This window comes from Diabrotica virgifera, chromosome 8 (assembly GCF_917563875.1).
Source record: "Diabrotica virgifera virgifera chromosome 8, PGI_DIABVI_V3a".
Taxonomy (NCBI): Eukaryota; Metazoa; Arthropoda; class Insecta; order Coleoptera; family Chrysomelidae; genus Diabrotica; species Diabrotica virgifera.
The window spans coordinates 76532745-76821102 of record NC_065450.1 but is presented as its reverse complement, the minus strand read 5'-3'; the positions used below and the strand labels follow the sequence as shown (position 1 = coordinate 76821102).

Sequence of the window (288358 nt, the reverse complement as noted above, 5' to 3'; positions counted from 1 at the left end):
ATATGTATATATATATATATACATAGAAAAGAATAATCATAAAACTTCACGAGGAGATGACAGAATACTGAATGAACTCCTTAAGTACGGAGGGCAAGAGCTGACCAAACCACTATTTAAACAATCCAAAAAATAATAGAACAAAACAGAATAACACAAGAATGGAGATTAAGCATCGTAATACCTCTTTTCAAAAAAGGAGACAAATCGGACCCGGAGAATTATAGAGGAATTAACTTATTAATCACAACATTAAAATTAACAACCAAAGTGATAACAAACAAACTGAAATAACAGTAGCAGAAGAACAACAAGGTTTTAGCTCGGAAAGATCATGCATCAATGCTATATTTATAATGAGGCAAGTTCAAGAGAAATCATTATAATACAACAAACCGGCATATTTACGTTTACAACAAACACAAATTATATATTTTTATTCATTTATTGTACGCAAGAGAGATACAACTAAGAATAATAAAAAAATGGAAAATATCTACCAGAACAACAGTAAAATTAAAAGAACGAACTGAAGCTGGCAATGGTATAAGACAGGGTGTTATTCCTTGGGCCCTCTATTGTTCAACCTGATCATGGATGAAAAAAGAGAAAACCAACTTAAAATAATCTGCTATGCAGACCATGCAATAGGTATTCTCTCAATGATTTACAACGTATGCTGCACCAATTTAATATATCCGTCAGAAAATTTAACATGTTAATTTCTCCACAAAAGACAAAATGCGTGGTAGCAAATATACTAAGATGTAAATTAGTCTTGGAGGGCCAGATAATAAAAGAAGTGTTGAGTTTAAACGTCTAAGCATCACACTATCTAGTGAATAAAGCAAACAGAGCTGCAGGTTGCCTCAATGAAACAATAGGGAGAAATAAAAATATTTGGAAAGAAATTAAATTCAGAATTCACAAAACAGACATCAGACCAATAATGACACATGCGGCAAAAACACGATCACGAACAAGAGAAAAAGAATGAACAGAGATAAAAACCTTTGGAAAAATCGATGGTAAAACACTATGAGACAGAGCTAGAAAACATATGTCGGACATAAATATGATATATACATATAGAAGTGGATGGCTTGCCTAAATTTAACAGGTGCCATGAAAACAACACCAACTGCTGCGATGGAGTTGCTCATTGGCATCACCCCTTTAGACATAGATGTCAAAGAGGTGGCGCTGATGACGATGATGAGATTGTGCTCAGCGTATGCAAACCTTGATGTAGGAATGGAACAATTCAAATATCTTTTCTGGATGGGTTAGCTGGGAGCACTACTCCTGTTACGTGCAGGCCATGGATGCGACTCAATTAAACCTACGTTTGTCTTCGACAAACCCTTCAAAATCGAAACAAGACAACAAAGAGAGTCAAACGTGGCAAATGCATATTACATCTACACCGATGGCTCCAAAATGGAAGAAGGCTAAGGATGTGAGATATACTCCAGATCACTGAAGTATAAAATGGGATATAGGCAAAAATGCCAGCGTAGTTCAAACTGAACTGGCTGGTATCTCCATAGCCGCAAACGAGATAACCCGAATAAAACGTCGTTAAAACGATAATACACAGACAGCATATAAGCGCTACTAACCCTGAACAGACCACGTGCCATATCAGGGCTAGTAATGGAGTATCATGAGTCACTAGCCCAAGCTTCGGATGGTAACATCATCCTGAGGTGGGTTAAATGACACAAAGGAATTAAAGGCAAAAAGGCGACTTTAACTGGTCAACTGCAATAATCGCAGAAATTGCCAAATGCCACTCCCACACGCCAACCGTAAAAAGATGGGAAGAAGGGCCAGGATGTAGACTTCCCAAGGTAACACTAAGGAACCTTGGGAAGTCAGCATCAGAAAAGTACTTGAGAATGGCTAGGAAAAACCTACGCTTGACAGTTGGTTTTTAACTGTCCATTGTCAACTAAGAAAACACCTCCACACACTGGGGCTAGTAGAAACACCTCTGTTCAGGAATGACGAAACTGTCGAGCATGTCCTATGTGAATATCCGAAGTTATCGTCAATACGAGAGTATACGTTCGACGAGCCTTGGCCTACACTTGCTGACATAGGGGAGATGTCCCCTGGTGATTTGTCCGGCTTCCTGGAAATGCCAAGATGGATAATGAGCTAAGGACGACAACCCCCCTGGGAGGATGCACAATGGGTCATTTGTGGCCTAAGTGCTGTGGGATATAGATACAGATACAGATATAGATATATAGATATATATATATATATATATATATATATATATATATATATATATATATATATATATATATGAAACTTAAAGCTAAAATCAATATCAACAAAAGAATTAATATTAAAATTAAACTCACCAGGCTTCCGGGTTGAACCGCGTCGTTGGTTTCTAGGCCGAGCTTTCGACGTCCTCTCTGACGTCATCTTCAGGGCTTCCGGGGTCTCAGTTTCCTGAGGCTCCAGACACTACACTCACTACTTCACTACTCACTGCAATACTGTTGTTGCTGACGCTGGGGCGGTCATTTATACCGTGGACTGGTGTGACTGACGTGGCTGTCGATGACGTGGCGGAGTGGGAATTAGCGCGAAGACTATTTGGAGTGGCGCGAAGATTTTTGACGGCGGGAATTGTATTTGTAGATGGAGCGGACGATGTTTTCTTTAGGAGGGGTCTCCAAGTCGAAGGTAAACGGATGCCGTCATCTCTGTTATTGAGACAATTTGGCCGTTTTTCGATTTCTATGGCTTCTCGGATAATCCTTTGTTTATAGAAGCGGATGGGGGCTATGGTTCTGGAGTGTTCAAAGTCAATTTTGTGGCCTGTATGAAGATGGTGTTGGCCTAGGGCTGAAACTGAATCGGAATTGCGAACAGATATGGAATGTTCATAAATCCTATTTTGGATTCTACGATTGGTTTGTCCTATGTAAGATCGGGGGCAGTCTGCACAAGGAATTTCATAAACTCCGTGTTGTTCATTTGGAATGTTGTCTTTGACGGATCGGACAAGAGATGAAAGTTTTTGTTGGGGGGTAAATACTGTTTTTATTCCTCGTGGTTTAAGAATTCTGTCGATTTTGTCAGTAACACCTTTGATATAGGGAAGTTACTGACAAAATCGACAGAATTCTTAAACCACGAGGAATAAAAACAGTATTTACCCCCCAACAAAAACTTTCATCTCTTGTCCGATCCGTCAAAGACAACATTCCAAATGAACAACACGGAGTTTATGAAATTCCTTGTGCAGACTGCCCCCGATCTTACATAGGACAAACCAATCGTAGAATCCAAAATAGGATTTATGAACATTCCATATCTGTTCGCAATTCCGATTCAGTTTCAGCCCTAGGCCAACACCATCTTCATACAGGCCACAAAATTGACTTTGAACACTCCAGAACCACAGCCCCCATCCGCTTCTATAAACAAAGGATTATCCGAGAAGCCATAGAAATCGAAAAACGGCCAAATTGTCTCAATAAAAGAGATGACGGCATCCGTTTACCTTCGACTTGGAGACCCCTCCTAAAAAAAACATCGTCCGCTCTATCTACAAATACAATTCCCGCCGTCAAAATCTTCGCGCCACTCCAAATAGTCTTCGCGCTAATTCCCACTCCGCCACGTCATCGACAGCCACGTCAGTCACACCAGTCCACGGTATAAATGACCGCCCCAGCGTCAGCAACAACAGTATTGCAGTGAGTAGTGAAGTAGTGAGTGTAGTGTCTGGAGCCTCAGGAGACTGAGACCCCGGAAGCCCTGAAGATGACGTCAGAGAGGACGTCGAAAGCTCGGCCTAGAAACCAACGACGCGGTTCAACCCGGAAGCCTGGTGAGTTTAATTTTAATATTAATTCTTTTGTTGATATTGATTTTAGCTTTAAGTTTCATTGTATTAACCGCGGAAACCTTTCCGAACATATATATATATATATATATATATATATATATATATATATATATATATATATATATATATATATATATATATATATATATATATATATATATATATATATGTATATATATATATATATATATATATATATATATATATATAAAGGATGTTAAGTAAGCGAGTACAACTATAAACATAGAAAAGAAAAATCATTGGCAAATAACTCGCAATGTGAATGTGAATACAAAATTAACAATATAAAAAGATGGAATGCAACTGCAGACACGTGTTTCTGACTCATTAGTCGTCATCAGTACAGTATAGCCAAGTTAGAAGAATAATAGTTTAACTTAGAAAAAGATCACTACAGGAGCAATATTACCATTTGTGACAACAATGTCAGAAGACCCTGCCTTTCAGGGCGACGACCAACACAGTCACGGAGGTAAAGCTACCTGAGGAAAGAAAAGCCAAAACCTTAAAAAATAAAGGATGTTAAGTAAGCGAGTACAACTATAAACATTGAAAAGAAAAATCATTGGCAAATAACTCGCAATGTGAATGTGAATACAAAATTAACAATATAAAAAGATGGAATGCAACTGCAGACACGTGTTTCTGACTCATTAGTCGTCATCAGTACAGTATAGCCAAGTTAGAAGAATAATAGTTTAACTTGGAAAAAGATCACTACAGGAGCAATATTACCATTTGTGACAACAATGTCAGAAGACCCTGCCTTTCAGGGCGACGACCAACACAGTCACGGAGGTAAAGCTACCTGAGGAAAGAAAAGCCAAAACCTTAAAAAATAAAGGATGTTAAGTAAGCGAGTACAACTATAACATAGAAAAGAAAAATCATTGGCAAATAACTCGCAATGTGAATGTGAATACAAAATTAACAATATAAAAAGATGGAATGCAACTGCAGACACGTGTTTCTGACTCATTAGTCGTCATCAGTACAGTATAGCCAAGTTAGAAGAATAATAGTTTAACTTGGAAAAAGATCACTACAGGAGCAATATTACCATTTGTGACAACAATGTCAGAAGACCCTGCCTCTCAGGGCGACGACCAACACAGTCACGGAGGTAAAGCTACCTGAGGAAAGAAAAGCCAAAACCTTAAAAAATAAAGGATGTTAAGTAAGCGAGTACAACTATAAACATAGAAAAGAAAAATCATTGGCAAATAACTCGCAATGTGAATGTGAATACAAAATTAACAATATAAAAAGATGGAATGCAACTGCAGACACGTGTTTCTGACTCATTAGTCGTCATCAGTACAGTATAGCCAAGTTAGAAGAATAATAGTTTAACTTGGAAAAAGATCACTACAGGAGCAATATTACCATTTGTGACAACAATGTCAGAAGACCCTGCCTTTCAGGGCGACGACCAACACAGTCACGGAGGTAAAGCTACCTGAGGAAAGAAAAGCCAAAACCTTAAAAAATAAAGGATGTTAAGTAAGCGAGTACAACTATAAACATAGAAAAGAAAAATCATTGGCAAAATAACTCGCAATGTGAATGTGAATACAAAATTAACAATATAAAAAGATGGAATGCAACTGCAGACACGTGTTTCTGACTCATTAGTCGTCATCAGTACAGTATAGCCAAGTTAGAAGAATAATAGTTTAACTGTAACCTGTACTGATGACGACTAATGAGTCAGAAACACGTGTCTGCAATTGCATTCCATCTTTTTATATTGTTAATTTTGTATTCACATTCACATTGCGAGTTATTTGCCAATGATTTTTCTTTTCTATGTTTATAGTTGTACTCGCTTACTTAACATCCTTTATTTTTTAAGGTTTTGGCTTTTCTTTCCTCAGGTAGGTTTACCTCCGTGACTGTGTTGGTCGTCGCCTTGAAAGGCAGGGTCTTCTGACATTGTTGTCACAAATGGTAATATTGCTCCTGTAGTGATCTTTTTCCAAGTTAAACTATTATTCTTCTAACTTGGCTATACTGTACTGATGACGACTAATGAGTCAGAAACACGTGTCTGCAGTTGCATTCCATCTTTTTATATTGTTAATTTTGTATTCACATTCACATTGCGAGTTATTTGCCAATGATTTTTCTTTTCTATGTTTATAGTTGTACTCGCTTACTTAACATCCTTTATTTTTTAAGGTTTTGGCTTTTCTTTCCTCAGGTAGCTTTACCTCCGTGACTGTGTTGGTCGTCGCCCTGAAAGGCAGGGTCTTCTGACATTGTTGCCACAAATGGTAATATTGCTCCTGTAGTGATCTTTTTCCAAGTTAAACTATTATTCTTCTAACTTGGCTATACTGTACTGATGACGACTAATGAGTCAGAAACACGTGTCTGCAGTTGCATTCCATCTTTTTATATTGTTAATTTTGTATTCACATTCACATTGCGAGTTATTTTGCCAATGATTTTCTTTTCTATGTTTATAGTTGTACTCGCTTACTTAACATCCTTTATTTTTTAAGATTTTGGCTTTTCTTTCCTCAGGTAGCTTTACCTCCGTGATTGTGTTGGTCGTCGCCCTGAAAGGCAGGGTCTTCTGACATTGTTGTCACAAATGGTAATATTGCTCTGTAGTGATCTTTTTCCAAGTTAAACTATTATTCTTCTAACTTGGCTATACTGTACTGATGACGACTAATGAGTCAGAAACACGTGTCTGCAGTTGCATTCCATCTTTTATATTGTTAATTTTGTATTCACATTCACATTGCGAGTTATTTGCCAATAATTTTTCTTTTCAATGTTTATAGTTGTACTCGCTTACTTAACATCCTTTATTTTTTAAGGTTTTGGCTTTTCTTTCCTCAGGTAGCTTTACCTCCGTGACTGTGTTGGTCGTCGCCCTGAAAGGCAGGGTCTTCTGATATTGTTGTCACAAATGGTAATATTGCTCTGTAGTGATCTTTTTCTAAGTTAAACTATTATTCTTCTAACTTGGCTATACTGTACTGATGACGACTAATGAGTCAGAAACACGTGTCTGCAGTTGCATTCCATCTTTTTATATTGTTAATTTTGTATTCACATTCACATTGCGAGTTATTTGCCAATGATTTTTCTTTTCTATGTTTATAGTTGTACTCGCTTACTTAACATCCTTATATATATATATATATATATATATATATATATATATATATATATATATATATATATATATATATATATATATATATATATATATATATATATATATATATATATATATATATATATATATATATATATATATATATATATATATATATATATATATATATATATATATATATATATATATATATATATATATATATATATATATATATATATATATATATATATATATATATATATATATATATATATATATATATATATATATATATATATATATATATATATATATATATATATATATATATATATATATATGTTCGGAAAGGTTTCCGCGGTTAATACAATGAAACTTAAAGCTAAAATCAATATCAACAAAAGAATTAATATTAAAATTAAACTCACCAGGCTTCCGGGTTGAACCGCGTCGTTGGTTTCTAGGCCGAGCTTTCGACGTCCTCTCTGACGTCATCTTCAGGGCTTCCGGGGTCTCAGTCTCCTGAGGCTCCAGACACTACACTCACTACTTCACTACTCACTGCAATACTGTTGTTGCTGACGCTGGGGCGGTCATTTATACCGTGGACTGGTGTGACTGACGTGGCTGTCGATGACGTGGCGGAGTGGGAATTAGCGCGAAGACTATTTGGAGTGGCGCGAAGATTTTTGACGGCGGGAATTGTATTTGTAGATGGAGCGGACGATGTTTTTTTTAGGAGGGGTCTCCAAGTCGAGGGTAAACGGATGCCGTCATCTCTTTTATTGAGACAATTTGGCCGTTTTTCGATTTCTATGGCTTCTCGGATAATCCTTTGTTTATAGAAGCGGATGGGGGCTATGGTTCTGGAGTGTGCAAAGTCAATTTTGTGGCCTGTATGAAGATGGTGTTGGCCTAGGGCTGAAACTGAATCGGAATTGCGAACAGATATGGAATGTTCATAAATACTATTTTGGATTCTACGATTGGTTTGTCCTATGTAAGATCGGGGGCAGTCTGCACAAGGAATTTCATAAACTCCGTGTTGTTCATTTGGAATGTTGTCTTTGACGGATCGGACAAGAGATGAAAGTTTTTGTTGGGGGGTAAATACTGTTTTTATTCCTCGTGGTTTAAGAATTCTGTCGATTTTGTCAGTAACTTCCCTATATCAAAGGTGTTACTGACAAAATCGACAGAATTCTTAAACCACGAGGAATAAAAACAGTATTTACCCCCCAACAAAAACTTTCATCTCTTGTCCGATCCGTCAAAGACAACATTCCAAATGAACAACACGGAGTTTATGAAATTCCTTGTGCAGACTGCCCCCGATCTTACATAGGACAAACCAATCGTAGAATCCAAAATAGGATTTATGAACATTCCATATCTGTTCGCAATTCCGATTCAGTTTCAGCCCTAGGCCAACACCATCTTCATACAGGCCACAAAATTGACTTTGAACACTCCAGAACCATAGCCCCCATCCGCTTCTATAAACAAAGGATTATCCGAGAAGCCATAGAAATCGAAAAACGGCCAAATTGTCTCAATAACAGAGATGACGGCATCCGTTTACCTTCGACTTGGAGACCCCTCCTAAAGAAAACATCGTCCGCTCCATCTACAAATACAATTCCCGCCGTCAAAAATCTTCGCGCCACTCCAAATAGTCTTCGCGCTAATTCCCACTCCGCCACGTCATCGACAGCCACGTCAGTCACACCAGTCCACGGTATAAATGACCGCCCCAGCGTCAGCAACAACAGTATTGCAGTGAGTAGTGAAGTAGTGAGTGTAGTGTCTGGAGCCTCAGGAAACTGAGACCCCGGAAGCCCTGAAGATGACGTCAGAGAGGACGTCGAAAGCTCGGCCTAGAAACCAACGACGCGGTTCAACCCGGAAGCCTGGTGAGTTTAATTTTAATATTAATTCTTTTGTTGATATTGATTTTAGCTTTAAGTTTCATATATATATATATATATATATATATATATATATATATATATATATATATATATATATATATATATCTATATCTGTATCTGTGGAGTAGAGAGGGCGAGTCAAGTCCCACAGCACTTAGGCCACAAATGACCCATTGTGCATCCTCCCAGGGGGGTTGTCGTCCTTAGCTCATTATCCATCTTGGCATTTCCAGGAAGCCGGACAAATCACCAGGGGACATCTCCCCTATGTCAGCAAGTGTAGGCCAAGGCTCGCCGAACGTATACTCTCGTATTGACGATAACTTCGGATATTCACATAGGACATGCTCGACAGTTTCGTCATTCCTGAACAGAGGTGTTTCTACTAGCCCCAGTGTGTGGAGGTATTTTCTTAGTTGACAATGGACAGTTAAAAACCAACTGTCAAGCGTAGGTTTTTCCTAGCCATTCTCAAGTACTTTTCTGATGCTGACTTCCCAAGGTTCCTTAGTGTTACCTTGGGAAGTCTACATCCTGGCCCTTCTTCCCATCTTTTTACGGTTGGCGTGTGGGAGTGGCATTTGGCAATTTCTGCGATTATTGCAGTTGACCAGTTAAAGTCGCCTTTTTGCCTTTAATTCCTTTGTGTCATTTAACCCACCTCAGGATGATGTTACCATCCGAAGCTTGGGCTAGTGACTCATGATACTCCATTACTAGCCCTGATATGGCACGTGGTCTGTTCAGGGTTAGTAGCGCTTATATGCTGTCTGTGTATTATCGTTTTAACGACGTTTTATTCGGGTTATCTCGTTTGCGGCTATGGAGATACCAGCCAGTTCAGTTTGAACTACGCTGGCATTTTTGCCTATATCCCATTTTATACTTCAGTGATCTGGAGTATATCTCACATCCTTAGCCTTCTTCCATTTTGGAGCCATCGGTGTAGATGTAATATGCATTTGCCACGTTTGACTCTCTTTGTTGTCTTGTTTCGATTTTGAAGGGTTTGTCGAAGACAAACGTAGGTTTAATTGAGTCGCATCCATGGCCTGCACGTAACAGGAGTAGTGCTCCCAGCTAACCCTATTGAAATGTTAGCTATCCTGATCCCCAAGTATATGTAAATCAGGTTGGCAATATTGACAGTTGAAGTAGTCTAATAAAATGGTCGTCACGAAGCGTTGCATATGAATTATGTCTCCCAGTAAATATACCTAATTAATAAGTACTCGGCAAGCTTCCTTCTCCAAAAGGTTATGGACCCCAGTTTTACATGCCAAGAGTACATTCAATAAGAAGTAAAGTTTTTTAGTGTTGCTGTTTATACCGACCGGCAGTGTTGTGAGTGACCGCAAAAAAAAATGGCAGTCCAAGGTTTAAATGGCGCGAATTCAACCGTGAGTTTGTATCCGCAATTAACATCTACGAACTTTTCGTCATGGAAATTTAGATTAGGCAATCTTCTAGATGCCAAAGGTGTTAAAGATTTTATTACCACTGAAGTAACTGCAACGCAATTCACACAATTATCAAGAGACGAGCAAAATCAACATAAAAAGCATGATGCAACAGCAAGATCGATCATTGTCACATGCATTACAGATGAACATTTAGAATATATTCGTGACTGTGACTCAGCATTCGAAATGATAAAAAGTTTAGAAAAAGTGTTTGAAAGAAAAAGTATTCTTTCTCGTTTATATGTGCGGAAAAAGTTGTTAACGTTGAAATATAAACAAGGTATCGATTTACAAAAATTTTTCGTTGAATTCGATTCTTTAATCCGAGAGCTTGAATCGACTGGAACTACAATCGAAGAAGATGACAAGGTATGTCACCTTTTGTTGACAATGACAGATACGTTTGACACCGTTATTACTGACTTGCGGTTAGCGAAAACCAAATACTTTGGCTTCGGAGCTTCTAGACAATTGACAGTTACAATTATTGGGGACTTAGAAATTTTACACCCGTATTTTGAATTTCTCTAATAGATGGTTTGTTTAAACCCTAAATTTTCCTTTAATGTTTTTTCTTATTAATTGAAAACAATCATTTTTGTTTAAGAATATTTTTATTATGTGAAATATTTATGATTTTCTTTGGTAGTAGGTACCTACTGTTTTTGATGTGGCAATAATATAACTTTTATAATATGGTTAATTATTTGACTGTAATTTATAACTTTCCTATGGTTAATTATTTTATAGAGAAATTCAAAATACTGGTAAAATTGATAAGTCCCCAAGAGGTACCGAACTATAAGTAACATATCCTATACATATAGGTACATATTATTATAAGGTACCTACATGACAAAGTTTTTTATTTAAAATATTGCTAATATGTACTATATAATTAGGTTAATAAGTATATTTTGAATTTCATTTATATATATATATATATATATATATATATATATATATATATATATATATATATATATATATATATATATCTACCAAGCGCAGTGAGGTTTTTCATTTACTGTCTTAAACTCAATGATGTATAAGTTGTATATGATGTATAAGTAGTATAGGTACAATATATATACTTTTCAAATTGCCCGCCAAATCCAGAGAACTGTCGATTGTCTAGAAGCTCCGAAGCAAAGTATTTGGTTTTCTCTAGACGCAAGTTTATTACTGTCCTAGAAACTTCAAATGATAAACTATCTGTTGATTTCGTTAAAGCAAAATTATTAGATGCAGAATTGAAGCTGAAAAATAATGTACAAGAAAGTGAAGAATCCTCTTTTTATACGAAGCAATACAATAAAAAACCCCGATGCTCATTTTGTGGACTTGAAGGCCATCTAGTGTCCAATTGTTTCAGAAAAAACAATAATAATTATAGAGGTAACAATAATCGAGGGAGATTTTTTCGAGGAAATAACTATTCCCGTGGCAGAAGAGCCAATAATGATACACAAGGTAAACAGAATATCCATGTAGCCGAAGACGAAGTAAGTTTTATCACAGCCCTACCAGCTGAAAATCTCAAGAATGATGACAGCCAAATTTCGTTTATAATAGATTCTGGAGCATCACAGAATATGTGCAGCAATAAATATAAACAATTTATAAGCAATATTATTGAAATTGAGCCTGTTGGCATTAAAATAGCAGATGGAAGAGTGATGACGGCTCGTACAAAAGGTAAATTAAAAGTTTATTACAATGAAACTCCTATTAACATTGATGTTCTCATTTTAAATGAACTAGAATATAATTTATTATCAGTCAGTAAACTAAACAGTTTAGGTTTCACAGTAGTATTTAAAGAAAATAAGGCTGAAATAAGAAAAAAGAACTTTAAACTTATTTGCTATAAACATAAGAGTAACTTATTTGCTGCAAATTTTCAATTAAATAATTTTCAATCTAGTTTAGTAGCAAAGCCTAGCGATAAAGACTTATGGCATTTACGTTTAGGACACGTAAATAGAAGGGGACTACAATTGTTGGGACTTCCCTATTCAGATAAACTATGTGACTCGTGTCAACAAGGAAAAGCCACAAGGCAACCTTTTAAAGAAGTTATATACAAAAAATCCTCTAGAGTTGGGGAACTTTTACATGTTGATACTTGGGGACCATCCAAAGATCCCACATTTTCTGGTGAAAAGTATTACTTATCAATTATTGATGATTTCTCACATTTTAGTGTTGTATATTTAATGACAAGAAAAAGCGAAAGCGAATCACATCTTATTAATCATATTGAAAAATTAGCTGCAGAAGGCAGGAGAGTATCTAGAATAAGAATGGATAAAGGTGGAGAGATGTCTTCTAAATATTTTAAAAACTATTGTATACAACATGGTATAGTACAAGAATTTACTGCAGGGTACACACCTCAGCAGAATAGTATAGCCGAACGACTTAATCGTACTATTTTAGACAAAGTAAGAGCAATGTTTGTAGAAACAAATCTTCCAAAGAGTTTGTGGGGAGAAGCAGTTAGAACAGCTGTTTATCAGCTTAATCGAACTCCATCACGAGCAATTGAATTACAAGTACCAGCAGAAATATACTTAGGCAGACTTGACTTGTCTAAACTTAGAATTTTTGGTTCAAAAGTATGGTACTACAACCTACCAAAGCAAAGTAAATTAGAACCAAGAGCAAGTAAAGGTGTAATGGTTGGATACAGTGGTGCTGGTTATAGAATTTGGAATCCACTGACCAAGCAAATCAAAATTTCAAGAGATGTTGTTTTCGATGAAACACAGTATAAATATTCTCCAGAAATATCATCGAATAATCAAAATGTTGAGGAAATTTTACCAAGCCAAAATGAATTGGAAACATTTGAAACAAATTATGAAGAAAGTACAGTCCAAACATTAAGAAACACTACTGAAATTAATTCACAAGATGAAGAACCAGTAAATTTACAAAATACCAAAATTACTTCCTCCAATAGAGAAATAAAACAACCTTCGAAGTTCAAAGACTATGAACTTTATTATGCATATTGCTTAGTTACATCAACACCAGTAACTTATGAAGAAGCAGTAGAGGAGGATGAATGGAAGCAGGCAATAGAAACAGAACTAGAATGTCTTGAAAAAATGAACACGTGGAGTGAAGCCACAAAAATACCTCATGATCAACAAATCATAAATACAAAATGGGTATTTAAAACAAAAAGTGATGGCACGAAAAAAGCTCGCTTAGTCGCCAAGGGTTATGAAGAAGAAGTGTTTTTAGATATATATTCACCGGTAGCTAAGATGGCAAGTGTAAGAATTTTATTATCACTGGCTCTCAATAACGACTGGAAGGTATACCAATTAGACATTCCTTCAGCGTTCATCAACGGAGTGCTACAACATGATGTTTATATTCATTGTCCTAAGGGTTATAAACGACAAAGCAAAGTTCTCAAACTACAAAAGGCTTTATATGGACTAAAAGAATCACCCAAATGCTGGAACCAACGATTCAACAAATGGGCAATCAAAATTGGTTTTAAAAGTGCGGAAAGTGACTGTTGCGTTTATACAAAGAAAAATGTGTGTATGTGTATATGGGTCGATGATATCCTATTGTGCGGTGAAGATAGCGATTCGATTCAAAAAATTATTGAAAGTTTAAAAAGTGAGTTTAATGCAAAAAATCTCGGTTGTGTAAACAACTTTTTGGGTATTGATTTTGAATATTCTGTAAATAAAAATGATGTAAAAATGTATATTTCTCAAAAACCCTTAATCAATAAGATAATTGAGAAATTTAATATGACGAATTGCAATGTTTGCAAAACACCAATGGAAACAGGTTTTCAGGTTGACAAAACTAATGCTGATAATCAAATCTCTGTCAATGTGCCTTATAGGCAATTAATTGGAAGCTTAATGTATATTGCATTGGGTAGTCGCCCTGACATAATGTTTTCAATCTCTTATTTGAGTCAATTTCTCGATTGTCCTGATGATATATTATGGAAAGCTGCTAAACGTATTATTAGATATTTAAAAAATACAATTAATTTCTGTCTTATATACAGTAAAAATATAAAAAGAAAACCTTTAATATTTGCATATTCAGACTCAGATTGGGCAGCAAATGTAAATGATAGAAAAAGCATGTCAGGAGGTATAGTATATTTTCTAGACAATCCAGTTTCATGGTATTCAAGGAAACAGAGCACTGTTTCATTGAGCAGTACTGAGGCCGAATATATTTCATCAACTGTTACATGTTGTGAGTTATTGTTCACAAAAAACTATTTATGTAAATGTTGTATAAATTGAGAGGGGGTATTGAAATGTTAGCTATCCTGATCCCCAAGTATATGTAAATCAGGTTGGCAATATTGACAGTTGAAGTAGTCTAATAAAATGGTCGTCACGAAGCGTTGCATATGAATTATGTCTCCCAGTAAATATACCTAATTAATAAGTACTCGGCAAGCTTCCTTCTCCAAAAAACCCATCCAGAAAAGATATTTGAATTGTTCCATTCCTACATCAAGGTTTGCATACGCTGAGCACAATCTCATCATCGTCATCAGCGCCACCTCTTTGACATATATGTCTAAAGGGGTGATGCCAATGAGCAACTCCATCGCAGCAGTTGGTGTTGTTTTCATGGCACCTGTTAAATTTAGGCAAGCCATCCACTTCTATATGTATATATCATATTTATGTCCGACATATGTTTTCTAGCTCTGTCTCATAGTGTTTTACCATCGATTTTTCCAAAGGTTTTTATCTCTGTTCATTCTTTTTCTCTTGTTCGTGATCGTGTTTTTGCCGCATGTGTCATTATTGGTCTGATGTCTGTTTTGTGAATTCTGAATTTAATTTCTTTCCAAATATTTTTATTTCTCCCTATTGTTTCATTGAGGCAACCTGCAGCTCTGTTTGCTTTATTCACTAGATAGTGTGATGCTTAGACGTTTAAACTCAACACTTCTTTTATTATCTGGCCCTCCAAGACTAATTTACATCTTAGTAGATTTGCTACCACGCATTTTGTCTTTTGTGGAGAAATTAACATGTTAAATTTTCTGACGGATATATTAAATTGGTGCAGCATACGTTGTAAATCATTGAGAGAATACCTATTGCATGGTCTGCATAGCAGATTATTTTAAGTTGGTTTTCTCTTTTTTCATCCATGATCAGGTTGAACAATAGAGGGTCCAAGGAATAACACCCTGTCTTATACCATTGCCAGCTTCAGTTCGTTCTTTTAATTTTACTGTTGTTCTGGTAGATATTTTCCATTTTTTTATTATTCTTAGTTGTATCTCTCTTGCGTACAATAAATGAATAAAAATATATAATTTGTGTTTGTTGTAAACGTAAATATGCCGGTTTGTTGTATTATAATGATTTCTCTTGAACTTGCCTCATTATAAATATAGCATTGATGCATGATCTTTCCGAGCTAAAACCTTGTTGTTCTTCTGCTACTGTTATTTCAGTTTGTTTGTTATCACTTTGGTTGTTAATTTTAATGTTGTGATTAATAAGTTAATTCCTCTATAATTCTCCGGGTCCGATTTGTCTCCTTTTTTGAAAAGAGGTATTACGATGCTTAATCTCCATTCTTGTGTTATTCTGTTTTGTTCTATTATTTTTTGGATTGTTTAAATAGTGGTTTGGTCAGCTCTTGCCCTCCGTACTTAAGGAGTTCATTCAGTATTCTGTCATCTCCTCGTGAAGTTTTATTTTTTAATTTCCTTAATGATTCCTTTACCTCTCCCTCGTCAATATTTATTTCTTCGTTTGTCCTTAGTTCAGGTGTTGGTGGTTCATTATCGTCACCTTTAGCAAACAGAGATCGAAAATAGTCTGCCTAAGTTTCCTTCTGAATGTGTTTCGTTTTTATTAGTTCGTTCATCTCTTTTCTTTGTCCTCTGATCATTCTGAATATTTCTATTTGTTCCGATTGTTCAAATGTTCCGTAGAAGTCCTGTTCTATCTATCTTAAGAAGCTCTATACAGTGTTCCCTTTTTATTTGACTGAGTAAAGTATTAGTTTAGTTTCTGATTCGTTTATATTGGTTGTATACCTGTTGTGTTCACTTCCTCTCTAAACCATGGAGTTTCCATTTTTGATGTGAAAATAAATACACAAAATATAATATTTAACAATTTAATAGTAAAATCATTTATTGACAGGAATGTAATACTCTAAGATTAAAACTTTTGTTGAATTGATCAATATAAAGTATAATTGTGTTGTACTATTATTAAATCTCAACTTTGAAGCCTAAAATGTAAAAGTCTAACTACCCGTATTAAATATTACTACCATTGTTTAAAAAAGAATAGTTGGTCAACGCAATGAATAAATTTGTTTGATTCTAATTGAGACAGTCACCACCATTTCTGTCAGGGTCGTAACGTCACCCGTATCTACGATAAATCCAAAATGCATAGACACCAAGTATGGATACGATCCCATTTATAACAGACTAATTCGCATACATATTAAGAAAAATAAATATATTCTTTCATACATTTACTTTTCTTAACGTTTAATACATATAACTGAATTAATTTCTATAATTCTTCCATATATTTATTTTTCTTAATATGTATGAGAGTTGGTGTGTTATGAATACTATCGAATCCAACTTGGTGTCTATGCATTTCGGATTTATCGTAGTTACGCGTGATATTGCAACCCTGACAGAAATGGTGGTGACTGTCTCAATTAGAATCAAACAAATTTATTCATTGCGTTGACCAACTATTCTTTTTTAAACAATGTTACTACTTAATAGTAATTGATCAAATAATATAAAAAAGTCATCTATGTAGGAAGAATCACAGGAATTTTATTCATAAACGATTTATCTTAGTACATTAGCATTCGGTAGATCAAATTTTTAAAGAAATACTCTGAAGTGTCTGTATAGTACAACAAGCGGAAGGGATCGAGCTCCTAACGTTACAGCCACTGCAATGTTGTTAAGCATTTAAATATTTCTTTGAAGTAGAACGCGTACAAAAAAATCATCGTGTGCTCATTTAACTGATTTCAGATGGACTGATAATATATGGATTCATATTAGTCCAGTCGGGTTAGACGAAAAAAAGACCTAACATTGCATGGCGAGCTGCTCGATAGTTTATTATCCTAACCTTTAGAGTGGGTAAATAGTAGTGTAAATTTAAAATTGCGACTGAATTCATTCGTTACGTTAGTCACCATCTTAAAGGGAAATCAATATGGCGGTTTTTGCTCAATATCCACCATTTTCAACCCAAATTTTATAATTCTAGCCTTTAGGGGGACATCATACATATTCAATGGATTTCACAAACATCCAATTTACCGTTGAGGTTGAGCAAGAACAAAGTGTTTCTTTTTTAGATACCAAGATGATAAGAACTGAACATCAGAGAATAAGATCATTTTGGGATTGGTATCAGAAACCAACTGACTCCGGAAGACTTATAAATTATTTCTCTCAGCACTCAAAAAGCCAAAAACATAGCACTGTTCTTGTGATGTAGAACAAAATTTTGCACATTAGCAATGGTATCTTCATACAAAAGAATGTAAAACATTACACAACATATTTTTCTTCTTGTGCCATCTCTGCGACGAAGGTTTGCAATTATCATGGCTATTCTGACATTCGAGGCAGCTGCTCTGAACAGTTGCCTTGAACTGCAACCAAACCATTATCTCAGGTTCTTCAACCAGGAAACGCGTCTCCTTCCTACTCTTCTCCTACCCTCTATTTTTCTTTGAATTATGAGTCTCAAGATGTTATATCTTTCGCCTCTCATCATATGTCCGAGATATTGCAATTTCGTTTCTATTATTGTGTTTTCAATTTCCCTCTCTCTGCCTTTTCTCTTTAACACTTCTATATTCGTGACTCTATCTACCCACGAAATCCTTAACACTGTTCTGATGTTCACATTTCAAACGCTTTAAGTCGATTTATTGCATTTCGGTTTATAGTCCAGGGTAATAAGGATTTTTCCATGACACTCGAGCAGCCAGGGTACTGAAGCGTTTTTTCGACAGGTAATACCTATAAGAGCAAATTGTAACTATTTCCTGCGTAGGATCTGGCGGCCATTTTTATTTATAAACAATCAAGTGTCAAAAAATGGCATTTTTCCATTTCTTTTCAAATCAATACAAAACAGTGAAACTTATGGTTTTTTAGTACAAATATATTTGAGATTATGGAAAGAGCTTTAAAATGACGTATTACAAAGTTTGATATACTCATTTATTGTTAATATAATTGGGAAAAAAGGTCGGAATTGCAAAAAAAATTAATTTCGCAATATCTATTGTAAAAATTAGTGTACAGCTTTGAAATTTTTGTCATATAAGGGTTCTTTAGTGCTTGATATGTGATAAAAATTTCGAAGCGATTCATTCAATTGTTTAAATTTTATTCAAATTGTTTATCCCAGAGAGCATTTTTTTTGCAATAACATAAGTCAGAAAAAAATGACGTTACAACAATTTCACAGGTGTCAAATGAAAGAACATGAGCTATATTTTCAACTTAGTTTAAAAAAAGCGAATAAAAAATGCATTTATTAGTAATAAATAATTATGCAAAAGTACCGTAAATCTTTCCTTATAAACTTTTTATTTTGTTATATAAGAAATTATATATATTTATTACAATTTTTAATCAATTATGATATAAATAACATTACTTGGTAGTTGTGCACTTAAAACAGGGTAAAAAAAGTTATTTTTTTTGGAAAAAGTTATTCAAAAAGTTTATAAGGAAAGATTTACATACTTTTGCATAATTATTTATTACTAATAAATGCATTTTTTATTCGCTTTCTCTAAACCAAGTTGAAAATATAGCTCATGCTCTTCCATTTAACACCTGTGGAATGGTTCTAACGTCATTTTTTTCTGACTTATGTTATTGCAAAAAAAATGCTCTCTAAGATAAACAATTCGAATAAAATTTAAACAATTGAATGAATCGCTTTGAAATTTTTATCACATATTAAGCAGCAAAGAACCCTCATTTGACAAAAATTTCAAACCTGTACACTAATTTTTACAGCAGTTATTGCGAAAATAATTTCTTTTGCAATTCCGACCTTTTTTCGCAATTATATTAACAATAAATGAGTATATCAAACATTGTAATATGTCATTTTAAAGCTTTTTCCATAATCTCAAAGATATTTGTACTAAATAAATCATAAGTTTCATTGTTTTCCATTGATTTGAAAAAAAAAAAGGGAAAAATGCCAATTTTTGACAGTTAATTGTTTATAAATAAAAATGGCCGCCAGATCCTACGCAGGAAATAGTTACAAGTTGTTCCTATAGGTATTACTTGTCGAAAAAACGCTTCAGTACCCTGGCTGCTGAAGTGTCACGAACAGGGTACATTTTTGTCTTATTACCCTGGCCTATTAATGTTCATGATTCAAGTCCATAGTAAAGCACACTGTGTACATAACATTTAATTAGTCTTATTCTGAGGGCCAATGTCAAATCTTTGCTGCATAAAATCTTTTTCATTTTCACGAAGTTGAAAATTCATTTCTGCAGTATACGCTCTGAGCTGCGCTGGTGTCGCTAACTAGCGAATTACTAATGCGGCTTTCGCCGGAAATTTTTAAATTTATTATTTAATTTTTATCGCGTAATATTTACAACGCCAAAAAGTAATTTGTAATCTTTTTCATTTTCAATCAATCATTTTGACGTTCTATTGATGAAATATTAGTTTCCTACTTCGGATGCTTTCACAATTATCGTGTAGATGGCGCTTAGATGAAGAAATTAATTTATAATTACATCTTACGAAATATTAAAAAAACTTAAATTCAGTATTTAAAACGTAAGTATCTTTATGGTAAAAATATACAGGGTGTCCCGGAAAATAGTGCGTTCCTTTAAGGTATGGAGAGAATACACAATTTGGAACAAAAAAGTCCTATACCATTTTTTTCTAAAGTTAGCCGTTTCCAAAAAAAAGTTAACATTGTTTTCCATATACCTGTATTTTAATGTTTGGAAATTTTAATAAACTGGCAACATCGTACGCACTACGGAATAATAACATAATAAGAACTCGTTTGTGATTGTGATTAACAGTATTTAAAATAATCCAACCTAATAGTAGGTAATACTTATGTATTTACTATTTGTTTACTAAAATTATTTTCTTTTGAAATGTATTGAAATACCTATTGCATAATTTTAAACGAATTACACATCTTTTAACATAAAAACACATCTTTTAACTGAACTAGTATTATGTATTTAGTAAGGTTTAAATGGGTTGAATGCTGAGTATTGCTGAGGGCTTTAACTGAATTACATAGTTTTAATAGTTTACAGTGGAACTTAAATACAACAGATAATGTCTCAGTAATTTGTTTACTTGTGAACTGAAATAACTAAGTTGTACTTACTTGAAAATAATTATTATACCGAATAGATCTTTCAAGTAACCTTTCACAAATACCATTCATAGGTAATAACATAATAGGTAATACAATCACTATTCGAAAACATTTTCGGCATTGACACTAAACAGGATTCTTTAAAACTATCTGTTTACTATCTATCTTCTATCTACTTATTTATGTCTATGCTTAAATTTGCGTACCGCACATAGTTGTCAGATTTAAATTTGCCTACCAAAATACATTTTAATTTTTTGGTCAAACGGTTGCATTTAGAAAAAAATGTTATAAGAGTTTTTTGTTCTACATGGTGCCTTCTACCTATACCTTTAAGGAACGCACTATTTTCCGGGACACCCTGTATACCACAAGTTTGACCAACTAATATTTTTTTTATTAATGTTTTTAATTTCAATGTTTTAAATTAATCACTTTGACATTTATGTCAAATTTACAGAAAAAGTTTACTGACTTGTCACTACTGGCGCTCACGAACTTTTAAATATTCCCTCTACGTACGAGCTCACATCGTATGATACTTATTTTCTGTGATTATCGTAAGCATATTTTTTACTCTCTCAATGTTTTGGCCGCCTACCGTTAATATTTCGTTTATATCGTTGTTCTTGCTAATTTTCATAAATTCGGTTTTTTATGTTAAGAGAGTCCGTATTCTCCACTATATCTAAATATTTTGTTAATTATTCTTTCTAAGTCTTCCAAGTTATCGGCTATTATGACTGTATCGTCGGCATAACATATTTTTGAACAACGGTTATCCTAGTAAAACTCTCAAGCAACTAATCTACAACTCGACCGACGGGCAATGGACCGACCAACACGTTCTGTTATTTACAAAAAGTTACCCTACGTAAATGAATTAACTAACAATATAATTAAGCTCCTGAGTGGAATTCCTAAAATCAAAATAGCTAAATACAACGTCATATCAAATTACAGCTTGTTCTCCACTCTTAAATACCATGATACCGCTTCTAATTCAGAGTCATCTATTTACTAACTTTCTTGTCTCGAATGCGATGGACAGTATATAGGTCAAACATCGCAGTGGATAAAATAAAGAATAAAAATAGTAACTTAAGTAATTTTCCTCACATCGCGCATCCGGAAGAAAAGTGACACAACTCAAAAATGCAAAAATCGAGTCATCTTACATATTAAATTGACTACAAATATCCTATATGTACTTTTATCAGGAATAATGTCACATATATGTTTACTTTCAACTTCGAATGATGGCGGTAGTGCCATTATTCCTTTGGCGGTAAAATGTATACTTTTATTCCGGAAAAATGACACTTTTCATTTATGCTCTGACATTCGACGTGAAGTTATCGTTATTTAACATAAAAACCGTTGTATTTAGGTATTTTTCGTTAATTTTAAAAAAGTGACCAGCATCGTAAAAGAAAAGTGACATAACTCAAAATTTTAATCTTTTTTCTTTGTTAACCCGGGAGCAGTCGCGCTCACTTCTGTAACGTGAACAGTCGCGCTCACTTCTGTAACGTGAACAGTCGCGTGTTAGATTTTACCTCACAATACGAATTTAAATACTAATTTACAACAAATTTTTATTTTATAGTATTTATATTTACTTGCTATGTTAGAAATATTATTTCTAACAATTATTAAAGCTAATTGGCTCTCTCCAAAGCCATAAATTCCACAAAAAGGAGAAGAAGAAAAAAACCTACGCATTACTACACCCTTCCTCGAGGCACTTACGAGTGGAAAGTTATGTTGCAAAATTTTTCATTAAGTTATCACGAAAAAGGATAAAATGTTAGATTTTTCCTAACGGCGCGACTGCTCGCGGGTTAAATCGGATATAATTTTTTTGGGTTTTGATTCTTACACAATTAGAAATATTCACTTATCCATATTCTTCGGTTTTACTGCATAAATTTTAGGAGTTACCGTTTAAAACTTACAGTTAAATAATTAAGATCCAAAAAATCTATTTTTGCCTCCCCTGAAAAAAGTTGTTTTTTGAGTTGGGTCAGTTTTCTTCCGGATGAGTGAATGTAGAGTAACAGTGAACCAATTTGTCCTGACGAATGCTGAATGTCCCTTAATTACTACTTCTACAAAACGGTATTTCGAACTCTTAAAGTCTAATTCCTAACGAATGGCATGTACGATTTAAAATACTATTTACAAAATACACCTAAATTGTGCAAAGGAACAAAAAAACGGAATTACTTATCTACGTTATAAAAAATAGGATTCTACTAGGTTCAGGGATCCCACAAGCTAACAAATGTATTTTTTTTATTATTTTGTATTTTAAAAATGACTGATTATACTGAATTATTTGAATTGAGGCAGAATGTTGGAATTGAAGCTATGCAGTAATTTATATTATTTTAAGGTAAGACAGGAGTCGGTGGGGCTTGAGCTAGCTTCCACACAAATCTATAAATACGAAAAATGATCTAAACTGACATACTTGCAAGAAAACTTTAAATGTTTATTTTTTATTTTCAAATTCATTTTAAATTTAACCAGTACTTTAATTTATGCCGCTTTGTATTAAAAATGCATACTTTTAATTTGTACCCCTTGTACATCTTTAAACAATAGTAACTAAACAATAGGGAACTTGCATAAAATTTTAAATTCGCAAAAAATGTTATAAATCCCAACAGAACATAATTTAAAACATGTATCAAAAATAAAAAAGTTGTTTTTGTGTTCCGTTTGGCCCCTAAAGACGATTCTAAATTCAAATTAAAGCAACTAGCCCAAAACGCGTCGTGACGTCACATGTTATATGTATATGTTTACATTCTGAACCGACAAAGTAAACAAAATTGTATACAATAAATATAAATATTTTTAAATATAAATAAAAAAGAATATAAATATTTTTCCCTTATTCCGCCACAATGAGCTGGCAAATACCCAAGTAGATGGAGGCCAATAAACTAAAGAAGGAGAAAAAGAATATACCTAAATATAATCATAAACACTCACCGGAGGGACCGCAGACGTTCGGAAACAATTAGCATCTCTTTGCAAAGACAATGACGTCGACTTTGCAAAGTAACAAGACACTTACTCAACACACACACTACACATTACTCCCCTGACTTAGTGATAAGTTATACAATTACGTGGCTAAAGGTTCTAGTTCTAAACCAAAGCCAGAATCAGAGAAAAAAAAATAATCATAAACATAACAATCTAGTAAAACTATGTGACGTCACGGGTCGTGTATGAACTATTTTAAATTACAGAAGATTTTAAATTTGTATTTCTATGAGTATTTGAAGCGTGAAATTTTTGGAAATCTCATTTTTAAACAAAACTGAATATTATTATGTAGGTAATAAAAAATAAATGTGCAAGTTCCCTATTGTGTAATATGTTGATGTGTGAACATATATGACATAGTAAATGTAGATATTCTACAACAAATTTTTGCCACTATACATTCCAGTAAATTTAAAAAATTTCTCAATTTGCCTCTTAGGGGCCGTCCATTAATCACGTGATTTGTTTTGGCATTTTTTAAACCCCCCTCCCCTTGGTGATACCTCCCCCCCCACATCACGTGTATTTTTTAGTATCTACAAAAAATCTTAATTTAGCGTTTAGAGGTAAACAGAAAGGTTGCATGGATTAGCAAGACTTTCTTCAACACCAATAACTGGATAAGCATCTTGGAAGTCAGTTGTTGGCACAGTGCATTGTTGAAGATCAACATCGGTTTCATTAAGCCACTCGGCTCATCATTTTTGCACACAACGCAGAGAATCTCTCTCGATCTACCGTTCGATCATCTCGTGAGGATGCGGAAATGACGAACATTGTGCATCTCTAGACTATTATTGCTCGGATTCAGTTGCTTGTGACAAGAATTCACATGTGCTTTAGCTTATTTCTATGTACAGAAGTACAATGCACACCGCTGGCATGTCCGTTCCAAAAGTATCTGACGATTCTTTTGCAGGCGAGGGCAATACAGGTCATAAATCAATTTACCGAAGCCTTCATACGTTGGAGTAATTTCAAGAGACAGACACAAAAGAAATGGAGCAAACGTCTTGTCATCATGCTATTGAAACTTTGAATATATAGGCTGGACCACTACAAAATCGCGTGATCATTACATTTGATCTAGTGATGTTGATTATAATTACTTTCGAGTATTCGTTACAAATCGTTACTTTTGTATAAAGTAATCATTTACAGTATTCGTTACTTTGATTACTTTTGTATTTGAGTACCGATAGTAATCATATCGAGAATCGTATTTCTCAGTAGGTAGGTATTTTGTATAGGTATTCCGATATAACAACAACCTTCACCGATCTGTTTAAGGGATAAAAATGATTTGATTAATATGATTACTTTTGTTACTTTTGTATTTGAGTACCGGTAAACATATCGAGAATCGTATTTCTCAGTAGGTAGGTATTTTGTATAGGTATAGATATAGATCTAGATAACAACATAGGGTTCTCGCATTTGATCTTTGTTAATGACATATATTACATATTTTACCTCCATTAAACCTCTCTCTGTTTCATCTTCTATCTTTTCCTCACCCTCACAGTGTGAGGCTCTGAGGCTCACACCCTTAAAATGCTTCATACCGATAACGATATTCGATAACACTCGTAAAATGCCGGTCCCGTCCGTTACTCGCTGCGATAAATGGAAATTAATCAAGTGTACTCGTTGTAGATACAATAGTCGTTACTCGCTGATACGATTGGTACGAAGTAATCAGAGTAATCAAAGTAACGATTTGCCTCTCTGTGTAGTAATCGTTACTTTCGGTATTCGTAAGTAACGACTACTTTGTAACGAATAGATACTTTTCAACATCTCTAATTTCATCACCTGGTGATTCGCGTTCGATTCGATTTTGTACACGTTTGCCAAAAAAATAAATACACGTAACGCCGCTTTTCAGTTGAGTATTGTGCGGTAGCCGAAAAAATAACTACACGTGATATTATTACTACACCCCCTCACCCTTGTGATATTTCGTGATTTTCTATGGACCCCTCCTCCCTTTCGTGCCTCAAGTGATTAATGGACAGCCAGATTCAACTATGTATTCTGCATTTATTTTATATTCCATGAAATACAAGATTGGCTACGAACAGAATAGCAATTTAACTAAAGTACAGGATTATTCACTATATTTTGACCCCCCCCTGTAAACTGCTTTATTTACAGAATTAGCAAAAAATGTAAAATACAAAGTTATTCGATCTTTAAATTATGATTTGTTGACATATATATCGTACTTGTGACGTCATCCCTTTGGGCGTGATGACGTCATCGACTATTTTTTAAAATGAGAATAGAGGTCGTGTGCTGGCTCATTTGAAAGGTTATTCAATTCCCTATTCAGTAATATGAACATTCACATGATTATTTATAAAGGGTGTGCAAAATTTTTTTTAATTAAATTAATTGACACAAAAAGAAGAATGTTTTTAATTTATTTAATTCAAAATACATTCTACTGTTGTCAGGAAACAAAAATAAATGTTTATTAAAAAAATAAACATTACTTTTCACTTAAATTCAATGTTCAAGCTGCCACCCATCTGCCTCTTGGCAGTTTGAACATTGAATTTAAGCAAAAAGCAATGTTTATTTGTGCAATAAGCTTCTATTTCTGTTTTCTAACAGCAGTAGAAGATATTTTGAATTAAATAAATTACATACATTCTTCTTTATGCGTCAATTAATTTAATTAAACATTTTTTTGCACACCCTGTATAAATAATCATATTAATGTTTATTGGGACCGTGCAAGTTCGGAAAAGCGACACCTGGTTTCTACGCTCTGTACTTTTATTCGCACTTTTAATTATATTGGCCAATTATATTAGTCCTGGTTGCTGGATAATTGTCAAGGCCATAGTCCAAAAAAATAATAAGAAGACAAACTAAGATTTAGGTTAGTTATTAAAACGTAAACAATTTTGTATGTAGTAAATAAAATTAGTTATTAAAATGCAGTACTGCAAGCAAAATACAATTAATTAAATTTACCTTTATATAATAATTGCATATCATATCAATATTGTGGAGCAATATATAATTTTTCTTCTTAAATGACAATAGTTATGAAATGTACGTCAATTTGACAATTTCAATTGACAATATGAATTATTTAAGAAAGTTGCAATATTTCTCCGCTATTCGCGCACGATCGTTTCGCGTATCCCTTCCGAGTACTTGCACATCGCGAATAATACTGAATAGGGAATTAAATAACCTTTCAAATGAGCTAGGACACGACCCCTATTCTCATTTAAAAAAACAGTCGATGACGTCATCACGCCCAAAGGGATGACGTCACAAGTACGATATATATGTCAAAAAATCATAATTTAAAAATCAAATAAATTTTCTATTTTACATTTTTTTCTAATTCTGTAAATAAAGCAGTTTACAGGGGGTGGGTCAAAATATAGTGAGTAACCCTGTACATTCAAAAAATTATTAAATTAACTTTAAATATTAGTATAACAAACACTTAAGTTAAAAACCCGTTTTTGTCACGTTATTAAATAGCTACTAACTTCTTCTAAAAGCATGGTCCTTATCGGACATGGCACATAAGGTCTTCGTCGAGGAGACATTTGAATATATCTAAATAGGTACGTAAAAATAAATAAAGCAATTATTTATAAAATGTATTAATTTAAAAAAAAATTAGTTAAAATCCTTTATAAAAAATATATTTAATTAAAAAAAAAAGAATGTGTGTGTACTTTGTACGCACGTAAGAAGTTATACTTCTATTATATGATTTCAACGAAATAAATATACTTTCAACAGGTTATTTGTATTTTATTTAAAGATTAAACTAATTTTTACTTACTACTTTCCAAAAATTTTTATTAAAACAATATCTACCAAAAATAAAAAAAAAAGTTAACACACGGGTTTGAACCGGGGACCTCTCGATCTCCGGACGAACGCTCTACCACTGAGCTATACTCCCTTTGCTTTGACAGGTTACAAGATTTCTCATACATACTGACAAATTTAATAGACCCAGTGGAGTATAAAAATATTTTAAGATTTAAAGTAAATATACTTACTATTATTATAAAATATTTTATTCCCGAGGAAGACAAATCCAAAGACACAAAAATTATAATAAATAATACATTTACTAAAAACACTAATATATTTTTTTAATGACTTATTTGCGCTGATACATATATAATTTGAAATATTTGCAACGAACTATAATACTGTCTGTCTGCGCATGCGCCAGGGAATTGTAAAATTTCACTCTCGATCGCAAAGAAGTATAACTTCAAAAAACCATTACTACTACATCACAGAACGTTTTCGAAATAAACATTTCATCATCAGTGCTGATAACAGGTGATGCTTGAGCCACCAAAATATATGGTCGAAAACCCTTTAAAAGCAGCTTTACATCAAGGCATGCAAGTGTCATGCTATGCGAGTCCGTCTGGCATGTCATATCTCTTGCCTAGCATGACCTTATTACATCAGAGCTATTTCTGTGCAATTTTTGATACCACTTTCATTGTTGCCAACAAAAGAAATATAGGTACCAAAACATTAACTTTAGATATCTCACTTGGAAATTTCAGTCCAACATTAAATACACTAAGCATCAAAATTAACGCACCACCTTAAAGATGGGACATTTTTGATGTCTTGTATTTCCTAAACCTGTTGTCCGGTTTGAGTGATTTTTTTAAAATGCTATAGCTTTATTATTCAAGAATATCATTGTAATAATATTGTTGCTAAACAGGTAAGTGTCATTGTATACCGGGTGTAACAATAATAGTGTGTTTTTTCCTCAAAGTTTGGAACACCCTGTGGAATATTTTAGCGTATATAAAATATTGAAATTAAAACTAGACTGTAGCCATAGGCTTTCTTAACATTTTGCTTTTTGATTTATTCGGTTATGTTGGATAATAAAAGACTTAGGTACTTTAACAATTAGCAACGTTCTTCATCAATACAGGGTGTTTCTAAATTGGTGCGACAAACTTTAAGGGGTAATTCTGAATTAAATAATGATGGCCGTTTGCTTTATAAACATAATATGTCCGCAAATGCTTCGTTTCCGAGATATGGAATATATAAAATTCTTAGTTGTATGCCAAAAAATAGTTGTATGCATATTTCAACCGGTTTTAGAGCAATAAATAAATCGTCAGATTTATGAACAATATTTAGAAACACCCTGTATTGATGAAGAACATTGCTAGTTGTTAAAGTACCTAACTTTTTTATTATCCAACATAGGCCAATGAGTCAAAAAGCAAAATGTTAAGAAATCCTAAGGCTACAGTTGAGCTTTAATTTCAATATTTTATATACGCTAGAATATTCCACAGGGTGTTCCAAACTTTGAGGAAAAAACACACTATCATTATTACACCCGGTATACAATGACACTTATCTGTTTAGCAACAATATTACTGCACAAATATTCTTGAAGAATATAAAGCTATAACATATTAAAAAAATCATTAAAATCGGACAGCAGGTTTAGAAAATACGAGACATCAAAAATGTCCCATTTTTAAGGTGGTGCGTTAATTTTGATGCTTAGTGTATAATATTCAAGTATAAATCACAAATTATTATTACGTCTAGGTCCAATAAATAACATTTAAATTTACACAATAATTAAGTTTTATTCTGAACTGTAAATTTTGTTATATTGGCAACATGAAATTTGACAACTTGCATCAAAATAGCATGAAAAATAGAACATGATTTAGTTTTTCGTCTAGCACAGGAATTGCATGGAAATAGCGTGTGGGCATGCGCAGTTGCATGTACTGTCTTGCATGGCTCTTGCCTAGCATGAAAATAACATAATGTAAAACTGTCTAATATGTTATAAAGTTGTAGAAAATTTCCCTCATCATCATCATCAATGATTTCACTGAGGCATTTAATACTTCAAAAGGCCTCCGACAAGGATGTTGTCTATCTCCCACTCTCTTTAAAATATACCTTGATCAATCCTTACAGAGGTGGACAAAAGCAGTAAAACCGATGGGACTGAAAGTGGGAGACAACTCCCTGTTTACATTATACTTTGCGGACGACCAAGATGTTATAGCCCAAGATCAAGATGACTTAAGCTATATGATACGGAAGCTAAATAAACATTACCAAGTGGCAGGATTAGTAATAAATATGGACAAGTTAGAATACTTCATAGTGGGAAACGAAGACATTGAAAACCTACCATTGGAACAAGGACATATACATATTGTTGGTGTGATACAATGCAAATATTTGGGAGCTATATTTAACAAACGAGGAAATAGTGAAGATGAAATACAACACAGAATCAATAAAGGTAAAAGCATCACTAGATCCCTCAATTCAATTTTATGGGACAAAGATATCAGGAAGGAAACAAAGAGAAGAATATATGAAAGTATAATGAAGAGCGCTACAATCTACGCTGCAGAAGTTTGGGACATAAGTGCAAGAAATAAAAAGAAGCTACTTAGTACAGAAATTGACTTTTTGAGGAGAAGTTGTCAGGTTTCGAGATTAGAACATGTAAGAAATGAAACAATGGACGAATCTCAATTTCTTCGGTTAACTCATTATCAACCTTGATTTTTGCTGTTTGTCCCCAGTACAACCTGGATATGATGTTAATATCGCGACTGTCGATGTTTTTGCTTCTTAGGATTTCATACAGCTTTTGGTCTCTGACTTTATCGAAGGCCTTCTCAAAATCTATGAAACCTACGTAGAGGTCTTGGTTTACATCCAAACATCTTTTCATTAACACACTCAGACCAAACAAAGCTTCCCGTGTTCCCAGTCCACTTCTGAATCCAAACTGTGTGGCGCTTATGTCCTCTTCTAATTTATTAAATATTCTTTTGTGAATTATTTTTAAAAATACTTTTAGTGTGTGGCTCATCAATGCTATAGTTCTGTGGTCTGAACACTCTCTGGCGTTATTCGTCTTCGGAATTGTGACAAAAGTAGAGGAGAGCCATTTTTTTCATATGATGCCTGTTCTATAAATTGTGTTAAACAGGTTCACCATTATTTCAAGTGTGTCGTCGTCGTCTATAAGTTTCAACAATTCTACAGGAATTTGCAGCTTTACCCCCTTTTGTGTTCCTTATAGCATATTATATCTCGCTTTTTAGGATTTCAGGCCCTGTTGTGTCGTCTGTAGTTTCTGCCACTGCTATTTCTGGTCTTTCGTCTGCAAAATGTTCTTCAATGTGTTCTGTCCATCTTGCCAGTTTTTCATTTAAATCTGTAATTATTTTACCTTTTTTGTCCTTTACGATGGATGCTTGTTTCAGTTTTTTACCTGTTATTTCCTTGATATTTTTATGCATGTTAAAGCTATCGTACTTTCTTTCATATTCTTCTATTTCCTTGCAGATTTCCAGAACCCACTTCTCTTTGGCTTCTCTAATTTTTCTCTTAATCTCACGGTTCACTTCTTTGTATTTTGTCTTGTTGGTTTTATCTCTTCGCCTTTCCTCCATGAGGTACAAAATTTCGTTTGTCATCCATTTCTTTTTCTTAATTTTGCTTGGAGCTAAGGAGCCTTCACCAGCTGTCATAAGGGCCTTTTCTATCTCCATCCATTTGTCCTCTACATTGCCTGTGTTCCTATTTTTTGCAGCGAGGTTTCTAAGATTGTTGTTTACCTGTTCTCTTGTCCTTTCCAGTATATCATAAGCTATAAAATGTACATATTTATATAAAATAATGTTTGATATTTAAAAACATTCCTTGATTTTACATGAAGCAACTCAGGACTTCCCACCCTTGATGGCTCAAGCATGTAAAACCTGTTAGCAGCACTGATGATGAACTCTTTAGTTCTAAAACGTTCTGTGATGTAGCGGTCTGTGAATTTACCTTTTATAAAAGATTTTATTTAATTTTTTGTGAATAATGATATACAGCCGACTACAGGAAATTATTTTTCCTGGTGGATGTTATTAATTTTAAGTTCACTTGTGGACGTTATTTAAAATGTTATTAATATTCCTACGGTTTAACTTTATACAATAATTAATTCCTATTTTTTGGTTCACAGGGAACATCACAATCTACTGAGGGTTTTAAGGATTCTTCGTCTTTGCGCATACATTTTTTACATCTATTAACTATGGGTATTATAACCAACATGAGACCAGATATTGCTATGAAAATGCCTGCCAGGTAGAAGGATAAACTGTATGTGCCGGTCACATCGTATATCCAACCTGAAAAAACAAACATACATATGTTAATTATAACATACTTATTATGAAACTAGTGATTTTGCCTGTCGACATGCGACGGGCACTTATTACATTTTCTACAGTCACTGTATTCAATTTTTTGTGACACCCTCCTATTTTATCGTATCTCCTTCCAATTGTTTCTGACACCCTCCAACTTTTTCCGATTCCATCAATTTTTTCTGGCACCCTGCGATTTTATCTGATGCCCTCCATTTTTTTTTCTCTTATTTTTTTAAATTCTTTTATTTTATACTGACTCGAGAAGGACTGGATTAATTTGGCTACTTTTGATTTTGATATGTTTGTAGAAGTCTAATGAAAAAGATCTTTACAATATCCCATCAGATATCAAATTTTATTAGTTGAATAGGAAGTGTGTAAAAAATGTGCCCCTTGCTCAATAATATTTTTGACAATATCGAAAATTAATATACAGAAAATATGTTTATAATTAAAAATAATTTTAAAACATTGTTTACTTACAATAACAAATAACTATTTTTCAACATTTTCTCTGCGATAAAGTTGAAAATTAAAAAATTGAAGAGTCTCAGATGCAGAATCCACCAAAAATGGTAAATAGTTATTTAAATCTGAGACTATTCGTGTTGAAAGTTCTTTCTGGTACATACTTAATCTGCGACTTTTTCAATTAATAAGACCGCAGACGACGAATATAGAAAACGAAAAGGAAACGATCACATTCCGTTTTCATTCGTCTAGGAAAAAGGGACAGAAGAGGAACTTTCAGTACTCAAATCCGAGTAAAGATAGAAAAATAATAAATGATGGTTTTGCTTGTTTTCAGAGGGATGCACACCCGCTGGACAGGCTGTTTCTACCATTGCAGGCGTCATCAGCAGCGTTTGTTAGCGTGCACTCCTCTGAATCGAAAAACAGCCGGACCATCAATTTCAAGGGAATATGAAAGATAATTCAAAATCCCCATTAGGACGCGATACAGCGACATCTCTTAACAAATTGAAGAGTCTCAGATGCAGAATCCACCAAAAATGGTAAATAGTTATTTAAATCTGAGATTATTCGTGTTGAAAGTTCTTTCTGGTACATCCTTAATCTGTGACTTTTCCAGCTACATTTCCAGCATATCATTTACGCACTGGCGTCCTCTTTAACCGTTATATTGTTTTCTTTTTATTTTCTTTCTAGCGCTTTTCCTTGATTCCCTCCACTATATCCTTATTTTGGGGCGCTGCTGTTCACACCAAGCTTTTACATAATAATATATCGATCTGATTTTAGTAATTTTTTGTCTACATGTTAAGTGTCCGCTACTTGTAAAATAATTAAGTTTTCAGCTTGATTCGTCAACTTACTGCAAAAGCTGTTTCAATAATGTGTTGAGGATCCACGATTTTTTACATACACTCATTGACATGCCTGGACATCGTTCTGATGAGCTGATCGATGGCCTGTTGAGTATCTGATTCCAGGCTACTGTAACTTCGTAAGTAAGAGCAAAGGCTGCTAAAGACTGTAGAGGGTGTTGCAAATTCAAGAGCCTGCGACCTATCATGTCCCATACTTGTTCAATTTAAGACAGATCAGGTAATTGTGATCGAGGCCAAGGTAAATTGTTCATGTGATGTTGATCTATGAAGGCCAACGATTCTCTGGCAATATACTGTCTGGTATTGACTTGCTGAAAAATCTGGTTTTAGAAGGTTTTAGGTATGGAATACAGCGTCAGGCTGTCATATTGCGTCTAATAAAAATTAGTGGTGATCTGCTATTATAAGCAATAGCTTCTTCTTTTTTAGGCGCCTTGTCCGTATTCAGACGTTGACCGTCATCATGTTTATAAGTTCCTGAAATCTTTCTCTATCGGCTGCTGCGCGGCACTTTTCGCCTTGGATTATAAGGCGAAGTAGATGGTATTTAGGTCCTCTAGTTATATGGCCGAAGGATTCTGTTTTTCTCATCTATATGATGTTTATGAGCGATGTTTATAAGCAATAATCATATCATAACTACCACGGTATGGAACCACTAGATTCCATTTCTGGTTTTATAGAATTATTTCTCTACACCAGAGCAAACAGTTCCACCGATGTTCAGATGTGAAAGGTAGCACCCAATGTGGCGATAAGAAAAAAGATCACACTGTCGTATTCAATGATATACCGTACGCATATCATGCATATCTTTCCATACCCTTTAAACCAATGGCAATGGCTCGATTACTACTGAATAAGTCTTCTTAGAGCCTCTAAATCTGCTAGAAAGTCTGTTAGAAAGATAGTAGTAATATAAATGCATTCTTACCTGCCAGCGGCGGTCCGAGTAAATTCGCCACACCTTGGACCAACAACAGCAGTCCATACGCGTTCGTAAATCGATCTAATGTAATTAATTCCACCAATATGATGCAGGTTAACGAATAATTGGCTGCTATAAAAAAGCCAAACGCTCCAGAAACTGCTAAAAGAATCGGATAATTTGTAATAACTGGAACCAGCGCAATAACGCCGCCACAAAGAACCATACACAATGCGTAGATTAAGTTTGCGTTGGCCCATCGCCTGTCTCCTGCCCATCCCAATATAATCTAAAAAAAAAAACAAGATTATTATAACCTTTTTATTGAGGCATGTTTTTTATGCAAATTTTTCTTTACATATGCTATACTCGATTTGTAAATGCTTAACTAAAAGTCTTTATAATCAACCACTTAGAAGTTTAGTTCTTAGCTTATGTGGAGAACAAGAGACATCCACAAAGTAAACCTTGGTGGAGCCTTCTACATACAAAGAAAAATATTTTTCCAGCGAATGCAGGGAAATAGAACAATACTAAAGTAAGTATGACAAGTACGCTATGCACAAAAAATAAAATCAATGACATACAAGAACAAATTAAATAAGTCACCCAACAGCATATAAGATAGCGATGGAAATCTTATCCCGGAGTCATCAAGAATCTTCCTCTTTCTCCTCCTCTATCCTGTATTCTTCATAACAATGTGGTGACGTTCTGGCATTCGACGTGTTTGCTATACATTCTTCTCTCTTCTGGGAGTGGTGTGTTACCTCCCACAGGGAGTAACCGGGCTTTTGTATTAATTTATGTATAGGCATGTAACTGGAAACGGCAGAGTTGAGAATACTGGGAAAAATTGTAGGAAATGCGCCGAGAGATAAAAAAAAGTGAAGACATTAAAAGAAAATGTAACGTATGTAATAACCACACATACAGAATGGCAGAGTCAAAATAACAAGAGATAAATTACCAATCGGTAGAAGAAGTATCGAACGACCGCGCAAAAGATGGAGTGACAATCTTCCATAGAGGTATCAATCCGCCAATGAACAAGCAGAGTTGCTTACAAACAGGAAGAAGATAAATTAGTCTTCTTCTTCTTCTTCTTTTATATAGGCAGTACTGCCTGTTTTTCTTCAACGGTGCCTTTCATTCTGCCCCTAAGTTGTCATTCCATCTTTTCCTTGGGCGTCCTATACTTCTCCTGCCTAACGGTGACTTGTCCCTGGCTATTCTTACTATCCTTGATTCAGACATCCTGCTTATGTGCTCATTCCACTCTTCTTTTCTGTTCTTTACCCAGGTATTTATATTGTCTACTCCACATATGCGTCTGATTTCCTCACTTCTTACCCTATCCTGTAGTCCTTTTCCAGCAATCCTTCTTAAGATCTTCATTTCGTTGGTTTCCAGATGTCTTCGTGTTTTGCTTGTATCTGGTCTTGTTTCGGCCGTGTAAGTCATAACTGGCCTAATAACTGACTTATATATTCGGGCCTTTGTTTCCAATCTTAGGTGTTTGTTTTTCCAAATTGTGTCGTTTAGGCATCCGGCCGTTCTATTGGCTTTAATTATTTGGTCTTTTACCTCTTCTTCGATAATGTTGTCGGCTGATAGATTAATTCCCAGATATTTGAAAGTCATTACTTGTTGTATAATTTGATTGTCTAACTCCAATTTGCATCTTATTGGTTCTTTGGCAATTACTAAGCTTTTTGTTTTTTGGGCTGATATTTTCATATTGAACTCGTGCAATAATCTTTGTAGGTCGTCTTCGCACTCTGCTACTAACACGGTGTCATCAGCGTAACAGAGTATTTTTATCTCTCTATTGCCCATTTTGTACCCTCTTTTTTTCTTCACTTGTTTTATTATTGCATTAAACTATTATGTTAAACAGTAGAGGGCTTAGTGAATTTCCTTGCCTGATTCCTGTGTTTGTTTCTATGGGTTCTGTTATTATTCCATTGACTTTCATTTCTATTTTATTTCTTACATATATGTTTTCTATCAGTTTTATGATATCCAGTGGTAAATTTTTCTCATATAGAAGGGGTATCACATCTTTTAATTGGATTCTATCAAACGCTTTCTCTAGGTCTATGAAACAGAAAAAGGCTGGTTTGTTATATTCTAATGATTTCTCCGCTATTTGCCTTATCACAAAAACTGCATCGTTACATGATCTTCCACTTCTAAATCCTTGTTGTTCATCCGATATATTTATGCACGCCATTATTTTCTTCATAAGTATTTTTGTTGTGAGTTTCAGTATAGTGCTCAGTAAATTTATCCCTCTATAGTCACTGGGGTCTGCCCTATCACCTTTCTTAAATAACGCTATCATTTGAGTGGTTCTCCATTCTTCTGGAATTCTTCCTGTATTTATTATCTTACTTATAAGGATATTCAGTTCTTTGTGAAGTCTATCTCCTCCGTATTTTAAAAGTTCATTAGCTATTCCATCTTTCCCAGGAGCTTTTCGATTTTTCATCTTTTTTAAGGCGCTCTTTATATCCCCCTCTTTAATTTCTGTTTTCTCATCCGATTCTAATCGTGGTGTTTCCAGTTCTTTGTGATTAGCTGTTTGATAAAGGATTTTTAGGTAAGTTGTCCATGTATTTGTATCAATATGTTTTACTTCTATCAATTCCTTCATCTCTGCTCTTTGACCTCTTATCATTTTTCACATTTCCTTTTGCATCCCATAAAAGTCGTGCTCCATCTCTTTTGAAAATGCTTCCCAATGTTCTGTTTTCTTCCTTCTTACTATTGAGTTTAATTCATTTCGTACTCTTTTATATTCTTCATATGTTTGTCTCGTTCAACGTTACAAATAAATTAGTAAGTAAATAAATTAGTAGTAGACCAAAGAAAAGAGCTAATACAAGAAATAGAGGAAAGATTTCAGAAAAAAGAAATATGGTCGTTTTATCAAGAAGGTAAGAAATTGAAAGGATACCAGAATTACAATTCATACATGAAAAAAAAGATGAAACACTAATGAGTGAAATAGAATCAGTGATGGTGATGAGTATATGGGAGAGACATTTTAGTAAACTACTGAATGGGCAAAATACAGATGAGAAAAAAAAATTGTCTCATAGAATACAGAGGGTGATGGCATAATAATAGAACATAGAACTGCCTAGTGAAGGAAACATTAAAAGTACAATCAATGGACTCAAAAATAACAAAAGACCAGGAGAAAACGAAATAGCTGCGGAAATGATAAATAATGGAGGGGAAGAACTACAAAAAAGGATGTACAGCCTTATCAAAAGGATATGGGAAAAGGAAAATATGCCCAACGATTGGACCAAAGCTTTATTATGCCCCGTACTTATACAAAAAGGGGGGATAGATTGTCATGTGAAAATTACAGAGTTGCTGTTCTGTTGGATACTTGTTACAAGGTATTAGCCAAAATTCTGAGGGAGAGACTAAACAGCTTTGCTGAAGATAAATTAGGTGAGTAATCAGGACGGTTTAAGAGTTAGTAGATACCTAAGTGACAGATCAGATTTTTACACTAAACGAAATCCATGCTACCTGCTACGAGCATAAGGTAACCCTTCATGCGTTGTTCATAGATTTTAAATAAACGTATGATAGGATGAGAGAGAATAAATGTATGAAGCACTGAGCACATTGGACATACTCGCGAAATTGGTTAGGTTAGTAAAAATGACTCTGAATAGGTAGCACACGAAATTATTTAGTAGGGAGAGAATTTTCATCGGACGAATTTAAAGTGAACAGAGGTCTCAGACAAGGAGATCCGTTATCCATGGTGCTTTTTAATTTGGTATTGAAAACAATAATCAGAAATAGTCGAGTTAAAACGACCGGATCCATATTTAAGTAAAATGTATACCTGAAGCATCCTGTATTTAGTAAAACATTATTATTAAGGAAGATTAGCAGCAGTTATTATTTGCAAAGCATTATTAAAAAAAATTACTTAAAATCTTCAACAGAAGAGTTAATTAATATTAACGCCTTAGCGTAAAATAAAAAAAATTAAACTTACCTCCCCTATCATATTAATAATTCCGATAATGGATATAAGCATGGATGCATCATTTTCGGAATAGCCATTTTTTCTCGCATTATCCGTAAGATACACATACGGAACATCGTACCATGTATAAAGCAGAAAATTTGATATGGCAAAAATACAAAACTTGGGATCGGCGAAATACGAAAAATCAAACATATCAACAATGAGATCCCAAAAGTCCCAGAATCCGGCGTACCAAACGCCCTTTTCCTTGGCGATGGTTGTCATGGAATTTCTGTAGATGTCTGGACAAGAGCTTGCTCTAAGACGATACCTAAAATATTTTAAATAAGTTAAGATACTTTCAGTATTCAATCTCCGAACGCGTTCAATATTATAGCAAGCAAGCAATAGAAATAAACCAAACCCAATGAAACTTTCCTTAAATGACATTGGTATACAGGGTGAGGCCAATAAAAGGCCTATTAGAAATATCTCGAGAACTAAAGACAACAGAATCATGAAAATTTTAATTAAGGGGTTTTGAAGAGTCATATATTTAATGAAAATATTTTCATCTATTTGCTACTTCCGGTTATACCGGAAGTTGCTTATAACTTCGTTTTTTTAAATGGGACACCCTGTATATTTTTACATTATTGGATTCTCTTCGATGTCTTCTTTCTTAAAATATGAGGTTTTGTAATGTTATACAGGGTATTTTAAAAGATAATTACGTGTTTTTATTAATTTCGTAGCAACATTCACAACCTCTAGAATTGTAGTAGTTTGACATCTAAAACTCTACTTACGTTCAAATGATTTTTAATATAGTCTACTATTGTTAAGAATCATTAGTATAGCTAAATTTTTAATTTTAGTATACATGGTTGGTCGAAACTCGGAATGAGAATTTTCTGAGTTTTCTTAAATGGAACACCCTGTATTTTAGCATTGTAATGAAATGATATTTTATGGTACTTTTTTATTTCTTAAGCATTCCCTATACCTAACTGCTTTAATTTGTGCTTAATTGGTAATCGCACCAACAATCTTAACTACGTAGGTATTTTGATAGCTAAACCATTACTGGTAATTTTGAGGAGTAGTCTGGATTAAGATGTATTTATTTTTGAAAAATTATTTGTGATTGAATGTTTTCACGGCCAACCTAATAAAATTTTACGTATTTTTTGTTGCAATTAATGTTTAGCTTGAATCACCAATAACTCACAAATTAAAGCAATTAGGTATAGGGAATACTTATAAAATAAAAAAGTACCATGAAATATCATTTCATTACAATACTAAAATACAGGGTGTTCCATTTAAGAAAACTCAGAAAATATTCATTCCGAGTTTCGACCAACCGTGTATACTAAAATTTCAAAATTAGCTATACTAATGATTTTTAACAATAGTAGACTATATTAAGAATCACTTGAACGTAAGCAGAGTTTATAATGTCAAACTTTTACAATTCTACAGGGTGTGAATGTTGCTACGAAATTAATAAAAAAACGTAAATATCTTTTGAAATGCCCTGTATAATATTACAAAACCTCATATTTTAACAAAGAAGATATTGAGGAGAATCCAAAAATGTAAAAATATACAGGGTGTCCCATTTAAAAAAACGAAGTTATAAGCAACTTCCTGTATAACCGGAAGTTGCAAAGAGATAAAAATATTTTCATTTAATAGATCATCCTTCAAAACCCCTTCATACGAATTTTCATGATTCTGTTGCCTTTAGTTCTCGAGATATTTCTAATAGGCCAGTTATCTGCCTCACCCTATATATAATTCGGGATCCGGACAAATAATCCCCGGACAAATAATCTCGGACAAAAATCCCCACAAATTATCCCTGGACAAAAAATCCCCGGACAAATAATCCCCGGACAAAAAATTCCCACAAAAATCCCGGACTAGTAATCCCCACAAATTTTTTTGGACAAAATATGCCCACAAAAAATCCCGGACAAAAAATCCCCAAGAAATATTTGCTGCCGAATAGTGCTCTAAAAGTTTTCCCGAAATTTTACCAAATTTCGAATTCCAATTCCATGCTGAAAACTTCAAATTTTACATGAGAAAATAGTGTGAGTTTGTTCAAAAATCGTGGAAGATATGGGGAATGAGCTAAGGCCCCGTTCTCATGACAGGCGCTTAACGCGCGTTTTGATAACGCGCGATTACAACTACATACCTTTTATACTAAAGACTGTTCACATGCTAACGCGCGTTTTAGGACATTAAAACGCGCGTTGCCATGTGAACGGTCTCCAGTAAAATGTATGTAGTAGTTGTAATAGCGCGTTATCAAAACGCGCGTTAAGCACCTGTCATGGGAACGGGTCCTTAGCTCATTCCCCATATCTTCCACGATTTTTGAAAAAACTCTCATTCTTTTGTCATGTAAAATTTGATGTTTTCAGCATGGCATTGGAATTCGAAATTTGGTAAAATTTCGGGAAAACTTTTAGAGAACTATTCGGCAGCAAATATTTCTTAGGGATTTTTTGTCCGGGATTTTTTGTGGGGATATTTTGTACAAAAAAATTTGTGGGGATTATTTGTGGGGATTTTTGTCCGGGGAATATTTGTCCGGGGATGTTTTGTCCGGGGATTTTTTGTCCAGGGATAATTTGTGGGTATTTTTTGTCCGGGATTATTTGTCCTAGCTTCATCCCTCATCCCCATACCACGCTGATGCGCTATGAAAGCTCCAATAGTCAAAATGCTTGACATAGTCATAGTTATAGTCGAGGTAACATATACTGTAGAGTCGTAGAGAGCTTTAAATGCAGCGACGTTTGATCCCTGGACAACCGACCGGATACCGTTATTAAGATAAGCGTTTTAGTTGGGAAGCAGTTCGTTAGTAGAGTGAACAGTGTTGTTTGCTGTAATTTAATATTTTGAATAGTGACGTAACAGTTCGTTGGTAGAATATAGAGTGTTGTTTGCTGTATTTTAATTATTTTAAAAAGTGAAGTGGCGTCCGTGGGACAATGTGATTGAAAATATTGCGTACAATAACAACAGTGATTTTGTAGAAAGTTCCAGTACCGGTGTGAATATAGTTCCTGAAGAAAAGTACCCGCAAAGACATAGAACAAAACAGAAATTCCACTTACAACTGTAAATAAAATAGTTAAAAATGAACCCTATCATTGCCAAGTGATCTGTCTACAAACTTTCAAGGCCTATAGATGCTTCACTTAAGCTTCAGCTGGTATTGAAAACCACAATATACGATTGCTACAGAAGCAATAGAATACCTACAATAGAAATAATATACCCACGATACAGTTAAGAAATGATGGATAGATGGTTCAAGCATGTGCATACCAAAAATGTCTGCAAATGAAGGATCGCGGCTAATTATTGAACATTGCTGAGAAAGTGAGGATGGGTTCCGAATACTTTAATATTATGTGGGAAGAAAATAGAGGAATGTAACGTTGACTACTACAGGAATCTGGAAGCTGATATTTTTAAAGATGGGTTTGAAAACTCACTGATCCCAAACTTGGAGCTAAATAGTGTAATGGTGCTTGAAAATGTTTGCTATCATTCCTGATAGCTCACTAAGATACCAAATACATCTTTAAGAAAGCTGCACTGCAAAGCTTTTTAATGGAAAATATATTTCGAAGATTTTTATACAATAAAACAATTTATTAAAGTTTTATACACAATGTAATTGAAGAAGAAAAGCATGGACACACTATATTAAGATTTTGTCCCTATTTTTGTGTGCTCGATCCTATATAGTTAATTTGGAAACAATTAAAACCAAGTATAAGGCGTGAAAATACAATTCCTAAATTTCATAGGAAGGTAATAGAAGAAATTCAAAAAGATGTAGGTACCTAATATTACCAAAGAAAACTGGCAGAAAAGCCAAAGTGATCAAAGGTGAAGAATACCATAGGAAGAATTGGGCCTCTCCACATTAATGGTGAAAATAAATTTATTATTTAATTGACGGAGAAAATGAGTTAAGTATATAAGCATTTTACGTGATTGCTTGTTAATTGTTTTGTTATGCAATTAACATTCCAACAAATTAAAAGTAAAATAACAAAAAGACTCTCGTCTTAAAAAAGTTGTTACATTTTTAGGTTTTGTATATTTGAAATAAATAAAAAAAGACCGGGGACATGCTTGCATTTTTTGCTGAAGTTTAAATATTTTGCACTGTATACTTACGTTAATTTTAGATTTTACTGTGTTTTTATAAAGTTCTTTTAGTATCAATAATTCTAACAATAACAAGAGCGACTTTGTGGATTACACAGTAATTTACACAGACGGTTCTAAAAATCAAATAGGAGTAGGATGTGCTATGTATATGCAACATACCCATCAACATAATAATTACAAATTATCTAGTACTATTAGTAGTATTTTTACAGCTGAGATTATAGCCATCGAAAAAGCTCTAGAATGGATCAAAGAGAATAATATTGAAAAAGCTGTGATAATAACAGACTCCAGATCTGCAATATATGCAATTGAAAACACTGATTTTAGTTCATACAAATCAAAAATTTTATGTAATATAAAAAATAATTTGTCTAAAGTGGAAGTAGTATTTATATGGGCTAAAGGGCATGCCGGTATACTGGGTAATGAGAAAGTGGATGAGTTGGCCAAAGATGCAATAAAAAAAGGTGAGATACTAACTCACATCTTATCGACAGATGCAATAAATGACGTCAAAGTTAGAATAAATAAAATATGGAAAAAAGAATAGAAAAATATTACAAGCATGTTAAAAAATTTATATTTTTTTTACATAAAGAACTTCCTCCTCCACCTGAATACATATTTAAATATAACCTGCCAAAGCAAGATATTTCTACTATCGTCAGATTAAAAACTCGACACGGGAAATATGAGGCACATCTGCACAAATTAGGAATAATTAATTCATCAGTCTGTTTTTGTGATAATGTTTCGATTAGAGATTTGAACCATATTTTCTTTGAATGCAAAATTAACGAGAGATATATAAATCAATTATATTACAATTTACGACAAACACAAGTTCATTTTCCAATTAGTATAGAATATCTACTAAGTTGTCATAAAATGGAAATATTTAAATTACTCATAAACTACTTGAAAGAAACAAATATAATGATTTAAGTGAAATACGTATAAATACAACAAAACTAATAAATTGAGGTAAAAATAATATAAAAATCTGTGGCTAACGGACTCGCATCCAAGCCATTTTTTCACACACACACACAACAAGAGTAACAACAAAAGCTATTCTACATCAGTAATCAATGCAAACGTGCGGTAAGAGGAAGGGTCCCTGTAAGGTGAAATGTAAATAAAAAATTTATTATTTTTAAAATGAAAGACAATTAATATTTCATTATGTTTCAGAAGCGACCAATATTTCCTCTTATGTACGTTTCACCCTTTTGGGATCTTCAGAGAAGCCTGTGGTCTGCACTGAATCAAAAAGAAAACAAACTGTCTCACTAGTAAAATTATAAGCAATAATTTGCTTTTAGGCGCTTTAGCGACATCTATTAAAACAATGGGGAAGTCTTATATCCGAAAATATAAAACTTCCACTGTTAGAACCAAGATTAGGTGGAATCTAAGATTGCATTCCACATATATTTTAATTATCTATTTAATTACCAGAATAAACTGATATTGTTACCTGTTTATATTAAGCATAGCTCCCCTATAAGTAACAGAGAGCCTGTGAATTCTGAGATCTCTTAAGTAAGCTGTAGGTACTTTCTTGTGAGCATGATTGGGAGGTAGAGATTCGGTCTCTTTCTTAGGAGCCCAAATATTCGAATTAAGGCAATTAACATTATTAGTAACAGGTGGCAGTTGGGATTGAGTAGCTGCATGTTTGGAATTGATTGGAACTCCTTCGTGGACTTTTCCAGAATCGCTGAAACTCCTAGAAGAAGCGAGAAAGTTCGGATAGTTGGCTGCTAGTACGTTATTGACAGTCTTATTTCGCGCCAACAGCTCTAAAACCTAAAATTTCAAAAATAATATCAATTAAGAAAAGTAAAAAAATAGAGGGTGAGGTAAATAATAACACTTTTATAAAAAAGAACTTTTTTATAATAAAACGTTGTTATTTTTTATAGGAGAGAATATAAAATAATTTGAGGATATAAAATACTTAAAATTCCAAAAATTACACTACAGGGTGTTTCATTAATAATTGTCCATATAGTAACTTGAGAAACCTTAGCACAAAATACGAAGATTTAACCTAAAACACTTAAATAAAATGTGGATCCTTACTGAGTTACAGGGTGTTTTATCTAAAAATTTAAAAACTATTTTTGCTCAGCATTTTAAAACTATTCCACGTATCCTTTTCATACTTGGCAGGAAGTATAGGTACTATACCAACTACTAAATTATGTCAAACAAACGTTTCTAGCTATTACCAGAGGCGTACTACGGGGGAAAGTGAATGGTTGACCCTTTCCAAATTCTACGGCACTGGTGAAATTGCTATTTTACTTAAATTTTTGGATTCTCCAATATTTTCTATGAAAATAATGTTCTCTTCATTCGTAACGATAAAGTCATTAGTTTTCGAGATCTTTGAAGTAAAAATGAAACGACACGGTTATTTTGATCAGTGTATTGTGTCGCTTCATTTTTAATTTCAAATATCTCGAAAACTAATCATTTTATCGTTACGAATAGAGAGTATATTATTTACATAAAAAGTATTTCAAAATCAAAAAATTACACTAAAATAGCAGTTTCGTCAGTGGCGTAGAATTGGGGAAGGGTCAACCAGCCACTATCCCCTGTCGTACGCCTCTGGTAGTAGTTAGAAACGTTTATTTATCTTAATTTAGTAGGGTGTACAGTACCTACACTTTCTGCCAAGTATGATAAGGATACGCCAAATAGTTTTAAAGTACTGGGTACAAATAATTTTTAAATTTTAATGATATGAATCATATCATAAATTAATCAAAATAACTGTGCCGTTTCATATTTAACTTCAAATATCTCGAAAACTAATGACTTTATCGTTACCAATGAAGAGTATATTATTTACGTAGAAAGTTATTGGATAATCTAAAAATGGCACTAAAATAGTAATTCCTCCAGTGGCGTAGAATTTGAGAAGGGTCAACCATTCACCATCCCCTGTCGTACGCCTCTGGTAGTAGCTAGAAACGTTTGTTTATCATAATTTAGTAGGGTCTCTAGTAGTCGCACTTTCTCCCAAGTATGAAAAATATACGTCAAATAGTTTTAAAATTCTGAGAAAAAGTAATTTTTAAATTTTTAGATAAACCACCCTGTAACTCAGTAAGGATCCACATTTTATTTAAGTGTTTTAGGTTAAATCTTCGTATTTTGTGCTAAGGTTTCTTCCGTTACGATATGGACAATTATTAATGAAACACCCTGTATAATAAAAAAGTACTTTTTATAATAACACGGTTTTGTTATATACAGGACACAACATGTTTCGAAAGAATAAAATATGACAAAATGTCGAAACCCAAAAGACTCCATCTTTAAACAAATAAATGTTTAAAAATAATAAATCTTTGGATTTCTTAGTTCGGAAACAGATTCTCTCTTATACTTATTCCCATCCTTCTAAAAATTGCAAGGAAAAGGGTGATGAATGTAGAGACATGGGGAGTCTACATAGTTGCACTCCACAACATATCAATTCACCGAGGTAAAGATCAACAAACCTACTTCGTACAATTTTGTAATTGTAGTATAATTACAAAATATAATTAACATTAAGACGCTATAGCGACCTCTGTTAACAAAATGTCGAAATCCAAAAGACTTGTATCTTTAAACAAATAAATGTTTAAAAATAATAAATCTTTGGATTTCTTAGTTCGGAAACAGATTCTCTCTTATACCTATTCCCATCCTTCTAAAAATTGCAAGGAAAAGAGTGATGAATGTAGAGACATGGGGAGTCTACATAGTTGCACTCCACAACATATCAATTCACCGAGGTAAAGATCAACAAACCTGCTTCGTAGTACTCGATACGTGAGTAAAACCGTGGGTAGATAAAAGGCATTATATTTAATTTCGATTCAGAGATCATTACCATCTTTCTATGTACCATTTCGAACTCTTTTGTTCTCGTCAGGAAAGCATATGTAATGATGCTCTGAATCTAAAAATAAATATATTTGTCATTCATGCCAATTACAAAATATAATTAACATAAAGACGCTATAGCGACCAGGCCCGGACTGGCCCGCCGGCCCACCGGCCCTCGGGCCGGTGCGCCTTTTGCCTTCGTTAGTACCTATCTATCCATAAAAAAATTAAACTGGACAATTTTTTTTTGAATCTTTACACAAAGATGATGCAGATACCATTCCCATAAAACATGTTTTTACATGCCTCAGTAATCAGAATCCTACATAATGAAGCCAGTCGGTACAACAAAAGACAACTTGTATCAGGCATCAGATAATCAAATAGCTTAGCTACCACGGACGGCGCCCTCGAAGACCATTTTTACGATTCGGGCGCCTTTCATATGTATTAATATCCGCTGTTTCTTTCATAATAGCTTGGATGAAACTAGCGGCGCCCTCGAAGACAATGTTTTCGATTCAGGCGCCTTTGATAGTTATCAATCTCCGCTGATTCTATTTTAATAAATAGCTTAGATGCAACGAGCGGCGCCCTCGAAGAAAATTTTTATCGACGCCTTCGAAGACATATAGGTATCAATTTCCGCTCTTTCTAATATAATAGAAATAGCGGATATTTATACCTACGAAAAGCGCCCAAATTGTAAAAATGGTCTTCGAGGGCACTGCGCCTCTCATCTAAGCTATTTGATTATCTGATATCTGATATAAAGAGTTTTACATGTTACATCCCACAATTATTGGCCTAAATTATACAGGTGTATTTTCTGCGTTCCATAACTACGGTATACATACTGGATTGTTGCGCCCCAGAATCCTAAATAATGAAGCCAGACAATGAACAAAATACAACTTGTCAACATGTATCAGGTATCAGATAATCAAATAGCTTAGATGCGATGCGTGCCACCCTCTAAAACCATTTTTGCGATTCAGGCGCCTTTCGTAGGTATCAATCGAAGCTGATTCTATTTTAATAAATAGCTTAGATGCAACGAGCGGCGCCCTCGAAGACAATTTTTATTTCTACATTATACATATAAGATTGTTGCGCCCTAGAGTGCTACATAATAAGGCCAGTAGGTACAACAAAATTCAACTCGTTAAACTCATGTCAGGCATTCTTTATCTAATCTGCTAGCTTTAAAGCTAATCTGATACCTGATACGAGTTGAATTTTGTTGTACCCTTCTTACCCTAATACAATTTGTCCTCAGATATTCATGCCGCTCATTCCACCAGTATGGTTGTTTCCTTTCATACCTCCCATTTGACTTCACATAAGCCAACTGTGATGTCGCACTTAGACCCTTCATCAACTTACTTACATCCTCGCATCTCGGACCAATCAAGCCAAAAGCATCCATAAAAACCTCCTCATTTAAAAGTATCTTTAGATCGATATCTTCCTGTTTCTTCCTTTTGCTCGTTATTTCAAAACTCACATATTTATGTAAGCTGAGCGATTCTTCTTCCAAAACAGTCTAGCTTATGACCCTGTTTAGAAGTGACGTTGAAACCAGAGATGTTCAGAAGGGATTCACTATTATCTCTCACAAACGTAGGTGCCTTACTGTCATTTAGCAAAGTAATCCCTGTGGCGTGGATCCATTCTGATAGGTTTTTCCCTGTCCCATCAGATCTCCTACGTTTAATAATTATTTGTCGAGATACCAACTTTACATTGAACTCCTGAAAGAGGATCACGTCACAACTTTTTCTTCGTGCAAGTGTTTCTGCAACATCGTGAGCGGTCCTCGCCCTTTCCACATTTATTTGAAGGAATTTCGTATTAGATGGTTTTTGTCTGATTCCTGGTCCTAGGTGCATTCATCCACCTTTTCTTCGTCCCTTGTGGCAGGGTTTCTCTTGAGGCCCCGCTTTTCCTGGATCAGTTTTTTATACTCCGAGGACTGTAAGCTGTCGGCTCTGTGACCGGACTTTACACGTAAGGCAGAAAGTCGCCTCACTACTTTAATCAGCTTTAGTGCCCCCTTGCCTTATCGGTAGCAGGAGTCCGATTTGTTTTTTCCCTTGCAGTCGGTTTTACTATGCCAGAATTGCAGGCATCTGAGGCACCGCTTAGGCACATGCAGACTCTCTCGTATCTTGCACGACTTCCGGTCAACGGGTATATTTCCTCTTTCCAGCGCCTTCTTGGCTGCGATTCCGACTGTAAAGGTTGTATTGCCTTCTCCATTTTCCCATAGAGACGAGTTTGACGTCGTTAGGCTTCCTGCTGCCGGTATACCTCCGAACCATCTTCAGGATTTCTTCCTTTGTGACATCTCTGTCTATATCAAATATTTTCACCTGGTCCTGATAGCTCCGGACATCTTTTACTGTGTTTCTCTCCGTGCGGGCCACGATAGTCTTCTTCAGGTGCTCGACTTGTTCTTTTTCTGCCGCTTCGAGGTTGAGGTCCGCGCCCCTAGTCTTCTTAGCGCTTTTGACGCTAATCCCCTCCTTTCTCGTGTCTGCGCTACCCTTGATTAGCAACTCGGCGTAAGATTTTCCACCTCCCTTCACAATCAACTTCTGCGTCCCCGCGTTCGTACTCCTCAGTGAGAGGTGGATGTCCATACCCATGAAGATTACTTTCAGGATTTGCCTGATGTTCCTACTTCTATAGTCCCCCATTATTAACAGTAAGGGGGGCGCTATGGAGATCAGAGTAATTATATTATCATAGCCCCCCATTACTGTTAATAATGGGGGGCTATGATAATATAATTACTCTGATCTCCAGTGTCTCCATGTCTTCCCTCAATTTCAAAAGAATTGCCAGTAATATCTTATCTCTGTCACCCATTTCTCTACAGGAACCATGAAAATAGTCTGAGGATTTCCCCTGTTCTCTTCCTCCTGACCCTTCTTGTAATTGTGGTAATAGTATTAAGTTAAAGGTACTTCACCTCTCTAGGGCTGTATGTACCTCCTGCACATACTAGGGGTTTTTCCCTTATCAGGTCGTGGTACCTTTTCCCCTCATCGGAAATTCCTTGTTCCATGACCACTACTAAGTCGTCTGCAGATTTATTCCCTCTTCCCGATTTGGCGACCGCATATAGATATTTTCTTCCCATTCGACTTTATAATGTCGTTTATTTTTTCAAAGCCTCTTTCACCTGAGTTCGGGACCGTTGCGATCATTTCTATCGCTCTTTCACTAAGTTTTTCGGGGAACATTCGAAGTCCATCGGTGTGGACACGCTTGCCGTCTCCTTAGTCCTTCCTTCCTCGCCGGTTTTCTCCACTTTCTATCTCGTTTCTCAATACTGCCGAGGGTGACTTGTCTGAAGGTTTATACATCATTCTTGATCTCGACATTAGTCTCACTAAATTATTTGTAACTCTCGTTTCTCCATTGCTCTTAACATAGTCTTATGTCGGAGTTCTCCTCCTTCTCTCTAGATCTTTTTTTCTTAAGTGAGGAGCTCCTTTGCAAGGTTGCCTCCCCTGGAAGATCCGTCTTGGTCAGGTCCCTACCCCTGACCGGATATCCTCTAACCGAAGATCCTCTTCTTCCGAAGATTATAGTTTCCTCCTTCTTCTTTTCCTCTTTGCTAAGTACTTGCCTTTTGTTCCCTTCACTACTGATGTTGATGTAGTTGATGATGTTCCATATCATCTCATTTATTCATAGTTTGTTCCAGCTGCACCACCACTGATGACTCACTCCAATGTCTCCGGACTAAAAGGGATACTGGGAAACTGAAGCTATATTTTTGTGGCATCTTAATATAATTTACTATTCCCAATAAAAATAGTAAATTACTTCATGGAGTTAAATTAAAATTATACTTAAAAAAATTCACGAGTAATATTGATTTACTTTGCATAAAAAGTTTGATATAAAATCTTAGGAGGGGGGTCTGGCGCCATTTTTTAGATATTAGGTTGGCGCCTTTTTTAGAATTTGGGTTGGCGCCTTTTTCATGAGCCAGTCCGGCCCTGATAGCGACCTCTATTAACAAAATGTCGAAACCCAAAAGACTCCATCTTTAAACAAATAAATGTTTAAAAATAATAAATCTTTGGATTTCTTAGTTCGGAAACAGATTCTCTCTTATACCTATTCCCATCCTTCTAAAAATTGCAAGGAAAAGGGTGATGAATGTAGAGACATGGGGAGTCTACATAGTTGCACTCCACAACATATCAATTCACCGAGGTAAAGATCAACAAATCTGCTTCCTAGTACTCGATACGTGAGTAAAACCGTGGGTAGATAATAATAAAATATGAATTTTTAGTAGGTGTATTAACTGTAAAAATTATAATTCCAAAAATTACACTAGTATAAAAAAGTACTTTTATAATACCACAGTTGTTTAAAATGGTATATATATTAATTAACTGATAAAAATATGAATTTTAAGTATATCAACTTTTAATTATTTGTTAAAAAAATTAAAAAAAGATACGCAACAGCCGTGTTCGAACTAGGGAACTCTCGATATGCAGTCTAATGCCACTGACCCACCATCAATTTGTAGATATCGATTTATTAACGTACTTTAAAATATCGTTGCATTAGTCACATTTTTAAAATAGTTTGAAATAAAAAAAATCGATTTATCCATACAGGGTGATTGATTAGTGGAGTAAAGCTCCGTATATCCGTTATAGTAATAGACAGCAATAAAAGTTAATAACAAAAATTGTAACCAACTTTGATTAGAGATTGATAATTAATCAGTAATCGTAAATTGTCAGTTTTAGACAATTCAGTCATGGCTTTCCTAAAATTTGGATAGATTTAGACTTGACCCGTTATTAATAATTTGCTCTGAAAAATGGAAATATCTCGAAAACTAATAAATTTAGACATAGGTAGGGTTACCATACGTCCGGATTTGGTCCGGACAGTCCGGATTTAAAAGACATGTCCGGATTGGCGTCCGGATATGAGAAATGTCCGGATTTTTTTCTTTACTAAAAAAAATGGAAAAAACTTGGCCCAACGGTGGGAAATTTCATTCTGCGCTAAATCAAATGGTTAAGGCTACAAGGTGATCGTACCTAGAAAGAGATGGAAGAGAGCGCTTTAACTATAGTCAGCGTTGTACCGAATTCTGTCAATGTGGATGAATTATTTGATGAGCGCTTGTCACTTCTCCAAGATATAAAAAAGCTGAAACATAAATGGGCTTTACTACCTAAAGAAGAAACCCCAAACACTTATGACAAATGGCAAGAAATATTTGAAGCATTTTCTAAAAGCAACGTCTCCTTTACGAATATTTTTAAAATGTTAGAATTCATCTTTTGTCTGCTTGGTACTTCGGCTCCTACTGAACGTATCTTTTCGATGATGAATTTTATGTGGACGGCTGAAACAGGAAGGGACGGCTGAAACAGGAAGATTATATCTGCCTGTTATAAAGGAGCTTCTTAATATTAAAGCAAATTCTGTAATGTCATGTTCCGAATTCCATGACAAAATAAAAAATGACAAGCCACTTCTGAGAAAAATTATGTCTTCTGAAAAGTATGAAAGAAGAAGAACATCCTATCCCTGGGCCCAGTACAGACTAAGCATTTCGCATATATATACAATGTAGAAGTAGCAACACAGTCAAACTCACATTTTACATTTTCTACAACCCCTTGGACTACCCCTGTCCGGATTTGGCCTTAATAAATTTGGTAACCCTAGACATAGGGAATGTTATATAAAAATTAAAGTACGGTAATGGTACTTTTCGATAGTGATATAAAATACAGGGTGTTTCATTTAAAATTATTGAGAAAATAATGTACTTGCATTTTGACTCCCCTTGTATTCAATATAAATAAAATTAGCAAAATCAATCATTTATGAAAATTTTGACAATAAATGAAAAAATATGGCATCAATAAACCATTGCCGTTGTGCTTATTTTTATTTCTACAGGGAGTTGAACTTGTTACGATTTTCATATAAAATTGGTTATAACTTTGTAAATCCCCTGTATAATATACCAAACATTTATATTTTTTAATGGAGAAGTTAAGAAGATGTCGAATATAAAATAAAATTCCATTTAAAAAAACATAACTTTGATTTGTCACTATGTTATCGAACACCCTGTAACATTCTAACTAATTTTGTAATGTGAAGTTCAAAGTTGACTACAATTTTTGTTATTAACTTTTATCGCTATCCACTACTATAACGGATCTACAGAGCTTTACCCCACTAATCAATCACCCTGTATAAGAGCAGTTAAATATTGCACTGTTAGCCAGTTCTAAGCTATTCTGAAAATTTCAGGTACCTAGGTAGCCTAGAACTATTTTTAAAATGGATTACAAAATTTGCGGAGACCGTGACAACAACCAAGGCAAGTATATAAAAACGTTTTAATAAAGGGCCAATTAGAAATATCTCGAGAACTAACGGTAGCAGAATCATGAAAATTTCAATTAAGGGCTTTTGAAAAGTGAACTGTTTAATGAAAATATTTTCATCTGTTTGCTACTAATTGCGGTTATACCGGAAGTTGCTTATAACTTAGTTTTTTAATGGTTACCCTGTATTTTCTACATTTTTGGATTATTATCCTCGGTGTCTTCTCCTCTATCTTAACGGGGGAAGATATATTTAACAAAATATACGAAACAGTCATAATACCAAATGATTGGCTGACACCGGTGTTTATACCAATACCAAAGAAGAGAAACTCCAAGAAATGTGAAGACCATAGGATTATTAGCCTGAGGAATCATATTATGCTGAAGCATTTCTTACGAATAATACACAATAGAGTATACAATAAACTAGGCGAACACACTGATCAAACTCAATTTGGTTTTAAGAATAGCTTCGGAACAAGAGAAGCACTTTTTTCAATACGTGTGCTAGTTGAAAGATTTAGAGATGTCGACTCTGATGTATAGTTGTGTTTTATAGACTTTCAAAAGGCTTAAGACCTGTTGAAACATGATAAACTAAGAGATATTTTAAGGTTATGAAATATCGACGATAAAGAATTAAGGATCAAAAGGTAGGGTAAAGTAAAAAAAAGGGAATCTTTATTTTATTTTTAAATTAAGGATCATTTCAAACCTCTACCAAGAACAAAAGGCTAAAATCAGAATAAAAAGCGAAACATCTGGAAAAATCAATATCGAGAAGGTGGTAAGACAGGGGTGTGTCCTGTCACCTTTGCTGTTCAACGTTTACTCTGAGAAGATATTTAAGAAAGCTTTGGAAGGCACCTCGGATGGTATAAATTATAAACGGGCAATGTATAAATAACCTGCGATACGCTGATGACACGGTCATTCTGGCAGATAATGCTTAAGCACTGCAACGCCTAATGAACCAATAGACCATTCCAGGGTGACGTCATTTGACAACGACTGGTGGGAAAAATATTGTAAAGAAACTAGGTTAAGTGTAGAAAACCATTGTTTAATTTAAGAATATTATTAAAATACCAGCGTTTTGTTCAGTTTGAAAGTGTTCCAGTAAAGGTAAAAGAGATCAAGTAAGTTTTTTTATAATACCAGCCGCATTTAAAGACCGAAATGTTTTAAATCACTATAATCACAATACACTGTAAACAGAACGACGATATGGGCCAAGAAAACTGATTTTCTGATTATACCGGGTTTTTGCATCCTCTACGAGGGTGTCCTATATCCAATATTTGAAATTTTTGTAGTTAAAACCACAGATTTTTTATAATAAAACGAGAAAATAGCAAAAATAACACCAAAAACACAATTTTTGCCCTCCAGCAACGGTGTCGAAAGTCATGTGACCTGGAATGGTCTATAGCCTAAGAGTTAGTGAACCCTCCGATAGTAACGGTCTTCCTGTAAGGTTAGAAATTTGTATAGTGATAATTCATAGCACACCAAGGCTAAAAACCATGACCTGGCAGGCATCAGCCCTGCACGTGTATCTATCAGGTGAATCGAAAAGTGCATAGTTTAGGGGGTAAAATAAACTTTCTCCTGTAAGGTTTAAATTTAAGTATGTGTTTGAGTAAGTCATTTAGAAGAAATGTGTACAATGACAGACGATTCTGAACAGCATAAGACCTTGCCAGGCGAGGGGAAAGATTAGGGTTTTTTCCTAAAATTATTTTTTTTGCATCGAAAAAAGATTTTTTAGGTTTTTTTAATCATTCCAAACAGAAAAGGTCTATAGTGACTTGTCTCTTAGGTTAATAGTTTTTGACATATAAGGGATTAAATATTTTAAAAATTGCGAAATCGGCCATTTTTAACCCTGAATCCGACATTTAACTGAAAATTTCAATGTTGCCAAAGTAGGCAGATATTCTTTAAACATCGATTGATGAAATCCCGAAGAGTTTTTTGCAATACAATATCGAAGACCCCTTTGTTTTTTAATTGCTAATCAAGCGGGCGCGACACTGTAGTATAAGTGAGGACGTTTGAGTTTGCATAAATTCATTATCTCGAAAATGGGCAAATTTGAAGAAAAATCCTCAGATAGGTCAATTTTTATTTTTAAATTAAGAGTTTTTAGCATATATATAATACTAGTGACGTCATCCATCTGGGCGTGATGACGTAATCGATGATTTTTTTTAAATGAGAGTAGGGGTCGTGTGATAGCTCATTTGAAAGGTTATTTAATTCTCTATTCAGTAGTATAAACGTTAACATAATTATTTATACAGGGTGTGCAATTTTTTTTCTGTTTGTGTAAATTAATTTAATTAAAAAAATTAAAATTAAATTAAAAAAATTGTTTTCTTACTTAAACTTTACAGGGAGAAAGTTTATTTTACCTCTAAACTATGCACTTCTCGACTCACCTGGTAGATACACGTGCAGAGCTGATGCCTGCCAGGTCATGGTTTTTAGTGTTGGTGTGCTATGAATTATTACTATACAAATTTCTAGCCTTACAGGAAGACCGTTACTATCGGAGGGTTCACTAGCTCTTAGACTACAAGTTACGATAGCCTGTAGAGAATTTGGAATGAAATTGAATACAAAGAAGACAAAAACGATGGTCATCAGCAAGCATAAAAAACAGAAGGGTGAAGCTCAATGTCGACGGAACAGATCTGGAAAGAGTCACAAGAATAACTGTGGAAGTAATCTGTGGAAGTGAAGGTCAATGTCGACGGAACAGATCTGGAAAGAGTAACAAGAATTAGGAAGTAATCTTGATGAAACCTGGAACCACTCATTAGAGATAAGAACACGTCTGGGAAAAGCAGTACAGGAAAATACAGCGTTTTACAAAATGCAAAAAGTTTTACGCAACCGCCAGCTGGGTATCTCATTGAGAACCAGAATACTTAAGGGCTATATTTTCTCCACCTTGCTCTATGGTGTTGAAGCCTAGACAATGACAGAAGCCACATAAAAAGAATCCAAGCAATCGAACTCTGGTGTTACCGTAAAATGCTCAGTATATCCTACACGAGCCATATACCCCAGGCTGTGGGTGAAAAATAGGTCGATTTCAGGATATAATTCAGGAATTTTTGAAACCTATCAGGTGTTGTAAAGGACGATTCCAGGAATAACCTCTACTAAAATGTAATCAAAAATATTGTGCGCTTTTTTTTATATTGCGATTTTCATTTGTTAAATTTGCAATTTTTAAAGATTTTTAATTTTGCAGCTTAGGATATTGATTTTAGAGAAAAACTTTTTAATAGAAAGTTGTAGTAAATTAAAAAACCTACAATTTGAGGTACGGTAAGTTTAATTTGGTTAATTGGTTATTGCAAAACAGCCTGCGAAAGGTCCAAAATGGCCGTTTTTTACAATTGCATTATTTATTGTACAAATATTTTTTTTTATTTTTTAAAGCTTTAAAATGAAGATCTTTCAATTCCAAACATACAAAAAATTGTAAAGCCAGATTAACGAATTTGTTGCTTAGATATTATAAATTGTTTATTCCAAGAGGTCAAATTTCGAAGGCTATAACTTTTTGAAAAAAAAATCGTAGAGAGTTGGTGAAACATCCAATCTCCTTCTAAAGAGTTATATTTTCATATTCTGATGTAAATAAATGCGTAAAACATTTTTAAACCTCTAATTTTTGGGTTTGAAAATAAGGGGGCAAATTTCGTTATAAACATTTAGAGCTGAAGCGGCCCTGTACATCCTATGAGTTTTTAATTTACATATTATTTTTGCTGAAGATGAAAAGAAGATTTATAAAAAAATAAAAAATTTCTACGACCAACTGAAGCCGAGATAATTGTTTTTTTTTTCTTAAGTCGCAGTGCCTTTATTTATAACAATTAAGAAATTATTTTACAGTCATTGACTAAAGAAAGACTTATATTATCTTAAAATAAAAATTATTATAAAATATAATTACATTTAATTATTAAAAATTATTTTTAAAATCGGTGCTTTTGCGAGCGGCCGAATTTTGCAAATCGCCCGGCTCGCTTCAAATCCGCGCGGTCGGAAAATTTTTACGTAACTTGTATTAAATTTTGACAGAAAACAATTTAATAATATTACCATTATAATATACAGTCTATTTACCACTGTATTTGTTTTTCTTGATAAACTTTTATATGTGAAATTTCATTTCTGAAGAAATAATATTAAAAATATGATACATATATATGAAATATATAACTGTATTTTTAATTTTTTCATTGTTATATAAATATAATAATAATAATAATAATGTTACTTCTTACTAGTGTGTGTGTGTGTGTGTGTGTGTGTGTGTGTGTGTGTGTGTGTGTGTGTGTGTGTGTGTGTGTGTGTGTGTGTGTGTGTGTGTGTGTGTGTGTGTGTGTGTGTGTGTGTGTGTGTGTGTGTGTGTGTGTGTGTGTGTGTGTGTGTGTGTGTGTGTGTGTGTGTGTGTGTGTGTGTGTGTGTGTGTGTGTGTGTGTGTGTGTGTGTGTGTGTGTGTGTGTGTGTGTGTGTGTGTGTGTGTGTGTGTGTGTGTGTGTGTGTGTGTGTGTGTGTGTGTGTGTGTGTGTGTGTGTGTGTGTGTGTGTGTGTGTGTGTGTGTGTGTGTGTGTGTGTGTGTGTGTGTGTGTGTGTGTGTGTGTGTGTGTGTGTGTGTGTGTGTGTGTGTGTGTGTGTGTGTGTGTGTGTGTGTGTGTGTGTGTGTGTGTGTGTGTGTGTGTGTGTGTGTGTGTGTGTGTGTGTGTGTGTGTGTGTGTGTGTGTGTGTGTGTGTGTGTGTGTGTGTGTGTGTGTGTGTGTGTGTGTGTGTGTGTGTGTGTGTGTGTGTGTGTGTGTGTGTGTGTGTGTGTGTGTGTGTGTGTGTGTGTGTGTGTGTGTGTGTGTGTGTGTGTGTGTGTGTGTGTGTGTGTGTGTGTGTGTGTGTGTGTGTGTGTGTGTGTGTGTGTGTGTGTGTGTGTGTGTGTGTGTGTGTGTGTGTGTGTGTGTGTGTGTGTGTGTGTGTGTGTGTGTGTGTGTGTGTGTGTGTGTGTGTGTGTGTGTGTGTGTGTGTGTGTGTGTGTGTGTGTGTGTGTGTGTGTGTGTGTGTGTGTGTGTGTGTGTGTGTGTGTGTGTGTGTGTGTGTGTGTGTGTGTGTGTGTGTGTGTGTGTGTGTGTGTGTGTGTGTGTGTGTGTGTGTGTGTGTGTGTGTGTGTGTGTGTGTGTGTGTGTGTGTGTGTGTGTGTGTGTGTGTGTGTGTGTGTGTGTGTGTGTGTGTGTGTGTGTGTGTGTGTGTGTGTGTGTGTGTGTGTGTGTGTGTGTGTGTGTGTGTGTGTGTGTGTGTGTGTGTGTGTGTGTGTGTGTGTGTGTGTGTGTGTGTGTGTGTGTGTGTGTGTGTGTGTGTGTGTGTGTGTGTGTGTGTGTGTGTGTGTGTGTGTGTGTGTGTGTGTGTGTGTGTGTGTGTGTGTGTGTGTGTGTGTGTGTGTGTGTGTGTGTGTGTGTGTGTGTGTGTGTGTGTGTGTGTGTGTGTGTGTGTGTGTGTGTGTGTGTGTGTGTGTGTGTGTGTGTGTGTGTGTGTGTGTGTGTGTGTGTGTGTGTGTGTGTGTGTGTGTGTGTGTGTGTGTGTGTGTGTGTGTGTGTGTGTGTGTGTGTGTGTGTGTGTGTGTGTGTGTGTGTGTGTGTGTGTGTGTGTGTGTGTGTGTGTGTGTGTGTGTGTGTGTGTGTGTGTGTGTGTGTGTGTGTGTGTGTGTGTGTGTGTGTGTGTGTGTGTGTGTGTGTGTGTGTGTGTGTGTGTGTGTGTGTGTGTGTGTGTGTGTGTGTGTGTGTGTGTGTGTGTGTGTGTGTGTGTGTGTGTGTGTGTGTGTGTGTGTGTGTGTGTGTGTGTGTGTGTGTGTGTGTGTGTGTGTGTGTGTGTGTGTGTGTGTGTGTGTGTGTGTGTGTGTGTGTGTGTGTGTGTGTGTGTGTGTGTGTGTGTGTGTGTGTGTGTGTGTGTGTGTGTGTGTGTGTGTGTGTGTGTGTGTGTGTGTGTGTGTGTGTGTGTGTGTGTGTGTGTGTGTGTGTGTGTGTGTGTGTGTGTGTGTGTGTGTGTGTGTGTGTGTGTGTGTGTGTGTGTGTGTGTGTGTGTGTGTGTGTGTGTGTGTGTGTGTGTGTGTGTGTGTGTGTGTGTGTGTGTGTGTGTGTGTGTGTGTGTGTGTGTGTGTGTGTGTGTGTGTGTGTGTGTGTGTGTGTGTGTGTGTGTGTGTGTGTGTGTGTGTGTGTGTGTGTGTGTGTGTGTGTGTGTGTGTGTGTGTGTGTGTGTGTGTGTGTGTGTGTGTGTGTGTGTGTGTGTGTGTGTGTGTGTGTGTGTGTGTGTGTGTGTGTGTGTGTGTGTGTGTGTGTGTGTGTGTGTGTGTGTGTGTGTGTGTGTGTGTGTGTGTGTGTGTGTGTGTGTGTGTGTGTGTGTGTGTGTGTGTGTGTGTGTGTGTGTGTGTGTGTGTGTGTGTGTGTGTGTGTGTGTGTGTGTGTGTGTGTGTGGGTGTGTGGGTGTGTGGGTGTGTGTGTGTGTGTGGGTGTGTGTGTGTGTGTGTGTGTGTGTGTGTGTGTGTGTGTGTGTGTGTGTGTGTGTGTGTGTGTGGGTGTGTGTGTGTGTGTGTGTGTGTGTGTGTGTGTGTGTGTGTAATTTAAATATTTCCATTTTATGACAACTTAGTATATATTCTATACTAATTGGAAAATGAACTTGTGTTTGTCGTAAATTGTAATATAATTGATTTATATAACTCTCGTTAATTTTGCATTCCAAGAAAATATGGTTTAAATCTCTAATCGAAACATTAGTGTGTGTGTGTGTGTGTGTGTGTGTGTGTGTGTGTGTGTGTGTGTGTGTGTGTGTGTGTGTGTGTGTGTGTGTGTGTGTGTGTGTGTGTGTGTGTGTGTGTGTGTGTGTGTGTGTGTGTGTGTGTGTGTGTGTGTGTGTGTGTGTGTGTGTGTGTGTGTGTAATTTAAATATTTCCATTTTATGACAACTTAGTATATATTCTATACTAATTGGAAAATGAACTTGTGTTTGTCGTAAATTGTAATATAATTGATTTATATAACTCTCGTTAATTTTGCATTCCAAGAAAATATGGTTTAAATCTCTAATCGAAACATTATCACAAAAACATACTGATGAATTAATTATTCCTAATTTGTGCAGATGTGCCTCATATTTCCCGTGTCGAGTTTTTAATCTGACGATAGTAGAAATATCTTGCTTTGGCAGGTTATATTTAAATATGTATTCAGGTGGCGGAGGAAGTTCTAGATGTAAAGAAAAATATAAATTTTTTGACATGCTTGTAATATTTTTCCATTCTTTTTTCCATATTTTATTTATTCTAACTTTGACGTCATTTATTGCATCTGTCGATAAGATGTGAGTTAGTATCTCACCTTTTTTTATTGCATCTTTGGCCAACTCATCCACTTTCTCATTACCCAGTATACCTGCATGCCCTTTTGCCCATATAAATACTACTTCCACTTTAGACAAATTATTTTTTATATTATTTATACTTCTTACTATAATATACAATATAAAACTTTTTCTTCTTGTAGTGACTATTCTTTTTGGATTTCACATATAAAAGTTTATCAAGAAAAACAAATACAGTGGTAAATAGACTGTATATTACTTGTTTTCTGTCAAAATTTAATACAAGTTACGTAAAAATTTTCCGACTGCGCGGATTTGAAGCGAGCCGGGCGATTTGCAAAATTTGGCCGCTTGCAAGAGCACCGATTTATAAAATAATTTTTAATAATTAAATGTAATTATATTTTATAATAATTTTTATTTTAAGATAATATAAGTCTTTCTTTAGTCAATGACTGTAAAATAATTTCTTAATTGTTATAAATAAAGGCACTACGATTTAAGAAAAAAAAAACAATTATCTCGGCTTCAGTTGGTTGTAGAAAATTTTAATTTTTTTATAAATCTTCGTTTCGTCTTCAGCAACAATAATCTGTAAGTTAGAAACTCATAGGATATACAGGGCCGCTTCAGCTCTAAATGTTTATAACGAAATTTGTCCCCTTATTTTCAAACCCAAAAATTATCTCGGCTTCAGTTGGTCGTAGAAATTTTTTATTTTTTTATAAATCTTCGTTTCATCTTCAGCAAAAATAATATGTAAGTTAAAAACTCATAGGATGTACAGGGCCGCTTCAGCTCTAAATGTTTATAACGAAATTTGCCCCCTTATTTTCAAACCCAAAAATTAGAGGTTTAAAAATGTTTTACGCATTTATTTACATCAGAATATGAAAATATAACTCTTTAGAAGGAGATTGGATGTTTCACCAACTCTCTACGATTTTTTTTTTTTTTAAGTTATAGCCTTCGACATTTGACCTCTTGGGATAAACAATTTATAATATCTAAGCAACAAATTCGTTAATCTGGCTTTACAATTTTTTTGTATGTTTGGAATTGAAAGATCTTCATTTTAAAGCTTTAAAAAATAAAAAAAAATTATTTGTACAATAAATAATGCAATTGTAAAAAACGGCCAATTTGGACCTTTCGTAGGCTGTTTTGCAATAACCAATTAACGAAATTAAACTTACCATAGCTCAAATTGTAGGTTTTTAATTTACTACAACTTCTATTAAAAAGTTTTTCTCTAAAATCAATAGCCTAAGCTGCAAAATTAAAAATCATTAAAAATTGCAAATTTAACAAATGAAAATCGCAATAAAAAAAAGCGCACAATATTTTTGGTTACATTTTAGTAGAAGTTATTCCTGGCATCGTCCTTTACAACACCTGATAGGTTTCAAAACTTCCTGAATTATATCACTTTTTTCACCCACAGCCTGGGGTAATACGACAAATGCAGAAGTCTTGCGGAGGATGAACAAGGAAATAAAGCTTATGCTTATAATACAAGAACGGAAAACACAATATGTATTTTGGTCACAGCGCACAGTGGTGAATTTCGCCGAAAACCTGGCCAAAATGTAAAAATTTAAGTTTATATGTAGGTATATCTCGAGAAATTTTATATAAACCTTGCTCTGTAGGTTTTTGAGAATCATAAACGGCCGTTAAGAGTAGAACAATACAAGCAGATCATGCAGGGCGCCCATATAACAAATTTTTAGGGGAGGGGCCAGACGTGAAGATGTTGCACATTACATTTTGTATACTTTGGATGACTGTATATAGTTTAAAGTAGGGATGGCGGTTTTTGACAAAACACCAGTTTTCGGTTATACCGGTTTTTTTGCTTACGGTTTAACCTGGCGGTTATAACCGGCCAAAAAAACCGGTTTTTGGAAAAACCGTTTTTCGGTTTTTTCAATCCAGTAGGTTACAAAGTTACATTTACAATACACTTTAGTTTGCGATACTCCATTTGACTCGATAACAATATGATCAAAATTAGTACTATCGAAAGAACATGTATTACTTTTAACACGTTTGTATATTTGTAGAATAGGTACATTTTAACTCATTTAATACTTCCTGTATGAGTGTATCGTTTTGAAAACGTAGCGAAATTCTTGGAGATACGTATTCGTAATCAGTAATTCGATATTAATAGTCAGAGAATTATTTTTGGTAATCAGAAAAAGTCATTCACCCACTTTCAATGTCAAGAGTTAAGTGTGAAAAATAGATGATGTTTGCGTCTAATTCAACCAGATCCCTTCTTATGTAAATATTAGGATTACAAATACCGTTTCAAGGAAATATTATAATAAAAATAATTGTTTCTGGCTGATGTGAGATTGCACTTTCAGTTTGCTTCTGTATTTTATAAAATAAAATAAAATTTGAATTATGGTTTTGTTTGGAATAATTACTTGAGAATAATAATTATGATTGGGATCCGAAATAATACCTAACCTAATACTAATCACCGTAAAAACCTAATAACCGGTTTTTACTTTAAAAAGAAAAAACCGGTTATAACCGGGACAAAAAACAACCGGTAAAACCGGTTATTGCGAAGTAAGAAAACCGGTTTTAGGTTTAAACCGGTAGGTTTTTCCCATCCCTAGTTTAAAGCAACAGAAAAGTAGGGGGGCGTGGCCGTGCCCATGGGTAAGGGCGCCTATGAGATCATACATTTATGTTAGTGTAAAGTTGTGATTAAACGAAAGCGGACCGAATAAAAATTAAGTGTTTTATAAAATATTATTGGGGCATTGTTTGGTTTTTATTTAGAACTATAGACGTGTATTATTTTGTTAGTTTATAGTGGATGCCATGTCTGGAGGTCAGTGGAGTATTTTATTATACATTTTAGACTTTTTTTCGTAAAATAGACTTATATACACTATATTTGCAAAATATTGGCAATAATTTTCAATCGTTTTAAGTTTTACAAGTTTTAGAAAGGGAAAAGTAAAAAAGAATGCTTTGCTCAGCAAAGATAATTTGCTTAATAAATAGTAAAAAAATGTATATTTATAAATAATCCTCAAAAAATTATCTGAAGCCAGTTGCGTCCTTAGCGGAATTTTTCATTTTAAAAAAAAATATAATATGCTGGAGAATTTCTACATTAAGAGACTTTAATGCTATAATATGGTCAGTTAATAAAGTAAGAACAAAATATGAAGCATCTGATCCAGTAAATTTACAGTTTTTTTTACACAAGAGCCGCCGTTTTTTGTTATTTTTTTGCTTTCTTCTTCTTTTTCTTAATAATCTTTAAGTCCTTTTACTCTTATGTATAATCCTATGTTTTGCTTCTTATTTTTATATTTTTAATAATTTTGGTCGTGCGAGCCAAAAATTTTAATTTTTTAAAAATGAAATGCATAATCGAAACTTTGTGTTAAGAAGCCACACATTGGTAGGTAATAATTATAATTAATCGGATCCATTTACAAAACAATTAAGATGTATTAAGAGTTGACCTACCTATTTTTGGCTTCTTAATTTAAAATATCGTTTATGCGTTTTATTTATAAAAAAGGCAAAATTTTTGGACTCGCACGACCAAAATTATTAAAAAATATAAAAATAAGAAAGTAAAAAGATAGGCCTATAAATACTTAAAGGTAAAAGCACTTAAAGATTAAAAAAAAAGAAGAAGAAAGCAAAAAAATAACAAAAAACGGCGGTTCTTGTGCAAAAAAAACTGTAAATTTACTGGATCAGCTACTTCATATTTTGTTCTTACTTTATTAACTGACCATAACATTAAAGTCTCTTAATGTAGAAATTCTCCAGCATGTTACAGTTTTTTAAAATGAAGAATTCCGTTAAGTTTGCAACCTGTTGCAGATGATTTCTTGAGGAATATTTATACATATTATACATATTGAATTATTTATTAAGCAAAAAATCTTTGCTGATCAAAGCTGACTTTTTTACTTTTCCCATTTTAAAACTTGGTAAACAGAAAACGATTGAAGATTCTTGCCAACATTTTGTAAATATGTTGTAAATAAAGTTTATGTTAGGAAAAATAATCTAAAAAGTATATTAAAATACTCCACTTAATACCTCCAAAAATAGCATCCACTATAAAATAACAAAATAATATATGTCTATAGTTTTAAACGAAAACCTAACAATGCCCCAATTGTATAACACACTTTAATTTTATTCGGTATGCTTTCGTTCAGTCGCAACTTTACACTAATATAAATATGTGATAAGCTTGTATTGTTCTACCCTCAACGGCCTTTTATGATCCTCAGAAACCTACAGAGCAAGATTCATATAAAATTTCTCGGAATATATAAACTTAATTTTTTGCATCTTGGCCAGGTTTTCGGCAAAATTCACCACTAAGCGCCAGCTGGGTATCTCATTGAGAACTAGAATACTTAAGTGCTATATTTTCTCCACCTTGCTCTTTGGTGTTGAAGCATGGACAATGACAGAAACAACATAAAAAAGAATCCAAGCATTAGAATTCTGGTGTTATCGTAAAATGCTCAGAATATCCTACATGAGCCATACGACAAATGCGGAAGTCTTGTTGGGGATGAACAAGGAAAGAAAGCTTATGCTTATAACAAAAGAACGGAAAACACAATATTTTGGTCACACCGTAAGATATTAAAAGTATGAACTGCTCCAACTTATAATCTAAGGCAAAATCAATAGCAAAAGGGGACCAGGAAGAAGACCGAACTCTTGGCTTAAAACCCTACGACAATGGATGAATATGACGAATATAGAACTATTCAGGGAGCCTGCAAATAAAATTAAATAGGTAAATGTAATGGCCAACGTCCTTAAGGATAAGACACCGTTAGAAGAAGAAAGGGGGTACCTTTTACTCTCATTAAAATGAGAAGCAAGTTCTCACATCAAATTTTACTAACATAATAACATTTTTCCTAGGGTGTGAGAATTTGAACAATTAATTTATTTATATTGGATCATAAAAAATGCTCTTTTTGTATTTTATAAATAAAAAATAAGTCTGGCTAATTGGTTTATGCCAAAGCCAATTATAAATAAAAAAAAGTTCTCACACCAGTGTCTAATAACTAAAATTATGTGTGTTTTTGAATAAAAATTAGAAAATACAGATAAATATACGAACCTCCAAGGGAACCTTTTCTCCATTCCTCACGTACGTGGGCAAATTGACCAAGGAGCTGCTCAATCTTTTATCGCAAACCTCCTGGTCTTGTTCCTTCTCTTCCGTAATCGCTTGTAACACACTCGCTGTATTTGTACTGTTGCTAACAGAAAAAGAATCAGCCGAAGCTTCTTTCTGTTTCCGTTTTAAGTATCTGATTTGCTTTCGTTCTTTGGCCAACTGTTTCTGCTTTTGTGATGTCCACGGTAAGTCTCGCATAAGTGCACCACAAACGATTAGATTTAAGAACAGACCAGCGAGAATCAAGGTAGTACCTCGCCATCCGTACTCGTCAAGAAGAAGTTGAATTAATGGTGCGAAGATGAAGGTTCCTATTCCGCTACCACACACTGCTAACCCAGTAGCAAAAGAACGTTTTTTATCGAAGTAATAAGCTACTATTACTACTGAAGCTACATAGCACAAGCTCAAACCAAATCCAGACAAAACACCAAAAGTAATACACAGTACTGTCATGGAGTTTGTTGTAGAACTGATCACAAACCCTGTAGATGCCATTATGGCACCACAAACTGTCACTGTACGGCATCCGTACCGATCTGTAAGAAACGAAGCCACAGGTCCTGACAGAAGTGGCATCGCCATAAACAATCCACCAACCCATGCTGTAGTACCGCGGTTTTCACCGAAATAATTTAAGAACTCAACGAAAATCACACCAAAACTGAACGTTATTCCATCGGCTATTAAATTGACCACGAAAGAAGCTAACACTATAACCCAACCCCAGCCACCGTCTGGAGGTCGAGTTTCTGAAATGTCATCTAAAGATTCGCTGGAAGACGAGGAAGAAGAAATATCTGAATTAACAATAGAACATGATTTTTTTACTGCAGACATTTGACTACGACTATCACTGTTAAATTGGACATGTAACACTGGCCTGTGGTCTTCTTCCTGTAAAATAACAATAATTCATATTCTATTCAATTACAATACAAAGAATACGGTATGATGCCACTTGTGAATAGAACTCGCTACAGAGAATCTGTGTTTGTGTTCCGATAGTTTTTGGAGCAAGAAATTTATATAATGTACACTGCTGAGCGTAAATTATGGTCACCCCGTGATTTGAGTTTATTTTCGAAATTATTATTCTTTTTTATGCATGTTTAATTCACTATCACTATAATAAAGCATTCGTTAATAGTGCAGTCACTGAATAGAAGGTGGATATGAGCTATTACCTCCGATTTCGTTGAACCTCCATCGATTTGCATGAAAATTGATAAGTGGTTAGAGGATATCTCAAGGAACAAAGGTGACATGGTGCCAACTTGCGCTTTTACCCTGGGGTTGGATGCAACCCCTTCTGGGGGTGAAAATTGTTTTATTAAAAAAAATTTAAAGCACTCATAGGAGTGCCGACAGAATTGAAAACTTCTTATAGTATATAAATTACGAGCTCAATGCTTTTCCCCATCCAAAAAGAAGTGCTATAGGTACCTATATTACATACGCGTTGCGTACGTTCTATGCTATTTATGTATACATACACATAATATATTATACATAAGAAACTTAGTTCGGCAAAGTGATGACGGTCGCAAACTCAATACTTTTTTCCTATCTAAAAAGTGCACAACGTCCCTAAAGAAGTTTTCACTTTAAAAATTGATTTCCTCAAACAATGATGGTTGCTCGTTTAATACTTTTTCCCCATCTAAAAAGTGCACAACGTCCCTAAAGAAGTTTTCACTTCAAAAATGTATTTTGTCGAAGCAATAATGTTCGCTAATTCAATACTTCTTTCCCATCCAAAAAGTACACAACGTCCCTAAGGAAGTTTTCATTTCAAAAATTTATTTCGCCGAAGCGATGACGGTCGCTAATTCAACACTTTTTCCCCATTTAAAAAGTGTATAATGTCCTTAAAAAAGTTTTCGCTTCAAAAATTTATTTCGTCGAAGCAATGACGGTCGCGATGACGGTCGATAATTCAATACTTTTTCTGCATCTAAAAAGGGCACAACGTCCCTAAAGAAGTTTTCACTTCAAAAATTTATTTCGTCGAAACAATGACGGTCGGGATGGCGGTCGCTAATTCAATACTTTTTCCTCATCTAAGCAGGGCACAACGTTTCTACAGAAGTTTTCACTTCAAAAATTAATTTCGCAGAAGCAATGGCGGTCGCTAATTCAACACTCTTTCCCCATCTAAAAAGTGCACAACGTCCCTAAAAAAGTTTTCGCTTCAAAAATTTATTTCGTCGAACCAATGACGGTCGCTAATTTATACTTTTTCCCCATATAAAAATTGCATAACGTCAGTAAAGAACTTTTCACTTCAAAAATTTAATTCGCCGAAGCGATGACGGTCGCTAATTCAATACTTTTTCGCCATCTAAAAAGTGTACAACGTCCCTAAAGAAGTTTTCACTTCAATAATATTAGTATTAGACCTGAATCCCGCGTAAGAAAGAAAAGTTAATTAATAGCAAGCTGAAAATTTGTTAATAGCTTAACGGTGTCTAGTCGGACAAACATTGATGCACGGGAACACTGGAACATGGGAAAGTTTTAACGGTGGAGCATGATAAACGTGTCGTCCTGACAAGTTTATGATGGTGAAAAATATCAAGTTGTTTTTAAGTTTATTCAATAGCCAACGTTATATAATATATGAAAAAATGTTTGTCCGACAAAAAGGTTGGGCATTTTAACGAGTCCGACACGTAGAACATGTCACATCACAGCAATTATGTTGGTGATGAATAGCAGTCTGATTTTTGCATGAGAGTTTAATGAAAGGTTAAAAAAGCAATTGGAAGTTCTGTCGGACAAAATTAGTGGGAAATTTTCCTAGTCGGACATCCTAAACATGTAAGATATAGACAAAAATGTTGGTGATAAATAGCAAGCTAATTTTGATTTGTTTATATACAAATTATATTTTGTAACGCAAAAAGATATATGTCGGACAAAAAGTTTGGGCAAATCGAAGGAAATCAATAAAAAAACATTTTTTCAGAACGACTTAGGGCCGGTTGTTCGAACGCTAATCAAGAAGTTGATTATAATCAATCATTTATTGTAATCAATTTTCTTGATGGGAATCAAATCGCGACATGAAAAATACATGTAAAACACTAGTCAGTTATTGATTGTAGGTAATACAGTAATTAAAAAATAACCGCAGCTCTTACATTATTAAAAATTGCTTATTATTATTATTGATTTGTAAGTAAAAACAAGAAATTAACATCAGAAAGAGTTTAATTATATTTTATTTTAAATTAAAACCAAAATAATAAAATAAATCAGTCAACATAACCTCAAAATGCGACATTTATCAGAAGTACGCTTAATCAAATATAATTGTAATTAAATATTTGATAATGATCAGTTTTGATTAGCGTTCGAACAACCGGCCCTTAGTCACATATTGATAAAGCTATTTTAGTTATATATTATTATTTATATTCACATATTTGCATGTGCATATATATACATGCACACTCCAAAAACAGTGAGGTAAGTATCAATGCATGTATATATTGCAAAACAATTATTTTTTTGGGTGGAGTTTGTTCTAGATATTCTCAAAATGATAATAAAAAATGTCAAAGAACATGTGAAAGCAATCTCTTAGGGTTTTCTAATTAGGCGCATCAGAAAGTACGGAAAATTTCCTACAAAAAACGTTGTATACATTTTTTTCCATACTCAAATCTTAACCATCTCAACGACATTGAAAAATGTGAAGAGTCTAAAACTTCGGTGCTTTTAAGAATAGACGTAAATATGACACATTATGCTTAGAAGTATGTATTAGAAGGCTGCATTTGTCAGTGTGACACTTTGTGCTATACAAAGTAGTATTTGAAAGTACATGTTCTCTGAGTTTCTGTTTGCCACGTGTGTTGGAAATTAAAATTTATATTAACTATGGAGTGTTTTTGTGTCTATTTTTGAGTGTCAACAGTTTAAATTTTAAGTCGCCAAATCAAAAGTGAAACCATTCAACGGAACATTTTTGAGTAATTTTCGAACATTTTACAAAGTCAGTAAAATACTTGGTCATCAATTCAATGAGGTTTAGTTGCCAGATAATTGTGAAAATTCTATTGAATATCATTCTTCGTGCTATAATGCTTTGCTTGATTGCAAAATGGTACTTAAATAAATTATTACTAAAATTGTATAACGTAATTTTTCTCAACTTTCTACAAATGAAATATTAATGTAATTAATATGTCACATGGCTAGAAATAATTTGCTTCCAAAATAAATCGATTAGTTTAAATTTGAAGTTACGATTGCAATTTATTATGAATTATTGTCAAAAAAAGTGACAATTTTTCTTAAATGGAAATGTATTCATAGACATAAGGGTAGACAGGGAATACAGTGCAAAAAGTCGATAGGTGGTCTATCCTTCTCTTTTAACAAAGCGATCCCGCGCATGTAACAGACAAAGATAGCTAGACCATTCAATCCATAATATAATTTGCCTGATCTACTATAAATGTATTACAGTGAGGTATCAAAATGATGTTGAGATAAATCGAAAAATATCGATTGTAATTGATTGCAGGAACTTTTGACATAGAATAATCACCCCTTATTGAAATTTCAAAAATTATTTTTTTAAATTGTCCGACTACAAAATCTACCCCTTATTTTTTTCCGACAACAGTCATTCTTGGTAAGGAATAATTTACTTAATTAAATTTCGTCTTTGTCGGAAAGCTATTTATCACCAGCATTTTTGTCTATATCTTACCTGTTTAGAATGTCCGACTACGAAAACTTCCCATTAATTTTGTCGGCCAGAACTTCCAATTGCTTTTTTAACCTTTCATAAACTCTCATGCAAAAACCAGACTGCTATTCATGACCAACATAATTCCTGTGATGTGACATGTTCTACGTGTCGGACTCGTTAAAATGCTCAACATCTTTGTCGGACAAACATTTTCTCATATATTACATAACGTTGGCTATCGAATAAACTTAAAAACAACTTGCTATTTTTCACAATCACAAACTTGTCAGGACGACACGTTTATCATGCTCCACAGTTAAAACTTCCCCTGTTCCAGTGTTCCCGTGCATCAAAGTTTGTCCGACTAGACACCGTTAAGCTATTAACAAATTTTCAGCTTGCTATTAATCAACTTTTCTTTCTTACGCGGGATCCAGGTCTATATTGTTATACGTACATTATAATAATATATGTACGTACGGCGATGACGGTCGTGAAATCAATCTTTTTTTCCCCGGAGATCACTTCCGATTTCATATTCATCGTCAAAGACACCAAAAACCCCCGGGTAAATAATATTGACTAATTTTTTAAGGAATTTGCCGAAAACTCCAGAAAATGAGGTAAACAGTAGGTACCTTGGGCACCAGGTATTCCGAAGACCACTTCCGATGTCATATTCGTCGTTAGCGACTCCAAAACACCCCGAGTAATGATTTTTAACTAATTTTTTAATGAATTTGCCGAAAACTCCCGAAAACGAGGTAAACAGTAGGTACCCTGGGCACCAAGTACTCCGAAGATCACGTACGACGTGATATTCGTAGTCAGCGACCCCAAAAATCCCCGAGTAACAAAATTGAACTCATTTCTTCCGATAATTGACGAGTTCTGATTTTTTTTATTGTTTGATTGTGATGCACTTTAAGAATGCATTTTTTGTATGCAGTTTTTTAATATTATCTCATGGCTAGGGGTCAAAGTTTCCTGGCTCATTCATAAATAGGGGGTCTTTTCGTAGGGGGGTCTGACAGCTGATCGTTACCTATACAAGAGAGGTTCTGGAAGAAAACGGTTCTTGTGCCAATTATTGGAGATAATTTGGAAATAATTAAGAGGTTGCTATTTAAGTTCTTGATTGGCCAGTAGTCAGCCTAGACGTAAACCCAATTGAGCATGTTTGGGAATACCTAGAAAGCCACATAAGATCCCGTATTGTCGCTCCAGATAACCTTGATGAACTGGGAAATGTGTTAACGGAAGAATGGGAAAATTTGGATTTGGAATACATACGGTTTCTGATAAGAATCTTTCCACAGAGAATGAGGGACGTCATTTATAAGGCCAGAGGTGCTATAACAGATACTAAAATGTTCAATTTGTCCTTGAAATTCCTTACTTTATAGATTTGTATTTTTAATTTTTGTTGAATAATTGTTATTTTCATCTTTTTGACCTGTTAGTCTTTGATTTTTCAATTTACTGGAATAAACCACTGTTAAATATTCATACGTTTCATTCCCTAGCATTTACAAAATAATTTAGGAGATACTAATCAAAACTTCTGGACTTAATACATGTAGGCGATAATTTTGTGACGAGTGTATTTAAAAAATAATAATAATTTCTAAAATACATTCAAATTACGAGGGGACCCTAATTTTATGCTGAGCAGTGTATAAGTACAATCAAAATTGTTATTTCTGGTTTATATTGTTAGACTTCTTACATTATAGTCCTGGATCCCGCGTACCAAATAAAAGATTATTAATAGCAATCTGGGATGGAACCAATGAATGAAAGCAAAGCCTGGGAGAAATAAAAGAAATAAGGAGGGAAAATGAAAAAATGCGATCTCAAATTAAAATTCTCGAGGATAAAATGGAAAGCATGGAAAAGAAGGAACGCCAAAACAATAAAATTATAACTGGCTTGGAAACTACGAAAGATATAAAACTCCTGAAAGAAGAAGTAGAGGATAAAATCACAACATTGCTAAACGCAAAATGTGAGATATAGGAAATAACCAAGAATCACAAAAGAATGTGTAGAGTGGAATTATGTTCATCCAAAGATAAGGCAGAAATAATGAAAAACAAGAAATTGCTAAGACATATTAAAGAAACAAAAATTTTTATAGATGATGACTACACAACCCAAGAAAGGGACGTACAAAGACAATTAAGAGAAGTTGCAAAACAACAAGGAGCACAAGGAAAATTCGGAAAAGTCAGATATCAAAAGATCATTGTAAATGATGAAATATGGAAATGGGATAAGGTAACCTGCTTGATTAAAAAGGAAAGCAATGATACAAATTCAAAAAACTAATGATAAAAAAGGTACCTGATAAGGAGACAAATTTGGCAACGAAAAAAGGAAATGAAAATGGACTTAAAAAATGTAGAAAACGAAAATAAGAAAAGTAATGAACAAACATCAGATATATGGAAAATAGCAACATGGAATGTCAGAGGAATAAGTGGTAAAAAATTGGAATTAATAGAAAATCTTTGTAACACTGATTACAGCGCAGTAACCATCACAGAGACAAAGAAGAAAGCCACCAGTACTCAAATAATAGGAAATGGTAATATGCTAATTTTTGGAGGAGTACAGGAAACGGAATGGGCTTGTGCAGGAGTAGCTTGTTTAATACCCAAAAACAATATAAAAATGATAAGAAATTGGGAGTTTATTAATGAAAGATTGCTGAAGGTATCAATGAGCTGCAATAAAAATGAAGTGGTAACATTAATTATAATATACGCACGTACCAGGCGAAAATGATAATGTCGAGAATAAAAATAAATTTTGGGACCAACTGCAACAAGCAATTGAGGATTATGAGGGATCACTTATAATATTGGGCGATTTTAATTCCAGAGTGGGAAATGAAAACAAAAAATGGCAAGAAACTATTGAAAAACATGGAGAAACAACAATAAATACAAATGGGAGAAGATTATTAGAATTCTGCATTGATAACGACCTAATCATCACGAACACTTTCTTCGAACATAAAGAAACACATAAAATAACCAGAGAGGTTCCCCAACGCAATGAAAAATCAATAATAGACTATATCATAGTTTCGCGGGAAACAACAACTAGAATCAAAGATGTTAGGGTAAAGAGAAGCTTCGAAATAAGTAGTGATCATTATTTGTTAGAAGGAAAAATTAAAATAAGCAAAAACGAAGTTGATAAGACTCAGGAACCTACAAGAAACTACAGCGGAAGAATTAGGACATACAAACTAAGGAATATTGAAACCAGGGATAAGTATGTAAAAGAAACAGAAAAAGTTTAAACAGATTGATAAAAGTGAAAATATAAACAATGTGGAAGTTAAAGGGACTAGATTTAAAGAAATACTCTTAACAACGGCAGAAAACGTTTGTGGATTTACAAGAAGAAACAACAAGAAAAAACAGACGAGCTGGTGGAATGCAGATATTAAAAAAGAAGTGAAAGAGAAGAAACGTTTATGGAAAATGTATATACAAAACAGAAATCAGTTGGTCTACGATAAATATAAAGACCAAAGAAAACAAGTTAAAACAATGGTTAAACAAGAAAAACAAAATGCATGGGAAGATTTTGGGAAAAGAATGGAAGAAAATAGAACCCATAATAATAAATTATTTTACCGAGTCCTAAAAAATATGAGAAAGGAACCACAAATGAAGCTGCAGCAAGTTAAAGATCGGAATAGGAATATAATAACTGAAGAAGACCACATTATAGAAAGATGGAAAGAATATTTTATGGAACTTTAAGCAAAGACAAGACAACAGCAGACAGCAAAACAGCAAAGTTAAACAATGCAACCACAGAAGAACAAGATGTAATTGGGGACAATAAAATACAAATGAATGAAGTGGAAGATGCCTTATTCTTCTTCTTCACGTGCCATATCAGAATTATCCGACGTTGGCGATCACCATTGCGAAGGCTTCTCGATCTTCTGCAATATGGAATAATTGCCCTGCATTTAATATCTGAGTCCATTCACGAATGTTTTTTAACCAAGAAACTTGTTTTCTTCCTATACCTCTATGGCCCTCTATTTTGCCTTTAAGGATCAGTTGTAATATTTTATATCGACTTCTCCTCACTATATGTCCCAGATTAGACATTTTTCGATGTTTAACAGTCTTTAGCAGTTCTCTATCTTAGCAGGGTATCTTCAGCATCCGTCTATGAATCCACATTTCCAATGCTTCAATTCTGTTCATGATCGATACTTTTAGCGTCCACACTTCTGCACTATACAAAAGTACGGACCAAACATAGCACTTGACCATTCTTTGTCTTTGGAAGATGCCTTAACCCAACTAAAAATAGGCAAAGCTGCAGGTATAGATGGATTAGATGCAGAGTTGTTGAAATATCTGGGAGAATTGGGCAAAAAGGAACTTTATGAGCTGTTAAACCTAACATGGAAAACTAAAAAAATACCGAGTGACTGAAACACGGCTATAATATTGCCTATACACAAAAAAGGAGATTCGAGAGAATGTGGAAATTACAGAGGCATATCGTTGCTCTGTTCAACATTAAAAGTCTACGAAATTATCCTAGAACGAAAGCTCCGGAATTTAGTCGAGCCTAGATTAGCAGATATTCAAAGTGGGTTTAGGCCAGCACATAGCGTCCACGACCATATCTTCAGTCTACAGCAGATCATCGAAAAAGCCATACTAAAAGATGAAACGGTATATTTGGGATTTCTAGATGTGAAAAATGGTTTCTTGACATGGTGAGCAGAGAGGGAATATGGCAAAGCTTGACAAATAAGGAAGTGGATATGGAACTGATAACCACAATCCAGAGTTTGTATTGCAATACCATAAATCAGGTAAGAACAAGCAATCTTATTTCCAGCAAATTTACGAATAACGACGGAGTCAGACAAGGAGGGGTATTGAGCCCTCTACTATTTATCTGTGTAATAGACGAAGTAATTAAAAAGTGCTGGCCAAAAACAAAAAAAATATACCATAGGATACAGAAACCTACAACAAATAAAAATCGAAGCCTGTGTATATTGTTATTGTGGCAAGAACTGAAAGAGCTCTGGAGGAGAACATAAGAATTTGGGAGGCAGAATTAAAAAACTACAATCTAATAATTAATATGGAAAAAACAAAAGTGATGGCAATATCTAAGAAAGATATTAACCTAAATATTGAAATCCAAGGCAAAAAATAGAACAGGTAGATACATTTAAATACCTTGGAATAATTTTAAATAAGAAGGGGACACAAGAAGAAGAAATTGGAAATAGGATAAAAGCCGCCACAAGAACGTATCATTCGCTGTATAAAAACTTCTTAAATAAAAAAGAAATTACAAGGAAAACCAAAATGATAATATTTAAAACAATTTACGTACCTATCACTACATATGGAGCAGAGAATTGGGTATTGAACGACAAACAAGAAAAGAGATTGCAAGCCGCGGAAATGAGATATTTAAGAAAAGTCGTGGGAGCTAGGAGAACCGATAAAAGACGTAGCGAAGATATTAGAAGAGAATTAAAAGTAAAATCATTAAAGGAAAAAATTCATGAAAAGAAATTAAAATGGACTGGGCACTTAATTATAATGAATGACGGCAGACAGGTTAAAATGACATGGGAAGCGAGGCCGATAGGGAAAACAGGAGAGGTCGACCAAGGAAAACGTGGAATACCAGTGTGATGGAAATATTGCAGAATAGAGGAAAATCGTGGCAGGAAGCCAAAGAATTAGCTAGGGACCGAAAAAAGTGGCGTAAGTTCGCAGATAATAACGAGTAAAGAAGACACCTCGACACCTTACGGTATAAGAGGATCATCGATTATGTATGTATGTATGTAATAGCAATCTGATAAATTTGTCCATAGCTTAACGGTGTCGAGTCAGACAAACTTTGATATATTCGTATGGGAGCACTGGAATAAGGGAATCTTTAATTGTGGAACGTGATAAACGTGTCATCCTAACATGTTTATGATTGTGGAAAGTAGCAGATTGTTTATAAGTTTATTCAATTGCAAACTTTTATAGGTATGAAAAAATGTTTGTCCGACAAAAATGTTGGGCATTTTAACCTGTCCGATACGTAGAGCATGTCAAATGACAGGAATAGGCTATTGATTATGTACTATGGAAAAGAACTACAACGTTAACGTGATTTTATTATTTGATATGGTCAATGAATCTCTATATATGAAAAAACCGCGGAGTGCTACCATTTGAAGGGGTGCGTTTTTGAGAAATGGGTGAATTAGTCCCTGGGCACAGGTTACATTAGGGTGAGTTCTATGCACTTTTGGTACAAACATGTCTACATAAAAATTGTTCCTGGTTAAATTTACTATCTAAATATAACTTTTTAAAGTCAAAGATACTTTTTTTACAAAAATATATTCAAAAGAAAAAGCACAAAGAAACCCAAAAGAAAGAAATTTTGTTTTTTGTCCCATAACTTTTGTCCACGGGGATATAGGTATAGACATTGCTTCACAGAAAAAAAACTTACATATTTTCTCTTTAAAATGATGTTTAGCAGAGGTCATTAGGATTTACAGTTTTCGAAATATGATTTTTCAAAGTTCGCCACTCACAGCAATTTTGGGCAATTTTCCTTATTATTTCGCAAATGTTGTTCTGTAACTTTTTTCTACGCAACTTTAGGCATGTAACGGTACATGTAAGAGGAATAGAAATCAATTACCTTTAAAATGTTCCACTGTATAATGTTGTACAACTTCTTTAAAGGGGTTATCTTTTTCAAGATTTCTTTTAACGAGTTTTTATATTTTTTACGATTATTTTTTAAATTCCCCATTATAACTTTTTTTCTACATTTAGGTATATATTATATAATAAAAAAAGAAAGCTTATTCTGTTTACTTTAAAATGGTGTATTATAAAAAATTCTAAGGTTATTTTTTAATAAGATATGCTTTTTCGAAATGTAATAAGTACTTGCAACGATTTTTGATTTTAGGATTATTTTTTAAATTTCTCATTATAATTTTTTTATGTGATTGTGTGTTATGATTGAATCTTATTTTTTTATAGGTAATACTTTGGATCCACTTGACTCGGCCGGGCAAACTTCAAAATATGGATTAATTCCAATATTTACTGTCAAAGCTCCTGCACCATAAGCTTTGCTTGAAAAAATAGCATGTAAATGTACAAAAGGATGTAAAAAACTGCGGTTGTAGGAAGATAGGAATTAGTTGTTCAATATTCTGCAAAGGGTGCATGTGCATGGGTACTAATTGTGGGAACTCTAAGATAACTGAGGTGTCAGAGGAAGATATTGAAGCTAATACTAACGAAGAGATGGACTTGATTTTGAAAATTTTTTAAATGTCAACGTTTAAATAATTTTAACTAAAGTGATTTTTTCTAAGACTAATGTTTATGTATTTTTTGTAAAAGAAATAATTTTAAATATTATAGGTAAAAAAATATCAAACAATCACTCGGTTTCCATTATTTAAATATAGATGATACACCATTTTAAAGAACAGAAAGTAAGCCTCTTTATTGAGCAATATAAAGTATATTCATGTACAAGAAAAAAAATTATAATGATAAATTTCAAAAATAATCGTAAAAAATGTAAGAAATAATATTTTTTTATATTAGGTATTATATAATAATATTATTTTATTTTTATATTATATTATAAAAAATCGTTAAAAGTATAAAACCTTGAAAAACCATAATCTCTTTAAAACAAAGTGGTCCAACGTTATACAGTAGACCATTTTAAGGGTAATTGATTTCTATTTTTATTACGTGTACCATTGCATATACCTAAAGTTACGTAGGAAAAAGTTACAGAAGAATATTTGTGATATAACAAGGAAAATTGCCCAAAATTGCTGTGAGTGTCAAACTTTGAAAAATCATATTTCGAAAACTATAAATCCTAATTACCTCTACTGAACAACATTTTAAAGAAGAAATATGTAGGTTTTTTTTCTGTAAAGCAATGTCTATACCTATATTCTCGTGGACAAAAGTTATGGGACAAAAAACAAAATTTCTTTGTTTTGTGTTTCTTTGTGCTTTTTCTTTTGAATATATTTTTGTAAAAAGAAGTATGATTGACTTTAAAAAGTGATATTTAGATAGGAAATTTAACCAGAAACAATTTTTATGTAGGTATGTTTGTACCAAAAGTGCATAGAACTCACCCTAATGTATCCTGTGCCCAGGGACTAATTCACCCATTTCTCAAAAACGCACCCCTTTAAATGGTAGCACTCCGCGGTTTTTTCATATATAGATGTCCATTGACCATATGAAATAATAAAACCCCGTTAACGTTGTAGTTCCTTTTAGCTATCTTATTTTGAATATAATCAATAGCCTAGAATTATGTTGGTGATAAATAGCAGTCTGATTTTTGCATGAGAGTTTAATGAAAGGGTAAAAAATCAATTGGAAGTTCTGTCCGACAAAATTCAAGAAAGTTTTCGTAGTCCGACGGTCGAGACTGTCTATATCTTGCAGGTTTCGAACGTCGGACTACAAAAAATTCCCGTGAATTTTGTCGGACAGAACTTCCAATTGATTTTTTAGCCTTTCATTAAATTTTTATGCAAAAATCAGACTACTATTTATTACCAACATAATATCTGCTATTTGACATGTTGTACGTGTCGGACTTATTAAAATGCCCAACATATTATTTGTCAGACAAACATTTTTTCATATATTATATAAAGTTTGCTATTGAATAAACTTAAAAAGTTCCTATGCAGCCGGGACATAAATATAAAATTAAGAACGAGAATGTTAAGGTGCTATGTTTTCTCCGTTCTGCTGTACGGCATGGAAGCTTGGACACTGAAAAAGATAAACATCAAAAACATTGAGGCATTCGACATGTGGTGCTACAGTAGAATGTGGAAAAGACCATGGACAGAAAGAGTAACAAATCAAGATGTTTTGCTGAAGATGGGAAAGGAATGCGAAGTCATAAAAACCATACAAACGAAAAAATTGGAATATCTAGGCCACATAATGAGAGAAGAAAAGTACTCTCCGCTAAGACTCATAATCCAATGAAAAATCTCGGGAAATAGAAATGTGGGACGTAGGATTTCCTGGTTGCGAAATTTAAGGGAGTGGTATGGGTGCAGTTCAATACAGTTGTTCAGAGCTGCGTCCAACAAAGTTAAGATTGCTGTGATGGTAGCCAACCTGCGGTAGGAGACGGTGCTGCAAGAAGAAGAAGAAGACGTGTCGGACTAGTTAAACTGCCCAACATTTTTGTCATAAACATTTTTTCATTAGCTAACGTTGGCTATGGAATAAACTTAAAAACAGCTAGCTCATAGTTTTCACAATCATAAACTTGTCAGGATTACACGTTCCACATTTAATCACGTTCCACAATTAAAACTTCCCCTGTTCAACTAGAACAGCCTGTTCTAGTGTTCCAGTACATCGAAGTTTGTCGGACTCGACACCGTTAAACTATGAGCAAATTTTCAGCTTGCTATTAATAATTTTGTATTTGGTATGCTGGATCCAGGACTATTATTGTTTATCAATATTTAGAAAAAGCATTCTATTAATGGATAAAGATAAAAATTATAAATGTATTTACCTACCATAACTATACTTAGCAACTTATAATTCTTTTTGTTTGTATATTTTTATTTGGAAAATACGATAATATCGTTTGAATTCAGTTGTAGCTATTTATCTGTTTGTTTAGTGATTTGTTGACAGATGAAAGTTTAACTTATTTAAATGAAAAATATTTATACGAGGTATGAACGAAACATAAATGATTTTTAATTGTTAATAATTAATAAGTTGAAGTTTTCAGCTGTCAAACTAACTACGTACTACGTATGACAAAAAAAAACACTTTGTTAGTTTACAATCTAGCCTAGGCGCCAAATAGAGGTCACCGTGTCCTTTTCAATTCTGATGGACAAACTCAACGGTTTCTTATGGATTTTTGATTGCTGATTACGAATTTCGAGGATTTCAATACGAGTGGTCAAAAAATTGTTATAAACAATTTAATTGTTTATAAGGCTCTGGCTCATAAACTAAAAGAGATAAAAAAAATGTTTCAAATAAAATTTGTTCCTTAATAAAAAACGAAGAAAAAACGTTTACTAAACTTAAATCCAACAATTAAAACTCAAGATATTGTAAAATTAGTGCACAATGCAAATTGCAAATTGCAAAATAAGTATTTTTCGAAGCTTTATCGATCGTAACTCAACTTCTACACATGCAAATGAGCCTTAGAAGAACTCATTTTAAAGCTTAATTAATAGGCTTCCAAACAAAGTTAGTTAAATTACTTTATATTTATTTGTTTTAAAGTTATACCCGTCTGAAGTTATAATTTTCTTAAAAAAATTGTACATTAATTTGTTTATAAGGGTTTCAAACAAATTTGAGCTATAAACATTTATACTTTAATTAACAATAATGATAGAAAAACTCAAAATAAACAATTTGTGATTACAAAAATGTTCGTAAGTTTATATCTGGCCAAGATATCGATATTTTTAGCGCGTTCTGAGGCGCAAGATCGGCTCCCAGCGTAAAGGTTCACGGGCTAACTTCTCGATGCAAATTATAATTTCTTTGTATAGTATATAACTACGTTATCTTCATTTTTCATTTTTGAAGATCCTAATAAAATTGTATCATATAATTCACATAATTAAATTATCATATTGTACCTCGTATCACCTTTCATTCTATTTACTTTGTCTTCTATTTTATGTACTAAATGAGAAAAAAAAAACATTAAAAACTAATATTTCCGAAATATAACTAAAAAGTAAGTTGATACTATTTATTAATACTATTTTTACAAACATTTTCTTTCTTGCATCTGTATCGAGATATACAGGGAATCTCAGCATAAGTTCTTAGAGCAATTTTTACAGATACATGGTGGTACTAAATCTGATCTTGACGGCATTAAAATATGGATATCTTGGCCAAAAATAAACTTACGAACATTTTTATAAGCTCAAATTGTTTCTTTTGAGTTCTTCTATGATTATTGTTAATTAAAGTAGAAATGTTTATAGCTCAAATTTGCTTGAAACCCTTATAAACAAATTAATGTACAATTTGTTTAAGAAAATTAAAACTTCAAACGGGTATAAGTTTAAAACAAATGAAGATAAAGTAATTTAACAAACTTCCTTTGGAAGCCTATTAATTAAGCTTTAAAATGAGACCTTCTAAGGCTCATTCGCGTGCGTAGAAGCCGAGTTACGATCGATAAAGCTTCGAAAAATACTAATTTTGCAATTTGCATTGTGCTCTAATTTTACAATATCTTGAGTTCTAATTGTTGGATTTAAATTTAGTAAACGTTTTTTCTTCGTTTTTTTATTAAGGAACAATCTTATTTGAAAAATTTTTTTATCTCATTTAGTTTATGAGCCAGAGCCTTATAAACAATTAAATTGTTTATAACAATTTTTTGACCACTCGGATCGAAATCCACCCTCGAAATTCGTAATCAGCAACCAAAAATCCATAAGAAACCGTTGAGTTTGTCCATCAGAATTGAAAAGGACACGGTGACCCCTCTGGCGCCTAGACTGATCACAACTATTTGATTTCTGAGCAACTTACACCAAATTTCAATTCATTCGATCAAGAAGAGAGCAATCAAGAACAGCCTTTTTGAAGATGAGGAAATTTCTGAGTAACCAAAAGCTCAATTTGCAAATCCGATATCGGATGGTAAAATGATATATCCACTCTATTCTCCTTTATGGTGTCGAAACCTGGACTGCTAATGTTGACTTAATGAGAAAGATGGAAGCTTTTGAGAGAAGAGTTTTGAAAATACCATGGGCCGATGATATTACGAACGAAATGGTGTTGCACAGAATGGGAAGAGACAGAGAACTTTTCTACTTTGTTGGTTGCTATACGGAATAGATGTGTTGGGGTCTTTCTACACCATGCCCTCAGGTTAGCAAGTCAGGATATTCTTCTTCGTCTTGCTTGGGACTCTTTTCCCTTCAATTTTACCTTGTAAAATGCATTGGGGTAGCTCGTATCTGCCTTGATTTCTCATTATATGTCTAAAGTACTGCAGCTTACGGCCCTTCACGATGTTGACTAAGTCTTTGGTTGTGTTCATCCTCCGTAGTACTTCTTCATTGATGGCATGGCATCTTTAGGATCCTTCTTTACAACCATAGCTCAAAAGAGAACTTTTGACCACCATTAAAAGGCGAAAGACAGCATATTTGAGGCCCATACTTAGAAATGATAAGTACGAGTTATTGCAACTTATTATCTTCTTCTTCTTTTTATGTAGACATGACTCTGTCTGTTTTTCAATGTGCCTCCAGTATAGGGCAGTCAATGAGGGTATTTGGCTCCGAATTCCATCCTACTACATCGATTTCCTTGATATTTTCACAGTAAGTAGGGAATAGTTCAAGAAACAAAGTCTACCCTATGCCGATGTGTTCTTTTATCTTGGGGGTGGTTCCCACCCCTTGTCGGGGGTGAAAACTGTTTTTGTTAAAATAGCCAGGGAAGTGGCTAGAGAACCTAATTTTAAGCAAAAACTGTTTTATAATTATTTTTTGAAAACTCAATACTTTTTGAGTTATTCGTGGTTGAAAATTGTCCATTTTCATTGAAAAATGACACCCTTTCGGACGGATTTTTGCGAATACATTAAAAACTATGCATCTAACAAAAAAACTATAGAAAATATTTCTGTAGGTTATAAAAAAACAAAGACATCCGTTTCTTCATAAATCTTCTAGTTTGTATACTTGTAGGTAAGAAGAATTTGTTTTTTGCTGCATGCTCAAATCGGTGTATTCAACTTAAAAAAAAAAACAAAGAAACTGTCGATTTTAGGTGTATAATGCTGCTAATAACTTTTGTAGTGCTTGAAAAGAACTTTAAAATGAGTACATAATACTAAATGTCGATTACATTCAAACTAAGCGAGATATTCTGCAAAAAAGTTGATGACTAATGAATTTTAAGAAGAAATGAGAAGTATATTTAACCCCTCATCCATCAGAATTTAAATACATCGTTTTCTTTCTAGAATACTTTTTATTATAGTGTTATTTCTATGTTCAAAAAGTTGGACTGGATTAAAATAAATGGTTTTTGAAAAAAAAAAAAGATCAAATTATGGAGCGTATTTTTAAATTTTCTTAAAAATCTTTCTTTTCCTCCATGTAACTCGAAAAAGATAAGAGATACGAAAAAAAGGTACCACAAAAAAAATGTAGGGCTTTTTCAGATAAAAATTTTCTTTTTATTTTTCATTACTGTATCTATTATCATTTTCAAGTTACATGGAGAAAAAGGAAGAATTTTAAGAAAATTTAAAAATGCTCTCTATAATTTGATCTTCTTTTTTTTTCAAAAACCATTCATTTTAAAACCGTCTAACTTTTTTAACATAGAAATACCACTGTAATAAAAGGTATTGTGGAAGGAAAGCGATGCATTTACATTTTGGTGGATGGGGGTTAAAATTACTTCTCATTTTTTCTTAAAATACATTAGTTATCAATTTTGTTTGCAGCATACCTCGCTTAATTTTAACGTAATGGACCTTTAATTAGCTCATTTTAAAGGTCTTTTCAAGCACTACAAAAGGTATTGGTCCGTTTCTCTAAAATCGACCGTTTCTCTGTTGTTTCAAGTTGAATACAACAATATGAGAATATACCAAAAAACAAACTATTTTCACCTACCATATCTCTTTTTGTATTATAACTAGAAGATTTATGAAGTCAAGTGTCTCTTTGTTTTTTGATGCTTTGTTTTTTTAGTTAGATGCATAGTTTTTAAGGTATTCGCAAAAAACCGTTCGAAAAGGTATTATGTTTCAATGAAAATGGCCAATTTTCAACCACGAATATCTCAAAAAGTATTGAGTTTTCAAAAAAAAATTATAGAACAGTTTCTGCTTAGAATTAGGTTCTCTAGCGAATTCCGTGGTAATTTTAACCAAAAAATTTTCCACGCCTAAGAAGGGGTGGGAATCACCCCCAAGTTAAAAGCACACATCGGCATAGGGTAGATTTTGAAGAAAGATATAAGTAGAGGCTATTCCCAAAATTTCATTAAAATCCATGCAGTAGGATAGAATTCGGAGGTAATATCCTATTCTTGCTCCCATTGACTGGCGTAGTAAGTTGTCGTTCCATCTTTTTCGTGATCTTCCCACTGATCATCTTCCTATTGGAGAACCGTCTCTCGCCGTCCTTACTATTCTGTTTGTCATCATTCGACTTATGTGGTCGTTTCATTCTGCTCTTCTGTTTTTATCTAGTTATTAATGTTGTCCACCTTGCATCTCCGTAGTATATATATCTGCATTTCTAGCTCTATCCCACAGTGTCTTGCCATCGATTTTTCGCAGTGTTTTCATCTCTGCTGTTTCTAGCAGTCTTTTTGTCCCTTCTGTAACAGGTCCTGTCTGCTGCGTATGTCATTATTGGTCTGATGACTGTTTTGTAAATTCTGCCTTTCACGTCTTTTCCGATCTTTTTATTTCACCGTATTGTTTCATTCAGGCAACCTGCGGCTCTGTTTGCTTTATTCACCTGATCTTTCACTTCTATTATATCCTGGCTGAAAAATATTCGCGACTGGGCACACAGACGCTTTTAAGAAAAGCAGAATATAGAGACGAATTTGCAATGTTTATAGCCGACCTTCATTAGTGGAGTCGGCACTAGAAGAAGGAGAAGAATAAGAAGAAGAAGAACTTCAATTTTATAGAGGTGTTTCCAATCTAAATGGGTCACACTGTATAATAAAAATAACTTTTTCAGTAATTAATATTTTTACTTACCTTATTGCAAAGCAGTAATTTTTGTGTTACTAGATTGTCAGAGTTAATGGGATTGGCATATACATTACTGTTTTTAATCTTCTGTGTTTTAATATTATTTTTCTCATTCAGTATGAGACCTGATTTTGCTCTAGAAGCATTGGTGGGAGAAAAAAGCGTAACTGTATTATTAAGCTGTTCTTTGATTAAAGGTGTATGCAACTTTTCTGCGTTTTCATTATCCTGAGTCTCTAATGGTGACTTAATTTTCTCAAGTTGAATGGTATTGGATGATACAGCCTAGGAAAATAAAAAAAAATCAAAATGTAATTTCGTACAGGTTGGAATAAATTTTATAGCAAAGTTTAAGGAAATACAAAAGATATTTTTAAGAATAAGAAATCATCCAAAAAGGTAAAGACCTTCATAAAAAGTGAATTACCGCAGCAGTTAAAAAAGTAAATATTATGCAAAAATGACCCCTCTTTAATTATTTAAATAATGATCCCCCATATGATTTGAATACTCAGGATACTTTCTTGAAAATATCTTTTGTATTCAAACTTGATATAAAATTTGTTCCCTGTACGGAATTATATTTTGATTTACAAGTATTGTAATTTTATTTTATGATGACTTATAGGAAGCCCATGAAATGCTGCAAGAACTACAACCAGTTTCCCAAAATGTAGGGTTAGGAAACTTTGGGAAAACTAAAATGATGACCAATTTAGTACCTAGCGGACCATTGAAACTAGGAAACTGGCTTATTTTTGTAAAATGGAGAGGATGCAGAATTGTAAACTTTTTCTTTAATAATAATAGACAATTTCAACTACCTATTCCCAAATTTTCATCCTTCCTTTATTTTTTTTAGGGTCAGATTGTTCTTTGATCGGGCTAATTGACTACAACATCAATAAGAAGATTAAAAGTAGCACAAAGAAAAATGAATCCACGCTTTGTTTAAACTTGAGAGACAGAATACGAAATGATGAGATACGGCGAAGAACTGGAGTGGACGACATCATAAAACGCATTGCGAAGTTGAAAAGTGGAAATGGTCAGGACACGTCGCAAGACAGAGAGACAACAGAAGGACAAAAAAGATTTTAGAGTAGCGGCCAAGGGCAGACAAACGAAGTCGTGGAAGACCACCTACCAGATGGACGGACGACATTAAAAGAATAGCGACAAACTGGATTGCAGCTGCCCAGGACAGAGAATGGTGGAGACATCTTGAGGAGGTCTATGTCTGACAGTGGACAAATTTGACTGGGTGGTGATGATGATGAATTTGATTTTATTAGATGAATACCTTTTTGGTATCCGCGTTCTGGTTGGCCATTCTTTCAAATCTCTACAAAACTGTCTGCGCAAAGGCGCGAGGTGTATAGTAGTTACTCGGTGTGTCATATGTGTAGAAACTGGTGGCTTCTGCCAATTTTTGAAATTTTGGCACTTAGCTGCCATAAAGGGCTGTTGCTAACAGCTGGTGGAAAAACTCTGAAAAAAAAAAGAAAAAAAATAGACATTAAAAAATAGTTACCTATATTATGTAGAATTGTAAATATTTTACTTTATGTTTTTAAGTCTACTGTATATATATTTTTTTCTCAAATATTATTACGAGCACGAAAAAAGGGTCTCACGCATACGAACACATATGCCACATGTGCGAATCGTTTGGAATCGGAGTTTAAGATAAACAGTAGCCGCCTTGACTAATTTTATTGGTTTTCGTTTATTGGAAAAAGTCGGTACATACTTTGATCCAATTTTAATAGGTTGGTTCTCAGGAGAAAACGGAAAAGGGAGATTAGCAGTAAGAGAATTTTATTTAGCGTTGGGGTTGTATAGGGAGTCGATTTTAACATCAGGACCTCGACGGACGTGTGTTTTTTGGGATAATCGAAAAATACGCTTAAAGAGATGCTTTAAGCCGGGTATTAAGACAAGCCGGTTATAATATTCATTAGACGCAGTTATTTCAAAACACATTTCTTTTTGTAAGTACACACGTAAAATTTTGGTCGCAATTACACAAACACTTTTACATTTCGTCAATTTAATAGTATCTATAATTTAGTTATCTATTTTATTAATTAAAACTGTTAAACATCACACGGACTTTTATTACGATTGTCTTTAACGAATCCTACATATATTTATAATAGATACCAACATCATACGCTTTTTCCGCGCTTAGCTATTCATTTGGTATTTTAAAGTGGGCAAAATCGGATATAAAAAATCTTCAGCGAAAAGTACGAACACACCTCACAAATGCACAAAAACACCATCCTCGAAGTGCAGTAGACACAACGACACTACCCTGGTACTTAGGAGGACGAGGATTTGTGGATATACGTGAGCAATTAGATAAACAGATTGCTAATTTAAGAACTTATTTTCAGATACAGACTGAGATATCTACTCTACATCGCGCTAATTGCGCAGTAGATGACAAAATATAATATAGATCAAACTGAGAGAACCAGAAATGCGTATAAACCACCTTACAAAGGTCGAAAAAATGATCACCTGGATGGGTAAACCTCTGCACGCACGACATCCCAATGAGGTCAGCCAAGACTATGTCGACAATACAGCGTCGCACTATTGTTGGTTGACATCAGGAAAGATGTTCCCTGAAACAAAAGGTTCATTCTAGCCATTCAGGATCAGGTTATACCAACCAAAAATTACCTGAAATATATCGTCAAAGACCCTCAGGTCCAAAACGACAACTGCCGATATGGATGTCAAGCCCAGGAAACCATCCAACATCTTACAGGTGGCTGCCAGGCATTTGCTGCAACTGAATACAATGAACGGCATAACGCAGTAGGAAAAATCCTTCATCAAGAGATAGCTATCAAGCTGGGACTTCTCCAAATAGACCATCTCCCATATTATCAATACGTCCCTGACATACTGGGACCGAACTGTACTCACAGACCAAACAGTGGCACATAATAGACCAGATCTCGTACTAGTTAATAAATTAACAAGACAAACAACACTAATTGATGTGGCGATACCTAACAACAATAATCTACGTACTAAATTTACCAAAAAGATCGCCAAGTACAGAGATCTGGAAATTCAAATACGAAGACAATGGAGAATGCAAAGTACCCAGACGATACCTGTTATGTCTAGTAGTGGAGTCTTTCCGAAGAACCTCCTCGAAAACATAAAAAAGCTTGGTCTAAACTAAATAAACATCTTTATAAAGACCATGCAAAAATCTGTAGTGCTCTCGACGGCCAGATGTGTACGAAAATTTTTGGGAGATACTCCAGCATACCAAGTCACGGCTCGACAACACGGAAAGAATTCCGCCACAGCTCAATCCTTTTGATACCGTAGGTATCTGGGATGAGTCAATTTTCCCCTTAGAGGGAGTGTGAGCCGTATGGCTAAATCTGGATAATATAGGGTGACAATTGGCAATAGGACGATTTTGAACTAAATGGTACACAAGAAATTTGCAAGAAAATACTATTTTATTAACATCAAAATGAAGCTTATATTATGCCGTTTACAATCTAATAGAGTATGTAAAATAATGTCATCAAGATGGTGGCCATCACGTTGGATACAGTTTTCGATCCTCTTTATGAAATCCTCCATAACACGCTCTAACATCGCTTGATCAATAGTCAGGATCTCGTGGCGAATTGCGTTCTTCAACTCGATAAAATTACGAGGCTTGCTAGCATAAACACGACTCTTTAAATACCCCCATAGAAAAAAAAACACAAATTGACAGGTCTGGAGACCTTGGAGGCCACGCCAAATCTTCGAAACGTGAAATGAGTTGTCCTGGGAACAGGTTGCGGAGAATATTCATTGAAGCATGCGCAGTATGTGCTGTGGCATCATCTTGCTGAAAGCACACATTCCTTGATGGAACCGCTCCACTCCTGCCAATATTAAAGTGAGTGCGAAAAAGCCGCTGCGTAGTGATCACTGATTCTTGATTTCGGATAAACGTATCGTATGCAAACGTGCGAGGTTCTACCGTCCACGCGTCCACTGCCACTGCTCCATGTTTCCTGAAATGGCAGAATGGCACACTACTTGACTACTACAGACGTAACGCCGCGCTTGTCCCACTCTCATCCCCTCAAGCTTCGTACTATGCGTTCTAAAAACATCCGACTCCCAATTGTTACCCTATATATCATCCTGTATATCTAGGATCATCCTGTATATCTATAATCTAGGATCCGAATCTAGGTCGACTTTCACCCATCTTAAAGGATGAAACATGTTTTTTATTAAATTTCATACACAAAAACAAATAATACGACTTGTATGGGTTGCCTATCGAAATATCTTCATTGCTATCATTAAGGGGGGGGGGCGTAGGGTTTAAAATCAACATTTCTAGAACATGTTTGTGATTTTTTAAAGTATGGTAGAATTGTTTTATTTTTAAATTAAATAAGCATATTCAGTACAATTCAAAGAATACCTATTCAAAAAAATTCAAGGAAAGGTATTGAAAAATAAACCTGCGATGGTAAATTTTTAGCCTAGAAAGAGACGAGCCACTCTGCAGCGCTACTCTGTGGCGCCACAAAGTGGCTTAGACAGGCAATTTTGTAGCGCCAACGATTCGGTAGTGGCTGGCCCATTGACATATTAAGCGTAGACTCGGCATACTCATGAAAACATCAACAGCATGGAAACAGTCGATCGGTGGTCTATCTATCTCTTTTAACCAAGCCATCCCGCGCATGTGACTGACAAAGATGGCTAGACCATTCAATTCTATGTCGACGTTACACCTCGATGCATTGAGTGGCATATCCCTAGCCAAGTCTATCCTTTTACATGTCTCTGGTCTGGCCACTGTCGCCCGTCTGAAACGGTACGTTTAATTTACATAAGAATTTACGGCTAATCATCGGACTCTACTTTGTGGCGCTGCAGAGTGGTTCGTCTGTTTCAGGGCTTAAAGATAACGGTAAAGCTGTCGAGTTTTTTTAGTTTTAACGATTTTCGACTTTTTGGTATCACTCAGAAGTCAAAACAACGAAATTTTTGGCAAAAAGGATGAAAATCAACATATTTATTATTGTTAAACAAAAAATAACCATAAAACATAAAATATCTCGACAGCGCTACCCCAGGAAATGTCAAAAGAAAATATATGCAAAACTTTAGGCGGATCGGTCCAACAGTTTTTGAGTTACAATGTCCTCCGCCTTTGAATAAAGCAGTTTAAAAAAACGCCAATTTCTTTTTTGTCTGTCAAATCGTAAAGTGATGCACACCGAAATATGTTTTTGAATCGCAGAGTAATTTACAAAAGAGAATGGGAACAGCTTTTGCACGTTTCTCGTTCGTGAAAACACTTTTTGTGTTGAAAATATTTCATCATTCTCTTTGCCTTATCCCTATGCGGGGTCGGCTTCCCTAATTGCATTACTCCACACAATTCTAGCTTGGGTCATATCAATGTTAATCCCCTCCCTTTACCAACATGTCCTGCCTTATCGTCTCCCCCAGGTCTTTTTTGGTCTTCCTCTCCTACTCCTTCCAGGAATCTACACTTCAGCTATTCTTCGTATTGGGTGATTAACGTCTCGACGTTGAACATGACCAAACCATATTAACCTATGTTCTCTCATTTTGGCATCAATTGGTGCCACACCTAGACTTCCCCTAATATAGTCATTTCTAATTTTATCCTTCTTTGTCACTCCATTCATCCATCTAAGCATTCTCATTTCCGCCACATGCATTCGTCGTTCCTCTTTCTTTTTCACTGCCCAACATTCAGTTCCGTACATCATAGCCGGTGTTATGGCTGTTGTATAGAATTTTCCCTTCAGCTTCATTGGAATTTTTCTATCACACAACACACCACTCGCTTCTTTCCACTTCATCCATCCAGCCTTAATTCTACTGCATGCATCTCCATCTATTTCTCCATTACTCTGTGATACCGATTTTTGTGTAAAAATCTTTATTATTAATTAACATCTTGGCTGCGTTACGGGACAAATAGACCTCGTGTTACACTAACGGTTGGCTGCGTCGACTGTGTCATGACGCACGGTCGCAAAAGGGGGGGGGGGAAGATGTATGCCTCGTAACGCACCCAACGTAAGTTTTTGAATATCTCTAAACGCAGCCAAGGTGTTAAATTAAATTAATTTTCATTTAAAATAGGAAATGAATAGAAAGAAAATACCGCGATTAGTAAGTCAATAACATATCGAGGATGTATCATTTATATTATAGTAAAATTTATATATTATTAATATCACCTATTTATTTCTATTTTAAAATAACATAAATATAAAATAAGAGTTTAGTGTTAATTTTGAGAGTAAACTGAATGTAAGGCCAAATACTTACCATGTCGGGATAGTATCTTGAAGTTTTTTTCCTGGTTTTTTCCTCGTACTATGGAATCACTAACACGAGAATTTTACTGTCACCATTGCTTGTGGTTGTCTTTTTAAAGACAAAATTAAAGTTGATTTCATGTAATCGAATGAACTATCTTTCAACAAAGTCGTCCCAGGAACGCACCTCATAAATATTGGCAATATCATTTTAAAGTCGTCTATTTTAAAATGTATATTTTATGTCTCAATTGCCGATATGAGTCAGATTAAATTAAATTATTAGAAGAATTTTTTTACTTAGCAACATAAACAAAATTTGTTTAATTTATTAATATTTTCTATTTCAATAACGACTGCCGAAGTGGAAGTTGAAACGTCAATACATTTCATTTTTAACTCAAATTGTGGCTTAGGTATTTCCCAATAAAATAGTAAATTGTATAAGACGATAAAAAATAATGAAGAGCCTGTTGAAGGCAAAAAAGCTTGACCTTTTTCAAGCTTACGTGAATAATACTTATCTATCCAATTAGGTGTAAATAATTGAGCAACTACAGCATCTTTAAAAATTGTCGTAGCGCATTTTTTTGATAGTAGAAGATCCGGTATAATAGTCTAAAAGCTATATAGTGCAGTCACTGAAGGTTTTCACCTCCGATTTCGTTGAACCTTCATCGATTTTCATGAAAATTGGTGAGTAGTTAGAGGATACCACAAGGAACATTTTTTAAAATATACCTTCTAAACACTTGTCAAAGCACTTCGAAATATTACCTATCAAATGAACTCCACAAGAAGTTAATAGCATCAAAATTAAGCAAGTTATGATGAAAATAAAAGCACCCTTCCGATTTTTTTAGGAAAAAGTGAAAAATGAAACATATGCCATTTCCACAAAAATTAAAATTTATAGTACCTAATTATTACAAAAATTTCTTTATATTAGCATAAGTAATTATTTCAACACTCTTGACCGGTTTAGAGTGCATATATTTAAAAAAAAGGTATAATTTATAAAAATCAGAGTTTTTAAAATTATCGTAATTTTCACATTCTTTTGATAATAACTCCAAAAATACTCAATATACGTAAAAAATGATATAAACTGCGCGTCATAGAAAACGGGCACCCTAAAAAATGGGTCATTTTTGATGTCGCCTATCTCCTTAACCTATTGTCCGATTTAAGTGATTTTTTGAATATGTTATAGCCTTATTCTTTTTCAATATCCTTGTAATCATATTTTTGCTAAACAGGTAAATTTTCATTGTATACCGGGTGTACGAATAAAACTGTGTTTTTTTCTCAAAGTTCGCAACGCCCTGTGGAATATTCTAGCCTTTATAAAATACAGAAATTAGATCCCTACTATAGCCTCAGATTTTCTGAACATTCTGTTTTTTTATTCACTCTCTTATGTTGGATAATACAAAAGTTATGTACTTCTAACAACTAGTCATGTTTTTCATCAGTATAGGTTGTTTGTAAATGAGTGCGACAAGCTTTAACCCGCCGTTACACGCGTCTTCTATTGTAACGTGGTTGCACGCGTATGAGCGTCGCCCTCACCTACACCAATTCGACTTATTTCGAGGAAGAATGAATGTCAACATGTATAACTGTAAAATGGCTTGTACTCACATATTATAGAAGGTCTCGTAAACCATTTTTTTTATTAATTTAACAAAACAAAAGTAAAAATATTATAGATCAAAAGCAAGTTTTCCTTATTTTCAATTTAAGGAAGCCACTGAAGTAATTGACGTTCTTTACGCGAATTCATTTTACTAAAAATACAAATTAAAATTAATAACTGTTCTGAAGCTATTTCTTTGTGGCATTTATGTGATTAACTATTAATATTTTGTATTTTGATAACGACGTCCGAGGTGGATTTCGAAACGTCAATAAAATCAATTTTTAAAGTTAAATTGTGGCCTATTTCTCAATTAGAATAGGTAAATTTAAAAATGGGTTCTTATCCAGTGGCGCCCCTAGAATTTTCCTTCTGGGGGGGGGGAGGGTTGGCTTGGGTACCGAAAGTTTTTTTGTATTATTTGTGAAAGACAAGTTACATTTTCTTACTTTCTTTTATATATATTTCTATGTGCTCTGGGAGGGATTTTAACCCCCCAAACCCACCCCATCGGTGCGGCATTGTTCCTAACCTAACCTAAACAATAATATTTTAATTAAACCTGCCCAAATATTAAACAAAAACCTAAAAGTTTCTTTGAGATAACAGAAACGTGATTTCACCGTGATTGCACGCGCAGTGAGGAATTCTCTCACTTGAAGAGGGATGTCACTTCTTTCAAGTCTCACAGAGCACACTGACCGCCTGAAATATTCTGTAACTTTTTCATACCCTCTCATGAACGATGCTAAAGGCATTCCTGGGTGCTCAAGGGTATCATATTAGTTAAGACGATTTTATTGGTTACAAACAAATATGGTGAGGTATTCCCTCATAGCGCGTGTAATGGCGGGTTAAGGGGCAATTCTGCATGAAAAATAATGACCGTTTGCTTTATAAACTTATATCCGCAAGTTCTTCGTTTACGAGATACGGGATGTTACATTTTTTTTACAAACTCACGATTTATTTTATTGCCCTAAAACCGGTTGAGATATGCAAATGAAATTTGGTAGGTTTTAAGAGATAGGTATTGCGAATTTTTTGACTTGCAATCAAGAATTTTATATTCACTATTGGCTTGCATATGGGTAATATGACCGATCATATTACCGTATGCACGCCAATGGTCAATATCAAATTCTTAATTGTATGTCAAAAAATGTGCAATAACTACGTCTTAAAACCAACCAAATTTCATTTGCATATCTCAACCGGTTTTAGGGCAATAAAATAAATCGTCAGTTTGTAAAAAAAATTTAACATCCCGTATCTCGTAAACGAAGAACTTGGGGATATAAGTTTATAAAGCAAACGGTCATTATTTTTTCATGCAGAATTACCCCTTAAAGTTTGTCGCACTTGTTTAGAAACACCCTGTACTGAAAAAGAACATGGCTAATTGTTAAAGTACGTAACTTTTGTATTATCCAACATAAGCGAGTGAATCAAAAAACAAAATGTTAAGAAAACCTGAGGCTATAGTTGAGTTTTAATTTCAGTATTTTATAGATGCTAGGATATTCCACAGGGTGTTGCGAACTTTGAGAAATAAACACAGTCTGATTCGTACACCCGGTATACAATGAAAATTTACCTGTTTAGCAGAAATATTATTACAGGGATATTAACAAAGAACAAGGCTATAACACATTCAAAAAATTACTTAAATCGGACAACAGGTTTAGGAGATACGCAACCTCAAAAATTACCCATTTTTTAGGGTGCCCGTTTTCTATGACGCGCAGTTTATAATCAGATTTTAGTTTTTTCTATATCAAATATTTTACCTGTTTTACTATTTCTGTAGGGTAAAAAATAACCGAGATAGAAACCTTTAAATGCTGCGAGAAAAATGTAACGGGATCCATTTAACCTTTTATTTTTTAAAAAGGTAAGGGGTTTAAAAAATTAAGTTCAACGAGGTTTAATAGCCCTTGGAATTAGCTTTCAAATGGTTTTTGGGTGAACCTAATATCGTGAAAACTAACAGAGCTATTTAAAAAAATACAATACATTTTTTGGAAAAAAAATTTGGAGCATAAATTTTAATGCTATTGACTCGTTCGGGTACTCATTTGATAGATATTTCTAAGTACTTTGACAAATGTTAAATAAGTTTATGGTATAAAATGCATCATTTTCCCGTTATTTAAGCTTGAATACTTAAATAGTATTTGGGTACTCGCCGAAAAAAAATATACATTCAATTACCTGTAACTCACTTTAAGTTAACATTAAGAGGTGATTCTAGTAAGGAGTTTATTTTATTTTTTATTAGCTTCAATTTTGGTAATAATAACTTTTTTTAAAACCTTATAGTTTTTGAGTTATTTGTGAAAAATCGGTTCAAAACATGCATTTTTCTCACGAAAAATTAAAATTTTTGATCTTTAATAACTCAAAAAGTTTTGATTTATTTTCATAACTTTATACAATAAATTTTGCTTAGAATTTGTCCCTCTGTCGAATTATGGGGCTATTCTTAATAAAATAATTTTCACCCCCAAGAAGGGGTGGCATCCACCCCCAGGGTAAAAGCGCAAGTTGGCACCATGTCACCTTTTTTACTTGAGATATCCTCTAACCACTCACCAATTTTCATGCAAATCGATGGAGGTTCCACAAAATCGGAGGTAATAGTTTATATCCACCTTCAGCAACTGCACTACTAGTGAACCCTCCGAATAACGGATATCCTCTAACCACTCACCAATTTTCATGCAAATCGATGGAGGTTCCACAAAATCGGAGGTAATAGTTTATATCCACCTTCAGTAACTGCACTACTAGTGAATCCTCCGAATAACGGTCTTTCTGTAAGGCTAGAAATTTATATAGTGATAATTCACAGCACACCTAGGGCTAAAAACCATGACCTGACAGGCCTCAGCCCTGCACGTGTATCTACCAGGTGAATCGAAAAGTGCATAGTTTGGGGGATAAAATAAACTTTCGCCTGTAAAGTTTAAGTATGTGTTTGAGTAGTAAGTCATTTAGAAGAAATGTGTACAATGACAGGCGATTCTGAAGAGCATAAGACCTTGCCAGGCGAGGAAAAAGATTAGGGTTTTTTACTAAAATTTTTTTTTGCATCGAACAAAGTTTTTTTAGGTTTTTTGAATCATTCCCAAGAGAAAAGGTTTTTAGTGATTTTTCTCTTAGGTTAATAGTTTTTGACATATAAGCGATTAAGAATTAAAAAATTGCGAAATCAGCCATTTTTAACCTCAATCGGACATATAACTGAAAATTTCAATGTTGTCAAGATAGGTAGATATTCTTTAAACATCAATTGATGAAATCCCGAAGAGTTTTTTGCAATACAATATCGAAAACCCCTTTGTTTTTTAATTGCTAATCAAGCGGGCGCGACACTGTAGTATAAGTAAGGACGTTTGAGTTTGCATAAATTCATTATCTCGAAATTTGAAGAGAAATCCTCAGACAGGTCGATTTTTATTTTTAAATTATGATTTTTTGGCATATATTTCATACTAGTGACGTGATCCATCTGGGCGTGATGACGTAATATATGATTTTTTAATGGGAGTAGGGGTTGTGTGATAGCTCATTTAAAAGGCTATTTAATTCTCTATTCAGTAATATAAACATTAACATAATTGTTTATACAGGGTGTACAAAAAATGTTTCTTCTTTTTGTGTAAATAAATTTAATAAAAAAAATATTTTTTGTTGTATTTTCCTATTGTTAGATTTTGCAGCTGCCTTATTTCTGTTGCATTTTTATTGTAGCTGTGTTTTGACTTAAATGCGTATAATATCTTGTTTTGGCCTGATTGATTTTAAAAGAAACCAGTGAGTCCAGTGTCCAAAATATGATTTTTAGAATCGCAGCTGTAGAAATCTACACTGGTACAATTGTACAGAAATATCTGACACTGAAAAGTCACTCGAGTAGCAAATCAAGGAGAGGGGACTTCATTTGAATGCGTTGGTTCAAAGAGTAAACAATCATGTAAAATACATTGTGGACGAAATCAGTGTTTTTGCGACATTGCCAGATAAAATAGTCGAATTGTTGTTTATTTAGGATACATTTAATATGTTTTTAATAAACATGAATATAATATTACAAGTTACAAGTGCCCTGAAAGATAGGACAGCTCCCGTCAATTTATACGCAATGTTTTAAAATCTACGCAGGAGGAAGCAGACGGAAATTTTACTGTGAAACAGGTAACAAATAAAAAACCGAAAAACCTTTGAAACTCGATTAATCTGACAACGTCGCATATCCAAAGTTTTCGCTCGGTCTGACCTTGGCTGTTTCAGATATTTCTGTCGACTTATCTTCTTCTTTAAGTGCCATCTCCACGACGGAGGTCGGCAATCATCATAGCTATTCGAACTTCAAAGGCGGCTGCTCTGAAAAGTTCATTTGATATAGTCTCCCGATGCTTTTTTCCTTAAATCTTTCCCTGCATAATCAATTGGAGCAAGTTGTGTGTCTCTCCACGTGTAATATGTCCAAGATATTCTAATTTTCTTGTTTTGATGGTATTTAAGATTTCCATTTCTTTATTCATCTTTCTAAACACAAGAGAGCAGGAAATCGCAAAAGAGCTTGTAGAAAAAAATATACACATATGTGCACTACAAGAGACCAAGAAAAAAGGAAAGGGTCAAATTATGCTGGATGACTATCTGATTATTTACAGTGGTGTTGCAAAAGATACGAGAGCCAAAGAAGGAGTCGCACTGCTAGTCGACAGAAAATTTTTACACTAAGTATAGGAGTGTCGATATATGTCCGAAAGAATAGTTAGTGTAAAAGTCAAACTGGATGTCAAACCTCTGAATGTGATAGCGATCTATGCACCTGAGAACAACAGAGATGCCACCATAAGAGAAAACTTCTATCAACACCGTCAGACTGTAATATCCGAGATCCCAAATGATAAATATATAATCATTCTGGGTGATTTTAATGCCCGTGTTGGCAATAACACAGTTCCGGGAATAAAGCAGCGATATAATGAAAATATCAGAAATGAAAACGGAGACCTTCTGACGGACCTCTGCAGCATAAATGAAATAAGAATTAACAATACATTTTCCCTCACAAAGGACAATACAAATACACTTTTGAAAACACTAGAGGACAAAGATCTATGATATACTATATTCTGTCGAATAGAGAGTTACACCCGTCTCTAATCTTGGATGTAAGAGCACTAACATCAGCAGAAATAGGAAGCGATCATAAATTGGTATTGTGCAAAATCAGAATGAAAACACATATATGTGATAACAAAACAGCAGAATACACCACTAAGATTAAAGTCGAAAGCTTACAGGACGACTCCACAAGATACCTATTCCAAAAAAGACTAACGGAAAAAAAGCAGCAACATGTATCACAGAAAGTGACGGAGTTGAAGAAAGCTGGGCAAAAATTAAGTCCAATATCTTAGCCTCAGCCAAGGAAGTTCTTGGTGAAAGAAACATTAATAAAAATAAATCGCTTCCAAGACGAAGAACTCCATGGTTTTGTACAGAAGTGAAGGAAAAATGTAAAGAGAACAAAAAAGCTTACCTAAAATACATGTCAACTAAAACACAAGAGGCATACGATAATTATAAGACTATAAGAAACAAAACACATTCAGTAGTAAGAAGAATAAAAAATGATCACTGGGAACGTTTTTCGAAAGAAGTGGAACATGATTTTTATGGTCTCCAAAAGGAAATATGGCGCTTTATAAGAGGTCAAAGAACGGAGGTAAAGGAACTAATAGAACCAAAACACATAAAAAAGGATACATGGATTGACTATCTAAAAAAGCTCTATGCAGAGGAAGAACAAATGATGCTAGAACCGGAAACACCAGAAATTGTTATACGAATGTTATGTGAATGTTAATATAAGTGCACAGGAAGAACGAAAAATACTCGAAAAGCTGAAGAACAGAAAAGCTGCAGGTAAGGATGGAATACCAAACGAATTACTGAAATATTGTGGAGCAGCAATGACAGAACAATTAACAACATTAATTAACAAAATCATAAAACACAATAAAATACCGGAAGAATGGAGAACGAGCGAACTAATTCTACTATTCAAAAAAGGAGATAAAAAGCAGCCAGGAAACTACAGAGGTATCAACTTGTTAAATACTACCCTAAAACTTACAACTAAAATCTTACAAGACGTAATGAATCAGAGGATAAGTTTAGCAGATGAACAACAGGGTTTTCGTACTGGAAGATCGTGTACAGATGCAATATTCGTCATAAAGCAAATTACTGGGAAATCACTAGAGTATAATATAAAGACCAGCATTTCTATGTCTGATTGACTTAAAGAAAGCATTTGACAGAGTAAGACTCAAAGATGTAATCCATCTTCTGTATAATAGAGAAGTCCCTCTAGATATCATAAAAACTATTGAGAACATCTACCAAAACAACAAAATGGAAGTCAGAATAGATGGACAACTTACAAAACCTATAGATATCGACAGCGGAATAAGACAGGGAGACTCATTGAGTCCTATGCTTTTCAATTTAATCATGGACGAAATCATCAAAAACGTCAACAAAGGAAGAGGATATAGAATGGGAAACGAAGAAGTAAAAATACTCTGCTACGCAGACGACGCAATATTGATAGCCCAAGATGAAGATAGTCTGCAAAGATTAGTCCACAGATTTAACATAAGAGCAAAAGAATTCAATATGACAATTTCGTCTCAGAAAACCAAAATAATAGTAATCAGTAAAGAACCAATCAGATGCAAAATAGAAATTGATGGTATCAGTATTGAACAAGTAATGGAAGTAAAATACCTTGGAATTACATTGTCAAGTTACGGAGACCTAGACAAAGAAGTGAAAAATCAAGTACAAAAAGCAAATAGATTAGCAGGATGCCTTAATAACACTATATGGCGAAACCGACATATTAACACTGAGATGAAGTTAAGAATTATTTATAAAGCCAGTGTAAGACCAATAATGACATATGCATCAGAAACAAGACCCGATACAGCCACAACACAAAGATTACTGGAAACGGCAGAGATGAGAGCACTGAGAAGAATTACAGGAAATACACTGAGATATCGAAAGAGGAGCGAAGATATTAGAAGACAATGTAACGTACAGTGTATAAACGAATGGACACTAAATAGAAAAAAAGAATGTAACAACCACATAACCAGAATGGGGGAGACACGTGTGGTCAAAATATCACGAGATAAATCACCAATCGGTAGAAGTATCGGCCGACCGGTCAAAAGATGGAGTGACAACCTTCCATAGAGGTATCAACCGCTAATGAACAAGCAGAATTGCTTATAAAGAGGAAGAAGAAGATCTTTCTTAGAACCTCTTTGTTTGTGATGTGTTCTGTCCACGATATTTTCAGAATTCTTCTGTACACCACACTCGAATGATTATAGCTTTTTTATTGATGCTGCATTCATGGTCCGAGCTTCCATTTCATTAAACAAAGTCGAGAAAATGTAGCACTTAGCCAACCTAACTCTTAGTTCCAACTTCAAATATCTTGTGCAGAGCACTTTTCTCATTTTGTTAAAATTTGCACTAGCCTTTTCTATTCTAATTTTGATTTCCTGGAAGTAATCACTTGTGGAGTTAATCATTGTTCTAAGATTTATGCATATTGGTCGACTCGTTCGACATTGGATCCGTTTATGAAGAGATTCTCGTTATTTCTTTGGGTATTCGATATTCCCATAAATTTTGTCTTCTTGGCGTTCATTTTTAGACCGTATTCTTCTTAGTCCAAACTCCGCTATTCTGGTCACCAGCCTCTAAAGATCCTAATATTTTCGGCTAAGATTACAGTGTCATCCGCATATCTAATGTTAATGGGAACTTCATTTACCTTTATTCCATCTGTTTCACCCTCAAAAGCTTTTTTCAAGATCTCTTCCGAGTAAGCATTATAAAGAATTGACGACAAAACGCATCCCTGTCTTCAATTTCCTCTGACAGCCTATCATTAACAGGTACTTTTGCTCGTTGCTTATATGTAGTATAAATTCGACTAATACAGGTATTCAAACAAAGTGAACTTGTGATATTAAAGAATTTTATTTTTGTGAAGGAGGATTTTATACAATGTAGTTTTTATAAAGTACAGAAAAGGAATGTAATTCTAATAGAAGAAATTCATGATTTAATGGGATAACAGATTTGTATCTAATAAATAATAATTACAAAAAATAATCTGCCTCATATTTATAGGGATAATACAGTATGCGGCAAAATAAACAGTACTGAAATGAATATTGAAATGATTATTATAGTCTAGTAAAAGAGTCTAGATTAGTCTAGTAAAATAAGATTACACTACATGTAAATCAAAATGTAAATTCGTACAGGTTGGAACAAATTTTATGTCAAAGTTTAGGTGAGTACAAAAGATATTTTCAACAAAGTATCCAAATCATATAAGGGGATCATTGTTTAAATAATTAAAAAGGGGTCATTTTTGCACAATATTTACTTTTTTAACTGCTGAGGTAATTTACATTTTAATGAAGGTCTTTAGGATTTTTTTCTACAAAGCTGAAGGACAAATCTTTCACCTAAGACTTACTAAATTAAATTTGACCCCCAATTTATTTAAATAATTATATATAAAATTTAAAAATCAAATTTGCAAAAACGTATTTTTTGCGTTTTAAATAAGCACTATAAATTATTTTATTTAATAGGAGAAGTTGCGCTATATTACCAGTATTAAGCAAAAAAAAAAGGTTAAAAAATATTTAATAATTAATGAGATATTTCATTTGTTTAACAAATGTTACTATATTTTCAATTGCAAAAACGCGGTTGTTACCAAAAGAATATAAAACTGTAAAACCTCGTTACTTTTATTTTTATGTATATTTTCGATAAATGTATCTGATAAATTTGTTTATAATTTGTTTTTTTAATAACGTCACGGGGATTAAACATTTTGAAATGCTGTTCCGTTAATCCGGTTCCTGGGAATTTTTCACTTATTAACAAATTTTTTTGTCGTTTTTTCTTCTTCTTTTTTCCTTATAGTAAAAGATATAGTTTTGCTTATATAGGGGGTTTCATTAAGAATGTCCAATCTCTGAGTTGTCGATTCTATACCTTAAAATATTAAGATTTAACCAAAATCACTTCAATAAAATATAGCTCCTTATTGAGTTACAGGGTGTTTTATTTAAAAATTATTTTGGCTCAGTATTTTTAAACTATTCGACATATCATTTCCATACTTGGTAGAAAGTGTAGGTACTATACACCCTATGAAATTATGTTAAATACACGTTTCCGCCTATTACCAGAGGCGTACGACAGGCGGACAGGAGAAAGCAAATGGTTGACCCTTCCCAAATTCTACGTCACAGGCGAAATTGCCATTTTAGCGCAATTTTTAGATTCTCCCGCACTCTCAATGTAAATAACTTACTTTTCACTCGTAACGATAAAGTCATTAGTTTTCGAGATATTTGCAGTTAAACATGTAACGGCACAGTTATTTTATTTTGATTAAGGTTTTGTGCCGCTTGATTTTTAATTTCAAATAACTCGAAAGCTAATGATTTTATCATTAAGACTGAAGAGTATATTATTCATTCTTAACGATAAAATCATTAGTTTTTGAGATATTTGAAACTGAAAATTAAGCGGCACAATATATTAATCAAAATAACTAAATAACTGTGCCGTTACATGTTTAACTTCAAATATCTCGAAAACTAATGACTTTATCGTTACCAGTAAAGAGGATGTTATTTACATAGACAGTATTGGAAAATTTAAAAATTGTGCTAAAATGGCAATTTCACCAGTGACGTAGAATTTGGGAAGGGTCAGCCATTTGCTTTCCCCTGTCCGCCTGTCGTACTCCTCAGGTAATAGCCGGAAACCTGTATTTAACATAATTTCATAGGGTGTATAGTACCTACACTTTCTACCAAGTATGAAAAGAATATGTCGAATAGTTTTAAAATACTGAGCAAAAATAATTTTTAACTTTTTAAATAAAACACCCTGTAACTCAATAAGGAGCCATATTTTATTGAAGTGATTTTGGCTAAATCTTCATATTTTGAGGTCTAGAATCGACAACTCAGAGATTGGACATTCTTAGTGAAACCCCCTCTATGAGCAAAACTATATCTTTTACTATAATTATGGAAAAAAAAAAGAAAAAAAAACGACAAAAAAATTTGTTAATTAGTGAAAAATTCCCAGGAACCCGATTATCGGAACAGCATTTCAAAATGTTTAATCCTCGCGACGTTATTAAAAAAACAAATTATAAACAAATTAGAACAATTTTCAAATGTCATTTTAGAGGGGAGTTAAATTGAAATTTGAATTTATCAATACATTTATCGAAATCATACATAAAAATAAAAGTAATGAGATTTTAAGCAGGTTTATATTCTTTTGGTGACAACCGCGTTTTTGCAATTGAAAATATAGTAACAATTGATAAACAAATTAAATATCTCATAAATTATTAAATATTTTTTAACCAATTTTTTTTTGCTTAATACTGGTAACATAGCGCAACTTCTCCTATTAAATAAAATAAATTTATAGTGCTTATTTAAAACGCAAAAATTATTTTTTTGCAAATTTGATTTTTAAATTTTATATATAATTATTTAAATAAATAGGGGTCAAATTTAATCTTAGGGGGTCAAATTTAATCTTAATCTTAATAATAGGGGGTCATAGGTGAAAGATTTGTCCTTCAGCTTTGTAGAAAAAAACCCTAAAGACCTTCATTAAAATGTAAATTACCTCAGCAATTTAAAAAGTCAGAAAAAGTCTCCCAAAATGATCAATCAGTATTCGAAGAGACTCCCTGGCAGTGTGACAGGTTGCCCTGTCCTGCTGAAATCATTGTTGATTTTAAGCTTGGATCGTTTTCGCGACTTTTTCCGTATTACCGAAAATAGCACTCCGCGATAAAACATTCTGCAAAACTGAGAACTGTTCTGAAGCACCTAACATTAACACGACATTCACATAGGTTATAACAACGGTCGAAAACCACTCAGTACGTTTTGTCATATGACACATACAAATTGGAGGCATACACATTTCAGTACTGTTTATTTTGCCGCATACCGTAATGAAATCAAGTGGTCACAATATTGAATTAGAACAAACTGCAACATGTATTTTTAAGGGTCTAAACAAATTATTTAATTATGTTATTAACATAAAGATGTACAGCATAGGCATAACACAATTTTATTGGGAGTTTCAACTCAACCATTCTCCATGTGCAATGTTATTACAAAAATATGTAGCATCAGCACATAAATCTCAGCTCCATATACACAGTTTATGTCACATTTGCATTCACACACCTCCCCAAACTATACAGTAATATAACAGTAAAAATCTTCGTCAAAGATACTTTTATAATTGTGAGTACACATTAAGAGATTCCAGGAAGTAGCTTTTGATACTCTTGATAATTTAATTACAAACTTAAAAAAAGGTTTTTTATGTATACAAGGGTCATTCATATAAAAAGGTTCCCTACGCGCCGCAAAGAAAGGATGCGATGTATTGGGAGAAATCTGGCAACACTGTCTTATGCATAAACTCCCTCTCTCTGTCTGTCTCTCTCTCTCTCTCTCTCTCTCTCTCTCTCTCTCTCTCTCTCTCTCTCTCTCTCTCTCTCTCTCTCTCGCCCCCCTCCTTAATCTAACTTTGGAAGCTGTTGGAAAATTGAAAATCGAAAATTGGATATGCTTCTTTTCATGAGCATTTTTCAGTGCGTCACAAATGATAGAAAAAAAGGTAAGTCCGTGATAATATACATTTTAGTGACATGACATTTTAGTTAAATCTGACAGTTGTCACATTTTATTTGCAATTTGGTATAAAATCAAATCAATTGTGTTTATTGCATTTATAAAATGGTATTTTCTTTGATTTGTATAGTCTTATAAATTGTACAGATTATATTCGTAGATATATTATATAATTCGCAAATAATTTTTTCGATTATAGCGCCATCTATTGACAACTAGAATAAATGTTATAAATGTCACCGACGAAATGTAATCACTGACGTGCGTTTTTTCTGTCACATGCAATTTAATGCGTTAGAAAGAAATCGAAAAACTGTAACGCACTGAAAGATCCTCATGAGAAAAAGCATATGAACGGTTGTATTAATACAAGATCTATGCAAATATGCGCATATGCGGATGATGTTGCCAATATAAACCGCAACAAAAGGGTATTAAGCGAAAAAGCTATAGAGCTGAAACTAGAAGCTGCTATATTTGGTCTACATATATAATATATAAATGAAGGTAAAACATTATATATGGAGTGCACAAAGTCGAATCAATATGAGAGTCTGAAGGTAGACAACCATACCTACAAATATGCCTCACTTTTCCCTACCTAGGCTCAATAATAAATGACAACAAAACCAGTCAAAAGCACGGATTCTTAGCGGTAATAAGTGCTTTTATGCATACAAAGATTTAATGAAAAGTAAGTTACTGAATGGTGAGTCTATGTTTAGAATCTACAAAACAGTAACTAGACCAGTGGTCACGTATAGATGTGAAACGTGGACATTATCAACCACTCATGAAAATCAACTGAGAATATTTGAGAGCAAAATACTAAGAATGATATTTGGACCAACCTATTGCAGCGATGGTTCGTGGAGTGGAGAATTAAAATTAACTACAAGCTAGATGAATTAGCATAGAGCGCATATATTGTTAGATTTGTAAAGTCACAAAGACTAAACTGGCTTGGTTACTTAGAAAGAATGCCAGATAATCGAGCTGTAAAAGTAATCCAGAGATGGAAGCCCCAAGGAAATAGAACAAGAGGAAGACCCTGTAAAAGATGGATAGACGATGTAGTGGAAGATCTTAAAACCATGAACATCAGGTAGTGGTGAAGGAAAGTATCAGACAGGGCAGAATGGAAGAACATTGTTAAGCAGGCCAAGATTCACAAAGGGCTGTAGCACAATTGGAAGATTTTTAAAATTCATGGGAACCGTATTTTATGAATGACCCTCGTAAATATAGATTACACTACGCACTCGCATTGCTTGCTTCACTTCCTGAACTAGAGTCTTCTTCATCTGAGGAACTGGAACAGGACTCTTCTTCTTTCGTTTGCTTATTGTTCAACGCCTGTTTTTTCGCCATGATATTTTTGTATTCTAAAACTGTGATTTTTTTGGGCATTATGTCCCTAAGAAAATTATATTTTTCTTCTGCGTGCACTATTTCAGCTATATGTTTGTAGTCTAATTTTTTAGCTTGGTTAGCTTTCTTGTAACCTTCTAGCGCTAACATCCCTATAAACATTTCTGTTGCTTTACTCATGAGCAAAGAAGATTGTTTATCTACATTGTCCACATCTGAAGAGCTCTTCATGATTGTGTTAATCCTTGACACTGGCAAGTGAGCCCTCTTCTTCGAAGCTGCGTTCTCCATTTTATAATGAGATTTTTCTGCGGGTAAAAAAAAATAAAAATTACTACTACAGGTATAAAGAAAAACTAAAACTAAATAAAAATAAGGACTAAAGGGTGTTTCTTTGGAAAAGTAACATACACTCACCGACACAAAATTCAGACACTAAAGATTTTTGATAAAATTTGACAACTTATAACTTTATTATTTGTACTCCGATTTTCAAGATTCTTGCATCAGTTTATAGATACCTACATGTATTGATGTCGTTTGTTATTATTCCGGTAACAAAACAATTTTGCTTAGACGGCATTGAGAATTGAAGATCTGATTTTGTTTCAGTCAGTTTTAGTCCGTTTGTATTATCCCAGAGGCATCACTAAGATTTTGTCTTTGGAATTATCCGAATATCTCTTTTCTTGTAAGAGCAGCACAATTTTTTGTAAATAAAAACACTGATTGACACATAAACATAAATATCTTGAGGTTAAATTGATAAGATTAGAATGGCTCACATGCAGCCCAGATCTCAATCCTACCGAGCATTTATGGGATGAATTGAAAATAGCTATTCGCCATCATCCTAGGCCTCCAGAAAATTTGTTAGTTATGGCCCTGGTAGAGGAATATCTGGCTATTCCCCAGTAAAGGATAGCACATCTTATTTATTAGATGCCAAACAGATTGCAAGCATTCGTTGCTGCCAGAGGTGGACATACCTCTATTGAATTGTTTTGTTGTTAATTTGGTTTTGTGTTGTTAATTTTAGTGTGTTTGATATTTTTAATTAAATAAACTTTTAAAGCAGCGTTTGTATTTACAGCTTTTACAAGAAAGGAGATATTTAGATAATTCAAAAAACAAAATCTTAGGAATGCCTCCGAGATAATATGAAAGGAGTATGAAACAAAATCAGCCCTTCAATTATTATTATTTGTTTCCTAACTTTTTCACCACACTGTATATTTTCTTTATATTTAGCACTGGAATATCCTTTAATGTGTCCAATCGATTAATGTATTTATAATTATAAGAAATCTAGGTACGGATTAAAAAATATTGGAAAAATATTCCCACTCAAAAACAACACCTGTACACTAAATTTTTTTAAATTGGATGCTCCCCTTCAAAACAGGAGGAAAAACTAAAGGACACCACACACATCTTATGGAAAATATAATGTCACTCAAATGAAATAAACTTTACATGAATAGATGCGTCCTGAAATTTCAATAATTTGATACCATTGCGCCAACTCTATATTTTGATTAACAAGAGTGTAAATTGATAAAAATAAATCTAAAATCAAATAGGAATGTACGTGTGTCAAAGAGAGAAAAAAGATCTTGTTATTCGCTTACTCCATAAATCTTTCTGAGGGATTAAGGCAGACGCTTACTCTTATCTTTTCCTATTATTATTGATAATAAAGTAGGTATAATTTGGTTAGTTGTACCGCCTCTAATCGGCTTAAGCTAGTGTTGAATAGACTGTATTCAATAGCCACTAGACTAATATTACTTATGAATGCCAGTTTTATGGACTTCAAAATGTGATTTTGATAAACTTTAATTACAATTAACGCCCTAATTAAGTAAAATTCAGAGTTTAGCACAATGGTATCGAATTATTGAAATTTCAGGACGCATCTATTCATGTAAGTTTTATTTCATTTGAGTGACAGTATATTTTCCATAAGATGTGTGCCGTGTCCTTTGATGGTATGCTTTGAATTGTCTGCAAAATGTTTTTTCTGGTTAAATTTTGAATTTGAATTCTGAAATTATGTGAATTGCGAGAGCTAGAAGTAAAAAACAATTTTAATGTGACTTAATTTTAATTTTATTTAATTTAAATTGGTAAAATGTTAATATTGTTAACAGTGGTTTTTTATTATGTGCCACAAATAATTAAATTATTCATCTTTAATTAATGAACAAATAATAAAGAGCCCACAAAAAATACATAGGTTTAATCAACAAAATATCTTAAAAATTAAAAAAAGAATGCCAAAATTTGCAGAAAAATAACTATTTAAAACTTATTATAGAAAAATAAGAAATTATTCAAACTGACCATCACCAAAAACTTTTTTGAAATACATATTAACACGTTGAACGCCGCAATGTATATAATATTCCGGCTCTCTGGACCGACTTAGCTGTGGTCCATACAGCATAGCAGTCACTGCGAAGCAAGTGTGATTCATGTGGCCCTCTCAATAAAATAAGTGTGAATCGTATATGATTTGTGCGGCATTCAACGTGTTAAGTCTGAATAAGCTACAATACGAAAAGTAAAATGAATATTCCTTAATATTTTCAAATTTTATTAACCTAGTGTGCAGTGACAATGACAGGGTCTCGTTGTTCAATAGATGTGGTGGTTGTCATTTGTTTTAAATAATCTACTACTTCAAAAATATTAAATTTCTTTCAGTTTTATCACATTGAATAATTTCTTGTGTTTTCATACATTATTTATGGTATGGTAACCAAACATTGTCAGTATGATAAAGAAATCGCTGTACAAAAGCAATGGCAAGCTCTGCTGAACAACTCCAACTACATACTACTAAAAAAAACAAGCAGTTTCTGTGAAAAAGATGGACTAAAAAACATAAAAAAGACTAAATATATTATAATAACAACAAAAACAAATATATGTAGTAATACTTATACAAATAAGTAAAGATACATTTGGGAAGTGTACCAATAGATAGGGTTGATAAACACAAATACCTGAGAACCTGGATTTCAGAAAATAATGATCAAACAAAAGAAATTAGGGTCTGGATAGAAATAGCAAGAAATAAGTTTGTAAAAATGAAAACAATTCCCTGTAATAAAGACCTAGGATTAGAACTGAGAGTAAGAGATGTTATATGTTTTCAATACTAAAAGACGGACTTGAAAGCCGGACACTAAAGCAAAACACAAGAATACACTACCATCATTTGAAATGTAGTGCTACAGAAGAATGCTCAGAATTGCATGGACACAGAAGAAAACAAACATAGTATTGCGAGAAATGGATAAAGAATATGAAACAATAAACACTGCAAAAATAAGAAAGTTACAATATCTGGGACACGTAATGAGAGGAACAATATGAAATGCTAAGACTGATAATACAGGGAAAGATAAGGAGGAACGGATATAGGAAGAAGGAGAGTGTCATAGTTGAAAAATTTAAAGGACTGGCAGTTTTAAATACAGTTTAATAGAAATCTTCAGAGCAGCGGTAGATAGAGTAAAGATAGTAATGATGATATCCAACCTCAGATTGGAAGACAACACTTATACAAAAGCAATTCACAATATCATGAATACAACTGTTAAAAACAGCCTTAAATTTGTTCTGTAGTTGTAAGTTTGTAAGCTTTCGTTTAATTGTAATCAATGGATTTTGGATATACATAATAAATGTATGTAGGTAAGTAAGTACTGTAGATTTAGTTCTATGAAAACCTGAACATTTGTTAGTTTTACTTTTTCTGAAATATTCTGCCTAATCTCAGGACGAGGTGTTAAGATAGAGCTTAGATAAATTTGTGTCTGTAGGTATATGGACTAATTTTACTAAAAAATGCCAGGATGAATCCTGTTTGAACTGTATTATGTCTGTTTACTCAACAAAGAGTAACAGTAATGATAGATATTGTAATTTTTTTATTTTACTTTCTTATTCTAATAGAGAGTTAAAGTTCAAGAGTTATTTGTTTAAAGTATAGAGAATTATCAAAATTTAGAGGTATGTTACTACTCACCGTATTAAAATAGAAGGGTCTCTGCTAAAAAACCATAATATTAAATATTATTCCAATGTGAAACGTTATTCCTTTTGAACTGATGTATATTGTTGTTTTATTTCAAATTCACACTGCACAACAGAACAACAAAAACCGTTGTTTGTATCCTAGTGAAACAAATTGCACACTAATAAAACTGAATGAAATAGAAAATTTTTTAGTACGGCAAGCAAATAATAAATGCAACCAGAAGGGCAGAACGGCCAACCTAAACGTGACCTAAACTAAACCTAACCAACCATAAATCCTTAAGCCTTAGCCCTTAGCCCCTTAATCTAGTTTTCTGAAATTCTGGAAGTTAGGTTAAAGCGCATCATCTGCGCCAAAAACTGGCGCGGAGAAGAAATCCAAATTTTTATGCGCATGAGCGACGTCGGCCATTTTTTAAGATGTTCTAATGTCAAATAAATTTGGTAATCTTTGAAATTGTGCAGAACCGGCGTTAATTTTTGTATCTTGTATTTTTATTGACTTTTATTTATAATTTAGATTGAGATGAGACTTTGTATTTAGATTTTATAAAAGTTTCGGTTTTATTTGTGTCTGGTGTGTGTAGTGGTTAATTTACTGTTGAAATGGCTAAGGACAAAGGAGGGTATTCTCAGTGCCGGTTTAACCTAACTTCGGGCCCTGGGCGCTGAATATTTAGGGGCCCCCTTAATTGCTATTCGTTGTCAGATTTTTTTACAAGAAAACACATTCATGTATTTATACCCGTAAAATCCATACACAATTTTTAGAAAACAAGAAGAATAGCAAACTTAAAAATATTCCAAAAAATACATTTAAAAATGTATAAAAAAAATAGAAAGTTACACAAAACAACACATGGCAAACAAAAAAATATATTCTAAAAAATACATATGACAAAAATTAGATCACTTTTTTGCTTGATTAGGCATTAGCAATCTGTCAGATGATACTATCACAATTCAGTTGCTCTAGGTCTTCATTTTCTATAATACAATAGTGATATGCGTCTAGATTTTCTTGACCCAAATTTGGCGTTAAATATATGTTTATTCTTTTTAAAGCCGAAAAAGACCGCTCGCCTGATGCATTAGAAATGGTATCGTGAAACAAACTCGCAGTAAAGGTAAAATATTGGGAAATGTTACCTTTAGGTACAATATTTACATCCTGGATGATACCAAATTTTATAAATGTTTATTTAACTTTTGGCATAATGTTATAGAATGGGTAATTCCATTATGCAAGTTCTCTTTGGTTTCATCAACACATTTTTTTATATTTCACATATAAAGTATTAATTGACGTCTTGACTGCTTCTTTATCTAGCGTAGAAAATCATCTAACAGCTGATGTAACATCTTTGTAGCATATATCATCGTCTTCGAAAAAAAAAAATTTTTGGCTTCTAGTTCAATTTCGCTTGACATATTTCTTACGTCTCCAACAAATCTCAAAATAGATTGTCATTAGTCATTATTTCTACTCCAATTGACACGTTTAAGTCCACAGTTTCTTCACGTTCACGTATTGCTTTTGCATTAACTCGTTCCAAAGTTTTTGTCAAAATCAGTGTCAATAGAGCTGCCTCAAAGATTTTATTCTGCAGTGTCTTGGCTTCATTTTTAATTGCTAATTTTTCGTCTCTGTTATTGCTTAACTGGAAAAAATAGGTTTGATGGATCCCTAGTTTTTAACTAAAGCATTTACAGCGTCAAAAGTTTCTACAAGCTTTGATTTCATTACTTCCAAAAATTCATTGCAAATTTGGTGAGACAGATAGCTAACTGAACCTTTTCATTTATTCGCATTCCGTTGTAAATGCTCAGCTAAGAAGTAGTCAAATTTAGCCAAGTATACAAGACAACTGTAATTTCCTTTATGATGACTCGTTAAATCCTCATTGCATCAACGGAAAGCTAGTCCTTGAGAAGCAAGTCATTTAGTATTGACAACAACTCTTCTTAGGACGTTTATCCAATAGTTAGCTTCGCATTTTACTTGCTCTTTCAAGACAGCGTCTATAACTCCAATCAATGATGATCTTGATATTAATGTAACCATAGAGTTCAGATGAAATTTACTTTCTTCGTGAGATTTGAGCAAAATATTCAAATGTTTCCAGTGGGTCCATCCAAACTCAGTTAAACTATTTTTTCAATTGAAAATAATTTGCATGGGTAACAATAAACAGCTTTAACACTTGCGCCGTATATTAGCCAATCTCTCGTTTCTTTGCCTCCATTGGGTTTTCATCTATAAAAGTTGCTTTTATGTAATCTTCTATAATAAGCTTTTTCTACATCTTCAAACATGTGTTTATAACGTTCTAAGACATCACTTTTTGGTTTAAAAGTTCGCAGTTTTTATAAAGTCATCAGTCTTAAAATCAGACCATTTCTAAATCGCAGGTATTTCGTCGTTTTTTTTTCCATTTTGGAAAATACGTAGATTATTTAGCGGACTTTACTTTTTTTATTAATAAAAGGAAGGGGTCCGTACGGGCCCCTCCGGGGTCCGGGCCCCTGGGCGCTCGCCCCAAGCGCCCAGTGCATAAACCGGCACTGGGTATTCTCGTATATATCGTGGCTGTTAAAGCGGAGGTGGTTTAAGCCTATTTTCAGTCCCAAAAAAATCAGGAAAGGTATGTAGCAATGTTGTTAAAATATTTTATACATTATGTAAAATTTTTTATACATTATTTTTTATCGATAGAGAAGAAATTAATACCTTTTTTGTTTTGTTTTCTGGCCTTGGTTTAGAACCTTTAGCCACGTAATTACATATAAAATTAGTATTTATTCATACAAACTTGTACAGTATGCACTAATATATAAAGAATAAGATAAAAAGATCAAGGCAGGTTTTGTCTATATATTTGATTCAGAGTTGGACCACCATCTCCATATAGCTATTTCAGCATCCTTATGCCTCATCAGTGAAGCTCAGAAGTCTCAACTCTGAAGGAAATACAAACAATTCTGCCAATTTAAGGCAAACCATCGCAATGCAATGAACCCACCTCTGAGACGCAATTTAGCGACATCTCTCGTATTACGAGGAAAACAACGAAAAGCCCCAGATACAAAGTTTACTACCTTTTAAACGATTAGAATAATTGAAATAAAAATATAATAAACAATATTTTAAATCTAAGACTTTTCGTTAATAAACTGTTTTCTGGCTGCATCCCGTATCTCCGGATTTTACAATATATAATCACAAGAGACGACGAAAGTAGGAGAAAGCAAATAGAGGACGCTTAGGCCACGCATTTACCTTCGCTTCGTCAAGGAAAAGGACCGAAAGACAGTTTCTAAATACTCAAACTGAGTAAAAATGAAAAAGATAAAAAAGATCAAGGCAGGTTTTGTCTATATTTGATTCAGAGTTGGACCACCATCTCCATATAGCTATTTCAGCATCCTTATACCTCATCAGTGAAGCTCAGAAGTCTCAACTCTGAAGGAAATACAAACAATTCTGCCAATTTAAGGCAAACCATCGCAATGCAATGAACCCACCTCTGAGACGCAATTTAGCGACATCTCTCGTATTACGAGGAAAACAACGAAAAGCCCCAGATGCAAAGTTTACTACCTTTTAAACAATTAGAATAATTGAAATAAAAATATAATAAACAATATTTTAAATCTAAGACTTTTCGTTAATAAACTGCTTTCTGGCTGCATCCCGTATCTCCGGATTTTACAATATATAATCACAAGAGACGAAGAAAGTATGAGAAAGCAAATAGAGGACGTTTAGGCCACGCATTTACCTTCCCTTCGTCAAGGAAAAGGACCGAAAGACAGTTTCTAAATACTCAAACTGAGTAAAAATGAAAAAGATAAAAAAGATCAAGGCAGGTTTTGTCGACGAAAGGGAAAGGAAGGGTCATAAAAGACGAAGAGAAGGTAAATGCGTGGCCTAAGCGTCCTCATTTATTTATATAATAGAAACGAGTCAGATGGAATAGAGATCCGCAAGTCGGATCGGAATTTGTAGGAATTGGTATTCTGTGACGTATCTCCACCTCTACTAGATAGAAATTGATTTCGACTACACAAGCTGTGTCGAGACCACATTTCGACATCGTAATTGGTCTTGACGCTTGCACGTTGCCATTATTATTGTTGTGTTGACGTTTATTTGCTAAATTAATTAACATTTTACGTTGTCGGACTAAAGAAACGAAGCTGTAAATTTGTCGTACTAGAGATCTACAATCTTTTGTAATTAATTATAAATACTTTTAATTGAAAATTAAGAGTTTGGTAATAACAAAACTGTACTGCGCTAGAGTGGCATTTTGCCGGTGTCGGACTGAACGATCACTCTTTTTTGTCCGACAAAAATAATTTATTTTATTTCAACGCATAATCTTTTGATTAAAATTAAAAATTATAGTTTTGCAATCACAAAACCTAAGCGCGCTAGAGCTAGAGGTTTAGGCGTGGGACGTGAGGAAACGCGTTCAACCTGCACTCTGAAATATTTCAGAAAGTAATAGACTCGCTCAAAAGAAACAGTTAAAACCATGTTTAAGACTTTTGTAATCATTTTCAAAAAAGTACGGTGTACTGGGGACTAGCTAGTAGGTCTGGATCCCGCGTACCAAAAAAAGTTTATTAATAGTAAGCTGAAAATTTGTTAATAGCTTAACGATGTCTAGTCGGACAAACTTTGATGTATGGGAACACTAGAACAGAGGAAGTTGTGGAACATGTCATCTTGTCGACAAGTTTATGATAGTGAAAACTACCAGGTTGTTTTTGAGTTAATTCAATAGCAAACGTTATAGTATATTACATATATGAAAAAATGTTTGTCCGACAAATATGTTGGGCATTTCAATAAGTCCGACACGTAGAACATGTGAAATGACAGGAATTATGTTGGTGGTAAATATGGTTCTTTTCATGAGGATTTTTCAGTGCGTCACAAATGATAGAAAAAAAGGTAAGTCCGTGATAATATACATTTATAACATTTATTCTAACATGACATTTTAGTTAAATCTGACAGTTGTCAAATTTTATTTGCAATTGGGCATAAAAACAAATCAATTGTCTTTATTGCATTTATAAAATGGTATTTTCTTCGATTTGTGTAGTCTTATAAATTGTACAAATTATATTCGTAGATATATAATTAGTAAATAATGTTTTTTCTATTATAGCGCCATCTATCGACAACTAGAATAAACACCGAACTAGAATCATTACCTAAGTAATCACTGACGTGCCTTTTTTTTCTGTCATATACAATTTAATGCGTTAGAAAGAAATCGAAAAACTGTGACGCACTGAAAAATGCTCATGAGAAAAAGCATAGCAGTCTGATTTGTGCATGAGAGTTTAATGAAAGGGTAACAAATCAATTGGATGTTCTGTCCAACAAAATACATGGAACGTTTTCGTAATCTGACGTTCCAAATTTTTAAACAGTTCCACAATAAGAACTTCCCCTGTTCCAGTATTCCCGTTCATCAAAGTTTGTCCGAATAGACACCGTTAAGCTATTAACAAATTTTCAGCTTGCTATTAATAAACTTTTTTTTATACGCGGGATCCAGGCCTATAGGAACAATCCTAGAAGCTCAGTATTATTAAAAAAGTATTTTATTAAAGTTGTGAAATTGTATTTAAAATTTTTTAACAAACTTGTGCCAAAGGTGAATTTTTACAGTAACACACGCTACGAATTAAAAATTTCTCAATGTTTCCTTCTTGAAATTTGACAGTCGTGTCTGACGGAAAATTGACGGAGAGTTTCAAACAGCCCCTATTAAATATAATACTGTGAGGTTCCTTGGCACTGAACTTCCTATCTCGAGTATTTTTGGATTTTTTCGGAGATGATGATACTTTATGTATTCTGGTCGTCGATTTGCTGGAGGATGGTTTGCTCGACGATAGCTGCTTTTCTGGAATCGATGGTAGCATTGGTTCAGGTTTTCTTACTGGTACGGATTTGCTGCGATTCTTTTGTGACGGTTTTTTATTGTGTTCCCACGGTACGCGATCTTCGGGAATCTAAAAGAGAAAAATTTAGTATGTACAGTAAAACCCATTTATCTGCATCTACAACCGCAAAGAGAAGACACGACAGACGTTCGTTGGTGCGTTGCAAGTGACCTTGAGGGTGTCAGTTAAATGTGCAGTTATACAAATATAATATATAATAATATAATATACTATAATAAATCATGTAGTATGGAGAGGATCCACAAGGATAAAATAAGAAAGTAATTAAAAATATTATAAAAGACGTATCTGGGGGTTATTATAGAAGGGAAAGGTCAGGAAGAAAGGGAACTGCGAATGCCAGATTGGCAAAAGGATATAAATAATGGGAAGTCTAAGACCACCTATAAACTCAAATGTATATCGAGAAAAACAAAGTTAAGGATTTACAACACGTAACCACAGTTACGTGTGGTAGCGAAGTATGGACAATGAAAAAAGCAAGTACGGAGAAACTGAAAAGATATAAAAGGAAATGCTCAGAGCTGTATGTGGAAGCGAAAACACGGTGGAAGGTTGGGTGCGATGAACAAACAGGGAGCTAGAGGAACTGTATTAGGAACCAAGCATCAGTCGCTTCATAAAAGCACAGAGAGTGAGATGGATGGGACACGTGATGAGAATGGAAATTAAGAGAATGCCAAAGATGATCCTAAAATGGGGTCAATCACGAAAAGAAGGAAGGGATGACCCAGGCAAAGACGGTTTGAATTGATGGTTGGGAAGAAAGAGCTACAAATAGGGATGAGTGAGCATGATTGCACAAGAAGCCATCCCAAATGATACAAGTTTTGTAATATATAAGTATTATATTAATTGTATCTTAGCCCTAGACTAAAACTTCATGTTATGACTCACAAGAAGTAAAATGTAGAAAAGGCTAGCAGTGCATTCAACAACATAGCCAAACTTTCTTAAACTCCACAACATTAATCTGGAGTTAAAAGTAAGGCTCCTACGATGTTAAATCTTTTCCATATTATACTACAGAGTTGAATCCTGGACACTCACTGAAGCGATGGAGAACAAACTTGAAGCCTTAGAGATGTGGCTATACAATCGAATCCTAAGGATATCATGGACGGACAAGATAACAACGAGACCGTACTACGAAGAATGGAGAAAGAAAGAAAGGTGATGTATACCATTAAAAGGAGGGAGTTAGACTCGGACAAATAATGAGAAACGGCATTAAATACAGATTACTTCGAGGCTTCAAGGCAAAGTATTCGGAAAGCGAGGAATTGAGAGAAGAAGAATATCATGGTTAAAGAACCTGAAGAAATGGTTCTCTACAACAAAACAACAACTAATCTGTTTAAAGCATCAGTTAATAAAATAATTATAGCCAGAATGATAGCCAATATTCGAAACGAATAGGCACCAAACGAAGAAGAAGCCCTAGGCCTTCAAGGTCTGTTAAGCTTTGTAAATAAATAAATATATAAACAACGAAGAAAGGTTAACGCGAGCATTGATTATAAACACACCCAGTTAATAGATATTGGCATGGCTCGCAGCAAGGACAAAAAACAAAATATGAACAAGATGGAATGCAACCACAGACACGTGTTTCTGACCTATTAGTCGTCATCAGTATGGTATAGCCAAACAGAAGCAATGCAACCAATTTGTGGCTGTAATGTTAGAAGACCCTCAGGATTCGAGAGCAACAACTAACACATCCACGGAGGAAGCTACAGCTACCTGAGGAAAGGAATGCCAAACGTTTAGAACGTTTTATGTTTGATTGTTTAAAACGTTCTAAACGTTTGGCATTCCTTTCCTCAGGTAGCTGTAGCTTCCTCCGTGGATGTGTTAGTTGTTGCTCTCGAATCCTGAGGGTATTCTAACATTACAGCCACAAATTGGTTGCATTGCTTCTTTCTGTTTGGATATACCATACTGATGACGACTAATAAGTCAGAAACACGTGTCTGTGGTTGCATTCCATCTTGTGCATATTTTGTTGAATATATAAATATATATTTACTTTTGGTCCTTCAATTTTATTTTTTTCTGGGGCACAAGCATAACACTTAGATTTCCTTGTTCCCAAATGACAGTCTTCATCATCATCATCTACTACAAAATCTAAAGCTATCAAGTCTTCAATTTCTGGTACAATATTGTCATAAATAGCGACTCGGTTCAAAAAGTTTGGCTGCGGAGTTTTCCACATGTTATCTACTCTACTTGTTCTCATAACGTAGTTTAGTCTTTGCATTAAAAAATAGTTGTCTTGTTCTATTCGTCGACATCGTTCTTTTTCTTTTTGTTGCTTTTTTAACTTGACGCACACATGTTCACGAAATGGAGGGGGTCCGGTGTCGACAGCCGGTAAAGCAGATTGAACCTTAAAACGAAAATAATTTGTTATACATAATTATCGCACCCTTAGTAATATACAGGGTGTTTGATAAAGAATGGGCCATAGCTTAACCTTAGATTTCTGAGCTTAAAAAAATAGGTCGATTTAAGCTAACTTACCTTAGTACAAAAGTTGATAATAACCGAAATACAGGGTGTCAAAGTTAAACTTTTATTTTATTTATTCTTGAATATTTGCTGACGGGCACGGGATAACAACACGAAATTTGGTAAGCGGGGATTTTTGGGATGAGATCTAAATTCGCCACCAAAAGTGATGTATTACCCAGAGGGCGCCACATAGGTCTTTCAGCGCTCATTTAATAAGTTCAATTTTTTTTATCCCCCACTCTATATACTTTTTGAATCAAAACTTTTATCCTCTTATTATTTTTACTTAAAAAAGGTATACTAGATTCATCTCGCTAAACTCAACGGTTTTCGAGAAAAGCGCATTTTAAATCTGCGATGCAACATAATTTTTTGCATAATATCATTGTAGTTATACCCGAAAAATCAACTTTAAATCATAATAATTGTGCCAGTTATCATATTTATGTCATTGCATCGCAAATTCGTACATCGCAAAGAAATTTGCGATACATTTTTGGCAATTTTTTTGGTTTTGAGTTATTTCTAGGGTGTAACTACAATGATATTATGCAAAAAATTATGTTGTCTCGCAGATTTAAAATGCGTTTATCTCGAAAACGGTTGAGTTTAGCGAGATGAATCTAGTATACCTTTTTTAAGTAAAAATATTAATAGAATAAAATTTTTGACTTAAAATGTATATAGAGTGGGTGAAAAAAAAAAGTGAACGTATGAAATAAGCGCTGAAAGACGTATCTGGCGCCCTCTGGGTAATACGTCATTTTTGGTGGCGAATTTAGATTTCTCATCCCAAAAACCCCGCTTACCAAATTTCGTAGGTATTGTTATCCCATGCCTGTTAGGAAATATATCGACCTATTTTAAGCTCAGCAATCTAAGGTTAAGCTATGGCCCATTCTTTACCAAACACCCTGTATAGGCACAATTCAAAAAAGTAGATTTTTGGAAAATCTCGTTTAAAGATTTTGTATTCCTACATTACAGCTATTTTTTCAAAAAACATGCTATTATTTAATTAAGTTATAAATATGAAATTTGGCATATTTGTTATTATGATAGTTGCACAATAAATAGCAATGACAAAAAATGATAATATAAATAAATTCCATTAATTACAAGTAATGGAAAAAATACTTTCAAATAGTCCCATATACTACAAAAGGACATAACAGAAATAAGAAACTGTTTAAGTTTGATCCCTTATATTATTAATGTCCCTGTCAGTGTTTATATAAATAGCGATCTATTATATCAATTAAACCAATTTATTTATTATATTTTGCAAAATATAACGGCTCAACTAAAAATTGTTCTATATACAGTGGAACCTCCGTTAAGTCGGATTAATCGGGACCGCGGCCGATCCGGATTATCGAAAATCCGGGTTAGCCGGAGAATGTGGTAAAAATTATTAATAAAATACGGTATACTTATAGACCAGGGCGCATCTGTAAAAATATTAGTACATTTGGACGTTGAGAGGTGACTCAAATTTTTTTGCAGAAATTGCTTGAAAATAAATCAAATAATAATATTTGAGTTATCCTCCCTCTCAAAAAGGTCCGGAACATTGTTTAAATAATCAAAATGTCAAAAAATTAAGGAAAAATTCGATTTTTTTCTTGGTTTTTTGATTATAACTTTAAAAGTATTCATTTTCGAGAAAAGTTGTACTGACATAAAAGTTGCGCAATTAAATTTTCTACAATATAGAATTGGTTAAAAATTTAAAAAATAGTCACACTTGTTGCAAAATAGCAATAATTGTGAAAAAAGCATACAAAAACAAGTATTCACATTATACGTTTTTCAACCATTTATGCTACACTTAGTACCTTCATATTTAACCCTGAAAAACTATATAATACAGTAAAACAATACTTTATATTTCATTAAGATCGGTTCAATAGATTTTGCAAAATAAATTTTGCAATCCAGCTTTCGTAAAAAAAAATCATTTTTTCAAAATGTTACAGGACTGAAAATAAAGCAGATAGCAAGTTAAAAATTTTTTTGCGTATAGAAGTGTACTGTACCTTTCATTTGCAATTTTGCAAAATTAAAATCGATTAACACCACGGCGTGAGAATTTTTTTTAAATAAACAATAATTATTGGTGCTACGCGCAGGACAGCGGATAGTTTGTTTTGATTGGGCATTCCAATGACCTTTGATAATGATTGATACATTTTAATTTTTATTATATTTCGATATAAATAAATAAATTGTTTATTGCAAAATAAAAACACATACTCTATCCTTTGAAATAACACTTTTATTAGCAAAAACTTTCTTTGTTAATATATTTTAACTTAAATAATAAAAGTTTATTATTTTTAAACATACGCAATTGTTTAAATAATATTTCACAAACAATAATAAAATTAGTTTGATTTTTGTGGAATTAAAATATTAAAATACAACAAAATATAGAGTAAGAAAATAATATATTAGATAAAGTTTGGAAGAAATTTTGGTGGAAATCAACTTGTGTGAATCGAATACCGCTGTCCTGCGCGTAGCACCAAAAATTATTGTTTATTTCAAAAATTTTCTGACGCCGTGGTAATTAATCGATTTTAATTTTGAAAATTGCAAATGAAAGGTACAGTACACTTCTATAAGCAAAAAAAAATTCAACTTGCTATCTGCTTTATTTTCAGTCCTGTAACATTTTGAAAAAATGATTTTTTTTTGCGAAAGCTGGATTGCAAAATTTATTTTGCAAAATCTATTGAACCGATCTTAATGAAATTTACAGTATTGTTTTACTGTATCATAAAGTTTTTCTGGGTAAAATATAAAGGTCCTAAGTGTAGCATAAATGGTTGAAAAACGTAAAATGCGAATACTTGTTTTTGTATGATTTTTTCGCAATTATGGCTATTTTGCAACTAGGGTGACTATTTTTTAAATTTTTAACCAATTCTCTATTGTAGGAAATTTAATTACGCAACTTTTATGTCAATACAACTTTTCTCGAAAATTAATACTTTTAAAGTTATAATCAAAAAACGAAGAAAAAAATTGAATTTTTCCTTCATATTTTGACATTTTGACTATTTAAACAATGTTCCGGACCTTTGTGAGTGGGAGGATAACTCAAATATTATTATTTGAGTTATTTTCAAGCAATTTCTGCAAAAAAATTTGAGTCACCTCTCAACGTCCATCTCAAAACAGATGCGCCCTGGACTATTAGAGGTAAACTCCGTTATAATTGCGAAAACATGAAATACATACCGATAATACATCTAAATTACGTACAGTTGTATGCAGTATTGTTCATTTATTGGTAAAAAACTCAGTCAAACTGAAAAAATGTTTAAAAAATCCACAAGGAAAAAGTTTTCCTGTAGTTGGCTGTATACCATGTAATACATGGTTTGATATGGTAAAAAATGTTTGATTTGTCTGATGAAAATCGGTCCGGGTTAGCAGGGCTTCCGGGTTATCGGAGGCTGATTTATCGGAGTTCCACTGTAATACGAAATGTAAAAACCCGATCTCACCAGGACTTTCGTCATAGAAAGACATGGTACTGATTGCTACCTTTTAGTAGTAAAAACGAGAGGTGGGCGGAGAGAGTGAGAGAGGCACAAATATATTACCGAACCATTAAGGGTGAGATATATACTCTTCTCCAAGAAATTAACGCACCACTTTAAAAATGGGTCATTCTTAATGTCTCGAATGTCCTAAAGCTGTTGTCCGATTTTTTTAACAAGTAATTGGACTTCGCAAGTCCGAGATTTTCACCCAAAATAATCGAAAGTAGAATTCATTCGACACCTCATTTATCATTCTATCTGTATTAATAACGGAAAAGTTGTATTCTCGGACGGACAAACAGACTGTCATGAAATCGGAAGTATATATTTTTGTTTTCGTCTTGCGAAGGCGCGTCGAATAATATACCTATCACTTGTACTATTCCGGTGACTTTAAAACAGTACTTTTGGTGGTATTTTTAAAATCGGAAGTCCTAGGTCAAATTTCTCACCTTTTCTCATTTGTCATTATACCTGTTATAATGACCGAGGAGTTATATTCGCCAACGGACGGACAGACAGACAGACAGTCTAGGTCAAATTTCTGACCTTTAGTACAATCTTTGGATTATAAGCTTTCATTTGACACCTCATTTGTCATTCTATCTGGTAGAATGACGGAGGAGTTGTGTTTACGGACAGAAAGAGGACGGACGGACGGACGGACGGACGGAGAGACCGAATTAAAACCCAACTATAGCCTCATGTTTTCTTAACATTGTGTTTTTTGATTCATTCGCTTATGTTGGATAATAAAAAAGTTAGGTACTTCAACTAGCCTTGTTTTTTTCATTAATACAGGGTGTTTTTAAATAAGTATGGCAAACTGTAAGGGGTAATAATTCTGCATGAAAAAATGACAATTTGCTTTATAAACGTATGTCTGCAAATGCTTCTTTTCCGAGATAGGGGGTGTTGAAATTTTTCTTACAAACTGACGATTTATGTACTGCTCTAAAGCAGGTTGAGGTATGAAAATAAAATTTAGTGGGCTTTAAGCCAAGCCGCACACCAAAGAAACATGAAACGAAAAACATGAAACATGAAACGAAAAACATGTTTCATGAAAAGGAAACACTGCTAAACAAATCTCAAAGTCCGCCTACCAATGAAACGAGTGTGATTCATGCTCATGACAAATTTTTATTTTCGGAGAGTTTCATAAATGTCCGGACATATATTTGTTTAGCAGTGGTTTATTTCCATGAAACGTAATTTACGTTTCATGTTTCTTTGATGTCTGATGGCCTGCCTTAGGCAAGCCGCACACCAAAGAAACATGAAACGAAAAACATGAAACATAAAACGAAAAACATGTTTCATGAAAAGAAAACACTGCTAAACAAATCTCAAAGTCCGCCTATCAATGAAACGAGTGTGATTCATGCTCATGACACATTTTTATTTTCGGAGAGTCTCATAAATGGCAGGACGTATATTTGTTTAGCAGTGGTTTATTTCCATGAAACGTAATTTACGTTTCATGTTTCTTTGATGTCTGATGGCCTGCCTTAGGCAAGCCGCACACCAAAGAAACATGAAACGAAAAACATGAAACATAAAACGAAAAACATGTTTCATGAAAAGAAAACACTGCTAAACAAATCTCAAAGTCCGCCTATCAATGAAACGAGTGTGATTCATGCTCATGACACATTTTTATTTTCGGAGAGTCTCATAAATGGCAGGACGTATATTTGTTTAGCAGTGGTTTATTTCCATGAAACGTAATTTACGTTTCATGTTTCTTTGATGTGCGGCCTGCCTTTTAGCCCGGCCGCACATCAAAGAAACATGAAACGTAAATTACGTTTCATGGAAATAAACCACTGCTAAACAAATATATATCCGGCCATTTATGAGACTCTCCGAAAATAAAACTGTGTCATGAGCACGAATCACACTCGTTTCATTAGTAGGCGGACTTTGAGATTTTTTTAGCAGTGTTTTCTTTTCATGAAACATGTTTTTCGTTTCATGTTTCATGTTTTTCGTTTCATGTTTCTTTGGTGTGCGGCTTGGCTTAGAGGTAGTTATTGTGTATTTTTTGACATACAATTAAGAATTTTATGTTCACCATTGGCGCACATAAGCGCGTATGCGCGCCAATGGTAAATATTAAATTCCTATAATTGTATATCAAAATAGGCGCAATAAACTACCTCTTAAAACCCACCAAATTCCATTTGAATATCTTAACTGGTTTTAGAGCATTAAATAAATCGTCAGTTTGTAAGAAAAATTTCAACACTCCCTATGTCGGAAACGAAGCATTTGCGGACATACGTTTATAAAGCAATAATCATTAATTTTTCATGCAGAATTATCCCTTAAAGTTTGCCATACTTTATTTAAAAACACCTTGTATTGCCAAAAAACAAGGCTAGTTGTTAAAGTTCCTATAACTTTTTTGTTATCCAACATAAGCGAATGAATAAAAAAAACAGAATGTAAAGAAAACATGAGGCTATAATGGGTTTTAATTTCAGTATTTTATAAATGCTAAAATATTCCACAGGGTCACGCGAACTTTGAGAAAAAATTACAGTTTACAATGACAATTTACCTGTCTAGCAACAATATTATTACAGCGATATTGGGCTATAACACGTTAAAAAACTCACCTTAATCGGACAACAGGTTTATAGGAAATTCGAGACATCAAAATTGACCGATTTTTAAGATGGTGCGTTAATTTATTGGAGAAGTGTATATTCAATATAGGCGTATATTCCTATTGTAATGTATTAGTAGATTAATAAGTGAATCAAATTGATAACAACTTTCTATTAGAAGGAAAATTGATCTCAGTTCTTAGACATCTTCACTATTGGCAATTACGCTTACCTTATGACGGTGATATGCAAATTTTTTCTGCTGCCAAGGCCTAATCAACAAATTATCTTTTTTTGAAATCATAATATACAAAAATATTTAAAATTTACATCATGAACATGGATTAGAGCTAAGGAACTAGAGACCATAGTCTTGTTGTTTTTGTAATGATAGTTGCCTAGCAAAAATTGATTTTTTGTATATTGGCCTAAAGGAATTTAACCAATAAAATGCAGTGAAATATTTAATTGCAGATTGTCAACAAGGATATAAAAATATAATTTAACAAAAAAATTTATTGTATAATTATTGTAGGTATGTACTTAATTATAAAATATTTCAAAATTATTTTACAGTTTATTCTTGTTTAAATTAGAACAGTTGTGGTTGTGAATGTCAATCATAGTCCAGTTACTGTTCCATTTTCTACTAAATTTTAATATAACTGCACCCAGTTATCTGAAATTTTTACAGTTGATATATGTCGGTTCGCTAAGACACAATTGGCTAGTAATTTTAGCAGGTAATATTATTTTTGTTTTTGGCCAATTTTGCCAAAATTGGCAAAATTACTAACTGTTGTTTTCACCCAATTTTGAAAAAATGTGAAAACTTTGAATTATCCACGTCCGTCTGTCCGTCCGTCTGTCTGTCTGTCTGTGATCACAACTCCTCCGTCAATATACCAGCTAGAATGACAAATGAGGTGTCAAATGAAAGCTTATAATCCAAGGATGGTAGTAAAGGTGAGAAATTTTACCTAGGCTGTCTGACCGTCGGTCTGTCCGACCGCGAATATACCTCATCCGTCCTTATACCAGCTAGAATGACAAATAAGGTGTCAAATGAAAGCTTATAATCCAAGGATGGTATTAAAGGTGAGAAATTTTACTTAAGCTGTCTGTCCGTCGGTCTCTCCAACCGCGAATATAACTCCTCCGTCTTTATACCAGATAGAATGACAAACGAGGTGTCAAATGAAAGCTTATAATCCAAGGATGGTACTAGAGGTTAGAAATTTGATCTAGGTTGTCTGTCCGTCTGTCTGTCCGACAGCGAATATAACTCCTACGTCATTGTACCTGTACCAGATAGAATGACAAATGAGATGACAAATGAAAGCTTATAATCCAAGGATAGTAATAAAATTGAGAAATTTTAACTAGGCTGTCTGGCCGTCGGTCTGTCTGACTGCGAATATAACTCCTCCGTCCTTATAACCAGGTAGAATGACAAATGAGGTGTCAAATGAAAGTTTATAATCCAAGATGCTACTATAGGTGAGAAATTTGATCTAGGCTGTCTGTCCGTCTGTCTGTCTGTCTGTCTGTCCGACCGCTAATATAATTCCTTAGTAATTTTACCAGGTAGAATGACAAATAAGATGTCAAATGAAAGCTTATAATCCAAGGATGGTAATAAAGATGAAAAATTTTACCTAACGCTGTCTGTGCGTCTGTCCGTCCGACTGAGAATATAACTTCTCCGTCATTTTACCAGGTAGAATGACAAATGAGGTGTCAAATGAAAGCTTATAATCTAAGGATGGTAATAAAGGTAAGAAATTTTACCTAGGCTGTCTGTCCGTTTGTCCGTCCGACCGCGAATATAATGCCTTAGTTATTTTACCAGGTAGAATGACAAATGAGATGTCAAATGAAAGTTTATAATCCAAGGATGGTACTAAAGGTGAGAAATTTGACCTAGGCTGTCTGTCCGTCTGTCCGTCCGACTGCGAATATAAATCCTACGCTATAACAGGCAGAATGACAAGATTTTCGCGATTTTCGCGATCCAGTCCTCCCAGAAGACTGGACTGCGCTCCGTATTCTAATTGAAAGGTAAGAGTGTTTTGCCTTCGCATTGCAACTGAATAAAAATGGTATACATTTTTATTTTATAGTCGTATTACTCCGTAGAGTAACCAGGTGCATTTTCCGTTGGAACTTTACCAAGCTGCAGACGAGGGATGTGAATTTCATAGTGTAGAATTCCTTCCCTTTGTCTGCACTGCAGCATCCATTTGGCTTGCAAATTGTAGAAGCCTTGGAGGTGTTACCAGGGAAATGTACCAATAAGTTTTCAATTTAAAAATCTTTTAGTAATATTTTTAATATTTTCAATATTATTAATTTTGCTATTAGGATTGAAAACTACTTCATCGTTTATTTATTAGTTTTCGGTCTCACGAGAACACTAATATAAGGAGTGATTTGGAACAGGAACCAGCGCCGCGCCAGCACGTGCGTTAGCGCCTGTGTGCAAAACATTTAATGGCGCCCAAAAATTCACTTTTTGCGCCTTCCAGCATTTACTGGAATCAGACTGCAAACCCAGAGTTGAAGGTGAACACACCGGATACATGAACATCATGCGTGGAGTGACGCAAGGCTGTATTTTGTACACTCTAATTTTCAACCTTTACTCTGAAAGAATATTTATCGAAGCTTTGAACGAAACTGAAAAAGGAATTCTACTAAACGGGTACCTGCTAAATAACATCAGGTATGCAGATGACACCATAATATTTGCGGACAATCTAGAAGACCTACAAGTGTCCTTTAGTCCTTATGAACAAAATCACATACCTACTACAGTCGATAATATGGACTCAATATAAATGAAGACAAAGCTTATGCTCATTAGCAAGAAAAAGATAACAGAAGGGCAACACTAAATCAACCAAACCGTAGAAACAGTGACGCACACAACACAATTTTTTATGATGTTGAATCGTGGACCTTGAACGAAGATATGTGCAGAAAATTGGAAGCTTTGAGATGTGGCTATATCGTAGAATTCTTAAAATCCCGTGGACTGACCGGATCACAAATGAGATGGTCCTCAGAAAAATGAAGAAAAACCGAGAGGTACTGAACACCATCAAATTTCGAAGTTAGAATACTTTGTACACATTATGCGAAATGAATCCAGATATGCCCCACTACAAGCCATCGTGCAAGGAAAAATATTTGGAAAGCGAGGTCCAGCAAGAAAAAAAAACATCCTGGTTAAAATACCTCAGAACCTGGTTCAACAAAACATCGGTGCAGCTTTTCCCCTCTGCATATCGCGGATATACCTAAGATAAAGATTGCCATGATAATCGCCAACATGCCAACATTCGTCACGGATAGGCACATCAAGAAGAAGAAACAGTTAATTCCTTTAAAAATATATATTTTAAAATTTTACATCATTATTTAATTCTCTTAACGAAGGCTGAAGCTGTATGAAACTAGACCAGGGCGCATCTGTAAAAATATTAGTACATTTGGACGTTGAGAGGCGACTCAAATTTTTTTGCAGAAATTGCTTGAAAATAACTCAATTAATAATATTTGAGTTATCCTCCCTCTCAAAAAGGTCCGGAACATTGTTTAAATAATCAAAATGTCAAAAAATGAAGGAAAAATTCGATTTTTTTCTTCGTTTTTTGATTATAACTTTAAGAGTATTCATTTCCGAGAAAAGTTGTATTGACATAAAAGTTGTATAATTAAATTTCCGACAATATAGAGTTGGTTGAAAATTTAAAAAATAGTCACCCTTGTTGCAAAATAGCAATAATTGGGAAAAAACTATACAAAAAGAAATATTCGCATTTTACGTTTTTCAACCATTTATGCTAAACTTAGGACCTTCAAATTTCACCCAGAAAAAGTACATGATACAGTTAAATAATACTGTAAATTTCATTAAGATCCGTTCAATAGATTTTGCAAAATAAATTTTGCAATCCAGCTTTCGCAAAAAAAATTCATTTTTTCAAACTGGTACAGGACTGAAAATAAAGCAGATAGCAAGTTGAAATTGTTTTTGCTTATAGAAGTGTACTGTACCTTTCATTTTCAATTTGCAAAACTAAAATCGATTAACCACCACGGCGTCAGGATTTTTTTTAAATAAACATTAATTATTGGTGTTGCGCGCAGGACACCGGATAGTTTGCTCTGATTGGGCATTCCAATGACCTTTGATAATTATTGATACATTTTAATTTTTATTACATTTCGATATAAATAAATAAATTTGTTTATTGCAAAATAAAAACACATACTCTATCCTTTGAAATAACACTTTTTTTAGCAAAAACTTTCTTTGTTCATATATTTTAACTTGAGAATAAATGTTTATTATTTTTAAACATATACAATTGTTTAAACAATATTTCACAAACAATAATAAAATTAGTTTGATTTTTGTGGAATTAAAATATTAAAATACAACAAAATATAGAGTAAGAAAATAATATATTAGATGAAAATTGGAAGAAATTTTGGTGGAAATCAACTTCATGTGAATCGAACACCGCTGTCCTGTGCGTAGCACCAATAATTAATGTGTATTTAAAAAAATTCCTGACGCCGTGGTAGTTAATCGATTTTAATTTTGCAAATTGCAAATGAAAGGTACTGTACACTTCTATACGCAAAAAATTTCAACTTGCTATCTGCGTTATTTTCAGTCCTGTAAAATTTTTAAAAAATGAATTGTTTTTGCGAAAGCTGGATTGCAGAATTTATTTTTCAAAATCTATTGAACCGATCTTAATGAAATTTACAGTATTGTTTTACTGTATCATAAAGTTTTTCTGGGTAAAATATGAAGGTCATAAGTGTAGCATAAATGGTTGAAAAACGTAAAATGCGAATACTTGTTTTTGTATGTTTTTTTTCGCAAATATTGCTATATTGCAACAAGGGTGATTATTTTTTCAACTTTTAACTAATTTTATGTTGTAGGAAATTTAATTACGCAACTTTTATGTCAGTAAATCTTTTCTGGGAAATGAATACTTTTAAAGTTATAATCAAAAAACGAAGAAAAAAATCGAATTTTTCCTTCATTTTTTGACATTTTAATTATTTAAACAATGTTCCGGACCTTTTTGAGAGGGAGGATAACTCAAATATTATTATTTAAGTTATTTTCAAGCAATTTCTGCAAAAAAATTTGAGTCACCTCTCAACGTCCATCTCAACAAAACAGATGGGCCCTGGACTAAACGTGGATATCACATACCTAAATAACATAAATCAATGACATAACTAAGCAAATTGATATTATGTTATGTGATTTTCACATTGCATCTCTTATTTTAAAAATTAATTTCTCAGTCATTTGACAACCGATTTTAAAAAATTTTATATCGCTGGTTAGGTAAATGACGATTTTTTCAAGTTTTTAGGTAAATATCTATTTTCTATATTGCTTTTAAATAAAAAATGGCGGATATGTGAAAAAAACGTTGTTGACTTTTTTTATTAAAACACCCAGTATATTTTTTTGTAACCTGAAGAAACGGTCATTTACCTATCCAGCGATATAAAATTTTTTTAAAATCGGTTGTGAAGAGACTGAGCAATTAATTTTTAAAATGAGAGATGCAATGTGGAAATAACATAATATCATTTTGCTTACAATAGTTATGGTATTTAGATTTAATATGTGATATCCACGCTGCACCTCTCATTTTAAAAATTAATTACTCAGTGATTTGACAACCGATTTTGAAAAGCTTTATATCGCTGGATAGGTAAATGGCCATTCTTTCAACGTATAAAAAAATATAATGGGTGTTCCATTAAAAAAAGTCAACAACGTTTTTTTAAAAAATCCGCCATTTTTTTTTCGTATTTGAAAGCGATATAAAAAATTTAATCCATTCAGACAAAACTTTTACTAAAATAAAATATTTCAGCGAAAACCGCATATTTCTATCTTGAGCCGTTTAGAAGTTATAGGCAGTTAAAATGGGGGAAAATATAAGTGGACACCCGGTACATAGGGTGAGGCAGATAACTGGCCTATTAGAAATATTTAGAGAACTAAAGGCAACAGAATCATGAAAATTGAAATGAAGGGGTTTTGCTGGGTGATCTATTTAATGAAAATATTTTCATCAATTTGCCACTTCCGGTTATACCGGAAGTTGCTTAAAACTTCGTTTGTTTAAATGGGACACCCTGTATATTTTTACATTTTTAGATTCTACTCGATGTCTTCTTTCTTAAAATATGCGGTTTTGTAATGTTATACAGGGTAGTTTAAAAGCTAATTACGTTTTTTTATTAATTTCGTAGCAACTTTCACACCCTGTAGAATTGTAGTAGTTGGATATCAGAAACTCTATTTATGTTAAAATGATTTTTAATATAGTCTACTATTATTAAAAATTATTAGTATAGCTAAATGTTAAATTTTAGTATACAGGGTTAATCGAAACTCGGAATGAGGATTTTCTGAATTTTCTTAAATGGAACACCCTGTAAAAATGTATTTTAGTATTGCAATGAAAAGACATTATATGGTACTTTTTTATTTCTTAAGCATTCCCTATACCTAAATGCTTTAATTTGTGCTTAATTGTTAATCGCGCCAAGAATGTTAACTACACGTAGGTATTTTGATAGCTCAACCATTATTGGCAATTTTAAAGATCAGTCTAGATTAATATGCATTTATTTCCGAAAAATTATTTGTGATTGAATATTTTCACGGCCAACCTAATAAAATTTCACGTATTTTTTGTTGAAATTAATGTTTGGCTTGAATCACCAGTAACCCACAAATTAAAGCAGTTAGGTATAGAGAATGCTTAAGAAATAAAAGAGTAGCATAAAATATCATTTCACTACAATAATAAAATATAGGGTGTTCCATTTAAGAAAACTCAGAAAATACTCTTTCCGAGTTTCGACCAACCCTGTATAGTACAATTCAACATTTAGCTATACTAACAATTTTTAACAATAGTAGACTTTATTAAAAATCATTTGAACATAAATAGAGTTTTGATGTCAAACTACTACAATTCTACAGGGTGTGAATATTGCTAGGAAATTAAGAACAAAAACGTAATTATCTTTTAAACTACCCTGTATAACATTACAAAACCTCATATTTTAAGAAAGAAGACATCCAGGAGAATCCAAAAATGTAAAAATATACAGGATGTTCCATTTAAAAAAACGAAGTTATAAGCCACTTCCGGTATAACCGCAAGTAGCAAATCGATGAAAATATTTTCATTAAAGAGATCACTCTTCAAAACCCCTTCATTCCAATTTTCATGATTCTGTTTCCTTTAGTTCTCGAGATATTTCTAATAGGACTTTTATCTGCCTCACCCTGTATACATGATCATTAAATCTCAGTATTTCCCAAATTTCTACACAAAAGTTTTAATTGTGAGTTTTCTGTACTGTCGTTGAAATTACCTATATAAAAATTTGAAAAAATTAACATGATTTTCAATATGAAAATCTTTCGTTTACTGACATTAATGCTTGCTCGAGAACACAATGAAAGAAATTAACTTTGTATGACATTTTAGGATCCAAAATCAATTCGTTTTTATGTTCGTAATCAAACTGTCAGCTTTTTTCCGAAGCCGTAACTGTGTGACTGGTTGATAACTGGCTCCACATCCAGTTTCTCTGCAGTTTCATTTGCTGTAGTAATTACATCATTAAATTTGATATATGTCCGAAACTCTAGCAACAGTTGTTTTATCTCTTGTAAAGCATTTAAGGCCAACTCTGCATATTCATTGTTTTTTATTGAAAAATCGAAGTTAACTTTCATCAGAACTTTATACCATAGGTATGTAGACTGCACAACTGAGCATATGAATGTAAATGTTGATATTTTATCTCCTAAATATATAGCTTGATAATTTCAATCACGATCTTTATCCTAATGCGTTATATCATAATCACATAAAGCATAATAAATTTCTGACACATTTTTGTATAATGGCTTTAAAGTTTAAAGCATCAATTCTGCTGGACCAGCCAGCGTGTATTAGATAAATGCTTTAAAGCCAGACTTGGCAATATGTTGTTTTATGATATCCCAACGTTTGGTAGAAGCTGAAAAAAAAATGGTACATGTTATTTTGATCCGCCTAAAATTTTTATGAAAACTCTAGTGGCGCCCCTTAATTGCTGGCGCCTGTGTGCGCCGCACACATTGCACATGTGGACGGCGCGGCCCTGACAAGAACCGATAATGAGGAAGATCGAAAACAAACAATTGAGCTGATTTGGCCACTTAGAGCGAATGGAGCAAAGGAGACTAACAAAGAAGGTACATGAAACCATATAGGAGACACATGAGTATAGGAGATATGAAGAACCTGGCAACTAATAGAAGCGCATGGAAGAAATGGATAAGAGGCGGAACCCGACTTCCGACACCCTGAAGGTGACTAAGGATTATGAGAAAAAAGAAGGAGAAATCTCACGAGGAAATATTTAGTATTGCCTTGGAAAATTGCGAACATGGAATACTCCTAAATGGAGAACGCCTAAACAACATCCGCTATGCAGATGTTACCGTTATTTTTGCAGACAGTTTGAACTTTGAATAGTTTACACTCATTAACAAAGTAAATGAAGTAAGTCAAAGTCAAAGATTTGGACTACACTACAAGTAAAGATATCAAAAACTAAATTTATGGTCATCAGCAAAAAAAAATTAGAGACGTCCAACTGCTTATCAAAAATACACCAGTGAACCGAGTAAAACAGTATACCTATCTTAGGACAATAGCAAACGAACAATGAGATCACTCACAAGAAGTAAATAGTATACTAAGTATGGAGAACGGTAAGGGTTTTATACCGATCGAAGACAATTTTTTGGAGGAGGAGCGGAGCGACGACTCCAATTATTGTCTGAGATCGGTTACCCTTAACGTTCGACATGCTTATAACGTTTTTTGCACGATTGATACCATTATAAATTATAAAATTAAACATTTTCGTCATATTGACTAGTTTCATTCATTTTATCAAGATAGATACTTTGGTTGTTAGGTAGTAACTAGGGTGCATAACAACAATGGAGAATTGAGTTTTTATTTAGTTGTCAATAATTTTAAGTACAATTTTGATTATTATAAATTAAGAGGATCGGTACGTATTTTCGGCTGCAATGCAATTCAAATGGGGATTCATTTTTTTCGAATCCTGAGAAAACTAATAAGTATTTTTGAAAAATTTAAACGTAGAATGAAAGATCACGTTATTAGCGAGGGCCGAAAGTCCCTGAGAACTTCTATAATGTTTATTTTAATAAGGTACAGGGGTGAAAAACTAAGAGAAAATTTAGTGTGATTTTTAATTTCAAATATATCATTCGAAATAAACTTTTTATTTATTCTAAGGGACTTTCGGCCCTCGGTAATAATTTAGTCTTTCATTCTGCGTTTAAATTTTTCAAAAATATTTATTGGTTTTTTCAGGATTCGAAAAAAATAAACACAATGCCGTGGTAATATTTTCCAAATCTATCTTTGTCTTACAACGCACTCAGCCGAATATAATATTGTCAGCATATATTGTCAGTCATACACTGACAATCAGTGACAATTTTAAATATTTGACATTGCATCGGGAATATGTTGAGTTATTGATTAAATATTATTGAAATATAGTGTATTTGATAAATAATTGATTTAAGACGTGAATTTAATAAAAAGTTATTTATTGTATATTATTTGTGGAAGATCCAAGCAGAGAATACATCAGGATAATATATTCTGTGATCCAAGTATTTTGTTGTTAAAGATGTTCAAAATTGTAAGCGTTCCATAACAATATATTATTAAAAAATCACTTTAACACTTTTCCTCTTTTCTCGATTGAGTATTAGTCTTTGTTGTACAAATAAATTATTACAATCACTGAATACATAGTTAGTGAAAAAATTATCACATTTATTAACTGAATTAATAATTTCCAATTATAAAAATAACAGTTATCCAAGAACATTCAAAACCCATCTCTTGAAATTAATAATGACATTTTCAAGTAGAATGGCATTCTAGTAATGTTTACATATCCATACCAGTGTGAATTTTAGTACGCGTAATTTGCCGTGTAAAGACAGAAAAAGTAGGGATATAGTATTTTTACTACAAAAACGTTATTACGTAGGTCAAAATTTTTGACGTAAGAGAACTGTCAAAACATTAGAATGTGACTTTTCATTATTGCCGTATTTTTAATAAACATAGCAATAATGAAAAGTCACATTCTAATGTTTTGACAGTTCTCTTACGTCAAAAATTTTGACCTACGTAATAACGTTTTTGTAGTAAAAATACTATACACGTAAAATATTTGCGAATTATGTACCCATAGCCTTAAAATATGAGCGAAAGTGAATTTGAAGAAATTGAACGGGCTTGGGAAGAAGGGTGTTCCGCAATTATTCCCGAAAAATCCAAAATCCGTTATCAAAATACCTACCAAAGTTTTAAAAAATGGTGCGAAGGCAAGAATGTAAGAATTGAAGAAAAGACTCTATTGGCATATTTCGTTCAAAGACATATGCAGTTGAAAGCTCCTGGAAGCCTCTGGGCAGAATATTCAATGATTAAATCCACCGTTTTTCTTTATGATGGCATTGATATTTCCAAGTTTTCAACTTTGATCGCGTATTTGAAGAGAAAAAATGTTGGCTATTTATAGGCCTGTGAAAGCGAGCATTTTTACACGGGAGCAATTTGAAAAATTTCTGATGGAAGCACCGGATGAAGAATTTCTAGTTCACAAGGTAATATAAGCTAGTTTAGGTAAAAGAAATACTCTATTGAAGATTTTTTCATAATTTGTAGGTCGCAATGATATTGGGAATATCTGGTCCCTGTAGAAGAGAAGAATTATATAATATTACTATGAATGACATCCAACAAACCGATGGTTTAATAATTGTAAAAGTACCCAATACAAAAACGAACATCCAGCGTACTTTTACAGTCGTTAAGCCCAAACAAGTGGGATTTCATTAAATAATTTAACAAATTGTACCATAAGTTTCAATATTAATAAATAATTCGTTAGTTTTCTTTATTCTTTAAAAAAATAAATTAAAATTAAGAGATTTTTTAACTCCACGGTAAGTGAATTACTTACCGTCGAGTTGGATTACTTACCGTCGAGTTGCTAGTAAATGTCACCTACTGACGTAAAATCTGTCACGGCAAACAGTCAAAAATGATCAATAGTGCAAAAATGTAGAATATGTAGAATGTCAAATTCTTTAAAAGCCACTATCTTAATCTGGAGATAAAAGTAAGGCTCCTACGATGTTATATCTTCTCAATAATGTACTACGGAGTTGAATCCTGGGCACTTACCTAAGGATATCATGGACCGACAAGATAACCAACGAGACCGTACTACGAAGAATGAGGAAAGAAAGAGAAGTGATGTTTACAATTAAAAAGAGAAAGTTAGAATATCTCAGACACATAATGAGAAACGGCACTAAATACAGATTACTGAAAATAATCCTTCAAGGCAAAGTATTCGAAAAGCGAGGTCTATGGAGAAGAACATCATGGCTAAAGAACCTGAGGAAATCCACAACAACAACTAATCTATTTAAAGCATCAGTTAATAAAATATTTATAGCCAGAATGATCGCCAATATTCGAAACTAATAGGCAGCAAGAGGAAAAGAAGTCTCACGAATAGAATCAGTCTCCCAAACTACCCACATCACTGCTCCCAAATTAAAGTTATCTTTTGGAAGACGCTCTCTGAAGTGGTTAATAAAAAACCACAAGAGGCAAAAATTTGTTCGAAACCTTAGCCTATAAAAAAATTATAACCAAACATACAGTTTTTTGTTTAAAAATATTAAAAAATTGTAAGTCCCCTTACGGATTTCCGGGTAAGGACTATCTCAGGGGGAACACCATTGCAGGTTAGAAAAATCAGGATAGGGTCGTGGAATCTTGGTAGTCTTACAGGTAAGAGTCTGGAGTTAGTGGATGCGTGCAAACGAAGGAGAGTTCAAATTGTTTGCATTCAAGAAACTAGGTGGAAAGGACAAAGGGCGAAAGAACTAAGTGAAGGATACAAATTGTGGTATGCAGAGAGTAGTAACACTAGAAATGGAGTTGGTATAATTGACGATAGTGAAATGAAAGATAACGTAAGTTGTCAGAACGAGTGATAGAATGATGTCAGTGAAATTTGTAATTGATAAAGAGGTACCTATTGAATGTTGTGTGTTGTGTGTGTATGTTCCTCAAACAGGTCTGGGTGAGAATGAAAGAAGAGCTTTCTATGACCAATTAGGAGACGTCCTGAGTGATATTCCGTCAGAGGAGAAAGTTATAATAGGAGGTGATTTCAATGCACATGTGGGCCAAGCCAAGGCAGGATACGAAGCAATACATGGGGGATTTGGCTTTGGAACTACAAATGAAGCTGGAGATGCTATGCTTGAATTAGCAACAGCACTAGATATGGCAATTGTTAACACATTCTTTAAAAAGAGAGAAACTCAACTTATTACGTACAAAAGTGGACAACATCAATCCCAAATAGATTATTTCATGATAAAGAAAGAAGACATGCGTGAATGCAAGGATTGCAAGGTAATAGTTAGTGAGACGGTAAGCCAACAACATAAGCTGCTTGTTCTGGACATCGAAATAAAAAGTGAAACTAAACCAAAATATCGGAGAGGACCACAAGAAATCAAGTGGTGGATGCTAAAAGATGAGAAAGAAGGTCTATTCAGGGAAAGAATAGTAGAGAACATCTGTTGGAACATGAAAGGAAGCCCTAATACAATTTGAAGAAAAATGGCCAGTAGTATTAGAGAGACTGCTATTGAAATACTTGGGAAAACGTCAGGAAAAAAGTTTGAGGATAAAGAGACTTGGTGGTGGTCAAACGAAGTACAAGGAAAAATAAAGGAGTAAGGAAAATTATATAAAAAGTGGCAAGAAACCAGATCCGACACAGATCTTCAAAACTATGTGGTCGCGAAAAAGGAAGCGAAAGTAGCAGTAGCAAAAGCTAAAGCAGAAGCGTATTCAAACCTATACGATCAACTTGATACCAGGGAAGGCGAAACGAAGATATATAAAATAGCCAAACAGGGAGCAAAGAAAGCAAAAGATTTTAATCAGATTAAATGTATCCGAGATGAAAATAATAAAATACTAGTTCACGAAAAGGATGTCAAAAAGAGATGGAGAAAGTACTTTGACAGCTTATTAAATGAAGAATTTGACAGACAGCCTGTGGAGTCAACGGAGACAGTAACAGCAATGGTCACCAAAATAACAAACGAGCAAGTGGCTCAATAAGCGCTTCAAAAAATAAAGAAAAGAAAAGCGGTAGGACCAGATGATATTCCTGGTGAAGTATGGAGAGCATTGGGAGAGACAGGAACAAGGTGGCTAGCAGGTTTATTTAATAGAATTATGGGAGTTATACAAATGAAGAATGGAATGGACGAATGGAGAAGCAGTATACTAGTACCTGTCTACAAAAACAAGGGAGATATACAACAATGTACAAACTACAGGGCTATAAAACTGCTTAGCCACACTATGAAAATATGGGAGAGAGTAATTGATAGCAGAGGCGGCTCTAGCCCATGTAGCGCCCGTGTGCAGTCGATGCCCTGGCGCCCTTTGGTAGACGGGCAGTCAAAATGGAATAGTCGAATAGGTACCTACCTTTTTTCCTCATCTTTAAGGAGAGAGGGTCTGGAATCTTCATCTCAGACATGAGAAGACATCTCAGTCCAGAACGCCGCCTCACTGACCTTAATGCAGGATTCATTCTTAGTAGCCCTAGCAATAGTTCCAGAGGTACTTTAAAACGCCCTCTCAACGCCGAGGCTATGCCTACCTGCCAAACCAGACCCTCTTCTGTCATCCAGCGCTCCGAAAGAGGAATGGCCGCTGCAAGGTCGACATCACTTCCGAAGCTCTTTACCTTCATTACACTGTCACAAAATTTACACCTGTCTCTCTTTCCATTCTGTTCCTTTCTACTATCCATCTGTTGCACTCTAGCATCGTATGTGTAACAGCGTCCTGGTGTCTGCAGTATAGGCATTCATCAGTGTCAGCCTTTCCTAACCTAGATAGGTAGGCTCTAAAACACCCGTGTCCTGTGAGCACCTGCGTTAGGAAATAATCCAGGCGCCTGTGACTACAGTCCACCCAATATTTTAGGTTCGGGAGCAGCATATTTGTCCACTGTACCACATGCTCCGTGTTCAATTTTTCTTGCCATCTTTCAATTGTCTTTTCTGTTTCCTGTCTTCTCTCGGCCATAGTGAGCTCTGCTCTAGGTCTCTTCTCTCATATAGTTCTTTTCTTTTCACTACCAACACATGCAGCGGAACACATCCAGTGATGGCCCACAAGGCTGCGGCAGACATATTCCTGTATCGCATGCCACTCGCAGCAGACTTGTTCTGTCCACTCGTGTCATGAGCCCCCTGTAGGCCTGTATCTCTGCCGCCTCATTCCAGACTGGTGCCGCGTAGAGGACGATCGACTGCACAACACCGTGTAAGGCCCTCCTCCTTTCGGATTTGGGTCCCCCAATGTCGGGCATCACCCTCCCAAACGCAGCCGCACTGTTTGCAGCCTTCTGGGTCACCACACGCATGTGCTCCCCCCACTTTTCGTTCTGGTCCAACGTCACTTCTGGGTATTTTACGTGTTTCTTGGGTATTAGACACGCCCCTGCACATTGTAGTTCCACACTTTGTCTGTTTCTTTTCCCTGTTGGAATGATGGCTTCTGTCATCCATTTCTTCACAACGCCGCCTGGGTTCTGTACCCGGTATTTAAGATCTGGCTAGTCCCCCGCCACTACCAGCGAGGTCGTCCGTGAATGCGAAGGGAGTCGTACCCTCTCCATATCCACAGTTCATCATCCCGTCATATGCCAGGTTTCATAGCGTCGGACCCAAGACAGATCCTTTCTCCACCATAATTCTTCTCTCAAACAGATAGTCCGCTACCACATTCATCGGGTATCCAGGACATTCTCTCTGCTTCATTGCCTTCATTACCTCGTTCCAATGCAGCGTATTGAATGTATTACTAACATTGAACAACAATAGGGCCGCCCAACGGTGTTCATCCCCTCTATTGCGCAAAGTGTGGAATACACTCACTGTGCTTTTCCCTTTACAAGAACCAAATTTCCTCAGGAATAAGCCTCCCGACCTCTCAATCATGCAATTGATACGTCCCCGCAAACATTCTTTCATCGCGCATAAGCGCCATAACAGACGGGTGACTGTGGCCGGCTACTCTGTGGATCGACAAAAGTAGTTTCCGATGATTGACCATAGGTTCTTATGTGGAGTGGACGTTGCATCACAGACGAGCTGTGGCCGGCCACAGTCGCTCGCATAAGAACCCACGGTAAACTACTTTTGTGGATCCACAGAGTGGCCGGCCAGTCGCCCGTCTGTTATGGGGCTAAGTGCCAATGTAATTTTTCATCAATCGTTTTAAAGCATATTTTATGTTGAAACAAAGTAAAGGACCTTTGGCGCTCGGCGCCCCCAACATCCCGGCGCCCGTGTGCACCGCACACCCTGCACAATAGGTAAAGCCGCCTCTGATTGATAGACGGATACGTGAAGAGACCGAAATATCCGAGAATCAATTTGGCTTTATGCAGGGCAGATCAACAACAGACGCAATTTTCATTATAAGGCAGTTGATGGAAAAATACAGGAGTTTAAAGAAACAAACGCTCATATGGTATTCATTGATCTTGAGAAAGCATATGATACAGTTCCTCGAGAGATTCTGTGGTGGGTACTCAATAAGAAAGGAGCCCCTGGTGAATATGTAAAGATTGTGAGGGATATGTATGAGGGAGTAACGACTAATGTTAGGACAGGTGTGGGAGAGACTGATAAATTTCATGTAAAAGTAGGATTGCACCAAGGCTCTGTGCTTAGTCCGTATTTGTTCTCATTAGTTTTGGACCAGATAACAGCCAAACTACAGGGTAACATTCCATGGTGCTTAATGTATGCTGATGATGTTGTGTTAGTAGGAAATAGTGATAGAGACTTAGAACAAAAACTGGAACAGTGGAGACAAGCTCTGAAGGAAAAAGGTTTAAAACTTAGTAGGACAAAGACAGAGTATTTGGAATGTTCATTTAAAGATGGAGTGACTACAAATAAAATGGTATCTTTGGATGGTGAACTGATTGTAAAAAGCAATAGTTTTAAGTACCTGGGATCAGTATAACAGAGTAATGGAAAAATAGATGGAGATGCATGCAGTAGAATTAGGGCTGGATGGATGAAGTGGAAGGAAGCGAGTGGTGAGTTGTGTGACAGAAAAGTTCCAATGAAGCTGAAAGGAAAATTCTATAAACAGCCATAAGACCGGCTCTGATGTACGGAACTGAATGTTGGACAGTGAAAAATAAAGAGGAACAACGAATGCATGTGGCGGAGATGAGAATGCTTAGATGGATAAGTGGGGTGACAAGAAAGGATAAAATTAAAAATGAGGGGAATAAGTATATTAGGGGAAGTCTAGGTGTGGCACCAATTGATGCCAAAATGAGAGAGCATAGGTTGAGATGGATTGGTCATGTTCAACGTCGAGACGTTAATCATCCAATACGAAGAGTAGGTAGCTGAAGTGCAGATTCCTGGAAGGAGTAGGAGAGGAAGACCAAAGAAGACGTGAGGGGAGACGATTAGGCAGGACATGTTGGTTAAAGGGATTAATATTGATACGACCCAAGATAGAATTGTGCGGAGAAATGCAATTAGGGAAGCCGACCCCGCATAGGGATAAGGCAAAGAGAATGTTGATGAACCAAACATACAGTTTTTTGTTTAAAAATATTAAAAAATTGTAAGTCCCCCTTAACATAATTTGAATCCATTAAATGCTATTATATCTATATCCATTTTTTTAATGGGGTGGTTTCACACTAATTTTTGTTATTGTCACACTGACTGGACTATAAATGTGTGACGTCTTCCGAATAAGACATAACTTCCACTCCCCATGTCAATGGGAACTGATCATGCGCAACGAATCGAAATTTACAGTATTTTGACGTTTGTTTTGGTCAAGTCAAGTCAAAGTCGCAGGCAGGTTCATTATAGTTGCGAACTAGTGTATTGATTACCCCAAATTTGTGCCAGAAACATTTTTCAAAATGACGATTTTGACTAAACCTTTCTCCGAAAAGAAAGGGGAGAAGGACGTAGCTCCTTTGGTGTTCAACGAACAAACCGCCCCAGCCGTAAGTGATTTTTTTAATCTACCTTAAAAAATAATCTATGGTCGCTCCAACAAAAACAATACGTCATTTCAATTGTGTAAAGTCATTTCACTGAGAAGATCTAATTTATTTTGCAGCATCGTGTTAATATATGAAAAATTGCTGTAATAACCATATCGAAATTACATACTTAACACATATTAAAATTACTTAAGTGTTTATTTTTATTTTGATTATTTTTAATAACTTGACTGCTCCCTTATCAGCTGACGTTTGTGAATCATTTATAATCGTTTCTATATTCGTTGGTTTAGTGCAGCCGTCGGCAAACTTTTTAACCAAAGAGTCAAATATGAAAATTACAACAATTAAAAAAAAATTGGGAGCCAAATTATTCAGTAAACTTTTATTACACTAAATAAAACCAAAGAGTCTAGTAGTCTAGTTGGTTAAGATAGTGAAAAATGCTCCCAGCAATATTCCAAATATAAAAAAAACCACATGTTCTAAACTTATGTGCATAGAAATCGGCCCACTTAAAAATCTGGTCATTTTTGATGTCTAATATTTCCTAAACCTGTAAATAAAAAAACCACATGTTCTACATCAAAAAGTATTTGACCAAAAACATTTTTAAACCGCCCTAGCCCCATCCATAACCCCCCAAAAAAATCAAATGTGTTTTTTCGTTTTTTGGCGATATCTTTGTTTCTAATCATCGTAGAAACTTCTATTTTCTTTCGTTTTGTAATGTTTTACATATTTCCTACAACATTGTATTTTTTACAAACTTTTTGGCACAAAACCCATTTTTTTTAATTGTTGATATGTAGAACCAAAAAGGGCAAACATGAGCTTTTTCAGCTGATCATAAGAATCAGGAATACTATTCCAAGCGTTGAAAATTATCATGTCTTCCTTCTCCAAGTCATTCAAAGCAGACACTTGAGTGGTGAACATTTTTTTCTTCTTCAATATTTCTAATTCAACACAAAGACGTTCGAATTTTGACTGAAGATCCAATTTAGTTTACAGCATTGATGTGTTAACTTATGAAAAATTGCTGTAATAACCATATCAAAATTAAATACTTAACACATATTTAACATAAAATTGGTTGTTTATTTTTATTTTGATTATTTTTAATAATTTAACCACTACTTCTGTTATCAGCTGAGGAACTATATTTATGTTAGAACAAGCAGTTATTTTGAGAATAAAATGCCAATTTACAAAAATTCTTTTATTTAAATTTTTTATGATGTATGGAATTATTTTTACGGTTTAATTTTATATTTTATAAAAAGACTTTGGCTAGCAGTGGCCGCTAGGGCATCCCTGCCATTTCGTTCGATGCAATCCGTACCTGCATGCCGGGGTTTGTCCTGGTTGGGTCTGAGAGAGCAGCATATGTGACCGCCCTGAACTTGGCACCCTTAATGATAGCACCCTTCCAAATTTTTAGAGTTCTGAGCTCTTTTTGAAGAGTTCTATAGTTCTCGCCGGGGTGCAGAAAGAGTTCTGCAGTTTAATGGCGTTTTTTTTAAAACAGATTTTGGGGTGCCAATTTCAGGCCGCACCCCTTTTGTGCGGAAGGGTAGTTCCAGGTGCACAATTTGGAAGAAAATAAAGAGTTCTAGAGTTCTCAATAGTTTTTTTTAAGAGTTCCGTCATAGTACGCGAGTTAGGGGCATTTGAAAAAAAAAGCGAGGATTTGCCGCCGCATGCGTATTGAACGATACTTGAGAATTATTATAGTTTAATATTATTATAGTATAATATTATTGTAGACTAAAAATAGCTTTTCATGGAGCAAATCGAATCAAAAGGAGCAAAAAAATTTGTAAGACAATATTAACATTTAAACAATCGATGCATATTCCCTTTTTTTATCAAAGTGTACTAAAAATTTAATGTATATTGAATCTCGAATTAGTAATTATTTACATAAGAATTTTTGTCTTTAATTATACAAGTTTATGAATAATTTATTCATAATTCATAAACAATAAATTAGAGTAGTTGTTATATTTTTGTTAACCGCCCTGAGCTTGGCACCCTTAATGATAGCACCCTTCATGAATCAAAGGATTATTATTAACCATTAAACTATATCTGCATATGTGGTTCATCTTTCTTAAAGAAAAAATATTTTTTGCCTCCTTTTTATTTAATAAATATATTTTTTGCCTCCTTTTTATTTAATAAATAAAAAGGAAGCAAAAATATGTTTTCTTTAAGAAAGATGAACCACATATGCAGATATAGTTTAGTGGTTAATAATAATCCTTTGATTCATTTTCCATGAAATCTGTGTCAGAAAAATATTCTGAAGCCGTTCCCGGGATTCGAACCCGGGACCTCCGCGACAACTGAAAATAGCGAAGCGCGCTACCTACTGTGCTATTGAAGGCACATGAGAAATTCCGTAAAAACATAGAGTTTAAGTTTTGAGCTTGAGCAACGAAAAAATATTTCAATTCACTATTTTATTACCTTCAAAAATCGTCATTTTGTAATAATTAATATTTGTGAAAATGTCGCAAGTTGTGCTAGCTCAAGATAAATTAGGAAGGATGAAAATCATGCAAATGTAAACGAAAACGAGCACGTAAAGAATATTAGAATCGATTTTTACTGATGAGCAATCGATGCACAACATATTTATTTATCTATTAAACTGGTTGTAATAGCTTTATATTGCGCTAGAAAAACCTCCTTGAAAAAGGATGCTGGTTATGCAAACTCTAATATCGATAAACAGAAATACAATATTATACTAAATATTTGCAAATCAATAATAGATAATGCATTTTTTTGGTTTATTAAACTAATTGTACTTCTCATCAAAAAGAATGCTAAATGAGCGAATTTGAACTAAAATTAGCACTACTTTACGAGTAGTAGAGTCATTATTCCCAAATGACCAATCGACGTGTAACCTGTTTTCTATTTTTTATTTGTTATACTAATTGCACTGGTTTGATATTAATCTCGAACAACCTCGTTAAAAAAGGATGCTGATACTGGAAATTATAAAAAATATAAAGAAAAAAATTTTAATTAAGTATCAGAAATTAATGCAATATTTTTTGTACGCCTCCGTATCGAAAACGCTCGTTTTCGCTCCGCTCAAACTCGCATTTTCTCCCGTCGACAGAATCGTATGTGCACCTTGAGGAAAAATACTCGTTTGCGTTTTGGACAAGGTTGAAAACACCTCGGCTTCGCCTCGGAGTTCAACTTTGTCCATAAAACGCAAAACTCGTATTTTCCCTCAACGGTGCACAATAGACTATTTTTTTTACTATGTAATTGTACTCCTTATTGGTAAAATATGAAACCAAAACGTAGTAAGAGCATATTCACAGATTGACAGATTGACAATCCATATTCACAGATTGACAATCCACGTGTGTCCTCTTTTTTTATTTAATGACCTCATTCATTAAATTCGTTATACAGTGGAACTTGGTTATAGCGTCATTGAAGGGTCCAGTAAAAAAATGACAACGTCATAAAAGAGATATAAAAAAATGAAATTTTAACCAGGCAAAATTTTATTACAGCATTATTTGCACTATTTTATTACAGCAGAAAATTTGACTCTTTATGAGGCACTGACAAATAATAGAAATCATATACTGCCAAGGTCACATAACTGTACACAAAAGGATAATGGGCCTTTTATATTCTTGGAAGGAGCAATCTCGCAAAGCTGGAGAAGCATTGCACTTTATTCTTCATAAAATGAAAAAACAACAACCTACTGTAAAATTTTATGACGCTATAGACGAGGGTTACTTTATTTTTACCTTAAAAACCGGGTTTTTAAGGTTGATATGAACCCTTAATTAATTTGTTTCTGATCCCAGAGATGGCTGTACTGTAGCATGTTACTGTGGTAACATTTTCAACTTAATTGTAGATTTCTACATGATGACTCTGTAATAATGTAGAAACCTGAACACTATTCTGTCCTTACACCCATTGGCTCAATTGGCCCTGTTGCCAAATTGTTTAGACAGTAATTTTATCAAGGCCTAATAACAATGTAATGTTAGCAAGAAACATTTAGTCCATGATGTGATGCCGCTCTCGTCTAAAAAAAATTATGGTTCGGTTTCTCTGCGGATTCCTATTCAGAAATGTTCTCTTTAAGGAAATATGAAGTGCGCAGGGCGAAATTTTTGGCCAGAAATTGTTTAAAAATTTTTTTTAAGAAATTCAAAAGATCATCCTTTTTGCTCGGGAAAATATTTTTTTAGGTTTTTTGGGCCATTCTAACAAGAAAGGTATGTTGTCATTTTTCTCAAAAGTTGATAGATTTCGAGTTAAGGGCGATTTAAAATCTGAAAAATGCGATAATACGTATTTTCGAAGTTTAAAAACTTAGTTTTATGTATATTAATATATCTGAAATAGCCAAGTGCTTGAATTAAAGTTTAAACATTTTTTTCTTTCAAAATTATGAAGAGTAGTCGGTTCTATCTTAAATTTAGACCGTTCTTTTTAAAATGTATCAAAGAATATATAGTGAGTAGAAGTTTACGGCCCTGTAACGTTTTAGCATAGGATTTTGCGTTCCAACTGAGTAGGTGCTATGGAGGTGCATAGATCTGACAACGTCCGTAGTCACCGTCATCTCACCACCGCCCGCTCTGCGGCCGTAACATCCCTCGTCAACAAGCCTTCTTATAAACGTGACCATCTGTTTTATATAAAAGCTTCCTCTATGAGCTATATTATATTCGTTCAATTCGTTGATGTTATTATGCGTCCATCCAATTTTAATGCCGATGCGGCAGGTTATATTTCAACAATCTTCTATTTTGTACGGGAAAATATTTTTTCAGGTTTTTCGGGTAATACTAAATAAAAAAGTTTGTTTTCATTTTTCTGACAAGTTTACAGTTTTTGAGTTATAAGCAATTTAAAATCTGAAAAATGCGAACATACGCATATTCGAGTTAGAGGCTTGTAAACTGATAATTGAAGCCCTTGGCGTGAAAAGGGTACAAGCCACAAAACTATAAAAATCGATATTTTCTATTTAAATGATTCGGGAATAAGGGTACTAGCCATACAAAATTTATTTTGACGATTCTTTAACAGATGGCGCTAGTGTGGTGAAGTGTCATTTTTACAATTTCTGCAGCACATCGGTCATTTTCAAGAAAAGGTTACAAGCCACCATCATGAGTGAACCACGTGCCGGGTGTTCTCGTGATTTTTATCAGTTTTCAAGTGATTAAAGTGAAAAAAGTAACAGTGATTGGGACTCAGATGATAGCATAAAAGACAGGGATTATGTTGAAAGTGAAAATGAAGATATTTCATCGCCCTCCGAGCAGCAACAGGTACGTTTTTTAGGTTTTGTGGCATACACCCTTTGACTGTAATTTTTGTGGATATATTTTTGCAAGTCATGTGGCTTATTTTGTGGCATATATCCTTTTTCTCATTTTTTTATATCTATTTTAGTAGTTTGTGACATGCTGTGATGTTTTATAAAGTTTATGATGCTACACATGCGTAACCAATAAAACTATTAAGATATTTTTACCATTCAAAATATGTTTAGAATACCAACTGCTATTAACAACGCATTTTTTTTTTAGGAAACCCCAAGAAAAAAGCCGTGACGAACTTCCTACCCCTGAGAAAGAAACAAAAAGTACTTGGCGAAGGAAAAATGTAGATAAATACACTTTAAAAAGACGCGCCGAAATCTTGGTTCATCCTATACAAGCAAGAAAGGTAAAAATGTTTCAGCGAGAGTATTGTTTGTGGATGCAACAAAACTGTAGGATGCTGCTTTAAGGTACAGAAAACCAAATTTTTGACGGATTTTGGAATATTGCAGATTATAACAAACAGAACTTATACTTATTTCATAGCATGAAGCGGCAAGCTAAAAAACGTTCATATCCTAAGAAAACAAAGAAAGTTGGGTCTTCCCAAAATTTTAGTTTTTATTACTTTGTGAAAGTCAATGGTTTTGATGTGAAAGTATGCAAAAAATAATTTATGTCCATCCATGGTTTGACTTCTCCAAAGCGCTTACAACTGCTGCAGAAACAAATGGTTGCAGGTTTAACAACACCTAAATCAGATCAAAGAGGAAAATTCTTGGAGCGTCATAATAAAATATCGGAAGAGGCGTACCAGTCGGCTCGTGATCATATTAATAGCATTCCAAAATACATTAGTCATTATAGCAGAAAACAAACCCTCATAAAACATACATTGATCATGATCTAAATATATCTTCTTTATGTCACGAGTATTACAAACCTTGGTGTGCTGAAAGAAATCTATTTGCCCATTAGTCAAGATAAATATAGAAGGATATTTTGTTCAGAATTTAACATAGGTTTCAAGATACCTCGAAGAGATACCTGTAAAATATGTGATGAACTAGAGGCAAAGATTGAGAATTCCAAAGAAAATGAAGATACTTTGAAGAAATTGAAGACAGAAAAGGAGTTGCATTTAAGGCGAGCTGAAGCAATGCAAGATACGTTAAAAATTGAGATAGGCATGTCAGCTTCAAAGATACATACGTGTTATCATTTGACCTTCAGCAAGCACTTCCTGACTTCCTGTGCCCTCTTTAACAACTGGTCCAGCTTTTTATTTGTGGAAGGCATGGGTGTATAATTTGCGAATTTATGACTGCGTAAATAACAAGGGCTATATGTATATGTGGTCTGAGAATACTGGGAAAAGAAGCAGTGATGAGATTGCAAGTATTCTCTTGAAACACTTTAAAGAACAAGAACACCTCCCCAAAAACCTAATCGTTTATACGGACAACTGCGGAGGACAGAACAAAAACTGGTTCTTGATTGGGTTGTGGAAGCAGTTGGTCACAGAGGCTGTATATGAATCCATAGAACATACGTTTTTAGTAGTTGGACATACACACTTCCGTCAGATAGGGATTTTGCTATTATAGAGAAATATAAGAAGAAAATGAAGGTGGTATATGAACCAGTAGATTGGTATGAGGCAGTAAAAAAGTGTAAAAGGAACAATCCATTTCACGTGACAGTACTAAAGAGAGAAGACTTCTTATCCTTTAAAGTGTTGGAGGAGAATCTAAGTAAAAAAAAGTTTACAGATGAAAAAGAAAACGTCGCGTTCAGCAAAATTATCATCTTCAGATTAGAAAATGAAAACCCGAACATACTCAAAATAAAACATTATTTAAATGAAAGTTTTAAGAACGTGAATATTGGGAAAAAGGGTATGAGAAGAATATCTTTGACAGAATGTCTCAAACAGAAATATTTGGACCCAAAAAAACTAAACCAAAAAAAGATAAATAATTTATCGCTTTTACTTCCTTATGTTCCTGAAGTCAATCACCAATTTTATATGGAAATTGACGCTAAAAATTGTGTTCGCCAAGAAGAAACATTAGAGGCCACACAACCAATGGAAGTCGAATATTTGGATGAAGATTTGCCGTTAAGTGATGAGGACTAATGTTTATGTATTCGTTTTGATTTTTTAAGTGTTTCGTTTATTCTTTCATGTAAAAGGGTACAAGCCACATTTTTTTTTGTAAATAAATCATTAAAAAAACTTGTGATTTTTGTTAGTTATTAATATTGCTAAAATATTAGGCAAACTTATTTACCTATTGTACCAAAATTCAATTAAATTTTGTATTGAAATTGGATTTCCTGGATTTAAAATGACTTTCTAAAGGGGATTTCTCAAAACTAATTGTATGTGGCATATAACCTTTTCACGCCAAGGGCTTCAATTATTATTATTTTTGTAGTTAATAAGTGCCTAAAATCGAAGCTTAAACATTTAATTTTAAGATTTTGCTGGGTAACCGGGGCTTATTTCAATAATAAATCGTTGTTTTTTACTTGTTAATTATGCGCGTTAAAAATAAAATTTAATAGTTATTTATGATATAAGTGTTAAAAGTTTAAAAGTACACGTTTAAGGCAGGCATGTGAAAGTTTGCAGAATCAGCGAAGCGAATTCTGCAATTCACATGAGTGCCTTTAAAATGTACTTTTTAACACGTATATCATACAATATTTTTTCTACAAACGTCTTATATATCAACAATTATAATTTATTCATTCTCATTTACAGGACAATGACAATACCTACAAAAACTTTTACTTGAACTTGACTGACATTCCATTTTTATATTTTTCTTGACATTACATCAAAACCATCTATACTGTCAATACGTAAATCATAACATAACAACTATACGCTGTGAGCCCGTACGTAGAGGGGATATTTACACATTCGCGAGCGCCAGTAGTGACAAGTCTGTAAACGTTTACCGGAAATTTTTGACATAAAATGTCAAAGTGATTAATTTAAAATTAAAATTAAAAACATTAATTATAAAAAATATTAGTTGGTCAAAGCTGTGGTATATATTTTTACCTTAAATATACTTATATTTTAAATACTGCATTTAAGTTTTTTAATGTTCCTTAATATTTAATTATAAATTATTCTATTAATCTTAGCGCCATCTACACGATAATTGTGAAAGTATCTGAAGTAAGAAATTAATATTTCATCAACAGAACGTCAAAATAATTAGCAAAATCTTAAAAAAAATCTATTACAATTTAATTACTTTTTAGCGTTGTAAATATTAAGCGATAACAATTAAATAATAAATTTAAAAATTACCGGTGAAAGTTGAATAGTAATCCGCTAGGATCGACACCAGCGAAGCTCAGAGCGTATAGAATAACATCTACTTTTATTGTTGTAAGTATATTCTAACAAATTTTAATAGTTTTTTCTAGAAACGTGTTAAAAATGCAATAATACAGTTTAAATTATATTTTAAAACACCTTTTAAACTACCTTTTTCAAATTGAGCAAGTTGTACTATTAATATTAATGTTAATAAATGAAATATGAAATATAAATATTTTGACGTTTCACAATTTGACATTTCACTTTTAACTGCAGTGCCTTCAAATTTTTAAAGCACTAGTGCCTTAACCCGCCAGTGGTCGCTATATGAGAATTTCTCTCACGGTTTCAGAAAATTGCGCACAACTTTTTTTCTGAGAAAATATACGCGCTGTAGTTCTTTCTAGTCTCCTAACTATCCTCCCTCGACAATCTAATAGACTCGTCCGCTCAGATAGTGACTCAGTTTACTTAGTATCACCATATTGTTGAGTCAGTGCGTTTCATGTGAGAAATTCTCTCATCAAGCGACCACCGGCGTCACCAACTGTGTATAAAAATTAATTTTATTTTTCCCCTTAAAACCTAAAATAATATCCTTTTGTGATGTAAAAAAGGCGCCGTGGATGTGGTCGATGATATGAAAATCCTATATTCTGTTTCACGGGTTAGTTGTAGATTTTCACTTACCATATATTTTTCAATGTTAAATATTGGCGACATCAATAGTCACATTTTATATAATGATAATAATAATAAAACAGAAAATCGTCGTGTCTTTTTAAAGCAAATGGCTTTATCGTTGATAAAACCTCATGTTCTTATAAAATTTTCTAAATAAAGGCAAAAGTTGGATATGTGAGAGAAAATCTCACGCGCGACCACTCGCGTAACAATTTAGCTAGCGACCAATGCCGGGTTAAAGTAGCATTGTTAACGCTCGTATGGAGTGCTAAAAATTGCATTTTTAACACGGTTGTAGAAAAAAGTTATTTAAACAATTTCTGGTCAAAAATGCCGTCCGGCACCCTTCTCATAATGTTTAAAGGAGACATTTTTGAGCAGGAATTCCAGAGAAACTGAATGGGAAGCATTTTTCATGCGGGAGCTACCACACAACCGGGATTACTTCTCTTTAAATTTTGTATATTATTATTACCATAGTTTTTTAAACAATTTATTTATTTATTTAATTATTTACAATGTACCAATTACATACGCCAATCATATCGCACGACAAAAATATGGAAAACCAACAACCACCCTACAGTTTACAGGACTTAAGCAGTCACCATATGTAAATGGGGGAACTCCTGGAGTTGGCCGAAGAAATCAATATTCACCTTATTCATAGTCTAAAAGATAAAACTACTTTCTTTTATAGGAGATGGCGCAAAGGCGCAACCTCGATCTATGCTGGGTTTCGAGTAACTCACAGTTGCAACTACTCCCAAGCTTCCGAACCGTACTCCATAGTTTCCCCCCGCAGCCAACTTCAGATTGCGTTACCCGCAAGATTCAGATTGAGTTACACTAAATACCAATTACCAATCTTGTAATTTGTTTAGAAACATTGTTTAGACAATTTCTGCCCAAAAATTTCGCCGGCACCCTTCTGATTTATTTAAAGGGGACATTTTTGAATAGGAATCCGCAAAGAAACCAAATCAGAATTTTTTTTCAGACGAGAGCGGCCTCACATCATAGACTAATTGCATATTATGTTTCTCGGTAACTTAATATTCCAGTTGTTAGTCATCTCTTATCTCACACTGAAAAATGGTAATAAAATTTTATGACCGCTTGCAATCTTGTAAAAAATGTATTAGCACAAATTTTGTTTATACATAAACGTTTTAACACGTTGACGGACTGTGCGTCAAATGTATAAGCAAGTGTTGTGACACTATATGAATTTTGCAAAGTAGAATAAATATACACTGGCGCGCAAAAAAGCGTTAGATGAATTATTTGATGCCTCGGATTTCCTAAACCTGTTGTCCGATTTGAATGATTTTTTAGTATGTTATAGCTTTATTATTTAAGAATCTTAATGTGTTAATATTGTTGCTAGACAGGTAAATGTCATTTTATACCGGGTGTAACAATCATACTGTGTTTTTCCTTAAAGTTCGGAAAACTCTGTGGAATATTATAGCATAGATAAAATGAGGCGCTCAGAGCAACAGTGGCCTAACCCACATCCCACAATTTTACCAAAACGATATTATTACATTAAAGTTATTCTTTATTTAAGTGTTTTCAGATGCAGACTAGTTCAAGCAATGGTTGCTTCAGCCACTCTGCATCTGAAAACACTGAAGTAATGCATAACTTTATTGTATTAAAAGCATTTTGGTAAAATTGTGGGATGTGGGTTAGGCCACTGTTGCTCTGGACGCCTCAAATATTGAAATTAGAACTCAATTGTAGCCTTAGGCTTTCTTAACACTTTCTTTTTTTATTCATTTGCTTATGTTGGATAATAAAAAAGTTAGGTATTTTAACAACTAGCCATGTTCTTCATCAATACAGGGTGTTTCTAAATAAGGGCGACAAACTTTAAGGGGTAATTCTACATGAAAAAATAATGACCGTTTGCTTTATAAAGATTGTCCACAAATGGTTAATTTCCGTGATACGGGATGTTGAATTTTTTCTTACCAACTGACGGTTTATTTGTTGCTCTAAAACCGATTGAGATATGCAACTGAAATTTGGTAGGTTTTAAGAGGTAGTTATTGCGCATTGTTTGGCATACAATTAATAATTTTATATTCGCCATTGGCGTGCATACGGGATGTGTCTAAAATATTTATACCCGTATGCACGCCAATGGTGAATATAAAATTCTTAATGGTATGTCAAACAATGCGCAATAACTACCTCTTAAAACCTACCAAATTTCAGTTGCATATCTCAATCGGTTTTAGAGCAAGAAATAAACCGTCAGTTGGTAAGAAAAAATTCAACATCCCGTATCACGGAAATTAAGCATTTGTGGACATATGTTTATAAAGCAAATTGTCATTATTTTTCATGTAGAATTACCCCTTAAAGTTTGTCGCCCTTATTTAGAAACACCCTGTATTGATGAAGAACATGGCTAGTTGTTAAAGTACCTAACTTTTTTATTATCCAACATAAGCAAATGAATCAAAAAGGAAAATGTTAAGAAAGCCTAAGGCTACAATTGAATTCTAATCTTAATATTTTATCTATACTATAATATTCCACAGAGTGTTCCGAACTTTAAGGAAAAACACAGTATGATTTTTACAACCGGTATAAAATGACATTTACCTGTCTAGCAACAATATTAACACATTAAGATTCTTAAATAATAAAGCTATAACATACTAAAAAAATCATTCAAATCGGACAACAGGTTTAGGAAATCCAAGGCATCAAATAATTCATCTAGTGACCTAAATTTTTTGTCCGCCAGTGTAATAGCGAAATTGCTAAATTTGTTTTATGGAAACAATATGTTTTTTGTAAACATGTGGACGACGACCATAGATGTCGTATTATATTTCATATGCATCTGTAGATGTAATGTGACAAAAAATCTACAAAAATCTACCGATTTTTTGTCATAACTCGTTATTTTAAAAATGTCGTCTATAGACGTTCTGTTCATCAACGTGTTAAGAACTAAAAATATCTGAGAGAATAAAGTCAATGTATGATAGAAAAAGAATAGAAGAAAAGAACAGGATTTTGATTTTAAATTCGGCAAAATATATTTAAGCAAGGCGAAAACATCGTGTTTCTTGGGAAAAATATTCCCATGAGATCTTTTTGCGTGATCAGTTTCATGAGATACCGCAGAATAAGGTCCAAAAAGGTTATAATAAAGATATTAAAAATGGTTGTTAACAGAAAAAAATACTCAAAACTATTTCACTAACACCAAAACTAGTTCTTCTCTGTCTTGCTTGTCGATTTATTGCATTTCGATTTAATGTCCATGATTCAGCTCCTTAGTAAAGCACACTGTTTACATAACATATAATTATTCTGAGGGCCAATATCAGATCTTTGCTGCATAAAATCTTTTTCATTTTCACGAAGTTGGCACGTGCTTTTTCAATTCTCTCACTTATTTCTGGAGTATAATCGTTATTTTCTGTGATTATCGTTCCCAGCAAATATATTTTTTACTCTCTCTGACTGCTGGCCGCCTACCGTTAATATTTCATTTGTATTGTTGTTCTTTCTGTACAATGGGGCATTCGATTCTATAGAACTCTGGACCGTATTAAACGGAATGAATAACGCAAGGAAGTCATCTAAGATTTGCCGATGACATAGTGCTTATAAGCAACAATACAGAAGAACCAATCTACATACTAAAGATGCTTAAACATGAATCTGAGAAAGGCGCTTTAAAAATGAATTTAAATAAAACAAAAGTGATGACAAATCAAAATATCAGAATCGATTTAGTTGGAAGTGAGATCGAAAGTGTTGAAGAGTCACACGATCAAACTAGGCCATCAGAATCAAACGGACGAGATAGCTATAAGAATCTGAATTAATTGGGCAGCAGTTGCAAGACTCAGTGATGTGTTGAAAAACAAAAAGATACCAATAAATCTAGAAAAAAGGGTACTCAACAGTTGTATTCTACCAGTTATGACTTATGGAGTGGAGACCGTGACACTTACAGGGTTATCAGCCAATATATTAAGAACAACACAGAGGGCCATCGAACGAGCTATCTTAGGAGTATCTCTGAGAAGAACATATTCGAAATGGGACGTACGAAACAGGACGAAGGTGGAATATGTTATTGGAAGAATTGCGCAAATGAAATGGAGCTGGATAGGACAGGACACGTGCCACGGCAAAACAACGAAAGGTGGACGAGAAACATTTTACATTGGAGACCACGCGAGCATAGTCGTAGCAGAGGAAGACCACAAAGACGATGGCTAGATGACTTAAAAGCAAAAGTGGGGAGAAACTGGTACCAAATAGCACAAAACAGAGAAGAGTGGCGAACTCATGGGAGGCCTTTGTCCAGGAGTGGATGCAACCAGGCTAAAGAAGAAGTTATTGTTTTCTTTAGGGACATTCACTTAACAAGCTACTTGTTTCTATGGATTCGGCTGCCTCTAGAGATGTATATTCTCGGGATGAATACAGTCACTTAACTTCCACAATATTATTGTCACTTACTGACCCGTCCGGACAAGCTCGTAAAAACCCATAACCTTTTTCAAACACAGAAACAATCCACACTGCTTTACTATATTTTTTATTTTGATAGCAATTTCTGGCTGTTCTTCGTTTCGTATCAGATAAAACAATTGTTCCAGATATCGTTATCGCGTTTCCTCTTTTTACTTCTTTATCGATGATTATTCTGCCGCGCCGTTTTCATTTTCTAATATTCCATAATCTTTCTCTTCCTGCTCTTAAAGAAACTGTTTATTAGATTTTTTTTCTTTCTCATTTAATTTATACCGATCCAGATTAGCTCCATATAACCGTTTTAAGTTCTACTTCCACCAGACTAATCAATACGTTTATTTAACATACCTATTATTCACATTTTTTCTTTTTGTCTTATTTATTTCTGTTGTTTTTGTACAGAGAAGAAATCAATATAGATGTAAGATTTTTAAAATTGATTGTTACCTATTATTCCTTGTATATTGATCCTTTTTTATTTTTAATATGAAGGTGAAAATATTTTTAACCTCTCCTCAATTAATTTTAGAAGTGGTTATTTACTGCTCTTACTCCATATCCGTTTACATATTATCGTCCAATTGTTTTCCCTTAAATTTAGCTCACCACAAATGCAAAAAGTAATGGACAATGAAAATTTTAAAGATAAAGTAATAATTTCAATTAAAATCTTTAATAAACATAAAAGTGCGACAAAAGAGAAATACTATGGATGGTAGTTATTAGAAACACTATTTGACAAATGAAGACTATGCTCCAATTCCAATTCAAAATATAGTCAAATACAAAGCTTCAGAGATACATGAAAAAATGCAAATAAAAAAGACAACTTTATGGTACTTAAAAACATTAAAATGCCAATTGCCAACTAGGGTTTAATCGAAACAGAAAGTACCGGCCCTAAATATATCAAAATCTAATACGGCCAAGGGGACTGAAAATATTTCAACAAAAGTAGTTAAATTAATTTCAGAAGGTCACGTTGATGCGTTATAAATAGACGTTATAGTAGTAGGCTTATATTACCTACTAACATTAAAACATTTTGTTGTACAAAGTAATTGATATGGCAACGCTGTTAGGATAAAGTTCTGTGTAACGCGATTGAAGCAGAAGGCACTGCTATCTATCGAACATAAATATTACCGATGGTGTAGATGGCGCTATGTCATGGCGGCACAAATTCTTAGCGGCAATTCAAGATATAATTCTTGTTTAAAGAGATTTTTCATATGTTTAGGAAAAAATATTCAACATTTTATTGGAAATATTTTCCATTGTTACAGTTTTATATATGTTGTAATTGAAATTTTATCCAATTTCTTACCGGTAGCTTTATTATAAGCCGAAACATATTATTTTTTCCTACTGTGGCAAAACTGTACATTCAAAAATTTTAAAAAAATTCATAAGTATTTCCTAGGATTATATCTTTATGCTGTAAGAAAATTAACAAAATTGTATGTTTAGTTTTCCCGCTTTATACTTGAAAAAAAGGAGTTTTTTTGAGTTTTTTCGAAAACGAAAACATGAAGTTTGCTCAAAATTTGTCAAAATACTTCTAGTGATCACATATACCTTCTCAATTTTTTTCAAATTTTTTGAATGTGTAGTTTATTTTTGGGGGGGTTCAGATCAACCTTAATAATGTTATCGAATAGTTTTTGGCCGGACCTATTAAAAATTGACGTTACAACCGAGGTGACGTAACTACCGAGGCCGTAATATCCAAGTTCCACTGTATATTAACCTAGCACAAACTCATGAAAAAATGATGCTAATCGCGCGAATTTTGACATCAATGAACAAACAATTAATATTGAAGTCATTATTTATAGAACAGAAAACAATGCACAATTTTTGTTTTTTATGAAACTGTTTGTGCTACGTCGATGAATTTTAGCTTGATAACATAAAAATTACTTTTCTATGAGCATTTTTATTGGATGAGTTTGTGCCAACCTGAATTTAAGCCAGCAGAATCATATTAAAATGAAAAAAAGTTCATCTATTGTCAATCTGTGAATATGACTTTGATATTCTTATTCTGCTTGTTTTGGTTTAAATTCGCTTAATTGACAGCATTAATTAATGAATTTGTGCCAGCCTAAATTTAAGCCAGCAGAATCAGTTTAAAATGAAAAATAGCCTTATATTAGCATAATTTATTAAATTATGCTAATTTCAACATGGATGGAAAAATGAAATATTAAAGTCAATATAATTATAAATCAGTAATATGAAGAAATTTTTTTTATCAAACTAATAGTACTTCTTATTAATAAGAAATGCTGCATAAGCGAATTTAAACCGAAACGCAGCAGAAGCAGAGTAGCATAGTCCACATTCACAGATTGACAATCAACGTGTACCCTCCTTCTTTATTTATTGAACTGATTCATTGTACTTGTTTAATATTGAGCTAGCATAAATTCATTGAAACAGGATGCTAATTGCGCGAATTTCAACATGAATAAACAGCAAATAAATATTAAGACAAAATTGCCATTTTCTTGTCCCATGGCGCTCTGAAACTACATAAGGGGTGGTTCTTTCGCCCAGCACCCCCGAGTTCTCAGGTTCAAAAGTGACATGTTTCATTAATAACAAGAGTTCTGGAGGGTGCTGCTGATTTCCAACGTCCGATCGCGATTTAAACGACAAAATTGCCATTTTCTTGTCCCATGGCGCTCTGAAAATACATAAGGGGTGGCTCTTTCGCCCAGCACCCCCCAAGTTCTCATGTTCAAAAGTGACATATTTGATTTTTAAAAAGAGTTCCGGAGGGTGCTGCTGAGTTCCAATTTCCAATCACCATTTAAACGACGAAATTGCCAGTTTTTTGTCCCACAGCACTATGAAACTACATGAGCGATGGTGTTTTCGCACAGCACCCCCGAGTTCTGAGGTTAACAAGCGACATAATTAATAAATAATAAGAATTCTGCAGGGTGGTACTGAGTTTTAACATCCAATCGTGTTTTAAAACACAAAATTTTAATTTTTACGTCCAGTAACGCTCTGAAATTACATAAGGGGTGTTTTTTTGCACAGCACCCTTGAGTTCTGTAGTTCAAAAGTGATGTTTGTGATAAATCACAAGAGTTCTGCAGGGTGCCGTCGAATTTTAACGTCTAATCATGGTTTTATTGCAAAATTTTAATTTTTTGTCTGAAAGCGCTTGAAAACTACACAGGGGTTAATTTACATGGCGCCCCTTGGTTATGAAGTTTGAGAGTTATTCTGTTGATAAATCAATCAAGTTCTGGAGGGTACTGTTGAGTTTCAACGCCCAATCGCGATTTTCTTGTAAAATTTTAATTTTTTCGTCAAATACTGCTCTGAAGTTTTTGAGGGGTAGCTTTTTTGTAAGACATTCTCGCATTCTAAAACCTAACAGTGATTTTATTGACAAACGACAAGAGTTCTGCGGGGTGCTACTGAGATCTAGCGTCCGATCACCATTTTCTTGCAAATTTTCCATGTTCTCGTCCAATAATGCACTAAAACTACAGGGGGTTGTTTTTCGCACAGAGCCCTTGAGTTCATTTATTCCATTCCATTCCTTGAGTTCCATTTATTAAATAAAAAGGAGGCAAAAAATATTTTTTCTTTAAGAAAGATGAACCACATATGCAGATATAGTTTAATGGTTAATAATAATCCTTTGATTCATGAAGGGTGCTATCATTAAGGGTGCCAAGCTCAGGGCGGTTAACAAAAATATAACAACTACTCTAATTTATTGTTTATGAATTATGAATAAATTATTCATAAACTTGTATAATTAAAGACAAAAATTCTTATGTAAATAATTACTAATTCGAGATTCAATATACATTAAATTTTTAGTACACTTTGATAAAAAAAGGGAATATGCATCGATTGTTTAAATGTTAATATTGTCTTACAAATTTTTTTGCTCCTTTTGATTCGATTTGCTCCATGAAAAGCTATTTTTAGTCTACAATAATATTATACTATAATAATATTAAACTATAATAATTCTCAAGTATCGTTCAATACGCATGCGGCGGCAAATCCTCGCTTTTTTTTTCAAATGCCCCTAACTCGCGTACTATGACGGAACTCTTAAAAAAAACTATTGAGAACTCTAGAACTCTTTATTTGCTTCCAAATTGTGCACCTGGAACTACTCTTCCGCACAAAAGGGGTGCGGCCTGAAATTGGCACCCCAAAATCTGTTTAAAAAAAAAACGGCATTTAAACTGCAGAACTCTTTCTGCACCCCGGCGAGAACTATAGAACTCTTCAAAAAGAGCTCAGAACTCTAAAAATTTGGAAGGGTGCTATCATTAAGGGTGCCAAGTTCAGGGCGGTGCATATGTGCCTCCTGATGAGACACTAATAAGTTTCGAAACCGGTGCTTGCTGCACTCTCTGATTGAACAAGAATATAATGCGGCTGTAGTTTCTCGTTGCAACGAAATTGAAAACAGTTATTCATTTTTGATATATATTTTATGTTTATTATTATTTGATTAATTGTTTGATAATCGAAAACTGCTGACAACTAAACATTGGAGCAAGAAATTTTTAACAATTTCAAATAAAAATTAATAAGGCATAATGTCATTCTTAGCTTGAAACAGTCTGAACTCTATTAGGCATTGGGTGCGTTCGGACGACCATAGCGGCTGGCTGCCAGCAGAAATCGGCTGAGTGGTTGCATCCAGCCGTGATAGGGAAAGCTTAGTAAATCTCTCAGCGGCTGGCTTCCAGCGGTGACGTCTGACAGCTACTGCTGGCTCAGCTGTCCAGCCGCTGTGGTCGTCCGAACGCACCCATTGTATCAACTAAGCCTTCACTGAATTCAGGGGTGAAACTATTCCATATTTCAGCAATTTAGCGCATAGTTGTAAAATATGCTGAGGGTTATTTCTTAGGTGTTGTTTCATTTTGTGTCAAAGTGTCTATTGTATTAAGATCGGGGCTTCTAGAAGTATGTGACAATGTTCTTTCATCCATTTTTTGGTAGATTTAGCTGTATGGCATGAGGCTCTGTCCTGTTAACCTTCGGATGACCAAGCGGGGGAAATTGTGACCCCAGTGTATGTTTTTATTTAATAAATTCAAAAGTATTATCAATTTTTAACCCATTATTTTTTTATTTGACTTTAATATCATTCTAGATATCCTCATATTTTGAAATAAAAAAAATTCCGTATATTTTACGAATAAAAAATATATTCTGAAGTTGATGTTTAGTAAAATACCGTCTATAATGTGTAATTCGAAGTAGTTTTACGTTAATGACGTCAACTGCAAAGTAACAAGACACTTACTCAACATACACACTACACATGACACTAATACTCCTATTGTGACTGGCTGAACATGAATGTAAAATACAAGAGTTATTTGATTTTTAAAATATGATTTTTTGACATATAACATACTAGTTGCCACAAAAAAAAATTTAAAAAAAAACTTCATTTTTTTGTTAAATGTCATTTCTGACATTTTTGACCTGGGGTCATTTCCCCCCCCCTTGGTCATCCGTGTAACAAAAAAAGGTTGGTCATCGGAAGGTTAAAAGAATAAATCTTCAGAAGGATATAACTTTGCTGCACTTGGTAAAAACGAATGATCAAGGATATCTTGATATTTGGCTACGCTTACTATGCCCTCAATAAAATGTACAGTCCCAACACTTTGACCGACATACAACCCCTAACCATGATACCATGCCCTTTTGAGACAATTTTTATAGAATGCTTCTGTTTTTTCCCAAATCACATACTTTTGGTAGTCTCTCAGTTTTAAAGTTTTATACTTGGGACAGTTTTCTCAGTTTTATACTTGGGGCAATTTTGAATATATGGGTGTAGTATTTAATGCAAATGGAAAACAGAAATGGGAGCTCGATGCCAGAATAGCAAAAGGGAATAAAAAATTAGGCAGTTTAAAAGCTCTAATGAATTCAAAATACATTTTTAGACAAGGCAAACTTCAAATATATAAAACAGTAATTAGACCCACATATTTAAAATAAAATTAGGTTGTCTTATTTAATGTCTTATTTAGGCATTATATACACAATATAATATATATAGACAATTATATATACTTTTTGAGTTTTGTTTAAAATAATTGTATCTAATTATTAACATATTATATAAAATAATTAAGTATTTAATCTTCATCATCAAGTTTTACATGGTGTGGAAAAGTTCTAAACGTTATTTATGTAAAATATTACTTTCTTGTTTATTTTTTGTGGAGATCTTTTCGGCGTTATGTGTGTTTTGCTTGCTTTACTATAGTTGACCATGTTTTCCTTTCCTTTGCTTGTTTTTCCCATTCTTATATTCCTAGGTCTTTCAAATTCTGGTTAATACCATCAATCCATCTCTTTTTAGGCCTACCTCTCGGTCTCCTCCCATTTAATTTTTTTTCTAAGGTATTTCTCTTACCTCTCATCCTTTCAGCGTGTCCCAACCAACTCAGTTGTTGACTACGTATTTATTTCATGGTAGTCTGTTAAACACTCTATTTATTTCGTGGTTCATTCTTATACGCCATTCTCCATTCTCCTGTATAGGTCCATATATTTTCCTTAAAATTTTTCTTTCCCATCTAAGAAGTTGTTCCTCTTGTTCACTAGTTTCTGATGCATACATTACTACTAGTATTACTAGTATAGTGTTTAATCTTATGGTTGTATTTTACAAAAACACATTTTACCATAAATTATGTAGAATATCCGTTTTCTCCAAAATATTTCAAAATTCAAATTATCATCATTTTTGAGTTGTTTATGATAGAGTTTCCGTTGTATATTTTGAATTCATTGGATCTTTGACCTCCCACATATATCTTTCAACTGACTATCTTGTTGTACTTTCTATCAATTTGATTAATATTCTTCCAGATATTTCCAATATTTTTGTTGTCGATCGAATCAAAAGCTGCCTTTAGGTCAATAAAATTCAAGTATACTTCTTCTCCTACTTCTATTTTTTCCCTATTATATTTCTTAATATATATCTTGTCATTTGTCTTCCGATTTTCCAAGCTTCGTTGCAAATTATCTACATCTATTCCTTTCTTACTAGATACTTTATCATTCCGCCACAATTCCATCCTCTATATAACATAATATGTTGTGTATTATATAAAGAATAAAAGTTAAATAGTTTGAAAAACCTATAAACAATAAATTCAAATAATAACCAACACATGAGCTAATGACACTGTCACTTAAATCATAAACGTCAAAATTCAGAGTAAACAAAGTAAAACAAAAAGCTATATCGACGAAAAGTTATATCGACGAAAAGGACACTTGAGCAGCTAGGTTGCAAATGAGTTTTTTTGGTACTATATACCTAATACATTATAAATACAAAAATGCCCGTCACAGTTTGGACGAGAAATTTAGTTATTAACAAATAAGGGTCAAAAATGAGAGTTTTTTCGTTTAAATCGCTACAAGTAAAAATAGGGTGATTAAATATCTTATTTAGAGTATTCTTCTTTTAGTATTAGTAGATGAGCAAAGGTGTAAAATGGCAGTTTTTGAATTATGGCCGATCATGTGTTGCTTCGCTAATTGCAAAAAAAAAGAATAAAATTTCGAAAATAAAAAATTTGCTATAACTTTTGCGAAAATGAACTTAAGACTTCGATATTGCACGAAAAGTTGAGTCAACTAGTACATATATAATGCCCTAAAAATTTCAAGATTATTCGGCGATTAGTTTAAATTTTATTCAATTTGTTTATACCAAAGAGCTTTTTTTGCAGTGTTATTGTTCAGAAAATAATAACGATACAACAATTCTGTTGAAACCTCTTGAAATAAGAATACCTATATTTTCAAAATGTTTAAAAAAATCAATAAAAAGTCATTTTTATCATTCCGAAAACATTTTACTGAAGTAGGGTCATTTTTGGCTTCTAAACAATTTGAATAGCTTTGTTAATATTGACTGTAGAATAAATCTACTTTGGGATTTCAAAAGCTAGTATTTTTATACGATTTTCAAAAAAACTTTTTGCATAGGTTAATTACGGTCAAAGTTAGCCATTTTTATTATTTAATCCACAGTTACTTTTGTGTACATAAAATTCTCCGGTAACAGTGCTAGTTACCATATTCCTCCGAAACAGCTTGACCGATTTTTATGAAATTTTACACATATATCCTGTAAGATTAAGAATAGGTTTTAACCTATTTTTCATACCCATAAGTTGTAAGGGGGTTGCCCCCCTGAGATTTCTTTTATTTTTTTGGACAAAATTGTCTATCTTAATTTTGTATTATGTAATATTAAAAAATACATACAACCCTTCATTTTCACTCTTCTATCACCAACCACTACTATAACCACTACTATTCTCCTGTCGCTGTGTTAGTTGCCTTACTTCTCCGAGACTGCTTGACCGATTTTTATGAAATTAGATATGTATATTCAGTAGGTCTTAGAATCGGTCGTAATCGATTTTTCATATCCCTGAGTGATAAGGGGGTCCCCCCTAACATTTTGTAATGATTGATAGGGGTATGTATACATAACGTACTCTAAAGGACTACGAGTACATGCAAATTAAAAAAAAATGATCAAAATCCATCAACAACCTCCGGAGATATTAATCGCAGCATTGTTTGAAGAATCAATTTAATTTTTTGAGTGTACGGATTTTAATATTTCCCTCAACCGACCACCAATCGATTTCGTTAGGACGTCATTTTTAAAGCTTTGTTAACCACTCTGTTGAAGATCAAAGTTTACTCAAACTTGTACACATAAACTATATACCTTTAACTTCAAAATGGCGCTAGCTACGTTGCTTAATTGTTATAAACAAAGTAGCTGTGAATTAAATAAAAAAAGTGGATAACTTTGACCGTAATTAACCTAGACAAAAAGTTTTTTTTAAATTCGTGTAAAAATGCCAGCTTTTCAAATTTCAAAGTAGTTTTAGTCTACAGGCAATATTAACAAAGTTATTCAAATTGTTTATAAGCCAAAAATGAGTCTTCTTTAGTAAAATCTTTTCGGTATGATTAAAATGACTTTTTAATGATTTTTTTTTAAATATATTGAAAATATAACTATTTTTCTTTCATGTGGTTTCACAGAATTGCTATATGATTATAATTTTCTGAACAATAACATTGCAAAAAAAGCTCTTTGAGATAAACAAATTGAATAAAATTTAAACTATCTGAGGAATCGTCTTTAATTTTTTTTTGCATTATATGGACTGTTTTACTCAACGTTTCATACAATTTGAAAGTCTTAAGGTCATTTTCGCAAAAGTTATAGCAAATTTTTTATTTTCGAAATTTTAGTTTTATTTTGAAATTTCCGAAGCAACAAATAATCGGACCAAAATTCAAAAACTGCCAATGTAAACCTTTGCTCATCTACTAAAAGATGGATACTATAAATAAGATATTTAATTACCATATTTTTACCTGTGGCGATTTAACCTTCCGATGACCAACCTTTTTTGTTACACGGATGACCAAGGGGGGAAAATGACCCCAGGTCAAAAATGTCAAAAATTACAATTAACAAAAAAATGAAGATTTCTTTTATGGCATGGACTTTATGTCATTCAGCCAGTCACAACATGAGTATTAGTGTCATGTGTCTTGTTACTTTGCAAAGTCGACGTCATTAGCGTAAAACTACTTGTAATTTCACATAATAGACGGTATTTTACTAAACATCAACTTAAGAATATATTTTTTATTCGTAAAATATAGGGAATTTTTTTTATTTCAAAATATGAGGATATCTAGAATGATATTAAAGTTAAATAAAAAAATAATGAGTTAAAAATTGAAAATACTTTTGAATTTATTAAAGAAAAACATACGCTGGGGTCATAATTTCCCCAGCTTGGTCATCCGAAGGTTAAATGAAAAAACTGCCATTTTTGACACTTATTTGTTAATAACTAAAATTCTCGTCCGAACTGTGCCAGGCATTTTTGTATTTATAATGTATTAGGTATATAGTACGCAAAAAACCCATTTGCAACCTGGCTGCTCAAGTGTCCCGAACATGGTATATTTTTGCCTTATTTCCCTGGTGTATAATTTTGCGATACTAGTTTCTGTGAGTTAAAAAGAGACCTAGTATAAAAAGTAATTCGTGAATAATTTCATGCCTGTCAAAAGTTAGAGTGGAAGTAGTATATCTGAAATTTAAATGTAAAAAAAGGGTTCTCCCTTTAATAAATAAATAAATTTTATTTAAAAGACAATGCTTTATTATTTATTTTGACTAGACTACTAGACTGCTAAACCACACTTTTATTAATACATACGAGTTAATACCAGTTTTAATATTTCTGAATAGTTATTGATGGGTAGGTGAGTGTTTAATAAACCAATTATTCAATTGAAGAGAATAAAATGTATGAATTAGCTGATTAAACGTAATAATTATAATATATTGATTATTATTTGAACGAGTCCAATGTATGAGTAATATTGTCTGGTATGTTACATTAATAGAATAATAGACATTGCAATTTAATAACTGGGTATTAGGTATTAATAGCCTAATAAAATATAAAAAAGTCAAAATGTAAATTCGTACAGGTTAAAACAAATTTTATATCAAAGTTTAGGTGGGTACAAAAGATATTTTCAAGAAAGTATCCAAATCATACAAGGGGATCATTGTTTAAAAAATTAAAAAGGGGTAATTTTTGCAAAAAATATACTTTTTTAACTGCTGAGGTAATTCACTTATTAATGAAGGTCTATGGGATTTTTTCTGCAAAGTTGAAGGGTAAATATTTCACATAAGACTTACTAAATTAAATTTGACTATAAGCACTATAAAATATCGTATTTTACAGACTAAGTTGCGCTATGTTATCAGTATTAAGCAAAAAAAAAATTGGTCCAAAAATATTTAAGATTTTTTGAGATATTGAATTTGTTTTTTAAATGTTACTATATTTTAAATTGCAAAAACGCGGTTGTTGCCAAAGAAATATTCACCTTCTTAAGATGTCATTATTTTTATTTTTATGTATATTTTCGATAAATGTATTGATTAATTCAAATTCCAATTAAACTCCCCCCTAAAATGGCATTTGAAAATTACTAAAATTTGTTTATAATTTGTTTTTTTAATAACGTCGCGGGGATTAAGTATTTTGAAATGTCATTTCGATAATTAAGTTCGTGGGAATTTTTTACTAATTAACAAAATTTTTTTTGTCGTTTTTTCTTCTTCTTTTTTTTTACTTGGAGTTACATTACTACGGGCCCTTTTAGGGTTAAATTTTATTAAGAATATCGAATCTCTGAGTTGTAGATTCTAGACCTAAAAATATTAAGATTTAACTAAAATCTCTTAAATAAAATGTGGCTACTTACTGAGTTACAGGGTGTTTTATTTAAAAATTAAAAAATTATTTTTACCAAGTACTCTAAAACTATTCGACGTATCCTTATCATACTTGGCAGAAAGTGTGGCTATTATACACGCTACTAAATTGTGATTAATAAACGTTTCTAGCTAGTGCCAGAGGCGTACGACAGGGGATAGTGAATGATTGACCCTTCCCACATTCTACGCCACTGAGTGAATTACTATTTTAGCGAAATTTTTCGATTCTCCAATACTTTGTATGTAAATAACTTTATTGGTATTGATAAAGCCATCAGTTTTAGAGATATTGGAAGTTTAAAATGAATGAATGAATGAATCAAAATAACTATGCCGTTTCATTTTTAACGTCCAATATCTCTAAAACTAATGACTTAATCGTTACCAGTAAAGAGTATATTATTTACATAGAAAGTATTGGAGAATCGAAAAATTTCGCTAAAATAGTAATTCCCTCAGTGGCGTAGAATTTGGGAAGGGTCAACCATTAACTATCCCCTGTCGTACGCCTCTGGTAGTAGCTAGAAACTTTTATTTATCACAATTTAGTAGACTGTATAGTACATACACTTTCTGCCAAGTATGATAAGGATACGTCAAATAGTTTGAAAGTAAATTGGTAAAAATAATTTTTAAATTTTTAAATAAAACACCCTGTAACTCAGTAAGTAGTCACATTTTATTTAAGTGATTTTAGACCAATCTTAATATCTTTATGTCTAGAATCTACAACTTAGAGATTCAACATTCTTAATGAAACTTAACCCTAAAAGGGCCCGTAATAATATAACTCCAAGAAAAAAAAGAAGAGGAAAAAGACAAAAAAATTTGTTAATTAGTGAAAAATTCCCAGGAACCCAATTATCGAAACGGCATTTCAAAATATTTAATCCCTGCGACGTTATTAAAAAAACAAATTATAAACAAATTTGAATAATTTTCAAATACCATTTTAGGGGGAAGTTTAATTGAAATTTGAATTTATTAATACAGGTGAATATTTCTTTGGCAACAACCGCGTTTTTGCAATAGAAAATAGAACATTTAATAAACAAATTCAATATCTCAAAAAATATTAAATATTTTTGGACCAATTTTTTTTTGGCTTAATACTGATAACATAGTGCAACTTAGTCTGTAAAATAAGATATTTTATAGTGCTTATTTAAAACGCTAAAAATAATTTTTTGAAAATTTGTTTTTAGTTTTATATACAATTATTTAAATAAATAGGGGGTCAAATTTAATTTAGTAAGACTTATGAGAAAGACTTACCCTTCAACTTTGCAGAAAAAAATCCCATAGACCTTCATTGGTAATTGAATGACCTCAGCAGCTAAAAAACTTACCCTTCAACTTTGCAGAAAAAAATCCCATAGACCTTCATTGGTAATTGAATGACCTCAGCAGCTAAAAAAATAATTTTTTTGCAAAAATGACCCCTTTTTAATTATTTAAACAATGATCCCCTTGTATGATTTGGATACTTTCTTGAAAATATCTTTTGTACCCGCCTAAACTTTGATATAAAATTTGTTTCAACCTGTACGAATTTACATTTTGATTTACATGTAGTTAGTGTAATTTTATTTTACTAGACTATAAGGTATGTTAACAAAACCGTGTGTGTAATTATAATAATTGGTAATATAATTAGAACGTATTGTATAAAATGATGATATTTGATTAGTAGGTACACTTAAAATTTGTCCAATCGAAAAATAATGGAATTATTATATAAATAATCTTGGATTATTTTTTACAATTGAGGGGTCCGGCAGTAAAAAATGGTAAGGGGCAGTAAAGAAGTTTTGAGTTTTGAAGTGTTGAATTTTGAAAAAAATATTCTTATATTTTTTATTAAAAAATATAAGAATATGAAGCATGTTAAAACTAGCTGAATATGTTGTTAATACGTAGGCAAATTATGGTAAACTAAATATTTTTTTATAATGATTAATTAGAAAAGTATGAAAATATGAACTACAACTTAACATTGTTTACCTAAAATACCTATTTGAAATAGTTTAACGTAACGTGTTAAGTGGTATTGACTTAACATAATTTGTTAGGTACTAGGAATTCATTTTAAATTTAGATACCATTAAATTTGTGGTAAACATCTGGAACCAATTCCCAAAATGATTTTACATCTTTCAGGTTTTCTAAAACGTTTAAATAAAAGTAATAATATAGCGCTGGAGAGAATTTATTTTCATGTTTGCAAGTAAAAAATGTTAAGTTTTTATGCAAAGTGAACGTGGATGTAATTGAAGAGAATAAAATTTATGAATTAGCTGATTAAACGTAACAATTATAATATATTGATTATTATTTGAACGAGTCCAATGTATGAGTAATATTGTCTGGTAGGTTACATTAATAGAATAATAGACATTGCAATTTAATAACTGGGTATTATGTATTAAGGTATGTTAACAAAACCGTGTGTGTAATTATAATAATTGGTAATATAATTAGAACGTATTGTATAAAATGATGATATTTGATTAGTAGGTACACTTAAAATTTGTCCAATCGAAAAATAATGGAATTATTATATAAATAATCTTGGATTGTTTTTTACAATTATTATTGAGGTGCTTAGAAGCAAAATGCGTTAAGTCCAAAGACGTAACTTTTGAGAGAAGGCAAAAAACGGTGGCCGGTTTATATTGAGATATTTAATTTTTAAAACATGTAAAATATGTTTTAGACAGTGACAGTTGCCAAACTCGTCCAATAGGGGAGACCGGGGCAGAACGGGATACTTAAGAAAGAAAAAATCATAGAAAGAAAACTAAACTGTGTATTAAAAAATAACAAAGTCTGACAGGATCACTTGCTATTAAACTTCATAGAACTTACTTTATTTATAATCCAAATTGATTAGTTATTTGGTTATAAAGAACTTAACTTATCAGTCCGAATTTCCAAATTGAAATGTATTTTAGTCAAGTTGGGAGAGTTCACAAATATGAGTACCTTCGTCTTCATCCTCAACAACTTCGCAGGAATTATGAGCCCATCCATGGCAGACACTACACACTACATACTACCCATCCTTCAGTTGACTGCAAATATAATTAGGTATCCACAGTAGATGCAACCACAATCTTCATCATCATCTGATGAGTCAGTGTCCATCTCGTTTTCTTCTTTAGTTTTCTTTGATTTTCTTTATTAGTTTTAGTCAGATTCTTCTTACAGTTTAAATGCTGTAAAGTAGTGGCAATTTAGGAGAGCGGGGCAAGATGGGGTATTATCCCGTCTTGCCCCAACCGCTTTGCCCCAACAGACATCATTTCAAATAAAATTAGTAATTTCTAAAGTAAAAGATATAAAACGGTTCACAGCGACACAGCAGGCAATATTAAAATTCAGTAATATATCATATATCTATCATATTTGAATGAAAAACGTGATAAAACTTGCTTACTGATCTTATAGCACTTCTATAAATATAACCAAAATTTTTAACAAAACAAAAGAGAACGGATTTTATGTCTGTAAAGAAGCACACTACGTGACTAAATGTTTCTTTTTAATGACTGAAGTGAGTGAACTCACGTTCGTTCGAATGGCGCTATTGCCGATATTATGACGACTATAAGTCATATAGTCATAATACATTCCAATAATATTAAGACTATAGTCATAATACATTCCATGTCAAATCACTCAGGCAAAAAATTTTGGATCTCCGATTTGTCTGAAAATTGGTATATAGCTTCTGCGGGACGTAAAAATACGTAAAATTTAAGGTCAAAAAATCTTCTTCTTTTTTTCTCAAAATGTTATTTTATGCGATTTTACAGTGATTTGGTGTTTATTTAAACAAATTTGCATTTTCTGTCGTAAAGTATCAATGAAAAACATAATATTTTAATAGAAAGGACTCAAAAATGTCATTTTATGGCATTATAACAAGTTATTTTGAATCAAAACAAGTGTTTGATCAAATTTTGTAGTGTAAAAAACGTTAAAATACCGTTAAATTTTCCTCCATTCCCAAAATACATCATCATCGATTTGGCTGAAAATTGGCCCACAGATAGCCAAAAGATAGGACTTTAAGTAGTTAGAAGGATTTGAATTATATTTAGTACCGGCGCTAGGGTATAAGGCGCCCGCCTGCAAAAGAAGCATAAGCGCTCTTCGGTTTCTTTTAAGTTATTATTTTGTATAGCACCGACAGAAAAAAAGCTCGTTTTGGCGCCCTCAAACAGGGGCGCCTGCCTGCAGTGCATCCCTTACAGGCCCGTTATCGCCGGCCCTAATTATATTACAATACCAAAAAAGTTACATGCAGTAATATCAGACTCAAAAGCATATATTAGTCCAGTCGGGATAGCATTTGACCTTGAATGCCGAGCTGCCCAAAATTTTATTTTTCTGATCTTTAGGGGTGTCAATAGTAGCCTAAATTTAAAATCACCAATGAATTCCTCCGTTACGTTAGCCGCCATCTTGATTTTAAAGGAGAACCTGTTCTGCTCAATATCTCCGCCATTTTTAACTTTTCGACAAAATTGGTAGGAACTAAAATTGTTTCAAATAAATCGTATTTACAATTATTACAATTTATTTTTAACAATTTTTGTCGTGAGGTCGATATTTTCGAGTTAATTATACTTACAGTAGACGCCTATATTTTTGACTATAATATTGCATGTAACTTTTTTGGTATTGTAATATAATTCAAATCCATCTCACCACTTATAAGTCCTATGTTTTGTCTATCTGTGGGCAAATTTTCAGCCAAATCGATTATTTTAACGTTTTTAACGTTAAAATAACGGTATTTAACGTTTTCTACACTATAAAATTTGATCAAAAGCTTGTTTTGAATCAAAGTAACTTGTTATAATGACATTTTTGAGTCCCTTCTATTAAAATATCATGTTTTTCATTGATACTTTACGATAGAAAATGCAAATTTGTATAAATAAACACCAAATCACTGTAAAATCGCATAAAATAACATTTTGAGAAAAAAGAGGAAGATTTTTTGACCTTAAATATCTTATTTTTACGTCCCGCAGAAGCTATATACCAATTTTTAGACAAATCGGAGGTCCAAAATTTTTTTTTTCTCCAAAATTGAGTGATTTGAAATGGAATGACCCTTATACACACCGTTGCATTTCCCGTTCTGCACCGAGCCTCGTTTTGCCCCGGTCTCCTCTACGTCTAAAAGGTGGGAAACAATAGATATCATATATATTTATAGGTTTTTATCGCTAAATCTCCCACCTCCACTAGTTTCATTTCTTTTTATCTCGCAACTTAATTGTGTTTTCAATCTTTTACGTTATTTTGCCAAACAGATGAATCCGCTCTATCGATTTTTGATAGAAAAGTGCTACCTACGCAAGATATTCGGAGCAGTCTGTGAGAACGGAATATGGAGGCGTAGATATAACTTTGAACTGCAGAATATTGACGAGCATACGTTTGGTGGAAAAGATATTATCGCTGTAATTAAGCGAAACCGCCTGCAGTGGGCAGGACATGTAGCCCGGGCCCCTGAATCGAACATGATAAAAAATATTCTAACAGCTCAACCCGTGAGAATGAGAAGACGGGGTAAACCAAAGTTGAGGTGGATGGACGGGGTAACACAAGATGCCGAGAAGATCGGAGTCGGCAACTGGAAAATGCAAGCAAGGGACAGAACAGAATGGCGTAGAAAGCTTGAGAAGGTCGAGGCCCTCTAAGGGCTGTAGCACCAAGATGATCATGATGATGACGTTATTTTGCCGGTTATTAGCGCTCTCATCACCGTATTGCTTTTAAGTAAAAAAGGACTTTATGCCTATTGTGTTTATTACATATGTATTGTTATTAAATACCAAATTTATCAAAAACAGTTGTTATATATTTTACCTGTATCTTTATACATAGAGATATAGGTTTTTGAGTTAGTTAAATAGTACTTTTAATAATGTTTTCTTACAAAACAATATTTTCAAAATTTACCATAGGGCAAAAAAGAATATAAAAATGTATAACAACTTGCATTGTTTTAAATTCCCAGGTTTGTTTATTTTAAAAAATACACATGCAATAACGAATATAGACGATAATAAAAGTTGGCATAAAACAATGGTAAAAACTTCGAAGCATTTTTAAATGATTCACATGAGTCACATAAATGATAACACATTAGTCACGGACTACATTATACACGCCAATAATAATACCAATGTATGTATTCCATAGGTTATTCCATATCTAATCAAATACGTTTTGATAACACCATAATCATGGAATTTGCGGTTACTCGATGGAAATTAATGTTTAATGATAAAACTAAAAAATATTACAACCCAGCACTATTTTTTAATCTCAACATAACAACATCAATTTGATACTTTTTGCTGAAACAAGATCTTCAAAAGAGAGATAGCAATTAAAGCAATGTAATATTTTATATTTCTTGTTTTGAATGCTCATTATCATTCTCTTTGCAATTATAATATATGTACCTAGGCGTGGGGCGTGGTCGGCTTCCCCAATTATGTTTATCTAGAAGTTTTTATCTTGGGCCATGAAAATATCAACATCCTTTGCCGACATATCCAACCTAAGCATTTCCTCGAGGTCTTCTTTGGTCTACCATTCCTGCTCCTCCCAGGAACCAATTGGTGCCACCCCTAGATATTCCCTATTCTTAATTTTATTCCAGTCATCCATCTAAGCATTCTTTTTTCCGCTTCATGCCTTCGTTGTTCCTCTTTTTTTAAACTGCCTAACATTCAGTTCCGCACATCACAGCTGGTCTTATGGCTGAATTTTCCCTTCAGTTTCATTCAAATTTTTCTGTCACCTAACACACCACTCACTTGATTCACTTCATGCATCCAACGCTAATTCTACTACATGCATCTCCATCTATTTCCCCATTACTCTATCATTAACTATTACTTTTCACAATAGTTTCACCATACAAAGACATCATTTTATTTGAAGTAATTCCTTATTGTCTTTAAATAAATATTCCAAATACTCTGTCTTTGGCCTACTAAGTTTTAAACCTTTTTTTCTCCAGGGCTTGTCTCCACTGTTGGTTACTAATTACTCCATCATCACCATACATTCAGCACTAGGGAATGTTTCGCTCGTATCTGATCCAACACCAATGAAAATAGAAAAGAACTAACCGAGCCTTGGTGAAATCCCAAAGGAGAAATGAAATTTATCAGTCTCTCCCACACCTGTCTTGATACTAGTTGTTACTCCCTCATACATTTCTCTCACATTCTTTACATATTCACCGGGGACTTCTTTCTTATTGAGTGCCCACCACATAATCTCTCGAAGAACTCTTCATATGTTTTATCAAGATCAATGCATACCATATGAGACCCGTATCTCTAATGATACTGGCCACCTTCGTCCAATTTCGAATTTGAAATGATAAAGAGATAATAGCAATTAAAACTTCACCCAAATATAATGTTGGAAAATTGCTAGTCACCAGAGCTAGAGGAACATTCAAAGTTTGTGAAATTTTAGAGAAAACGGCTGGAGAATATTTGCAATTGTTCGCTATCGCCATAAATACTTGGACTAGATCTTTTCAGAACCTGATAATTGGTTTCACAATGTGAAGTTATGGCCCTGACGAGGCGTTACCTGTTCTCGAAGCATGTAGAGCCTCTTGGAATAATGCCGTGACGCCACGACGTCAGTAAGTAGAAGGTTTGTTCCAGCAAGCGGCCAAACGGGCAGAAACTATCAGCGAATAGTCGACCAGCACGAGTAAAGGGGATATGACTGACGACTGTATTAATGTTTTCTTTACTCACCGACCAACTGTTTGCCGTCGATTTCTGACTATTTTGATTTGACTGTTTGTAGGAACAGACCTAGAGTATTCTGGACATTTCTCGATAACGGAGCCGGAGTATATAAAAATAGTCTAAGAGCTGGGAGCGGATTTTGTGCGTGATAAGTAATATGGAAAAACTATACGGGGTATGTTGAATTAGTTGTGTACATGACTTTCCCCAACGGCCGGAAACCAGAGTGGGGGAAGACGGTAGTTATAAGGGAACAAAGTCGCGGTTTTTATTATTTTTTTTTGTAACGCTCATGATCGAGATAGTGCACCAAAATTTGAGAATAAGTAGGTCATGACGTACCTAAGTAAATTCTGTAGGGGCGGAACGCTGCGGGGCTGACAAAGTGGTGGGGGTAGGGGTGAATATAAAAAATATAAGCGGTTTTGTGCGACGTTCGTGATTGAGATAGTGCACCAAAATTTGGAACTAAGTAGACCAAACATAACTAAGTAAAATCCCCAGATGCGGAAACCAGAGTGGGGGACGAGGGTAGTTATAAGGGGTCAAATTCGCGGTCAAACTAATATTAGTTTTCTAGTCTACTAATATTTCTATTAGTTTTCTAAGAAAACTAATATTAGTCTAGAAAATTAGTTTTCTAGACTTAACATTGACTAGAATAGAGAACAAATTAAGTTTTTCAGTCTTTAGAAAACCAACTCAGACTGACCATACTATCCCTAGATCTTCGAATCATCCTTTTCAACAGAAGATGTCTTCTTTTTATTGCTATATCCATCGTTTACTTAGCTTACCATTATCAGATACAAATTTTACTTCTGAATTGGATATTATTAAACAACTTGCACATAGTAACGGTTACTCCCCTACTTTGGTTGATAACATTCTCAACAAATTAAGGAATAAAAGAAACAGCTTATATTGCGAATCCGGACAACTCCAACTCAGCAGTTATGTATAGATCTATATCATACATAGTTTATCCTTCAGACAATATAGCAAAAATCAATATATTTTTTATATTCACCCCTACCCCAACCCCTTTGTCAGCCCCGCAGCGTTCCGCCCCTAGAGAATTTACTTAGGTACGTCATGACCTACTTATTCCCAAATTTTGGTGCACTATCTCGATCATGAGCGTCACAAAAAAAATAATAAAAACCGCGGCTTTGACCCCTTATAACTACCCTCGTCCACCACTCTGGTTTTCGGCTCTGGGGATTTTATTTAGTTATGTCATGGTCTACTTATTTCCAAATTTTGGTATACTATCTTATTCACGAACGTCGCAAAAAACCCTTTATATTTTTTATATTCACCTTTACCCCCACCCCTTTGTCGGCCACGCAGCATTCCGCCCCTATATATTTTACTTAGTTACGTCATGACCCACTCATCCCCAAATTTTGGTGCACTATCTCGATCATGAGCGTCACAAAAAATAATAAAAACCGCCACTTAGACCCCTTAAAACTACCGTCGCCGCCACTCTGGTTTCCGGCCGTTGGGGAAAGTCATGTAAACAACTAATTCAACATATCCCCGTATAGTTTTTCCATATTACTTATCACGCACAAAATCCGCTTCCATCTCTCCGACTAAAAGAATAATTTAGATTTTAAAATCAGTTTTGAAATGTATTGTATTGTCAAGTCTAATAATAAGCGTGTATAAATTTGTAATCAAAATGTATTATATAAATTAATTATTTTTTAGTGTTAGTATAAATAAATTAAAATATTCAAATATACGAATAAAAAAATACAACAATACTTAAAAACAAGAGTGCTTGACCAGTGCATACTCCCAATTCTCACATATGCATGCCAAACTTGGACCTTGACCTAAGCAAACATGAATAAAATAATTAAGACACAAAGAGCCATGGAGAGAGCAATGTTAGGAATAAAATTAACAGACAAAAAGTAAAACAACTGGGTAAGAAATAAAACATAAGTCAAAGACGCAGGACAACATTAGCCAAGCTAAAATGGATCTTCGCAGGTCATAACGCCAGACAAACGGACAATAGGTGGAATACCAAGATACAACAATGGAGACCATGGACAGGAAAAGGGGAAGATTGGGAAAATGAGAGATGACATTAAAAATATAGGAGGAACGCACTGGAAACAGAAGCGAATGGAGGAAACTGGGGGAAGCCTATGTTTAAAATTGGACGAATTAAAGGGCAAAAAAGAAGTGTTTAAAAATAATATTTTTTTTCTAAACATAACATATTTGTTTCAGAATGCTCCAGAAGATGTCGAATCACAACAACGTAGAATGCCCCGCATTCTTATTTTTCCAGCCGGTGCACGACCCCACAGGGTTACGACAGTTACTACCCTCTGTCTCCTTCTGACCGCTCTTACAGTCGTAGGAATAGGTATCGTAGGAGGCAAAATTCTGTACGACCAGTACATCAGAGTAGCACATAAACGGTTTGAAGGATGGGCTCAGATTCCAATGTGAGTACCTATGAGTTTTCACTTAGATGTTATTATTGGTCCTTAAATGTTACATAAAATAATAGGGAATGTTTCAAAAAAGCCGAACTCTTACTTCATATAAATATTATCCTACACTTCTCCAAGAAATTAACGCATCACCTAAAAATAGGTCATTTTTGATGTCTCGAATTTCCTAAACCTGTCCAATTTAAGTGATTTTTTATAACATGTCATAGCATTATTCTTTAACAATATCGCTGTAATAATATTGTTGCTAGACAGGTAAATTGTCATTGTATACCGGATGTACCAAACAAACTGTGATTTTTTCTCAAAGTTTGCGTGACCCTGTGGAATATTCTAGCATTGATAAAATGCTAAAATTAAAACCCAACTATAGCCTCATGTTTTCTTAACATTGTGTTTTTTGATTCATCACTTATGTTGGATAATAAGAAAGTTAGGTACTTTAACAACTAGCCTTGTTTTTCGTCAATACAGGGTGTTTTTAAATAAGTATGTATGGCAAACCTTAAGGGATAATTCTGCAAGAGAAAAGAATGACAGTTTGCTTTATTAACGTATGTCCGCAAATGCTTCGTTTCCGACATAGCGGGTGTTGAATTTTTTCTTACAAACTGACGATTTATTTATTGCTCTAAAACCGGATAAGATATGCAAATAAAATTTGGTAGGTTTTAAGAGGTAGTTATTGCGCATTTTTAATATACATTTAGGAATTTAATATTCACCATTAGCGCGCATACTGGTAATATGACTCTTATGTTGCTCCAATGGTGAACATAAAATAATTCTTAATTGTGTGTCAAAAAATGCACAATAACTACCTCTTAAAACCCACCAAATTGCATTTGCATATATCAACCGGCTTTACAGCAATAAATAAATCGTCAGTTTGTAAGAAAAATTTTAACACCCCCTATTTCGGAAACGAAGCATTTGCGGACATACATTTATCAAGCAAACGGTCATTATTTTTCACGCAGAATTGCCCCTTAAACTTCTAAATACTTATTTAAAAACACCCTGTATTAATGAAAAACAATGCTCGTTGTTAAAGTACCTAACTTTTTTATTATCCAACATAAAAGAAAACATGAGGCTATAATTGAGTGTTAAATTTAGTATTTTATCAATGCTAAACTTAAAGAAAAAATCATAATTTACCTGTCTAATAGCAACAATTTTATTACAGCGATATTGTTCAAGAATAAGGCTACAACATATTAAAAAAATCACTTAAATCGGAAGACGTATAGGAAATTCGAGACATCAAAAATGACCAATTTTTAAAATGGTGCGTTAATTTCGTGGAGAAATGTAGTTGAGTCAAATAAACCATCGCCAAAATTAGCGTATATGTACTTATACATTTACGTAAAGATTTGATTAAGGATGTAGATTTCCTTAATTTAATATGGGGCTTGGACAGTACAACATTTTTGAAACTTTAGTTTCACATATGTCATTTAATTATATATTTCTGACCAGTGAATGACTCGAAACTATTTGTTTATGAAAGAAAGGATGTACATAATATGATAATTATATCTATAATAATATTATGTGTTTGGTGTTGTCTGGCGATTGCATACGTAATATTATTAGATCTGATCTGGCGTACCAAAAAAAGTTGATTAATAGCAAGCTGAAAATTTGTTAATAGCTTAAGGGTGTCTAATCGGACCAACTTTGATGCATGGGAACACTGGAATAGGGGAAGTTTTAATTGTGGAACAGGTTCAAAATTTGGAATGTCTGACTACGAAAACGTTCCATATATTTTGTCGGACAGAACTTTCAATTGATTTGTTACCACTTCATTAAACTCTCATGCAAAAATCAGACTGGTGTTTATCGCCAACTGGGCATTTTAATGAGTAGAACACGAAGAACATGTCAAGTGACAGGAATCATGTTGGTTAGTAGTAGCAGTCTGATTTTTTCAATGAGAGTTGAATGAGAGTAATGAAAGGGTAACAAATCAGTTATTGGATGTTCGGTCCGAAAAAATTCATGGGACGTTTTCGTAATCTGACGTTCCCAATTTTTTAACTGTTCGACTTGTCCGACTAGACACCGTTAAGCTATTAAACAAATTTCCAGCTTGCTATTTCAACTTTTTTTGGTACGCGCGATCCAGGCTTATATGTAAAATACATACTAAAAATTCCATATCTATAATTTAATCACTGCTAACTTGATACTGCTGTGTGGGACAGATGTGTCTTTAAACTTACTGTTTGCGTTTACAACTTGGAAACTACTTATAAAATCAAATTGTTTTATTTTATTATGTAAGTATGTAGTAACAAGCGGTGTATTAAAACAATTTTTATCACAAAACTTTGATGTTATTGAAGTTATTGAATTCTCTCTTTTAGTTCAATTATTACACTACACCTTAACCCTCCACTGTGCGAAACAGAACTGCAGATCATCTTCTGTTGGCTCGTGGAGGGTTACTTTTAAGTAGGATTTGATTTTTGAGAGCAGGTAGAAGTCACAAGTTGCTAAATCTACCGACTAGGCTGATGTTCATGACTCTGATCCGCTTTTTGGCCAAAATAGTCCTTCTTGATAGAATGCGCGTTGTCGTGATGGAGAAGAATTCTCTTTCCACGTTTCTTCTTCTTCTTCTTCTTCTTCTTGTAATAGGACTATGTCCTGTTTCGTCTGTTACAGTCTTTGCTGCGATCCGGAGCTCCAACTCTCGTACCATCGTTTTTTGGGTCTTCCTATGGGTCGCTTGGTGTTGGGCTTCTGTGTTTTCCGTCCGATCTACGTGGTCTCTTCACATGCGTCGTCGCGCTCTTGTCCATCTCACTACGTCTTGAACGCCTAGCTCTCTCAATGTGTCTTCGTTTCGTATTCTATCTCTGAGTGTGATACCTCTTATGGATCTTAGGGTTTTCATCTCTGTTGTTCTCATTATTTGTTTGGTCTTTGTTGTCTCGGCCCTTGTCTCAGCTGCTTATGTCAGTACGGGTCTAACACATGTCTTATAAATGCGGACTTTGCTTTCGGTGCTCATATATTTATTCCGCGTTTATTCCGTATTTATTTCCACGTTTCGAGCTTCTTTTTGCGCATTTTTCTCGAGTCTGTAAAACTTCTAAATCCATCCATCCAATGGCACTACATCCCAAATCGAGCCTTGGCCTCCTTCAACAAGCTTCTCCAATCATTTCGATTTACCGCTGTTCTTTTCCATGAACGCGTTCCCAGGAAGTTCCTGGCATCCTCATCGACTTCGTCTTCCCATCTCTTTTTAGGTCTTCCAACAGGTCTTTTTCCCTGCATTCTTGCATTTAGCAATTTTCTGGGGATTCTATTCTCATGCATGCGGACCACGTGCCCTGCCCACCGTAATCTCTGCAGTTTAGTGTATTGTGCTAGAGTTGGTTCGCTATATTGCTCGTATATTTCTCTATTATACCTAATTCGCCAGTTGTTATTTGCACTTATTGGGCCCAGTATCCTACGTAATATTTTTCTTTCAAACACATCTAATGCATTGGCAGATTTCTGTGTCACCACCCATGTTTCCCAGCCATAACTTACTATGGGCCCGATTATTATTTTATAGACCCGGAGTTTTGTTTTCCGGTGTACGTCTCTCGATTTGAATGTGGCCCATCGCGAAATAGGCTTTTTTTGCCAGCACAAGCCTTCTATTTATTTCCGGTTCTTCTGCATTGCTTGCGACCAGATCCATTCCTAGGCAGGTGAATCTATTCACATGTTCTATATCGTCAATAAAGTGTTGTTGCGCGGGTCTATTTGATCTGGTTTGTATGAGTAGTTTTGTTTTATTTGTATTTATTGCTAGCCCTACTGCTTCCGCACTCTGTTTCAACTCAACGTAGGTTTCTTCCGCTGCATTCATTGTTCTGCTCATTATGTTTATATCATCTGCGTATGCTGCTAATTGGGTAGATTTGTTTGTAAGTATGTTATTTCCGCTCACCGTCAGCCGTCTAATTACATTTGTCTGTGATCTGTCCGTGATCGTGTCCATGTCCGTGATCTGTCCTTGAATACATACCTGTTCTTCTGTTTCTGCCATTGTCATTTGCACTAGTCTTATTAATTTTGATGGTATGCCAAATTCTTCCAATATATTAGGTAGAATTGTTCTATCTATTGAATCATAGGCTTGTTTAAAATCTACAAAGAGATTGTAAACGTCCATGTCATATTCCCATGCTTTGGCTAGTATTTGTTTAACTGTAAATAGTTGGTCAATGGTAGATCTATTTTGCCTAAACCCTGCTTGATATTTCCCGATGATTTTTTCTGTGAGAAGTTGAAGTCTTCGATTAAGGATGTTTGTGAATATTTTGTATCCCGAACAAAGTAAAGAGATGCCTCTATAATTCTGACACAACAGTTTGTCTCCTTTTTTTTTGAATAGGGCAGATTATACTTTTCTTCCATTGTTGGGGGATTTCTTCTTCTATCCATATCTCTCGTATTAGCTGGTGCATCTGTTGTGTCAAATTCCTTCCTCCTTGCTTGAGTAGTTCTGCCGGTATTTTATATATTCCCGGTGCTTTATGGCTTTTTTGTATGTGGATTGCCGCTTGGACCTCCTCTAGCGTCTAGTTAATTCATTTTCTTCTCCATCTTCCCCCAGCTCTTGTTGTTGTACATCCTGCCGTGCCTGCTGCTGCCTCTGTTGTTGTAATGGTGGTTGTGCCCCTTTATTTAATACTTCCTTAAAATATGTCATCCAGGTTATCTTAATTTCGTCCATATCGCTAATGATTTCACCCTTCTTATTTTTGCAGAGGCTAGTCTTCGGTTTGTATCCCTGTCTTAAATGTTTGATAAATTGGTATGCACTACGTGTTTCGTTTTCCTTAAACTCCCTCTCTATGTTTAGTATCCGTTGGTTTTCGTACTTTCTCTTTTTCTGCCTGCACAGTTTATCTGCTCTTCGTCTTTTGTTCTCAAATTCTGTTTTTCTCTCTAGTACGTCTGAGTATGTAATTCTTATGTGCTTCATTTCTTTCCTGTATAGCTTGTTTGCATTCTTCATCGAACCATGTTTCTTCTCTCCGTTGTGTCTTTGTTCCTAGGACTTCTTTCGCTGTGTTTAGTATGATACTGCTTATGTTGTTCCATTGATTTCTATTGTGGAGTCTGCTCTGTTTTCTTCTAGTAATTTTTCATCCACTGTTCTCTCAAATCTTTCTTGTACCTCAGAGACTTTTAGGTTATCTAAGTTTAGTTTTTCTTGTTGTGGATATTTTTCCTTTACCTGTCGACTGATTTTGCATCTAAACCCTGTCTGTACTAGTAGATGGTCTGAGTCACAGCTTGCGCCACGTCTGCTTTTTACATCTAATATACTCGTCGCCATTCTTTTTTCAGTCAGTATATGGTCTATTTGATTTATTGTGTTTCCGTCAGGTGATATCCGTATGTATGTCCCAATGTGGGAAGCATGTCGAACTGATAATCATATTCTTTCCAGCTGCGAAATCTATTAGAAACTGACAATTCTCATTTGTGTCTCTATGCAAACTATGTTTCCCTATTACCCCTATGTATTCTTCTTCTTTTCCGATCTTGGCGTTTGTGTCGCCTATCACCATTTTAATGTCGTTTCTTGGTATTGAGTCATAGATTTGTTCTAGATATTGATAAAAGGCTACCTTAGTGTCTTCTTCCTGTTCATTTGTGGGACAGTGAACATTTATAACGGTTATGTTAAAGAAATGCGTTTTTATCCCAAGCTTGCAGATTCTTTCATTGATGGCTTGAAAATATGTTATCAGGTGCTTCATTTTATTATCTACGATAAAGGCTACTCCGAATTCTTTATTTCCTTCATCTTTACCGCTATACAATATAGTGTGTGTTTTAGTTTCCCGGATACCTTTTCCCAACCATTTAGTTTCTTGTACTGCAGTGATTCCTATTTTATATCTTTTCAGTTCGTGTAGAAGGATCCTCTGTGCTCCTGGTCTATTTAGCGTTCTGACATTCCATGTACCCAGCATAAATTCCATATTCCGTTGCCAAAGTCGTCGTCTTGATATCCGTCCATTCCGAGGCCTATTTGAAGGTTTCGTAGTAGTACTTTTTTACAAGAATAGGTTACTGGCCCATCGCCCAACACCCTTTTCGGAGGACCATTTCTCCTTTCCTCGTCAGCCCTGACCCTACTTTCCACTGGGGTTGGTTACCCAATCTCCGGTAAGGTTGCTCAGGTTCTCCGGGGTTCACCCGTGCAGCCCAAGCCGCACTTCGTGGAGGAGAGACTAGAGATGCTAACTGGAAACAGCATCATGTATTGCGCTTCACTACCCCATTTGAGCCCTTCTAAAACTTCTAAATAGCAATGTTTATTAACTGTCTGATTAGCACTCATTACATATATATGAACTACATCACTTATATGGCAGAAAACATTCAGCATTATTGCTTGATATATTTCTATTATGTTCTGTTGTTTCCCTCCAATACTCATGTACTGATTTTTTATATTTACCTCCATAGAGTCTGTACTGACAGTACAGTACTGTCCTGATAAAGTCTAGTGTCACAATCGTAGGGGCTACGTTTGTTACACTATTTTTTATTTTGTGTAAGATACTAGGTGTGTTTGAAACATTCACTATAATTTTACAATGTAACGCTGAATCAAGACAAGACAATATTGCAATTCAAAAATTAATATTTTAATTTCATTACATCACAATAATATAATTTAAATTGGAGGCTAACGACTTAGGGCCGGTTGTTCGAACGCTAATCAACATTGATCACTATCAAATACTTAATTACTGTCACAACTGTCAATGTCAACTTTGGTTGGGTTGACGAAAACATAATTATTGTTGACAATTATGAAATTAGTTAATCAATTATGTTAATAATTGTTATGTTAATTGACTAACTAATCTCATAATTATAATTAACTATGTTTTCAGCAACCCAACCAAAGTTGACATTGACAGTTGTGACAGTAATTAAATATTTGATAGTGATCAATGTTGATTAGCGTTCGAACAACCGGCCCTTTGTCATTCATACTTTTATTACATAAATAATATTGATGTTTAGATTTGCAATATGTTTGAATGCGATTTTCAGTTATTTTTTTTAGTGTCCTAATTACAAAATAAATCAAAACAAAATGAGAAATGAATTTATAATCGCAGGGAAGTGTATACAAGGTACATCACACAAAATAAGTATTATTTTACCTTTAGTAGCCCGGAATATAGGGTGGAAAAGGTTATATATACAGCGTGTGCGAAATTATTAGTCCAGGAACCGAAGCTTTTCACCTCGCAATTTTTACAGAATAGATCCATTGGCTTGAAAATGTGAGAATAAGTAGTGGATAGTCAAAGGATCAAAATCTATATGATGCCGAAAGGCGTTTTTACCATGGGGATGGTTGCCACCCCATCTCGGGGGGTGGAAACTTTTTATTATATTTTGACCGCAAAAGTTGATAAAAACATTCATTCTAAGCTAAAAATGTTCTATACATTTTTTTTGATAAAATTAATGGTTTTCGATTTATTCGCTATCGAAAGTGTTAGTTTTATATCGAAAAAAAAATCAATGTTTTTCGATAATACTCATTTACGATTCACTCAATTTTTGCCGTAGAAAAATTTTTTTCAAACCAACTTCTTGGGAATTAAATATCCTACAATTTCATATTTAAACATTTTTTCGTATCTCTGATGCTAATCTTTCTATTCTGAAGAAAATGGCATTTTTTACCAAACTACAAAAATTCGTTATTCGCTTTTAACTCCAGTTTTTTAAAAACTAATCATTCTAAGCTAGTCAAACTTCTAGAATCTCTTATTAATACATAAATAAAGAAGAATGAATAAGGCCAATGACTAAAAACACCGCTAACTTACATTATTATGCTTCCAATTGGATTTCTCCTTTATTGTTTAAAAAAATATATTGATTTTTTAACCGTAACTTTTTTATTTTTTATCTTAGAAAGTTTGGTAAAAAAGAATTTCGTAGGATTTTACAAGATCTATAAGTCTCTTAATATTAAATCTTTTTAAAGTCATCAGTCGCAAAAAGAGGTAACTTTGAAAGGGTTGGTAAAGGTGGTTTTTGCAGGTTATTACAAGTTTTAATTGTCAATAGCTCACTCAATTTTTGCTGTAGAAAAATTTTTTACAAACCAGGTTCTTGGAAATTAAATAGCCTACAATTTCATATTTAAACATTTTTTCGGATCTCTGATGCTATAATCTTTCTATTCTGAAGAAAAGGCCAGTTTTTTCCAAACTACAAAAATTCGTTATTCGCTTTTAACTCCATTAAAAAAAAATTAGTCATTCTATAGTCATTCTAAGTCGGTCAAACTTCTAGAACCTATTAATAATAGATAAATAAAGAAGACCAAGTAAGGTCAATGACTAATTTTAAATAGGGTGGTGATTAGGAGGTTGCTTCCGATCACTTTTTCGCTGAAAAAATAGGGAATGACTTTTTTTTATTATAAGTCACTTAATTTTTGAGCTAGAGATTTTTTATTCCCGGAGATAGATATTTTTAAATACTTTAAATTAGTTTGAACAAGTTATCCTCGAAAAATGCATAGTTTTCCCGTCTTTTGACTTTGAATCTACAATATTTAGTATTTGACGAAGACGAGCTAACATATAATACAGTATAGCTCGATTACTTTTGGTCTTACAGAATATTTAAAAAAAATGTTTTGTTTATTTTTTCAAAAGAATTTTCATTTTTGTTAAGCAAAGTTGTTTTTATAAAACGAAAATTTTTTGAGTTATTAGCAGAACACTGATTAAAAACATTGATTTTTTTTATATACATAATACTAACACTTTCGATAACTGATAAATAGAAAACTATTAATTTTATCAAAAAAATGTATAGATCGTTTTTTGCTTAGAATGAATGTTTTTACCAACTTTTGCGGTCAAAATATAATAAAAAATTTACATCCCCGAGATGGGGTGATAACCACTCCCATGTTAAAAGCGCTTTTCGGCATCATATAGATTTTGATCCTTGGACTATCCACTACGTATTCTCAAATTTTCAAACAAATCGATCCATTCTGTAAAAATTGCGAGGTTTTGTTTTATTTTAAGCTTCATTACTTGGACTATATAGGCTGCTGTTCACTGGACGATTTTGTGTCGAATTTTCACAAAACTCGGCGAGGCTCGTTCTGAGACCAAGGTGCCTCGGAGACTGTCGCCGACATGATATTCGTATTCAGCGATCCCAAAAACCCCACGAGTAACGAATTTGTACTGATTTTGTATCGAATTTACATAAAACTCCAGACGAGGCCCATCCTGGACCCCAGATGCCACGGAGACTATCGCCGTCATCATATGCGTGTTCAGCGACCGTAAAAACCTCCGAGTAACGAGTTTACATTGATTTTGTATTTCATTTCCATAAAACTTCAGACGATGCCCATACTGTTCATCAGGTGCCTGATGAACCATCGCCAACATGATATTCGTATTCAACGACCCCAAAAACTCATTTCCGTCCGAATGATTTCTGATTTCCGAATTACAAATTTGAAAATGAAATTTTATTTCTGCAAAACTGCAACTCCAAAAAATTGGTAGCTTTTGGGCTTTTTACTTCTTCATTGAATCGGCTACAAGAAATAGACAGTGCGATAATAAAATCCAGCTGTAAAGAGGCCAAAATTCATGATTATAATATAACACAGCAACTGATACTATTGTTTACATAATTGCGATAAGTATAATATCTTATCAATACCACAAAGCCTTGTGTAATTAAAACAAACAAACCTAAACTGCGAAAATTCAATTATTTCTGTAGAATAGAGACATTAATTTATAATGGCATACTTTTTAGTCCAAGTAGTAAAAGTTTGTTTTGTATTTAAATTTACTTCAGAACATTTTTCATTAAAATTCCTTGTTTTTTATCGTTGGAACTTTTCAATATTTACCTGTGTATTACAAGGCTGTGCAAATATGGAAATCTGGCAACGTTGAATTAGATCACGTGCGAAGGATTTACAAGAAAAAGATTTTAATGGTACGATGAAATATGTGAGTCTCAGGCGAGAATAAAGAAATAACCGACGGTGTTATGGTCCAAAATATAATAATAGAAGATATTGGTACCCAACAACTAAGATGGTATGGACATGTCCAAAGAATGCCCGAAGATTGACTTCCAAAATAAATCGTAAATTGGCAACCTCATGGAGCAAGGACAAGAAGAAGACATCCCCTTAGATAAATCGGGAAATGAAAGATAGAGATATAGAGGAAGAACCTATGGACGACCGAGAAAAATGGCAATTGGCAATACAAGTGAAATACACTAAGCATCAAAATTAAAGCACCACCTTAAATATGGGACATTTTTGATGTCTCGTATTTCCTAAACCTGTTGTCCGATTTTAGTGATTTTTTTAATATTATGTTATAGCTTTATTCTTCAAGAATATCGATGTAATAATATTGTTGCTGAACAAGTGTCATTGTATACCGGGTGTAACAATGATAGTGTGTTTTTTCCTCAAAGTTCGGCACACAATATTCCACCACTGTGGAATATTGCAGCCTATATAAAATATTGAAATTAAAACTCAAGTGTAGCCTTAGGCTTTCTTACATTGTTCCTTTTGATTCATTCGCTATGTTGGATAATAAAAAAAGGGACATCTTGGATATTAGTGCACCCTAATATGTCTGTGTAGATTTTGGCGTTGGATCCGACCATCACTTGTAACACCGTTGCCGTATCCTCTATTTTTTCATACCATCACGTTACAATTTTTTGTGATATTATACACGAGCGGGACACCCTCAAAAGAGCGCTTAGTTTTCGAGATACTGACCATGGAGGGGTGAATGACTAGTTTTATTCATACTTTATATTTTCGAGGGTGCTGAAAACGAAAATGAGGTTTATTTTGAATTTTATGTGGGGGAACATTGTCAAAATCGCAATTTTAACCTAAAAATAAAAAAAAATGAAATCACGTTTTTTGCGTTTACCTCGCTACAACTCAGTTCCATTTTAATATTTTTTTCTGAAATTTTTACAGTATATAACTCTAACATTTCTGAAGACAAAGGTACCTGCTTCAAGTTTTTATTTTTATCATGATAAAGGTTATGAATTTTTCAAAGAAAAAAGTGCGGATTTGTGCATTGCAAAGTTTAATCGCAAAAGTTGTGTGACGAAGTTTAAAATTTAGCTTTTAATCACGTTTATTTTAAAGTAGAGAGTACAAAGAAGTTTTCTGGTAAGTTTTAGATCAAAATGTTTTATAGAAAAAAAATAGTGCAACTTTTAATGTCGACATTAGAAATCCCCAATATAACGCTTATTTTTTGAGGGACAGACAATCTAGGTCTAATTTCTCACCTTTAGTACTATCCTTGGATTATAAGCTTTCATTTGACACCTCATTTGTCATTCTACCTAGTATAATGACGGAGAAGTAAACGTTCTTATTCTATTATTCTTGTAGGTACATTTAACATTGATTGAAATGTCAGGAAATAACACTGGCGTTAGCCAGTGGTGTCCCTCAGGGATCAATATTAGGGCCTATTCTGTTTTTGTTGTACGTATCTGATTTAACGTGCGGATGGCAGTCAAAATCAGTTTCATATGCCGACGATTTAAAGTTATATTACTGTCCCGATATTGTTAATACTCTTCAGAGTGACCTTAATCAGCTATCAGAATGGAGCATGAAATGGGCTATTCCGTTAAATTCGCGTAAGTGTTGTGTTGTTCAATGTGGATATAATAATCCACATATAACATATTTTTTGGATGGAGTTCCTCTGAAATCGGTACAGGAAGTTAATGATTTGGGCGTTACGGTCAACCAAACGTTAAGTTGGTCTACTCAAACAGCAAAAGTAGTCGGTAAAGCTAACTCTGCTTTATACCTCATATCAAAAGCTTTTCCTAGAATGTCTCCAGACTTGTTTTTGAAACTCTATAAAAGTTATGTCAGACCTCACCTGGAATTTGCGGTATCTGTTTGGTCACCTCATTTACAAAGAGATATTAATTTATTAGAAGGAGTACAACGAAGAGCTACTAAGCTACCTTTTAATTATGCAAGATTAAGCTATGAAACTCGATTAAGAAAGCTTAAGTTGTCTCCATTGACTCATAGAAGAGAGAGAGGTGATTTAATATCTACTTACAGAATTCTTAGGGGAGAATTTTGGGGAACATCGAATTTTTTTAATATCAGCGAAGATGCTAGACTACGAGGTCATCACTATAAATTGAAAAAGGAACCTTTTAAAACTACTGTAAGGCAAAACTTTTTGGTAAATCGTGTTTTTGATAAATGGAACAGTTTAAGTGATGACATCGTAGGGGCTATTAGCTTAAATAGTTTCAAAAACAGGTTTGATGAGAACTAACTGGACATTGTATGTGTAATGTTAGCAATTTTTGTTAAAATAGTTGTTGTAAAATATAAGGATATATTTTATGTTTTTTTTATGAGAAACAAATTTGTAATTTTTAGGTTTGTTTTAATACTTACTTTCTAATTTTTGTATCTTTTTTAATTTGCTATTGTTGTAACAACTTTTATGAAAACCAATTCTTTTGAATATTTACTTTAATTTAATTTTTATTTTGTAAAAATTTGTTTTATGTTATATTATTTAGTTTAAGACCTACAATTATTTTTGTACTTTGAGCCATATAAGCTCTGCTTTGGCTCGATATTATTGTATAATAATAATAATAATAATAATAATAAATTATGAAAGAAATGGCATGGCAACACTGTGACGCACAAACATAAGATTCAGCTGTGCGTTACATAGGGTGCACTAATATCCAAGATGTCCAAAAAAAAGTTAGGTACTGTAACAACTAGCAACGTTCTTTATCAATACAGGGTGTTTCTAAATAAGTTCGACAAACTTTAAGAGGTAATTCTGCATGAAAAAATAACGACCGTTGGCTTTATAAACCTACGTCCGCAAATGCTTCGTTTCCGAGATACGGGATGTTGAATTTTTTTCAAACAAACTGATTATTTATTGATTGCTCTAAAACCGGTTGAGATATGCAAATTAATGAAATTTGGTAGGTTTTAAGAGGTAGCTATTGCGGTTTTTTTGACATACAACTAAGAATTTTATATTTACCATTGGCGTGCATACTGGTAATATGACCGGGTAATATGACCCGTATGCACGCCAATGGTGAATATAAAATTCTTAGTTGTATGTCAAAAAATCCGCAATAACTACCTCTTAAAATCTACCAAATTTCATTTGCATATCTCAACCGGTTTTAGAGGAATCAATAAATAATCAGTTTGTAAGAAAAAAATTCAACATCCCGTATCTCGGAAACGAAGCATTTGCGGACATGTATTTATAAAGAAAATGGTCATTATTTTTTCATGCAGAATTACCCCTAAAAGTTTGTCGAACTTATTTAGAAACACCCTGTATTGATGAAGAACGTTGTTAGTTGTTACAGTACCTAACTTTTTTATTATCCAACATAAGCGAATGAATCAAAAGGAACAATGTTAAGAAAGCCTAAGGCTACACTTGAGTTTTAATTTTAATATTTTATATAGGCTGCAATATTCCACAGGGTGTTCCGAACTTTGAGGAAAAAACACACTATCATTGTTACACCCGGTATACAATGACACTTGCCTGTTTAGCAACAATATTATTACATCGATATTCTTGAATAATAAAGCTATAACATATTAAAAAATTCACTCAAATCGGACAACAGGTTTAGAAAATAAGAGGCGTCAAAAATGTACCATTTTTAAGGTGGTGCGTTAATTTTGATGCTTAGTGTTAGTCCGTTCTTTAACGGTAAAATATTGCAAAACCTCTAAATTTTAAAGAACCGCTTGGATTGACATGAAATTTGGCATACACATAGCTAACAAGTCAAAGAAAAAAAGTGATATTGTGCCGATATATTTTGCCCTGGGGGTTGTTTTCACCCCCTCTTGGGGGTGAAAAAATATTCGTCCAAAGAAAGTCAGGAAATTAATAAACTGGCTAATTTTAAGGTAACTTTTATTCTATAGAGTTTTTTCACTTAGTCAATACTTTTCGAGATATTTGGCAGTGTATATGTTCATTTTTTTCAACAAAATAACCACGCTTTTAGACGGTTTTTCGCAGATAACTCAAATTGTAAATATTATGTCGAAAAAAACATTCTTAGTAAAAATATAGCCTGTAAAAATTTTTAAAAAATGGTGTATATATCACTTCTCCACACCTAGTAGAAGCAGAGTTATAGCTAATGAAAAATAGGTTCATATCCGTCAAATTCCAAATGGAATACTTTAACGTGAAATAACCAAAAATTAAGCACATTTCGGGGAAAACTCATTACAACTTATTTAAAGTGTTTAAAAAAAGCTTCATTTTTGTTTTATAAAAAAAATTTTTAGCATCAAAATTAAACAAGTTACGCTCAAAATAAAGTTAGTCCCTTTTGGTTTTGGTAAAAAAATCGAGAAAATCACCCCCTAATTAGTATCTTAAATGAACTTAATCGTTACGACTTCACAAGTTTCTTGACTCGTGTATATATTGTTTATATGATTTGTAAGTTTGATCGGTTTAAAGTCCTTATTATTGAAAGGGCTGTAGTTAAAAGGGGTTGAACGAGTCACTGATCACGAATGTATGCAAATTTAGAAACACCAAATCTTAATCAATTTTTGTCTAACAGAAAAACAAAAAAATATATGATATTCAGAAAAGAAAATCTGACTTTTTTGTTTTTCGAGATTTTTGGTATCTCTAACAATTTTTAAGTTATTTTGAAAAAAAGCATATTTTTCAAAATTTAAATTTTTAAAAATTTTATTTTGAAACCAAATTTTTTCAAAAATAGGCACTTTGAATCGATGACACTTACAGATCATATAAACACAACATAAGTAAAATAATTTGTGGAGTGGTAACGATTAATTTCATTTAAGTTGCTGATTAGGGGGTGGTCTTCCCGATTTTTTTTTGCAAAAACAAAAGGGACCAACTTTATTTTGAGCGTAACTTGCTTAAATTTAATGCTAGAAACTTTTTGTAAAAATAGAAATAAAGCTTTTTTTAAACACTTTAAAAAAGTTGTAATGAGTTTTCCCCAAAAAGTGCTTAATTTTTTGGATATTTCACGTCGAAATATTCAATTTGAAATTTGGTGAATATGAATCTAAAAAAAGTATTTTTCATTGGCTATAACTCTGGATCTACGAGATCCAGAGACCTAACGCGTACATCATTTTTTTTACTTTTTTATATGCTATATTTTTGCTAAGAACGTTTTTTTCGACAAAATACTTACTTTTTGAGTTATTTGCGAAAAACCGTCTAAAAATGTGGTTATTTTGTTGAAAAATGAACATATTCACTCGAAAATAACTCGGAAAAGTGTTGACTTGGCGAAAAAGCTATATAGAACAAAAGTTATTTAAAATTAGTCAGTTTACCCATTTCCGGGCTTATTTTGGACATATATTTTTTCACCCCCAAAGGGGGGTGAAAGTCACCCCCAGGGCAAAAGCACACATCGGCACAATATCACTTTTTTTCTTTGACATGTAAGCTATACGTATGCCAAATTTCATGTCAATCCAAGCGGTTCTTTAAAATTTAGAGCAAAAACCGTGAAAGAATGGACTATGTATGAAAATACAAAAAGATAATACACAATGGAATAACACAATGGGAGGGTTACCTATGGTAGGGGAGCCCAAGCGGGGTTTTTTGCAGTTTCGCAGTACCGCGTCAGATTATGGCATAGGGAGAAACCTTGTACCCTGTAAATGTACCCCTACCATATATTGGATCTTAATACAGGGAGTTCGTTAAGGGGGGCTCGAAAAAAAATCTATCCCTTAGAAAAACTCGAAATCGTCAGATTAAGATAAGGAAAGTTAAGTACATGCAAAACAGTGTATATTTCAAAAATCAGACGGTTTGAGCGGGGTGTAAGGAAATGGGTGAGTCACAAAGTTTCACAAGAAAAAAGCGAAAAACTAAAAAATACGTCTTCTATATTTTTTAAAAATCTATTGATTGACACTAGCCCCCCACGGAGAGGGATGGGGGGTAAATTTAAAATTTTAAATAGGAACTCCGCGATATTTCGCGAAATAAACATCAGATCGAAAAATTGCAAAATATACGTATCAATATTTTTGAAAAATCTATCGAATGATATCAAATACGACACCTCACGGAGGTGGGGTGAGGGGTTACTTTAAAATATTAGATAGGAGCCCCCATTTTTTATTGTGGATTTGGATTCCTTACGTAAAAATGAGTAACTTTCGAAAAAATTTTCAAACTATAAATAGATGACGCTATAATCCAACGATTGTTGGAAATGGAAAATTAAATTAAAAAATGGAAAGTCTTCACTTAAATGGAAAATTTTAATTAACTTTTTTGGTTTTAAGACCTATCTTCACAACCCAATAGGGCTCCATAACGCTAGAGTGACTGCAAATTTAGCATACATACTTTCCTCCCATAATATTAAAGATTGGTGCTTGACTATCTGAATCTTATCTGAATACACTTCTCTGTCAGTTTGTTTTCTTTTTTTTTGTGAAATTAGGACACATTTTTTTAAATTGGGTCAAACAACAAAGCAAATGAATTAACTTCATTTACTTTGCTGTCTAATATTTGATAATAATTAGTAAAACTTACAGATTTTAATAATATTTCGTATAAAATAATTTTTATATAATTTTAGTTGCTTAACCTCTTCCAAAATAGGGGAGCGTTTTACCCCCACAACCGACTAATTTTTTGGCATTTTCACTGCACTGCCTTTTTTTCTATACAGGGTTGCCGGAAAGTCTGGCAACACGGTAATTTCTCGGAAACCGCTAGAACGATTTTTATGGATTTTGGTTGGTGAGGTTCTTTTAATACGGCCGATATTATAGTGGCAATTACATTGTTGTCAAATCGTCCGTTTTTCTGAAAATCTACTGAACTTTCTTATTTCAAATGGAACACCCTGTATATTTTTTAAGTTTTGGAATCCTTAAGAGGAAACAGTAGCGATCAACAGGTAGCGAAAACGCGTTCCAAGATTGCGGCTGTAATTTTACATATTTTTTCGAGATATTTGGCACAAGTATTCGTAATATAATAAAGAATGGCGGTACAGAGCCCAATTTGAAAAATATATTAATATGTGGAAATTAATCTGTAATTAAATACAATATTAAAAGAACGAGCCTGTACCGCCATTAAGAAGAATAAAAAAATACACTTTCTTCAAATAAACTTTTTTATCCGATGTCTAGATTTTGTGTCATTTTGGAACTACTAATGAAATAAAAAATTTTAGTTGTTCCAAAATGACACAAAATCTAGGCATCGGATAAAAAAGTTTATTTGAAGAAAGTGTATTTTTTTTGTTCTTTTTAATGGCGGTACAGGCTCGTTTTTTTAATATTGTATTTAATTACAGAGTAATTTCCACATGTTAATATATTTTTCAAATTGGGCTCTGTACGGTCATTCTTTATTATATTACGAATATGTGTGCCAAATATCTCGAAAAAATATTCAAAATTACAGCCGCAATCTTGGAACGCGTTTTGGCTACCTGTTGGTCGCTACTGTATCACCTTAAGCGGGATACTGATTATTTTTCATACGATATTCCCTATACCTAAATGCCATAATTTCGGAGTTATTGCTACATTTATTAAAAAAAAAATTAAACAATTTATAAAAATAATTTTTTTGACCCAGGTAGACATTATTTTAGGTTCTTTAGATCATTGGGAACAAAAAAGGTCTTTTGTAATTTTTCTCTAAAATTAATCGTTTTCGAGTTATAAACAATTTAAAACTTAAAAAAAAAACGAATAATGACGATTTTCAAGGTTAAAAACACAAGTAAAAAAATAATTTTTGAAATTACAAACTACTTAAATTCAAGATCAAACCTTCTTCTATCAGATACCTATAATAATTGTTGGCACGTTTTATTCTAAAATATTGTTTTTTTAATTATTAATGAAGCGCATATGAGAGATCGGGCTGCATTAACAACTAAAAAATAATATTTTAAAATGAAACAAGACCAAATTGCTTATCGGTAACTGATAAAGCTTAAGCTTGAATTTAGGTACTTCGTAGTTTCAAAAATAATATTTTTTACTTGTGTTTTTGAACCTCGAAAATAGTCATTTTTCGATTTTTTTCAGTTTTAAATTGTTTATAACTCGAAAACGATTAATTTTAGAGGAAAATTACAAAAGACCTTTTCTGTTCACAATGATCCAATGAACCTAAAATAATGTCTACCCGGGCCGAAAAAATTGATTTTTATAAATTGTTTAAAAAAATGTTTTTAGTAAATGTCAATAACTCCGAAACTATGGCATTTAGGTATAGGGAATATCATATGAAAAATAATCAGTATCCCTTAGGAATTCCAAAACGTAAAAAATATACAGGGTGTCCCATTTTCCAGAAAAACGGAAGATTTGACAACAATGTAATTACCACTACAATATCGGCCGTATTAAAAGACCCTCACCCACCAAAATCCATAAAAATCTAGCGGTTTCCGAGAAATTACCGTGTTGCCAGACTTTCTCGCAACCCTATATATTTATATCTTCGATTCTATATATTTTTCAAAGTTCAAATATATTTTTTTTCAATTTTTTTAAGTAAGCCAGCATTGTTACTAACAAATAACTAAAAAAATATACTTTTTTGGCAATTAATATTACTAAATTATCAAAAATTATATTAGGTAACAAATAATTATAACTAAAGTTTGTAAAAAAACAATTTTACCAAATAGCATCGGAAGAAATTTTTTATGCGTAAAGTAATGCGTCGAAATAAACACTTTTTTCTACAACCGTGTTAAAAATGCAATTTTTAGCACTCCATACGAGCGTTAAAAATGCTACTTTAAGGCACTAGTGCTTTAAAAAATTTTTAAGGCACTGCAGTTCGTATTAACCGTATATGCAGTTTTGACGTAATGTCAAAAAAATATAAAATTGGAATGTCAGTCTGTTTAAGTAAAAGTTTTTGTAGATATTGTCCTGTAATTTCGTTTGTAGAAAAAATATTGTATGATATGCGTGTTAAATAGTACATTTTTAAGGCACTCATGTGAATTGCAGAACTCGCTATCGCTCATTCTGCAAACTTTCACATGCGTGCCTTACACGTGTACTTTTAACACTTATATCATATGGGCCATTCCACGAACATACGCCTGTTTTGGATTACTTCGACAACGAATATTTTACTGTACAACATAAGAAGTACGAAAGTAAATGGCGCTAATAATTATTCCAATAAACAACAATGTAATTTGCAATTTACTTTCGTTCTTCTTATTTTGTACAGTAAAATATTCGTTGTCGAAGTAATCCAAAACAGGCGTATGTTCGTGGAATAGGGTATAAATAACTATTCTCTCCCGGTAATTTTTCGAAAACGGCTGCCTGTTCTAGTTATTTGAAATTTTTGGCTGTGATTTTTTATTTTATAATTTTATAAAAAGCTTTATAATCTTTAAACCTTCAAGTACAAGTTAAAACATTTTGAAAATGATAAATGATTTTTATCTTGCTAAAAATATAGATTTAAATAAAAAAAATCGCCGCAACCGCTGTTCTCACTTAACAGTAGACTGCTCGAAAGGCATATCGAAATATTTGGGTCCATGTTTTCAGCCAGATAGAAACCATTTATCATTGTCAAAATATTCTTACTTGTACTTGAAGGTTTAAAGCTTGTAAAGATTTTTATATTTTTGTAGAATTTTGCAATAATTTATTTAATAGTTTTTCAGAAAAAAATTTAAAAAATCACTAAGGTATTGCTTCGACAAAAAATTGCAAATAACTCAAAAAGTGAGCATATTTTGAAAAATTGTCAAAAGAGAAAAAGTGATTATTTCGATGAGATACGCCTAAAATAGCTATTTGTATAACAAGGGAGGAAAGTGCTACTTTTCCTCCCGAGAATGAAGTTTACTGCCCGACGCGTAGCGGAGGTCAGTAATCATTCAAGGGAGGAAAAGGCACTTTACTCCCATGTTATACATATGGTTTTTCCACCTTCCTCAAATAACAAGTCATTTTTTTCATTTTTACTTAATTTATTTTTGTAACTAAATTTATTATAACTAAAACCAACAAGTAGGTACAATATAACTGTCAACTGTCAAATATAAGTCAAATTATTAATGTAAACATTGGTAAATCAGAATAACAATTTATTGTTTTTTACCATTCTGCAAAATACAGAGTGTTTTTAAATAAACGTTAAAATGTATAGATACTTACGTAATAGAAAATAGATATTGTACAGGGTGTCAATAAATTATATTTCATGAATGAAATACGACGTCACTTTTACTTTTCCTCTCTAGGGAGGAAAAGTACAACTTTGCTCCCTACAATCAAATCCGGAAAAGTATATTTTCGGTAGAGGTAGGTGGAAAAATTAACTTCAAAGCAATTTGGTGAACCTGTTTTTTTTTTGTTATTTGTTAATAACACTAATTGCCGGACATTTGGAAAAATAAAAAAAAAATACATTTGAACTTAGAAAAAAATATATAGGTAATCAAATAAAGGTTTGGTGCATTATAAATGCAAAATAATCTTTTCTACGCGTCTTTTTAAGGGTAAACCGCTCGCCTATAGAAATACAATACCTATTTTGCTTTAGCACCTAATTTCTTTTGCTATCTTTTTTCTTCTTCGGTATTACAGAAAAAATGAATTGAAAAGTGCATATGACGGGACAGAAGTAGATGATACTGATGCGTTTTTAGATAAAATATTACCAACAGAAAATTACAATGAAATGTGGTAGGTAGTTGAGTACTCTAATAGATATTTTCAGTATTTGTTTTTGTGTTTTTCGTTTATTTTATTTTGGCGTAAAACTGACCCTGTATAAATCACAAAAAGCATAATTTTTGAAACAGAAAAAAAATTTAAAAAGAATTTTTAATTTTTAGCAGAATGTTATAGACGGGGCTGTACCGTCGCCGCCGATTCGAATTTTTTGCACAAACTTGCTCAAAAAGGGGTCCTTATAACAAATCCACAGGGTGCCAGGCGTTGCCGTGGTCAAAAAATTGTTTAATAATTTTTTTTTAACAAATTCACAAAAAAAAATTTATTTCGAACAAATTTGTTTTTAGATAATTTGGGTCATTCTGAGCAAAAAAGGTCCACAAAAGCCTTTTTTTGTTCAGAATGGCCCAAGTTATCTAAAAAAATTTGTTCGAAATGAAAAAAATTATTTTTGTGAATTTGTTTTAAAAAAAATTGTTTAAACAATTTTTCGAACACGGCACCGCTTGGCACCCTGTGGATTTGTTATAAGGACCTCTTTTTGAGTAAGTTTGTGCAAAAAATCGAATCGGAATAATTTCGCTAACGGGGGCGACGGTACAGAGCCGTCTAATATTTGTCTATCGTCTTCTTTACGTGTCTACAAACCCATAACATTTCAAATAGTCTAAGAGCTATACTCTGGGCTAATTAGCAAAATACAAGGAAAAGTTATTTACCAGCAGTTTTATTGTTGGAATCGAATCTTATTATTGTATGTATTAATAATATAGATATGCAAAGTCCGCAGATAGTGTGCTACTTTTTTTATAAACAAAATGGCGCCCGAAAATCGTGTTTTTTTCAATTTTGGCTCTATAACTCCAAAAATTTTAACTTTAGACCAAAAACACCCAAATAAAAATTCACCGCAATTAAATTCTGCATAGAGACGTGTTTTTTCCGATTTACTTCGACGAAAACTTTCCCCGGAAAAAGCGGGTTTTTCCAACAAAATCTTTAATTTTCAACTAAACTTTTAGATAAGTAGTTGTTAATCAATAATTAAGTAACTTGGTAACGTAAAAGCCCTTTTCGTATATATTATAATTACAGAAGTCTATGGAAATTGAATGAACTGTTTAGCAACAATTAAAATGTTAATTAAAAATTTACGGTCGCTATAATAACGACAATAATTACGATGCATAAGAATAACCATGATTTTTTCATAAAAAGACACTACACCTATCTCATGTACTTTACAGAATTGAAGTTGGACTATTTAAGCGGCCTCAGGAATATTTTAAAATTATAAACAATTTTTTGGTTTATAAACAAATATAATATCTCGGGAAATATTAAACTAAATTAAATTGTGAAAACGGTATTCGAAAGACAGCGGCAGGACCCTTCTTTTAAAAGAAAAAACGTTTAATTATGACGAGTGGTTCCTGAGATACAACCGATCAAAGTTGACCGGAATTTACGGCTTTTTATTTTTGTCCTCTTTCTCCACACCAATTTTCATATCTTTAAAATCCTCATAACATATATTATTATAATAAAAACTATCGATAATACGTGTGAAAATTGCCAAAAATAGCAAAATTCCAATCAAAAATTAGGTTGGAGAAAATGTAACCCTCAAAGTTCAAAATCGGTATACGTTAACAAAATGCATTTTCTCGGCTTCCCATGGAGTAATTTCCTTCATTCTTTTTTTGTTCCCTAATAACTCGAGTAGAGCCATCGAACTAACGCATTATTAAATGTCAAACTTGCTTTTGTTTTGTTATAATAGATTAATTTATTTATAAGAAAAGAAAATTACAAATTTTTTCCAGTTGTAGCCTTTTTTTTAGATAAACTTACTACAAGTGTACCTTTTAAAGTTAAAAACATAAATATTCTCATTTGAAAGCTGTATAATTATTTAAACAATTTTTATTTAAACAAATTAAAATACTGTGTTATAATAAATAAATTAATTTATTATAACGAAACAAAAGCAAGTTTGACATTTAATAATGCGTTAGTTCGATGGTCCTACTCGAGTTACTTGGGAACAAAAAAAGAATGAAGGAAATTGCTCCATGGGAAGCCGAGAAAATGCATTTTTTTTAACGTATACCGATTTTGAACTTTGAGGGTTACATTTTCTCCAACCTAATTTTTGATTGGAATTTTGCTATTTTTGGCAATTTTCACACGTATTATCGATAGTTTTTATTATAATATTATATGTTATGAGGATTTTAAAGATATGAAAATTGGTGTGGAGAAAGAGGACAAAAATAAAAAGCCGTAAATTCCGGTCAACTTTGATCGGTTGTATCTCAGGAATCACTCGTCATAATTAAACGTTTTTTCTTTTAAAAGAATCGTCCTGCCGCTGTCTTTCGAATAACGTTTTCACAATTTAATTTAGTTTGACATTTCCCGAGATATTTTATTTGTTTATAAGCCAAAAAATTGTTTATAATTTTAAAATATTCCTGAGGCCGCTTAAATAGTCCAATTTCAATTCTGTAAAGTACATTAGATAGGTATAGTGTCTTTTTATGAAAAAATCATAGTTATTCTTATGCATCATAATTATTGTCGTTACTATAGCGACCGTAAATTTTTAATTAACATTTCAATTGTTGCTAAACTGTTCATTCAATTTCCATCGGCTTCTGGAAATATAATATATCCGGGAAGGGATTTTACGTTAACAAGTTATTTAATTATTGATTAACAACTACTTATCTAAAACTTTAGTTGAAAATTAAAGATTTTGTTGGAAAAACCCGCTTTTTCCGGGGAAAGCTTTCGTCGAATTAAATCGGAAAAAACACGTCTCTATGCAGAATTTAATTGCGGTGAATTTTTATTTGGGTGTTTTTGGTCTAAAGTTAAAATCTTTGGAGTTATAGAGCAAAAATTGAAAAAAACACGATTTTCGGGCGCCATTTTGTTTATAAAAAAAGTAGCACATTATCTGCGGACTTTGCATATCTATATTATTAATATATACAATCATAGGATTCGATTTCAGGAATAAAATTGCTGGTAAATAACTTTTCCCAAAAATGGCCTATTCTCCGATAATCAGCCCAGACTACTAGTGAACCCTCCGACTAACGGTCGTCCTGTAAGGCTAGAACTTTTTCTAGTGATAATTCATAGCACACCAAGGCTAAATACCATGGCCTGGCAGGCATCAGCGGTGCACGTGTATCTACCAGGTGAATCGAAAAGTGCAAATTTGGGGGGTAACATAAACTTTCTCCTGTAAAGTTTAAATTTAAGTATGTGTTTGAGTGGGTCATTTGGAAGAAATGTGTACAATGACAGGCGATTCTGAAGAGCATAAGACCTTGCCAGGCGAGGGGAAAGATTGGGGGTTTTTCCTAAAATTATTTTTTTTGCATCGAACAAATTTTTTTTCAGTTTTTTGAATCATTCCAAACACAAAAGGTCTTTAGTGATTTTTCTCTTAAGTTAATAGTTTTTGTTATATAAGCGTTTGAAAATTTTGAAAATTGCGAAATCGGCCATTTTTAACCATAAATCGGACATTTATCTAAAAATTTCAAAGTTGCCAAGGTAGGTAGATATTCTTCAAACATTGATTGATGAAATCCCAAAGAGTTTTTTGCAATACGATATCGGAAACCCCTTTGTTTTTTAATTGCTAATCAAGCGGGCGCGACACTGTAGTATAAGTGAGGACGTTTGAGTTGACATAAATTCATTATCTCGAGAATGGGCAAATTTCAAGAGAAATCCTCAGACAGGTCGATTTTTATTTTTAAATTAGGACTTTTTGGCATATATATAATACTAGTGACGTCATCCATCTGAGCGTGATGACGTAATCGATGATTTTTTTAAATGAGAGTAGGAATTGTGTGACAGCTCATTTGAAAGGTTATTTAATTCTCTATTCACTAATATAAACATTAATATAATTATTTATAGAGGGTGTACAAAAATTTTTTTTTATTAAATTACCTTTGATTAAATTTGACAAATAGAAGAAAAAAATTTTTTGTACACCCTGTATAAATAATTGTGTTAATGTTTATATTACTGAATAGAGAATTAAATAACCTTTCAAATGAGCTATCACACAACCCCTACTCTTATTTAAAAAAATCATCGATTACGTCATCACGCCCAGATGGATGACGTCACTAGTATTATATATATGAGAAAAAGTCCTAATTCAAAAATAAAAATCGACCTGTCTGAGGATTTCTCTTGAAATTTTCCCGTTCTCGAGATAATAAATTTATGCAAACTCAAACTTCCTTACTTATACTACAGTGTCGCGCCCGCTTGATTAGCAATTAAAAAAACAAAGGTGTTTTCCATATTTTATTGCAAAAAACTCTTCGGGATTTCATCAATCAATGTTTAAAGAATATCTACGTACCTTGGCAACACTGAAATTTTTAGATAAATGTCCGAGTTAGGGTTAAAAATGGCCGATTTCGCAATTTTCAAAATTTTCAATCGCTTATATAACAAAAACTATTAACTTAAGAGAAAAATCACTAAAGACCTTTTTTGTTTGGAATGATTCAATAAACCTAAAAAAAAATTGTTCGATGCAAAAAGAATAATTTTAGGAGAAACCCCTAATCTTTCCCCTCGCCTGGCAAGGTCTTATGCTCTTCAGAATCGCCTGTCATTGTACACATTTCTTCTAAATGACTTACTTAAACACATACTTAAATTTAAACCTTACAGGAGAAAGTTTATTTTACCCCCTAAATTTGCACTTTCCGATTCACCTGGTAGATACACGTGCACGGCTGATGCCTGCCAGGTCATGGTTTTTAGCCTTGGTGTGCTATGAATTATCACTAGACAAATTTCTAGCCTTACAGGACGACCGTTAGTCGGGTTCACTAGCTCTTAGACTAAAATTGAAACATGTTTTGGCAGAAAAAAAAACAGTAAACAAAACGTTGCTAAAACGAGAATTTTGATCTGTGCACTATGTCTGCTTGATTTTTCAATGTTCTTACAATTCTGCTTGTTCTGACGGTATATTGCTCATTTTTTATAAGAGCGCACCTCCTCATTGAAAAATCAAGCAGACATAGTGCGCAGATCAAATTCTCTAACACAAAAATGTCCAAAATAAATATTCTCCTTTAACAACGTTTTGTTCACTGCTTTTTTCGGCAAAAGCACGCTTTAATTTGAAATGTTATGGGTTTTTAGACACCTAAAGAAGACAATAGACGAGTATTATAACATTCTGCTAAAAATTAAAAATTATTTTTTAAATTTTTTCCTGTTTCAAAAATTATGCGATACTTTTTGTTGTGTATATTATAAAGCCATTTTTAATTAATAAAAAAATTGTTTTACGCCATAGATGTTTTCCTTGTTTTTAACGCTTTTAACAATAATTGGGATTCTGTCAATATAAAATTAAAAACCATATTGTATATCGTATACTAAAAAATTCGGGCACATGATACGAACATTTTGACTTTTTTCGAATATTTCTCGTATGGGTGTTGTATTAAATTAATTAACTAACTTTAACATTTAATTCCCTGAAATTCCCATTAAAAGATGGTTTTATTCTGTATCAAATCGCCATTTCATAAGAGTTATAAATAGATTGAGATGTAATCATGCTCTTACCCCCCTTCATATGTACAGTTTGGGTCTCACAGAGTCACCTAACTGTGAGTGTGGAAAAGAAGGTAATCTACTACATATTCTCCTCGAATGTTCACATCAATCAGTAAATATAAACAAATTTTATGATAATCTTAATATATTAAAAATTCCACTTCCCGTCTATCTGAACAATTTGATATTTTCTGAAGATATTAATATATTAAAAACAATTTACGAACATATCAAAAACTGTAAATATAGATTGTAGCAATAAAATTTACCCTGTATTTAAGAAATTTTGTTAAAACAAAGCAGGCATGTTTGTTAAAACAAAACAAACATGTTTGTTTTGTTGTTATTTTGTTTTAAATCCTGTAGATTGAAGTAATTATTGTATATTATAATTGAAAAAAGAAAAGAACAAAAAAAAAGAAAAAGAAAAAAAAACAGAAAAAATAAAAAAGCAAAAAAAAAACTAAGAAGATGTAAACCTCCGCGAGGATGAATCGGGTTTACGTCTTAGCGTAGTAAAAAAAAACAATTTATAAAAAATAACAATAAAAAATTAATAAAAAAACAAATTAACAATATAAAAAAAATGCAAAAAAAGTACAAAAAAAAAATAAAAATTTACAAAAAAAATGAACAACCAAAGAGTATTATTTAGATAATAATTGTAGATAATAATGTTAGTTTGTTATGTATTTAGAGTTAGAAATACAGAAAAAATTCCTCTGATTGAAAAATCAAATTTGTTTGTTTTTAAAATAACAAAATGTCTGGCTAATTGGCTCGGCCAAGGCCATCAAATTCACTCAAAAAAAAAATAACTTTAACATTACTGAAATGCAGCAAAAATTTAATTTATCGCACCGTAATTTTCTCAAATATCATCCCCACGTTGGGCGCCAATTTTAACATTACTATTCGTTGGGAAGCCAATTAAATATAGTATAATATTAATAATTAATCTTAGGGGTTTAGGGTTTCTACAAGAAAATTACTGTGGCTGGTAAAGACGTATATTTCGAGTATCTTAAACAGAGGTTCCACGTTAACTAACTAAAAATACTGGCAAAAATGAATAACCATTTTCAATTACGTTGCAAAACGAAAATACAGCCGCACCATATTCTAGTCCAATCAGAGAGTGCAGCAAGCACCTCTACAGGTTTCGAAACTTAGTCTCTCATCAGGAGGCACATATGCTGCTCTCTCTGATCCAACCAAAACAAACCCCGGCGTGCAGTCCCTGATTACAACGAACGAAATGGCATAGATGCCCTAGCGGCAACTGCTAGCAAAAGACTAAGTTTCACTCTAATGGCATATAAAACAACATAATGTTACTCTACATTAGGGTGGAACGAAAAAAATCAAAAAAATAAAAGAAAAGAAAAATTATTGTGGCTATCGTTTAAAAGTTATGTCAGGTGATGAAAATAATTGGTGCGAGAGCATTTTGAAATAAAAAAATATCTTGAGGTTCCATATTGGACTTGAAAAATGACAAAACAAAAAAATTACATTTGTCGAAAAAATCAATATGGCTCTGATCAAATTTCAATGATCGTGTTTTACCAACTAAGTGTGCCATTCTAAAGTGCTTTCTCTTTATTCGTAATAAACTTAAGTTGACAAATAATAATAAAGATCCATATATGGCCGACGCGACGTCTTGAATACCGTTGCAACGAAAGTAGAACAAATATGAATAAATGCTTCTACTCCAACATTATCGCATAAGTGCATTCAAGATATGATTAAAAATATTTTTATACAGAGTATCAAAATCTTAAGTGATAGATACACAAAAACTCAGCAAGCATCTGATTCATAAATAGAAAAGATTTGCCAGTTTCGAAAGGAGTGTAAAAAGTTATTGAATATCGCGGCTTGCCAGTGCAACATGACTGGAACTGTGTGTGTGTACTTGTGATAAAATCAAGAAAGTATCACAAAATAAGTGAGTTTGTCTTCAAGATCAACGATCCTGTCGAAAAATGACAATTGAACCGGTGGATATTGCAGCATCTGCAGGAATAAGGAAGAAAATGTAAAGAACCATGAAGGCAAAGGCAAGTTCTCAGAAATATAATACTGACGAAATTGTTCTTAAAGCATGTACCATTGATTCCTCTAATCCTTCCATAAGTAGCAGCTTGTCTGACTCAAATTCTTCTGATGCAGATGATCATGAAGAAGAATTCATTGCTCCTTTGTCAACAGTTACACTCCAACCATCTACGTCACAAATATTGCGGCACTTCACTTCAATGGCTAGTATGCTTATTTCATTGCAACGAGCTACCTCTACGGGCTCTACGTGATTTAATTCAACAGTTAGATGGACGCACCAGTGGACCACTTGGTTTTTCAGGGCCAATAGGGAAACTTCTGGAACGCTGTGAAGAGAAGGCTGTTGTCGATTTTGTCGCAACAGAAAACAACCTAGCAATATTACCTATTAGACACAACAGACCTTAGTACCGATCAGAAATACTTGTACCAAATCAGTCAAGCAGTTGCTGCGGGAAAATGTCCTAATGATTTGAGTCTTAAAAAACCTGAGAAAATATCACACGCAAGGTGGCTGACAGTTGATAATCGGTTGTTTCGATTGTATGTTGGAACTGAATATCCCAGCCCCCAATTAATTATGTTAGTAAGTTTCATCCAAAAAGTGTATGCACCAGTTTGGTTTTATATAAATCTGTATCCTAGCTATTCTGATGGTTCAAAACATTTATGGCGAATTATCCATTATTCACGATTTCTATCAGTTGACCAAAGAAAAATTGTCGATGCCGTTATCCAAAGGAATGCTTATTTTGCCCATCCCGAAAATGTATTACTCGGTATGATGAAAGATGAATGAAAACATATACGGGAGCTAGGACTACGCAGAGTACCAAAAGCTACAGAAAGTCAGAAAGAAAAAAAGATTCGGAGATTCAAAATACCAACATTAAATTTTAGTGCTGCAGATTATAATGACTTAATTTCTATTTCTGGATTCAAAGTCACGGCTGCGGCTCCTCCTTTGCTAAAACATATTCCCAATGAAGATGTACGGGATATGATTGACTCTGGGAATTACAATAACATAGGTGTCTTAAACTGCTCTTGTCATACAAAATCCGTGGAAAGAACTGTTAAGTTAGTAACTTAAGCATCAGCTGCTGTTTGTGGACCAGAATCAAGGGATGGCTTTAGTCGTTCAAAGTTGCAGTCTAGAAATATTATGCCGTTTTTTAACACAACATCAGAATACCAATCTTTTTTTTTTTTTTTTTTGTGTGAATTTGATGGCCTTGGCTGAGCCAATTAGCCAGACATTTTATTTTAAAAACAAATATTTTTTTTTTCAATCAGAGGAATTTTTTTTATGTTTAATTCTAAATATATGTACATAATAAACTAACATACTACTATCTAAATAAATACATTATTTTGGATGTAAATATTTTTTTTTGTATATTATGTTTATTTTTTTTTTGTATATATATATTTTTTTTATATATATTTTTAATATGTTTTTTTTTTAATTGTTTTTTTACTACGCTAAGACATAAACCCGATTCCACTTCGCGGAGGTTTACATCTTCTTAGTTTTTTTTCTTCGTTTTCTTTCTCTCTTTTTTCTCTTTTTTTTTTCTCTCTTTTTTTTTTTTTTTCTTTTTTTTTTTTCTCTTTTTTTTTTCTTTTCTTTCAATTATAATATACAATAATTACTTAAATCTAGAGGGTTAAAAAAAATAACAACAAAACAAACATGTTTGTTTTGTTTTAACAAACATGCCTGTTTTGTTTTAACAAAATTACTTAAATATAGGGTTAATTATATTGCTACAATTTATATTTGCAGTTTTTGATATGCTCGTAAATTGTTTTTAATATATTAATATCTTCAGAAAAAATCAAATACCAATCTTAAAATGTATATTGTATCATAAAGCAATTATTTAGATTCAAAGAACTGATAAAAAATAAATTTTTAAAATTTTATTTTTTTTGATATTTCCAAAAATTTAAATTTAATATGGAACCTGAAGATAGGGTCCAATACAAAAAAGATTTTTTACAGTTTAATTATACATCAAAACACAACTTTTTCGCACTAGCCCCATAAAAAATAATGACTTCGAATTTTTCGTTCCACCCTACTCTACATCCCACCAGACTGAAAACAATGGGAACCTTCTCTGGTTACACCTCCGAGGCTTCTACAATTTGCAAGCCATACGGATGCTGAGACTAAGGAAGATGAGGGAATTTTACAATTTATAATTCACGTCCCATCTGCTCAGCGCGGTAAAGTTCCAACGAGAATGGTTCCCTTCGTACTCCAATCAGAGTAAATATGTAAATCAAACTAGGAGGTGTAACCAGAGAAGGTTCCCATTGTTTTCAGTCTGGTGGGATGTAGAGTAACATTATGTTGTTTTATATGCCATTAGAGTGAAAACTTAGTCTTTAGTCTTTTAAAAATACTGTCTTTGTATTCTACCTACATCTGGGTACATTAAACTATACAGGGTGTCCCAGACTAATTTAGCCACGCTATATCTCTTAAACGAATAGAGATTTTCGAATAGGATAAAAAGTGGTCTATTCTACTTGTAATACACTTTAATATGGCGTAGAAAAATATCATCCCCTAAATATTCATCCCTTAGTTACAACCCCTAACTTTCATTTTTTTAATAGCACCCTGTATATTGTTTTTAGTTTTGGATGTAGTCTTCTATCGTCTATTCAACACATTTTTTGAAAATAAAATCGGTTCGTAAATAACCAAGAAAATATCAGTTTAGTTTTGTTAATTATGTGTCCCAGACTAACTTATCCAGGCTATATTTCTTAAACGAAGAGAGATTTTCGAATGGGACAAAAACTGATCTATTACATTTGTAATACACTTTAGTATGGCGTAGAAAAAAAATTATCCCCTGAATATTCATCCCTTAGTTACAACCCCTAACTTTATTTTTTTAATAGCACCCTGTAAGTTAGGGATGAATATTTAGGGGATGAATTTTTTCTACGCCATATGATAGTGTATTACAAATGGAATAGATCAGTTTTTGTCCCATTCGAAAATCTCTATTCGTTTAAGAAATATAGCCTGGATAAATTAGTCTGGGACACACAATTAACAAAAATAACCTGATAGTGTCTTGGTTATTTACAAACCGATTTTATTTTCAAAAAATGTGTTGAATAGACGATAAAAGACCACATCCAAAACTATAAAAAAATATACAGGGTGCTATTAAAAAAATTAAAGTTAGGGGTTGCAACTAAGGGATGAATATTTAGGGGATGATTTTTTTGTACGCCATATTAAAGTGTATTACAAGTAGAATAAATATATCACTTTTTGTCCCATTCGAAAATCTCTATTCGTTTAAGAGATATAGCGTGGCTAAATTAGTCTGGGACACCCTGTATACACAAGCCTGGGACCGACCACACATACGGGAACTTGAGGTGCCATATGTCGCTGTTTGGCCAGACCATATCACAGCATTCCTGACATAGGCGCCGAACGGGGATTTGATTTGTTACTTAGCATAACAGTTATAGAAGTATTCATATTATGCATTATAGTCGATCATGACAATACTGATTTGGTGAAGTAACACTTTGATCCCGTTACCGAAGTTTGCAGTTTGATCTGGGATTATTATTTAGCAAAACATTCAATGCAAAAAGTGCTTCTCTAGTTCCCAATGCATCTGTAAATTCAAACTGCGTTTCATCTTGATCTTCTCATCCTTTTCTTGTTGATCTTGGTTTTTTGCTTTCTCGAACAAATTTGGAAATATCTTTCTCACAAAGTGAATAATTTATTCCCAATTTCATATTATCTTGAACTCAAAAAGAACAATAACCTTTTACAGTATGGAAATTAGTTGAAGTTGTGGTTCATTTGGTCTTAAAGTTATTTCCTTTTGTAATTTATCTTATCTTCTATATTTAATAAGCTTTATGAGGCTTAGTAAGGTATACTAACTACACTAGATAAAACTGGTGGTTACTAATACATCTTATATTTGGTGTTAAGTTAATTTGTGAATGATAAATTAGTGATATCTATTAGAAAAAAAAAATTTTATAAATTTTTTATATCATATACATACTGCCTAATATTGAAATCACAGAATCCAGTAAATCTACTGCCGACTAATCAGAAATGTTGTCCTGTCCGCTTAACAACCGAAGAATTAGAAAAAATTAATGAATTAATTAATGAAAAATACAACATTTTTGAATCCGGAAAATATATTGCCGCCGACTATGAAAAGTATAACTCCGAAAAATGCCGTTAAGAATAGAACTCTCAGTGAACGCCGCGAAAAATATTTTTTCGATTATACGATTGTGAAAATTATAATCCCTAATAAAGTGTTAACGAAAAAATTTATTTTTTGAGGAGTATCAGCAAAAAACATTATTTCTGTTTGTGGGTCCACGAAAATTATAATTACTAAAAAGTTCTCAGAAATAATTGTTTTCGTCGGCAGAAACAGAAACAGAAAGGGAAATAATTGTTTTGGGAGTTATAATCTTCGCGGACACGTATATAAAAAAATTGTATCGCCAACACTTATCAAAGAGTTATCCATTTTCACTGGAAATATATTAGGAATCGCATTAATCATAGGTGCCAGCGATATAGGGCGTAATAGTCTAGTTCAACATAGAGAGTGTAGAAACTATAACCGAAACATTTTGGATCCACCATTTTAAGATTTTCGAGATAGTACACCGTACTTTTTACCACCGAGAAGTGAAAAACCGTATAGTATACCGTTATGTCTAATTGTTCTAAATTTTTGTAAATTTCGTTCCGTCATTTAGGACCTGCCCTTCAGAATATGCAAATTTTGATATCAAAATTTGTATTCAGCGATACCACATTTTATGAACTTTACAGTGCCTATTTATGCCCAAATAAATCGAATTGTATGAAATTTGGACCGCCATATTGAATCGGCCATTTTGAATTTTTTTAATTTTGACATCAAATTCGTAGTCAGCAAGGTTGAAAACCTTGTCGTACACATTCATATCCAAATTGATATTTTGATTTTTGACCACGTTTTCAGCAATTCGTCCCACTGTGTAACAAGATCATTTTTCGGTCGTACCTTTTAAGGGATTATTTTCTATATTTGCAAACAATGACCGGCGGCGATTTGGTCAAAAGACCAAGTTGGGTAGGTACTTTTAAGGGAGTATTATATGCCAGTACTCAATAGTACTCCCTAGAAATAACACTTATCACTGATATTCTAAGTAGATGAGTCTCGACAAAATAATTTCGTTGGAAGATATTTACAGAAATAAAAATTATCTACGGGGTTATTAAAAATTTAATAAAATAGCAAAAATTTGACAGGATATTACACCCGGACTTTTGACACTTTACAACCTAGATAATACACCTTTTTCATTTTATATTGACAAAAGAATCCCAAAATATTTATACATATTTATTATAACGTTTTTTTTAACTATTTAATTTTAGTTTTAACTTATTTAATTTAATAATCTACTAATCTTTTGTTGTTAGTATTACATAAATTATACTTAATATTGTATTATTAAATTATTTTATCAGCTTCTATCATAATTATTGAAATTTCAATAATTGGCTTTTACAGAGATCATTGAAAATGGTTGAAGGCATTCTCGATTTTATTAATAAAATGCCGTTCAAAATATAACACAATAGAGAATAGAAAATATTTCTCTTGGATTTCATTTCGATAAATTAAATTATTATTTTGCCGCTATTAATGCCTGGTTGCACCAACAGATCTTAAGCGTAAGACGTCCCTTAAGCTTAGCTTACAAAACATACGCGTTGCACAATTGAGTCTTAGGTTCGATACACATTTGCGTCTTTTCAAGCCACGGGCAAGCAGCGTGCGATCGCTGGCAGTTCGGCAGTACATGAGTTGTAATCAGGCACTGCACGCCACTGCTTCGCCGCCACGTGCACGCTGCTTGAAAACAAGTCAGGCGGTTTGGCATACTGTGCTGGGTAATCAGTGAGTACACGTTGACCGCGCGATGGATTTCAACGTATAGAGCTGTTCATTTCTGGCGTATATTGACGCCGAGAAACCGCTCAAATGTGTGTTGACGGGAAACTTGGCTTGAAAACAAGCAACGTGCATGCAACTTGAAAACATGCAAGTGTGCATTGAGCCTTAGTTCAATTTTCAGCTTGCCACGTGGATTGCATCTTAGGCTCGATGCACATTTGCGTGTCTTCAAGTTACGAGCAAGCTCAAAAATTCAAAAATTTACTTTAAAACCAAATTTTTTCAAAAATAAGCATTTTGAACCGACGAAACTTACAGATCATATAAACAGTAAGTAAAGTAACTTGTGAAGCGATAACTATTAATTTCATTTGGGATGCTAATTAGGGGGTGATTTTTTTATCAACTTTACTACAACTCTGCTTCTACTGGATCGACAGACTTGGTACATACACCATTTTGGTGTGAAAAGAATATATTAGTGTTTTTAGTAAATATATTTATTATAATTTTTGTGTCTTTGGATTTGTCTTCCTCAGGAGTAAGATGAGTATTATTAAAACATTTTATTGTATATTTATTATACATCACCTTGTCTGTTTGTTACCGTGAATTGTCATTACGTACGTTCGAACCGATACCGACACAGTCCTCGTAGCGTATTTGGTATAGCATTCGGCCAGAGATCGAGAGGTCTTGATTATAACTTTTGTGTCTTTGGATTTGTCTTCCTCGGGAATAAGATAGTTTATAATAATAGTAAGTATATTTAAAGTATTTTTGTATACTTCACTTAAATTTGTCAGTATGTATGAGAAATCTTGTAACCTGTCAAAGCAAAAGGTATATAGCTCAGTGGTAGAGCGTGTGGCCGGAGATCAAGAGGTCCCGGGTTCAAATCCGGGACGATTCATATTCTTTTTTTTTTTAATATTTTTGGTATAGTTTTAATAAAAATTTTTTAAAAGTGGTAGGTGAAGAAAGTAGTTTAATAGTTAAATAAAATACAAATAACCTGTTACGTATATTAATTTCGTTGACATAATAATAGAAGTATAACTTCTTACGTGCGTACAAAGTACACACACATTCTTTTTTAAATTAGAAACAAAATTCGTGAGTAAATGGACTAAAGTTAAATTAAAGAAAATACACTCACCGGCGCAAAATTCCGCCACCCAAAATTTTTGATTAAGTTTGACTATAACTTTATTATTTGTACTCCGATTTTCAAGATTCTTGAATCAGTTTGTAGGTACCTACATGTATTGATGTCGTTTGTTATTATTCCGGTAACAAAAAATTTTGCTTAGATGGCATTATACGGGGGTGAATGGAAGCGTTGTATTTTCTCCTAACTTTAAAAAATTTTGTGGAAAAATGTTTAGGGCTGATTTTGTTTTATACTAGTTTTGTATTATCCTGGAGGTATCACTAAAGCTTTGTTTTTTGAATTATCCGAATATCTCTTTTTAGTCCAAGTAATGAAGCTTACAATAGAACAAAACCTCTCAATTTTTACAGAATTGATATATTTGCTTGAAAATTTGAGAATAAGTAGTGGATAGTCCAAGGATCAAAATCTATATCATGCCGAAAGGCGTTTTTACAATGGGGGCGGTTGCCACCCCATCACGGGGGTGAAAATTTTTTATTATATTTTAATCGCAAAAGTTGGTAAAAATGTTCATTCTAAGCAAAAAACGATCTATACATTTTTTTGTTAAAATTGACAGTTTTCGAGTTATTCGCTATCGAAAGTGTTAGTTTTATATCGAAAAAATCAATGTTTTTAATAAGATTTCTGCTAATAACTCCAAAAGTTTTCGTTTTATCAAAACAACTTTACTTAACAAAAATGTACCTTTTGAACAAATATACAAAACCTTTTTTTTTTAATATTCTTTAAGACCAATAGTAATCGAACTATACCTTATTATATGTTGGCTCTATTTCGTCAAATGCTAACTATTGTAGTTTAAAAGTCAAAGGACGGAAAAACTATGCATTTTTCGAGGACAACTTGTTCAAACTAATTTAAAGTATTTAAAAATATCTATCTTCATAAATAAAAAAAAAGTCTCTAGCTCAAAAATTAAGTGACTTATAATAAAAAGAATGCTAGTCCCCATTTTTTTCAGTGAAAAGTGATCGCAAGCAACCCCCTAATCACCACCCTAATTAAAATTAGTCATTAAGCTTATTTGGTCTTTTTTATTTATGTATTATTAATAGGTTTTAGAAGTTTCACCGGCTTAGAATGATTAGTTTTTAAAAAAATGGAGTTAAAAGCGAATAACGAATTTTTGTAGTTTGGAAACAAATGGCCTTTTTTCAGAATAGCAAGATTAGCATCAGAGACACGAAAAAATATTTAAATATGAAATTGTAGATTATTTAATTTCCAAGAACCTGGTGTGCAAGTAATTTTTCTACGGCAAGAATTAAGTGAGCTATTGACAATTAAATCTTGTAATAGCATGCAAAAACCACCTTTACCAACCCTTCCAAAGTCACCACTTTTTGCGACTGCAGATTTTAAAAAGATTTAATATTAATAGACTTATAGATCTTGTCAAAACCTACAAAATTATTTTTTACCAAACTTTCGAAGATAAAAAATAAAAAAGTTACGGTTAAAAAATCAATATATTTTAAAAAAAAAGGAGAAATCCAATTGGAAGCATAATAATGTAAATTAGCAGTATTTTTAGTCATTGGTCTTATTCATTCTTACTTATTTATGTATTATTAATAGATTCTAGAAGTTTGACTGGCTTAGAATGATTAGTTTTTGAAAAACGGGAGTTAAAAGCGAATAACGAATTTTTGTAGTTTGGTAAAAAATGTCATTTTCTTCAGAATAGAAAGATTAGCATCAGAGATACGAAAAAATGTTTTAATATAAAATTGTAGGTTATTTAATTCTCAAGAACTTGGTTTTTCAAAAAAAAATTTCTACCGCAAAAATTGAGTGAATCGTAAATGAGTATATCGAAAAACATTGATTTTTTTCTATACAAAACTAACACTTTCGATGGCGAATAAATCGAAAACTATTAATTTTATCAAAAAAATGTATAGAACATTTTTTGCTTAGAATGAATGTTTTTATCAACTTTTGCGGTCAAAATATAATAAAAAATTTCCACCCCCGGGATGGGGTGGCAACCACCCCCATGGTAAAAGCGCCTTTCGGGATCATATAGATTTTGATCCTCGGACTATCCACTACTTATTCTCAAATTTTCAAGCAAATCGATCCATTCTGTGAAAATTGCGAGGTGAAAAGCTTCGTTTCCTGGCCTATATTATTTGTACTCCGATTTTCAAGATTCTTGCATCAATTTGTAGGTATGTATATATGTTACGGGCAATAACGTAAATCCGGTCAATAACGTTAATAACCGGTCAATATCGACAATGGCCTGTTGAATTGGTCATTGTCGACAATTGCCGGATATTAACGTTATTGTCCATAGAAACTGGACATTGATGATAATTTTAAATTCTTGATAACATTGCTATCATTGTCCGGTCAATGACGACAATGCCTGTTGTTAATTGGTCAATGTTGAAATTAAGACTAAAAGATAGGTTATGTTTATTATTTGTTTCATTTCTGTGCTTGTACTGAAATTACTAGTAGTAAATTTATGTAAAAAGTGTTACAAAATGCCATGGTTCACTATCTTATCAAAATTAAAATGATTAGCCTTCAAAAGCTGTCTTATTTCTTCTTCTTTCTCGAAACTCCTTATGCCCCTCAGGGGCGTCGGAGGAAAATAGTAACTTGCATTGGGGATCGAACCCACTTCCCGTCGATCCCGCCGATCGAAGATCAAAGTGCTTTCCCATTGCGCCACCTTCGCGTTAGCTATCTTATTTAAAAAATAATAATAGGACATCACACCTATTAATTTTATTTATTTATCAACATTGGCCATTTGCTTTTGGCCACTGTCGTTATTGACCGGATATTGATGAAAGCTCTAATTTTAGGTTATTTTTTTACAACATTGGCCAATAGCTAATGTTATTTGTCGTTAATGGCTGGGCATTGTCGTTAATAACCAGGGAAAATTGACATTCAAGATAATGCCCGGTCTTTAACGTCAACGGCCAATTTACATCATTGTCCGTAACATATACATGTATTGATGTCGTTTGTTATTATTCCGGTAACAAAGAATTTTTGCTTAGATGGCATATACGGGGGTGAATGGAAGCGTTGTATTTTCCTTAGAAACTTTAAAAAATTCTGTGGAAATATAGGAGGGCTGATTTTGTTTCATACTCCTTTTATCTTATCCTGGAGCTATCACTAAGGCTTTATTTAATTAAAAATATCAAACGCACTAAAATTAACAACAAAACAATTCAATAGCGAGTATGTCCACCTCCTGCAGCAACGACTGCTCACAATCCGTTTGACATCGAATAAAGATGTGTTATCCTTGCCTAGGGAATAGCCCGATATTCCTCTACCAGGGCCATAACTGTACCAAATTTTCTGGAGGCATAGGATGACGGCGAATAGCTTTTTTAATTCATCCCATAAATGCTCAATAGGATTGAGATCTGGGCTGCATGCGGGCCATTCTAATCTTATCAGTCCACCTCTATTTTATAAGTCAATCAGTATTTTTATTTATAAAAAAATGGTATAGCTCTTACAAGAGATATTCGGGTAATTTAAAAAACAAAATTTTAGGATGTCTCCGCGATCATATGACAGGACTATGAAACAAAATCAGCTTTTCTATTTTTCCACAGAATTTTTTAAAGTTAGGAGATATTACAACGCTTCCATTCACCCCTGTATAATGCCATGCAAGCAAAAATTTTTTGTTATCGGAATAATACCAAATAGACTAAGAGCCGCTATAGGTGAAATTTCTTAATCATTTTAGGCACGACGAGACCCTATAATTTAAATAGTAGAACCTAAAAGAAAACGTATGAACACTGTGCCGTCACTTTTCAGTGGCACATGCGTCGACAGTGGCGCATCAAACTTTCCACTTATGGACGGGATAAATAAATTAAAAGTTAACAGAACTTAATAACAGAATTAATTTTTTTTTATTTTTTTAAGTTCTATGTGATTAACACATAGGATTCATCGTGATTTTAACCCACCACCCCCTTCCCCCTGCCCCCACCATCAAAAACTTCATTTTTCGTTTTTATTTTTTTTTGGTGGGATGCAATCAATTTTAAAATTTCAAAAAATTCACACGCATAGTTGAGGCTTTTATAAAGCATGCCTATTTTTTATAGACCCATAGGTGGAGTGTACATAACCTCAAAAAATTAAAAGAAATTTTTTTTTTCAAAAAAGCGTATAACTTTTTTTGAGGAATAGCTGCCGGTCTAATTTTTTCTTAATCTTGTGTGTTTTATCAAACACTATATTTTAAATGTTTTTCAGATTTTTCCGTAAGTCTCCCCACCTTCAAAAATCCGAAAAACTGTTTTTTGGGGGGTTTTGGGGGATTTTCCCTATTTTATAGACTTCATAATATATCAAATCAATTTTGTTTTTATAGGTTATATGTAACTTGAAGTAACTGAGTTCTTTAGAATATTTAAAAATCAGAAAAACACGTTCAAACCCCCCAAAACCCCCTTAAAAAACAGTTTTTTGGATTTTTGAAGGTGACCAACGTTACAGAAAAATCTGAAAAAAAATTAGAAATATAGTGTTTGATAAAATACACAAGACTAAGAAAAAATTAGATCTGCAGCTATCCCCCAAAAAAAGTTATATACTTTTTTTCAAAAAAAAATTTTTTTTAATTTTTTTGAGGTTATGTACACTCAACCTACAGTTCTATAAAAAATAGACGTGTTTTATAAAACCTTTAACTATGCGTGTAAATTTTTTGAAATTTTAAAATTGATTTCATCCCACCAAAAAAAAATAAAATCGAAAAATAAAGTTTTTGATGGTGGGGGCAGGGAGAAGGGGGTGGTGGGTTAAAATTACGATGAATCTTATGTCTTAATCACACAAAACTTAAAAAAATGAAAAAAATTAAATTTTGGTAATTAGGGAGGGTATTTTTTAATTTATGTATCCCGTCCATAAGTGGAAAGTTTGATGCGCCACTGTAGACGCATGTGCCACTGAAAAGTGACGGCACAGTGCTCAAACGTTTTCTTTTAGGTTCTACTGTTTAAATTATAGGGTCCCGTCGTGCCTAAAATGATTAAGAATTTTCACCTATAGCGGTTCTTAGTCTAAAACGATATCAATACATGTACCTACAAACTGGTGCAAGAATCTTGAAAATCGGAGCACAAATAATAAAGTTATAAATTGTCAAACTTAATCAAATATTTTGTGTGGCGGAATTTTGTGCCGGTGAGTGTAGAATGTTATTTTTTTATTTAAAAGTTTAATTGTTGGGACTAATACATACGATATGCTCACGACAAATTAAAAAAGTAAAATCATTGAGTTTTTGGTATAGTTTCAATATTATATAGGTATTACGAAATCAGAATCGTCTGCAGGACGAAGGTTGTGCCAAATTTTAGCGGGAGTCCAAAATCAGAAAATCAATACGTAGAAAGTTTTCCGTCTCTATTGTGTTACATAAACATTCAGCAGCTCCATTATATAATGAACATAGCTTCTGTATTCGCATATGCCTGTTTTTTTAGAGTATTGTTGGTTACAAAATATTGCGGAATATTAACTCCTAATAGAAAAATTTGTTTCGGAAAATTTACCCTTTTCGAACAATGGCAGAAAGTACACTGTACGTCAGAGAAAACGGGCCACCCATGAATTATAAGAATTCTTTTATTTCTTTAATTTTTTTCTTATTTATATCAAATTAAATACACTTTTCCAAGAAATTAATGCATCACCTTAAAAATGGGTCATTTTTGATGTCTCGAATTCCCTAAACCTGTTGTCCGATTTAAATGATTTTTTAACATGTTATAGCGTTATTCTTTAACAATATCGCTGTAATAATATTGTTGCTGTCACATTGTCATTCAAATTGTCATTGTATACCGGGTGTACCAAACAAACTGATTTTTTCTCAAAGTTCGCATGACCCTGTGGAATATTCTAACATTTATAAAATACTGAAATTAAAACCCAACTATAGCCTCATGTTTTCTTAAGGGGCTATTCTAGTGTAAAAGTACGAAATTCAAATACTTTGGGAATTTCTAAAATAAAAATTACTGTACCAATTGTTTTGAAAATTTGCACGAACATTTATTATAAAACGAGGTACTTGTAAAACAATTTGGACATATTGGATTTTAATGAATCAAAAGCCACGATTTAGCGATTTTTTTTTATTGTTGTTTGAAATAAATAAATAAAACATAAGGGTAATGTTTTCAATAAATATTAGTAAAAAATGCAATAATAATTAATATGGGAACTTATAAAAATATGTTGATTATCACTTGTTTATGGTAATCGTCATAAACTGCAAATTCCAAAGGTGGCCCAACTAAAATGGGAAGGGGCTCGTACCATCAACTAGGATTTTTGAAAAATATTAAAATTTGGAAAAACGACGATGTGTTGAATTTTTTTTTAAATTAGCTAAAACATTTTCGGTTTCAAAAACCGCCAAATTGACATTTTTTATAACCCCTAGTTGATGGTATAGGCTATAGAGTATAAAAGGTAACTTTTATTTCAATAATAACTTCGAAATTTTATGATTCAGCATCTCTATAAGTCCCAATCACTGCAGCAGTGGAGTTATGTTTTTATTTTCACGGTGACAATAGATGGCGCATAAATCTTTTAACCCTTAACTACAGACATCCCAATATTATCACGTAACTACAGACTCCCGGTATTTTTTACCGGTCATTATAAAGTAGAGTCAAAATATAAAGTTAATAATAAAAAACAAAAACGTTTTGCATTATGTGTTTTTATGGAGTCTCTAGATATGGGAAAAATGGTAAAATGAGTGATTTTAATAATATAATACAAGATTTTTGAAGAATAATCTATTAAACCAGAATTTTGGTAACATTTTTGGTCTATTGAAACAAACGGCCATAAATGCTATGGACAAAAATTTAAACTTTTTTTTAACAAATAAACGTAACATAGAATCACAAAGGAAATATAAAATAGCATCCACGAAAATTTTTACATCCATGAAAAAAAATCTGCAAGGGGTAAAATTGTAATAAAATTAAATGGCAATTCCATTTTTGCAAAGTGGCCTCAAAATTTTTATCTTCAAATTTAACCTTCATTGAAGGTCCAGGAGGTCTTCCACAGTCCATTTCTTTACTTTTTCCCCAAAAACACAAAAAAATAATGTAAACATTTCAGATTTACAAATATAGTACTGATATAAAAATACTCCCTTAACACAGACATCCGGTAATTTTTACCGGTTAAGATTTTTGATGTGTACCAGAAAAGAAAATATTGACAATACACAATACACGCTTTGACTAGCATTGTTATACAAACTGCCCGAGAGGTACAGAGACACATGAACTTGTAAGTTGTGAGGTTACCACGAAATCCACATTTTGGGAATGCCCGCCGGTAAAAAATACCGGATGTCTGTAGTTAAGGGTTAATTTTCAATATTTTTTTATGAAAATTGTATTACGTGTACTTCTTTTTCTAATAAATACTCATGCAAATTTTCAAAACAATTGGTACAGTACTTTTCATATCAGAAATTCCTAAAAAAGTATATGAATTTCTTACTTTTACATTAGGATAGTCCCTTAATATTCTGTGTTTTGATTCATTCGCTTATGTTGGATCATAAAAAAAGTTAGGTCCTTTAACAACTAGCCTTGTTTTTCATCAATACAGGGTGTTTTTAAATAGGTATGACAAACTTTAAGGGGCAATTCTGCATAAAGAAAATAATGACAGTTTGCTTTATAAACTTCTTCTTCTTGTAGTACCTTCTCCTATCAGAGGTTGGCTATCATCACATCTATCCGTACCTTATTGGCGGCTGATCTGAAAAGATCTACTGACCTGCATCTATACCACTCTTCTTAAGTTTCTCAGCCAGCAAATTCTTCTTCTACCTATGGATCTTTTCCCCTTAATTTTGCTCTGCATTATGAGGCTACATTTTCCTTTTAAAACTTATTTTTCTATTAGGAGTAACATTATTATTGAAATATCCTCCTAATCTTGGGTTGAATAGATCCGTTTTAATTTCATTTTTTGCGCAGGAACGATGACGATACTGACTTCAAGCATATTTTCAAAGATTATTTCCAAGAAAACTTCGAGATTAGCAACGACGAAAAATACGAAAAAATCGACGTGCCTGATTTCAGAGATGGCCGCAGCGGCCGTTTCATCCACGATTTTAATACCAACACAACTGGCATCATCGACATAACTGGACGTAGATGCTTCGTCATGCCATTGAACCGAGACAATGTTCTACCACCAAAGTCGTTGTTTGATTTGATTCACAAGATGTGGGAAGGGTAAGTAGAAGATACTAGGCTTCTAGTTCAATTGAAACGTATCTTTGACCCAGAAAAAAATTATCGGCAAACACATCTACAAATAATTATAGTCCCCAGTACACCGTCCTTTTTTAAAAATGATTACAAAAGTCTTAAACATGGTATTAACTGCTTTGTTTGAGCGAGTCTATCTCTTTCTGAAAATTTTCAGAGTGCAGGTTGGACCCATTTCCGCACACACAACACCTACATTTGTAGCTCTAGCGCGATTATGTTTTGTTATTGCAAAACTATAATTTTTAATTTTTTTCAAAACATTATACGTTAAAATAAAATAGATTAAAAGACTAAGTTTTCAATCTAATAGCACATAAAACAACATCAAAAAATGTTACTCGACATCCTACCAGACTGAAAACAATGAGAACCTTCTCTGGTAACACCTCCGAGGCTTCTACAATTTGCAAGCCATAACGGATGCTGAGGCTAAGGAAGATGATGGAATTTTACAATTTATAATTCACGTCCCATCTGCTCAGCGAGGTAAAGTTCCAAAGAGAATGGTTCCCTGAACTTAAATTGAAAAGTTTTCAATTTAAAAATCTTTTAGTAATATTTTTAATATTTTTTAATATTATTAATGTTGCTATTAGGATTGAAAAACTTTATCTTTCAATTGCCAGATGACGCTAGTCACCTAATCCATTCACGTCAGTTGCAGTGTGGGACTAATATGTGTTGAAAAATTTACTGGATTAGAGAAAAGCAACCTATGCATTCTCTGAAGAGCCTCTAACAAGAGGTGAAATCGTCGATAAGAGTGCTGGTTGCGCTCTCTAATCTAAGTAAAAATTAAGACATTTTTGGCCTCGCATTGCAACTGAATAAAAATGGTATACATTTTTATTTTAAAAATTATAATTTTGCAATAACAAAAATAACCGCGCTAATGAAACCTGAAAATGCGCTCTGAAAATTTTAAGAAAGTGGTAGATTCGCTCAAACGAAACAGTGAAAACCATTTTTAAGACTTTTGTAATCATTTTCAAAAAAGGACGGTGTACTGGGGACTAGTTGGATCTTTTTGGCTTGGTTGAATGTGGTTTAATTTATGAGTTACTATTTTAACACTCTGTATAATGAGCAGACCAAGCGATTATAAAAACATACACATACAAAAATAGGAAAATATCCATCACAATTAAACATGTGCATTATGTAACTCAATAACCCTCACATTGCAAAATTAAAGTTAAACAAATATGAACGTGACTCATATCAGTTTAATTTCAATTTACATTAAACATTAACTATGCAAGTAACTGCGTTTTTTAAATATTATATTACTGGTTTAATAAACATATTCGTTTAAAAGATCAGTGACTTCTGAAGGTTGTTTAAACTTTTTTTTTGGTTGGTTGTTTTTGTTTTATTGGGAGTTTTCAAATGACAAAACGTAAAAATGCTAGTCTGAAAAAAAAATGATTTTCCAGGTTTCCGATTACCTTTTCGTCATATTCTCTTTGTCTTTATCTCTATGCGGAGTCGGCTTCCCTAATTGCATTTCTCCATATGTTTCTATCTTCTTCATATCAACATCAATCCCTTTACCGACATCTCCTGCCTAAGCGTCTTCCCCAGATTTTCTTTGAAATGACCAAACCATTTTAACCTATGCTTCCCCATTTTGGCATCAATTGGTGCCACCCCTAGACCTTCCCTAATATACTAACTTTTAATGTTATCTCTTTTTGTTATTCCACTCAGCCATCCAAGCATTCTCATTTCCGACACATGCATTTGTTGTCCCTCTTTCTTTTTAACTGTCCAACGTTCAGTTCCGTTCATCTTAGCCGGTCTTATGGCTGTTTTATAGAATTTTCCCTTCAGCTTCATTGGAATTTTTCTGTGACAGAACACACCACTCGCTTTCTTCCACTTCATCCATCCTACCCTAGCATACTTCCATCTACTTCCCCATTATTCTTTAATACTGATCCTAGGTACTTAAAACTATTACTTTTCACAATCATCTCACCGCCAAAGATACCATTTTATTTGTAGTAACTCAATCTTTAAATGAACATTCCAAATACTCTGTTTTTGTCCAACTAAGTTTTAAACCTTTTTCCTCCAGAGCTTGCCTACACTGTTCCAGTTTTTGTTTTAAGTCCCTTTCACTATTTCCTACTAACACTACATTATCAGCATACATTAAGCACCAGGAAATGTTACCATGTAGTTTCGTTGTTATCTGATCCAAAACTAATGAGAATGAATAAGGACGAGCACTGGTACAATCCTACTTTCACATGGTGTCCTGTCCACACCTGGCCTAACATTAGTTGTTACTCCCTCATACATATCTCTCACAATCTTTACATATTCACCAGGGACTCCTTTCTTATTGAGTGCCCACCACATAATCTCTCGAGGAACTCTTTCATATGCTTTTTCAAGATCAATGAATACCATAATATGAGCGCTTGTTTTTTATTCCTGTATTTTTTCGTCAACTGTCTTATAATGAAAATTTCTAGGGTCCGTGTTATTAAGACTTTAACGCCAAAGTAATCAATGTCTTTTACTCTATTTTCTATTATTTATTTCCATTATTAATAAACTGAAATATTTATACTCTCTATTTTTAGTTATTATAAAGTAAATACCGATCTTGTTAGAAAAAATATGAGAGTTATCATCCCACCAATTACAGATACCAAGACCATTGGTGGATATATTGCAAGTGAATGTGATGGATTGCCTATTTATAAATTAGAAAAATACGTCGGTGGAGGTAAGTGAAACTACTTTTGCGAAAAATGGTCATTTTAGGATTAGGTTATGAAAATTTTCCCAGAATTTTCAAACCTAATTTTCTTTTAATTATCTGATGACGATTTTCAAAGTGGAATTAGTGAAAAATTCCGCAAAAAGAAAAATGGCGGAAAATTAGAAAACAATAGGGCTTTTTGTCGATTGTCATTTGTTTCGAGCTTCTGTCATATGTTGTATAGTCTGTGTATAATATATATATATATATATATATATATATATATATATATATATATATATATATATATATATATAATATAAGATTATACGACATATTACAGAAGCTCGAAACAAATGACTGAATAAAAAGCCCTATTGTAAAAAATCGCCTTTTTTCTACTGTTTTTTATAATACAGTAGAAATCCCGTTAACCGAAATAATTGGTGGGGAATCCGTTTCGGATAACAAGAATTTCGGTTAAAAATATCATTTTTTTTTTATATTCTTGTTGTATCAAATTACATAGTATTGGAGAGATAGAGCTGTAAAACATCGTTATCAAAGAAAAACACAAAAGAAAATAGAAGATTTCTTTAAAAAAAACCCTTTAAACATGTTCATTTTCTTTAATTTTATTGCAGTTTTTAAATTTACTTTTTATTGATGAAATTATTATAACTGTCATCCATTTCGGTTAAACGATGTTTCGGTTAAAAAGGTTTTGGTTAACGGAGGTTTTACTGTATATATTTTTTATTTTTTGGTCAAATTGTGGTAAAATGTCACACAGAATATAATAACAAATAAAACGCACTAAGATTTATTTACATCGGTCCAGCCAATCCGGAGATTAACTGTCCGCGAGTTGAAAAATGACATTTCGAGAAAAACGCGTTTATAGCTTTATTTGTTAACAGTTTGTGAAAAATTGAATTGTGACTCTTACCATCAATTATTAATCCGCAATGCCTGGGCCACATAAAAGTACACCACTGTCAAATAATTTATCTTCTTCGACTAGTTTTTTTTTTTTCATCCAATCGGCCTTCTATCGTTGACGCTTTGCTTGTTTTATTGACCATGGAAATTATTTTTTCGTCCTTCTCAGGCACGTAATTATAAGCAGCGAAGCCAATGGTACAACTCATAACTTCCATCAAATGTAATACTATTGACTGTAATACATACAACTCTTGACATTTCCCATTACATTTGAGGAAGCAAACAATACAGCGCCATCTAGTGGTGTGCGGTGATAACCAGAGCAATCTAACCTTACATTTATAAAATTGCTTTATTATTGTTTTTGTATAAGTGTTTGAACTATTTTTAATTTAATTTAGCAAAATAATAAAAAAATTTAATATAGCATACTCTTTAGAAGTGTCATATGACGTTCATTAAAGATAGCCAATGATATTTGGACTGCCAGGTCAACAATATTTTTACCAATGAAATTATGTTTAGGAACGATGGCCAAAAGAATTTCATTATTATAACGTTCATTATTCATTCATCATTCCCTTTGCCTTATCCCTATGCGGGGTCGGCTTCCCTAATTGCATTTCTCATCAAAATTTTATCTTGGGTCATATCAATGTTAATCCCCTTTACAAACATGTCCTGCCTTATCGTCTCCCCCCAGATCTTCTTTGGTCTTCCTCTCCTACTCCTTCCAGGAATCTGCACTTCAGCTATTCTTCGTATTGGGTGATTAACGTATCGACGTTGAACATGACCAACCCATCTTAACCTATGCTCTATCATTTTGGCATCAATTGGTGCCACACGTAGACTTCCCCTAATATACTCATTTCTAATTTTATCCTTCTTTGTCACTCCACTCATCCATCTAAGCATTCTCATTTCCGCCACATGCATTCGTTGTTCCTCTTTCTTCGTCACTGCCCAACATTCAGTTCCGTACATCATAGCCGGTCTTATGGCTGTTTTATAGAATTTTCCCTTCAGCTTCATTGGAATTTTTTTGTCAAACAACACACCACTCGCTTCTTTCCACTTCATCCATCCAGCCCTAATTCTACTGCATGCATCTCCATCTATTTCTCCATTACTCTGTAATACCGATCCTAGGTACTTAAAACTAAAACTATTGCTTTTCACAATCATTTCACCATCCAAAGATACCATTTTATTTGTAGTAACTCCATCTTTAAATGAACATTCCAAATACATACTCTGTTTTTGTCCTACTAAGAAGTCATAAACCTTTTTCCTCCAGAGCTTGTCTCCACTGTTCCAGTTTTTGTTCTAAGTCTCTTTCACTATTTCCTATTAACACTACATCATCAGCATACATTAGGCACCATGGAATGCTACCCTGTAGTTTCGCTGTTATCTGGTCCAAAACTAATGAGAATAAATAAGGACTAAGCACGACATTATTATGTTGTGAATTTTTCCCCAAAAATCGTGAAAGTAAATATTTATTGATTAACTTATCGAAGACAGGTTCTAGAAGCTCTTGTATTTGAGGGGATTAGATGCTAACTGGTACAAGTGACAAAATATTGTAAACTGAGTTAAGTGCACAAAATAATACTAGATAGTATTAAAAATTTAGTGGGAAAGAGATACCGCTGAATTAAACTACTGGTGGCGACATATGGCAGGTTCTAGTTTGACTACTTACGAAATATTTAAAAACAGTTTGCGGCAAACAGGTATAACTTCACTTGTATCCCTTTGTCTATAAGGTGTTGGATATTATTTTTGGTGATTTGTTTAGTATCTTTGCAAATAAAGCCCTTAAAAAAGTATTCAAAATAAGTGAAATAATAACACAAAATGTACCAAGTAAGTTTTCACAAATAAAAATGTTTAAGTTTTACGTAATTTTTCTTTTATTTTAGGTTAAGAATTTAAGAAATTCGTAAGGTACTTAAGTGGCAAAGAGACACAAGTGAAAAATTTGAAGCAGAGCGAACGTTTTTTTCCAAATTTCAAACATTTTGAATGAAAATAAATATTAACTTTACAAAAGCTTTTACAATTAGATAAATAAAAGGTATAAAATTAATTCAAAATAAGTTCATGCGTGATTAATTTGCTGCAGAATTTACTATGTAAATTTAACTTTGACTTCGTTTTTCTCATTTGAACCATTTTATCACTTGTACCCCTTAGCATCTGGTACCCTCATTTCAGAACTTAATGATGTGTAAAAAATATATACAAAGGGGTTTTACAGATATTAAATAAATAAATAAATTGCGTTTGTATGTCTTATGTTTTGTCAAATAGTATTTTGTGTAGGTATATGAATTTAAAAATAATTTACACTTTTTAAAATGTCAAATGCAATATTTTTTCCAACTATTTCAGATTATATTTAAATATTTTAAGTTATCTTAAGGGGCTATCCTAGTGTAAAACTACGAAATTCATATATTGAAACAATAAATATTGAAAATTAAATGATTTATGCGCCATCTACTGACACGCTGAAAATAAAAACATAGCTCCACTGCTGCAGTGATTGAGACTAATAGAGATTCTGAAACATAAAATTTCAAAGTTAGTATTGAAACATAAGTTATTTTATATATCAACTAGGGGTTTTTTGATCTGATAAAAAATGTCAATTGTTTTTGAAACGGAAAATATTTTAACTAATTTTAAAAAAAATTTCAACACTTCGTCATTTTTCCACATTTGAATATTTTTCAAAAATCCTAATTGATGGTATAGGAAATAACTTATATTTCAATATTGACTTTGAAATTTTATGTTTCAGAATCTCCATTAGTTCCAATCACTGCAGTAGTGGACCTATGTTTTTATTTTCACGGTGCCAGTAGATGGCGCATAAATCGATTAATTAATTTTCAATATTTTTTTATGAAAATTGTTTTACATATACGTCTTTTTATAATAAATGCTCATGGAAATTTTCAAAACAATAGGTACAGTACTTTTTATTTCAGAAATTTCCAAAAAAAGTATATGAATTTCGTACTTTTAAACTAGGATAGCCCCTTAACCTCCGAGACTAGCTCTCGGAGGTACGTCACTTGGGGCAGAGAACAGCAAACCTATGCCTCTATGATGATGCTTCTAATAGTGGAGTCATTGAAGGTGGATATGAGCTATTACCTCCGATTTCGTTGAACCTCCATCGATTTGGATGAAAATTGGTGAGTGGTTAGAGGATATCTCAAGGAACAAAGGTGACATGGTGCCAACTTGCGCTTTTACCCTGGGGGTGGATGCCACCCCTTCTCGGTGGTGAAAATTATTTTATTAAAAATAACTCCATAATTCGATAGAGGGACTAACTCTAAGCAAAATTTGTTATATAAAGATATTGAAATTAATCATAACTTTTTGAGTTAATAAAGATTAAAGATTTGAATTTTTCCTGAGAAAAATGCATGTTTTTAACCGATTTTTTATAAATAATTCAAAACCTATAAGTTTTTACAAAAAAGTTATTATTACCAAAATTGAAGATAATAAAAAATAAAAAAATTCCTTACTGGAAAAACTTTTTAGTGTTAACTAAAAGTGAGTTATAGGTAATTGAATGTATATTTCTTTCGGCGACTACACAAATCTAAGTATTCAAGCTTAAATAACGGGAAAATTATGCATTTTATAACACAAACTTATTAAACATTTGTCAAAGTATTTAAAAATATCTATCAGATGAGCCCACGAACAAGTTGATAGCATTAAAATTTATGCTCCAAAAATTTTTCAAAAGTTATCTTTTAAAAATTTTTCCAAAAAATTTTATTGTTTTTTTTTTAAATAACTCCGTTAATTTTGAGACATGAGATTCGTCTAAAAACCATTTAAAAGCTAAAACTAAGGGCTTTTAATCCACTTTGAATTTAATTTTTGAGACCCCTTACTTTTTTTTTAATAAAAGGTTAAATTGCCCGATTACATGGTTCTCGCAGGCAAAATTTAAGCTTAAAACGTTTCTATCTCGGTTATTTTGTACCCTACAGAAATAGTAAAACAGGTGAAATATTTGGTTCAGAATAAACTAAAATTTTATTATTTATCATTTTTTTCGTATATTGAGTATTTTTGGAGTTATTATTAAAAGAATATGAAAATTACGATAATCTGAAGAATTCTGATTTTTTTAAATTATATCTTTTTTTCAAAAATATGCATTCTAAACCAGTCAAAATTGTTGAATTCATTACTTATGCTATTATAAAGAAACTCTTGTAAGGATTTCGATAAATTTTAATTTTGGTGGAAATGGCGATGTTTTATTTTCCACTTTTTCCAAAAAAATCCAAAGGGTTCTCTTATTTTCATCATAACTTGCTTAATTTTGATGCTATTAACGTCTTATGGAGCTCATTTGATAGGTATTCTGAATTACTTTGTCAAATGTTTAATAGGTATATTTTATAAAATGCATCGTTTTCCCGTTATTTAAGCTTGGATACTTAGATTAGCGTACTCGTCGAAAAAAATATACTTTCAATTACCATAACGTACTTTGAATTAACATTATTGTAGTTCTTTAAATAAGAAGTGTATTTAACTTTTTATTATCTTTAATTTTGGTTATAATAACTTTTTGTAAAAGCTTACAGTTTTTGAGTTATACGTGAAAAACAGCTTTAAAACATACATTTTTTTACGAAAAAATAAAATTTTTGATCTTTAATAACTCGAAAAGTATTGATTTATATTAATAACTTTATACAACAAATTTTGCGTAGAATTTGTCCCTCTATCGATTTATGGTATTATTTTTAATGAAATAATTTTCACCCCTGAGAAGGGGTGGCATCCACCCCCAGGGTAAAAGCGCAAGTTGGCATCATGTCACCTTTGTTCTTTGAGGTATCCTCTAACTACTCACCAATTTTCATAAAAATCGATGGAGGTTCAACGAAATCGGAGGTGAAAACCTTCAGTGACTGCACTATAATACGAGGCGAAAATCGTCGATTTAGAGTGCTGGTTTGCGCTCTCTGTACTAGATGAAAATTAGACAGTTTTGTCTTCGCATTGCAACTGAATAAAAATGGTATACATTTTTATTTTATGTTATATTTAAATTTTCCCAACGAAATTAAATTTTGAAATTCCCGCATGGATTAGTTCCGATGCAAATCTTTTGGAGCGCTGAATTTTATATCCAAATAAAGCGTTGTCGTGAAGCATCTACATAGAGGTAGGTGGTTTGTGACTGAGAACACGACGCACAGTGGTCAATTTTGCCGAAAACCTGGCCAAAATTCAAAAATTTAAGTTTATATATTCCGAGAAATTTTATATGAATCTTGCTCTGTAGGTTTCGGAGGATCATAAACGGCCGTTGAGGGTAGAACAATACAAGCATATCACATATTTACCTATATTAGTGTAAAGTTGGGATTGAACGAAAGCGGACCGAATAAAATTAAAGTGTGTTATACAATTGAGGCATTGTTAGGTTTTCGTTTAAAACTATAGACGTGTATTATTTTGTTATTTTATAGTGCTATTTCTTAAGGTAAGTGAGTATTTCAATATACTTTTTAGATTCTTTTTCCTAACATAAACTTTATTTACAAAATGATGTCAAGAATCTTCAATCGTTTTCTGTTTACCAAGTTTTAAAATGGGAAATTTTGCTTAATAAGCCAAGTTTTTGCTTAATAAATAATTCAATATGTATATAAATATTCCTCAAGAAATCATCTTCAACAAGTTGCAAACTTCGCGGAATTCTTCATTTTAAAAAACTGTAACATGCTGGAGAATTTCTACATCAAGAGACTTTAATGTTTGGTCAGTTAATAAAGTAAGAACAAAATATGAAGCAGTTGATCCAGAAAATTTACAGTTGTTTTTTTACACAAGAACCGCAGTTTTTTGTTATTTTTTTTGCTTTCTTCTTCTTTTTTTTTAATCTTTAAGTCATTTTACCCTTATGTACAGGTCTATCTTTTTGCTTTCTTATTTGTATATTTTTTAATAGTTTTGGTCGTGTGAGTCCAAAAATTTTGCCTTTTTTTAAAAATAAAATGCATAAACGATACTTTATATTAAGAAGCCAAAAATAGGTAGGTCAACTCTTAATACATCTTAATTGTTTTGTAAATGGTTCCGATTAATTATAATTATTACCTACCAATGTGTGGCTTCTTAACAAAAAGTTTCGTTTATGCATTTCATTTTTAGAAAATTAAAATTTTTGGCTCACACGACCAAAATTAATAAAAAATATAAAAGTAACGAAGCAAAAACATGATTATACATAAGAGTAAAATGACTTAAAAATTAAGAAAAAGAAGAAAACAAAAAAAAATAACAAAAAACGGCGGCTCTTGTGTAAAAAAACTGTAAATGTGCTGGATCAGATGCTTCATATTTTGTTCTTACTTTATTAACTGACCATATAACAGTGGCGGCCGGTCAGGGTCGGCAGTGCCGACCCACACATTTATTGATATTATAGATTTTTTTATATTCAATTTAATCAGAGTTCATGTAATTTTTTGTATCTGTGAAATAAAAAAAATCTGTCAGATAATACAGACTAAATTTTATTCGTGGTTTTTAAAAGGATTCGACCAATCCGAGCGTTAAGTGATCCCTGCGCCTTTTTAAAAAATGAATGATCCGAGCCATCCATCTGACTGTGTCGGCTAGCCGACCCCAGTTCATCCCTAGCGTGACGATTTACACGTAAAACTCAACGAAATACAAGTCGATAACCAGCCAAAACATACATTTCTGTCCGTAGGCAGATACGGCAGGCAACGGCAGGTACGGCACATTAAGATCTGCCGAGGTTTCATTTCGAGGCATCGCATCGGCAGAAATTGTAAAAAATAATCACGCCGTTTTACTTCGTTTAATTGATATTGTAATTTTTTTTAAGTTGTCAGGAATTATAATTTATTTATAGATATATATAATATCGTATAATCGTTATATTATATAATTAGAGATAACCAATAAAATTGTTTAAGAAATACGATTTGGAATTTTCTAATTTACTACTTTCTGATTATAAGATCTTTACGGCACGTCTAAAACAGTACAGAATGAACTAATAAATATAATCAATTAGTTACATTTTGAATAACGTTATTGGATCTGAGATTCAGAGAACAATTTGCTTTTTGCTAGAAGTAGATGAAACTTCTGATTATAATGTCATTCACAATAATTATCAATTGTTATCCGATACGCGTTACGTGATAATGAGAGGCTTTTAGGTTTTACAGAGGTGAGTAAAAGCAATAAGGCAGAATATGTTTTTGGTGTTTTTTAAAGAACAGATTAAAATTTTTTGATATCAAAAATAAATTGGTAGGGCAAACTGGGGCAAACTTATTTAGGCGCTGCTGTGATTTCTGGTGAATTGAATGGTCTCCAGGCAAAAGTTAAAACTATTGCACCACAAGCTTTATTTACTTACTGTCATGGGAATAGAATGACTTAAGTTTTGCAGGATGCGTGTAAAAAAATTAAAGAATATCGTCTTTTCTTGCCAGTTCTCGCCCAAACGGACTACTGTTTTAGGACAATTTGTTTCGAAAAAAAAAAAAAAAAAAATGCAAACAGTTTGTCAGACGCGATCAAATTTTAAACCTCGGTTAGTTTTCACTGTAGTAGATTTTCGTGAGCAGCTTTTGGAAGTTTTTTTAATTTATTATCGAAGGCGACGATTTTGATAGTTGTGATGTAATATCTCGATCCGTGAAGCAATCGGTTTGAGAACTTTCTTAAATGATTACTCTTTTAATATTCTTTTAAATATTTTTAAGAAAGTGTTTGCCCAAACCGATTTGATATTCATTATTGTTTGAAATCAGTCAACTGACATTATTTATTCCAAAGATAGAATAAGAAAACTGGTGCAAAATCTCGAGAGATTTTCGTAATGATAGTAGTTTCCAATATATACGCAGTGACGTTTTGGGTTCGCTTGATATTTCCGAACCACCCAAAAAAGACACAGGCATGATACATAGCTCGAAAAACGAGTATATTTTGAAATTTTTGATACCTACTATGTATTATGAAAATAGATACTCGTTTTTCGAATTTTGAAGATTTGCAAATTTTTTACCTTTAACGATTCAAAATTTAAAAGTTAAATTCGCCAAAGAATAGTTAAGATATTTATTATTACAAATTACTTAAAAATTACGCTGATCCAAATATTTTCAGAAATTTTAATAAGTTACAAAATATGTGTTATTTTATATAGTAAGTACTGCAATTCATTACAACAAACTGATCATCTTATTACCACCAACTTCTGCTTTAAATGAACGGGATTTCTCTTGTCTCAAAAAAATCAAAACACCATGTCGAAACACCATGAAACAAGAGAGAATGTCAAGTAAACCAAACAAAAAAAACTCCTATGATGATTTAAGCCTTTTAATTAGATGGTATACCTATATGAGGAGACAAAAAGACCTTGCCGACCCTGTCTCTAAGGTCACGAGCCGCCACTGCCATATAACATTAAAGTCTTTTCATGTACAAATTCGCCAGCATGTTATATTTCTTTAAAATGAAAAATTCCGCTAAGGATGCATTTGCCTGCAGATGATTTTTTGAGGAGTATTTATTATTATTATTTATAATAACTATTTATTACACAAAATATCTTTGCTGAGCAAAGTAGACTTTTTACTTTTCCCTTTTTAAAACTTGGAAAACTTAAAACGATTGAAAATTCTTGCCAATTTTCAAACAAGTTGTAAATAAAGTTTATTTTACGCAGAAAAAAGTCTAAAAAGTATATTAAAATACTCCACTTACTCCAGACATAGCATCCACTATAAACTAACAAAATAATACACGTCTATAGTTCTAAATGAAAACCAAACAATGCCCCAATATTATTGTATAACACACTTAATTTTGGTCCGCTGTCGTTCAATCACAACTTTACACTAATATAAATATATGATCTCATAGGCGCCCATGTCCATGGGCATGGCCACGGCCCCCCTAGCTTTTCTGTTGCTTTAAACTATAATATATTATTATTGTCATCCAAAGTATACAAAATGTAATGTGCAACATCTTCACGTCTGGCCCCTCCCCTAAAAAATTTTTATATGGGCGCCCATGCATGATCTGCTTGTATTGTTCTACCCTTAACGGCCGTTTATGATTCTCAAAAACCTACAGAGCAAGGTTCATATAAAATTTCTTGAAGAGAAACTTGAAGAGAAAAATCCATTAATTTACCAGAGAGAGGTACGCTTTCTCTCCGGCTGTTACGCGAGTACCTCGTGAGAAACGCCCACGCCCACCCGAAACGCGCATTCACTTAAGACCGATATAGACAATTTTAAATTTGGAATTTTACTAAAATATTTTAGAAACTGATTTTTGAAGCTACATATAAGGAATTGAAAAATGAAAAAAAAAAAATGTTTTGATTTTTTGAAAACTAACGTGTGCTAGTAGTCTAATGTCAAATTTTCATGTTTCAGTTGTAAAGAGGTCTGCCGATAAGCAGTCTGAACGATTCGCCCAGTTTGCTGGCCAAGGAGTCACCCAGATAGAAATTACCAACATGGATGAGGTGTATGCCTACGAAAAAAGTTTGATTAGCCATTAAATTGTTTAATTATCGTATTAACATAAAATTATTATATAAAAAATTGAATAGTTGAGAGGCATCACCAAAATTTCTCTTGCTTTTCTCGTATTTTATTGTTTAGTTCTATCGTAAAATACTTGATACGATGGTTGTCTTTTTAGTTTTGCATATAGCCATAAAGACAAAAAAATATAGACCTGAATTTATTGTCTTTTGGGCAGTGTGATCACTTGCATTGCCTTGAGGTAGGATGATTCGCCGTTTTGTGTTGCTTTGTCGGAGTTTCGCGATAACTTCTGGTAAACAAGAGGTTATATACCTATCAGAAGTAACCGTTCTTCGATCTTCTAAAGCAATTGTTGCCACATGACCAGATTTTGACACAAAAGTTGCGACCATTTTCTTTGACACTCTTCGAGAACGGATCACTTTTGTTGGTTTTTCCTCATCGTGAAACATTCACACAGCGAATTTGCGTTGATTTTACGGTTCGTAGGAGTAAATCAAAGATTCATCGCTACTAACAATACTATAAACGTTTTTTGAGCTTCCTTTGTTGAACCGTTCCAATGTTTTTCGACACCAATCGACGCGAACAGCTTTTTGCTTTTTGAAATTAGCAGTACCAGCGGGAAACAGTTGACTGGTGTGATGCTTCATTCCCAAACAAAGAAACCATTTCATCGAGACATTGTTGTTGGGATAGTCCTCTCGAAAAATTGTAAGAACTTATTGCTCGAAAATATTCTCGGCTAAGATCCATTTTTCGACCTTGCGCTAATTTCAAAAATTCACTGTATCTATACAACTGGTTGTAACGCAATGAAACTCTGGATTTATGTCAACAAAAGATTGAGGTTACATTTGTGTCGGAAGGTTTTATTTGTGGCGCCCTCTATGTGGCGCTATATGCAAAACTAAAAAGACAAACGTCATATTAGTTGTGTACAAATGATGTATTACAAAAGCCCTATGCCTTACCTCGGTGCTTATAACGGACGGTATATGGTTTAAAGGAACTTTTGCATACATCATCTTATTTTAATAGACGAAAAATTGGTCTAAAAACAATTTTTGATCAAGACAGTCAATTTCGCATAATCAATCAGTCTAAAATTATTGTTTCAATTCAAAAAGAAAATAGTTATTAGTTATACGTTTATTTATGACTTGTATGTGAGATATTCGGTTAGAATCATACAAGAGGTTTTTAGAAATGTCAAAAATTGTTTTAGGAACCCCAGTAAAGTAGATAAAATTATTAATTATTACTAATAGTGGAAATACCAGTTTCGTGAAATAAAGATATTATAAAATGCATGTAAAGTTTATGTAAATTTTATAAATAAAATAGTATTGACACTATTATATCATTTGTGCAATATATTTCGTCATGTGTTGTATTTAAAAGTTCCTATGGAATAAATCCCCAAAAACCTAGGTTTTTTATTTAATGATAGTTGTAGTACCTCTCTATTCACAGTAGCGTTACCAGGTGTCCCGATTGTCACCCACGAAAACCAATTTCAGGTGGACTTGCAGTGAATTTTATAACTGTTATAAAAACAAGGCACTCCTATTATGTACGATTATTATTATGTAGGATTAAATACAGATTATAGAAACACCTTGTAGTCTAGTAAATGAACGGTAAATACGGCGATGCCGTGTAATTTTCAGGATCAACTCCGAATTGCATAATAATTTGGACGGCTTGTGCCGTTGGTTGCTTTTACTCGGGGGGTGACAATCACCTCTAATTGGGGGTGAAAAACTGCGTGTTTAAAATAAGTCCGGAGATGGATAAATTGACTAATTCCAAGCAATTTTATTTCTATAGAATTTGAACTTAGTTAAGTCTTTTCGAGTTATTTACGATTTTAAAATGTTTATTCTTCGACAAAAAAATCACGTTTTCAGACGATTATCACAAATAACTCAAAAAGTAAGTATTTGATCGAAAAAAATATTCTTAGCAAAAATGTAGCATAATATAAAAAAAAATGAAAAAAATTGTGAACTCGAAGTCTATAGACCAGCAAAAGCAAAGTTAAAGCTCATGAAAAATGCGTTCTTATTGTTCGAAAATCCAATTAAAACTTTTTTAATAAAGTTTTATTTTTATGTTTTAAAAAAGTTTCTAGCATCAAAACTAAGCGAGTTATGCTCAAAATCAAGTTGACTCCTTTTTTTTGTAAAAAAATCGTGAAAATCTCCCCCTACTTAGCACCCCAAATGAAATTAATCGTTACGGTTTTACAAACAATTTACTTTACTTATGTACTTACTATGTATTTTTTACATGATTAAAAGGGCCTGAACGAGTCACTAATCACTAGTGTACGCAAAATATGAACAGCCATATTTTAACCAATGTTTGTCTTACCGAAAAACAAAATGATATCATATTTATAAAAACAAAACCTTCCTATTTTTACTCCTTGAGATTTTTAGTATCCCTAATACTTTTTAAATTATTTTGAAAAAGGGCATTCTCCAATATTTTAAATTTTTTTTTTGCTTTAAAACCATTTTTTTTAAACTAAGCACTCCCAACCGGTAAACCTTACAGATCGTATAAACAATACACATAAAGTAAATGGTAAAGCGGTAACGATTAATTTTATTTACGGTGCTAAATAGGGGGAGATTTTCACGATTTTTTTTACAAAAAAAAAGGGGTCAACTTTGTTTTGAGTGTAACTCGCTTAGTATTAATGCTAGAGACTTTTATATAAAACAAAATTAAAGATTTTTTAAACACTTTAAAAAATTTTAATAGGTTTTGCCCGAAAATTGCTTAATTTTTTAGTTATTTCAAGTTGAAAAATTCGATTTGGAATTTGACGAATAAGAACATATTTTTGATGAGTTACAACTCATCATGCTGATGAGCTTTTACTGGTTTTATAGACTTTCTGAACATACAATTTTTTTTGCTTTTTTAAAAGCTACATTATTGCTAAGAATATTTTTTTGATAAAATTACTCAAAAAGTATTGACTTAGTTTAAAAATTATATAAAACAAAAGTTTTTTAGAGTTAATCAGTTGATCCATTTTGGGACTTACTTAAAATGCGCGTTTTTTACCCTCGAGAAGGGGTAACTGTAACTCACCCCCCAAGTAAAAGCAACCAACGATACAAGTTCAACTTTGAACTCTTTGAAGTAGACAATAAGTAGAACCCAAAACCAGATTTTCATGCAATTCGGAGTTGACTCTGAAAATTACACTCCAAAGCGGTCATTTTTTGGGCTATTGTTGTTTATTTGTCCCGATCTACAACCCTAAATCCCGATTTATTTTTGCTTATGTACCGATTAAAAACAAATCGGACCGAATACAGTATAAATACCGTTGCACGTCATCCGCGTCATAGCAAGTGACGTCACATGATATCAACACAAAATATTTAATAGGGAACTTGCACATTTTTTTTATTACATAATAATGTTCAGTTTTGTATAAAAATGAGATTTACAAAATTTCACGCTTCAAAAACTCATAATAACTTAGAAGTACAAATTTAAAGTCTTCTTTATCTTAAAATAGTTCAAACGACCCGTGACGTCACAGAGTTTAACTATGTGGTTCTGTTTATGGTTATATTTACGTATATTCTTCTTCTTTAGTTTATTGGCCTCCACCTACTTGGGTATTTGGCCAGTTCGTCGTCGCGTAATAAAGGAAAAATATTTATATTCTAGTGACATTTATCGTATGTCGTTGTAATAATATAAACCACTTTGTTGAGATTGGAGTTTGATACAGTTTTTGAAGGAAAGGAAAGAAGGTTTACTATTGAAAATAAAACCATTTTGTAAAAGTACAAATTTTCTATGAATAGTTCAAACGATCAAAAGCACTTTTAACGTCACATAACTGTATTTTTTACTGACGTTTATAATGTCTAATTTAAAATTATATTATACAATTGATGTAGAATGTAAACATACAACCCTGTGACGTCACGACGCGTTTTGGTGTGGCTGGTATAAGTTGAATTTTTAGTCGTCTGTAGGGGCCAAACGAAAGACAAACAAAACTTTTTTATCTTTGATACAGGTTCTAAATTATGTTCTGCTGTGATTTATACCATTTTTGTCGAATTTAAAATTTTAGGCAAGTTCCCTATTCGTAGATCTGTTCGTTCGTAGAATCGTTTAGCCAAGTACACTAGAATTACAGCTACTAGACATTTACCAGAGAACGGTAGTTCTCGCCAGTGGCTCACAACCCCCCTACACGCGACACTATAATATATACACGAAATTTTCGATTTTCCAAATCTGACTGAATTGAAAATTGGGCCAAATCCCATTTTAAAGTTCAGAAAAAGACTCAACCATCCATTTTGGTCCAAGGGTGTGGATTTTACGGCCCTTCCTATTTAGGGTCTGTTTTTCGTTCTCGTCCCCGTAGCTCCCAAAATTTTGAAAATTTAAGTCTGATCTTTGTGGCTTCTGATAGTACTAATCATTACTTTTTCAACGCATGTCTAATTTTGAAAATCGGATATGCCATTCAAAAGTTACCGAGCTCAGAAATATGACTCAATTTCTATTTAAAAAAGGGAAAATGTTTGTGGATATGTATGTATGTATGTCGAAAAGTTAAACCAATCTGAATTTTTTTGTGTTTGAAGAGGGGGTCAGGGTCGATTCAGAACCGGTATAGTTTGTGACTGTTGACCACCCGTAAGCCAGCTATAGGACTTGGTAGGTACAAAACGTCATATTTTTGGGGGTATATATCTTTGGTTCAAGGAGAGGCAGGAGAACCGCAAATACACCAAATCAATAGTGTTGTGTTAAGCTTTCAAATGGTGTCTAAGCCGTCACGATCAGACATACACACGGCTCAGTATAGCCAAAAAACTGAAAAACTAAACTTTGAAAATTTTGGTTTTTCGACAATTACTCAAAATTTCAACCTACGAATTGCGCCAATAACTGAGCGTTTGTAGAAGGACTCTAGACGAATCTAACGGTTTATACCTTATATCCGGGAAAATTCGAATTTTTAAGTTATAGGCTTCATAAGTATGATCAAATCTATTTCCTATGGGAAAAACGGTTTTTCAAGCTCAATAATTCCTGTAATACCTTCAGTTAATCAGATACTACTTGTCAATACGTTTCAAACTCATGTTTAGTGATCAAAATCAGTTAAGCCGTTTAGAAGTTATATTAATCTACAAAAGTATAATCCAATTAACCATTATTCCCGAAATGGTTTATGTAGTTGTAGTGGTTACGACTACGACGCTAAATTTGATCTGGCAACGGGCAATCCGAGTTCATTTACCGGCCATCCCAATATTTTTTTTTTTTTCGATCTATTTCGAATAGAAAAAAATCTAGTGTACATTCGATGGACACTGGATCATTTGGGAGATAATGCGACAAAGGCGACCGTTTATAAAGCTTAACGTGTAATCGAGAAACATTGCATTTAACTTCATACATTTAATTTATAAATAACATTGAAAAGCTCCTGATACAAGAATAAATAACCGCTAAACGCCGTAAAAATGAGTGGCGCATACAATATTCCAGCTACAAAACAGCTGATATGAATATTACGTGGCGCGAAAGTGTATTTTCATTTTGATGCAAAATAAAATTCTAGTTTTATTTACAAAGATTTTTCCATAATATTTGCTAAATTTTAAGTAAACGCGCCACAAAAGAGCTTCAAAATTCAAACTGTATTACTCTTTTGTGGCGCGTTTTACTTCAAATTGAGCAAATATTATGGAAAAATCTTTTAAAATAAAACTAGAATTTTATTTTGCATCAAAATGAAAATACATTTTCGCGCCACGTAATATTCATATCGGCTGTTTTGTAGCTGGACTATTGTATGCGCCACTCATTTTTACGGCGTTTAGCGGTTTTTTATTCTTGTTTTATTATATACGCGTAGAAATAATGTTTGAAGATTTCTATTCATGTACACTTGAAGAAATACACCATAACTTGTATAAATGGATTATATGTAAAGCGTTATTATGAAGCTCATTTTTTCGGATCATACTGTAACTGTGATTGAACGAAAGTGACATTTTGGCATAAATTGGTAACACTTGTTTGACAGGACTTAAAATAATGGGAATCAGAAAATACAGAGGCTTGTCCGCCAGATTAGGAAACAGATCTAGAAGTCCTTTCTCAGGAGTGAAGAGGCGAGGTAGACTCTGAGGTGCCTAGAAGAGGACCATCAACAAGGAGGCAAGAAACATCTAGATCTGTTAGGTCTGGATCCCGCGTATGAAAAAAACTTGATTAAAAGCAAGCTGAAAATGTGTTAATAGCTTAAGGGTGTCTAGTCGGACAAACTTTGATATACGGGAACACTGGAACAGGGGAAGTTTTAATTGTGGAACAGGTTAAAAATTTGGAACGGTCAGACCACGAAAACGTCACATGTATTTTGTCCGACAGAACTTCCAATTGATTTGTTACCCTTTCATTAAACTCTCATGCAAAAATCAGACTGCTATTTATCACCTGTCATAATTCCTGTTATTTGACATGTTCTACGTGTTCCACTCATTATAATGCCCATTTGGTGATAAATAGCAGCCTGATTTTTGCATGAGAGTTTAATGAAAGGGTAACAGATCAATTGGAAGTTCTGTCGGACAAAATACATGTGACGTTTACGTGGTCTGACCGTTCCAAATTTTTAACCTGTTCCACAATTAAAACTTCCCCTGTTCCAGTGTTCCCATATGTCAAAGTTTGTCCGACTAGACACCCTTAAGCTATTAACAAATTTTCAGCTTGCTATTAATCAACTTTTTTTTTCATACTCGGGATCCAGACCTATATGATTTATATAACTGTTCAATAAAAAAAGCGACAAATGTTGGTAACATAATTATATTATATTTAAATATTCTAGTTATCAATAGGGGTTTTAAATACAATTTATACCTTATATAGTAAATAATATATTATTTAGGTCTTGACAGAAAAATATGTTTGAACTTATTTAATTTCATTTCGGTGATAATTACATTTGTTTTCATTACTTGAGGATTTGTTTCGTCAGGATGTTGAGATACTACTGTAGCTTCTTTATATAACCACCTAAAAATAATTTATTTAACACTTTTTTATGTACCTACATGGATTTCGGCTAATAGTGCAGTCTATGAGGGTATTAGGCTCCGAATTCCATCCTACTGCATCAATTTACGTGATGTTTTCAGTAGTAATTGCACAAGAGCTCTAAAATTCTATATTAATTTTAGAGATCGAGTGCAATTTGTTGCGATGATTTCATGAATAAAACTGTTCAACACCAAAATTTTATTGTAATTTATTTATGTCAGTACAAATTAGTACAATTAAACACACAGTTGTTATAAATATTAATTTGACGGTTGAAAGTCATCACTTTTATAATTTTTAAAACATTAATTGTCATTAATGTCACTGAATATATTTTTTCGTAGCAACGAAGGGCATCTGACGTAATATACTTGACGACGGTAAATTATCAAAAATTATCGATTTAATTTAGATTTATGTAGCTTTCTATTGGTCAGAATCTCCTATGAATGAAATAATCACTGTAAGTGAATAGCTCAAGAAAAAAAGTCTACTCAGATTTTTATCTTAAGGGTGGTTCTCACCCCTTCTCGGGGGAAGAAAATGTTTTGGTCAAAATAACTACGGGAGGGGAGCTACTAATTCTAAGCAAAAACTGTTATTTTTTGTTTAACTCTATATTTTTTTAGTTATTCCTGGTTGAAAATTTGGCATTTTCATTGAAAAATTTTTTGAACGTTTTTTTGCGAATAACTTCTTAAAAACAATGTATCTCTCGAAAAAACTTTACAAAATACTTTTGTAGCTTATAATAAAACAGAGATTCGTTTTTTCCAGGAATCTTCCAGTTACAATACAAATAAAGACCTGGACGTTGAAAGATTTTTTTGTGATAATAAATGATAGAAAAATGGTCGATTTTACGGGTATAATGCCACGAATACTTTTTGTAGGGCTTGAAAGGACCTTTAAAACGAGAACTGTTAAATGTCGATTAGAGTAAAACTAAACGAGATATGGTGCAAAAAAGATTGACGTCTCAAATTTAAGAAAAATTGAGCAGTCTATTTAACCCCGCATCCACCCTAATTTAAATACATCGTTTTCTTTCTACAATTCCGTTTATCCTAGTTATATATTCAAAAAGTTGGACTGGTTTAAAACGCATGGTTATTAAAAAACTAAGATCAAATTCTAGAGCGCATTTTTAACTTTTTTTAAAAATCTGCTTTTTTCTCCATGTAACTCGAAAATGATAAGAGATACGAAAAAAATAATTCAGTGCAAAAAGATAGGGGTTTTTTAACAAAAAATTATTTATTTTTTCATTACTGTTAGTCTAGTCGCCAAATAGAGGTCACCCTGTCCTTTTCAATTCTGATGGACAAACTCAACGGTTTCTTATGGACTTTTGGCTGCTGATTACGAATATCGAGCGTGGATTTCGATCCGAGTGGTCAAAAAATTGTTATAAACAATTTAATTGTTTAAAAGGCTCTGGCTCATAAAATTAGAACTCAAGATATTGTAAAATTAGGCAAGCCGCACACCAACGAAACATGAAACGAAAAACATGAAACATAAAACACGTTTCATGAAAATTAAACACGGCTAAATAAATCTTGAAGTCCGCCTACCAATGAAACGAGTGTGATTCATGCTCACAACACATTTTTATTTTCGGAAAGTTTCATAAATGGCCGGACGTCTATTTGTTTAGCAGTGTTTTATTTCCATGAAACGTGATTACGTTTCATGTTTCTTTGGTGTGCCTTAGTGCACATTGCAAATTGCAAAATTAGTATTTTTCGAAACTTCATCGATCGTAACTCGGCTTCTACGCATGCAAATGAGCCTGAGAAGGTCTCATTTTTAAAGACTAATTAATAGGCTTCCAAACAAAGTTTATTAAATTACTTGATCTTCATTTGTTTTAAAGTTATACCCGTTTGAAGTTATAATTTTCTTAAAAAAATTATACATTAATTTGTTTATAAGGGTTTCAACCAAATTTCAGCTATTGTTCGTCCGCTATAACTTTTTCCATGCATCACGATTCATTTTCAAACAAATTAAGTCAAAACATAAAGTGAAACGTACGTCGATGTGTTTAGTATATAGTATACAGTATACAAAATGTATTTACATACACATCGACGTTCGTTTCACTTTATGTTTTGACTTAATTTGTTTGAAAATGGATCGTGACGCATGGAAATACTTATAGCGGACGAACAATATAAACATTTATATTTTAATTAACAATAATGATAGAAGAACTCAAAAGGAACATTTTGAGCTTACGAAAATGTTCGTAAGTTTATTTTCGGCCAAGATATCGATATTTTGGCTCCGAATTTCGTCACTTACTTGACTGTGAGCCGATCTTGCACCTCAGAGCAGGCCATTAAAATATTGATATCTTGGCCAAAAATAAACTTACGAACATTTTCATAAGCTCAAATTGTTCCTTTTGGGTTCTTCATCATTATTGTTAATTAAAGTATAAATAGAATAAGTTCTCAATCCAGTAGCACAGAAAACGACTGTAAATATCGTTCTCTTACCACTAGATTTACAACAGGTAGAAGTTCTCTGGTTACTACCCCCGTGACTTTCCCCCTTTTTTGAAAGTGAAAACACTTTTTTTTTAATTTTTGAGAAGAAATGAATGGGATCTTGGTACACCGACTACTCACTTGTCACAGAGGCTGGTAATAGAAACCGTTTATATTATATACATGAGTGAGGGGGTTAACATGTGTACAATACCTGTTTGAAAAAAAAATGTGCCTTTTCGCATGCTTTTACCGGCTACGACACAACATCGGCATTCTTTGACAAGGACAAAAAAAATGCTTTGATCAGGTAGAAAACAGGATGGATTTAAGACAGGCATAGGGTAGACTTTGAATTGGGAGTTAAGTAGAGCATATTCCCAAAATTTCACCAAAAATCATGCATTGGGATAGAAATCGGAAGTAATATCCTATTTTTGCTCTCATTGACGCATATAAAAAGTACCTTATTTCTTCCCCTCCATTGGGAACCTTTATTGTAATGTAACGTCTGCCTGTTGCCTTCATTATTGCTTTCTCAATGTTAAATCTTAGTTCATCTAAACCTAAAAAGTCATATTAATCATTTATAAATTGTTTTACTTTTTCACAGCCTTTAAAAATAAAACTTAATAAAAGCTTATAAATAGAATCAAAGAACCTCGAATAAAAGAAATATTGCAACGCCGTATTTCTGGACATCTCCCAGGCTTTTGATAGAGTATGGCACTCTGAATTGCTCTGTAAATGAAAAAATACTCTATTGAGTAACTACTACCTCATACTCTGATCATATATCTATCCAATAGAAGCTTCTCTGTTAGACATGGTAGCTCTGAATCCACCATCTGTACAACAAGGTAGCGTTTTGGGTCTACTATTTTTTCTGATTTTCACAGCGGTTTTACCAGAAACACAAAATACTACAATTGAGGTGCTCAGAGCAACACTGGCCTAACCAATAACCCTTTTTACCACTTTTCTTCTTCTTCACGTACCATATCAATTATCCGACGTTGGCGATCACGATTGCCGAAGGCTTCTCGATCTTCTGCAATATGGAATAATTGTCCTGCACATGATATCTGAGTCCATTCACGAATGTTTTTCAACCAAGAAACTTGTTGTCTTCCTACACCTCTACGGCCCTCTATTTTGCCTTTAACCTTTAACTACCCGCGCATCAAGTTATAACATAACTACACGCGTGGCGTACTTTGTACGCCACAAGAAAATACACTTAAAAACAGCGGATTTGTTTAATTTTTTTTGAAAAAATACACTTAGTTGTTTGTTATAAACCTTATTCGGCATCAGTGAATACTTGGAGTTCCTTTTCAGTAAGCCAATTGGGATTTATAACTGGAATCATGGAATAACTGGATTCCATGATAAATAAAATTACTAATAAAAATTTTTTTTAAATGTGATTTTTTACAGGAGAAAAAGTATTGTTTACAAAGAAAAATATATTTTTTGCCATAATGACTAAAAAACAATTAAAATATGTACTTATATTACGACTTATAGTAATATAATCCTGGGGTATATTGTCCACCACCGGAAACAACAAATAATAAAATGAAAATTACGATCTTTCCACAACGCCGATTATAACGAAACTAAAACCAAATTGTAAAGCACATTCCAGTGATAGGTTAGAAAAATAAGCAAGGTCAAAAATTAAATTTTTAAATATATTTCCAGTAGAATTCTTATATCTGGCGTACAAAGTACGCCAGCGCGTGTAGTTAAAGGTTAAGAATCAGTTGTAATATTTTATATCGACTTCCCCTCACTATATGTCCCAGATAAGACATGTTTTGATGTTTAACAGTCTTTAGCAGTTCTCTATCTTTGTTGACCCTCCTTTAGTACTTCTTCATTAGTTTTTCTTGCTGTCCAGGGTATCCTCAGCATCCGTCTATGAATCCACATTTCCAATGCTTCAATTCTGTTCATGATCGATACTTTTAGCGTCCGTACTTCTGCACTATACAAAAGTACGGACCAAACATAGCACTTAACCATTCTTTATCTTAGTTCTAAACTGAGATGATTATTGCAAAGAAATAACTTCATTTTCATAAAAGTAGTTTTAGTCATTGCTATTCTATGTTTTATTTCTATGTCTGGATCTAGTTGGTCCGTTATCATAATTCCCAAATATGTCATTTTGTGAACTTTCTCAACTTGGACTCCGTTTAAATGAAGCTTTGCATCGGGATGTGGGTCACGACTAAACACTAAAAATTTGGTTTTGTTTGAATTTATTTTAATGCCCATTTCCTCACCTACCTCGTGAATACGATCAAGCAGAATTTGGAAAACTTCAATATTATCTGACAGAATTACTGTATCATCTGTATATCTAATCACATTAAGTAGTTCCCCGTTGATTTTTATTCCATATGGCTGTCTCTCAAGTGCCTTTTTAAATAACTGGTCCGAGTAACCATTGAACAATGTTGGCGACCAAATGCAACCTTGTCTGACTCCTCGTTGTATGGAGATTTTATCGGTGTAGTTATCTCCAATTTTTACGACAGCAGTTTGATTCCAGTACAAATTGTTAATGACACGAATATCCTTGTCATATATTCTTCAGTATTTGCATTAATTTTACATGCTGTACTTTATCGAATGCCTTTTCGAAGTCCACGAAACATGCAAATACATCTTTTCTTTTAAACATTCACAACTTTTATTATTCATACATTAAAATTATCCCTTATTTAAGTATTTTCAGATGCAAAGTGGTTAAAGCAACCATTGCTCTGTACCTGAGGTACAGAAGATGATATTCGTATGAGGATACGAAAAGCTCAACAAGCATTCAGTTTGCTCAACCCCGTTTGGAGGTCTGGCGAGTATAGGTAGGTACTGCAAGGACAAAGATCCGAATATTCAAGTCAAATGTCATATCTGTTCTATTCTACGGATGTGAAACCCGGAAAGTGACAAAAACTCTTACAGACAGACTGCAGGTCTTTGTTAACAAATGTGTAGGAAGAATTGTTCGTATGGGCCATTCCACGAACATACGCCTGTTTTGGATTACTTCGACAACGAATATTTTACTGTGCAACATAAGAAGTACGAAAGTAAATGGCGCTAATAATTATTCCAATAAAATAACAATGTAATTTGCAATTTACTTTCGTTCTTCTTATTTTGCACAGTAAAATATTCGTTGTCGAAGTAAACCAAAACAGGCGTATGTTCGTGGAATAGGGTATATTTTCTGACCAAACATCATCAGAGGGTAGAAAATGAAATAAAGTCCAGAAAGTGGGGTTGAATCGGTAATACACTCCGAAAAGATAGTTCCAGTATTGCAAAGACTGTCCTAGAGTGGAATCGCCAAGGAAAAAGAAGAATAGGTCGCCCAGCATAAACTTGGAGAAGATCTGTCAAGGACGAAATAAGGTCAAGGACAGTCTTGGAATGACTTGAAGGCCTTAGGCAAAATAGAACCCGATGGCGCGTTTTTACTGAAGCTGTATGCTCCACTTAAGAGTCAAAGAACAATATATGTATATAGAAAATGGTTTTACCTATTCCTAATTTAGCAGATATTGGTAAAGTCCGGTCATCTTTTACATCTTCAACAAGATCACATTTGTTCCCTACAGTCATTATTTTGTTTGTGATATCACTTTCTGTATCCTTTCCTAATTGTTGAAGTGTTTTCAGAACATGGTCCCTTTTATATTCAAAACAAGAACTTGACAGATCTTCTACATGCAGAATTAAATCCTATAAATTAATGTATTTATTATTAAGAGAGTAGGCGCAAACTTTCGAGTCAATGCTTTTTAAATGCATTCATTTTTTTTCGAACCCTGAGAAAAATAATAAGTATTTTTTAAAAATTTAAACGTAGAATGAAAGGTTACGTTATTACAGAGAGCCGAAAGTACCTGAAAACTTCTATAATGTTTATTTCAATAAGTTACAGGGGTAAAAAAAAACAATTTAGTGTGATTTTTAATTTCAAATAACTCATTCAAAATTCTTTCACTCCGCGTTTAAATTTTTTTAAAAATATTTTAGTTTTTTCAGGATTTGAAAAAAATGGACACCATGTCCGTGGTGATATGTTTAAATCGAACATTCTTTGTTATACAACGCACTCAGAATGTGTTGACATTGACAAGGCTTCAGTAATATATGGTAATATTTTGAGTTGTTTATTAAATAATATTGATATTGTATTTGATAAATAATTAGTGATTTAAGACGTGAAATTAATAAAAAGGTATTTATTGTGTATTATTTATGGAAGATCCAAGCACAGAATACACCATTGTATATTCTGTGATCCAAGTATTTTGTTGTTAAAGATGTTCAAAATTTATCTAAGCATTCCATAGAACAGTATATTATTAAAATCACTTTGCCACTTTTCTCTTTTCTCGATTATTAATTTTTATTGTGTAGTATATAAATTATTGTAATCACTGAATACATAGTTAGTGAAAAAACAATCCTATTATTAAATTAATTAATAATTTAAGCGATTGTACAAGAAACGGGGGTCTAGGACGTTTCGATGCCGATGCCGGCCGATTCATCGCTAGTCAATTAATCGCTATCTGATATATTTCCGAATTTTCGACAGTTATAATTATTATTTATTTTTAGTATAAATTAGAAATTCTAGAAAATGCGAGATATGACAGCGATGAAATGGACTGGCGATGAACCGGCGGCATCGAAACGGCGGCGATGAAACGTCCCATTCCAAGAAACGGATATCCAAAAACAGTATTAACTGAACGAAATAGCCATAGATATTGTGATAGATACTTACGGCTAAAATGGCATCCTCTAATGTAGCAATAAAACATTCGATGAGATCCGTAGGTATATCCGACAAGAATCCCACAGTATCTACATATAAAACTTCCAAACCAGAAGGTAAAATTCCACTGTGAACAGTAACGTCTAGAGTAGCGAACAATTGATCCCTCGGTTTTAAAGAATCTTCCCCAGTCAGTGCCTTGATTAAGCATGTTTTACCTGCATTCGTAATGAGAGGTAAATCAACTAGTACTGTCGTGCAATTAAAAAATCAAAATGGTGAAAAACACTGCGCATCAAAATGGTCAGAGAAAAAGGGCACCCCACAAAATGGGTCATCTTCGATGTCTGGAATTTCCTAAACCTGTTGTCCGATTTAAGCGATTTTTTTAATATGTTATAGCCTTATTCTTTAACGATATCTGTGGCAGAAAGTTTATCTAATGCCATCCCCTCTTTTTGAACACACAAACTTATTCTTTAACAATATCGCTGTAATAATACTGTTGCTAAACAGGTAAATTTTCATTGTATACCGGGTCTACCAATCAAACTGATGTTTTCTCAAAGTTCACCACACCCTGTGGAATATTCTAGCATTTGTAGAATACTGAAATTAAAACCCAACTATAGTCTCATGTTTTCTCAGGCGATTTTCGGTAAATCAGTTCAAAAAAATATTTACAGTAATTGTTTTGTGTTTATATTTTACCAGTCTATTAATTACAAAATTGTCAATAATTTCAATCTTTTTCATGTAGATTCGTTTCTGCAATAATATTAAGTTATGGATACTATACGTGTTTTCCACTTAGATTGTAGGTAGGCCTACTTGTCGACTTCAGTTCGGTGGTGGTAGTTTTTAGGATTTTTAGGCTGAAGAGCTTCGGGCATTCTTTATACATGTCCATACCATCTTAAAGCTTAACACATCTTTTTAAACATGGGCTATTTTTGATGTCTCGAATTTCCTAAACCTGTGTCCCATTTAAGTGATTTTTAATAGGTATGTTATAGCCTTATTCTTTAATAAGGCCGCTGTATTAATATTGTTGCTAAAAAGGTAAATTGTCATTGTATACCTGGTCACCGGGTGTAACAATCAAACTGTGATTTCTCAAATTTCGCGTCATCCTGTGGAATAATTCTAGCATTTATAAAATATTGAAATTAAAATTCAAATGCTCAGGTTTTCTTAACATTCTGTTTTTTGATTCATTCGCTTATATTAGATAATAAAAAAATAGGTACTTTAACAACTAGTAATGTTCTTCATCAATACAGGGTGTTTTTAAATAATTATGAAAAGCTTTAAGGGGTAATTCTGCATGAAAAATAATGACCGTTTGCTTTATAAACATATGTCCGCAAATGCTTCGTTTCCGAGATGCGGGATGTTAAATTTTTTTTACGAACTGACGATTTATTTATTGCTCTAAAACCGGTTGAGATATGCAAATGAAAGTTGGTATGTTTTAAGAGGTAGGTATTGCGCATTTTTTGACGTACAATTAAAAATTTTGTATTCACCATTGGCGTGCATACAGGTCATATTACCCGTATGCACGCCAATGTTGAATATAGATTTTTTAGTTGTATGTCAAAAAATGCGCAATAATTCCCTCTTAAAACCTACCAAATTTAATTTGCATATCAACCGGTTTTAGAGCAATAAATAAATCGTCAGTTTGTAAGAAAAAATTCAACATCCCGTATCTCGAAAACGAAGTATTTGCGGACATATGTTTATAAAGCAAATGTCATTATTTTTTCCTGCAGAATTACCCCCTAATGTCTGTCGCATTTATTTAGAAACATCCTGCATTTATGAAGAACACGGCTAGGTGTTAAGGTACCTAACTTTTTTATTATCCAACATAAGCGAATTAATCAAAAAACAAAAAATTAAGAAAACATGAGGCTATAGTTGGGTTTTAATTTTAGTATTTTATATATGCTAGAATATTCCACAGGATGATGCGAACTTGGACAAAAAAAAAACAGTTTGATTCGTACACCCGGTATAAAATGACAATTTACCTGTCTAGCAACAATATTAATACAGCGATATAAAAAGTCACTTAAATCGGACAACAGCTTTGGGAAATTCGAGACATCAAAAATTACCCATTTTGTGGGGTGCCCGTTTTCTCTGACGCGCAGTGTACTTACCCAATCACAAGATATAATTAACAGATGGGGTGAACATTTCAAAGAGTTACTTGAAGCATATGATGAAGAAGAACAAGAAGAGGAGCTCATAGACAGGACGGCGAGAAACGAGAATAATGAAATAACATTGGAAAAATTAACGGAAGTATTCGCAAAAATGAAAAATGGTAAAGCGGCAGGAATAGATAATATCAAGGCAGAATGGTTGAAATATATGGGGAATCTGCATTACACTACTTACACAAATTACTGATAGCAATTTGGAAACGCATTCCGGAAGATTGGCCAACAACAGTAATGGCTCCTCTATTTGAGAAGGAAGATAAAAAGGAATGTTAAAATTATCCAGGTATTTCTATGCTAAGTGTACCGGCTAAGGTTTATGAACGAATACTGCAGATGAGACTGAGAAAGAAAGTGGAACATCAACTACACGATGCACAAAGTTGTTTTCGACCGGGGCAGCCGGGGCACAACGTCCAAGATCATATATTTACTATAAAACAAATAGAAAAATTTCTCAAATTTGATAAAGAGATACATAATATATTTCTTAGATATGGAAAAAACTTTTGACAATGTACCCAGACATCACATTTGGAAAGCGCTTGAACAGTTCAATGTTGGTGTAGAACTAATCGATGCAGTAAAATCTAGGTACTGGAAGAAATGGGACATTGTACGAGCATTAAACTGTAAATCAACCAAATTTGCTACTACACAAGGAGTAAGGCAAGGTGGAGTTTTGAGCCCACTGCTATTTATTATAAATATGAATGAAGTAATAGAAAAATGCAGTAGAGAATCCCGAAAACAGGTAAGAACAGAACAAGTGGGTCGAGGTGGAGGTGTAGGTTGCGGTGGATGCCACTAATTAAGTCGTGATCGATGTCGACAGCACATAGCAAGGAGGTCACCTGCGCTGTCAGTCGAGCTAGAACCACTATCAAGTGAAGTAGTTTAATGCAATTTGAATTACAAAAGACTGTGTTTTTGCGATGTTGTGTCAGTCAAGTGATTATAGTAATAAAATGTCAGCTGTAAATAATCAGATACTCCTTCCCATATAGCACACAACGTCCGATGTACGTCCATATAACGTACATTTAAAGTCCAAACGTCCATGGACCAAAACTGGACGTACTATGTACGTACATTACGGGACGTCCATTGGACGTTTGATTTCAACGTACATTGGACATCCATTTGTGGTCCATGGATATTTTACACAAAACGCGACTATTATATTAAGTCCCAATACAAACTAAATGATAATCTTCTTGACAACGTTGTCGCTCTTCGCGCTATCGGTCGTGAAAGGTGTAGTATTAGGCAGGTACTTTTAGGGGATTATCGCTGTTAATTGTTGTGGAATACTGAAGGATGGTTTATTTATGATAATTCACAGAATGGCAAACGCGCTTGTAATATACAACAACGGTACTGACTCTAAAAATAGTTTGGAACAGAAACAGAACAGAGATTAAACCTCTTTTAATGTGCATGCTTCCTAGGGCGTCATTATCTGAATCTCGTCTTTATGAAAATACATCCTGTGATATATTTGTGTTTTCTGTTTATCGTGCAAGTGCAGTCGTGCATTAATGAAGTTCCTAGTTCCTATCATAAAGTATATATTATTATAATGAAGTTATAGTAAAGAGAAATAAAAAGGTCTTTTGTGTAATATTTTTAAGTATCTATAAGTTTAGTATTATAAGGAACTATTTCCTATAAAAGCTTTTTGCTATGTATTCACAAAATTATGGATACTAGATTGCTTTCTGAAAAGTGCCCTACAAATGTCCATAAGACGTACATTGAATGTACATAAGGTGTACACTGAAAGCTCCAATACAACGTACAATGTACGTTTGTAGCGGACGTTCTATGGACGTCCAATTTTGTGAACTCTGGACATTCGTTGAACGTCCATTGGATGTCCATAAAACGTACTTGTGCTATCTGGGTTCATATTTCAAAAATTTACTGAATTTAATTACTTTAGAAATTCAAAAATAAACTGAATACAAAAAAGGGATTATATAAAAAGTATCAACTCAGATAGCGCAGGTAATGATAACTTGGCTTCGAACGGACCAATCACAGGGAAACATCCTTGTAGGCCGCGCAGTAGACATCCATGTAAAACAAACCATTTTATTGAAGTTATACTTCTTTACCGGCGATACGAGGGTGAATTTTTATGTTAAAACCTATGATCCCGGCGCATGCGCATTATAACTTTGTTCTGATTGGATGTTCAAATGACATGTCAAAAATTATTCAATATGGCGGCTGTGGCACAGCTGTAGTTAGATTATTTATGGTTGTTGCGTTTTAAAATTTGTGTGAAAAGAAACAACAAACAAAAGTTAGTTAATAGTTATACTGCCTTTTTAAATAGTTTTCATATACCTACCTATATTTTTGGACTTTTGGACAAGGAAAACTCATTCTAATTTGGTAAGTAGTTTTTATTATAATCATATTGTAATTATACATTTGGATTAGGTTGAAATACAGTAGAGCGTCGATTATCCGAACTAATTGGGAGACATAGGTGTTCGGAAAACCGATTTGTTCGGATAATCGAACTACAATATATTGATACATATTTATAGTCATACATATTTATCCACAAGTGAATAAAAGCCATATTTATATACCTACATATTTATTTATATCTTGATAATGACAACTAGCAACTAAACAAAAAAGTGCAGTCTTTGCAACAACATAATTATTTTTGGATATGATATTGAAGAAAATTGAAGATATTTTAAGTGTCAATTACTAACGCTTGCTCGGTATTCGAGTGCGGGACGCGGGAGTCGATAGTTCGAATAAGTGGTCGTTTGGTTGATCGACGTTCGGATAATCGACGCTCTACTGTACATTTATTTTCTCAAGAATGGGGATTTTAGAGAGAAATCCCAAATTAGGTCCGATTTTTATTTTTAAATTATGATTTTTTGGTGTAGATTTATTTATCTAGTAGGTATGTAATGCTTTGATTTACATACTTAATTTGATGACCAACAAAAGTTCTACCAATCTTCATCTAATATATTGTTTTCTTACTGTTTTGTTATATTTTCTTCCACAAAATTTAAACTACATAATTTAATTATATTCAAAACAACTGTCAAACAGTAAAACGTTCAGTTACCCTATTTTTCCACATGACAAATAATGTGGAATTGGACGAGTGAGTCTAGGCTTCGATTACGAATTAAAACGCCGTGAAATTCACGGGTTCGATTCCCGATGCAAGTTTTTATTTTTTTATGCATTTTATGATTGTAAGTATATTTGTTATATAATTTTTTTTTTCAGAAAATGCGTATTTAGAATTTTTGCCAACAATTATTATCGTTCAGAAATCATTTTTTCTTTGTGACACTTTTCAATGTGTTTGTGTGTGTTTTATTCTTTTATTTTTTAAAATTTTTGGGATTGTCTTAAAAATCACATAATATGTAGTAGAAGTATAACTTCTTACGTGCTTACAAAGTACACACACATTCTTTTTTTTTAAAGCATCAATGTAAACCTCCTGGATGGCATCGCGCTAATCCTCGACCGCGACTTACCTGCTCTGTTCTCTTTCATTCAGTACAATGTGTTTGTTTTACATGGATGTCGACATTGACCGCGACCTCCACCTCCACCGAGACCCACTTGTTCTGTTCTTACCTTAAGGTTACCATCGATTATAAAGTATAATTATGAGTGAATGTGTATTTGCAGATGACATTGCATTGATAGCAAGTTCAGAGAAATCTTTATAAAACAACCTATATTTATGGACGAGAGAACTTGCAGACAAAGGAATGAAAATAAATTTAGTAAAGACCAAAATTTTACTTATATCCAAGACACCAAAAGAAATCCTTATAGAACTAGACGGAAATTTAGTAGAACAAGTCGAGGATTTTGAATATTTAGGATCTAAAATAGATGAAAAAGGAAAAATGCAAAAAGAGCTGAACAACAGAACTGCTAAAACATCGCGACTATATCACTCCCTGAATACAGGTTTCGTTAGCAGAGAGAAATTAGCAAGAAGACAAAAATGAGTAGAAGGAGTTACGCTAATGGACAAGGTAAAAAACAAAACGATAAGAAACAACCTAGATGTTGAGAGTGCCAACAAAGCAATAGAAAGATCAGAACTAAGATGGTTTGGTCATTTAAATAGTTTAGATCCACATAGGCAAGTAAAGGTAGTTTGGGAAGCAAAGGAAATTAATACAAGGAAAAGAGGAAGACAGTGTCAACAATGGAACAATGCTGTGGGAAAAGCACTACAAAGCAGAAACCTCACATGGCAGGAAACCAAGGGAAGGACATCCAACAGAAAACTTTGGGGAGAGATGATTAGGAATTAAAAACAGATTTCTCGACACCTCACGGTAGAAGAGAACCGGATTATATATTATATTACCTGCATTCGTGTAGCCCACTACAGCAACAACCGGATAATCAAGTTTGCGCCTCTTACTCCGTAACAGTTTCCTTTGGTCCCTGAGGCCCTTGATAGCTTTTTTTAATTTTTGCTCCCTATTTTGAAACATCAATTTTAAAGTTTCGCGGTCATGCGTAACAAATACTTGGTTGCTTTCAGCTTTTCTTCGAATAAAATACAATTCGGCTAAAGCGACTTGGAGTTTTGCGTATTTACTAGTAGCATGTATCTTTAAAATCTGCATTACTATTCTGTAGCGGTCCAAAATCGGCAGCCTAAAGTTTTCCTGCAATATCGTAGAGGTTACAGTTTTTAAATTACTAGTATTGACGAAAACTGCTGATATTTCAGGATCTTTTCTGACCATCTTAGACAGTTTGTCCATATTTCCTGATTTAAATAGACTTTTTGAATCCAGAGACTCTAGAGGTACGGTTATGGTATTAACGACTTTCCAGGATGGCAAAGTTTTTACGAGTGCTACTGCTTCTTCTAATTGTTCCTCTGGAGTAACTGATAGTTTGCGAGGGCCCCATTTTACATATGGTTGTATTATCACACAGTTATGGATATCTTTAACGCTCATAAAATTGTCCACTTCCTTGTTATATTCACTGTAAAAACATAATTAGAATATTAGAATTACTGTGTAGGAAATTTTTATCTCATTAGGATTATTATTTATCGAGTTACAATGTTGGAAGTGCTGCTACTTTTATGATATTTATAAACACAGGATTCAAATTAATTTCGTGTGTTGATTTGTCAGTTATTTGATGGGGCAAAATACAGTCCAAATTGAGAAATGGCTCTAAAAGTGTTAGGGACCGTTCAAGTATTACATAACGCAGGTAGGGGGGGGGTCAAAAATCTTCAAAAATTGCGTTAAGCAATAGTTAAACTCCCATAAGAGTGCGTTACGTAGGGGGGGTTAAAAATCTTCAAAAATCACGTTACGTAATACTTAACCGCTCCCTTACCGAGACTCTGCTCTCTCGATTATAGGATTGTTCTGTAGAAGGTTTGGCTCATAATGAGCTGTAACACCGACGATGATGATGATCATGACAGTTCTCATTTAAATTCAGTGGTCATTTGCCAAAAGCAGATAATATATGTCCATTTTTGGTAAGTACTTTTCAGGAGAGCAAATTCAAATTTCCACGACAGCCATAAAATTACAGTTTTTTCTTATATGTGAACTCATATAAAAAGCTGTATAAACACTAAACTCAAAACCAAATATGATATTTCTAGATCTGTGATTTTATGGACATGGTGGACATTTGAATTTGCTCTTCTGAAAAATATCGAAAATGGACATATCAGCTTTTGGCAAACGGCTACTCAATTATACCAGTTAAATATTCAAAATATACTTTACCTCTCAGTTTCAAGTATATCCTCCACATACTCATTTGATATATCGTTAAATTTCCTAAGGACAGTAGTTGAAATCGACCTGAATTTATAAACATGTTTATATATAATCTGCAGTCTCCTTGGACTAAACATTTTAATGTAATAAGTATACCTTTACCCCTTTGGTAAAGTGTCATATAATCTGAAAACATAAAAATTAAGATAACTTTTTTTTGTTGTACTTCAGGCAGGCTGAAAGACTCGTGTACTTGGCAAATGCACAAATATTTGCCTACTTGACAAGTATACGAGCTTTGCCATTGCCATGGTAAGTAAGGCACTCACACAACTTGTACAATTTACAAGTATGTGAGTGTAAACATTTGGCTTAAAAACCTTGACAAATGAATCAGTGGTGTGATTACTAAACAAATAGTCGTTGTAAATTCCAATTATTTGGCATTTCGTTTGAGCGCCTCTGCAAGTATAGACAAGTATGTACTTGGTAAGTGTACGAATAATTGTGATGCCTTTTTTTACTGATCACAAATTGGGTCATTTTTACTGACCACAAATGGAAAACCAACAAGTGGCAACTGTGCCAGTAACCCACTCTCATGGCATGGCAAGTAACGATTATTCAGCAAGTACATGAGTCGTCTGAGTTTGGCTTTACAGCTTACAAGCCAAGTCTGCAAGAACACAGCCCTACCAGATTCCAAATTCTATCCCTATCACAAATCCCATACCAAGATCTATTGTTAGTGAATTAATAGAACAGTTTAACACTGTTTTAAATAAATTTAGATAGGCTGAACCATTAAGTTTTCATCAATAAAAAGGGGCCCAATTATTTATGTATTTATATTCTTGATCTTTATTAGTATCTATATTTAACTTCAGAGGGGCTGAATAGGATCCCCCAAATGGATCATGGATCATTATATATTTTAAACTTACCCTCTTAAGTCATTGATTTTATAATATACAAATGAAAGTTGTTGTAATTTAAACAATAAAAATGAGACTGTTCTGACCCCACCAGTCAACAATAATACTCTTTACATTATCAATAGTCTAAAAGGTCTAAAATTTAAAAAAATTTGAATAATAATAATGCAAATTTGATTGAGGTTATGTTATTGTTTACATATTTTCTCCTTTCGCCATGATCCGAAAAGAAGAAGAATTTTATTTGATTTACTAGTCATGAAGTTTTATCATTCTGTCTCTGTCAGTCTGTCTATAGAGAGACAGAGAGAGCAAATCGGCAAATCTAGCTAGAGTGCTGTGGTGGGGGTTTGGGCAATGGGCACCGGGTCGGGACTCGGGCACAGCCCACAGGTTGATCTGTGGCACAGCCAACCACCAACCACATACAGTCTCACGTGTGAATAATACCTAAAAGACACGTAAATGTAAATAAAATAATTTTTATTTTTTTATTTTACATACACATACAATGAACTTAAAAATAGGTCTTGAGTGTGATGGTGTGATGCAATTTTGATGTCATGATTCATCATTATAATCTGTAATTGTGGGATTTACACAACAATCCAATGTTACAGATTTTTTTGCCAATTTAATTTTTTTCACAATATAATATTCGTAGGTGCAGAAGAAAATAATTCTACCGGAGTACCGGTTTTGATAAACTTTGTATTTATTAGAATCAAAATGAGTAGCCAAGACTTGATTCCTAGGAACTATCAAGTTCTTTTGATGAAAATATGTCTTGAGCAAAATACTATTATTTATTTACCAACTGGGTCTGGTAAAACATTTATAACTACAATGGTCCTAAAGCAAAAAGGAGAAGACCTTTTAAAGTGAGTACCTACCTTTAAAATACGGTATAAGATTTTTTAATACTAAGAAAACATTGTCTTTTTGGATGTTTCTTTTCATTGTGTAACATTGGCACATATGACATCAATTAATTGCTTTATTTTTTGTACCTATCTTAAATAAATGTTTTCTATTGATTATTAATCATCATTGTTGGCTCTACAACCCTTGGTGAATATTGGCCATTGGCCTGGCCTGTTCTAGAATCGGCTCCCATTCCTTCCCATCCTTTGCCTTGGTTTTCAAATTTCATACTCTTAACATTCGTAAGTTGTCTTCCACCTGGTCCTTAAATCGTGCTCTAGGTGTGCCTCTTCCTCACTCCATCCGGTCTTTGGATATAAATGTGTTTTTATGGCTCCATCTCATTCATTCTCTCAAGTGGTCCAGACACTGCAGCCTGTTTATTTTGATGGACCTACCAACACTTGTTCTTCTTCTACGGCACTACAGCCCAAATTGAGACTTGGCCTCCTTTATTTTTTGCCTCCACCCTTGCTTGTCTGTGGCTGCTCTTCTCCATACATGGACTACTAAAAGTGCTTGTGCGTCGTTGTTTACTGTGTCTTCCCAGCGCTTTCTTGGCTTTCCAACCAGTCTCTTTCCCTGCATTCTAGCATTCGGTGCACTTTTTGGTAGCCTACCCTCTCCCATTCTTATCACATGTCCGGCCCATTGCAATCTTTGTATTTTAATGAAGTCTGACAGGGATGCTTCCCTATAAAGTTAATAAAGTTCGTTGTTGTATTGACTTCTGAAGATTCCGTTTTCCCTCACAGATCCTAGTATTCTCCTCAATACTTTCCTTTCGAATGTTTCGAGTTTGTTTTTTTATGTTTCTTTCAGGACCCAGGCTTACCTACCAATACTAGGTTTACTATTAAAGAGCAAAATCTAGAGGATTTTACGTTCAAATAGCCTAAACAGTCTTCATAGCAGTTTGTCATCATCCACGTTTCTGATGCGTAAGTGAGGATGGGCTTGATAAGAGTTCTGTAGTATCAATATTTTTGTTCTTTTTGTGACTATGTTTGATATTAAAAGTTTCTTTATTTCTATTGATTATTGATGTCATTGAAAAACGTCATTTTTATTGGTTTTTTTTTGTTACTTTTTGCTTAAGTAAATAAGTTCAAGTTTGATAATTGGGGCGGTAGCTAGAATAAGGGCCTATAGGCCTGTGGGTCCTTTTTCTGGAGAACACAGAATTTGTATTTATTTATATACGGGATTACCCCCATTACAACACATACAGTATAAAATCAATCTCTGTAATATCTACTAAACTAGAGTAAAATAAATCTTAATTACATATTAAACAAAAACGAAATATTAATAGTTATCCATTACACATATTACATCTATTACACAAATCAGTTCAAATAAACAAAAAGTACCTGTCAAGCTCTTTTAATCCGATTCTTAAAAGCAGCCAAGGAGACACCAAACATTTCCAAGTTATTCTCGTTTATAATTTTTAGTGTTCGCTCAATGGGCGAATGCATACCATAGTTTGTTCGATGAAAAGGTATATAAAACAAATCAACATGTCTGAGACTTCTGGAGGGAACATATAAATTAATAGATTGGAGAAGTTCAGAACAACAAATTAAACCATTTATTAATTTAAACACAAATACCAAATCAGAGTTATCTCGTCGAGTTTTTAATAAATTCATGTTGAGTGGTTTTAAAATATAGGTATAATCATGATTAGTAATGCGTATGTTTAATTTGTATGCACAATATCTCAAAAAATTTTTCTGCAATCTCTCCAACGTAGTAGAATGAGCTTGGTATTGTGGAGACCATACAATAGATGCATATTCCACTTTAGATACAACCAAAGCATAATATACCGTTCTTAAAGCCCCTACAGATAGTCTCAGACAGTTGCGAATGATAAAGCCCAAAGATTTTGATGCATTTACTGTTACACTATTTATATGTTGCACAAAACGCAACTACTCATCAAATGTGACTCCTAAGTCTGTTATTGTTTTAACATAAGACAATTCATTTTCATTAATTGTGTAAGAAGTATCATATTTTTCATTGCCTCTAAAAAAGCTTATATAACAGCCTTTAGCAACATTTAAATGCAAAATATTATTCTCACACCAAATACTCAACCGGTCTAAATCTTCTTGAATTAATGTTACATCAACATTTGAATCTACGGATTTAAATAATTTCAAATCATCTGCAAACATCAGGAAATCGCAATTTCTAAAACATTCAACGAATTGAATTCTTCATGTTGTTCTCTGTCAGTCCACTAAATTTTTCTACGACATTACGGTTTTTTATGTTCGTACAACACTTTTTTTAGAGAAGTGTTGGAACAGCTGAGAAAGATTTATATAATATGTATTATTATTTATATCTAGGTTTTCTGTAAAGACAATCGTAATAAAAGTCCGTTTGATGGTTAACAGTTTTAATTAATAAAATAGATGACTAAATTATTGATACTATTAAATTGACCAAATGTAAAAGTGTGTAATTGCGACCAAAATCTTACGTGTTCTTATTCTTACAAAAAAGAAATGTATTTATAGATAATTTGCGTCTAATCAATATAATACCCGTCTTAATTCGTCTTTTTTCTAAGTATTATCCCTAAGAGCGCGTCTGTCGTCGCTGTGATGTTATAATCGACTGAATGTATTCGTTCTCTTTCCCTACGCTAAAACAAACCCTCTTAGGCTAATCTCCTTTTTCCTGTGAAACAACCCAATTAAAATTGGTTCAAAGCATATACCGACATCTTCCAATAACCCAAAACTACAAAAATTAGTCAAGCTAGCTACTTCGCTACTTGTTGATCTTTAACGATCGAAAATAAACACAACGATTAGATACGCCCACACAGCTGCCCTAAGGGACGGCCGTTCGTTTCGTATTTCTACTAATAATCAAGGAAAAATTATATACAGGGAAATTTAAAATATAAGGTAAACTATTTACAATCCTACATTCGGCCATCCTGTTCGAATTCGACCCGAATTCCGTTTAGTTACCTATCCGCGACTTCATGTACTCTGCACACGTTGAAGTGCTTTGAAGTCCACCATGGTATCCAGATTTCTTTACCTCGTAACTGTCATTTGGATTCACTTGTACTACCACGTACGGTCCAAAATATTTCTTCAGCAGTTTGAGTCCTCCACCAAACTGTGTTCTCTTGATTGCCACTAAGTCCCCCTTTTTATACATCCTCGGCCTTTTTCTTCGTAGATCATATCTGCGTCTATTTTCCTCTTGAATTTTGACTAACTGACGTCGACTCTCGTTTCTCAGCATCTCTCTATCTTCATCAAATTGTTTAATTATCTCCTGTTCTATGATCTCCTTCATCCTCAGATCTTCTTTGTTCTTCATCTTCGTTCCGAACAGTACTTCAAACGGCGTCGACTTTATGTTTCTTTGTTCACAATAGTCTTCGAATTCCTTCGCCGTAAATACGGTACCTCTGTCAGATATTATACGGAGCGGATTTCCGAAATCCTTTTGATGTCTCTTCACTCATTCTATAACTTCTTTCTTGCTTCCAAGTATACATTTAACGCAATTCCCTATGCAGTGCTCGATTTTTTCTCTAAGATTTGGAATGTAACATTCTTTTCGAATTAATCTTGTGTTTTCGTTACAGCAAAATATCCTACCTCGTGTAAGCTTCTAATTACTTCTGTTTGCATTCTTTTCGGAATGACTAACACTTCCTTGCCGTCTTCGTATTTAAACAAAATATTGTTTTTTATAAAGAAGTCCTCGTACAGTTTAATCTTCTCTTTAAAGTCATTGAAATTTTTGGCACCATAAAGTATTACTTTATTAGCAGGGTCTTCCATAATTCCCTCAATTATATATTGCATTATGACTTCATTTTCGATGTTTCCTCCGCTACCGATTTCTTTTAGACATCGTTTAGCAAAAATTAGCATTTGCAAATCATTCCATCCCATCAGATTTGAGATTTCTTCAAAATCAGCAATCTTGCTTATACTGTCCTCTACGTCTCTAAAAGTTAAGGCAAATTAATCATTCAGTCTGCCTGTCGTCATTTTGTTTGATTTTGATCTATTCCTCGTAAATAAATCCGTCGTTCTTTTATCTTCCCTATTGTGATCATGATTACTATCGTCGTCGGTACCGTCTTTACCTTCTTCGTCTTCGTGATAAGCATATTTATCACTATTAACGTCGTTATCCTCATTATCGCCATCGTCGTCGGTAACGTCTTTACCTTCTTCTTCGTCTTCGCGATAAGCGTCTTTATCACTATTAACGTCGTTATTCTCATTATCGCCATCGTCTTCGGTAACGTCTTTACCTTCTTCTTCGTCTTCGTGATAAGCGTCTTTATCACTATCATCGTCAGTCTCGTCTTCAAGATTGAAGTCGTTCAAAAATGAACAAATACGTTCAATCACATCGTCCTCTGAACCAGTGTAGTTCAGAACTAAAACATGGCAAACTCCTACTAAGTCCGGCATACTTAGTTTATTTTTCACGTCTTCTATTTTTGTGGAATATTCCTCGGATTATTTATCCTACGAAAATTTTGTGAAATTCCGCAAGTTCTTCCTTGTTTGTCGCGGCAACCCTTTATCACCGTATGCAACAACATGCAAGGCCTTAACAGAACTTAATGCCGAATTTCTAAGGTTTAAACTAATTTTTGGATAATCGTTAAGAGTTTGTTTAGACTGCATTTTAAAAAAGTATATAATAAAAAATAAAAAAATAAAAATAAAAAGATAGATTATCGTTTAAGTAAAAAGTTAGATTATTTTTCCCGTGTGCAAATTGTATTATTGTGAACTGTAGAATTGTAGTCGCTTTTACTCCAAAATTATCAATATTTACTACAAATAGTAACAAAGTTATGATTTATTAAAATAAATGAACAAAAAAAACAATGAAAAACAAGAAAAAGTTCATCGTTAAATAATTTATGATAGTTCTTTCGCAACATTCACTGTTTATCGTCAAAGTTCCAGTTCACAGCTCCTCGAAAAAAATAATGTTTGGTCAGATTTCTAATTTCCAGACACAAGACCAAAGTGTCTTGACTACTTTTAAAATATTGGAACAAACACACCTGATTTCTCCTTGGTAATACTGCTTGCTATGATTGCGACTCGTCGTCGTCGTCGTCACTGCCCAAACAGCCGTCGTATTTGCCTAACAGCGTCGTCTACACTGTACTAGCCTGCTACTCCACCAACACAACCATTCACCAACAGTTCACAAAGTCCGGAAGTCACCAATAGTTTAAAAAAAGTCCGAAAATCACCAACAGTTTCCACGTTTCCCGAACAGTCATAAACAGTTTCCAAAAATTACGTCACGTCACCTGAGCTGATTTTTTAAATTACACGTCACTTTACGATATTTCGCGAACTTTATAACGAAATTGTCTTTCTTAGATCCGCGATGGAGCCCCCAATATGTAGGTTTTGTTTAAATTCAATCGTAATAAAAGTCCGTTTGATGTTTAACAGTTTTAATTAATAAAATAGATGACTAAATTATTAATACTATTAAACTGACGAAATGTAAAAGTGTGTAATTTCGACCAAAATCTTACGTGTTCTTATTCTTACAAAAAAGAAATGTATTTATAGATAATTTGCGTCCAATAAATATAATACCCGTCTTAATTCGTCTTTTTTCTAAGTATTATCCCTAAGAGCGCGTCTGTCGTCGCTGTGATGTTATAATCGACTGAATGTATTCGTTCTCTTTCCCTACGCTAAAACAAACCCTCTTAGGCTAATCTGCTTTTTCTTGTGAAACAACCCAATTAAAATTGGTTCAAAGCATATACCGACATCTTCCAATAACCCAAAACTACAAAAATTAGTCAAGCTAGCTACTTCGCTACTTGTTGATCTTTAACGATCGAAAATAAACACAACGATTAGATACGCCCACACAGCTGCCCTAAGGGACGGCCGTTCGTTTCGTATTTCTACTAATAATCAAGGAAAAATTATATACAGGGAAATTTAAAATATAAGGTAAACTATTTACAATCCTACATATATTTTATATATTGTTTATAATATTTATATTATATTTATATAAATAATATAAATATATATTATTAAAGTGTTTTCTATTATTTTATCAATAATGGATTATTGAAATTCTTGAAACTATAACGCTTAAAAATGCAAGTGTTGATTCGCTTATGGCATGGATGTTAAATCTTTGAATGGTTGTTTCTCAAAATACACGTTTGGCAGATAATCCCTTCTTCTAGCTACCGCCTCAATTATAGAGGCATCATTCTACTCAGTATGGCATATAGAGTGTTGTCCAACGTATTGTGCAAAAGAATTCTCCCCTACGCCGAACATATAGCGGCAGGATATCAGTGCGGTTTCTGTCCTAATAAATTAACAAAGGACTAGATGTTTACAGTAAGGAAGATCCTTGAAAAAAACCCTAGAGCTCAGCGTCGACACCCACTACATATTCATGGACTTCAAAGCCTCAAATGACTCAGTTAATAGAGGTAAACTTCTACTTGCTATGGTATAATTTCAAATACCACTTCATCTTATCCAATTAACTGACATTCACAGGAGCAGAGAGCATGGTAAAAATCCAAAACGATTTCTCAAGACCCTTCCACTAAGAGACAGAATCTCTGACTGAAGCATTTCAGCTGTTAAGAGCATCTGCACAGAGAATGGGACTAAATATAATGTTGGGTAGTTAAACAGAAAGAAGAACAACAAATGCATGAGATTGAAATGAGGATGCTTAGATGGATGATGGGAGTGACAAAGAAGAATACAATTAAAAATGAGTATATTAGGGGAAGTCTAGGTGTGGCACCAATTGATGCCAAAATGAGAGAGCATAAGTTAATATGGTTTGGTCATGTTCAACTTCGAGTCGTCAGTCACCCAATACGAAAAATTTTTGAACTGCAGTTTCCTGGAAGGAGTAGGAGAGTAAGACCTGGGGGGAGATGTGTAGCATGTAACTAGTTAATTATAAAAATGCCATAAGGAAGTAGCTTCAGAACAACATTAAGAAATAGGCAGGATATGTCGGTAAAGGGGATTGATGTTGAAATGGCCCAAGATAGAAACTTATACAAAGACGTAATTCAGGAAGCCGACTCCATCTAGAGATAAAGGCAAATAGAATGATAATCAGCATTCAAAACAAGAAATATAAAACATTACATTGCTTTAAATTGTCAAAGATTTCTTTTGGTATTTCTACATTAAAATATGCAATTTAAAATTATTTCTCCTTTGAGGAAGCTCTGTTTCAGAGAAAAGTATCAAATTGATGTTGTTCTGTTGAGGTTAAAAAATAGTGCTGTATTTTAATATTTAGTTTTATCATTAAATATTAATTTCCATCGAGTAACCGCAAATTCCATGATTATGGTGTTATCAAAACGTATTTGATTAGATATGGAATAACCTAGGCCAGAGGTTCTCAATCTGTGGTACATGTACCACTGGTGGTAAATATCATTATTGGGGGTGGTACACAAAACACAGAAAAAATTAAAATAGTAGTACTTAGTAAGTATTGATAATACAATTTAAAAATATAGGTGGTAAAAATATAGGTAAAAATAATAAAAATAACTGTAGAAGGTACATCACTCAAAAAGGTTGAGAACCGCTGACCTAGGCAATACATTGGTATTATTGGCGTGTAAATATAGAGATAAAGGGAAAGGAAATGATGAATGATTATATATAGGTGTAGATTTATCATTCTATCATGACCCAGCCAGAGACCTAAGAGGACAAATAAACAAGGCTGCAGTCAAGTCCGGATGTTTAAGAGATGTGGTCTGGAATAACCTATATATGAGAATGGACAGCAAAGTTAGAATTTATAAAACTTATATCAGACCTGTTATGACCTATGGTATTGAATCAAGAGAAGACACCAATAAAACCAGAAGCATGCTAGGTACGGACGAAATGAAGACACTAAGAGCAACAGCAGAGAAGACAAAAAGGGATATAATACGAAACAGCATCATCAGGGAACAATGTGGCGTGCAAGATGTAGTAAGATGGGGTAGGCAAAGACGAAGAGAATTGTTCAGTCATGTAAAAAGATTGGAAGAGCACAGATTACCAAGAATTGCGCTAGAAGGAAAACCAGCAGGCAAGCGTCCACTGGGAAGACCACCAAAAAGATGGAGAGATAGCTGGCAGTCTACCTCTCAAGAAATACTTCAACGTCGGAAATAATAGATCTACAGATCTAAAACAAGTATAAGAAGAAGGAATGATGATGATGACAGGTCGAGGGAGACAGCATACATTGTATAGCACCTATATTAGCCAAAGCTGCAAAATTTATAATCATCTTTGGAAACGATTTTTATTTTTAGCTAAAATTTGTATTTTTCAGATCATACAGTGAGGGCGGTAAAATCTCTATAATCTTAGTGAATACCGTAGCACTTGTTGATCAACATGGATCTTACATTACCAATCATACAAGCTTCTCTGTTGGAAAATATACTGGTGAGATGAATCTAGACTTCTGGCCAAGGACTAAATGGTTTAACGAGTTTAACCAATATCAAGTATTGATAATGACGTCACAAATTTTGGATAACCTATCCAGGACTGATTATATAGGTATGTACAATGTACATATTGTGGACATTAAAGTATATTAGATTAACTATAAAATTTTTGAAAAAGTTATACACTAGCGGGCAAAACATTTAGGGCACATTTACATTTTGTTTTTTGAGGTAGTAATTTGTTTACTGTTCTATCGATTTCTTAATAGGTGCCGATATACTCATTTTCGAGAAATGATGTATCATTTGTTGTTTTTATCTGTCAATTCGGTAACATACTGTCATCGTATTTTTGACGTTTACAACCTTTTTATGAAATATCTGCATTTAGTACAACCTTCACAATAATTAATTGTCAATGTTATTTTTTTTTTGTGTAAACCATATCGGTGGTACAGTGTATTGTTGATGGTGTATATCTAGTGAATCCGAATGCCTGTAGATCCTGTTACTGTGGCAATAATTGTAGCATTGATACAAAATGGCTTCGGAAAATGTGAAACTGCAAGAATTATTGCTGGAAACGCTCAGTTCAAAATGTGTACAAGCGATATGAGGAGACTAGTCTAATAACGAGAAGACTAGGATCCGAGCGAAATAGAATCAGCATCCTAAGAGACGATCGGTTTGTAGCATCCACAAGTTTGCAAAATAGAAGAGCCTCTGCGGTTTTCTTAGGAAATCAACTTCAAGAGGTGAGAAATGTTGAATGTCAAAGAATGGACCGTTAGAAGAAGACTTAGAGCTGCTGGATTATCTTGCAGAAAGATGGCTTACATTACAACACCGGCATCAGATAGCAGGATTAAATTATGCTCAGACTTACCTTCATTGGAATAATCTAAATTGGAGCAACATATTGTGTTCAGATGAGTCGCGTTTTTGTCTCAATAGGTCAGACGAATGTCGTCGAGTATGGAGAAGACCCTGAGAAAGATATGCTGCGGCTTGTATTAATTTGGCGATGGGCTGGTTATGGTCTGGGCAGGAATTCACAAGCACGCACAGAGTTAGTCTTCAGACAAAATGGCTCCCTTATGGCTAACAGATGAATAACAGAAATTTTAGTTTAGATTTTAGATGATCATGTTAAGCCTTTCATGACTATTATGGGTGAACATGGCATTGTATGAAATAGAAATGGGCGCACCAATGCACCTGGTGACACTTATTAAAAATCTGTACCAGTCTAATATAGCGACAGTACGACTAGATCAGAAGTTTTCAAACTAATTCAAGACCGAGAGAGGTGTTAGACAAGGATGCGTGTTGTCACCTGACTTATTTAACATTTATGGTGAACATGTCATGAGGATGGTTTTAGAAGGATGGGCCGGTGGAGTAACAGTAGCTGGTAGGAAAATCTCCAATTTAAGATTTGCTGATGACACTACACTTATAGCAGCAAATGAGCAAGAAATGTTTGATCTTCTGCGAAGAGTTGAGTACGAAAGCAATAAAGTTGGTCTGAAAATCAATAAAGCTAAGACAAAAATAATGGTGGTCGACAGATTCGACACTATTCAACTGACTAACATGTTACAGGAATACCAGATAGTAAACACCTTTGTCTATATCGGGTCTAGTATAACTAGCGATGGTAACTGTGAAGCAGAAGTTCGGAGACGTATTGGTATGGCAAAAAATGCGATGAGTCGCCTAACTAAAGTTTGGAAAGACAGATCTATCTCTCAAAATATCAAGATGAGACTGGTGAATGCCCTTGTATTCTCAATATCTCTATACGGAGCAGAGACTTGGACTCTTCGCGCATGCGAGCGCCAAAAAATTAATGCCTTTGAGGCGTAGTGCTGGAGAAGAATGCTACGCATACCTTGGATAGCTCATAGGACAAACGTTTCCATTCTAAACCAACTCAATATTAAAAAAAGGCTGTCCACAATATGTCTGCAACGAATTCTGCAATTCTTTGGTCACGTGGTTCGCAGATGTGACGACAGTTTAGAGAGATTAATTGTTTCTGGAAACGTTCCGGGGAGAAGATCAAGAGGACGATCACCAACTAGATGGTCTGACCAAATAAAGCATTCAGCTGGAAACTCATTCTGCGAAGCTCCTAGAGCAGCTGAAGATAGAGACCAATGGAGAAAAATTGTTAGGATTATTGGAAGAAATCACGATCCTCAGTAATGGGGAAACGACAAGAGAGACAGATGGCATTGTAATGCAAGATAATGCTAGACCTCATATTGCCAGAGTTGAAGTGGTAATTAAGCAGTTTGATTGGCCACCACTTAGTCCAGACATGAATCCTATCGAACATGTCTGGGATGAGTTGAGCCTAAGTATCCAAATGAGTACACTCGCTGCAAGAACTGCCCAGTAACTACTATCGATAGACAGTTCTAGTCAATATTTCAACTGGCCTCAATGGCAAGTCCATTGGAACTCTTCTTGATGCGCCTATCCGTGACGGTGAATGTTGGCGATTAACATGGCAATCTTTATTTTATCTGCAGCAGCGCGACAAAGCTGCACAGATGTGTTGAATCAGGTTCTGAGGTTCTTTTACTAGGATGTTCTTCTTCCTGGACCACGCTTTCCAAATATTTTTCCTTGCAGGAGGGCTTATAAGGGCATCAAAACTCTAGATAATATTATGTTGGCATAAGTTGAGTAAACCATAGGGATATTGTTCTGAAACTATTTTCTTGTGGCATCTTAAAGCAATTTGCTATTTTTGTTGGAAATATAGTCGAAGCAATAAAGCACTGAACCTCCGAACAAAAAAGGACAAGATGGATCTTAATAATTCTTTTTGCATTCGATTCGTGAATGCGCCAGGAAACTTTGTGACCCATAGCCATGATATAATATTGAAAAACTGCATACAAAAAATGCATTCTTAAAGTGCATCTCAAACAGACAATAAAAAAAATTCAGAACTCGTCAATTATCGGCGGAAATGAGTTCAATTTTGTTACTCGGGGGTTTTTGGGGTCGCTGAAAACGAATATGACGTCAAAAGTGATCTCCGGAGTACCTGGTACCCAGGGTACCTACTGTGTACCTCGTCTTGTGGAGTTTTCGGCAAATTCATTAAAAATTAGTCAAAAATCATTACTCGGGGGTTTTTGGGGCCGCTAACGACGAATATGACATCGGAAGTAATTTCCGGAGTACGTGGTGCACAGGGTACCTACTGTTTACCTCGTCTTGTGGAGTTTTCGGCAAAAAATTTATTAAAAAATTAGTCAAAAATAATTATTTGGGTGTTTTTGGGGTCGCTAACGACGAATATGACATCGGAAGCGATCTCTGGAATACCTGGTGCTCAGGGTACCTACTTCTTATGGAGTTTTCGGCAAATTCATTAAAAAATTAGCCAAAAATCATTACTCGGGTTTTTGAGTCGCTGACGACGAATATGACATGGGAAGTGCTCTACGGAGTACTTGGTACCCAGGATACCTACTGTTTATCTCGTAACTAATGATGCTTGACTAATTTTTTAATGAATTTGCCGAAAACTTCAGAAAACGAGGTAAACATTAGGTACCCTACGAGTAATGATTTTTGGCTATTTTTTTAATGAATTTTCCGAAAACTCCATAAGAAGTAGGTACTCTGGGCACCAGGTATTCCGGAGATCGCTTCCGATGTCATATTCGTCGTTAGCGACCCCAAAAATCCCCGAGTAATTATTTTTGACTAATTTTTAAAAAAAAATTTGCCGAAAACTCCACAAGAGAGCTAAACAGTAGGTACCCTGGGCACCAAGTACTCCGAAAATCACTTCCGATGTCATATTCGTCGTTAGCGGCCCCAAAAATCCCCGAGTAATGATTTTTGACTAATTTTTTAATGAATTTTAATGACGAGGTAAACAGTAGGTACCCTTGGCAACAGGTACTCCGGAGATCACTTTTTACGTCATATTCGTTTTCAGCGACCCCAAAAACCCCCGGTAACAAAATTGAACTCATTTCCGCCGATAATTGACGAGTTCTGAATTTTTTTTATTGTCTGTTTGACATGCACTTTAAGAATGCATTTTTTATGCAGTTTTTCAATATCATATCATGGCTCCGGTTCACAAAGTTTCCTGGCGCATTCACGAATCGAATAAAAAAAGAATTATTAAGATCCGTCTTGTCCATTTTTTTTCGGAGGTAAGGCCGATTGTAGTGCTTTATTTATTAATAATTGTTTCGTCTAATAAGCCACAATTTGACTTTAAAATTAAGTTTATATGACGACTCGATTTCCACTATGGAAATTGTTATCTGAAGTGTAAATCTAAACATCAAGTAAACTTAATTTCATAGTAAAATTGTGGCTTATTTTGAACTAAAATAGTAAATCATAGGCATGTAAATGTTATTAAAAGAAACCTTCCTATACAGAATCCCTTTGTTTATATAAACATACCATAGAATTCTGGAGATAAGATATTGTATTTACATATTTATTTAATGTTATCTAAAATTAAAATATTTTATTTATATGGAATTAAACCACAATTGATTGTAATGTTTGGGTTGCCAATTCCGGGAAATTGAAAAAGCACTAAAATGTATGAAAAATGATAAAGCCATGAGACCGGATGAAATATACATACAGAAATCATAAGAATACTAATAGAAAATCAAATTTATATAGGTACTAGTAACTAGTAGAATTATTCAAAGAAATTTACTATACTGGGGAAACTCATCCCGATACCCACAGAAACCCAACGCAATGAAATGTGAAGAATATAAAATGATCAGATTGATGTACCATGTTTTAAAAACCTTCTTGCGAGTGATACATGAACAAGTCTACAAAAAACTAGCCGATAGAATAACAAGAAACCAACTGGGATTTAGAAAAGGTTTTGGCATTAGACAGTCATTATTTGGATTTTTACCTAGATAAGTAGACAGACATTTTACCATGTCTATTATTTACCAGTCTGTATGCCTTGCTACTTGCAAATTGTAGAAGGCTCAGATTAAAAGTTGTTACCAAAAATTCTGATTTCTGCCCTCTAGACATCTATAGTTAGGGATTTTTCTTTGTTTGAAAATATTTTTGTTTGAATTTGACGTAAGCGCCACGCTACTAGGTACATGGGTAGGTACCTAATTGCTATGCTTATGGCACAGTATAAAGCGGGACAGTAGAACCACTCTCCGAAAAATTGGAAGTAAAATCTGTAGTCGCGCATGACGACCGCGCAATGTTCTTAGTCGCTTTTGCCCCACTCTCGCATTGCTAGTCGCATAGAAACGTACGGATTTTAACAGAGAAAACCCACATCCACCACTGGTGAATTACCAATTGCGTACTGCCGGTATTACTTCTTGAGATCAAAGCGCCGACAGAGGAGTGATTTTACTGTGGAACCTCTATATACTGTGCTTATGGGCTAATCCTGTTCGTTCTCAGATGTGACTTTCATCTGTCATGTTACTGTCAAGAAACTATTCAAAATAATTGTTTTTCTATACAAAAATACATAACCTTTATTGTTACTCTTCTTTAAAATAACTTTATTCAAACTCCAAGAATATTACAATACTTTAAAACTTATACAACTTGACAAAATGACAAATATAAACGTCAAATACAGCTGATCTATTAATTGTCAACTTTCTATGTTAATATTCAGTTTCTATCATTTCTATACATTTTCTGACGTTCTAAACATTATTATACATAAAAATAAATATTGCAACAAGTGAAGGGTCCAGGACTGTAACAGCTCAATGTTCCTATGTGTCTAGTAGGATAGCGGTTACTGTATGTAAATTATTTTTAATTTATTTTTAGATTTGAACAAAGTTAATCTGTTGGTTTTTGATGAATGCCATCGAGGCGTAAACGATCATACCATGAGAAATTTAATGAAACGATTTGAACATTTGATTGACCCTCCGAGAGTTATTGGACTCACGGCGACTCTGTTAAACGGCAATTGTCAACCACATGAGGTGTTACCGAAAATTAGGAGTTTGGAAACAACATTTCATAGTAAAGTCGCCACAGTAGAAGAACTTAAAGATGTTATTGGGTAAGCTGTAACTGTTATTTCGGTAACTGTTCCTTTTTTTTTTATAATAATTATCATCAACCTGAATGCGTCTACTGCTGGACACAGGTCTCTCATTATCATCAACCTGCATGCGTCTACTGCTGGACACAGGTCTCTCTCAGCTGTTTCCATCTGTTTGTTTTGTGCGGTTTGCATCAAGTTACTGCTAACACGCATCAGGGCTCTGATGTTTTTGCTCTAAATTTTAAAAAACCACTTGGAATGACATGAAATTTGGCATGCACGTAGCTAACATGTCAAACAAAACAAGTGATATTGTGCCGATGTGTGCTTTTACCCTGGGGGTGAGTTTCACCCCGTTTCGGGGTGAAAGAAGAAACCTTTAAAATAAGTCCGGAATTGGATAAAATGATTAATTCTAAGCAACGTTTGTTCTGTACAGTTTTTTCACTAAGTCAATACTTTTCGAGTTATTTGCGAGTGAATTTGTTCATTTTTCAACAAAAAAAAACCAAATACATAACTCGAGAAGTATTGACTTAGTGAAGAAACTGTATAGAACAAAAGTTGCTTAGAATTAATCAGTTTATCCACTTCCAGACTTATTTTAAAGGTTTCTTTTTTCACCCCCGGAAAGCGGTGAAAGTCACCCCCAGGGTAAAAGCACACATCGGCACAATATCACTTGTTTTGTTTGACATGTTAGCTACGTGTATGCCAAATTTCATGTCAATCCAAGTGGTTTTTTAATATTTAGAGCAAAAACCGTGAGTGAACATACTATAAACCGTTATTTTTGCAATAATTTATTAATAACAAAGTCGGAACGTGGTTTAAGCTATCACGACTAGCGGCAATCGATTTAGCGTATAAAAATACTATGAAAAAGACTACAAACTTGCTGCAGATAGCGCATTTCGAGCTTTTAGGCGAATAAACTATTATTTTGTTATTGACAAAATAAGAACATATTTTGAGTTATCGCGACTAGTCGCATTCGATTCAGCGACCAAAAATACACCAGAGAAGAATTTAACACTATCAATTTATTTACAGGGCTTCTAATAATTCCTGAAAAACACCTAATTTTACCATAGTTTGTTAATAACAATTAAACGCACCGCATTTGGGCTTCCAGACCACTTCCATTGGATTCAGCGACCCCCCAAAAAACCTATAATACCACCATCAAATCGCGGCGAACTAAAAGTGTCCACGGGACCCCCTATGTTGCGACTAGACTAATATCGCACCTCCGCTCAAACAATGTCATATGGTCATAAGTCAAAAAAGCAAAATATCGAGAAAACGACGTTTAAAGTTTGTGCTAGATCTTTTCCGGGTTTAACTCAAAAACTATTAAAATTAGTCAGTTATTATTAGTCAGTTACTATTTTAGTCAGTTACAATGGTTTTTGAAGCTTTACAAAATAGTGTATTATTTTATCTGTATAGTGTCATAACTCAAAAAAAAATATTTTTTAAATATTTTTAGCAGAATTAATACATTGCCACTTTTGATAAATAGTATTTCGAAAAATTTACGAAATATTATCTAACAAAAATGGCTCTTGCAGTACAGAATATAATATCATTATTATTATCTGGTTAACTGCAAAAAGAAAGATAAATAAGTGATAAATGTGTCACTTTTCTTGAGCGCATATACAGATTGTTTTGAATAAAGTAATCACATATACTGTCTTAACTCGACAAACGACGATTTATACACATCTGATTGGACAAATGCCTTGCACAAGTCGATATGTGACACTGTTTATGTTCGGTGCACGGTTAATTTTGGTTAATCATAATATAATGACACTAGTGTCAACTAACGACAAATACTTGAACTATAAACGTAACACTTTTTGAGAAAAGATTTTATAGTTTTATTAAACTGTTGGTGCAATGAAACCGTTTTTATTTTTTTTTTTTTTTAGTTGTGACACTATTTGAGCGGAGATGTATATTCCACGTATGTTATGATTTTTTTTTGTTTTAGCTATTCCACAAACCCTCAGGAACGTAACGTTGGATTTGATAGACACAGTCTTGACGAAGATGAGGTGTTTGTTATGACTAGATTAGAGAAAACCATTCAAAATTTGTCATCGATAAAAGGAAATCCGATGCCAATTACTTTAAGTCTAAAGGGGTTGGTACCAATACGCGCAGAAGATGGACAAAAACGTTTAATAAATCTTCTTAAGGATTTGAAGTATCATGTTGAAACCATGGGTATATATGGTGGATCAAAAGCTTGCGAAGTGAATATTATAAAAATTGAAAGGTAGTGTCATATTTCTTTTATTTTTAGTAAGTTAAATGATCATTGGTACAACAATTCTGTATAAATCTTGGTCTGTTCTAAGATGTTTCTCCATCCCAACATCTTATCCACTTTTAGGGCAGTCAATAAGGGTATTTGGCTCCGAATTCCATCATACTACATCGATTTACTTGATATTTTCATAGTAAGTAGGGAATAGCTCAAGAAACAAAGTCTACCCTTTGCCGATGTGCGCTTTTATCTTGGGGTGGTTCCCACCCCTTCTCGGGGCTGAAAAATGTTTTGGTTAAAGCAGCCACAAAAGAGGCTAGCGAACCTAATTCTAAGCAAAATCTGTTCTATAATTATTTTTTGAAAACTCAATACTTTTTGAGTTATTCGTGGTTGAAAATTGGCCATTTTCATTGAAAAATGACACCTTTTCGGACGGATTTTTGCGAATACCTTAAAAACGATGCATCTAACAAAAAAACTATATAAAATATTTTTGTAGCTTATAAAAAAACAAAGAGATTCGTTCCTTCATAAATCTTCTAGTTATAACCCTAAAAGGGATATGGTAGGTGAGAAGAGTTTGTTTTTTTGGTGCATGCTCAAATCGGTGTATTCAACTTGAAATAACAGAGAAACGGTCGATTTTAGGTGTATAATGATACTAATAACTTTTGTAGTGCTTGAAAAGACCTTTAAAACGAGCAATATTAAATGTCGATTACATTCAAACTAAGCGGGATATGCTGCAAAAAAATTGATTATAGTATTTTTACTACAAAAGCGATATTACGTAGGTCAAAATTTTTGACGTAAGAGAACTGTCAAAACATTAGAATGTGACTTTTCTTTATTGTCATGTTTATTATAAACATGGCAATAATGAAAAGTCACATTCTAATGTTTTGACAGTTCTCTTACGTCAAAAATTTTGACCTACGTAATATCGCTTTTGTAGTAAAAATACTATACTAATGTATTTTAAGAAAAAATGAGAAGTAATATTTAATCCCTCTTCCATTAGAATTTATATACATCGTTTTCCTTCTACAATACTTTTTATTATAGTGTTATTTCTATGTTCAAAAAGGTGGACTGATATAAAATGAATGGTTTTTGAAAAAAAAATATGATCAAATTATAGAGCGCATTTTTAAATTTTCTTAAAAATCTTCCTTTTTCTCCATGTAACTCAAAAATGATAAGAGATAAGGAAAAAGATACCACACAAAAATGTAGGTTTTTTTTAGATAAAAATTTCGTTTTTGTTTTTCATTACTGTATCTCTTATCATTTTCAAGTTACATGGAGAAAAAGGAAGATTTTTAAGACAATTTAAAAATTCGCTCTATAATTTGATCCAATTTTTTTTAGAAAGAATTCATTTTAAACCCGTCCAACTTTTTAAACATAGAAATAACACTATAATAAAACGTGTTGTAGAAGGAAAACGATGCATTTACATTCTGGTGGATGGGGGTTAAAATTACATCTAATTTTTTCTTAAAATACATTAGTTATCAATTTTTTTTTGCAGTATATGTCGCTTAGTTTGAATGTAATGGACCTATAATGTTGCTCATTTTAAAGGTCTTTACAAACACTACAAAAGGTATTGTAGCATTATACACCTAAAATCGACCGTTTCTCTGTTATTTCAAGTTGTATACACCAATCTGAGTCTGATCAAAAAACAAACTCTTCACCTACCATATCTCTTTTTGTATTATAACTAGAAAGTGTCTCTTTGTTTTTTATAACCTACGAAAATGTTTTATATAGTTTTCTTAGTTAGATGCATAGTTTTTAAGGTATTCGCAAAAAACCGTTCGAAAAGGTGTTGTTTCAATGAAAATGGCCAATTTTCAACCACGAATAACTCAAAAAGTATTGAGTTTTAAAAAAAATTATAGAACAGTTTTTGCTTAGAATTTGGTTCTCTAGCGAATTCCATGGTTATTTTAACCAAAAAATTTTTCACCCATAAGAAGGGGTGGTTCCCACCCCCAAGATAAAAGCACACATCGGCATAGGGTAGACTTTGAATTAGGAGATATGTAGAGGCTATTCACAAAATTTCATTAAAATCCATGCAGTAGGATAGAATTCGGATGTAATATACTATTCTTGCTCCCATTGACTGGCGTATTTGTTTTTTCTTTGATTTTTCATTTATGGTTAAAACGTTTTGAAATTCAACCAGTAAAAATCAACTGTCACTACTATAATCTAGAAGACATCAAAGCAAAAATGGGAAGAAACTGGTACCAAATAGCACAAAACAGAGAAGAATTGAGATGCATGGGGAGGCCTTTGTCCAGGAGTGGATTCAAACAGGCTGAAGAAGAAGAATTTTATTGTAATTTTTGACATACCCTATGCATATATGTATCTAACAAAGGGCCAATAAAAATATCTATCTATCTACTGAACATTTTCCATTCATTTCAGACTTGCGAAATATTGGTTGGAAAATAGATCCATAACAGGAGGTATCTCTCAATTTGTTCTCCAGCCTTTTTTTTTTGTTTTTTTTAGCTTTTTTTTGAGGTGGCGGCATTTAGTATATAGTGCTATGGAATGGTATTTCTTGAAAAGGGCATACCGAACTTATGGAGGTGATTTGCTGCATGACAGTTGACATATACATTCAAAAATTTTAGATCATGTTTTGCCATTTGCCAGCCATATTGGATAACAAATTCGTGTTAAGTCCGAAATAAAAATAAATCCCGAAACAGGTCGATTTTTACTTTTAAATTATAATTTTTTGGCATACATATCATACTAGTGACGTCATCCATCTGGGCGTGATGACGTAATCGATGATTTTTTTAAATATGAATAGGGGTCTTGTGATAGTTCATTCGAAAGGTTATTCAATTCTCTATTCACTAGTATAAACATTAACATAATTATTTATACAGGGTGTCCAAAAAAAATTTTTTTAAATTAAATTAATTGAGACGAAAAGAAGAATGTATGTAATTTATTTAATGCAAAATACATTTTAATGTTGTCAGAAAACAGAAAAAAATGTTAATTTAAAAAATAAACATTGCTTTTCGCTTAAATTAAATGTTCAAACTGCTAAGAGGTAGGTGGGTGGCAGCTTTAATATTGAATTTAAGCGAAAAACAATACTTATTTATCAAATAAACATTTTTTCCTGTTTTCAGACAGCAGTAAAATGTATTTCGAATTAAATAAATTATATACATTCTTCTTTTTGTCTCAATTAATTTAATAATAATAATAATGACTTTATTGCTTTTTTCAAAAAAAATACAAACTAGACAAACAGTAATAATTATAATAAAGCAAAAGGCGACGTTCGCTCTTAGATGATGTTCCTAGAAACACCAGCTAAGAAGCGCTCTTCCACGTAACCGCAATACAAATAATTACTATTCTAGTGTAACCTAAAGACCTTATTTACATGCTAAAATAAATTTATCGTATATGATAATAACACTAATTATCTATTTTTATTGAATAAATTTTTATTGAATAAACTTTGCAATCATTTAAACGAATGTAGCCAAATTTACTTGTTTATAATCTAAATTTTAATTTTATGCTATTATTAAATAGAGACTTTTTTACGTTGGATTTAAATTGCGAGATGGGTAAAGTTTTGAAATTTTCAGGGATCATATTGTACAGATTAGCAATATTGTAAGAGAAGCAAGATCGAAATAACGAGGTTTTATGTTTCGGTATATTAAGTTTATTTTTGAATCTGACATTAATATTATGTACTTCTGACCTTTTTTTAACTTTTTTATATAAATAATAGGGCTTTTTGGTTAGCATTATTTTATGAAATAATACTGATCCGTGAAGAATACGCCTGTTACTAACATTTAACCATCCTAGATCTGCAAGATGCTTAGAAGTTGGATTTCGACGTCTGATACCACAAATGAAACGGACACACATATTTTGAATTCGTTGCAAACGATTCTGATCTAGTTGTGTTAATGCTGGTCCATATATTACATCACAGTAATTAAACTGTGAAAGCACTAAACTATTGCAGAGCATAATTTTAGTGGTTCTATTAAACATTTGTCTATGTGAGAATAAAAGTTTTAAATTACAAAACGCTTTCTGAATTATTGATGAAATATGATTAGAGAACGTTAGGGAGTCATCTAATATGAGTCCCAGGTTTTTTTCACAATTAGATAGATTTATGTAATTAAAAAAAAATTTAGGCACCCTGTATAAATAATTAGGTTAATGTTTATATTAGTGAATAGAGCATTGAATAACCTTTCGAATGAGCTATCACACGACCCCTATTCTCATTTAAAAATATCGATTACGAAAAAATACATTTGGATCAGGGGAGTAACCAAAGTGAAAGACAAGATGGCAAAACTAAAATGGAAAGGGCCTAGCCGGGTAAGATGATGAAAACTGCCCTTAACTCGATTCGAATTCCATATATAGTGAAACTAACTTTCTGAAATTTTTAGCCCCCTAGGTGGTCATGTGACCCACCTAGAGCCTAATTAGGCTTTTTAAGTTTTTATTTTTTATCTCAGCCGCATCGAGAACTAGCGAAAAACTTTAAATAAAAAAGTTGTAAGCTTTAAAAACTTCTGTCCGAAATTTTTTTTTTAATTTTTGGCGGGAAATTGAAATTTTAGAATGATTTTAAAATTTTTAATGAGTATAAAAAAATAACTAAGACATTCGTTTTCACGAAAAAAATATATAACGTGTATTTTTGCATAATATTTCACACTGAATTTTTTCAAATTTTTAAAATTGGTGAAACGCACCTTTAAAAATAAAAAACCGCAATTTTTCGTTTTTTTTTTCGTTATTTGATACAATTTTATACATGTTTTTCAAAAAAGATAACACCGTCACTAGAATAGCTAAAAAACTGAAAAATAATTGGGGTTTGTTTAATAAAAATTTTTTGTAATGCCATCGATTTTCAAGATACAGGGCGTTGAAGAAAACAAAATTTTACACATTTTTTACGATTTTGCCGAAACTACTGGCAACAGTGTAATAAAATTTGGCGAGTTTTAAGAGGTAGTTATTGTGCATTTTTTGCATAGAATGAAGAATTTTGTACTTATCATTGGCGCGCATAGGGGTAATGGTCTGAACTTTTTAAAGAAAAAAGATAGCACGGCACTGACATATTTCAAATTAACAATCGTTTTTGAATTCCTCGTTGAATTTGTGACAAAAAATCGATCTTCCTATTTTTTCATATGACGCGCCATGTTTATTCAAAAAATAAAACATCTTAACCCTTATAAAGTATTCGAACTTAGTAGTTTCTACGTCTACATAAACTCGTACATCCATTATAAAAACTAATTCGAATACTTAGGAAGCGTTAAGATATTTTATTTTTTGCAGCAAAACGGCGCGTCGTATGAAAAAATGAGAAGATAGTTTTTTTATCGTAAATTGAACGAGGAATTCAAAAATGATTGTTAATTTGATATATGTCAGTGGCGTATTATCTTTTTTTCTTTGAAAAGTTCAGACCATTACCCCTATGCGCGCCAATGATGAATATTAAATCTTTAATTGTATGTCAAAACATGTTAGTTTCGGCAAAATCGTAAAAAATTTATAAAATTTTGTTTTCTTCAACGCCCTGTATCTTGAAAATGGATGGCGTTACAAAAAATTTTTATTAAGCAAACCCCAATTATTTTTCAGTTTTTTACCTATTCTAGTGACGCTGTTACCTTTTTTGAAAAACATGTATAAAAAAGTGTATCAAAAAACGAAAAAAAACCGAAAAATGCGGTTTTTTATTTTTAAAGGTGCATTTCACCAATTTTAAAAATTTGAGAAAATTCAGGGTGAAATATTATGCAAAAATACACGTTATATATTTTTTTCGTGAAAACGAATGTGTTAGTTATTTTTTTATACTTATTTAAAATTTTAAAATCGTTCTAAAATGTAAATTTCCCGCCAAAAATTAAAAAAAAAAAATTCGGACAGAACTTTTTAAAGTTAACAACTTTTTTATGTAACGTTTTTCGCTAGATCTCGATGCGGCTGAGATAAAAAAATAAAAACATAAAGAGCCTAATTAGGCTGTAGGTGGGTCATATCACCACCTAGGGGGCTAAAAATTTCAGAAAGTGAGTTTCACTATATGTGCTAAACGGTGACCTATATGGAATTCGAATCGAGTTGGGGGCAGTTTTCATCATCTTACCCAGCTAGGCCCTTTGCAGGTCACACCATCCGAAAAGCAGATCAAAGATAGAACAAGCATATGATCTACTGGCGATCATGGAAACACAAGAGAGGAAGAGGAAGTTCTCAGATGAGATGGAGCGACGACCACAAAATACATGCCGGATCTAGATGAACAACCACAGCATAGGAACCAGTGGAATAGAAAAGGGAGGCCTATGTCCGAGAGATTAAGGCTCGAATATAGGATGGGATGATGGAATATTAAAAACAGAAGTTTTTAGTGTTTTATTGGTAAAATTAATTCCCATCAAGTAACAGTCGAATCCGTCAGTTGTTTATATTTATGTTCACCTCTTTATTTTAGGTTAAAGAAACATTGTGAAGACATGAAGCTTTCCATGATCTTTGACTCTGTGCAGACCACGCTTTCGTTTATTACTCGGAAGTTAAACAAACGCATGGAGGATGTCTCCGAAAAGGAGAAGATATATCTATATTCTTCAGACCAAATTAAACAACTGATTCGGATATTTAACGATTACCAACAAAAAAAGGGCACTGATGAAATATGCTGCATAGTGTTTACGCAGAGAAGATCTACAGCGCAAATTTTGTTTCATATTTTGAACGCGTTGAGTCAAAATTATCCCCAATATAGTTATATCAAAGCCAATTTTATAGTTGGGCATAACAGTAATCCTTATAATGACACTAGGGAACTGTTATATTTACATAAGAAAAACAAACAAGTGAGTTCAATATTTTCTAAATTTTTATTTAATGGGCTATCCTATTGTAAAAGTACGAAATTCATATACTTTTTTTGGGAATTTCTAAAATAAAAAGTACTATACCAATTGATTTGAAAATTTTCATGAGCATTTATTATAAAAAGAAGTACAAGTAAAACAATTTTCGTAAATGTTGTTCTGAAGCTATTTCCTTGTGGCATTTTTATGATTAACTATTTAGATGGGAAATAAGCCACAATTAAATTGAAAAAAATAATTTTATTAACGTTTCGAAGCCCAAATCGGGTTTCTTTGTCAAAATACAAAATACTACTAAATTAAACAAAAATGTTGTTGCTAAGTAAAAAAAATTCTTCTAATAATTTATTTAATCTGACTCATTTATATTGGCAATTCAGACATATATTATACATTTTAAAGTAGAAAACTTAAAATTATATCGCCAATATTTATGAGTTGCTTTCCTGGAACGACTTTACTAAAAGATAGTTCATTCGATTACATGAAATCAATCCCAACTCAAGAATATCCGTCACAAAAAAATTATAGCATGTGATCTGTCTTTAAAAAGACAACCAAATGCAATGATGACAGTAAAATTCTCGCGTTAGAGATTCCATAGTAAATCACGAGGGAAAACCAGGAAAAAATCTCGTGATACTATCCCGACATCGTAAGTATTTGGTCTTACATTTAATTTACTTTCAAAAACTAATACCAAATTCTGACTTTAATATGTTTAAATTATAAATAATAATAATAATACATAGGTATACAATAAGTAATACTAAAATATAAAATTTGTACTAACTCGATATGGTATTGACTTACTAATCGTGGTATTTTCTTTCTATTGACTTCCTCTTGCAGTATGGGTAACCACATCCTACTGCATTCTACCGAGGAATTTGCGACACAATTGGTTTCATTTAGCATAATTAGAGCCGCTTTCATTTTTCTCTTTTTACTATCTGATTCTTTCAGGACTATACTTGAATCTCTCCACTGAACTCTATGTTCATTATCCCATGCATGTTGACATATATCAAACTCTCTCTTTTTAATATAAGACTGATGTTCACTTATTCTAACGTTTAATGGTCTTGATGTTTCACCTAAATAAAATTGTTCGCATTCACAAGGTATTTTATAAATGCGATTCTTTGTTCTTTCTTGTTCATTCTTAGGTTTAGTTTTAGATAGAATAGATCTCAATGTGTTTGTTGTTTTGAATGTTGTTGAAATGTTGAATTTATTTCCTATTGTTTTAAGTTTCTCGGATAGTCCTTTTATATATGGTATTGATATGTTCCTAGTATTATTTCTTGTGAATGTTGTAGGATCCCGTTCTAAGTTGTTCTGTTCCATTCGATCCAATCCTGACAATTCCTTATTTATAAACGATAAAGGATAATCATTTTTTAATAAAACAGATGTTAACAATTGTTTTTCTTCTAAAAATGAATTTTCGTTAGCACAAGTAATGTTGGCTCTATCATATAAGGATTTAATGATTCCCTTTTTAACGTTGATGTTGTGATTTGATTTGTAATTGAGATATCTGTTGGTGTGTGTTGGCTTTCTATACACTTGAGTCTCATATCCAGTATCCTTCTTTGAGACTAAAACATCGAGGAAAGGCAGGGTGTTATTGTATTCCTTTTCCATTGTAAATTTTATTGTCTCTTTTTGATCGTTTATAATATTCAGGAATGTATCCAACAATTCTGATCTGTGAGGCCATATTGAAAACACATCATCTACGAGTACATATCTCCACCATACTGTAGGTTTTAAATTTTGTTTAGAAATGATATTAGTTTCGAAATCCTCCATAAATATATTAGCCAATAATGGAGATAAAGAAGAGCCCATTGCTAGACCAAAATTTTGTTTATAGAATTCATTATTTAGTTGAAAATAGGTATTATTTGTACATAATGTCACTAACTCCATTATAGCTGATACATTTAGTCTTGTCCTAGTTGTCAATGTATCATTCTCTAATTTCGTTTTGATTATGTTTAAATAATATGTTAATTTTATGTTAATAAAATTATTTTTTTCAATTTAATTGTGGCTTATTTCCCATATAAATAGTTAATCATGAAATACCTCAGTGGCGTACTATTTTTTCTATCAGATCATTACCCGTATGCGTGCCATCGGTGAATATCAAATTCTTGGTTGTGTGTCAAAAAATGAGAAATAACTACCTCTTAAAATTCATGAAATTTCATATGCATATCTCAATCGGTTTTAGAGCAATAAATAAAAATTATTAAGCAAACTGGCATTATTTTTTGTGTAGAATTAACCCTTAGTTTGTCACACTTATTTAGAAACATCCTGTATAAAAATTTTACTTACTTACTTACTTAGTCCTAAGCCTTTCTACCTTTAGGTGTAAGGCTGGTGGAGTTGAGTTTGGCATTGTAGTCTCCATGCTTTCCGATCTTGCGCTAGGTTTCTTGCACTTTCCAATGTCAATCCCTTCTTCTCGACTTCTTTCCTGATTTCATCTACCCACATAACTCTTGGTCTCCCTCTTTTGTTTTTCCCCTGCACTCTCGTTTCGAACACTCGTTTTGTTAGCCTCTCGTTCGACATTCTACACACGTGCCCGAACCATCTAAGTTGTCCTTCTACTATTTTTTCATTGATTGGTTCTAGTTTTAGGTTTTGTCTAATTGTTTCGTTTCGTATTTTGTCTGTCCTTTTTCTGTTTGCTATTTTCCTCAGGAACCTCATTTCCATAGCATTGACTCTGGATTTTTGTCTCCCCGTCAATGTCCATGTCTCGCTGCTATACATGATTGTTGGTCTAACTACTGATTTAACGACTGCCGTTTTTACTTTTTCCGGTATCCCTTTTTTCCCAAAAAATGTTGTTTTCATAGTGTTAAATAAGCTTCCTGTTCGTCCCATTCTCTCGTTTATTTCCATGTCTTGTTTACCATTTGATTCGATTATTACTCCTAGGTATTTAAAATATTCCACTTGCTCTAGTTGTTTCCCGTCTAATTCTATTGCGTGTGTCTTCCTCGTATTTGAAATTATCATTGTTTTTGTTTTCTCTGTATTAATTTTCATATTTATGTTTGATAGTTCTTCTTCTAGGATTTCAAGATTGTTCTGTAAGTCTTCTCTGTTTTCTGCTATCAATACCATGTCGTCTGCAAATAGTAGCTCCGATAGTTGAGTCTGTTTCATTTGCCAGTATCCTAATGTTAGTTTTCTCATTCTTCTCTTGGCTTTCTTTATCGCTTCATCCAGTACCACTGAGAATAGCAGTGGACTCAGCACGCATCCCTGTTTGACGCCTTGACTTGTAGAAAATTCTCTGGATTCCTCGTTATTGGTTCTTACTGTATTTGTATTATTTTTGTACATATCCTTTATTACTTCTATTATGTGTCTGTCGACTCCCCTTTCTGTTAGTGTCTTCCAAACGTCCTTTCTTCGGATTCTGTCAAACGCCTTTTCCAGGTCAATGAAGCACATGTGCTTCATAAAAATTTTAAAGGCGTAAAAATTTGAATATCGGCCAAAAAATTTGTAAAAAAATAACATGTTATAGGCAATAAAAAACCTGCAAATTAAAAGAAAAAAGGAAAAGGAAGATATCGTTAAAAAACGAAAAAATGCGTTTTGATTTTTTTTAGGTTATGCTCAGGTCTAGGGTCTTAAAATGTTTTGATCTTTTTTGGTTTGTACTAGGAAAATAAGGCAGATAATGATTTCAAAATTGAATCAGGAGTCAAAACGGCTAAAGAAAATAAAAAAAAAATATTATTTTTAACATCATGCCCCACCGATAAAAATCAGAAAAACAATAATGGAGTCATGGTTGATACCCAATAAATAACATCTTTTTTTCGGCATTTTGGTCTCCCTAATTTTTTTAAACGAAATTTAAAAACTTCAAAAGCAAAAAAATGAATTTTGCCAAAAATTTTGAAAAAAAAAATATTATATAGGCAATAAAACAAAAATCCCCTTTTTATTTTTTTTTGTGGTTATGGGTGGGGCTATGGGTCGAAAAAAATGTTTGGTCGAATAATTTTTGATGTAGAATAAGATGGTTTTTTTTATTTTTATTTTTGAAATATCGGTGGGGCCATTTTTAACTATCTTAACCTGCTAGACCCTTTCGTGTCAATCCAAGCGGATCTTTAAAATTCGAAGATATTGCAATATGTTACCGTGAGTGAATGGACTATATTCTGTGTTACAGATTTTGAACGATTTCACCAACAAAGACATCAACGTCTTGGTATCATCTAACGTTCTGGAAGAGGGTGTAGATGTACCCAAATGCAGCCTAGTTATAAAATATGACTGCCCGATGGACTACAGATCCTATGTTCAATCGAAAGGAAGAGCTAGACACAAAGAAAGTCTTTACTATGTCATGGTTGAAGTAGGGACCTACCGAAGTTTCACTCAAAGGGTAAATGGCTATAAAAAAATCGAGGACATGTTAAATCAGGTGAGCTAATATTCATTTATTTTCGATTTTGTACTTACCATTAAAAATAGTACTGTTCCGTGGTGTGGTGGTTGCGTGTGTGATAACCTTATTGTCCACGGAAACAATTAAAATAATATTAAGTAAAACGATGGTCAATAATATATTCATTTATTTTTGGTAAAAAATGCGTGCTTTGTGACTCTACTGAACTAGACCACAAACACTAATCTGTCATTATGTGGCCAGACAGGCGACAATTTATTAGATCTGGTGTTTTTAAAACTGCAAAGGCATTTTACCTGAAATAGGGATATATTTCGTTTCTTAAAACTTAACAGGCCCTTCTATGCATATGGTTTGTATATTAGGAATGAAACACATGTGAATTTTAAATGACCCATATTATTTCGTTTAGAAAGGAAAGTTAATATTTAAAATTAGCAATTAAAAAAATAGTAAAATAGTAATTGAAGCGTGTCGCCACAGTACCTTATCCAGGCTTTGGCCAAACTTTTCACCGAATGCATTTACCAAGGAAAAACCCCTTCTCGATGGAACAATGCAGTCATTGTTTTATT

The 288358-nt window shown here is 33.4% G+C and overlaps 6 protein-coding genes across 8 annotated transcripts; 2 read left to right on the top strand and 4 right to left on the bottom strand.

Moving 5' to 3' along the window:
* Nucleotides 1–31878: 31878 nt before the first annotated feature.
* LOC114340510 (uncharacterized) lies at nucleotides 31879–87241 on the bottom strand. Its single transcript, XM_050657553.1, has 7 exons — nucleotides 86396–87241; nucleotides 85099–85377; nucleotides 65469–66425; nucleotides 44107–44438; nucleotides 38439–38742; nucleotides 34412–34694; nucleotides 31879–32104 (listed from the first exon to the last, which is right to left on the bottom strand). Exons 1-7 carry the CDS (start codon nucleotides 86423–86425, stop codon nucleotides 31911–31913), a joined length of 2379 nt encoding a protein of 792 aa, XP_050513510.1. The 5' UTR covers nucleotides 86426–87241; the 3' UTR covers nucleotides 31879–31910.
* An 18919-nt stretch (nucleotides 87242–106160) lies between these two features.
* On the bottom strand, nucleotides 106161–106568 carry LOC114340509 (uncharacterized). Its single transcript, XM_028291257.2, has one exon. The coding sequence runs from the start codon at nucleotides 106566–106568 to the stop codon at nucleotides 106161–106163; it is 408 nt and encodes a 135-aa protein (XP_028147058.1).
* Nucleotides 106569–115975: 9407 nt separating this feature from the next.
* LOC114340512 (uncharacterized) lies at nucleotides 115976–125369 on the bottom strand. Its single transcript, XM_028291261.2, has 3 exons — nucleotides 125240–125369; nucleotides 118351–118713; nucleotides 115976–116366 (listed from the first exon to the last, which is right to left on the bottom strand). Exons 1-3 carry the CDS (start codon nucleotides 125309–125311, stop codon nucleotides 115986–115988), a joined length of 816 nt encoding a protein of 271 aa, XP_028147062.2. The 5' UTR covers nucleotides 125312–125369; the 3' UTR covers nucleotides 115976–115985.
* Nucleotides 125370–142048: 16679 nt separating this feature from the next.
* On the top strand, nucleotides 142049–236638 carry LOC126889324 (integral membrane protein 2C). 2 transcript variants are annotated; one of them, XM_050657550.1, is made up of 6 exons: nucleotides 142050–142302; nucleotides 177628–177848; nucleotides 198646–198744; nucleotides 221619–221882; nucleotides 224516–224661; nucleotides 235089–236638. In XM_050657550.1, the coding sequence occupies exons 1-6, from the start codon at nucleotides 142216–142218 to the stop codon at nucleotides 235214–235216; spliced, it is 945 nt and encodes a 314-aa protein (XP_050513507.1). In that variant the 5' UTR covers nucleotides 142050–142215; the 3' UTR covers nucleotides 235217–236638. The 2 variants fall into 2 exon arrangements, with proteins under 2 accessions (XP_050513508.1, XP_050513507.1); XM_050657551.1 differs by lacking the exon at nucleotides 198646–198744 and having other exon boundaries at nucleotides 142049–142302.
* Nucleotides 236639–242071: 5433 nt separating this feature from the next.
* Nucleotides 242072–258825, bottom strand: LOC126889323 (putative GTP-binding protein 6). Its single transcript, XM_050657549.1, has 7 exons — nucleotides 258591–258825; nucleotides 257653–257832; nucleotides 256248–256882; nucleotides 249636–249844; nucleotides 248377–248578; nucleotides 245286–245385; nucleotides 242072–242297 (listed from the first exon to the last, which is right to left on the bottom strand). Exons 2-7 carry the CDS (start codon nucleotides 257781–257783, stop codon nucleotides 242162–242164), a joined length of 1413 nt encoding a protein of 470 aa, XP_050513506.1. The 5' UTR covers nucleotides 257784–257832; nucleotides 258591–258825; the 3' UTR covers nucleotides 242072–242161.
* Nucleotides 258826–258945: 120 nt separating this feature from the next.
* LOC114339627 (endoribonuclease Dicer) lies at nucleotides 258946–287798 on the top strand (the record flags this gene model as incomplete). 2 transcript variants are annotated; one of them, XM_050657544.1, is given in 7 exon segments in its annotated part: nucleotides 258946–259048; nucleotides 259246–259462; nucleotides 267894–268126; nucleotides 273853–274093; nucleotides 276081–276368; nucleotides 282919–283303; nucleotides 287544–287798. In XM_050657544.1, coding segments are annotated over 6 exon segments (1554 nt in total), but the record flags the coding sequence as incomplete, so codon positions are not given.
* Between the last annotated feature and the right edge of the window lie 560 nt (nucleotides 287799–288358).

What these genes read in the sequence shown, in the direction of transcription:
- LOC114340509 (XM_028291257.2), bottom strand. Translation starts at nt 106,568, where the DNA reads ATGGAGAACGCAGCTTCGAAGAAGAGGGCTCACTTGCCAGTGTCAAGG.
- LOC114340510 (XM_050657553.1), bottom strand. Translation starts at nt 86,425, where the DNA reads ATGGCCAACCAGAACGCGGATACCAAAAAG. An exon ending in GCTATGCTTAATATAAACAG is followed by an intron (nt 38,743 to 44,106) that starts GTAACAATATCA and finishes AAAATATTTTAG; the next exon opens with GTATCGTCTTAGAGCAAGCT. An exon ending in TTATTAATATGATAGGGGAG is followed by an intron (nt 34,695 to 38,438) that starts GTAAGTTTAATT and finishes TTTTTTTTTTAG; the next exon opens with ATTATATTGGGATGGGCAGG.
- LOC126889323 (XM_050657549.1), bottom strand. Translation starts at nt 257,783, where the DNA reads ATGTTTAGTCCAAGGAGACTGCAGATTATATATAAACATGTTTATAAA. An exon ending in AGTGGGCTACACGAATGCAG is followed by an intron (nt 249,845 to 256,247) that starts GTAATATAATAT and finishes TTACGAATGCAG; the next exon opens with GTAAAACATGCTTAATCAAG. An exon ending in ATCTGCTAAATTAGGAATAG is followed by an intron (nt 245,386 to 248,376) that starts GTAAAACCATTT and finishes ATGACTTTTTAG; the next exon opens with GTTTAGATGAACTAAGATTT.
- LOC114340512 (XM_028291261.2), bottom strand. Translation starts at nt 125,311, where the DNA reads ATGATTTCAAAAAAAGATAATTTGTTGATTAGGCCTTGGCAGCAGAAA. An exon ending in TTGCATATCACCGTCATAAG is followed by an intron (nt 118,714 to 125,239) that starts GTAAGCGTAATT and finishes TTTCGTTTTAAG; the next exon opens with GTTCAATCTGCTTTACCGGC. An exon ending in ATAAAATTGAAGGACCAAAA is followed by an intron (nt 116,367 to 118,350) that starts GTAAATATATAT and finishes TTTCTCTTTTAG; the next exon opens with ATTCCCGAAGATCGCGTACC.
- LOC126889324 (XM_050657550.1), top strand. Translation starts at nt 142,216, where the DNA reads ATGACGATTTTGACTAAACCTTTCTCCGAAAAGAAAGGGGAGAAGGAC. An exon ending in ACGAACAAACCGCCCCAGCC is followed by an intron (nt 142,303 to 177,627) that starts GTAAGTGATTTT and finishes TATTTGTTTCAG; the next exon opens with AATGCTCCAGAAGATGTCGA. An exon ending in GAAAATTACAATGAAATGTG is followed by an intron (nt 198,745 to 221,618) that starts GTAGGTAGTTGA and finishes TTTTTTGCGCAG; the next exon opens with GAACGATGACGATACTGACT.